This window comes from Pseudonaja textilis, chromosome 7 (genome assembly GCF_049901715.1).
Source record: "Pseudonaja textilis isolate UNSWEBS1 chromosome 7, rPseTex1.2, whole genome shotgun sequence".
Lineage (NCBI taxonomy): Eukaryota > Metazoa > Chordata > Lepidosauria > Squamata > Elapidae > Pseudonaja > Pseudonaja textilis.
In genome coordinates this window covers 55,329,516-55,617,873 of record NC_141996.1, presented here as the reverse complement: position 1 = coordinate 55,617,873, position 288,358 = coordinate 55,329,516, and the positions used below count along the sequence as shown (strand labels likewise).

The window sequence follows — 288,358 nt, the reverse complement described above, 5'->3', positions numbered from 1 at the left end:
ATATAAGCAAATAGTGTCTCGGAGAAGAGAGGGAAATCAAGGTTTTTTTCTTTACCCAGCCTTCAAATGAGGAAATTCAATTTGTTCTTTGTGTTAGGAAAAAAAGACATTAACTCTACCTAGAAAGAAAGACTCTGCTACCTATATAAAGGTGATTGTCCAGGGCTTGGAGAATTGTCAAGGATTTATTCCCTTGTTATCATATCATCAATTCAGTTAAGTATTTTGATAAAGAATTTATATTATAGTTAGAACTATAGATTATGAAAGATTTAACATATTTAGCCTAACGGAAATATAAGCATCTCTCCTTATTCAATCCAAAAGAGATTCAAAGCAGTTTAATAATCACTCAAACACTGAAAATTTTTAAGAAGAGATTGGACAATGATTTGTCTGAAATGGTGTAAGATTTCCTGCTTGAGCAGAATAGAAGACCTCCAACTCTGTTATTCTCTTTTTTCTTTTCTTTCAATGTTTCTCTTATTTTTTTTCTTTCAATGTGCAATTCAGAATTGGAACCAACCAGTTTTTGTAAAGCCGTTATGCCTTTCTTTCTTTAATGAATTTTTATGCACATGCCAAGAAGCAGTGAAATGAAAACGTGGTGAGAAAGAAACATTAAAAATGAAGATATTGTTAGTTGGTCTTTTTAATAAAATTAAGTTGAGTGGTTGAAATATCTCTCCTTTTCTGGATAAACACAGACCTTCTTTGTGCCTCACCTCAGAAATTATCAATCCAAAAACAAAGCAAGTTGACATTAGTCTGCCAGCTCTGCAAAGAAAGTTTGTTGATATTGGTGCCAAGGGGAACTTCCCTTGGAAGGAAAATAGCAACTTTAGAAAGACATCTTGAGTATTCATAACTCATTTCAAAATGATAACAAAAAGGTATTTGATACCTTTCCTAAAGGGGACATCTGAAGTATTTAAGTTTGGGTTTTTTTTAACTGTAGGAAAAACAAGACAAAAGAGAAGGAGCCGGAAATGCAAGAGAAGTTTATGAAAGGAAGCAGAGTATTTATTCACAAAATTCAGAATTACCCAATGATAATAGACTGGTGTCAAGCTATATCACTTCAGGCTGGGAGTTTTAACCTGGAGAGGTCTTCATGGGATCTGTGAACTTGGGTGAGAAAAAAATATTTTCCCTAACCACTGATTGAAATTTAACTTGTTACTGATTTAATGGGTGTCTACATTACAGGAACATTTCTACATTACATATTGGTTACAACTCCCCCCTTTCATGCTTCACTTTGACTCAGAATTGCATTTTGAGAAAAATATTTATATTCTTTTTTAATCTATTATTTCACCACTCAGATGTGTTGGATTACAGCTGCACAATCGCTCTCAAGCAGCTGTTTGGCTGGAAAAATGGAAGTCATAATTCAACAAATTTGAAGGATCCCAGATTGGGAGAGGGAGAGATTGATTGGCAGCCTAATCTCAAAATCCCAGTTAAACAAATCCATCATATCTTAATTCTATACTTGTACAGTGGGATAAATAATGCTAATTTTATCTTCCATCTCCTGTGGTGGTATATGCATATTAGAGAGTCTATTATTACTGAGATTGTTGTTTAAGTTTAATTTTTAATGCAGACACATTAAGAGCAAAGGGCTTAAATTCTGTCATCCTTACAGACATTAATACTGTACATGTGGTGAAATTATTAAAACAAAAACAAGTTTTTATGTTTTATAAGACATAATTTCTTTAGAAGAGACTCAGAACAAAGGATACGTTTGACTTGCAAAAATTTGGGAGCAGATATAAAATAAATGGAGTTGTTTAAATGTGCTAATCCCCAGTTAAAAACAGAACAATATTGAATGACAGATATAGCAAATTTGCTGGGGCAGAATTGGAATTACTTGGCATTACAACCATGGTCTTGGGAATTTATGCCCTGTTGAGGATAAAGGAATATTTTATATATTATAAATCACATATGGAACAACTGACAAACTTTTCTTATGAAAACTGTGTTTGATGGGAGATTGGAGTGGAGTGGTTTCTTCAAAATTAAATAGAACATCAGAGAATATTAAAAATATTCAAGGTAAATGACCAAAGACCTTTTTTCATTTGAATTTGAAGGGCAATTTAGCACTATTGGACTTACGGAGAGAAAAATATTAACTGTAGAAAAAATATTTCTTTTTCAGAAAGTTATAGATCTTTTTTAAGAATAGATATGATCTGAACCTCAAAAATTTTGGCTACTAAGATAGTTGAGATTTTACAAAGGTTTTTTCATAATCCTGTGAATTTGATTTTTAAAAGAAAATCTACCTCTTTCAGGTGGAGATTAAATGAAATGCTGCCACAAAAAGAATTAATAATAGAAGATTGAAAAATAAGTTTTTTTAAAATAATAAATAAAAAGATAAGGGGGGTAATTAAAGAAATCACCAGAAAAGATAAGCTGTTATAGTAAACTAAAATTAAAAGTCAAAGAAATGGAAATAAAAGGGAATGATGTGGTGGGGGAAAAAATTGAATTTGCAAATAGACCAGAAAAATGTTCCATACATTTTAAGAAAAGATAAAGAAAATGAGTTTGAAACTTCTAGAGGGAGATACTGTATTAATTGTACAATAAATACTATATTTACAGCTGTACAATTTTTTATCAATATTACTCTAAGATGCATAAAGAATATGATAAAAAATAAAATAAGAAATAGACGATTCCTTAAAAAAACAAAATTTAGAGCAAACCAGTGGTGGGATTCAAAAGTTTTTATTACCGGTTCTATGGGTGTGGCTTGGTGGGCGTGGCAGGGGAAGGATACTGTAAAATCTCCAGTCAGAGGTGGCATTTGCTGGTTCTTCGAATTATTCAAAATTTCCGCTACTGGTTCTCCAGAACTGGTCAGAACCTGCTGAATACCACCTCTGCAGAAAACTATATACAGAATGGACCTATAAAAAGAAATGTTTCTGGAGGGCGGAGCTGGCATCATGACAATACGGCGTGCGATCTTGAAGATCTGAGATTGCTGCCAATATCTTTGCTCCTGAATGGTCCAAACGGATCTAAACCGTCCCAAAGAGACGTTGAATGTAAAGAACGCATCCTGTCAATCCCAGGGATACTGCAAAGTCCCTGGTAGATCCAGGAGAAGCTCTTTTTTCCAGTGACAAAGAGGCAACCATTAAAGCTGCTGAAGTTGGGTCAGCTCCAAAACAGAGAATGGAAAGAGAAAGTGTGCTGGTTTGGTGAGAGTTTTTTCTTTATTTTAAGTTTTGAAAGGACCCTAAGGAAAAGAAAGAATTTGTAAAATCTAATGACCGAAGTGATTAAGTGGCGATCTTAAACAGGAAGTCTAATTAATATTTTCTTTTTTTTTTAACTGGACTCTTAATGGATGATTTTTTTTACTTTGAAACTGGACTGGTTTTCTTTTTTACCTTACTTTTTCTTTTTTGTCTTTTCTCCTCTTTGTCTTTATAATATTTTAGGGTAGAAATTCCCCTTCAGCTTTTTTTCCCTCAGTCTTTTCTCCTTTTTAAAATTAATTTCTATTACATTTTGTTTGGAAAAGGAGGGGGAAAGTGAAAGCAGAGGAAAATTTGTAACACTGCCAACTAGAGGCTTAGAAATATTGTTTCTCTTTTTTTTTCTTTCGACCAGACAAAGCTGAGAAAGAATTGAGACTTTTTTTCAAGGAGTTTGAGCCTGTTTGATAAGATAGAGGGAAGAGCATGGGAGAGTATTATTGCAGGTGCTCCTCTGGGTTTCTATTAGTAGCTGGAGTCTGGTGTTGAAGTTTACAGAAAGAAGACAATAAGACTCTAGAGAAGAGAGTTATAAAACTTAACAAAAAGCCTTGGATAATTAAATAGGTGCAGTGTGTTATTTTTCTCTTTTTTAAGCTGGGCTATTCTGTACTTTAACAAACTCGCTCCTTATTAGCTTATTATTTTTGATAGTCATTTGGACCTTTGGCCTTTTGGAACTTGTTTTTGTTTTTCTTTTTTCTTTTGGAGTCTATTTTTTATTTTTGCATCTTATTTTAGAGGGAAAGTATTAATCTTTTCTTTTTCTTTTTAAGGGAGTAGTCTTTTTTTCTTTTTCCTCTCTCTCCCTTCCCTTTTTTTAATTCACCTTCCATATTATTTTTTTCCCCTGTGGCTCTTTTTTTTAAATACCTTTTTATATCTGAGACTTTTTAATTGGATTAAGGTGTTGAAGAACCGGAAGAACTTTATTTTTTCTTCTTTATTTTTTCTTCTTTTTCTCTGCCACCTACAATACTTAACAATTTTTCTTTTTTCTGTTTATGGTTTTTTTCTTTTTTTTTGGGGGGGTCCTGCTATTTAACCAATCGATTGGATTAAGGTGTACAAGAACCTGAAGAAACTTTTATTTTATCCTGCTTCCCTTTTTTCACTGTTTTTACTTGGCATTACAATTGGTCATTTACAAGTGGATTAAGGTCTAGAAGAACCTGAAGATTTTGAATCATTTGAAATGATCAGGAAACTAATAGCGTCTGGTTCCTCAATTCCTACCTCTTCCTCTTCACTATCCGGAGGACAGTGCTCAATACAGACAATGTCACAACAAGAAAAAGAACAGGAAAAGGTGACACTGCAGATGATAATGCAAGGAATTCAAAACATACAAGCAAAAACAGAGAATATTGAAAAGAGAACAGAAAAAAACTGATGAAAAGGTGGAGAATATTCAACAAATGATGATGAAGTATGATGAGAGATTCCAAAAAATTGAAGAAGATAAACAAAGAGATAAGAAGATTGGAGATATTGATGGCAGATTAATTGTGGTTGAACAAGATAAAAGTGGGATGCTGGGATGTGAGATGGACAGATCAGAATTTTATCTTAGATTCCAAAACATAGAGGAAGAAAAGAGACAAAACCTGGCTGAGATAATGATAGAAATCTTGGCTGAAGCCCTGGAAATAACTAAAGAGAAGATGATGGATGGAATAGAGGAGATCTTTCGAGTCTTCACAAGCTACACAATGAGAAATAGTCTACCAAGAGAAGTTCACATCAGATTTACAAAGAAAGCTATTAAAACGCAAACATTGCAGGTAGCAAGAGAGAAAACATTGAAATATAAAGATAAGAAGATTGTGGTTATGAAACAAGTACCCAAAAGAGTGAGAGAGATGAGAAGAGAGTACCGATTCCTGACTAAAATCCAACTCAAAAAAGAGGTGAATTATAGATGGTTGATTCCAGAAGGTCTAATGTTTACATGGCAGGAACATAGACACAGAATTAATTCAATTGAGAAAGCAGAATTATTTTACACAGAATACTTCGGAAGGAAAGAGGAGGAGACAGAAAAAGAAATGTCATTAATTGAATTCCAAGAGGACTGTCAAGCAGCAATTGAAAAAGAAGAAGGTGCAGTAGGCGGAAAGGTGGAAGCTAGAGCACAACGAGAACCAAGATCTATGAGAGCTGCAAAACCTACTTATAAAGTATAATCATGGAAGAGAAAAAAATTGATTACAATTAATATAAACGGACTTAATTCAGCTGTTAAAAGAAAGAAAACTTTCTATAAGTAGAGAAATTAAAATTTGATATAATCTGCCTACAAGGAGTACATATTAAAAAGCAATATGAACAACTGTTGATGCAGCCAAAGCTAGGGAAAATATTTACTTCTTTGACACAATGCAAGAAAAGAGTGGTTTTATACATCAAAGATACTATCCCAGCGAAATTGTTCCATATGGATGATGATGGAAGACTCTTAATGGTGGAAATAATGGACAATAATATGAAAACACTCCTTATAGCAATCTATGCCCCAAATGAAAATCAAGAAGAATTTTATAGAAAATTAAATATGAAAATAATTGAACTGGAGTATGTTAATATCGCTATGATGGGAGACTTTAATGGAATAGTAGATAATAAACTGGACTATACAACACAGAAAACAACAAAGCAAAGCAGACAGACTGTCCCTAGATCTTTTTTTTAAATGATAGATGAAATAAATTTAAAAGATGCATGGAGAGAAAGAAATGCTAAGACCAAACAATACACCTTCTATTCAAACAGACATTCATCATGGTCCAGAATAGATATGATATGGATGTCAACAGAATTGATCGCTAATCTCCAAGAAATAGACATTGAAGCAAGTACTTGGGCAGATCATAACCCAATGACAATTAAATGGAAAGGACAAAGAAGAAGATCTAGATGAATGTTAAATAACACTATACTAAAAGAAAAAGACTTTACACAGAGAATGGAGAAAGAACTGGCTTTTTCTTTAAAGAAAATAAAAAAGAAGACACATCAATGCAAAATGTATGGGATACAATGAAGGCATATGCCAGAGACTTGATAATAGGCTATACAAGGAAAAGAAATAGGAAAAGACTAGCCTCCAAGACATTAGAGGATATAAAGGCATAAAGGACTTGAAAAAGAGTTACAGAAAATGCCACAAAAAAAGGACATTAAGTTAAAAATGGATATAATTAAACATAAAATGGGATTAATGGAAAAAGAATTAGCACAGAAAATCAGAGGTGTGAAGCAGAACTATTTTGAAGATGCAAATAAACCAGATAGATGGTTAGCATATAAACTGAGAAAGGAGAGAGAATCAGGGAAAATACTGCAATTAATAGATGATCATGGCCAAGCTTGCTATGGAAGTAAAGAGAAGAAGAAAATTATATGAGATTATTATGGGAAACTATACACACAAGACAATATTGACAATGAAAGAGTTAAACAGTACTTACAGAATGCTAACCTACCTAACCTATATTTAAAGAGATTGAAATAATGTGAGAAAGCAATATAAAGATGATGGAGTTAACTGAAGCACTTAAGAAGCAAAATAATGGAAAGGCACCAGGCACAGATGGACTTCCAGCGGAATTTTATAAGACATTACAAGAATCATTGAATCTCCCATTGTTAGAAGTTATGAATGAAATCATGTCAAAGAAGAGGATACCCAAATCATGGGCAGAAGCTTACATTACACTTTTCCCAAAAGAAGACGCCGACCCACTATCAATCAAGAACTATAGACCTATTTCCCTACTAAACTCAGATTATAAAATCTTTGCTTCAATATTGGCAGAAAGACTCAAAAAATACTTAAATAACTTTATTCACCCCAATCAAAATGGATTTCTGCCAAAGAGACAAATCAAAGACAATATGAGAGTAATTTTGGACACTTTGGAATATTACGAGGCACACCCTGAAAAACAAATGGCTTTGATTTTTTTTTAAACAATTTTATTGGTTTTTTAACAAACAAACAAAACAAACAAAACATAAAAACATCAGCTCTCTTCCATACTTATATACAAACAGTGTGTCGGTTGGTTCATCAGTTTTGTGCATTCATTTCGTAGTCACAATTACAATTACATTACATAATAACTCTTATTATCAATCCAAACTTATATATCCTCATATCATTATTTTAAAAAAAATCATTTGACTATACTTTTATTCATTCATGCCTTATGAGATAACTATAATTTAAATAATTTATTCTATAACAAATCATATAATCATACCAATTCTATCCTAAAGAAAAAAAAGAAAACACTTTATAAATGTAATGTCAAATAGCAAAAAAAAAAGAAAAGAAAAAAAAGTCAATAATATTCCTTATTACCTAGCATTCTAAATATTCTATTTTTGTATTTCATCGTCCAACCATTGATAGAAAAGGTCCCAAATTGTATAAAATTGTTTATCTTCTTGCTCTCTAATTTCAAATGTCAATCTACTCATCTCAGCACATTCCAATATTTTCTTAATAATTTCTTCCTGCAAAGGAATTTTCTCATTTTTCCAATTTTTAGCAAATACAATCCTAGCCGCAGTTAATACATTTACAATCAAATATTTCAAATCTTTACTATATACATCTGGTAGGATTCCCAATAAGAAAAGCTCCGGTTTCAAATCTATATGTTTCTTTGTCATTTTTTCCAACCACATGCGGATTTTAGTCCAGTATTTTCTAGTGTCCTCACAAGTCCACCACATATGGTATGAACCAGGTATCTGATGATATTTCCAACATTTTTCCGATTTGTTCTTAAACATTCTTGCTATCCTTGTCAGGGGAAAATGCCACCTGTAAAACATCTTATACAAATTTTCTTTATAAGCTGTAGACATTGTCATTTTATAATTTTGCGACCATAATTTCTGCCATTTCTCTAAGTCAATCCCATATCCAAAATTCCTCCCCCAAGCAATCATAGTTTCTTTAACTTGTTCTTCCTCTAGCTTAATTCCCAATAAGTAACCATATAGTTTTTTAATCACCTTTTCATCAGTACCTGTCAAAATCTTATCTAAATCAGTCTGTTTATCATAAAATCCCTCTGTTTTGGAATCTTCATCATACCTTGAGTGTATTTGCACATATGAAAACCAATTCATCTTTATACCTTGTTCCTCTAAATTTTGTATCGATTTAAGTTCACCCTTTTCATCTAGTAATTCCCCATATCTAACTGTTTGTTCCTTCTTATAAATTATAGGATAAGAAAATGCTTCTATCGTCGATAACCAAACTGGAATTTTCAAATAACATTGTTTTTGTATCTTCTCCCAATTTAGCCACAAAGACTCCTGTATATAATGTCTTCTAAAATAGCCCTGTGTTTTGGTTCCCTTGTACCATAGAAAAGCATGCCAACCCAACAACAAATCATGACCTTCTAGTGTCAACAATCTAGTCTTCCTTAATGTTATCCATTCCTTAACCCACATCAAATTTGCAGCTTGGTAGTACAACTCCCAATTAGGCAGGCCAAACCCTCCTCTAGTTCTAGCATCTTGCAAAAGCTTTAGCTTTATCCTCACTTTCTTACCTTGCCATATATACTTCAACACAATTTTATTTAAGTCCTCAAAATAGTCTTTTCCAAGCCTAATTGGTATTGTTTGAAACAAAAATAAGACTCTGGGTAAAATATTCATCTTGATTGTTGAGATCCTCCCTATTAATGACAGTTGTAAGTTTTCCCATTTCTTCAGATCTAGGGCTATCTGTTGTTTAAGTTTAATATAATTGTTCTCTTTTAATGTACTACATCTTCGTGTCAAATATATCCCCAAATACTTGACCTTGTTCGTAACTTGGATTTTCAACAGATCTGCCAATTCTTCTCTTTGTCTTAGTAGCATGTTCTTTGACAAAATCTTTGTTTTATCTTTATTTATTTTCAGACCAGCCACCTCACCGTATGTCTCTATCTTTTCCAGTAGCTTCGAAGCTGTTTCTATAGGATCTTCCAAAATAAAAACTAAGTCATCTGCAAAGGCTTGTAATTTAAATTCTTCCTTTTTGATTTTCATTCCTTTTATAGTTTTATCTTCTCTAATATTTCTATTCAACACTTCCAGAGTCAATACAAATAGCAAGGGAGAAAGGGGACATCCTTGTCTTGTGCCTTTTCTTATGTTAATAGAGTCTGTAAATTCTCTCTCTATCATTACCTTTGCAGTTTGCTCATGATAAATTGCTTCTATTGCTTGGATAAATCTTCTAGCAAAACCCATCTGTTCCAGTAGGAGTAAGATAAATCTCCAATTCACATTGTCAAATGCCTTTTGGCATCTAAAAATATCAAAGCCATTTGCTTTTCAGGATGTGCCTCATAATATTCCAAAGTGTCCAAAATTACTCTCATATTGTCTCTAATTTGTCTCCTTGGCAGGAATCCATTTTGATCTGGATGAATAAAATTATTCAAATATTTTTTAAGTCTTTCTGCTAATATCGAAGCAAAAATTTTATAGTCTGCATTTAATAAAGAAATCAGTCTATAATTCTTAATTTGCAGTGGGTCAGCCTCCTCTTTTGGAATAAGTGTAATATAAGCCTCTGACCATGTTTTAGGTATCGTCTTCTTTGACATAGCTTCATTCATAACATCTAAAAGTGGAATGCTCAATGATTCTTGTAATATTTTGTAGAATTCTGCAGGCCGCCCATCTGGACCTGGTGCTTTCCCATTATTTTGTTTCTTAAGTGCTTGACTTAGTTCCATCATTGTTATATTACTTTCTAACATTTCTTCAGTCTCTTTAGATATTTTAGGTAAGTTTGCATTCTGCAAGTACTGTTTAATTTTTTCCTCATCAATATTCTCTTTCTTGTATAGTTGTCCATAAAAGTCTCGAATAATTTCCTTTTTCTCTTTATTGCCATAACGAACTTGACCTTGATCATCTATTAACTGCGATATTTTCCTCGACTCTTTCTCCTTTCTCAGCTTATATGCTAGCCATCTACCTGGCTTATTTGCCTCTTCAAAGTAGTTCTGTTTAGCATTCCTAATCTTCTGTGCCAGTTCTTCTTTCTCTATTAAATCCATTTTATGTTTAGTTATATCCAGTTTCAATTTGATGTCTTTTTTCTGAGGCATTTTCTGTAGTTCTTTTTCAAGTCTTTTGTGCTCGTCTTCCAGGGCTTTAGTGGCTTGCCTTTTCCTAATATTCTTTTTTCTTATGTAATCTACTATCAAACCTCTTGCATATGCCTTCTTTGTGTCCCAAACATTCTGCGCTGAAGTATCTTCTTTTCTATTTTCTTTAAAGAAAAAGGCAAGTTCTTTCTCGAACCGTTGTATAAAGTCCTTCTCCTTTAAAATAGTATTATTTAACGTCCATCTCGATCTTTTTTTTTGGCTCTTCCATTTAATTGTCAATGGGTTGTGATCTGCCCAAGTACTTGCTTCAATGTTTATTTCTTGAATACTAGATATTAATTCTGTTGAAATCCAGATCATATCTAATCTGGACCATGATAAGTGTCTATTTGAATAAAAAGTATATTGTTTGGTTTTAGCATTTCTTTCTCTCCATATATCTTTTAAAATTAGTTCATCTGTCATTTTAAAAAAGGATTTAGGAAGTGTCTTTCTGTTGTGCTTTGCTGTTGTTGCTGTATAGTCCAATTTATTGTCCACAATTCCATTAAAGTCTCCCATCATAATTATATTAGCGTAGTCCAGTCCAGTTATTTTCATATGTAATTTTTTATAGAATTCTTCTTGTTTATCATTCTGGGCGTAAATTGCAGTCAAAAGTATTTTTATATTATTATCCATCATTTCCACCATTAATATTCTTCCATCTTCATCAGCGTGGATCAATTTTGCAGGGATGGCCTCTTTAATATATAAAACCACTCCTCTTTTCTTACATTGAGTCAAAGAAGTAAATAATTTCCCTAGTTTTGGCTGTACTAACAATTGTTCATGTTGTTTTTTAATATGTACTTCTTGTAAGCAAATTATATCAAACTTTAATTTCCCTAATTTATGAAAAATCTTCCTTCTCTTAGCAGCTGAGTTCAGTCCGTTTATGTTCATTGTAATCAATTTTTTCTCTTCCATGATGATATTTTATATTTAGATTTGGCAGGTCTCATACATCTTGGTTCACGTTGGTCTTTGATATCCACCTGTCCACCTATTACGCCTTCTTCTTTTTCAATCTCCATTTGTTCCTCTTGGGATTCAGTTAATAAGACCTCTTTTTCTGCCTCTTCCTCTCTCCTTCCAAAAAATTCTGCGTAGAAGAGTTCTGCTTTCTCAATTGAGTCAATTCTATGTCTCTGTTCTTGCCATATAAACATCAGTCCTTCTGGGATCAGCCATCTGTAATTCACCTCCTTTTTCAATAACACTTTGGTTATCGATATTCTCCTCTCATCTCTCTCACTCTTCTAGGTATTTGTTTTAGGACCAAGATTTCTTTACCTTTATATTTCAACATCTTCTCTCTTGCCGCTTGTAAAATTTGTGTTTTGATGGATTTTTTAGTAAATCTGATGTGAACTTCTCTGGGTAGATTATTTCTCATCGCATATCTTGTAAAAACTCATCTACTCCATCCATCATCTTTTCCTCTGTTATTTCCAAAGCGTCAGCCAGGATTTCTATCATTATCGCAGCCAAGTCTTGCCCTTTTTCTTCCTCTATATTTTGGAATCTGAGATAGAATTCTGACCTCTCCATTTCCCACTTCAGCATCCCACTTTTATCTTGTTCAACCACTGTTAGTCTGCTATCAATATTTCCAATCTTCTCCTCTCTTCATTTACCCTCTTCTTCGACTTTTTGGAGTCTCTCATCGTACTTTACCATCATCTGTTGAATATTTTCCACTTTTTCATCAGTCTTCCCTATTCTTTGTTCAATGGTGTCTGTTTTTATCTTAAGGTCTTGAATTCCTTGCATAATCGTCTGTAAAGTTACTTTTTCTTGCTCTTTATCTTGCTTTGACATTACCTGCGTTGAACGTTGTCCTCCAGATGGTGAGGAGGCAGAAGTAGATACAGAAGCACCCGGAGGTATGAGTTTCCTGCTCATTTTAAATGGTTCAAAATCTTCAGATTCTTTCAAATTTTAATCCAATTAAAAACGTAGCCAGTTATAATCCAGAGTGGAAAAGTCCAGCAGTAAAAAGCCCAGTAGTGAAGGAGAGAGAAAAAAAGAAAAAAGAAGAAATTCTTCAGGTTCTTCCTGACCCTAATCCAATTATAAAGTAATCCACAATAAAAAATAAAAATAAGAAGAAGAGAACCCAGTAATAATAATAATAAAAAAGGACAAAGAAAAAGAAAAAGATTTCTTCAGGTTCTTCACACCTTAATCCAGCTGGAAAATCTCAATTTAAAAAAAAGAAAAAAGGAGGACAAAATAATCCAGGAGCATAAATAGAAAAAGCAAAAATCCCAATGAAAACGGAAAAAAAGATAAAAATAAAAATAAAAAATTCTAAGGCTTCCCCTTGAAAATAAAAAGTAAAAATAAAGAGATTGCTAAAATAAAAATTTACAATAATGCTAGTGGGGGGGGGGGGTAGTGAAACTAAAAAAAAGAATTAAAGAGGGAGAAACAACACACTGCACTCTGTTTAATTGTCCAAGGCTCTTGTTATGACTCACTTCCCTTTCCCACAGGCTTCAAAGCCAAGCCATAGATATTTAATTGTTGATAGAAATCCAGAAGAACACCTGTAATAATATTCTACTGCGCTCTTCCCTCTATCTTATCAAATTAGAATGTCCTTGAGAAGGAGTCTTTCACAGTTCTCTCCACTTCAAATAAAATTTCAAGCCTCTAGTTGGCAGTGTTACAAAGTTTCTTAGTTCTCACTTTCCCCCCTCCTCTCACAGAAAGGTAATTGAAGTTAAAAAAAAAAAAGAACAAGAAATATATACATATATATATACAAAAGAGAAATAACCAAAGGGAGCCTCTAGCCTAAAAAAAAAAGTTAAAAAAAAATCCAAAGGGAGAATAATATATATATATATATAGAGAGAGAGAGAAACCAGTCCAGTTATGTACTAAGTAACAATAAAGTCCGGTAGCAAAAAAAAAAAAAAAAAAAAAGTCTCCCTTAAAAAAAACGCCGCTTATTCAGTTTTGTCAAAAATCACACAGATTTCTTCTAGCAATCAAAGTGTCCTTTCAAGCCTCAAAATATTAAAAAAAAAAAACAGTTTGTCACCCAGCCGACACACTTTCTTTTTCAACCTCTTCCTTTCCGGAGCTGCTCCGACTTCAGCAGCTTGGGGGCTGCCTCTTCGCCGCCAGCAAAAGGGACTTCTCCTGGGTCATCCAGGGACTTTGCGGTGTCCCTGGGATCCACAGGGTATGCCCCTCACGATAACCGTCCCTATGGGACGGTTTAGGTCTGTTTGGACCGGCCAGGGGCGAAGATATCGGCTGCAATCGTAGAGCTCGATTGCAAGCTGTATCGTCTCGGCGCCAGCTCCTCCCCTCTCGGCTTTGATATTTTTAGATGCACAGAAGGCCTTTGACAATGTGAATTGGCAATTTATGTTATTACAGCTGGAGCAGATGGGCTTTGGTAAAAAAATTATCCATGCAATAGAAGCTATATATCATAAGCAAATGGCAAAGGTAATGATAGAGGGAGAATTGACGGATTCTATTGACATAAGAAAAGGAACAAGACAAGGGTGCCCACTGTCATCTCTGTTGTTTGTGTTAACCTTGGAAGTGCTAAATAGAAATATTAGAGAAGAAAAGGATATAAAAGGGATGAAAATTAATAAGAATTTAAATTGCAAGCATTTGCAGATGATCTGGTTTTCACTTTAGACGATCCATTAGAAACAGCATTAAAACTGATAGAAAAGATAGAGGTATATGGAAAGGTGGCTGGTTTGAAAATAAATAAAGATAAAACAAAGATTTTGACAAAGAGTCTGTTATTAAGACAAAGGGAAGAACTGGTGGATGTTTTGAAAATTCAGGTCACAAATAAGATCAAGTACTTCGGGATACATCTGACAACAAGATGTAGCACACTTAAAGAGAAAAATTATATTAAACTCAAGCAGCAGATAGCACTAGATTTGGCGAAATGGGAAAACTTACAATTGTTATTAATAGGGAGAATATCAACAATCAAGATAAATATATTACCCAGAATTTTACATTTGTTCCAAACAATTCCAATTAGGCTTGGAAAAGATTACTTTGAAGATTTAAACAAAATTGTGTTGAAATATATATGACAAGGTAAGAAAGTGAGAATAAAATTAAAACTTTTGCAAGATGCTAGAATAAGAGGAGGATTTGGTTTGCCGAATTGGGAGTTGTATTACGAAGCTACAAATCTGATGTGCGTTAAGGAATGGATAACATTAAGAAATACTAGATTGTTGACATTGGAGGGACATGATCTGTTGTTGGGGTGGCATGCCTTCCTATGGTACAAAGGAACTAAAACACAGGGGTACTTTAGAAGACATTATATATGGGAGTCTCTGTGGTTAAATTGGGAGAAGACTAAAAGGCAATGTTATTTGAAAATTCCAGTCTGGCTATTGACTATTGAAGCATTTTCTTATCCTATAATATATAAAAAGGAACAAACAGTTAAATATGGTGAAATATTGAATGAAAAGGGTGAACTTAAGTCTATGCAAAAACTAGAGGAACAAGGTATAAAGATGAATTGGTTTTCATATGTGCAAATACATTCTAGGTATGATAAAGATTCTAAAACAGAAGGTTTCTATGATAAATTGACTGATTTAGATAAGATTTTGACAGGTACTAATGAAAAGGTGATTTAAAAATTGTATGGATATGTATTAGAAATTAAGCTAGAAGAACCAGTCAAAGAAACAATGATTGTTTGGGATAAAAATTTGGGTATGGGATTGATTTAGAGAAATGGCAAAAATTGTGGTCTCAAAATTATAAAATGACAATGTCAACAGCATATAAAGAAAATTTGTATAAGATGTTTTACAGGTGGCATTTTCCCCTGACAAGAATAGCAAGAATGTTCAAGAACAAATCTGAAAAATGTTGGAAATGTCATCAGATACCTGGCTCATATGTGGTGGACATGCGCGGATGCTAAAAGATATTGGACTAAAATACACACATGGTTGGAAAAAATGACAAAAAAAACATATAGACTTGAAACCAGAGATTTTTTGTTGGGAATTTTACCTGAAATATACAGTAAGGAATTGAAATATTTGATTGTAAATGTATTAACAGCGGCTAGGATTGTATTTGCTAAAAACTGGAAAAATGAGAAAATATCAACGCAGGAGGAAGTTATTAAGAAAATAATGGAATGTGCTGAAATGAGCAGATTGACTTGAAATCAGAGAACAAGAAGATAAACAATTTTATAAGATTTGGCATTTATTTTATCAATGGTTAGACAATAAAACATGATAATGAAATATGTAGATTTTTAGAATATAATGAATATATAAAGATGTGTTATTTTTATCATAATCATAATATAATTATAGGATAGATTTGGGATGATAATATGAATTGTCATAAAATAAATCAAATAAAATATGGATTATCTTGCAAAACATGAATGAATAATAGTATAGTCAAATGATTAACAATGATATTAATGTACTTAGAAATATTTGATTGACAATATGAGAACATATACAATGTAATTGTAAGTGATGACTATGAAGTGGATGCACAAAACAATTTGTAAACCAACCGACACACTGTATGTACATATGTGGAAGATGGCTTGATGTTTTTATATTGTGTTTGTTTATGTTTTTCTAAAACTAAAAAATAAAACTTTTTCAAAAAAGAAAAAAGAAATGTTTCTGAAGCATAACAAAATCAAGCCATGAATAGCATCAGGACAACATAGATTCTCAGGTTCTTACTACAAATGCTTTGAGGATGAATTTTTATTACTGAATGTATGATGATTAGACAAAAGGCACTGATTAATTTTAATGCTGATTGGAAACACCTTTTGGACTTTCTGAGTGAAACAGAAAAAAATAAAATTATGATATATGAGTTTGATGCTTAGAAAAATAGATAGCAGAAAAATGAAAGATAAATTGTAAATTTAGAGTAAGAACTCAATTTAAATTTATACTTATAATTGTTGTAAAAGACAACTATAAGTAAAAAAAAATTAAAATAAAACAAAAACAGGAACAACAAATCTTGAAAGTCAAGCTTCAGTTAGATGATTAGTTGATATTGAGTCTACACAAACCTGGGGTAAAACAGAACTGCAAAGTGACCTTAAGTAAGTTTTCTCCATCCTTGAAATGGTTTCAGCAGGACATAGAATATAAACAGTGGTGGTATTCAATTTTTTTACTACTGGTTCTGTGGTTGTGGCTTGGTGGGTGTGGTGTGGCTTGGTGGGCGTCGCAGGGAAAGGATACTGTAAAATCCCCATTTCCACCCCACTCCAGGGGAAGGATACTGCAAAATCCCTATTCCATCCCCACCCCACTAACCTGCTTTCCAGCTCTGTTCTCCTGTGCAGGGCAACAAAAGAAGAGCCAGCCAATCAACTGGAACTCAGGAGGCAGCAAATAGATGGGGCGGGGCCAACCAGAGATGGTATTTACCAGTTCTCTGAACTACTCAAAATTTCCGCTACTGGTTCTCCAGAACCTGCCAGAACTGGCTGAATACCATCTCTGAATATACAGTACAATGTTTCACAAAGTATTTCCCCCCCAATTTATTTATATATTTCCTCTTTACATACAAGAACAGGGTACTGCCTGTGTCAATTTGCTTACATAATAATACCTTTTCAGTTCCTAGTTTCTATGTCTATTATCAAACCATTGATAAAACAAGTCCCAAGTTCAAAAATATTCTGTGTCTTCTTTTTCTTTTATCTTCAATATTAGTCTATCCATTTCTGCACAGTCTAATATTTCTTTAATTGTATCTTCTTCTGTAGGTGTTTCCTCATTTTCCAGTATTGTGCAAATACAATTTTTTGCTGCTGTCAAAATGTGAAATATTAAATATACATTTCCTTTATCATATTTTTCTGGTATTATGCTTAATAATACATATTACATACATAATAAGCATAATAAGCATTATGCTTAATAAAAATAGTTCTGGCTAATAATCTAAATGCTGCCTTAATGTTTTTTCTAACCATTTACGCACTTTCATTCAAAAAACTTTTGCTTTTGGACACATCCACCATGTGTGGTATTTGATTACATTTTCAACATTTGACACACATGTTTTTAAACATTTTTGCTAACCTCGCCGGTGGTAAGTGCCACCTATAGAACGTTTTATACAGATTTTCCTTATATATAGTTGCCATCGTCAATTTATAGTTTTTTCCCCAAAGTTTTTGCCAATTGTCTAATTCTATAGTATATCCAAAAAAATTTTGCCCAAGCTATCACTGTGTCATGATTTAATTGGAGTAACTGCCAGAATCCTGACACACTGTCACTTTTACCTGTTCATCTTCCATTATTAAGCTTAATAAAAAATTACACAGTTTCTTTATTAACTTTTCATCCACCGCTAACAATATTTGATCAAATGTTGTTTGCTTTTTATAAAAGCCATAGGTCTTAACATCTTTCTCATATCTCGACTGCATTTGTATATGCGTGGCCACCACAATAAGTCAACACTCTGTTTCCGTAGTTCTTGTTTAGTTTTTAGTTCCCCTTCCACATTCAAAATCTTTTTATATGTTTTTTTTCCCCCAGATTTACTATGTTTGGGTGAACAAATGCTTCCACTGTTGAAAGCCAACCTGGTATTTTCATGAAAATTTTAGCTTTCATTTTCCATACTAAAAATAGAGCATTCCAAAGAAATTCCATGTCTTTGAAAATATGGATTTTGTTCTTACCATACCATAGAAAAACATGCCATCCTAATTGGAAATAATAATCTTCTAAATACAGTAATCTTCTATGTCTGAGAGGTATCCATTCTTTCATCCATGTTAATACACAAGCTTGCTAATGTAGCTCCCAATCTGGTAGCCCTAATCCCCCATTATTTTTGGATTCTTGCAACATTTTCAGTCTTATTCTAGCTTTTTCCCCTTGCCAAATCAATTTCAAAATTGTTGTATTTAGCTCATCCAAATATTTTTTTCTCTATTTTTATAGGAATCGTTTGGAACAAAAAAAGTAGTTTCAGTAAAATATTCATTTTTATAGTTGCTATTCTTCCTATGATGGATAATTGCAAATTTTCCATTTCTCCAAATCCAATTTTATTTGATATAGTAGCCTTATACAGTTATCTTCTTTTATTGATGTGTGTCTTGCTGTAAAATATATTCCCAAATATTTAACTGTCTTAACTATCTCAAGATGTGCCTTTTTTCAGTTCATTTTTTTATCTGTAAGATTTTTTACTATTATTTTGTTTTTTTCTTTATTTATTTTCAATCCTGCTACTTCCCCATGCTCTTCTATTCTTTTCATTAACTTGGGTTTGGTTTCCAATGGTTCTTCCAGCATGAATATCAAATTATCCACAAATGCTTGTAGTTTATATTTTTCCTTTTTTAGTTCCTGTTAGATCTGGGAGGATGATTCAGAAACGGAGGCAAGACTCAGATAACAACAACAGCTCTTTATTAGTGACTTCAGATCTGAGCGAGCTATCCCAGCCGCAGCAGCCCCTTATATAGGGCTGGCTGCGGCTAGGCAGCCAATGAAAGCGATTTGAGTTTGCCGCTCTTGGCAGGGCCAATCGCGGCAGCCTGTTTACTAGCCAATCGCATCAGTCCGTGGTGACCAATCACGATCTGCTATTCGCGGGCCAATCAGATTTGCAGGCTTTTGAGCCTGCTAGTCCGGAACACCCCTCCCCTCTTGGTTCCGTTTAAGGGGTGGAGTAATATAGTCTCGCAGGTAGGCAGGTCTTCGCACCTGTCTACCTGACTTACGCAATTCCAATTGTCCATGTTCAAATTCGGGTTCAGATGGACTGTTTGCTGGATCTAGCAGGAAAGGTGAATCGGTGCCCTGGTTAGGGCTCTCTTCTGATGCCCCTGGGGTGATAGAGTCCTCAGCTTCATTGCTGTTGCTATGGCTCCCCGGGCTCGCTGAACCTGCTTGGCTGCTGCTTCTTGGTGAAGTGTTCGTCTGCCCAGGTTCAACTACAGCTGGTGAGTATTGCAAGCTATGGTGTGGTGATCTCGGTGTTAGTTCAGAATAAATAGGTGTTGGTTCTATTTCCGGGGTCACAGCTTCCCCTCCCCCCCTGGTGTCAAGGTTGGGGTCAGGGATGGAAGTTGTGGTCAGTCTGGAGCGTAGCTGGTCAATATGGTGTTTCCACGTTCTGCCATCAGTGGTGAGTAGACGGTAGGAGCGGGGACCCGTAACTTGAGTTACTTGAGCAGGAATCCAGAAGGGATCCCCAGAAACTTTTTTTGCAAATACAAGGTCTCCTACCTTAAAGGCGCGGTGCTTGCTGCTGGAACCCAGGGGCTTTTCCGGGGTGTAGGCAGGGTGCAAGCGGTCTAGAGGCGATCTGAGTTTCCTGGCCATCAGGAGTTCAGCTGGGCTCTTGTTAGTCGTGCTGTTAGGTGTGATGTGTTGAAGAAGCAGCATTCTAGTGACTTTATCATGGATGTTACCTTGTTCCATTTTCTGTAGGGTTTTCTTTGTGAACTGAACCATTCGTTCAGCCCTACTATTCGCCACTGGATGAGCCGGCGATGTAAGTGCGTGTTGGATGCCTCGTTCAGCTAGATATTGTTCAAAGGCTAAGGCAGTAAATTGGGGCCCATTGTGAGAAACCAGGACATCAGGTAGGCCGTGTGTGGCATAGAGTCTGTTCAATTTCTTGATGACTGCCTCAGTAGTGGTTGTTTTCATTTTATTGACCTCAAGCCAGTTAGAATATGCATCTACAGTTATTAGGAAAGTGTGGCCTCTAGTAGGTCCTGCAAAGTCAATATGAATGCGAGACCAGAAACCCCTGGGTGTTTCCCATTCTGCTGGTGGAGCTTTTGGTGGGGCTGAGTGGTTTTCCTGGCATCTGTTACAAGAGGTGACCCAGATTTCAATTTGTTTGTCCATACCTGGCCACCAGGCGTAACTTTTTGCCAGCGCTTTCATACGCACGATGCCCGGGTGTCCATCGTGTAGCATTTGCAGGACTTTTTTTTGTAGTTTAGTTGGTATAACAACTCGGTCTCCCCATAAAACACACCCTCTTTGTGAGAAAAGCTCTGTCTGTCTCTTTTTGAATGGCTTAAAGGTTTCCTTGGGCTCATATTCTGGCCATCCCCTCTCCACCCAGCCAAGAACTCGTGCCAAACAAGAGTCTCTTTTGGTTTCAAAGGCGATGTCCTGGGCCTAATGGCTTATGATCCATGATAATAGAAAATGGTCTCCCATAAACATATTCATGAAATCTTTTAATCGCAGAGACAATAGCAAGGGCTTTCTTATCTAAGTGGCTATAGTTTCTTTCTGTTTTTGACAGAGTTCTTGAAAAAAATGCAATTGGTGCCTCTGAGCCGTTTGGTAGGACGTGGCTCAGGATGGCCCCCACCCCAAATGGTGAGGCATCACAAGTAACAGTCAAGGGGAGTGTCTTATTATATTGAATTAACACTGCATCAGAGGTAAGGAGGTCTTTTACTTGCTGGAAGGCATGTTCCTCCCGACGTCCCCAAATCCAGGAGGCCCTTTTATCGAGTAGTCTATGAAGGGGCTCTGCAACAGTCGCCTTCTGGGGTAGGAAAATGTTTTATAACATTTTAAGTTAATAAGTCCCAGGAAGGCTTGGAGGTCAGTTTTGTTTTAAGGTCTTGGGGCATTTTTGATAGCTGCCAATTTCTTTTCTGTAGGGTGGATTCCTTGTTTGTCAAGAAGGTAGCCAAGAAACTCCACCCTTTCTGTGCATAGCTGGCACTTTTCCTTCTTAACCTTGAGGCCAGCATCTTTGAACCTTTGTAGGACTGTTCTGAGGCGTTTCTCTAATTGATTTTTTGTTGGGGCTGCTATTAATATGTCATCAGAATAGGGCACGACCCCTTTTATACCTTGTAATAGTCTCTCCATCAGGCTTTGAAAGATGCCTGGGGCTACGCTTACTCCAAACTGGAGCCTGTTGCATTTGAATGCACCACGATGTGTGACTATAGTTTGGGCTTCTGCAGTCTCGGAATCAACTGGCAGCTGTTGATACGCTTGGGCCAGATCTAATTTTGTGAATATTCTGCCACCCCCAAGTGAATGCAGGAGATGCTGAACGACTGGGACTGGATAGGCGCTCTGCTATAGCGCGTGATTGAGGGTGGCTTTGTAGTCACCACAGATTCTCAAGGACCTGTCAGGCTTTATGGGGGTGACAATTGGTGTCTCCCATCGGGCGTGGTCAATGGGTTCTAACACGCCTTGTGCAATTAATTTGTCCAGTTGCTCATCAATTTTGGGTTTGAGAGCAAAGGGAACTCGGCGTGGCTTTAGGCGAATGGGCGTAATGTCAGGGCGAAGATTAAATGAAATAGGGGACCCCTTGTACTTGCCTATGCTTTCGCTGAACACTTCTCGGAAGTCGTGGATGAGGGCTGCCTCCCAGTCATCGTCTTCAGTATGATGGATGCCAGCCATTCCGATTCCTAATGGCGCGAACCACTGAAGGCCCAATATACTTGGCCGGTCTCTGTCTACGATGGTGAGTGGTAGAATTACATTATGTCCCTTGAAAGAGACCTGGAAATGGCGGGTACCTGCGACTGGAATCCGGTTGCCTTGATAATCTTTCAGTATGAGTCTCTAACTGCTGAGGTCTTGGCGTCGGATGTTGGGAATCAGTTGCTTGAGTGTTTTCCAGGATACCATGGATAGTGATGACCCAGAGTCGACTTCAATGATGCAGAGTTTATTTTCAATGGTGACCTTTACACAGATTTTTTTAGTGTCAAGCGATGAAGCTTGGCCGATGGTGATGGTTTGATGAGCCTCTTCTCGTCTGGGTGTGCCGTTAAACCTTCGGGGTCTGCTGTACTGGTTCCACTGGTTGCTAGGGCGGTCCCTCTGTGTGGCGGAGTTGCCCTCATTCCTTTTTGGGCTGCTCCCTCTCCGTCTGGGGCTGGAATTTCTTTTGTTTCTGCATACTTTCACAATATGCCCTCGTTTTTCGCAAAAACGACACAGGGCATCTAAGAATCTGCATTTGGATCGAGGATGGTTTCCCCTGCATCTGGTGCATTGGTAGTTGGATTTATGACCCCGCTGGTCCCGTTGCTCACGTTCTGACCGGAGTCTGTGGACTTCTTCCTCCTCGCTGTCTGAGGATGACTCGACATCTTCATGATGGGTGGTCGATGTGTACTTGTCTGAAGGTTTCCCAGCATTGTTGGTGGGTTGGCGGTTGGTTCCACTGGTTCGGTGCATTCGTGCTGCTGATTTACGAGTGGCTTCAGCCGCGGTGGCATCTGCTATGGCATCTGCAAGCGAGATGTCTCCCTTGGCCATGATCTTGCTCTGGACAGTTGGATCTCTAAGGCCAAGGACGATTCGGTCTCTCATGGCTTCTTCGAGATTGGCGAAGCCACATAAACTGCCCAGGTTCCTCAGGTCTGCCACGAAATCCCCAACGCTCTCACCTTCATGCTGGTCCCTCTGATAGAACTCGTGTCTGCGAATGAGAGTTGGTACTGCTGGGGCATAATGGTTGCACAGGATGGAAGCAAGGGTGTCCCAATCCATCGTTTTAACTTCAGCTGTTTTCGCTAATGCTTTAGCCATCTTAAAAACGGCTGGTCCACAATGGGTTAGAAAAACGGCTCGTTTCTTGCTGGGTGTGGCATCTTTGAGGTTGTTGGACTCTAGGAACATTTGAAACCTGTCCATATATGAGTCCCAGTCCTTGCTAGCTGGATCGAATGGGGCGGGTGGTATAGCGCTGCTGGCCATGTCGCCGTCATTGCGCTCTGTCAGCCACGTGCTCCTTCAGCTAGTTCAAAATCAGTAGACTTCATTGCCTCCACATCCCATCCTCGTCGCCAGTGTTAGATCTGGGAGGATGGTTCAGAAACAGAGGCAAGACTCAGATAACAACAACAGCTCTTTATTAGTGACTTCAGATCTGAGCGAGCTATCCCAGCCGCAGCAGCCCCTTATATAGGGCTGGCTGCGGCTAGGCAGCCAATGAAAGCGATTTGAGTTTGCCGCTCTTGGCAGGGCCAATCGCGGCAGCCCATTTACTAGCCAATCGCATCAGTCCGTGGCGACCAATCACGATCTGCTATTCGCGGGCCAATCAGATTTGCAGGCTTTCGAGCCTGCTAGTCCGGAACAATTCCATATCTTTTATTTCTAGGTCTTGTCTAATATTCCTGTTTAACACTTCCAGTGTTAATATAAATAGTAATGGGGACAATGGTCATCCTTGTCGTGACTTTTTTTATATTAAAATTCTCTGTAAAGTCCTTATTAACTATTACTTTTGCTGTTTGTATATTGTCTTAATCATGTTTGTAATTTTCTCTCCAAAGTCTATACAATCTAACTATTGTATCATAAATTGCCAATTTACATTGTCAAATTCTTTCTGCGCGTCTAAAAAAATCAATGTTATTTGTTTTTCTGAATGTGTTTCGTAATATTCCAACGTATCTAAAATAAATCCTACTATCTGTTTTTTATACTGTCTATTTGTCTTTTTGGTAGGAATTCATTGTGATCTGGATGAATAAATCCATTTAAAAATCTTTTTAGTCTCTAACATTATTGATGCAAATATTCATAATCTTTATTTAGTATTATATATTGGCCTATAATTCTTTACCTGTGTCAGATCTGAGTCTTCTTTTGGAATTAGGGTAATATTTGCTTCTGTCCAAGTTTTTGGTATCTTGGCCTCTAACAGTACCTCATTATAAACCTCTAATATTAACAGGTTCAACATATCTTGTAGATGTTTATAAACTTCTCCTGGTAGTCCATCTGATCCTGGGGTCATTGTTTTATTGCCTCTTTATCATTTCTGTCAGCTCCATCAATATTATTTTTTCATTTAACATATTTTTAATATTTTCAGGCCCTTTTGGTAGTTTACCTCTTTCCAAGTATTGCATTATCGTTTCCTCCAAAAAAATTTCTTTATCATATACTTTTTCGTAAAATTCTTGAATTATTTGAATTTGAATTTGGTGCCAATCTATACTAGACCATGTCGCATAGTACAATCCTTTGTGTGAGATAAAAATCACTCATCACTCTTTAGCACCCTCTTCAACTCCTCACACATTTCACTGGGAAGCTAAGGCTCCATTTTTTTTCCTGAGCCCTGATAACCCCAGGAGAAGCCAGCTGCTTAGAAGTGATGACTGGTAGAATCATTTCAGGCCTACAGAGCACCCAGAGAAAAAAAGCTCCTTTTGGTGTGAAGGGAGAAGGTGAAGGCTAGGCAGGCCAAGGACCTTCAGGGCATTGAAGTACCTGACTCTGCGCTCCCTAAGAAAGGATTTCAAAGAACCCAAGTGGAGAAAAGAGGCAGGGAGAGGAACTGCTCACATGGGAGCTGCATCTTCTAAAATGTTGTGAGTGAAGCTTTCCAGAACATTCACACCTTTGGAGAGTGATGCTATTATTCTGGGCATTTTTATTAAAAAAATAAATAAATATAACTCTTCAAAAAAAGTAGGCCAAGTCTTCAAAGGCTGACAATGTAGTCACATGCTAAATGGAATGGGCACATTTGAGGGTCCCCTGGGTCCCAGAAGCTGCAAGGAGAGACTGGTCCCTTCTCATCCCTGGCAAAGGCTGGGTCCTTAGAGGTACAAGTGGAGGAGATGCAGAATCCCCCAACAAGGCCCATCCTGGGGCTGCAGAGCTTCAAGGTTTCTGTCTGTGCTGAGCACCCCACCCTGGCCAAGTCCAGCTTTTTTCACCCCCTTTATTGGCAAACAGGTCAGTTAAATGGGGAGCTTTGGGTGATGAATTAAACAAGTGTGCTAAAAATTAAAAGAGTTACAGGGCAACCTGAAGACCACCAAGTGGCGGGCCTCTCTGTTCACAGAACCTGTGAAGAGGGAAATGGGCAGGGGAGTATAACAGGTGTGGCTGTAAACAAAAGTGGCTCTTTTGCCTTGTAGGGATCAGGAGGCTGAAATCCAGCAGGAGCATCAAGTGGATCCTGTGTTGGGGACTGATTCTTGGGCACTTGAAGAAGGCAGCTTCCAGGGACTTCTGACTGATGTTGCTATGATAACCAGAGGCAGTGAAATGGACCTCTCCATTTCTGTTCTGGTTTCTCCCTGTTTGTGGGCTCCAATAGGAGGCTAAACTTCCCTGCCCCTCCTTAGATTTGCCTCCCCTCCACTTTGTGAGGCCACAGGAGAGATTGCAATCTCCTGTTGTGTCTCAGAGATTTTCCCTCTATGGCACAACAAAGAGAAGAGATGGCCAAGATGGCTGCCATGGAACATCTAAGAATAGTGCTGGAGCAAAGTTGGTGAACAGGGACTCTGTCACTGGGTGAGATAATTCTTATTTTAAAAGTTACCCCGAGGGGGAAAAAAATCCTAGAAGAGACTCTAAAAATAACTCTGTAAGCAGCAGAAAAGAATTTTAAAGAGACAAGATGAAAAATAAGTTGAGAGTGCTATCTACTGACCAAAAGAAAAGTGGCTCCTAGACTCCTGAAAATTTAACATGGGAGGATTACAGAGCAAATTTAAAGAACTTGGAAAATATTTTGGATCATTACCTACTAAATAAATTCTGGAATTGGCCCATTTGGATAACTGACTTTGTTTTGAAAGAAATGGAGACTGAGTGAAATAAATATCTGCTAGAAAGAAGGCAGTGTGGGAAGCTGAAAGAGAGCTTCATTTACTAAACTTCACCTTTAGAACTTTGGACTTTTTGGCCTTTGGATTTGATTGTGGCGTGATTGTTTATTCCACTCTTATCGTCACTGACTCGCGTCCTTTGTTCGTATGGGATATACGACAACTATTATGGCTGGAGTTGAAGGAACAGCTGTAGTAACAAGAGGATTTCTTAAGGAGATGGCCTTGATGTTTCAAGATATTTTGAATTCAATGGACCAGAAAGTGGAGGGCATTTTGCAAAGAATGGAGAACAAAGACTAAACAACACATGAACTGGTGGAAACAACAGAATGATTGGAGACAAAAGAACATGAGGGTCAACAAATAGAACATAAACAGGGAAAAATATAGATCAGCAAAATCACCAAATAAAACAACAATACAAAGAAGAGGAACACCAAACAAACGGCAAGCAAAAGGAGTGGGAAGAACAGATGGCTTGGCCATATCAACAAAGAAATCAAGGATTGGAGCAAAAAATAGGATGGACAAATCAGCTGATAAAGCAAGAAAATCTGAAGAAAACAAATCAGATAAACCAACGATTGCAGAGACAGGAAGATACTTTTGATAAGGAAGTTGGGACATGGACAGATAATTAGGAAAACTGGCAGCATAACTGGGAGAAATGTTCAGAGTGAACAAAAAGGAGATAGATGAAGATAAAGATGAGGAGTGTAGGTGAATTTAAAATGGATAAGAATTGAAGCATTAAAGAAAAGAAGAGATGATGGATAGGAAATTGCCCTTTAAATGTTAGAATAGCCTGATTACAAATTAGAGAAGCAGAAATAAAATTAGATAGTGGAAATATTAGAACATAAATTATTTATAGAATGAAAAAAAATAATAGAAAGATTAGAAGTTTATAGAAGTTAGACAGCTTCTTTTTATGTATGTTTCAGATTTGGGTAGTAAATGGAATGGAGTTTGTGCTCATACCAGAATGGCCTCAATGTCTCCAGGTCCAGGGCACCCTAAAAAAGAGTGGGCTGACAAGATACAGGACACGTGGGAAGCAGTAAAACTGGCATTGCAGAAAGCAGCCAAAAGCTATAAAGTACAGGCAGATAAGAAGAGAACAGATTGTAAACCTTTCCAAGTGGGAGATCGGGTATACCTCTCCACTAAATACTTGAATTCGAGGTTACCTTGCAAAAAACTGGGTCCAAAGTATGTAGGGCCTTTCCTTATTGTACGTATAATTAATCCTGTAACAGTTGAGCTTAAACTTCTTTCTCTCCTGGGAAAGATTCATCCCATGTTTCACAGCAGCCTGTTGAAACCAGTAGAAGCTAAAGACCTGCGTCCATCCCCTGAACCGCTTGGGCCTGTAATGGGAGATCAATATGAAATAGACAATATGTTAGATTCCCGAGTTCATAGGGGAAACCATCAATATCTAGTGCAATGGAAGGGGTACCCCTCTAATGAAGCATCATGGGTGGCAGGGCCGGGTGTATGAGCACTTCGACTTCTCAAAAATTCCTTCAGCAGTATTCCTGCAATGCAGGGCGGGGGACATGGATGCATGTCATGGGATTGTGTCACACTGTTTGCTTTCCTATCTTCCAGGTGTGCCCCTGGTAGAGGGACCTGCATGTCGAGCTCTGGCTTGGACCTTGCCAATAAGCCCAGACCTGAGTCCACAGCCAGCCAGAACAAATCACCAAGAACCTGACACTTTCGGAGTGACTACCAGCTGATGGGTCTGGGACATCCAGGCCGACGATCCACATGGCTCAGGTAGTTGAAAGACACACACACCCCCATGATGGGAGCAGCAGCAGGGGGGAAATGGCTGCTCTGCATGGACTGCTATAGGGGCAGCTGCTGACCTCCAACTGAGTGGTGAATGGGCAGCAGAGACGGGGACACTGGAATGAGGCATCCTGGCGCAATGACAGTTTATAACTATCAGATGGTGGCTACCAGTGGCCAGGGCAGATGCCAGTGACACATGAGTGTGGGTGGGCTCAGGGTATTTAGGAATTCTGGGAGGCAGACATTCTCCATGCTGACTTTGCACGGGTTGTCCTTACTCATTACTACCTGGGTTTGATGGTATGATTAGAAGAATGTGGATTAAAAACACTTGTGGAGCAGCTATCTGGTCTGTATCTTTTCTTTCTTATTACACTTGCCAGACTTACCCAGGAGTAGTTAAGACCCTCTCTATGACTTTGGGCTTACCTGGTGCCACAGTCTACCATGCAGGCTGGGAAAGGTGCACTTCTGGCAGGCTGTGGCAGGGCATGCTCAGCAAACTGCTCAATTAACACATGCAGGCAGACATAGAACATACTCAGATGGCAGACACAGGCCAGGAGGGTGCAGGAACGGCAGCAGCTAGGAGGAGGAGGAGGAGAAAGGGCATTGGACCAGGCCCATGGAGGGAGAGCTGCCCCATCTGCCCCCACCTGAAGGCCACTGCCCATGAAGGAGCACCAAGATGCCAAAGTGGCCTCAGGAGAGGTGAGGAGTGCCTGGGAGGGCAAGGGGCATGGCCAGCAAGGGGCAGGGCCAGCCAGTGGTGAGAGGCAGTTCTTTGAACTGCACACACACTTAACAACCGGTTTGCTCAAACTGGGCTGAAATGGCTGAATCCCACCTCTGGGCTTGGGTCAGCTCCTCATCAAGTTCCAGCTCTTCCAGCCACTCTACCTCATCTTGACTCCAGCGTAGCTGGGGAAGGGTTGATATCAGGTCTCCAAATTCTTCTTGGTCACTCCTATTGGTTGACGTTGGGTGTTCGGTCCCCATGATAGATTAGGGCAGGATTGTCAAACTAAAGACCTGGGGGCCAGATCTGGCCCATGGGGTGCTTAGACCTGGCCTATGGGGCCACCTTGGAAACAGCAAAGGACCAGCCCTCAGTGCCTCTGCCAGCAAAAAAGGAACTTGGGAGGGCCACAGGAGACTTGCAGGAGGCCATTGCAGCCAGAAACAGAGCTTGCAAGGGCTGCACATGGTTCTCTTGAGCTCTGTTTTCACTGGCAGAGGGTTGCAGGAGACTGTCACAGCCAGAAACGGAGCTCGGGAGCCTGTTTTCATAGGCAAAGCACTTGGAGCACCACAGGCACCCCTGACGTGAGTGACATCGAACTGGCCATGACCACCACACACACACCTGAGGTCAAACACAACCCTGATGCAGCCCTCAATGAAATCGAGTTTGATACCCCTGGACTAGGGTCTCTGAGTTGGCTAATAAAGCAGATCTTCTTAATGTCAGGCCTGCCTCCTTTCAAAACTCAAGAAAGAAAACCCCCAACTCCATTGGATCAGAGAAGAGGTACATTTACTAAGTTTGAAATGATAGCAGCAAAAACAAAGCAAGATCTGATTCAAAATGCATGAAAGTTACACATTGAAAGTCACCCCAAATACCTTCCCCCAGGATCCAGCACTGAGAGTCCAATCAATGTAGAAACCAGTGTGATGTTATGGGAAAGCTCCTCTGCAGGTATTTCTCACATCTGGAGTCTCAAGGTGGTTGGCCTTGATGAAGTATAAACAACTCCACTCAGCAGCGCCATAATTCATGAGTGAAAAGCTCCCTTCCAGTTCTCATGGGACTACTACACATCAGCTCGCTTCCCCATCCCAAATGCTCCATTCCCTATTTCTATGGCAGCCAAGAACAAGCATGCTGCAGAGACTGTGCTTAGGAAATTTATTATTCAAAATTACAGAAGAGCACTGAAAATACAAAGACACGTTAAAAATCTTGTTGATGGTGATGACGGATTGCCAATATAGGATTGAGATTGGTAGATTCAATTTCCCATGGGTTATTCTTAAATCTATCGTCAACAAATATTTTGAAAGAGAATATCAGTGATGCAAGAATCAACTTGCTGGGTCAGCAACAATACTTACATATTTTTATTCTGTGAAGAGCAAGGGTCCAGGAATGTCAACCCCCAGAGGGGGTTGTTAGCCTGACTGTGGAAAGAAGAGAAAAAAAGTTGCTAGAGTCCTAGAAATGATGCTGTTCTTAGTACATGCACTTAAAGCATGTACCCCTCTCATTATCCTTATATGCACACTCAAATGCATGGGTCCGATACTTAAGGAGAAAATGGGAAAAAGACAAACAACACATTGATCACAGTTGTATATTTTCTGAATAGGCTTTAAAAGTACTACAATAGTTAATGTAATCTTCATGTTTGGTTTTAATTTGTTTTGGCCATGTCATGCAGGGGAATTCATTGAAGACAGCAATTATACTTGGAAGAGTTGGCAGTAAAAGGAAACCAGGCCATCAAAGAACATGGTAGCTGGACACCATCAAAGCTGACACCAACCAGAGAGTAGAACAACTCAAAGAAGTAGTGCAAGATTAGAAGACATAGAGAGACTTGACTCATAGAATTGCCAAGAGTTGGACACAACTGAATGGACAACATTATCATCGGATATTTAGTTTTTATACTTGTTCACTGTAAGGAAAATTTTAAACCAAGCTCATATTTTAAAGCTGCTGAATAGAATCAACCATTTCATTACTTTGTGCCAGACCTAATCACTATCAAGTGGGACTTAAGAGCATTGTATTTGTCCACTTTAAGATGAATAAGTAGGGATACTTGTGACATAATGGTACTTGCTTTAACATCTAACTTACTTCTGCCCTTCACTTTCTTCATGGATTCATTCACAATTTTTTATTCTTTTATACCATTGTAATCACAATAATCTTTCCATTTTCTTCCCTTATTTAATCTATTTTTTTTTATTATCAAGCTTTTTCCTCCTACTTTTGTAACATAATCCATAAATGGACTTCAATATTTAATGAAAGACTGTGTAGATTTCTCTGTCCCTAGACATGTCAGTTTTGCCATCTTTACCAAGTCTATAATTTGAAATATCCTGTCTTCAACATCTGTAGCTTCTTTACCATATTTTAGCATTTCTGTGCACAGAATACTCTTGCCACAGTGATCATATACTACAGAGAGACACCATGCTTTTCATTCCATTCTTCTTCTATAAACCCAAATAAATATAGTTTTGCTTTCATCTGAAAAGGAATTTCTATTATTTTTACCTATATCCTGTGGATCACCATTCAAATTTTTAGCCATCTCGCAAGCCTACTACATAATCTTTTCTGCTTTTTCAACACTGAAGCATTCCAATACACTTCTAATAATTTCATGTGTCAGGTGCCATCTATAGATTACTTTATACAAAAAATTCTCTTAACTATTGTACTTAGTAATAGAGTCTAGAATCACTTAGAAGTGAGATGAGCAGCTGTAAAATTGGCAAATAAATAAAATCGTCCCATACATTTAAAAAAGGCAAAATGAGACATTCAGACCTAGTCTTGGAATTTGGAAAAGCAGATGCCCAGCACTCTATTAAGAACTAGGTTTGGTGAAATGTGATTAGTTAAAAAAAATCAGTGTATTAAAAAAAGGACTACTATCTGTGAAATCCTTATATAAAATAGTATTTTAGAATCAAGATTTGTTGACTGCTGCCAGGAGTGTCTGTTTCACAAGCCTCTCTTCCCCTTCCACACCCAATATGAGCTCTCTGGAATGCAGGGAGGGGATAAAGTACTCCAGTGACTCATTAGAGGCTGCCATATAATTATTAGTAATTAAAATAAACCCTGTACTGTTGCTTATATCCCTTTGCATGTTGGCTTATATGAGGTAGATCCTTGAAGCAAGACTAACATAAATTTCCAAAGTGTCATTGTAATCAGATTAAACAAAACAAAGCAGTATAATCCTGATGATGGAAAGCAAACTATCTTGAATGAACACATCTAAATCTGAGATATTAGTAAAAGTATTACATTTGTAAAATGAATGGAATTTCAAAAATTGTTGGAAAGACGGGCAATTAAATGCAGGACTGTCTGATTCCATCATTAGGAAGGTAGCATTCTGCCATCCTAAAATGTTCGTTTTTCACCCAACATTAATGATAGGTAAAGAAAATACAAATAAACAGCAAATTACATGCTAGGACTAGTAGCAGGAATGTTTCTAAACTGTTTCTGCTGCCAACAAGAAATCCTTGGTTAACTTTTTAAACTATTCAGCTTAACATCAGCTTTCCAGCTAATAAACTAAGTTGTACGGTGAAAACAATCAAGTGATAAGATTTTATTTATGAAGCTGATTTGCTTTGAATCACCCCCATTACTCCATTTGGGTTAATAGTGCCTAAAAGATTCAAAGCAACACTTTTGGAGATCTATTTGGAAATTATGGGAATTCAGTTTGGGACTTCTTACAGAAGATAGGTAGTTCTTAACTTACAAAGTTCATTTAGTACTATTCAAAGTTACAGCACCACTAAAGAGTGACATATGATCATTTTTCACACTTATAACCCCTGCAGCATTCCCATAGTCATGTGATCCAAATTCAGATGCTTGGCATCTGACTCATATTTATGATGGGTACAGTATCCTGAGGTCATGTGATCACCTTTTGTGATCTTCTTATAAGCAAGTCAGTGGGGAAGCCAGATTTACTTAACAACCATGTTATTAACTTAACAACTCAGCAATTCACTTGTGTCAAGAAAGATTGTAAACTGTGGCAAAACTCACTTAAGAAATGTCTCATTTAGCAACACAAATCCTGGGCTCAATTGTGTTCATGGGTCAAGGATTATCAATATACTCAACCATCCAAACTATGACCTCTCCATCACTCAAATCAGGTTGCTACAGGATGCCTGGAGAGGACTGTCTGTTTAATTTAATATTTTTTAACTGTGAAAACAGACCTGATTCTTTAGTGCCGACCCTCCATTTTCCTATCTAGTTATTTTGAAGGGATCACATGTGCCTATTTAGATCTTGAAGTGATAAAGGCTGTGGACTCTATAGATAGAATAAACTGATTGTGAGCTTCCAAATGCGATAGCATATATGTTTCAAAATCGTATCCAAGTCTAGTTTGGCTCCCATCTTCATCTGAACACAAATGATTCAGAAATTCAAATCAATAATTTGACATCAGATAATTTTGACTACATGTGTATGTATATATACTATATGTGTGTATGTATATTTTTTCAGTGCAATCACTAAATGAACTGTAGTAAGTCAAGGACTACCTGTATATAGTCAAAATTATTTGATATCAAATTACATGGCAATAAATGATATTAGATTCCATAAGCTAAAGAAACATGCATAGGAATTACCTAGACCTATATTTGAAAAAGGCGTCTAGATCTTCCTCTTTTTGAGCTTTGTTCTTTTTTAATTAAATGTTACAACACAGACAGTTAGACAATCCTATAAATAATCTGGTCCTGTGGCTTACAGGGACTAATACTGATAATCAGCATCCAGAAGACTCCAAACCAGTACAACTGTGGATTAATAGTGTTTCAGGAATGCACCATTCTGGACCAACTGAAAATTTGGGATAGTTTTAAATGTCAACATTATTACAGTGCATTGCAGTAAATAGTTAGGAGGTTATAAGGCATGAGCAACTGTGTCCTGTTGATCCACAAATGGATACCATTGGTGCACAAAAGTTTTGTGCAAAAACTCTTTTCCAGCAGGAACTGTGAGCCCAAAGATATTTCCAAATAGAGCACCAGTTTGGTCCAGGGAAGTCCATTGATCCAGAATGAAGGATGGAAAATTCCTAGAACAAAGGGACAACCAAATCCCACAACCATTCAATCTAGCTTGTGTTAAATCATAGCCTGTTCTTTCCCACCTAGATATTGAGAAATAACTTTAATAGCATAATTTGTTTGGCCCTGGTTGACATGTATAGCTGGATAACATTAGCATATTAATATCACCTACTTCCTGCAATTGCTATCCATCAATGCCATCCCCTAATAGCTTTATACAGATGCTGAGTAGGAGCTAGAAGAAGATAGACCTGAAAGCAGGTTTGATCTTATCACTATGGACAACAACTGGAATTTGTCCAGAAAGAAAAAGAACTATTGCAACATTGTGTTTTCCACATCTAACCCCTGAAACCAATCCAGAAAGATACTGTGATTGACGACATTAAAAATTGCTGGGAGATCAAGAAGGGCTAACATGGGTGTACCATCCACATCCCAATCCCACCAAAGATCAGATACAAGTATGATCAATGCCATCTTAGTATTGTCTCTCAATTTAAAACCAAAATGAAAAGGATCCAAATGAATCATTTCCTCCAGGATTCTCTGCAGTTGCAACCTGATTACATTCTCAACAATCTCCCCTAAAAAGACAGAAGATGAAGAGAGCCTCCAGTGAAACCATTCATTCTCTCAAGGATGCGCTCATACATTCTCTCTCAGGAAGTCTTCACCAATCAGAAGGAAAGACTCTATCTACTGCCTCAGGAGCAGCAGACTTCAACTCTTCCCAGATAATCATGCTAAATTGCGCTTCACTCAACTCCTCAGGACATATGTAGAATCAGACTCAAAGTAGATCCAAACAATTTAATCTAATAGATGCTTAGAATTGTTTTCACAGTAGTTCCTTAGATGTTCTTTCAAGTCATTCTTTCTCTGTGTTATCTTAAACTGATAAGTGGATATTTAAAATTCCATTGGATTTAAACAGGAAAGCAATTTCCAATTGAGTGTTAAAAATAAAACTTCCTAACAATAAGAACAGTGAAGACTGTTTCAATCATTCATAAAAGTACTGGGCTCCTTTTCACTGTATGCATCTGAGTAGATGGTAGACAGCTAATATTCAGAGATATTTTTCCAATCCCATGAGTCTATCTCAAAGATTTTCTGGCTTAATCTGTGAGCAATTGTTAACTCAGTACTGTTAGTTTATTAAATGCAAACAGTGATTTACTATCTTCCATAAAACAAATGAATCACAGGAATAAGGTGGGGTGGGATGAAATTTTCCAAGAATACTTTGAGAGAAATTAAATAAGTACAAAAATGAAAACAAATCCATATATTTATTTTTGTTCTGTTCTTATACATTTTGTTATGTTCTTATTCACTCTTTCACATGCATGGATCCTAAAAATCCCAGTCATTCTCTTTTCTACATTATTGAAATATATTTTGGTTTAAGTAGACAGTGCCTTATAGAATTTCTATAAACATTTTGAAGGAAAGGTTGTTAAAATTTTAGATCATGTGGATGTTACACGCTATTTCATTTGAAATTCACGAAGTAAAATTAAAATTCTTGGGAAATAATGCACAAAACGTTTCTTCTCACATTGATCCTATGAAGAATTGATACTGCTCACACACTTAGATTATAATCCTGCACATTGATCTAAAAGAACATGTATTATATAGTGGTCAAAGAACTGGACTAGAATGAAGCAATTCTAAGACAAGACTTGGCTCAGCTATGGAGTCAACCCTCAGTTGAGCTAATGTGGGCTCCTCTTAACATACCTACTGTCCCTGTCCTATTGTTTCTTTTATTTTTTCTTATATGTATCCATTTAATGTATTCATAACTATGTTTATTCTTATACCTATTATCTTGTAAGCGATTGACAAATCAAATTAAATAAATAAAATAAAATAAATAAAAATTCTACTGCTGCATTGAATCAGTGTTATGAGGACACTATGAGACTCCCAGTGTTTGCTGTCTTGAGCTTTCAAAAGTAAGGCAAAAATAATATAAGGCAACTGCAATAAATCAATAAACAACAATTTCTACCTAATGCAGTACATGTGTATAAATATGCATACAACTGATTTTGCTGTGAAATAAGGTCTAGGACCATGCTACAATTTATGAACCTCAGTTTGGAGTAGCATTGTGCAATCCTCTTTTCAGAGCAATTTAGCTTCGTGATAACTCCAGAGGAGCCTCTGGAAATGATCAAAAATATTTTCAAAGGTGGAATCACAATTAATTGAAAGTTTTTAAAAGTGCAGATTTAATCACCATGAATTTTTTTCTCTTGTTCTCTTTTCATACAAATATCAGAACCTCAAGAGAGCAATATTAAACCAAATAACCTATAAGCTTATACCAGAAAATTCAGATGAGATCAGAACATGTAAAGTTACTTTGTAGCCACTTTTCAAAAATAATAAATATTATTTATAATAGGAAAGTTTTTCCTCTATGTATATAAAAATTCTGAAATTTGGTTTTGGGAATTTTTTTTTTACTTTTTTCTGTCACTATAGTAGATGTTGTGTTGGAAGGGCAGATAGAGAGGGCAAAGAAAAAGATCTGAAGAAGAAAATATTTTGTTTTGTTTGACAAAATACGGTGGCTGTTGACATGGAGCAGAATAGCCAGAGTGATTGTCCTCTATTGAAGACAATCCATTGAGGACAATCACTCTGGCTGTTCTGCTCCAAAGTACATGTCAACAGCTCCTTCCCTTGAAGATCCCTTTCTTCATTTCTTCTTCATACCCTTTTCTCTGCCCTCTTTGTCTGCTCTTACAACTTCACTAGAGAAGGCTACGATGCCAGAAGCTGAAATTTCAACTGTGTGGTGAACATCAAGTTGTCTTAAAATTACAACATATTAAATCCACAGTAATTGTATAGCTGTTTTTTCTCCTGTGGGAAAAATGCATCTACAAAATGTCACCTAACAGATTAGTAACTATGTACAAAATGATATAAAATGTTATTTTGACAACTTATTCCAATATTTTACCCAACTGATTAATAAAAACACATTTAGATTGGCAAGGAAAACTGCAATGTCGTTGCCTGAACACAATAACACCTTACAGAAGAAAAACTACATCAGTCAATGCAATTTCTTTGATAAAAAATAATTTCTGTATGGATCTTATGAATTTCTACAGCTTAGCAGGTATTTGTCTCCCTGATGTTTGATAAAATCTCTTGAACAACTGTAGCAGAACATGATACCAGAACTATAGGACCACAACATAGTCATACAACAAAATGGTACCCACCAGTCCCAAGATGCAATTCATACCCTGATTTGCCAATACAGTTCAATTTGACATTTTTCTTCATCTGCTACAAAGAAGTGGATCTTGCATGAAACTTCAGAGTACATCCAGATTTTGATTCACTTTGATTAGAGAGCCACTGGATTCTGCCAATTTGGCACTTTGCCATAATGTAACGTAGTCTCTGTTCATACTTGTATCTCCTGAACATTCTGGTATAATAAAAAGAGCCATAGCTCTTTAATTTTTAAGTTATAGCATGAATACAATAACAATTGTGTATGTTCATTGCACCTCAGTTCTCAATTCCCCTAATGCTATTTCAGTCATGTAGATGACTCACTCAGGAACTTACACTGCCCATTGTTTATTCATTTATGATGCTGGCCCATCCTAGCAAAGGGCCCAGTGTTATTATTTCAGTTTGTGATGGAGCATTAGCTCTTTGCCTCTAACAGATCTGGAAGGAAATTGGGTGAATCCCCTGAATGCTGTAAGCTTGAGTCATTGAGGGAGGAGCATTCTTCAATAACTCAATACAGCTGGGTGCAGGTACTTATATGGAGGAAAACTGATTTTAATTTAACCTAATACATTCTTCTGGCTATAGTCAGATTGACTATATTTCAAAAATGCCATTAGCTCAATTTTCCTGGAGAGATAGATATGGAGAAGAGAATGAGCCAGAGAAAGGAGCAGCTACGCATTTATTTGTAGGAGTGAGTGAGAAGATACAATCACATACTGTCCCCCATGGCTAAGGTCCTGTTTGTGGTAAAATGTTTGCCCTTTATTATTGATTTTTGCCCTCAGGAGAAGATTTTTAACATATACCAAGGATCTTCAAACTTGGCAAGTTTAAGATTTGTGGACTTCAACTTCTAGAATTCCTGTGTTAACATGACTGGAGGAGGAATTCTGGGAGTTGAAGTCCACAAGTCTTAAAGCTGTCAAGTTTGAAGACCCCTGACATACACTATTAATATTGATAGCCATGGTTAGCGCCTTTTTAATTTGGAATTTTTAATAATTCTTGTTTTAAACTGTTTTTATTATAATATTTATATATAGTTTTTATGAGTGTTTGTACCCTGCCCAGGGTTGCTCTGTGAGGGAGATGGTAAAGGTCCCTGTAGAGTTTACTCTGCTCATTATGGCCAACTTTAGGGGGCAGTGCTCATCTCCGTTTCAAGGGCTATTCAGCCAGCGCTGAAATGAAAGGCATTTTCATGGTCATGTGGCCAACATTTGGTCACAGAGATGTTACCTTCCCACCAAAGTGGTACCTACTTATCTACTTATATTTGCATGCTTTCGAATTGCTAGGTTGGCAGGAGCTCACCCTATTGCTAGAGCTTGGGCCTTGAAGTTGGGCTGCCAGCTTTCCAGTCAACAAGCCATGTTTTAATCGCTGAGCCACTGCACCCAACATGAGGGAGTGGGCAGTTTCTAAATATGATAAATAATAGTGTTCTTCAGGTTTTCAGCCCCCCTGCTTCCTTTAGATCAGGGGTGGGCAATTAATTTCTGTCGGGGGCCACATGGAAAATCAGATCTGCGTTCGACGGCCGAACCAATTTTATAAAAGGCCATTATAAAGGGCCCATTATAAAATGCAGCAAATTATATACAAGAATATTATATATATATATATATATATATATATATATATATATATATATATATATATATATATATATAATATTCTTATATATAATTTGCTGCATTTATAATGGGCCCATCATATATATATATATATATATATATATGTTATATATATATAATATATATATATATATATATATATATATATATATATTATATATAAGAAAAAAGTAACACTACGGCTGCTCCTGCTACTACTTTCTACGCTTTCCAAACGCGAGTCCGAGGAGAGAACAAACAGCAAACCGTGCTCAGGGGCATCCAAGCCCACCTAAAGCTAGGCCGCTGCTGATGGAGCCTTGCCCTGCCTTGGTGCCCCGTTTCCCAGCTCGGCAGTCTTGCTCGGGTGGCACTTTAAAAGCCCTCCTCCTCGCGTATGCGCCCGACGAGCCGCTCACCACGACGGTGGCTCCCAGTACCCGAGCAACTTCCCAGCAACTTGCAGCTTGCTTTTTCCTCTTGGGAGCTCGTGCATGGCCCTGAGCCGAGCGGTGGAGGGGAAGCCCGGAGTGCTACCGGGTTGCCTCCTCCAAGCAGCCCGCCCACCCGCTGGGTGGAACCCTTCCCGCTCCTCGGCAGGAAGATGCTCCCGCCTGCAAACTTTGCCTTTGCAAAGTTTAAGCCTGGAAGTCCCAAAACCCGAGCAACTTCCCAGCAACTTGCAGCTTGCTTTTTCCTCTCGGGCGCTCGCGCCTGGCCCCGAGCCACATGGCGGTCCCAGCAACTTGCGGCTTGCTTTTTCCTCTCAGGCACTCATGCCTGGCCCCGAGCCGCGCGGTGGAGGGGAAGCCCGGAGTGCTACCGTCCACCCGCCGGGCGGAACCCTTCCCGCTCCTCGGCGGGAAGACGCTCCAGCCTGCAAACTTTGCCTTTGCAAAGTTTAAGCCTGGAATCCCTGGAAAAAAGGGGGGGATCAGCGGGGACTCACCTTCGGAGAGGTCGCACTCGAAGGTGATTTCAAATTCCCAGGCGAGGCCTTTGCAAAGTTCTTCTTTTATTTCCTACCCCGAGAGCGCTCCGCACTGTTTTGCAGCTTTGGGGGCCACACGACGCAGGGCAATATGCCAGTCCCAGTGATTTTTTTTCAGGGGCGGGCCAGATTGGACAGACCAACGGGCCGGATGTGGCCCGCGGGCCGTAGTTTGCCCACCCCTGCTTTAGATCTTCATTTTAATTAAGTTAATAGGGAGTAGGGGAATCTTGAATTAAATGCACCCATAGATGCAAAGGACTAAGATATGCTTTATCTTATTTCACCAACAGCCTGTTTTGAAGAAATTAAATCTTGGTGAACTCTGAATTGATTTTAGAAGTACAACCATATCCATTCTAACATGTATTACTCTCACTAATTTAAATACAACAGAAGTGGGATTAAACATTAATACAGGGAACAATGTATAACTTTAGCCTAATTACTGTTTCTCACTTGCAAAGCAATCTTGGGAGGGAACATTTGCAAAGAAGTTGGAAAGGATCATAAGCTTTCTCTATCACTTTCTTTTCCACTCCCCCTACTATGAAAGGAATTCTTTCTGCAATTCCTACAAACATGTTCATCTTGAAAACCTGGGTCTGAAATACTAGGTAAAGGCAGGTCTGTCATGAAAATGAGCTGAGGGGAATTGGCTTCAGTTGGTTTACATTGTTCAAAAAAGAACTCTTAGTCACAATAGATAGTTCACTAAAAATCATTGTGATGCTGTGACAATTGCAGATTTTATGTTAGGAACTATTGAAAAAGGTATTAAAAGTGGAATTTTCAGCATTTGCATTTATGCAATGCTATGATAAAATCAGTGTTAGAGTAACATCTATAGCACTAATTGTTACACTTCTAAAAGCACACAGTATAGTGACATTAAAGGTGAAAAAAAAAGATAACTGTGTATGAATGGAACAACCTTCTTTTTATAGAAAGGAGCAATTAAGCATAGAAGAAAAAACAAACATAAGAAGAAACATCAAAATGAATAGATTTAGACATAATATAGAGAATGAACTCCAGAATGTTTCAGAACTTCAAGTCTAGGAAGATCAATGGGAGACACCCATGACTGGGAAACTAGATTATGCTAGATTATGGTTGGTCACAAAGTCAGCCAGATGTTTAGACTGGACCTGGCATTTTTATCCACCTAATGAGGCCTTCCCATAGATCTGGGATATGCAATTGTTGTTTGATGCTGTTAAAGATCTTGTCAAAGGATGGAAGCGATTCCAAGTAAAGCTACCTTTTGCTTTAGGGTGATTTTTGTCAATGCCAATGATATTCAAGTTATATACCAGATGTTTTGGGACTGCACTCAATGTGCCTATTGATATTGGTACTAACTTTGCTTTCTTTTGCTACAGTTGCTCTACTTCTGTTTGCAGGATTTTACATTTTGCGATTTTCTCCAGTTCTTTTTTGTAACTGGATTATTATTATACTTTGATCCAAAAGAGGTTGTATTTTACTTTTTTTATAAGCCTATTAAAATAGCAGCAAAATATGTAAATTTCTTCCTTAATTTATCTGAGAAGATAATAACAAAAGATATAGAAAACTTTGAAAATTGGCTTGTGAAATAGCTGCATTAACAACTTGAAATAAACTGAAGATTTGTTCAGAGAGAAGAGAACTATTCTCACATTTAAATTATGTTACTTTTTAAAATAGCTTGCTAAAATGTGGAGAAGACATTCAAATGAAATCACTTTCGCAGTTTCCATTTTGAGAGAGGAGTTGTGATATATTAGTTTAGAACAGATTGTAAGGAGTAGTAGGCATGAGATAATAGACCTTACTAAGAATTTGGATGAAATTGATTGATTGATTGATCCATCAGAACAAGGCAGAATAAAACTCATACAGTTGTAGTGGTGGTTATAATTGCATTGGCCCAAATTATGTAGATTGTTAATTGATTTGGGGCATTTATGCTCTACATTGATACAGTCATGAAACATTTGCTCAAAAGCTGTGTTTTGAAAGGTGTCAATGTATCCTACTAAATAGATAGATTCAAATCTTGAGAAGTATATATGATTAAAAGGTTAAAATTTTTATTTAGTAAATGTTAATATACTTGTATCACTATTTCCATATGGCTGAAAAGTTAATGCTGGTTCCCAGATAAACAAACTTTCTATTGCCTTGGAATTTTTCCATCTTTATCTTTAATGGATGAAATGATAACATGCATCGATCTATATAGATCTAGTTCTAGTTGAAAAAATTACTCTGAAATATGCATGCACAGTTTTAAGCAGCCCTTGTTTCATATTTTAAAATTAAATGAGAGTTGGTAGCTTTGTAGGATGTAATTGTTTGGAACAGAGAAAATTCACATTTCCTGAAAGAAATTGATCTTCTGTTGTGAAACCTGGAGAAAAACCCTTGATTTATAGTGAATAAACAATACTAAAATAATGAATTAATAATATGACTTGGTGTAAACCAGCTTCATATTAATTTAATTTATCAGAAATAAACTTACACTACCTTTATATTTGCTGCTATTGCCATTTGACAACAGAAGTATACAAAGGAGAATAATTCTCAATTTCAATTATATCACTTTTTCATTGTCTTTTTTTCTCACCAAGATCAGGTTTTGTTTGGAAACAATGCCCAAACTTGCTGTTAGAATTAAGGACAATTGTCAGATCATCCTAAATAGCCCTTCTGAGGATTAGGATTATGTTCATTAATGAGGGAAATCTTTCATCATGTATGGTTCTTACATAAACAAAAGAAACAAGCTGAGCAGAACCGTCTTCAAAAGAATTCATATGCAAAAGCATACAGGTTTAACTAGTACATAGGTTGCAACATGTGTTCCTGTGAGAAAAACGTTGGCATAGGTGTGAGTTGGAACATTTGATGACGTTCTATTAATAGTCTGAAAAAGCACAGCTAAAATGTATTTTTATAGTTTGTAAAAGCAAAGCAATTTAAATTGTAATTTATGCTGCAATCGTATTTTGAAAAATGATTGGTAACATGTGTGATTCTTTTAAAGCAAGCAGGCATCATAATTAGGGCAACCAAATCTGAACTGCAAAGATATTGGTGACATCCAGTTGGAAGATCTTAATTATTTGCTACCATTCATTGGTTATTGACACTTTTGCAGCTAAAATGTGGTGAAGTGGATGATAAACCAGTAATCTATTCCTGTGTATTTCTTATTTCAGAAACTAGCACATTTCAGTGGCAATGGGACTTCTGGTCAAGACATGGAAAAATAGACATCCCTGAATGAGTGGGGATGGCATTATGGCTGAGATTGCTGATCAGAGGACACACCCTGGCAAGCAAAATCTTTCTGGAGAAAGGAGATATAGTAGGAATAGCTACATGTTACACAGGATACCTGTTCTTTGTAAACAGGCTGAAAGAAATATTTTTTTGCAATCAACTGGTGAGTAATATGGCTGGAAATCAAAGGATTCAATCTAACCCACAACTGTAATGTAGCCTATGTGGACATAAACCTCGGCCAAGATTCATTTCTTAGTCACTTTTTGTAGTACTTTTTTCTGCTTTTTAAATATTAAAAATCCTCAGAACAGCAAGGTTGTTAGCATTTACTGGGAGAATTTCCTTCAATCCTTAACAAATGAAAATGTAAGTGCAAAGTTAAGGACTTAGCAATTTTAAAGGATAAATGGCAAAAATGTTATTTTCGGAAAGTTATAAATGGGCTAATATCCATCTGCCCAACCATTAGCAAGATTTGGTATCAATGGGAAACTACTTTCATTATAAGTAGCATTTATATTCATGTTTGCATTTTGTGTTTACATATTGTTTAAAAATAACTTGCATATTGTTTAAAAATAACTTGCTTTTTCATCAGAAGCATATTTCTGATCCATCTAGATTCTGAAGATCAACCATGAGTTTGATTATATCCATCTAAATCAGGCTTGTCCAACCCGCGGCCCATGGGCCGCATGCGGCCCAGGTCACCTCGTAATGCGGCCCAGTGCCCGCCCCAACCTTTGTGCCAGAGCCAGCGAGGAGGAGGAGGAGAGGCAGGCGTGAGGCGGGGCGAGGCGAGCGCCAGGCCAAGCAGCAACAGAAAAGGCGAGTGCTGTCAGAGCGCCACCTCCTGCTGTTGCCACTGCCGCCACCGCCGCCGCTTCTGACCCCGCTGCCACTTCTGCCCCCACCGTCGCTGCCACTTCTGCCCCTGCCGTCGCTGCTGCTTCTGACCCCGCCGCCACTGTCCCCACCACCACTTCTGCCCCCACCGCCGCCGCTTCTGCCACCGCTGCTGCTTCTGCCCCCACCGCCACCCCTGCCACCACTGCTGCTTCTGCCTTCCAGTCCTGCCTCATCTAGCCGGGCCATTTGCAGGAGGAGAGGTAGGAGCTTGGCGGGCGAGCTTTCCCCCCCCCCCCCGCAAAATTTGGCCGGAAAATAAACCGTGATAAAAAAACCGTGATAAAAATAAATAATTTTTAATAAATAATTAATAATAAATAATAAAAACATCTCACTAACTTCATTTCCAAATAAATTTAATATGTTAACTATGTTTTCTATGGGTTTTTTGGATGATCAGGTATCGTTAACTGTTATTTTATTTTATGTGTGGCCCAAACCAAATTTTCATCTTCTAATGTGGCCCAGGGAAGGTGAAAGGTTGGACACCCCTGATCTAAAGTAATAAGCACATGTATATAGGTACTTCCATGTTCTACTCAGACTGATCTAGATAATTGTGAAGTCTGGTTTCCAGAAGGCAGATACTTTAAGACCACATGCTACAATAAATTGCCAGACTCAGTTAAAGCCTAGAGATTGTGCAAATACATTTTTGTATCTTTTCATATTGTAGGAAGTTAGCACCCACTCCTCTCCTAGAAAAAATGTAATATCCTAGGAAATATTAAAAAGGCAGAATATTTCCCCTATAAAGAGAAGTAGAAACTCAAAAGCAGAAACTCACCTCAGAAGCTGAAGTTCAACCCCACACACCTTTGTCAATGGGTGGGCCATTAAGACCTGGGCCAGAATATTCTACATAACAAAGGCCTCTACCCATCTCACCACCTGGCCTGGGAAGATTGCATCAGCCAGCACTCAAATGAAGCCATGTGGTCCAGCTAAGACCCCCAGTCCTTGGAGTCTGGCAGCCAATGGGGTACATTTCTTACACAGGAACAGGAAATGCTAAGGTGGGGCCCAACGGAGGGTATAAAACAATTGCATTCTCAGCATCTTGCCCTTTTTCCCTTCTTTTCCTTCACTTCTATCTTGAAGCATGTGATTGTCCTTTTCACTTTGGAGCCTTTTCACTTTGGAGCTCCAAGCCATGTGATCCTGTCCACCATTAAACCATCTTTCCAAACAGCCTGCATATTTCCAGTGTCTTTTTCCCCACTTGGAACTGAACCCAGAAGGATATTTCTTCCAACAATATATTTTAGTGTTTATATTTATTCAATAATGCACTGGGAAAGGGTATTAGAAAACAGGGACTGGCAAGTTCAGACATTATGTGACATATTTTACTATTAATCATTATTTTGAAGCTAAAAATTTAGGAACTAGTCATTTGGATTAAAAAAATAGAGGGAGTTTTGAGAACATTGTCTTCTAAGGTTATAAAATTAGGATGGTGCAAAGTTTTGAAAGGATGATCTACTCTGATGAAATTTTGAAGAAAACACTCTCTTAAAGCTGTTCTGGGTTATGATGAAGAGGAGCAACCTTGTTTCTTTGCTTTGATGTGCTCTGTAGCTCCTCTCGTTTTTTTCTCAAGGAGCTCACAAAAAGAAGGTTGAGAATAAGGCTGCACACAATTGTGAAGCCACCCAACCTGAAAGTATTTTAACTAGCCCTGGGGAAGAAGACTGAGAGAAGCCTTCTGGTACATTGGGATGATCACATAGCTTTTGGGGGAATCCAATGGTCTAATAATTTCAGTGAATTCCATGTCCCTGAATTGCTTCACCAAAGTTATATTCCTTCACATCGAACCTTTAAATGTTCTTTAATAAAACATTTCCCAAGCTGCACTTCTCCAAACCTACTGGACAGTGTCTACCAGAATCTTAGCCAACATAGCATAGGTCTAGGGCAGTGGTCCCCAACATTTCCAGCTTGGTGGACCAGCAGGGGAGGGGGGAGAAGGGATGAGTCTGTGTGAAGGGCAGATGTGCGTGCTTGCACAGCTCCACTTGCAAAAGTGGAGGGTGCACACACTTGTTGCTTGCACAAATGGAGCTGTGAGCATGAATGCCTGCCAGTAACACATATCAAATTTCATGCATGAGTGCAAGTGCCTGTCACTCACACAAATGGAGCTGCACATTTGCGCACATATTCGCCTGCTGCTGGTACGACCTGATCCTGAATGGTCTGTGGCCCAATACTGGCCCAAGCCCAGGGGTTGGGGACTCCTGGTCTAGGGCACTGCAGTTTTACAACCCACTATGCATTTTTGTCCATTCTTTCATGATTTAATACCTCTTAGGACCTAGGCAATCATGGAATTAATTTTATTTGTCTGTGAGCATTACTCTGTTTCGTGAATCATTATCTGGGTTATTACTTTTTTTTCTATCAAGAAAACACAAATCAAGGCAGGCAATCCCTTTGTTTCCTAACTTCAGTACAGTTCTTGACTATAGGTAATCTGGATTTCTTCTAAGTATTACAAAAAATACAGTTCTATGGTATATAGAAATAATGTAATCTCGTGGCTATTTTAAGAACCACACAGTCAAACATGCAAAAATAGTTCAGACATAGAATTCACTGTCTTAAAATTATCTCAACATACCCTCTCAAACTGAGATATGAAAAAATAGCTGTTGATAGATATTATGGACTGGTTTGGAACCACAATGCCACAATGAGTTTTCCAATTCTTAAGCATATATCAATTTTAATCAGATCTATACATAGATATGTAAATATATTTGAGAAGAAGGTCATTAAGATGCACAGTCAATGGCATGATATTCAGCACTGAGTAATATGCAGTAGAAGAGAAATCTACATTACAACCATAATAGAAACTGAAAGGCCACCTCAGAATATCCAGAAATCTCCTACCTTGAGGTCCTTCCCTAAGAAAGAAATTCCACAGTTGCCCATGAGACAAAAAGATTCTAATCAGCTTGATAGCAACAACTATAATCAGTGAACAGGATAGCCCAGAAACAGGAAACCAGGGTTGAAGAGATCAGACAAAAAACATGCAGGACCATGGACAGATCTCAGGGTATCTTGCTCTGAATCCTCTCTCGAAATGATTTGTGTTTTCAGGTCCACCTTAACTTTTGCAGATTCCTAGGTGGAAATAGTTCTTCTTTGCCATTTTCTCCTCATATATTTATTTATATATTTATTTTGCCATGTGGATGCTATGGAAAAGAAAATAATAGGATATATATATCCCCTTAGATGAGCAATGTCAAGAAGAGTTGTTGTACAGAAAGGAAGTTATTTATGGACTGAATTGTAGACTACCAGCTCCAGATTTCAGATCACATTAGAAATTAGGTTTTACTAGGAATGAAGGTAATTGAATTAGCCTTTTTCATGTACAAATCCAACTTTCTATTCAGAATCAAAGAGCTTCATTTGCTCCCATAGGTGTTTGCATTGGCTGCAAAAGTAAAATAAAAAGACCATTTAAAAAAAGAAGCATGGAGCCACTTAATCAAGGCAGAATTTCCAGAGCAAACACATCAGGAGCCTGATATTCATCCTTGTTCCACATATCTCTGGTTTTAACAATGTTCACAGCTGCGTTGTTCTGTACCATTGTATATACTACAGAAAGTGAAAAATAATTTAAACTGAAGGTTCCTCATCTTTCCCAACTTTTTTACTGGCTATCAGTAAGCAGTAAAATGTAGTAGAAAGATTCCTCCAGCAGCATCATGTAACTCAGCAGCACCACTTAAGTGCTAACATAGCCTTGAGAGAAGCAACTGAAGTTTCATATTCAATTACTATAGTGTATCCCATATTAGGTTGCTGGCTGAGATTTCTTCCTTTTCCAAGTAAACTGCAAATAATTTGTTATTTCCAACACTTGGGAACTGCCATTTTCAAGTTCTATTTTTATTTTATTTTCCATATTTTCTGAGCAGTTTCCCCCCCACATGATACATAAGCAGCTTTAAGAATCAGTTATATAATATGCTTTCTACTTGATATCAGTAATGCAGTGATGGGATTCAATTTTTTTTACTACCAGTTCTGTGGGTGTGGCTTGGTGGGCATGGCAGGGGAAGGATACTGTAAAATCTCCAGTAAGACGTGGTATTTGCCAGTTCTCCGAACTACTCAAAATTTCCGCTACTGGTTCTTTAGAACTGGTCAGTGTTGTGGTTCACTGGCAGCCTGTACAGACAGCAGCAGAATCGGACAGTGGGGAAGAACGGGACCAGTCTGGGGAGGACTTGGACAAGGGTTCTGCATCCAATGCAGAAATGGGCAGGGGTGGGATTCAAATTTTTTAACAACTGGTTCTGTGGGCATGGCTTGGTGGTTATGTGACTGGGTAAACGTGGCTTGGTGGTCATGTTATTGGCTGGCCATGGCCAACTCCATATCACTCACATAGAGGCACCATCTCCTCGCCTGGCCTCTAATGACTGTGGGGATGTTGCAACAGTCGTAAGTGTGAAAAATAGTCATAAGTCACTTTTTTCAGTGCCATTGTAACTTTGAATGGTTACTCCACACAAGCAAAGTACCAGCAAAGGAGGGGGGAGAACTCCAGAGAAGTTCCTGAGACAGGAAGTCTAGTCCTGCCAAGAATGTAATAAGGGTTAATGGAGAGGCAGTTTCTTTAAGCAACACCAGAATGTTTCCTTCCTGCCTTCCTTACAGGATTAGCTCAGTAATTTCTTCTAACAACCAGTTCTCTGAACTGCTTAGAATGTTAACAACCAGTTCTACCGAATAGGTGCAAACTGGTAGAATCCCACCCCTGGAGATGGAGCCAGGACCATCTGGGAGTTGTGTGCCGAGTCTGGAGCCTCCAGAGTCTGGCAGCAGCAAGGCAGAGGAACAAGGGGAGCCTGTTCCCAGTGCCTATGTGTGCAGAGCTGCTAGAAGGCAAGAGCAGCTCAGAAAAAAGGGGCAACTCTGGAGTAAGGCTTGGAGGTGATTGCCCCTCCCCTAAGGTATAAAGGAGGTGCAAAGGTAGAGAAACCTTTGCAGGAAGCAAAGTCGTTCACTCTGTTCGGATTAAACCTAGAAGCTCTGTGTGGACTTTGTACTTGAGTTTTTTTTTTTACTGTTAATTTGGCACTTTAGTTGTTGGCAGCAATTCAAAGGAGATAAAGGTGGGTGCTTATCTCGAGGGACTGTTTGGGACTCATTATGGGCTGGGAATGAACATAATTCCCAGTGTTGAAATAAAACAAGAGTTTGGGGCTAATCATGGGCTTAATTATGGTCTCAGGAAGCCTTGGTCAGAACAGTCAGAACCTGCTGAATACCACCTCTGCTGTAATGCAATCTGAATCTAAATATCCTGTTAAGCAGGCACTGTTGGACAGAAATCAAGAAAGACTTCCTATACAAAAAGTCACAAGTTCCTTAATTGCACTTGCATATTCAGATTTCTAGGAACTTCCTGGAAAGATTGAGAAAGAAACATTTGTCTTATTACAGTGAGTGTCTCATAATAGAAACAAAGTAAAACTTAATTCTCTGCATCAGAGATCATGGAAATATATTTCTACATTTTCAAAAAGATTTCTAGATAACCTCTTTGGAAGCCTAATGAATATAGTATAATCAGCAGTGTTGAAAGAGTTGCTTTAAAAACAATCAATTTCAAAGAAATTTCCATTTAATTTAATACAGAAAATGATAAAATCTTGTTCTGGTAAAGTTATAATAAAACAATTATAGTGTTCTCTCACTTTTTCTGAAAAGATAAATCTTTATAAAGATATATTTTGGCTGTATTAAAGAGTGGAAATCATGATAATATTAAAAGCACAGACTTTATCTGAAAGGAAAACTAGATATTTTAAAAAATGAAAACTGCAAAAAATACAATGCTCACCTTCCCTACTTTGTTAATCAAATAATGACTGTAATAGAAGTATATTAATAAATTAATAACAAATTGTTTAAAAGGTTTGCCTGTAAAACAAAGTATCATGATTACACAATTAATTGCTCCCATCTATACATTCAAAACACTATCTCTCACATACATAAATCAATTATACCTGAATTTAAATATGCTACCCACACATATATACACATTTAGAATAGAATAGAATAGAATAGAATAGAATAGCAGAGTTGGAAGGGACCTTGAAGGTCTTCTAGCCCAACCCCCTGCTTAGGCAGGAAACCCTACATCACTTCAGACAAATGGTTATCCAACATCTTTTAAAAACCTTCCAGTGTTGGAGCATTCACAACTTCTGGAGGCAAGTTGTTCCACTGATTAATTGTTCTAAATGTCAGGAAATTTCTCCTTAGTTCTAAGTTGCTTCTCTCCTTTTTAATTTTTTTTATTTAAAACAAACAAAACAAACAATCCATCTTTCATATAAACAGTGTGTCGTCTGGGTACAAATAATCAAAGTTTCCAACCATACCACAGTCATTTACATTAGTATTAATTCTCTACTCTTAGCTTATTACTGATATACATAATAGATCTAATTGTTATAACAATCCTCATTTTGATTTATTGACTTCTATTAGTATATTATCTTATTTCACTAGTCTTCTTTTGTTTCTAACTTTCATATTTCTTCTCTAATCACCAATAAAAGGATTTCCATATCATATAATATTCAGTTTGTTCCTTCTCTTTAATTGCAAGTGTTAACCTATTCATTTCCACACATTCTAATATTTTCCTAATCATGCTCTTCTCGGTAGGAATCTCTTTACTTTTCCAATTTTGTGCAAATACACTTCTAGCTGCAGTTAATACATGAATAATCAAATATACATTCTCTTTGCTATAAGTTTTAGGTACAATCCTCAGTAAAATATTTCAGGTTTAAAGTCAATGTGCTGTTATGTCATCTTTTCCAACCATTTTGTTCAATATTTTTGGCTTCTAGACATGTCCACCACATATGGTAATATGATACAGGTGTTTGGTGACATTTCCAAAATTTAGTGGATTTATCTTTAAACACCCTTGCCGGTGCAAAATGCCATCTGTAAAATATCTTATACAAATTTTCTTTATATGCAGTTGACAATTAATTTATAATTTCTATCCCACAATTTCTGCCATTTATCTAGTTCTATTGTATAACCAAAATTCTTTGCCCATACTATCATTGTTTCCTTCACTTGTTCTTCCAGTTTAATTCCCAACAAGTAGCTATAGAGTTTTTAAATCAATCTTTCATCTGTTCCTATTAATATTTATCCAGTTCTGTCAATTCTTTGTAAAAACCATACAGTTTTACATCTTTTTCATATCTAGATTGCATTTGCAGTTGTGAATACTAAGCTATATCAATCCCTTGCTCATTCAATTCTTGTTTGGTTTTGAGCTTACCCTTTTCATTCAAAATATCTTTATATCTCACAATATTTCCCATATTAATAATATTTGGATGAATAAGTACTTCTATTGTTGAAAGCCAAATTGGTACCTTCAGGTAGTGCTGCTCTCTAATTTTCTTCCATACTAACAATAGAGCATTTCTTATGTAATGTCTTTGAAATTAACCATGTATCTTACTTTTCCCATACCATAAGAACCATGCCAACCCAATTGCAAATCATGTCCCTCCAAGGTCAATAATCTTATATTTCTCAGTTCAGTCCATTCTTCCATCCATGTTAGCACCATAGCCTGGTAATATAATTCCCAATTTGGTAATCCAAAACCTCCTCTAGTTCTTGTGTCCTGTAGCATTTTTATGTTAATTCTTGCTTTTTTCCCTTGCCAAATAAATTATACTATTATTTTATTCAGATCCTCAAAATATTTTTTTCCAATTTTATTGGAATTGTTTGGAACAAATACAAATCTTGGTAAATGTTCATCTTAATTGTAGCTATTCTTCTTAATAACGATAATTGCAATTTTTTTCCATTTTTCCAAATCCTGCTTAATTTGTTGCATCACTTTATAATAATTATCTTCCTTGATTGTTATGCATCTTGCTGTTAATTGAATCCCTAAATATTTTACTTTCTTGGTAATCTGAATATGTAATCTTTCCATTACTTTTTTTCTGCTTTTCTGTAATGTTTTTCACTAAAATCTTTGTTTTTTCTCTATTTATTTATTAACTTAGGTCCTGTCTCTTATGGTTCTTCTAAAATTAAAAACTAAATCATCTGCAAATGCTTGTATTCTTCCATTTTTATTTCCATGCCTTTTATCTATTAACAGGCAACGGACAGAAAGCAGAGCTGCTTAACTCATTCTTTGCATCTGTCTTCACGCAAAAACAAACTATAGCTCTACCCATCAAAAACATAACTGTAATAGACAGACAAGAAATAAAAGTTAAAATAAGCAAAAAAAAAAATAGTAAGAGAACACCTGTCTGATCTTGATGAACACAAATCACCAGGACCTGATGGATTACATCCCAGAGTTTTAAAGGAGCTGGCAGAAGTCATCTCAGAACCACTGCACCACATCTTTCAAAAATCCTGGAGCACCGGGGAACTACCAGAGGACTGGAAAAGAGCTGATGTGGTTCCTATCTTTTAAAAAAAGTGGGGGGGAACAGACCCAGGGAACTACAGACCAATCAGCCTAACATCAATACCCAGGAAGATACTGGAAAAGATAATAAAAAAACAGATCTGCCAACATCTAGAAACAAGTAAAGTAATAACTTAGCAGTCAGCACGGATTTGTTAAAAACAGATCATGACAAACCAATCTTATTTCATTCTTCAACATAGTGATTAAATTAATAGACCAGCGAAATACTGTGGACATAATACACTTAGATTTCAGCAAGGCATTCGACAAAGTACACCACAATCTACTTCTTGGTAAGCTAGAAAAAAGTGGGATAGATAGCACCACCACCAGATGGATTCTCAATTGGCTGACAAATTGTACTCAATGAGTAGTCCTTAATGGGTCTAATTCTACATGGAGGGAAGTAAGCAGTGGGATGCCAGAAGGTTCCGTCTTAGGCCCAGTACTCTTCAATATCTTCATTAATGACATAGATGAGGAGAACTTACCAAATTTGCAGACGATACTAAGCTGGCAGGAATAGCTAACACCCAAGATGATAGGCTCAAGATCCAGATGGATCTTGACAGACTAGAACACTGGGCCATATTTAACAAAATGAAATTCAATGTAGAGAAAAGTAAAGCCCTACACTTAGGCAAGAAAAACCAAAAGACTGGGTGAAACCAGGCTTAACAGCAGTAACTGTGAGAGGGATCTTGGAGTCTTAGTGGACAACCAGCTAAATATGAGCCTGCAGTGTGCAGCAGCAGCCAAAAAAGCTAATGCAACCCTATGTCTGTGCTCCTTTTCCTCTGTCATTCTCTCTGCTTCTTATGGTCCCAAGTACTGATCATAAAATTGTTCTGCCTTCTCTATTGAATCTAGCTTGTGTCTTTGCTCCTGCCATGTCACCAAAATTCCTCTGGTATCAGCCATCTAAAGTTCACTCTCATTTTAATCAGATGCTTTGTCACACACTGATAATCTTTCCTTAGCTTCTCTCCTTGATTAGTTTCCACCCATTGCTTCTTGTCCTGCCCTCAGGTGCTTTGGAGAATAGCTTGACTCCCTGTTCTTTGTGGCAGCCCCTGAGATACATGTTTCTCTTTTAGATGAAAAAGGGGAAATGATAGGATAGAGATGGACTGGAAGAGAAATAAACAAAAGGGACAAAACAAAACTGTGTGTAGATAAGGTAAAACAACAGGGGCAATTACAGAGGAAGCAAAAATGTCAAGATGACAGTTATGACTACATGATTAAAGTGCTATTCTTTCTGCATGTAACATGCAGCGGAGCTTAGTTTCAGCCACCACCTTGACTTTGACATATCTCTGAAAGGGGAAGTGGTAACTAAGCAGGGAATGGGAAAAAGGAAGGGAGGGAGGGAGGGAGGGAGGGAGAGAGAGAGAGAGAGAAAGAAAGAAAGAAAGACAGACAGAAAGAAAGAAAGAAAGAAAGAAAGAAAGAAAGAAAGAAAGAAAGAAAGAAAGAAAGAAAGAAAGAAAGAAAGAAAGAAAGAAAGAAAGAAAGAAAGAAAGAAAGAAAGAAAGAAAGAAAGAAAAAGAAAGAAAGAAAGAAAGAAGACTCAATTCAGGCACTCTAAAATTATTAAGTTCTGCAGGCAGAGTCCCACCCAAGCAATATTCTAAGACATCCAGTTGTATGGAAGATGCTCTCCTTGCTCGTTTTACAGAAGTTGGTTCATAATATCTTGCAAACAAATCCCCAGAATGTTTCTATTACTAAGTAAATAATTCATTACCTACTAAATTACTTTCAATTCCTTCCTACATAAAAACCTGATTCTTATTAATTTCACCTCTACAGGAGCCAATCTGAGATCAAAATTTGTTGCGCAACATTTGCCTTGTGGAGAATTGCTACACAGCATGAAATATCTTCCCATCCTTTTGATTTTGCCTTGGTCACTTTACACTCTCAATGATAAGAAGGAGCTAATAGTGGTCCATATGGAATCACAGCAGTAACAATTCAGTATGGTTCTTTGTCCTGGCCAATCTCCCCTGGCCTTAGAGAATAAGCAGGATTTGCTTGCTTAACACTGAGATGGGAAATTGCAGCACTATTGCCAGACTGGGGAGTTTAAAAAAAACCCTGCCAGCAGAAAACAACATCCTTTTGTTGCCACATCATAAGCAAACATATTCTTATGATTATCATAGTACAAACAAAAAAGAGTGCTCAGAATTCAGAGTTCATCTGGTTAGAATAGATAGTTATTTTAGATCCAATCAACAGAAATTATGAAAAACATTTTTTCTGGAGCTAAAGTAAGATCTCAGGGTTACAGTTAAATGATTGTGCCAGGACAGGCAGATCCAGGTTCAAGTGTACCCTCAGCTATTGAACATCCCTGGGGTGATTTTGAGCTGGTTATTCTCTCTCAGCTCAACCCACGCCCCAGTGTTGCTGAAATGGAGGAAGAAATGCTGTACCTAGAGTGTCAGGCTCCTGAAGGAAGGATGGGGAATAACTTTGACTAAATAATTCACAATCCTGCACTTGCTGTGAAAGGAAGTCTCAACATATTTGGAAGGTTACACAAAGTCGCTTTAGAGACTGAAAACAGAAGATGCAAGTAGGCTCTTTTGACTTGCTGCCCTTTGCTTTTTAACATAAGGTTCTTCCATTATACATTGACATAAAAAGCTTTGGGGATTAATGAAGATAACATTTAGCTCTGTGGTCAAAACGCCTAGTGTGGTGGTATAGCTATTACCTGTAATAAGATTTATCTGTAAACAGCTTTATAAGCTCAAGCTAGGGTTTTGAAAGTATGGCTGCATGAAGTTGAGAAAGTAGTTATAAAAGTATTGTGCTTTTTCTTTAAGCAAAACCTATTATATCACTGCTCTGTCCTGTATATAACATGGGCATAGTAGGTCACATGATAGGGTGTAACAATCTAATGAGATCACAGAGGAATTCAGTGGTGGCTTTGAATATGACATTTTCACAGAATGCAACTCACCCCCAGTCTTTTACCATGGCCAGACTGTCAGAACAGGGATGTAGCAGATAGGTTAATGCACAGTTAAGTATGGATTAACTGTATCTGGCAACACATGCAAAAAATTCTGCATAGTAAAAGTTTCAGGTTTCAAAGTTTGCCTACCTGCCTACAATGCTTTAGGATATTGTTTGATTAATCACGCATTTATCAGTCAATTAATTTGAATTATCATTTCATATTCCAGCAGAATATGGGTATCTCTCAGATATTGAAGGAGTCATTCTAAAGTATAATATCAAAACAATTATATCATTAGAAGGAAAAGATCATCCTCACATAGAACAATTCAACATAATCCAAATAATCACAGAAAATAAACCAGTTAGTCTTCATTTTTGTTACACTAATTAAAATGCCCTATTATCAAAATTGCCCTGTTTATTCAACTATTAATTAACCTGAAAATTGTAACAAATTTAATAAAAAATGTTGGCAGCTCTAGATGAAATGTCTTTATTAAGACCACTGAATGCATTCTTATTTGATTTTTCTCTTGCACAGTGACATTAGTACATGAATAGATTTATGAAGCCTGTGGTGTGCACATGTGTCACCTCTCCTGTGGGTGCTGTATTGATTGCCAGGTGCACAGGGGTGGGATTCAAATTTTTTAACAACCAGTTCTATGGGCATGGCTAGGTCGGTGTGGCTAGGTGGGCGTAGCCATGTGACTGGGTGGGCGTGACTTCTTCTTTTTTTTTGCAGCACCCCCCTCTCCATTTTTGGGTCTCCTGGGCCTCAGGGAAGCCTCCTGGGGGGTGTTTTTGCTCCCAGGAAGCTTCCCTGAGGCCCAGAAAGGCAAAAAATGGAGCACAGGGCAGGGGAGAATGCAGTGATGTCAGGCATGCGTGCGATGTCTGGTATGCATGATAAGGACTGACTGGTAGGGGAGGGGAGGTGAGGGATGGGTGGAGAGGGGTAGGGCCAGCTAGGGCATGATTTGCCAGTTCTCCAAAGTGTGCAGAATCATAACAACCGGTTCTATAGAACCAGCCCGAACCGGTAGAATACCGCTCCTGCAAGTGCAATTCAAGGTACTGATTGTCACCTGTAATGGCTTGGGACCAAGTTATATGAGGGAACCATATCTTGCCAGTCACATTTACCTGATCCACTAGAACGGAGAGGCCAGGAATGTTGCAGATCCTGTCCCCTAAGGCAGTACATCTAGTAGGATCCAGAAGAAAGTCCTTCTCTGTGGTGGCTCCCTCCCTCTGGAATATAATTTCCCCAAAATTAGATTGGTTCCCCCTCTAACACTCTTTCAGAAGGCCCTGAAGATGTGATTTTGTCAGCAGGCCCAGGAAACCGAGACTGGGATGGGGCCCATTAAATGGCTGATATGAATGTTTGTTGTTGCCGGGCGTGTGTGTGATGAGGGGTTATTATTTTATTATAATTTTGTTATGTTTTATTATTTTTATATTTCTTTTACATTGTGATTTTATCTCCTGTAAGCTATTTAGAGTTGCCGTGAGTAACTGGTTATATACACTTTCCTTAATAAATAAAATCCCAAGCTTGTCATCCTTTTCCCATTAAGTTTTATGGAAGTTGCTTTATTGCAAAAATCTATCAGCGTTTAGAATTTAAGAGCAAATATAATCTCATTACCTTTCAAAAAGTAGGACAACTTTTTAAATTAGTAGTTTTGCTCACTTCTGCATCTATACTTCTCATAAAGGGATTAGGAAGAATTCTGCATTGATTCCTATGCCATTTATGATCCTTTTCTTTTAAAAAATTCCTCTGATTAATCTTTCATAGTCAAAACCAGTTTTTTAAAAAATGTTCATCAGAGCTGAATTTTATAACTAAAGAGTTATAAAGTCCAGCTTTTTGAGTACTGTATAATTAAGTTTCAAGTATGATTATCAACTTGCTCTTCCAGATTGATCAACCAAAACTCCAGACATTAAATGACAAGCATGAAATGTTTTATTCATGTATAACCAGTTTGATCTTGCTTAGCTTTCCAGGTTCAATCAGCCAAAGATGATTAGGCATTGTCACCTGCTCCAGACCCCATTGAGTTGAAAGAACCAAAATCCTTTTGAGTCCAACAGTTTTTCCATATCCCATTTGACTACAAAGTATATGAGGACCAGGTTAGTTCTTTTCTGCAAAGTGACTTATATGCAGCATTTATTTTTGTTGATATCCGACTTCTGGTTTCTGGATATTAATATTTTGAGAGATTTACTACTGAATGTCAGTATCATTATAACATGAAAACTCATACTCATCAAATGCCAGATTTGTTGCTCTGTGCTTAAATACAATCAACATTTTTTTTCAAGCTGAAAAGCACTTTTTATACTAAGAATATTGCTCCTACTGGAGTTTCTCAGATTTGCCTGGTATTTCAGCACAGTTTTGACAGGCAATGGATGAAGCGCTATAGGCATGTTTCAAGCCTTCAAATGGGAGGGGGAATCCAGGAAACCTCAAACTGATTAGCTTTGTTAGGGAAGTCATTACAAATTCTTTAATGGTGTCAGCTTGCAAAAAAAATCTTGGTAACAATGCAGTGATTAAAAGGAGCCAGAATGGATTTGCTGAAATTAAACTCTGCTGAAGTAACATCTCTTATTTAAAAAAATGGTTCACCACCTTACTGCATTGTTGGAATTCTGTGAAGATCATTTATTTTGATTTGAGCAAAATATCACGTGGTTTTTCATGTTAGGTTAATTAAATCCATTGTCTAAATACTAAAACCGATATGAAAACTAAAAAACTAACTGAAAGGACTCATTTTCGAGCATCCTCAGTTACATGTGCAATAGAAGTTAAATTTACTAACAAGAGATTGGTCAATTGTAGAACATTTTGATGTGGAGGTCTGTGGAGATGCCTCTCCCATGTGTTAAATGGATAAAGGTCATGAAGAAAAACTAAATCAAAATACAGTTACTAAACTGTACTTATTATGGACTTATCAAGGGATCTATTTCAAAGTAGAATGTAGCCTCTGTTATAGCATTCTCCCATGTTGGTACACTTCAACAGTTTTATTAATGGCTTAAAGAATAGACTGACTTCAAACTTGTGAAATATGCACTGTTTGTACTAGATTCAAAAGATTTACCAACTGGAACAAGATGTTTTCATGGGTAGACATATACTCAAATTAAAGACTAGAAAAGGGTAAAATATAACCTCAGATCAAAAATTTGCTTTCATATACAAGCTTAGCACTTAGCCATTTCACACACACAAATATTCCTCTGCTAAATTTACTTTATTTCATTAGGCAGGGGGCTGTCAGTACTGTCACCCATAAAGAATCTAAAAACTCTGGTTATCATTTTTACTCCCCAGTTTTAGATGAAGAGATGGAAAGAAATTGCTGATGACACAAAACTGGCAACTCACAAAACTAATCAATTTCATGACAGGATAGCATTACCAGTGATATTAATAGAAAGGAAACTGGAATGCAAACAGCAAAATGAAATTCAAAACAGACAAATGCAAAATTCAGACAAAGAAATAAATAAGTGAGCTTTAGACTAGGATATTTGGATTGGCAATAATAGAGATGAAAAGTGTTACTAATCAGCAGGCAATCACAAACATATTCACAATATGATAAGACTACAGAAATTGTTTATGTGATTTTAGGTTGTATTAGTAAAATCATTGCTTCCAAGTCACCAGAAAAGTGATTTTTCACTTTTCACTTTTCTTCTTCAGATTTGAACAGGCAAACTACAGTTATTTCTAGACTGTTCTTACTTTTTTTAGGAAGGAAGGAAAGAAGGAAAGAAGGAAGGAAGGAAAGAATATGATTTGGAAAAATGGGAGTAAGAAGCAAAGATTGTCAGCTGAATGGAATATTCTTTCATGAAAAATGGAAGAAAGGTAATATTGAAGGCAAAATTGAATGGAGGCATGACAGCTTATGCTGAAAAATACTGTTAATTGTTTACAGTTACTTCCTAGACTAAGAATAGGCTTAATAGGCTTAACCTGAAAGAGGATATACCTCAGCTGTTCTTTTGATTTGTTTTATTGCTGATTCATATTTTAGTTTTTATGCTAAATTTTGTAAGATATCTGGAGGATTATTTTGAATTGAGATATCAAATATTTTTAAAAATATTCACCATAAAGCTTAATTTTGTTGAGGAAAATTGATTTAAAAGTGTATGTGTGAGGGAAAGCATGCATTAAAATGGATGCATTTGGTGATGAGGGCATGACAATGTATATTGTGAATCCCACTTGCCTTCACAGCATACCAGAATGTCAGGCATATGTCAAGTCAAAAGTAAACATTTTGAATTCACATTCACTCATCTAGGTTTGAATTCACATCTTTCAGGTAAATAGATGTCCTATATGTCCCATAGATGCCACTGAATGTATTGCAATTTTATTTATCACCTGTGAGATAAATCTATCTCCAGAGAAGGAGGGCTGATTTCCCTATTGCCTCGTATCTCAGGCTTCAGGCTTAGGAGGTTACACTATGGAATTTCATTTTGCTCATCTTTTTTTCTTTTATACTTGTCAAGTAACACACACATATAGTGCCCCACCTGGCATCTTTCTGGAAGATAGGTGACACCAGCAGTGAAACAACTCCACCAAGGCTAGAAAGTGTATGCCAACTCCGAAGGACCATCTTTTATTTTTTGAGCTCAGCCTATTGCTACAACATGTATTGAGATATGCATGAACATTTTTGGTTTGAAGAGAAAATGGACCAACCGAGACAGAGTCAGAAGAACTTGATAAATCCTCAAAAACAAAAACAGCAAAACCGGCCATCCTTAGCTTTCAATCAGAGATAGTACAGATAGCAAGCTATGGAGGTTTAAGATCTGGATTTCATAAATAAGTGCAGGGATCCATACTACTTAGTTCTCCTCTCTGCATTCTATGCAGGTAACAGACTACCTAGTGTAACTAGAAGCTTTTTTCCAAGCTTAACTGCAGTTCAGAGTTCCTGAGCTATTATTTTCCAATTTTTCTTTCATATGTTAATAAAGGAGGAAGATATTTAACTCATGTATAGGACACATGTGCCATACATACTTATAGTTACAAATGAGTGAGAAATATGAGCTTCTGAAAGTAAAGGAATTCTAACCCTTAAAATGACATTTTGTAAAAAAAAAACTTCAGATGAAAGTTTTGTACATAAGATGTGGGGGACTTGAAAAAAAATATTTGAAACAATCAATTGATTGCATACATTTACAGCTGATATTATAACTAACCATTGGTCTATGTAGTTTAACATTATCTAAAAGTTAGCAGCTGCTCTCCAATTTTAGATAGAAGTCTAATTTAATTTAGATATGTTTCTTTTTAAATATAATTTCATTGGGACTTTTTATATGAATAAAAGACAAATGCAGAAATATATAAAAAAAGAAAAAAAGTGCAGATAACAATAGTTAAAGAAAGGGGGGAATAACTGAAGCAACTTCAGACCTTCTTTAAAGCAGCTACAGATAGATACACCATCCTTCCTCTCTGTTTAACATTACAATATTAATCTAATTCAGATATGTCAAAGATTGACTCTGGAACTTCTAAACACTAGCAATGGATTCTGGCATTGAAACAATGTATCTTTCTCATAGGTTAGTCATAATCAAGTCATAATTTTATTACAGTGGTTCAGCTACTTAAAAATATTTTTAAACTAGAATAAAAATAAAAGCACAGTGAAAGGTTGTGCTATGCATAAATAATACATTACATATTTGATTACCTAGTTTTCTATTTGTGCGTGGAGCTGTAATATAGCAGTTTACATAAACTATTTCTGTAGTTTTGCAATGTGAAGTTTAGCTTTTTATATTCTCTGGTTTTCATAAAAAAAAAGAAATATGAAATGGCTTTTCATGTTTCAAAATGAGTCTCCATCTCCAATCCCCAACCCCAATCTGAGTTTTTGCTGCTTTCTTTGTGTACAAGAGAAAGTCACACATATCTGTTGGGAAAGTCACTGTTAACCCACAAGCCATGTGATCTTTTTCAGGCTAAGCTGTCTAAGAATTCACTTCCTCGACATCTCTGATTCAAGCTCCCAAAAATGCCCTACACAGTGAATCACATTTCCTTTTGGAAATGACAGGACTTCCTCAGCAAGTTGTTCCAACTTGCCTGCTTCTCATCTTTGGTGCTATCAGGAAAGAAATGAATTGCCTGTTAAATTTTTTTCCATGGTCAGCTAGGAATTGCATCCTTTTCCTGGAGGAAAGAGCTTCTGTGAGTCAAAGATGACAAATTGAAAGTGAGTATTAGGCATGGAACTAAATGACAAATACAGCTATTGCCCAAAGCCAACTTAAGGAGGAGGGAAAGTGTATGTTGGAGGAAAGCCACATTTGAACCTCAGTTCTGGAGACCAAACTGTTCAACAGAGAATCTTTCAGGATTAAAATATGTGGCAATATTAACCACCTTTTAATCACTGTATTGGACATGTGAGTTAATTAAGATTCTAATATTTTTGTAAGCAGTATGTCTCTAAAACAAAGCAATAAAACTCCCATCTAGACAATAGATTAGATCTAGATGATGCATATTTACCAAGAACACATGTAGGTGTTTGTTCTCCATGCTCTGTAGCAGTTAGTGTTTTCTTATGAAACAAATGCACTCTTGTTCACTGCCAAATTATGTTCTCTCTACTGGGAAGCTAAATATGGCCAAAGCAATTTTAATTTTAGGGAAGATGATAGAATATTTCTGTGAGCTATTCCACAGGTTTAGACTAAAGTATATTTTTCATCAGCATTAATCTTTAAGTATTGCTTTCTTCAGAACAATTATGAACAACTGAAGGACTCCAGAATTTAGAAGTATTAAGTATAACTTAAATATAAGATTCATGGAACCAAATTCAGATTCAAATCTTTAAAGGACAAGGTGCAAATTTTTGCACATTTCCTCAAACCTTTATACAATTAGAAAATCATTACAGTTGTTGTGGAAATTAGATTTACCAACATAAATATTCCTTCTTTAATTTCTTCTTCCTTTTAGAAAGTAGATTTTTAAAAACATTTCTTAATTCACAGGAAATCTGAATTTTTAATCCAGATTTTAAACAATGTCCAGCATCTTCTTCTTTGCCTTCAAATCAGTCCTGACTCCTGGTGACTATATGGACAATTTATGCAATTTCCTTGGCAACATTGCAGAAGCTTTTAACCATTTCCTAGTTTATGGGTGTCTTCCAACTTCCCTATATCTGGTTTAGCACTTTCATCACTATAATACACTACTTGCTTCCTTAGTTTTACTTAGGTCTAAAGTAGAACAACTTGCCATGAAAATAATCTTCAGGTCAAGTTAGCTCTCTTATTCATAAATAATATCAATAATAGTAATTAAAGAGCATCTAGATATAACCTGAACTTTGATTGATGTCTTCTGCTGCAACAATTACTGAACTAGATTATTTTTTAATTTATTAGGTTGAAAAGAGAGAGTGATTAATTGATTTTGATCAGACTTGAAATCCAAAGTGAATTTACTTAGAAAATAATATTGACAGTTTCTTAACTCTGTGCTTTTTCATAGCTGTTAGCCCTTCAGCAATTATCTATATAGGTAGTCCTCAACTTACAACCCATTCATTTAGTGACCATTCAAAATTACAATGGCATTGAAAAAAGTGACATGATCATTTTTAATATTTAAGACTGTTGCCACATCCTTGTAGTCAAGTAATCAAAATTCAGAGACTTGGCAACTGGCATGCATTTATGATGGTTGCAGTCCCCTGGAGTCATGTGATCACCTTTTGGGACCCTCTAACAAGCAAAGTCAATGGGGAAGTCACTTAACAACCGCTTTACTAACTTAAGAACTGTAGTGATTCACTTAACAACTGTAGCACAAAAGCTTGTAAAATGGGGCAAAATTTACTTAACAACTGTCTTGCTTAACAATGGAAATTTGGGGCTGAGTTATGGTCATAAGTTAAGGACTGCCTGTATAGTAACATAAGCTTCATTGTTGCTTTCTATTCATTAGGTGTCTATTAAAGGCCAACCCTGCTACTTTCTGGACAGGAGACAATCCTGATAGAAAATTACTATTTACAAAAATTATATGCTTAATTGCTGCCATCAGCTGAATCCATTCTAACTGAAAATGTAGAAAATAGTGAGAAAACATTTGCCTACAAAATGGCATTCACATTGATTTAGATACTCCGTTTAAGTTAAAACAAAGGGAACAGCAATATAGAAAACCCATAATTGTTGAAAGAAAAGCTAATGATTTCCTAACTGAAAATACTTATGATAGATATAATAATATGTAAACATAAAGATATGTTGATATCTTAGTTAATATAAAACTAAAGAGTGATTAAAATATCATTTTCTTATCCATTATGTGGTTTCAGATTATGAGTTTCTCATGCAGTTACTGTGCTATGACAACAGTTACCAAACGTTAATTTAAATTCAACCACTGTTTGATCCTCATGACAGCATGCTATAAATGAAGAATATTTTATTTTCAATGCTATATAGAAGTCCAAACAGATTGCCCATAATTCATAACAATGATAATAATCAGTATTACTTTAGGGAATTATATTCTTCTAAAACAAAGCTCCTGTCTCACTTACTTGCTCACTTATTTAGCTCTTGTCAGATGTAATTCATTTTAATCACCAATGTGTTCTTTTATAACTTGAAAATGGTCCCCAAGAGTACCATCAGATGATATTTGGAATCAAATTGGGAATACTGCTATTGACAAAATCAGTAAAAAATAAGGCAGAAAGTAATAAATAAATGATGATGAATGAGATGAGATGGTCCTCAGCATTCTTTTCTGCCAAGTATTACACAATATTTCCTATATTTTCCTTATAAACAACTATTTACTTTGACTGATAGAATCATCAAAAGCTAGAATAACTCATGGAAAACTTCCAACCAAATCTAGGATCTCAGTTCTCTAGCAATGAGCATTAAAGTTCTCTAAACGTTGCTAGATTCAGATATTGTTCTTCAACAGCATTTTTCAAACGGCATTCCATAGCCAACTATAACTTATTCAACAAACCAGTTTATCAAATTATGGCTTAACAATATAGATGAACCTACTGATTGAGATATGGTCTTTATTAATACAACATCCTAAATAGATGTACAATAAACCAGATATGGGATTTTTAGTCTGATTAATGGCAACTCAAGAGAAATAAAGAATTGTCACACTGCATTGCTGTCATGTCATATAAAGACAGCTTTATAAGATTCTGTTGTGATTTTTATGATTCCAGTACTGCTGCAATTATGGAAATTGTAGCAGAGGTGGTTGCTGAAGTGATCTCTAACTTCCTTTTTTCTATGGCTTTTCAAACTATTTTTGTGTTTAAGAAGCTGCACCAAGCAATATAGAATGAGCAAAGGCTGAAGCTGGTGAGATGGAATCTCATTCTCAATTCAGAGAAAATTATTTTATAAAGAAGAGATGAATGGCAGAAAACTTCAAAGCCATAAAAAACCACAGGATGAAGAAATGCAAGATTTGAATCTTGGGAGTAACCTATATAAATAACAAGATTGGTTTATATGTTAGATGGAGAACTTCTTGTATGCACCCTTTTTAATTGTATGCAATTGTATCTCCTTATGTGACCTACCTGAGTCTGCTTGTGAATATAGACCAAGGAAAAGTTTTATCTCTACAGGTAGTAGAGTATGATAGTAATGCAGCCTGCCTATTACTGTAGAAAGTTGGGATAAATGTTAAATGAAAATCATTAACAACTCTCTCATCCCTGTTTTTACTGCTTTTAAATGAATGCACCGGTTATTAAGTGCACAGAGGATACCTAATGGATGACCTGGAGCACCTAGTGTAGGCACAAGCCCACCTGCCTTAGGCCTCCAAGGCCTTCCCCCACCCCCTGAAATATACCATATGTTTTCCACTCCTTGGGGTCCCCACAGCCACTGGAGCCTCCTCCGCCTATCACAATTGCTTGCTTACCTTTTAAAGATCTGAAAAGCTCAGGAGTGGGAAGGGAAGGAGATCAGGCCTCTCTTGCTGGCCACATGAGAGAAGTCTACAAGTGGGTCTTTTTTGATCCAGCCACCTGTGCAGCCTAGCAACAAGACAGACGAGCAGCATGATCAGGGAAAGTCCTATGCTTTGCAAAGAAACATTTAATTCATCAGCAAAGCAACCTTTTCCCTCCATGCAGGGAAACTTCTGCATTTGAAATCTGAGCTAGCTCTGCCCATAACCAGGGGTGGGTTTCTACCGGTTCGGACCGGTTCTATAGAACCAGATGTTATGAGTCTGAGCAGTTCGGAGAACCGGTAAATCGTGCCCCTGGTTGGCCCCACCCCTTCCTGCCCGCCCACTCCCCACCCCGTCCAGTTATTCCTTATCTCGCCCGCCATTGCTAACCTGCCTTTGCCTACCATTGCTGCCTGCTTTCCACCACGGCCCTGATCTCCCTGGGTGAGTGAGCCTACAAGCAAGCCCTGGTCAAGTCGACACCTGACCCGGGCCACCCTAGGCTGCTGCGCTGTCTCCCAACACCCTGCCCCATCCCCAGGCTTGCCTGGGCTGGGGCCATGCTTGCCAGGGAGAGGAGAGAGCATTCTCTTGCTCCCGCTGGCCACGGAAAAGCCGCTGCAGGGCTGGGGCCATGCTTGCCAGCGAGAGGACAGAAGAGAACATTCTCTCCTCTCCCCAGCCAGAGGCTCATGTCAGCAAGGCGCCCCTTAATCAACTCCAGGACACCTGACAGCAGCTGTGGGGAGCAGAGCCTGGAAGCCCTGATGCACCACGTGTGCAGCCGCATGGATGGCAGGGGGGGAAAACGATCCCAGAAGCCCCTACACCGCCGGAATTGCCTTAACCGCCTCACTACTGCTGCATCCCCCACCCCCTGCAGGGCTTTCAGTTTACCTGGGGCGCGAACAGGTGAACTTCCCTTGGAGCTCGATGCCTTTGTGCAAGGATAAGGGGTGTGTGTGTGTGTGTCTAGAGTGAATGGATAATTCTCAGGGACTGGGTGGCTTTGCATGGCTGCCAATGGACTGCACAATCCTAAAGTGCTGGTTCTAACCATGAGTGGTTTATGTTACTTTTTTGCTATCATCCCCTACCCAATAATTACATATGATTTTTTTTGTCTATGCTGCAATTAGTGTCTACCATTTTTCATCATTTTGTCTTTGTAACCCATTTGTATGGTGTGGAAGTGCTTTGTATGTACTTCATGTACATGTGGTTGATCCATGTCAGGGATCTCCAAACTTGACAACTTTAAGACTTGTGGACATAGCTGGCTGTAGAATTCTGGGAGTTGAAGTCCACAAGTGTTAAAGTTGCCAAGTTTGGGGATCCCTCGACTAGATTATCAAGGAAGAGAGAATAACATGCAGCAGATGCCTAGCAAAATTTAGTAATACTACAGATTGGCTGTTTACATTGAAATCAAGTGCAAGATGGTGATGGGTAAATTAGGTAAATTATTGGGCAGTTTAGTTTGGTATTTATTTCAGTAGGGTGATTTTAGAAAGCTAAACAGGATCAGACCTGGTAAATACTTGGCTGGGAAGCCAACACAAAATGGGGTGTGGGGAGGAATGGGGTTGAGAAGGAAAGAAGGAAGATAGGATAAGATAACTTTTATTGTCATTTTTTTACTGTAAGTACACTGGCACACATTAAAAATGAAATATATATACATATCCGTACACATACGTAACACACATATACACATGCTACACACACACACACACAAATCATTGCCCATTTTGAATACATAGCAGAAAGGAAGAAAGTATTGGATACATATACACAAATGTCTGTGAAAAAACTGCAAAGAAATAGGATTATAAAAATACAGCTTCCAATCTTAGCAGTTATAGATGAGAGAGAGAAAGAGAAATGAGAAACAGAGAGGCAGAAAGAGATAGAGAGAGAGAGAGATGAGAAAGAGAGAGGGAGAAAGAAAGAAAGACAGAGACAGAGATACCTTTTTAAAAGAAAATAGAAAAATGGCTCTTTGAATGTTTAAGGTTGCAGACCTCCTGAGTTAGGCAAACACCATGATTGTTAAGTGAACCTTGTGGTCATTAAACAAACACTGGTTGTTAAACAAGTCCATTTTCCCCAATGGGCATTTTTAACCAGAAACCAGAAGGAATTGTTGGAAACTGGCAAAAAAACAGAAAACCTCAGTCACAAGACTGTGGGATGTTGCAACTGGTCATAAGTGTGTGTGTATGTGTGTATGTATGGCTGTCAAAACACCAAAAACAGGTCAAGTAGCTCTGGGGAGGTCAGTCATAAATTAGAACACTTGCTAAGCAATTGGCCGTTAAGCGAGGACCACTTATATTTGGCTTGTCAGTCACATGGCCCACCCCTGTCATATGACCACCTGGCCACGCCCACCCCATCACATGACCACCTAGCCATGCCAGTCAGCAAGCCACGCCCAGCCAGTCACATGACCACCACGACACACCCTCAAATTAAATTTTCATGGTAATGAAAAGACAAGATGTAGGTTGATCAATTCCATGCACTGCTGTAGGATTATTAGGATTCATTCCTATTGCATTTTATGTCTGTTGCCTAAATATGCTGTATAATACATGTACATAGAAAAAAGGCAATAAGAAATGAAAAGATTCAAATGTTCTCAATCAGCTGATTTTCTTTCGGTTTCTTCTCATTTATTAAGGGCTCTAATTTAATCTTTAAATATATTGGTCTTCATCATCTGACTTCAGTATTTAGTAGCCACGACCTAGGCATTTATTTGCCTTGCCAAAACTTGTAATTTTTCATTTTAAAATTTAACTGAAGCGAAGAATCAAAATTGTTATGTGAGTAGAATACTTTTCTTGGCTTAACATTTCTAATAATGGTTAGGATGGGGAGCCAGATAGAAGGAAAGAACAATTCAACCTGATAAATCTTACAAAGGTAACAGAGCAGTCTGCAGCATTTTGGTTCTGACTGCTGAGAGGGCTTTTTATGTGTGCCTATGCCAAAAGCAGTCTATTTCCTCCTCAAAATATTTAGTTTTGATTTAGTAGTGTCAAGGAATCCAGAACTTTCCTTCCCTGCTTCTTGGCTATGTTATTTTAGCACTTTGGTTAAGCTTGGCAAAGATACCAGTTGGATCAGATATCACATAGGCTTCATGTCTAGACATGTTTTTTTCTGCTCCATCATGGGGTAGAAGGAGAGTATTTTGGGGTGATGAGTTCAGCTCATGAGATCAAAACACACAACTTACTTGGTTTTTTCCCTTTGAGGTTCTTAAAAGAATTTACTCACTGCAATGAAAATAACACCTCTTCATCTATTTACACAGTCTACTTCATATATACTACAAAAGAAAAGAATGAATAAACACACACACACACACACACACACACACACTCAGACACCCAAAATTATACTAATAAAATAAGTTATTTTACTTAAAATAAAAATAATGTACTTTCTTATTATTTCTTTATTGCTACCAAAGTAATATATATTTTATTTAAAATGAAAATATGATTGTAATTTCTTATTTTCATTTCTTTCTTTGTGATGCTTGTGATTTAGTAACTAGCTCAACTCATGCTGGGACTGAAATCTATCTATCTTCTTTTAAGAATGACACTTGTTTATTTCTCTTTCCTCTTACATATAAGCTATTACTAAATTTAAACTTTTGATCTGGCCCTGGAAATCTAAGTGATGGAAAGGTAGCTTTCTTCTTTATTTTTAGATTAAAAATGTTCAGCAGGCATTATAATTTCTCCTTTTCTGATATATTATTTTTCCTTATTCAGCAATTAGACCTGGAAAAGGAGAACCAGACTGTACTTGACTGATAAAGTAGATACCAAACATTAATATTTCCACTTTATAGAGCTCCACATTTCACTACATAATTACTTTTATTGCAATTTTGTCTCATTATTTCATACAAATTGAGAATATGTTACTCTCGGATGTCTCAGCATTTTATAAAATTTTACAGTAAATAAAAAACTGCTTTTCTTCAAGTCTTTATTCTAACTCCCTAAAAACACTGTTTCAGCAAAGCATGCTTTTGTTGTCAGAATTTCTGTGCTTTTATTTCTGAATTCATAAAATGAATAGACTTCACTTTGTATAACAGTGCTGAAATGTTCTGGAGTCTGGTCTTAAAAGGAAGCAATCTCATGCTGGCCCGAAAGATAACAATTAGTAATACAGCATGAATACTTACTGTTTATATGACTAAGCACTTAGTCACGTACCTGGGCTGTGGCTTCGAACTGAACTGAACATCTCTGTGTTTGGCAGGAACTGAAGTTCAGTGCATTTTTCAAACATGAAATTCTCAAGAACAGAAGGGATAGTTTAACTTTGTGGTTATGGCTACAAATGACCAAGGAAATCTTAATTACATTTGAGGAAAAATCCCTTAGTCATAAAGGCTCATACATATTCTAGCTCTTTTAAAAATAAATAAAAGCATTTTGGGGTTTTGTGGTAATAAGTAAGTTGTTAAATATAAACATTCAATGTTTCTGTTTTCTTTTTCAAAACTTTTTTGAAGTTATAGGACCCATTGATTATTAATGACATGTACAGCTAAGTGTCTTGAAACAAAGAACTTGGCTTTTGTCAAAGTATTGAATGCAATAGCCTTTTTGCTTTTGTTTTCTTTTTAAAGTAAATGGATACATCAGTGCCATTCCAGCATGGGTTTTCCATTTGATGCATGATAGTTATCAGCTGCCATAGTAACGGGAGAGAGCAGTATGGCTTTGGAGTTTGGGAAGTGAGCTGGTGTGATGAAGGCCCATGTGAACTGAAAGGGAGGTTTGCTCTCAAGAATTATTGCGCTGCTCACTAAATTTGAAAACATTGTGACTACAATTTATGATTCACAAAAGGCAAATATTATAATTAATGGAGAGTACACGTGCTCAATAAAAATAGAGAAAAGAGTTAGGCAGGGATGTCCACTATCTCCCCTGCTCTTTATATTATCTTTGGAAACATTGCTTACACAAATTAGACAGAATCCAGGAATAAAAGGGCTACAAATTAAGAAAGAAGAATATAAACTTCAGTCATTTGCGGATGATATGGTATTTTTCATAGAGGAACCAATTGAAACAGGTCAAGAACTATTGAAAGAGTTAGATCAATTTGGGAAAGTTGCAGGACTTACAATCAATAGGGAAAAAATGAAATTAATAACTAAAAATTTAACAGAAAAACAAAAGCTAAAATTGGAAAGGATAATGGGATTACAAATAGTGAAAAAAGTTAAATATTTAGGAATTTGGTTGATGGCTCAATGCAAAACACTAATGGAAAATAATTATAATAAATTATTACAGCAAGTTAAAAAAGATTAGAGATATGGGTTAAATTGCAAATCTTCTTATTAGGGAGGATTGCCACTATAAAAATGAATATTTTGCCCAAATTTATTTACTTATTCCAAACAATACCAATAAAAATTCACAACAATTACTTTGTGGAACTTAACAAGATAATCACCAAATTTATTTTGCAAGGGAAAAAACCGAAGATAAACCTAGAGGCAATGCAAGATATGAAGAGCAGGGGAGGTATGGCACTCCCAAATTGGGAAATATACTATAGTGCAGCCTCCTTACTTTGGTTGAAAGAGTGGGTAAATTTGTCGAATAAAAGAATCTTATTTCTAGAAGGCCATGACTTACAGAGGGGATGGCATGCATTTTTATGGGACACTGGAAAAATTAAGCAGAAGTATTTCCACAGACATATAATTAGAGATTCTTTATTGGCTAATTGGAATAAAATAAAAAAAACATTATTTAAAAATACCAATCTGGATCTCAACGATGGAGGCGATGATACATCCAAATAATCTAGATCTTAATAAAATGATAAAATACAAAGACCTTCTTGATGCACAAGGAACTTTAAAATCATGGCAAGATCTCCAAGAACAAGGACTACAAGTAGACTAGTGGGCTTACCTGCAAATTCAAAATAGATATAGCCAGGACAAGAAAATGTTTGGAATTTATGCTAAGCTACAACAATTAGATAAAATCCTATTAGGCCCAGATAAAAAAATATAGCAAAATTTTATAATTATTTATTAGAGATAAAATTAGAAGAGGAAGTAGTCAAAGGCAACATGATAGCTTGGAGTAGAAACATAGGATGTAGCATTGCATTATTAGAATGGGAAAAGGTCTGGACAAGGAATAATAAAATTACAAAATCAGCAACATATAAAGAAAATGCTTATAAAATGTTTTATAGATGGCATCTCTTGCCCTCGAGAATAGCGAAAATGTCTCCTAACATGAATCCGAATTGCTGGAAATGTAAAAAGAAACACGGAACATTCTTTCACATGTGGTGGTCCTGCACTGAAGCCCGAAGATACTGGCATAGAATAAAAAAAATGGTTAGAGGAAATAACGGTGGAGCAAATTGAATTAAAACCAAAATTCTTCTTATTGGAGATACTTAATAGACCAAATTTCTAAAAAAGTCAAGTATATAATCCTGCACATTCTTACTGCAGCCAGAATAACCTTTGCACAGTGTTGGAAACAAGCAGATATTCCAACAGAGGAAATGGTCATTCAGAAAATAACAGCCTGTGCAGAGATGGATAAGTTAACCTTAGCACTTAAGGAAAAAGAAACATCAGAATACTATAGAAGCTGGGAATGCTGGTATGAACGGATAGAACAAAAATAGAAAATATATTAGAATATAACATAAAATGTAAAAGGGGTAGTAATTATATATTCGCAATAAGATGTATTTGTAAATATATCACCAATATTGATAACAAACAAGGAACCATAAACGGTCGATAATAAAATTGCTAGATCTTTTTTAATCTTTTTTTTTCCTTTTTCTTTTTTTTCTGTGTGTTGTGTATGTGTTTGTTTGACATTTTGGTTGTATATTTAATAAAGTTTGTTGTTTTAAAAAAAGAATTATTGCGCTGCTGAGTGGAGTTGTTTACACCTGGTCAAGGCCAACCATCCAAGAATTCCAGATGGACAAAAATACCTGAGGTTGTGCTTCACATGACACTATGGGCATTCATCCTGGGTCCCTGGGGGGAGGGATTTGGGGAAACTTTCAACATATATCTTTTGTGCCTTTTGAATAAGAACTTGCTTTGCTTTCGCCACTCTCATTTCAAACTCAGTAAAAGTACCTCTTCTCAACTTGGTTTTCTTTCTTGGGTTTTGAATGGAGGCAGGCCTGACATTAAGCAAGATCTGTTTTATCGGCCAACCCAGAGACCTAGTCTACTGAGGGGGCTGAGCACACAATGTCAACCCATGGGAGTGACTAGGAAGACTGGGGAGCCCTGGGGTCGACCTCCCCACCAGCCATGCCACTGACATGAGGAGTGGCTGGAGGAGCTGCAGCTCAAGGAGAAACCAGTCTGAGCCAGATGTTCGCTGGGCATAGGATGCATGGAAGACCCAGAGGAGCACACACTGGGGGTGACTGTCACCAGATGCCATCAGGGGGGTGATGCCTTGCAGGAAGCCGACAAAGAGGACCTCCTGCTGACCCATGCCCTGCAACTTCTGCATGAAGTTCTCGAGAACCAGAGAGCTCAGGGGGGCCTCAAACAGAAGCATGCCCTGCCAGCACGCAAAAAAGCTGGAGAGGCAACAGGGGGACCTGGCATCTCTGCAACCCCAGCTGTGATTCCTGTAGCTCAGCAGGGACCACCTCTGGCAGTAGCTGCCCTGGCAGCAGCTGCTGCTGCAGCCCAGGCCCACCAAATGAGGGGGCATATCCCAGAAGCACCAAATTCCAAAGGTTCCTCCATTGGGAGTAAAATGTGTAGGGGACCCCAAAGCCCTGGGATTCTTCCTAGCTCAAGACTGGAATCACATGCAGGAATATGGGGATGACTTTGCTTCAGAGGTAGTCAAAATGAGATGTATCACCAGGGCCCTGGAAGGGACTGCAGCAGATTGGATGGTCACTCTTCACAACATAATACCCTCCAGCTGAGGGATTACAACCAGTTTATGATGGTGCTCCACATGCAGTTCAAGGACTCCCTAGCCGAACACAAGGCTAGGACCAGGATGAAGACCATAAACCAGGGGCAGAGGTCAGGAGCAGAATACACCCAGAGGTCCTGATAGAGTGCTACAAATATGGGCTTAACGAAGATGTCTATCAGAGCTGCATCTCCCGGGGAGCCTCTCGAAACCTTCAGCACTGGGACGTGTTGGCAGCCAAAGTGGAAATCATTCTGGCTAGAGATTGGCACTGTGGAAGCCACAGCTGGAGCAAGCCTTCCCCCTCTGCCCCTAAAGAGGCCCTAAGAGCTGCCAAAGGTGGGCCAGCAGCCAAACCCTAACCTTGGCTAGGAGGAACTGGGAACTCTGACCATCCTGGAGGAGAGCAAGACGGTCTACGACCCCCTGGTAAGTCAACATGTGGCCCCCATGACCATCCCAGTGGAGCTGCAGGTACCTTCATCTGGCACCAGGGGAAGATGCTAGCCCTTTTGGACTCAGGGTGCACATGATGCATGATTAGCCCCAAGGTGGTAGAGAAACTGGGACTGAGGGTCTGAGAACACTGAGGATCTGAGAACACTGAGACTGAGAACACTGAACATTTTGCCAGCTGGATGGGGCAGTAGCTGGGGGAGGCCTATCTCACTTTGTGACTAAACCAGTGGAGATGTGGATAGGGAATCACCAAGAGACAGTGAGTTTCATTGTAGACCCAGGAATGGAGCGACCCCTCTTGCTTGGATTACCCTGGCTCTGAAAATGGAACCCTCATGTGAATTGGAGGAAGGGGCTTTTAAAAATGTAATCATTCCACACATCTGGGAAGAGGGTGAGGCAAAACCCCACCCAGAGCCAAGGTTGCAAGGAAGCTAGGAGCTATGGGTGAGTGAGCACCTAGACAGAGAGGAGAAAATCCCAAATGAATACTGGGACCTCTGGGAGGCATTCAGCAAGAGGGGCTCAGATGTTCTCCCACCCCATTATTTTGTATCTATCAACCCCTGTGTCTTCACCATTCAGACTGAATATTTCTCCCATCTCTATCCTGCTAAGCTGCTAGGTCTCCAGAGTATCCACTCAAACCCCTATCTCCATTTCAAAAATATCTTCCAGGTTATCTGATTCCATTTTTAAATCTCTTAAAGTAGTTTTCCCTTGGTTTATTACACCAATCATTATTGTCTTTATTGTCTTCTCCTTCTCATCCTCTTGCTTAGTTTGTTGGTTTGTCCGTTCTATCTTTTCTTCCATTCTTTCTGCTATCTCCTCTCTTTCCTGGACTCTTTGATCTTCATTCATTGTCAGTTGAAGCATATTTTCTATAGGTTCTTTATCTCTCTGTGATTCTTTGTCATAGTACCCCTAATGCTTTGAAACACCAATGTCATTTCTCTTGAAATCTCACTCATTTCCCTCTCATTTACTTTAACCATTTTAATGTTTCCTTGTGCTACCTTCCTGGCAGGAAGAACTTTATGGCAAATGCTTTGTCTAGATTGCCCCAGTACAATAGTGCTCGGCCAGAAGTAATCTGCCCAGTTATCCCTTCCAAGCAACTGGCAACCTTGGTGATCACCAGAGCCCAGGGAAAAGCAGACCTCAATCTTCCCAGTGACTTAAGCAAGGAGTTGAAAGAAGCACTGAAAAGTGATGACTGGTTCCTGTCCCACTCAAACAAGTGCACCATGAGAGGTAGCCTGACTTGGATTGGCGCTTAACTATATATTCCCATCAGTCTTAGAAGGACTGCTGCAATGGGCCCATGATTCAAAAGCTGCTGGACATTTTGGCTTCATGAAAACTTTGCACCTAGTCAAATGGCAGTTTTGGTGGCCCTTGTTGAAAAAGGTCATAGAGACCTATGTGGTCAGCTGTCCTGTGTGTGCTTCTGCTAAGAGACCTCCAGGGAAGCCTTCTGGACTCCTCCAGAATGTTGCCAGTCCCAGCACCCCATGGAAGGAAACCATGGACTATGGACTTCATTGTTGAACTACCCAAGAGTGGGGGGACACAGTTATTTGGGTGATCACAGACTTATTTTCCAAGCAAGTGCACTTTGTACCCTGCTCCAAGATTCCCTCTGCAAAAACACTCACCAAACTATTTATCCAACATATGTATAGTTTACACAGGGTTCCTGACTGCATCATTTCAGATAGGAAGGTACAATTCTGGAGAGAGTTCCTGAAGTTGTTAGGCTCCTCCCAGGGTCTAAGCTCCACCCACCATCCTCAAACTAATGGGGCCCGTGAATGTACGAACTCCATTCTGAAACAGTACCTTAGGTGCTATGTAAACTACTAGCAGGACAATTGGGATGACTTGCTGCCCTTTGCAAAGGTTGCTCAACCCACAGTAGCACTGGCTTCATCCCGTTTAAAGTTGCTTCTGGTCAGGATTTCATACCCATACCAGAACTGCCCCAGGGAAAGCCCCAAATCCCTTCTGTAGTGGAATGGATTGAACAGCGTCAATGTATTTGGCCTGTCACCTGTAAGGCACTAGACGAGGCACATCAAGCCCATAAAAGGCAGGCTGACAAGAAAAGAGCTAAACTGACTGAATTCCAAGTAAGGGACAGGGTCTTCCTATCTACAAAGTACTTACAGACCACCCAAAAATCAAAGAAACTGGAGCCCAAGTATGTAGGCTCTTTCCCTCTTGCTAGAATTGTCAATTCGGTCACAGTACAGTTAGAGCTACCCCAAAACCTTAGGTGGATCTACCCTGTGTTTTGTGTTAGCTTTTTAAAGCCTGAGCATGTATCTCCTCTTTGACCAGCCCTACTCATCGAAGGTGAATAACACTTTGAAGTCAAAGAAATCCTGGATTCCAGGAAACATAAGGGAAAAGTACAGTATATGGTGCCCTGGAAACATTTCCCTCCCTCATAGTCTGAATGGGTGAACATCGGAACATCCAGGCCCACAAACTCCTTCAACTGTTTCACACTAAATACCCTGACAAGCCTTAATGTTATTTTACTCCTGTATTGTAGATTGCTTCTATCCTGTCTATCTTGTCTTATTTTTTTTCTTACGGCTAATACCTTTACTGCAGGAGGGCTGAATGTCAGCCGGATCTCCAGCATGGGTTTTTGTTAGACCTGTGAGGATGGTTCAGGAACGGAGGCAAGACTCAGATAACAACAACAGCTCTTTATTAGTGACTTCAGATCTGAGCAAAGAATCCCAGCCGCAGCAGCCCCTTATATAGGGCTGGCTGAGGCTAGGCAGCCAATGAAGGTGATTTGAGTTTGCCGCTCTTGGCTGGGCCAATCGCGGCAGTCCGTTTACTAGCCAATCAGATCAGTCTGCGGTGACCAATCACGATCTGCTATTCGCGGGCCAATCAGAGTTGCAGGCTTTCGAGCCTGCTAGTCCGGAACAGTTTTCCCTTTGATGCATGCTTGCTATCAGCTGTCATAGTAATGGGGAGGGAGGGCAATTGCATTGGGGTTTGGGAAGTGAGCTGGTGTGATGAAGGCCCATGTGAACTAAAAGGGAGATTTGTTCTCAAGGATTGTTGCGCTGCTGAATGCAATTGTTTACACTCAGTGAAGGCCAACTGTCCTAGAACTCCAGGTGGACAAAAATACCTGAGAATGTGCTTCACATGACACGATGTGGGACGTGGATTGGACATTCAGCCAGAGTCCCTGGGGGGGAGGGATTTGTGGAAATTTTCAAACTGCAACTTTCGTGAATTTTTAATCAGATTTTGAACCTTGCTTTCGCCACTCTCATTTCAAACTCAGTAAAAGTACCTCTTCTCAACTTCAATGGAGTCAGGGGTTTTCTTTCTTGCATTTTGAATGGAAGCAAGCCTGACAATTAGGATAAAAATCACATTTATGATTAAAACTAATCACATAGCTTTGCCAGTTCATTCCAAAGTGGCATACTACCCCAACAGCAACAAATACATTTGAATCATGAAAGCACTTGTATCTGGTACAGAATTTTTAAATATATGATCAATAAGTTATTTTTTCTTAAGTGTTATTTACTGGTAATCATTCAGTCCTCATATAATTAGTCCTATAATCTGCTTTTTGACATCCTAACAATATTCAATATTTTATTATATAGATGAAAAAAACACCAGTAGGAAACCTTTATGATTATTTGAAAAGGATTTTTTTAAGTCCCACTCATGTATTTCCAAGTATATATGCATATTAAAATTTTATATTGCCAGAGAGGTGGTATAAATATAAATATATAAATCTAACAATAAAAAATAAATCAAAATTGTACTTAAAAAACTCAGCAAAATGAGGCATTTAGGTTTTGCCTTTAAAGAAGCATAAAATTATGCTTATTTTGAAGGCAAAGTCTCAAGGCACCACTTTGTTAGTTTTTAAAAGTACAACATTGGTTTATTTGTTTTACTGTTAGATTTCTATCCTGCCTATCCTCCAGGATTTCAAGGTAGCCTACTTTACATTCTCTCTTTCACCCACCCACCCCAATTATCTATGGCATAGATTGCAATCCAGAATCGCCTGGAGTTGTACCTGATTTAAAATAGTAACAAAAGAAAACAGATATACACAAGATTTGAAAGAAAATTTAAAAACAAGAGGAAGAAAAGATTGTAGTACCATTGGCCATCCCTAATAGATCAAACTAACAGGCACATGAAAAGGAATTCTACAGTTGATCTTAGTAGCTGAATTTTGTGGGTGTAGTTCCTATAAATCTTGAATGTAGTACAACTAGTGCAGAAATTTGTTCCATTTGCCTAGAACCCCATAAATGGAACAAAGATTAAATACAAATCCATAGACTATATGTTTGAGTTAGATCAGTGGTTCCGAAACTTTTTCAGTCCACCCCTCCCTTGGTGCTACAAACTCATCCTCGGTGCCCCCCCACCCAGGGGTGGAAGTAAAATTCCTGTGGGCATGGCCTAATTTGAGGGTGTGGCTTGCTGGTCACATGACCGGGTGGGCATGGCTTGCTAGTCACATGACTGGCTGGGCATGGCTTGGGTGGTCACATGACCAGGTAGGTGTGGTTTGGTGGGCATGTGACTGGGTGGGTGTAGTTTGGTGACTGGCAAACCAAATACAAGTGGTCCTCACTTAATGGCCGGTTGTTTAGCAAGTGTTCTAATTTATGACTGGCCTCCCCAGAGCTACTTGACCTGTTTTTGGAGTTTTGACAGCCATGCACACACATAAACACACACTCCCTTCCAGCTCTGCTGGAGCAGGTCATTGGATTAGAATCAGCAAAGCATCTCTGATTAGATTCTAGTAGTGAATAGAATCTAATCAGAGATGCTTTGCTTATTCTTGTTGATTTGTTTTATTTGTATTTCTTTATTTTTTGTTGCTGAATTGCATTGACATGTGTGTCCCTTCTTGTGCGCAACCCAGAAGCTTTTGTGATTCTTTGCAGCAAAAATTACCGACCTTTGGCTTTGCTCTACTTTTCAAACATGCCGGCACGGCCGCGTTCTCAGTGCTGGCCCCGCAGGTCCACCCCATTGAGCCCACTGCACTGGAGGGAGCTGCCCAAGCAAGTCCGAGCGGAGCAGTGCACCAAGTCAATGGAGTGAGCCTGAGAGAGGGAAAGAGAGAGAGAGAAAATAAAGAGAGAGAGAAAGAGCGAAGGAAGAAAAGAGAAAAGGGAAAGAAAGAAAAAGGGACAAAGAAAGAGGGGGGATGGAAGGAAGGGACAGAAAGAAAAAGAAATAAAGGAGGGAGGGAGGGAGGAGAAAGATAATGAGATATCTATTCTAGTCCAATCACCTGCTCCAGCAGGGTTAGAAGGGAGTGTGTGTGTGTGTGTGTGTGTGTGTGTGTGTTCTCTTTGTAATTTACCAGTACATTTTGGTTTTGCCTTCTTCAGAATTGGCACTGTAATACCTTGGGGAAAGTAATTTTTTAGGGTGGAGATCTGGTCCAATGGATCCTGTTAAAAGCCTCAACAAAATGTGAGAGCTTCCTGATAGTCTTGACCATGTTTTGTCCACAAAACCTTTAATAGAAGCCAAAGATGTTTCAATGTGCTGGCAAAGATGTTTCAATGTGGAAAAGGGTCTCAGTCTAAACTAGGCTTCATTTCAATCTGATGCATCAGCTCAATCTCTCTCTCTCTCTCTCTCTCTCTCTCTCTCTCTCTCTCTCTCTCTCTCTCTCTCCCTCCCTCCCTCCCTCCCTCCCTCCCAGACTGGCTTTGCTCTACTTTCCTGATGTGCTTGTGGAGCTGGCGCTTCAAACATGGATGGATGAATGGATAGATAGAGACAGAGACAGAGAGACAGGTAGGTAGGTAGGTAGATATATTAGGTAGGTAGGTATATTGATAGGTATGTAGGTAGGCAGGCAGGCAGGCAGAACTTTTGGATGGATGTATGGATAGATAGATAGATAGATAGATAGATAGATAGATAGATAGATAGATAGATAGATAGATAGATAGATAGATAGATAGATAGACAGACAGATAGGTAGATAGATAGATTGGTAGATATATTGGTAGGTAGGTAGGAAGATAAATGTATGTATGTATGTATGTATGTATGTGTTGTGCCTCTGAGGTTTGAGCCTGCATTGTTAGAGGATGAACACTCGGACAATGGGGAAGAGGAGGATTTGGAAATGCCTTCCTGCCCAGGAACTTCCTCTTCGGCAATGCCTTCCTCCCTGATTGTGCCTCAGGTGTCGGCAGATAACCGAGAGGGAAAACCTGAGGCTAATAAGGAAAAGGAGGAGAGCATATCAGAGTCTCTGACTGAGAATCAAGCAGAGGAATGCTGGCTTGATGAGAGGCAGCGTCGCAGGCAAAAGTGTGAGCTGCAACGCAGGAGGAAGGGATGAATCAGAGACTGAGCTGAGGGACTGACACACCCTACAGGGAATAAAAGTGGGTGTGTTCGCTCTGAGAGTTTTGTACGGGACAACGTGTGACTTATTCAGAGGAGCTTCAGATTATTCTGTGTTGTGATAGCTTGTGTGATTTATATTCCTTTCTTGTCGGACTTGGCAGACAGCGTGTGTGAGACTGCCAAGAACTTTATCGGCTCAAGGAAACTCTATAATTACTGGATTTGCTTGCTTGTTTCTATTCAGTTGGAATTTGGACTTCTCACCTCCTTGTAAAGGTGAGACATAACATGTATGTATGCATGTATGTATGGATAGATAGATTGGTAGGTAGGTAGGTAAATAGATAGGTAGATTGATAGATGGATTAATGGATGGATGGATGGATAGGTAGGTAGACAGACAGACAGACAGAAAGACAGACAGATAGACAGACCTTTTGGATGGATGGATGGATCGATAGATTGGTAGATAGGTAGGAAGGCTTTGACCACATGCCCAATATCCAGGATCCTGCTCAACCAAGCCCGCCCCTCTTTGTAGTTGCCGTGCCTAACATCAAGTTCACAGGCTGCCCCTCCAGCCAGGGATCAGCCTCCCAAGCCCCCCCCCGGGGCACTCACGTCATAGAGGGCGGTGCTGTTCCCTGCTTCCTGGAGCCAGTACAAGGTAGGGTTGAGGAAGTCCAGGGCAGGCAGCAGTGCAGCGTTGGAAAAGTTGAGCAAAGCCATGCCACTGCCGCTGCATTCGAGGCGCTGCCCCCGCAGGCACATCGGGAAACATCGACTCCTGAGCCGGCGCCTCAATGGGTGAACCTACAGGGCTGGCCAGTGCCTCAAATGCTCCCCTGCCACCTCATAGCGCCCCTCTGCCAGCCCCCTTGGGGACACTAAGAGGTGGCAGGGGAGCGATGCATCGAACGCGGCTGTAGCGGCACATAATATGCCACCACTTTCACATTGGAGGCACCGGCTCCGGAGTGGTGCTAGTCAATGGGTGAACCTGCAAGGCCGGCGCCTCGAACGCTCCCCTGCCGCCTCTTAGCGCCCCCCTGCCGGCCCCCTTGCCTCTTAGTGCCCCCCCGAGGCATCCCACTGCCCCCCACGGGGCAGTACCACTCACTTTGGGAACCACTAGGTTAGACCAATCATATGATTACAGATAGTCCTCAGTATATGATCATAATTGGGACTGGAGTTTCCATTATAAATCACTGAAGTTGTAAGTCAAGTTGGACCCAATTGTATGACAATTTTTATGGCAGTTAAGTGAATCATGCTGTTCTTAAGTGAATTATGCAGTTATTAGGTTAATCACATTGTGGTTAAGCAATCTAGCTTAACCAATGGGTGTTTTTTTTGCTGGAAACTGGGAAAAAAAGGTTGCAAATTGCAATCATGTGACCTCAGGATGCTGCAATTGTTTGTAAATGCAAACTAGTTGCCAACTACAGGAATTGCAATCACATGACAACAGGGGATGGAATGATGGTCTTAAGTGCAAGTATAAATCATATCACTTTTTCTGAGGCTGTTGTAACTTTGAAATCTTATTAAATGAACAAGGGACGTTTCTCTTTAAAGGGATGTAGCTGATAGATTAGCCAAAGTTCTCCAAAGAGTGTCTTGATAAGACAACAGTGCATTTGTCATGATAGCCACAAATCAAGGAAAACCTCAGATGATGCACTTTATCTTTCAGGAGACTATAACCCCATGTAATAATTCCATCTAGACTGACATGTTTTTCAACTCATGGTATTTCATCTTATCTTGATTAAACCCCAGTCAGTTGCCCTTATCTACTCTAAACTTTTGTTTAATCAGCCTTCTTGGAAATATATGGGAGAAGAAGAGAAAGATCTACTGAAATCACAAATAGATCTAATCATTTAGTCTGCATTTGTTGATGCCTCCTCCAAGTGGCAGAACATGTATCAGTGCCATTACGTTAGCTGCCTGAGTTATACCAATGTACAATGGTGCAAAACGGAGATCACCAATTGTTTGTTTTTACCCCCTAAAATATGTCTGCATTTCTGCAGCCTTCCAGAAAACTGCCTAGTCCTTTTATGTATGAATGGTGCCTTTTGGCTGCATAAAGATTAGCATTTAGAAACATGAGTTCGTTTTTAGGTATTTTTTTTCTGCTGATAGTGAATGATGATTTACAGGCACGCGCACGTGCAGCATGCAGGAAAGCACATCATAAATCACCGAACCTCATAAATCACCGAACCAGTAGTTAATCCTGTTGTATCCCACCCCTGGCTGGAAGGCGTGCGCATGGGCAGTGAAGGTAAGTTTGGCTGGGGCTCACACGCCCACACAAATGGTTCCATGTGCGATCTGTGGCATGCGTGCCATAGGTTCGCCATCACGGCTATATAACATTCTCAGATGAAAGATTGGGTTTCTTTGTGTTATGTCCCTGGAACTTGCCAAAGTCCCCACCCAGGTCCGTTCATGCTGCGGGGGCGTTTGCTGCCCCTCATTGGCTGGCTTCCCTCGACAGCTATAAAAGCCAGCTGCAGGGTTCGGTCAGCCGCTGTTCGCTGTGAGCCTGCTCCAGGCAGGGCTAACACGTTCAGTCCTTTATTACTTTAATAAAGTCTTGTTGCATCCATGCCCTGGTCTAGCCTCTCATTGCTCAATCTACAACACTGGCGACGAGGATGGGATGGCTACCAGAGGCAATCCGCAACAGCTGAAATCACTCAATTGCTGAGCCGCAGCCGCGCCGCCGGAGAGCTCGGTCAGCAAAAGCGAAAGGAAGAGCGTCTGTAGCCGCTCGGTTAGCAAGCTACAGGGAAAGTGAAGCGCTGCGAGCCGCAGCCGCTCAGCTCAAAAAGGGCGTGAAATTCAAACGGCTGTCATTTGAATTCGAGTCGGAGTACAGCGCGGTGCTGTCATTCCGGGAGTCTCTGACGCCAGCTCAGGGCGCGAGATTCAAATCACTGTCAGCTGCGGTCAGCCATTATCGCCTGCGCTCTCCAGGAGCGCGAAATTCAAATAACGCTGCCAACGACCGTTGCAGCCTGATCCATAGCTTAACCCAGAGAGAACAGAGAGATTCTGTGTAACCTCTCAAGAGCTGAAGTCACTAGCCTGACAAGAGCACGAAGGGCCATTTGTCGTCCCAGAGAGATCTCACAGCAGCGTAACCTGCAGAAGTTCACAACATGAACTCCAACCCAGCCTTCCCACCGTTCAAGCCTGATGAAGAAAAGTGGGAATCATACAAAAATCGTTTTAACCACTACATCGATGCCATTGGTCTGGCTGATGCTGGGGAGCACAGAAAGAAGTCATTCTTCCTCAGTTATTGCGGAGCCATCGTTTTTGATACCGCCACAGCACTCGTTGCCCCACGTGAGTTGAAGAATGTTCCCTGGGCAGAATTGCTGGAGATCCTCACCAATCATTACTCCCCCAGGCCCTCACAGATCGCGAGGCGTTTCACCTTCCGGATGAGGAAGCAAGCTGAAAAGGAAACCGTCAACCAGTATATGGCCGCCTTGAGGACTGCAGCTCTCTACTGCGGGTTCGGGAACTATTTAGATGACATGCTCCTCGACCAGCTCGTCTGCGGGGTCAAGGACCTTCACCTTCAAAGGCGACTACTTGCCAGGAAGGATCTCAACCTCTCCCAGGCCATCGAGGAAGCCTTGGCTGCAGAACTGGCAACCCAGTCAGCCACCGAAATTCAAGGTCCCGTTCCCAAACAAAGCTGCGCCACCATTCACTCAGAAGAGGTGGTCAACGAAGATGATCCCAACGATCAAACAGACATCCACCGCCTCGCTCATGCCAAACAACCACAGGTAGGAACCAGGCAAGAAAGCAACAGTGCGCCCAAACACATCATCCTATGCCTATCCTGTGGCGGACCTCACTCGAGAGCTTCGTGCAAATTCAAAGGTGCCATCTGCAACAATTGACACAAAAAAGGCCACATCGCCAGGGTCTGCCAGGCCGCGCACAACTCAGCACAAAAGGTTCCTTCCTTTTCCCATTCTGGACCCCAAAGGCAAGTACTAAATTGTCACACTTGCTACCATGCTAACCACACCTGTCATTCTATTAGTAAAATCACACTCTCCATTTTATTAGAAGGTAAACCTTGTCGTATGGAGGTTGACATGAGGTCAGCACTCTCAATCATCTCTTGGAGCACTCTCAAGAAAATCCAGCCCAGACTATCCAGAAACCAGCTCCAGAAGTGCCAGATCACCTTGAGGGACTATCAGGGGAAGGACATTCCAGTACTCGGCAAAGGCAAGTTCCTTGTTAATTTTAAAGCTTTCAAAGGCCACCTGCCTCTAGTGGTAGTTAACGGCAACCTCCCTAGTCTCTTGGGGCTTGATTGGTTCCCCTACCTCGGCCTAGGGTTAACAGGAGTCCATGCTGTCTCAGCTTCTGACACTGACTCCTTATTCACTGACTACTCAGACGTATTCAGTGATGAGCTGGGGTGTTATAACGGTACCCCCATCTCTTTTGCAGTTGACCCCCAAGCGGTCCCAGTCCGGCTGAAACCTCGTAGAGTCCCATTCGCCATTCGGCCTAAACTGGACGCAGAGCTGGATAAATTATTAAAGCAAGGGGTCATTGAGCCGACAGACTTCGCCAAATGGGAGACGCCAATTGTCACACCCCTTAAAAAGGACGGCAGCCTGAGAATTTGTTCGGATTACAAAACAACAATTAACCGCTTTCTACAAGTTAGCGCTTACCCAGTCCCGGTCATTCAACATTTATTGCATACCTTTGAGCCTGGCAACATTTTTGCCAAATTGGACATGTCACAAGCGTATCAACAGTTCCCTGTTGACAACCAAACAGCCGAATTACAAACTATTGTGACCCACAGGGGTGCCTTCCGGTGCAGGCGTCTCCAGTTTGGCGTAAGTGTTGCCCCTGGCATCTTCCAATCCCTCATGGAGCGTATACTTCAGGGCCTCCCTGGCGTAGTGCCCTACTTCGACGACATATTGGTCTCGGCCAGGGACAGGCCCCAACTCTTCCAGAGAGTCAGAGCAGTGTTAGACAGGTTCAGACAGCATGGCCTCAAATTAAAAAGGGAGAAATGTGCCATTGCCATTAGACAGGTGGACTTTCTGGGCTATAGAATTGACGCCTCAGGCATTCACCCCCTAGAATCCAAGGTCAAGGCAATCCATAAGGCACCCACGCCAACCACTAAAGCCGAGCTACAAGCCTTTTTGGGATTATTGAACTTCTATGCCTCATTCCTACCTCACAAAGCATCAGTAGCAGAGCCTTTACACAGGCTCTTAGATAAAAAATCACCTTGGCACTGGGGACACAAGGAAGACACCGCTTTTCGCGCAGTCAAATCACTGCTCACATCAGACGCGGTCCTTATTCAATTTGATCCACATCTCCCATTGGTACTAGCAGCGGATGCATCCCCTTTTGGGATTGGAGCCGTATTAAGCCATAGACTACCCAACGGCTCCGAGGCACCAATCGCTTTCTTTTCCAGAACGCTCTCAGCAACAGAGCGTAACTATAGTCAAATCGATAAGGAGGCTTTAGCCGCAGTGGCAGCGGTAAAGAAATTTCATGAATTCCTTTTTGGCCACAACTTCGAACTAATCACAGACCACAAGCCTCTCCTGGGTCTTCTATCTGGAGACAAGCAGACTCCCCAAGTGTTGTCTCCCAGAATGACGAGGTGGACCTTGTTCCTGGCGGCATACTTGTACAAGCTCATCCACCGCCCAGGAAAAACGTTAAGCCACGAAGACGCCCTCAGCCGCTGCCCCCTGCCAGCTCCAGCTGAGGACCCGGCCCCGGTCCATGCCATCTTCGATGTCACCGAGCTCGACCTTCCTGTCACCGCTCTCGACATCGCCACCAAATCCAAGACGGACAAAACAATCGCCCAGGTACTGGACTGGGTGAGGAGGGAGTGGCCGGGCTCTAACCTCGCAGCCGAATTCACACCTTTTAAGACCCGTCAACAGGAACTATCTAGCTTACAGGGCTGCCTGTTGTGGGGCACCCGAGTTGTCATTCCGGCCTCACTTCGCACACCAGTCTTGGAGGCACTACACGAGGGCCACCCGGGCATCGTCCGGATGAAAGCGTTGGCTCGGAGTTACGTCTGGTGGCCTGGCTTGGACGACGACATCGTCAAGTGGGTAAGCTCTTGCCAACCCTGTCAGGAATCCAGACCATCCCCTCCAGTCACCACCCCCACAAAGTGGGAGAGCGCCAACGCGCCTTGGTCAAGGCTTCACATTGACTTAGCGGGGCCAATACACGGCAAAACCTTCCTGGTGGTCGTAGATTCATACTCTAAATGGATCGATGTGGCCCAACTATCCACGACCACCACGCAAGCGGTTACCAAGGCCTTAACCCGCCTATTCGTAACACACGGGCTACCAGATACCATAGTTTCGGATAATGGCCCCCAGTTTGCCTCAACAGAATTTAGCTGCTTTGCCACCAATCTTGGCATCCGACACATCTTCACGGCCCCCTTTCATCCTGCCAGCAACGGACTGGCGGAGAGAGCCGTTAGGTCCACAAAAGAAGCGTTAGCCAGATTCAGCAAAGAAGACTGGCATCACAGACTCTCCCGCTTCTTACTGAGCCAACACTCAACCCCTTGCATGGTCACCAACAAATCCCCAGCTGAACTTCTGATGGGTAGATGCCTAAGAACTGTGTTGGACAGGCTCCACCCTCACTATTGCCCTGACACCCCTCTCGCTTCAATGACGGGGGTCAGAGATTTTGTCTTGCAGGAACATGTCTTTGCAAGGAACTATGCCGGAGACCCACTTTGGATTCCAGGAGAGATAGTAGCCATCACCGGTCCCAGGTCGTACCGGGTCCAGCTGGAAGACGGCCGCATCTGGAGAAGGCACCTGGACCAGCTAAGGAAGCGACAGGGTACCCTCGCCAGTGCCGGATCATGGGCTCAGGTCAGCCCCCAGGTGCCTCACCAAACTCTCATCGAAGACCATTCCAGAGGCTCTTCGCCACCATCACCCGAGCCAAGGGAACAGGCAGTAGACCGGGACTGCCCGACGGGTCCTCCGCCTGAACCATCAGATGGGGCCACGACATCGCCGGCCAGAAGCACTGCACCGGTACCAGCACAGACCCCCAAGCGAGGTTGCACCCCATCACCAACCCAACCAGTTTCCTCGAACTCTGAGACACTTGGTAACTCACCGGAGTTACGACGCTCGGGGCGCCAGCACAGACCACCCGCTTATTTAAATGACTATGCGTGTTCGCATCTGGGGGGAAGGGGTGTTATGTCCCTGGAACTTGCCAAAGTCCCCACCCAGGTCCGTCCATGCTGCGGGGGCGTTTGCTGCCCCTCATTGGCTGGCTTCCCTCGACAGCCGGCTATAAAAGCCAGCTGCAGGGTTCGGTCAGCCGCTGTTCGCTGTGAGCCTGCTCCAGGCAGGGCTAACACGTTCAGTCCTTTATTACTTTAATAAAGTCTTGTTGCATCCATGCCCTGGTCTAGCCTCTCATTGCTCAATCTACAACACTTTGCTTCCCTTATATTATGGTATATAATATAAGGAAAACTAATATCTGCTGATATTAGAATGTCTCCCTTCAGTTTGAATCAATCCATATTGTCAAAAAAGGTTTCAAGCACATATTTTTAGGAGATATGAATAAACCAATGGATTTCCTTCTACTCCTTCATACTTTTGTTATGCTTGAACAAAGCCATGGCATAATTTGTGAGATTAGCTTCATGGAAAATACATTTCAGTTGTGCAGTTTGCAAAATGGTGAATTCCATGCACAAATGGAACAGCTTTATTTATAGTGATTTATAAGCAGTATATCATATGAGATATCTTATGTTCTGGTATTAAATCAAGTCCCATGCTTAAAATTGATCAACATTCTTCTCATGACTATATTTGCAGAGAATAGAGAATGCTTAACAACAATAAGTATCTGGAGATCTACCACAGAGTCTTGAGAAATATTCTAGACTGATCTTAGAATGATAGTACAGATGATTCCTCAAAAGCACTACTTTCTTCCATATACTTTCAGATTTTAATAAACCAAAATAGCCTATTTTGTCAAAAGCCATTGACCATAGTTGGTAGTTCAGAATACCACCTCTGACTGGCCCCGCCCCCATCTATTCTCTGCCTCCTGAGTCCCAGCTGATCGGCTTGGTGTTCTTTTGTTGCCCTGCACAGGAGAATGGAGCTGGAAAGCAGGTTAGTGGGTTGGGGAGAGAATGGGAATTTTACAGTATCCTTCCCCTGCCATGCCCACCAAGCCATGCCCACAGAACCTGTAGTAAAAAAATTTGAATCCCACCACTGGACTGTTCGGTGTAAAGGAGAGGGTCCGTAAGAATAGGAAGGCAATTTCAAGTTTCCTTGATGGAAAATAATTCATGGCTGCTTCTTAAAGCTATCTTCAAAACTGAATTGTTACAGTTCAATTCTAGAATACACGGTGCCTAGTCAGGCTGCCTTTGACTGTACTGTTTAACACTTTTTTCCCCTTAATTTTAACACAGAAATTATCCTGATCACTCACTGTACTTAGAAATATAAAGCTGGTGAAGCAGGTTGGATTGCTTGATCCCTGCTTAGGAAAATCCATTGTGTCAATATAGTTCAGACACCACTCAAGGCCATCAAAAATATAACCAAATATCGCTTGTCTCAGGAAGGGAGAGAAAGGCAGACGTAGACAGACAAATACGTTCCAGTGTACACTTTTAAGCATCCTTAATTTCTGCATGTATATGGCTTTTTTTTTCTGGACTCCAATAAAAAAGTGATCCAGCAAAGCTATATCTGTGAATCTTCTGCTGAATAAGTAAGTTCCTGAATTAGGGGTCAGCCTCTGGAGAGCCACGATTTTTGCCATGCTCAAGGGGTGTCTGACAGACACATTCTTTCTCATCGCCATAAGAGAAGATCCTTTATCTAGAGATGAAGAAAAAGATATGGTTACATAGTCTTACTAACCCACTAATCATACTTTGTAGTACGGTGCTTTAGTATCAGCATGAAATGGCATCCCAGACAGATATGAGCTAGACAGACTAGTATTATCAATGAAGTTCCTGCAGTAGCTGCAATTCTTCAGCATAAAGTACCTAACTTATTGTATATGTGGGAATTCAAGGACATTTTTTGGCTTTCTTAACATAACTTCGCTATATTGTTGTTAGTTCATTCTTTTGTTATGTTTTTTTCCTCTTCTGGAAAACTGTATTGTTTCTCTTAGTTATTGTATTACTCTTAATTACTGCTTTTAAAGATTTGACCGATCATTTGAGCCAAGCAGTTCTCTACATTATATACATAAATAAAAATAAATGCATAATATATGAAACATCTCGCTGACATCTTTCTCACCAACCAAACTCAAATAGTATTTATAATTTTCTTAATGATTAAATATGCTGAAAAATGGGCAACCCTCCTGACCCCGAACACACTTGAACAGCCAAACTAATTTTGCAATGTGTAAATAATTTTGAGGAGCTGATCAAACTGGTAACTTTCAACCAGGAAATTCATTGCCCCAGACAGAGGAAGCATACAATGTATGAGCATGCTGCCGAGTTTCAGCTGTTAACTCTTGATGTAGTCTATCAAGTTGTAAAAGGACTTATTAACCAATTCAAATATGGACTATAATGACTCCTCTCTGTCTGAGTTGAATGCTCAGTACATAAATGCTACTTAAATTTTAGTCTGAAATTCTACAGATACCGGGAATAAATGCCATGGAATCTAGTGGAGATACTTTTGAGCACTTATTGAGTAGAATAAAGATGCTGCCAATTTCCTTCTCATTTTATTCTCAGATTTCAAAGAGGATTATATTATCTTCTTACTGTTATTATAATTTCAACAAATTTCAAAGGATAGAATATGAAAATGTATTTTAGATTAGGCAGTGTGATTAAACCAAATCTCACATATGAAAATCAAGTCTTGAATTGCTGGGCCTAAAATATTATAGTCTTATAGTCCCTGAAATTATTCGTATAAATACAGTATATGACATGTCATAACAAGGTGGAGAGATAATGTGACTCAAACCTTTCTTACAAAACTTTGCATACTGAAAACATAGCTGATATTTAAGAGCAAATAACTCCTTATTTATTAAATAATTGATTTTGAAATAGCAATGTCCTTGAAAATGTAGATTCTAGTAGATTTAGCAAAAATTAGACTAGTGCTTTAGCAAATCAATCTCTTTTCATTTAAATCTGTTAGAATTAAAGAACATAAACATAGAAAAAAAGATAGAAAAATGGGAATATCCTCAAATGAATGCAATTGGTGTTAGGGATGTAACTGCCATGTATATGGCCTAGTTAATAAAACAGTTTGATTTTGGCTGCCTGTACTTATTTGCAAATAAGGTGGTTTGGTCATTCCTATGGCTTTCTCTCCAGTGTAGATAGTTTTACCCAGAAAAGCAGCTTGGACAGCAAAAGAGAAATATTTCAGGCAGAATAAAGGATGAGCTGAAAACGAAGAAGCTAGAAAGAGAGTTACTGAGCAAGAATTTATCATAAGGAACAAGCCACAGAACATCAACAGATGGAAGAGAACAGATAGGCAGAATGAAACAGACAGTAAATCAAACAGTGCCAGAACTTTAGCAAAAAGCTGCTCTATGAAGTTGCCAGATCATCTTATCTAATTAGAATTAGTCATATATTAAAATAGTTGCTTATAGTTTTATCTTCCTCTCTTAGTAATATTCCAAATATAAAATTAAACATACTTAGTATTTGCACTTATTTATCCTTTTGAGATTTAGATCTTGATTTTCTTGGCTTGTTAAAAGATGAACACATAGAAATTTGCTTGAAAGGTACAAAAATGCATGTCTCTTCTTCATTGCCTTTTCTTTTTGTGCCATGTTTTAGGTCATGTTGTAAAGAATTCTGAGAGAATAATACCATTTGTTGCATGAATAAAATAAAATATACACTCGTTACCCTTGAAATATTATGTATATATAAATTCTGGGCAGAAGCAGGGGTGGGCTTCAAAAATTTTAGTAAAGGGTTCACTGGCCGGTTGCTCGGTGGGCATGGCCATGGTGGGTGTGGCTTAGTCGGTCTCCTGCACCATGATGGGGGCCATTTTTGCCCTCCCCAGGTCCCAGAGGCTTTCCTCGAGCCTCCAGGAGGGAGAAAACGGCCTCCCTGGGCTCCGGAGGCTCTCTGGAAGCTGGAAATGGGCCCATTTCTGGCCTTCCCAAACTTCTGGGAGGCCCATTTTTCACCCTCCCCAAGCCTTCATGCACGCCCTGCACTTACTGCATCCAATACAGGTCATGTGAGGACTCCTGGGGGGGGGGCAGAATGGGCAGGGTCAGCCAGGAGTGGGATTTGGGGGTTCTCTGAACTGCACAGAATCTTAGCTAGGGGCTCTCTGGAAACCCTGCGAACCCCCAGCAGCCCACCTCTGGGCAGAAGTAACTCCATGAAAAGATGGTGACAGAAATACATTAATTTTTTTAAACAACAGGAGTTAGATTGGATCAAATTTTAGTGGAGAATCCTGTCAACAGCAGCATCCCCAAAATAATATAATACAGAGCTTATGTCAGCCACCAAGAAGTTTTCTTGACATTTTTTTCTGCTTGATTCTTGTTGGCTGCCATAGAAATGGGGGGGAGGTTGGTATTGGGGGGAGTTTTCTGAAGTGCGAAGATGTTTCTGTGTGAACTAAAAAGGAGGGGATGCTTTCCTGCTTGCTGCGCAACTGAATAGACTTATCTCTACTAGGCCAAGGTCAACTGTCTTGGCATACCAAATGAGTGAGAAACCACCTGAAGATGTACCTCACATGACATTATACACACCTCAGATTGGATGACTAGTCTGGACTCCTGGGGGAGGGAATTTGGGATAATTTTCAATATGTAATTTCCGCGCCTATTTGCCTCAGATCTTGGCTTTCCTTTTTTTTTTTTGTAAATTTTATTTGAGTTTTCACAAAGAGAAGAAAAATACAAATAAAACATCTTTTTTGAAAGCAGCATAATCCCGGGTTACGTTTCTTTGTACAGACACAAATTCAGGTTCATGCTCATTTTTATATTCTATTCCATATCTTATTACTATTTTACATTTTCTGCATAGCTTCTCCTCTCTTTTAATTTTCTCAATTTTATTTTAATTATCTCATCTCAATTCAAATCATTGTATTTATATTTTTTGTCTGTCCTGTTTCAATTATCTATTATCTTTTCTCACTAAACAAAATTTCTCCTGTAGTTACTGATTGAAGTATGACGCCTTTATATCTTTTCCCTAAAGTTGTAACATTCAATATAATACATAACTTCCATTCAGATTCTGCTTGGTACATTCTTAAAATACACACTGTATTCTTAAAAAAAGAAAAAAATTATAACTGTATATAATTAAAACAACATTCCATTCCAATTCAATTCTATCATTAATATTAATATTCATTAAAGTCTTAACATCTTTAACATTACTTTTCAATTAAATATCATACTTCTATGGGAACAATTATAAGCTTTCCATAGTTAATTTCCCCCCTCTTCACTTATATTTTATAAATCATTGACTAATTAAAATGTTCCCGTTCCTTCCTAATTCAATTTTCTCATTTATTTTATTTCACTTATTTTATTCGCAAACATTTCACTAAATTACACTAACTATTTTATTTTATTTCTATTACTATTATAACAATACAATCTTATGTACCTTTACAGAATCCCTTTTTCAGTTAGATTTTCACCCATTATCTCTAAATAGGTCCTGTTTCTCTATATCTTGCTCCGGTCCTTTGTAACTTCTTTTCCTTTCCTTCTTCCCTCTCTTCTTCTCTCTCCCCTTTTTACCCCCTTGTCTCTCTACCTCTAGTTCTCTCTTCTGTATTCCCCTTTTCTGTTGCTTTCCAGTATTATACTTATTTTTCAAATTATTTTTCTTTTCTTTGGTTGTTTTTTTAGTCTTAAATTCTCCATTCTCTTTTTCCCCCTTTCCTTTTTCTTCCCCACATAGAATTACTTGTTTATTAAAGATGGCTTCTTCTTTGTCCCAGTCTTCTTGTTTTGCAGTCTTTTCTTGTTGTTTCTCATAGTTCCAAATCTCCATTTCTAAGAATTGAAAAACAAAGCCAAAAGAACCCTTCCCTTCTTCTTTGTACTTTTTAAGTTCCATTTTCAATTCATCCAGAAGTGATGCCATTGCATAAATTTTTAAACAACCACCCGATTGATTTTAGTCATTCAAATATAATAACCAAAAATCCAAAAATCACCAAATAATCCAAATACATGCAAGCTGTTTCTTTTTTGCTCTTTTTTTTCACTTTCTCTTCCTGGGTACCTCTTCCTTACTATTTAGTTGCAAAGTTTCAGTTAAAATGTATCTTTTAGAAGTCTTGTTGAAGTTTTACTTTAGATTCTTTTTAATTCCAGGCAGTTTCCTCCCTCTTCCAGATCCTGCCCTTATTCTTTTTCTCTCCCTTCCTGCTTATGAAAAAGAAATTTTTTAATGTCCAGAAATCTTTATTATTCCTTTGGCATTTTGTTTTATTTTCAGCTTAATTGCCTATTGATGTCAAAGCGGATTTTTCTGATTTCTTATTTAAGTCTCTTAGTTGTCAGTATAGGGAAGGAGAGAGAAGAAAAAAAAAACCCAAACCTTTCCCTTTTCACTTTCCTTCACTGCTTCCGACTCTTCTTTGGGAACAATGTTATTTTTTGTAAGTTTAAATTCCAGGGTACCTTGGTTGTTGCTTTTACAATTTAACCCAGTCAGCCAAAACTTTCACTTCTTATGTTCCTCCTGCATGTTCTTTTCCGGTCGAGTTCATCTTTGTGGTGGCCATTTCTGACCACTGTTGCTACGCCTTCGGGAAAGGGAGTAATGGCCAGCTGAGGAGGAGAGATGAGGCTCTCCTCGACCCTGCTGGCAGTCTCTCCCCTCTTCACCACCTCTATGGGGTGGCTTAGCCCCAAAACCAGCCAGCTCGGGGTGCTCCAGCGGCGAGCCCAGACAGAAAACGCGCACGATTGCGGATTTCTGTCTGTCGCTGAAGCCCTTCAAACCGGAAGTGATCTTGTCTTTCCTTTTGTTACTATCACTTCTAATCCAGTAAAAGTACCTTTCTCTATTTTAATGTAGTCTAAGGATTTATTTCCTGGATTGTGAATGGAAGCACAGCTGACATAAAGCAAGATCTCTCTTTACCAGCCCACCTGGAGATTAACCTCTGCCATGGGGGTTGAAGAAATGTCTAACCAAGGCAGTGATCAAGAAGATTTGGGAGCTGCCAGAGCTGTCATGCCCTTCACAGCTCCTTTTCAGTCAAGGGGAAGCCAAGCTGCTGTATGCATTGCAGATCAAGGAGAAGCTAGTGATTCATCCCAAATGGTCTTTGAGAGTAGGATGGATGGAAATACTGGAGGAGCTCCCCCCTGGAGTGACAGCTGCCAGATGCCAGTGGGGAGAAGCTGCCTGGAGGGAGGAAGACAAAGACTTTGCATTTATTGCATGAAGCTCTGGAGAATCAGAGAGCTAGACAAAGGTATGTATTGCCTGTGCGTGAAGAGGCTGGTAAGCAATTGGGGGTGGGGGCAGAAGCCTCTGTAGTCCCAGAAGTGTTTTCCATAGCCCAGCCAGGGCCAGTACTGGCTGCAGGAATGCCAGCGGCTGCTGTAGCTCAACCTCCCCCCCCCCCCGTGCGGGGGCAGCCCCATGGAGGTACCAAACTCCAAAAGTTCCTGTGTTGGAAGTAAAATACAGAGGGGATTCCAAGGAGTTCTTTATTTATTTAATTTTATTTATTTTGATTTGTCAGCCGTGTGCAAGATAATAGGTATAAGTATATACATAGTTATGAATACATGAAATGGGTACATATAAGAAAAATAAAAGAAACAATAGGACAGGGACGGTAGGCACGTTGGTGCGCTTATGCACGCCCCCTACAGACCTCTTAGGAAAGGGGTGAGGTCAATAGTAGACAGTCTAAGGCTAAAGTTTTTGGAGTTAGCCCAAATTTGGAATCATATGGAGGAATATGGGGAAGATTTTGCCTCAGAAGCAGCCAAATTGAGGTGTCAGCCTTCAAGATTTCTTACCTTTGTTTTGCATCCTTCGGTTGTCATAAGTAACAAGGGGGAGGAGGGGTGAAATAGTTATGGGAAGTGAGGTGGAGGTTTTGAGAGAATAAACTGTATAAGTTGGGGTGGGGGAGTTTCTTGTTTATGCTTCTTTTCTATACTATGCGCAAGCGCACCTCTTTATCAAAATAGGCCAAGGTCAATGGACAGATGCCTCATCACCACCTGAAGATGCCCACATGACATTACATACAACTTGTAATTGGATGGACAATTTGAACTATTGTGGGTGGGAACATCGCCATCACTTTGTATATGTGATTTTTGCGCTCAATTCCTCAGATTCAGAATTCCTTTGATGTTGCCACTTGATTTTCAGTAAAAGATATCTTTTATCTAATTAATGGAGTCTAAGTGTTTCTTTCTTGGATTCTGAATGGAGCATCAGCTGACATTATTCTGAATCTCAGTTTACCAGCCCACCTGGAGAATTAATACTTTTTCTTCTGAGGGGGTCTGAAAACAATGTCCAATCCAGCCAGTGACTAAGAGGATCTGGGAGCTACTGGAAGACCAGTTTCCCTGCTTCTAGATGCTTCAGGGGAGGCCGAGCTGCTAGCCGGGCTACATCTCAATGAGAAGCCAGCTGTAAAACCTAAATGGTCCCTGGAGGTCGGCTGGAAGGAACCGGAGGAAGAACCCCCTCCAGGGGTGACCACTACTTGACGGCATTGAGGAGAAGCATGGCAAGAGGAACAAAGAAATAATCTTTTATTAGCTCAAGCCATAAAACTTTTGAATGAAGCTGTCAGATGAACCCAACCTGATCAAAGGTATGAAAGGGAAAAGGGGGAGGCAGCCCCAGGTATGAGAGCCCAGGCAGCCATCCCCATAAATCAACCTGGGCCAGTGCAACAGGCAGCAGCAGCCCAGGGCCCCCCGGAGGGGGAAGCAATTGCCAGAATTGGAGCTCCAAAGGTGCCTCCATTGGAAGTAAAATATGGAAGGGATCCCAAGGAGTTAGGGTTTTTTTCTGGCTCAAATGTGGAATCACATGGAAGACTATGGTAAGGACTTTTCCTCAGAGGCAGCTAAAGTCAGATGTGTTACCAGGGCTTTGGAGGGGATGGCTGCAAAATGGATGGTGAGTTTGCATAATGATAATGCCCTCCAGTTGATGAATTACGACCTGTTCATGGCAGCGTTGCATGCCAGATTTGAAGACCCACTAACCGAACGTAAGGCTAGGATTAGGATGAAAACCATAAATCAGTGGTTGAATACACCCAGGAATTTAGAGAGCTGGCATGCCATATTCGAGGCTGGTCCCAGGGGGCCCTGATAGATGCTTTTAAAGATGGGTTGAACAAAGATGTTTATCAAAGCTGCATTGCCAGAAAAGACCCCAGTGATCTGCAGCTGTGGTACGTGTTGGCAGCAGAAGTGGAGATTGATCTGACCCAAAAGAGATGCAGGGGTGGCTTTGGTTTGAGCAAATCATCCCCCACCAGCCCTTCAGAAGCCCCAAAATCCCAAAAGGGAAGATCGGCAGCAAACACTGCATGCTTCCAATGTGGGAAGGAGGGTCACCGGGCTGCAGACTGCTGTGCCAAGCTGGAGCCAAAGGGGGTGCCAGGGGGAGGAAGAAAACCTGAAAAACTCCAGTCAAGCCACGTGAAATGGCTCTTAAAGCAGATGAGGTTGTAGAGATTGCCCCTCCGAAAGGAGAGGAGCTGGGAACTCTGACCTCTTCTGGTGAGAGTGAATCCGAATCTGAAGATGACCATCTGGCAAGTCCAAACAAGGGCCCAATGACCATCCCAGTGAGATTAAGGACCCCAAGGACCCCAAGGGGAAATGTTGGCCTTGTTAGACTCAGTGCATAATCAGAAGTCATGGAGAAATTGGGTTTAAGGCTAAGAACTTTAAAAACTCCCATAGCATTTTGCTATGGATCAGTAGCTGGGGGCAGCCCTGCATATTTCATAACAGAACCAGTGGAAATGACGATGGGAAGACATAGAGAGACTTTGTGTTTTATTGTCACCCCTGGGATGGAGTGCCCCCTACTACTAGGCTTGCCCTGGCTTCAGAAGTGGAACCCCCAAGTAGATTGGAGGAGGGGATCATTACACAACCCTGACCAACCCCCAGAAGGGAAGGGGCAATCTCAGCCAAACTCCCAGAATTCCACAGAGTTGGCATCCATGGGCAGTGAGAACCTGAGTGGGGGCGGAGAAAATCCCTGAAGAATATTGGGATCTAAAGGAGGTGTTCAGTGAAAAGGCATTGGACGAGCTCCTCCCACATCGCCCAACAGATTGCAGTATTGAAATTTTACCAGGAGTGAAACTCCCAAAACCTAAATTGTACCTGATGACACTGTGGGAGCTAGAAGAGCTGTGGCCATTTATCAATAAAAATCTTGAACGAGGTTTCATCCAACCTTCTAGGCCTTGGGTAGTGGCCCCAGTATTGTTCCACGAGAAGAAAGATGGCTTATTTCATTTGTGTGTTGACTATAGAAATTTAAATGCTATTTTGGTGGAGAATGTGTACCCCACTTCCCTTGATGAAGGACATGTTGGCCCATCTAGCCAAAGGGAAAATTTTTACGAAACTCGATTTGAGAGAAGCTTACTACCAAGTTCAAATCAAGGAGGGAGATGAATGGAAAACTGCTTTTAATTGCCCAATGGGATGTTTCCAATTCAACATTCTCCCATTTGGTCCATAGGGGGCCCTGCTGTATTCATGCAAATGATAAATGAGGTTTTGCATGAACATTTATACAAAAGGGTACTGGATTATCTTGATGATACTCTTATCTACACCAAGATTCTCAATGAACTTGTGAAATTAGTGTGATCAGTTTTGAAAAAACTTTGAGCTGCTGAACTGTACGTGAAGTTATCCAAGTGTGAGTTCAACCAAGAGAAAATTGACTATTTGGGCTATCGCATATCACATGATGGCATAGAAATGGATCTGGGGAAAGTTCGCACCGTCTTGGAATGGACCCCTCCCCGCACCAGGAAGCAATTGCAAAGTTTCCTGGGATTTGCTAATTTTTACTGTCAGTTTATCCTGGCTTTTGTGAAGATTGCACTGCCTATTAAAAATCTCCTAAAAACCAAGGGGAGGTGAAACTGAAGCCCGGTCGACTGCTAGAGTGGTCCATGGAGTGTCAAGCCACCTTTGAGAAACTGAAATGACATTTTGCAGCTGAGCCGGTGCTAAAGCACCCGGACATGGATGCCCCTTTTGTAATCCAAGCCAATGCAAGTGATGTAGTGGTAGGGGTGGTGCTACTACAAGCAAACGAGATGGGGATTCTGCAACCGTATGCATACACCTCCTGTAAACTAACCGAGACAGAAAGAAGATGGTCCATTTGGGAAAAAGAAGCTTTTGCAGTTTGTTGGGCTCTATTAACCTGGAGGCATTTTCTAGAGGGGGCAAAACACCCCTTTGAGGTGTGGACGGATCATAAGAATTTAGAGGCTCTAAAAATGCCTCGAAAACTGTCGCCTAAGCAAGTTTGCTAGGCACAATACTTCAAACAGTTTAATTTTTCATTGAAGTACATTCTGCGGGGAAGAACTTCATGGCTGGTGCACTGTCTAGGCTGCCTCAATATAATAGTGCCCATCCAGAAATGATCCACCCTATTGTCCCAACTAGACAGTTGGTGGCTCTAATGGCTACTAGAGCCCCCCAAAAAGGGGAAGTTGATTTATCAAATGATTTATCTGCACAGCTAAAGGAAGCTCTGAAACTTGATGTTTGGTTCCTGGCTCACTCAAATAACTGTACAGTTAGAGATGGATTGGCATGGGTGGGGGCTAAATTATACGTGGCAGCAAGGTTGAGAAACCTAGTATAACAACAAGCTCACAATTCCAAAGCTGCTGGACATTTTGGGTTCATAAAAACCCTACACTTAGTTAAAAGGCAATTTTGATGGACTATTTGAAAAAAGGACATTGAAACTTATATGGCCAAATGGCCGCCTGGTAAGCCAGCTGACCTACTACAAAATGTAACCAGACCGACTGCTCCATGGAAAGAAATTTATATGGATTTTATAGTGGAATTACCTGAAAGCGGGGGAAATACAGTTATTTGGGTGGTAATGGATTTGTTTTCCAAACAGGTATATTTCATACCTTGTGCAAAAATCCCATCTGCGAAAACTTTAGCTAAACTGTTTATTTTACATGTCTATAGGTTGCATGGTGTTCCTGAATGGATAATTTTGGATAAGGGTGTCCAATTCACCTCAAGCTTTTGGAAGGAGTTCCAGAAGTTGTTAGGCTCCACCCAGGGCTTAAGCTCCACCCACAAACCAATGGGCCTTGTGAGAGAACTAACTAGGTATTGGAACAATATCTTAGATGCTATATTATCAACAAGATGATTGGTTGGACTTATTGCCATTTGCTGAGGTGGCATATAACAATTCGGTTCATAGAAGCACTGATTTTACCCCATTTAAAGTTGCTTCGGGAGAAGACTTTGTACCCATACCCGAGCTTCAACGGGAGAAACCCAATGTTCAGTCATTGAGTGAATGGATAACCCAACTCCAGCTTACCTGGCCGATTATCCGTAAAGCATTGGATGATGCTCATCAAGCTCATAAGTAATTTGTAGATAGAGAGCTCCACAAAAACAATATCAAGGAAGGGACAAGGTTTTCTTGTCCACTAGATATTTGCAAACGACACAAAAGTCTAAAATGTTGGGGTCTAAATATGTTGGACCTTTTCTGGTTGAACTGATTGTGAATCCCGTGGCAGTCCAACTGCAATTACCTAAAACCCTTAGAAGGATTCATCTTGTCTTTCATGTTAGTTTGTTGAAACCTGAACATACCTCTGACCTGAGACCAGCTAAGGTTGATCCCTCTGTTCCTCTTCTGACTGAGGGTGAACAACATTTTGAAATTAAAGGAATTTTGGATTCTAGGAGACAAAGAGGTTGACTCCAGTATTTAATCATCTGGAAACACTTTCCTCTTTCCCAGTCAATATGGGTGAATGAGAGGGATGTTTAAGCCACTAGGCTCATACAGACATTTAGTGCTAAATATCCTGACAAACCTTACAATATTGTAGGATGTGTAACATGTATATTATCCTTTTATCTCGTATTCTCTTTCTTTGATAGGGCTAACGCCTCTTTTGCAGGAGGGCCAAATGTCAGCCTTCAAGATTTCTTTCCTTTCCTTTGTATCTTTCGGCTGTCTCAAGTAATGGGGGGAAGAGGGGTGAAATAGTTATGGGAAGTGAGCTGGAGGTTTTGAGAGAATACACTGTATAAGTTTGGGGGGGGAGTTTCTTATTTATGCTTCTTTCCTATGCTATGCTTAAGCGCACTTCTTTATCAAAATAGGCCAAGGTCAACGGACAGATGCCTCTTCACCACCTGAAGATGCCCCACATGACAGTACATACAACTTGTAATTGGATGGACAATTTGAACTATTGTGGGTGGGAATGTTGCCATCACTTTGTATATGTGATTTTCACGCTCAATTCCTCAGATTCAGAATTCCTTTGATGGTACCACTTGATTTCCAGTAAAAGATATCTTTTCTCTAATTAATGGAGTCTAAGTGTTTCTTTCTTGGATTTTGAATGGAGCATCAGTTGACTGTGTCACCACAGCCCTAGAAGGGACTGCAGCCCAATGGATAAATATAAATAATGATGATGCACCTCAGCTGAGGGATTATAACATGTTTATGGCAGCCCTATGCACCCGGTTTGAAGATCCCCTTGCTGAAAGTGAGGCAAAAGTGAGGATGAAAACCGTAAGCCAGGGGAGAAGGTCAGTTGCTGAATACACCCAGGAATTCCAAGAGTTGATGTGCTACATGTGAGGATGGTCCCAGGAGGCCCTGATGGAAGCTTACAAAGATGGGCTGAATGAGGATGTCTATCAAAGCTGTATCTCCAGAAGGGATCCTAGAGATATTCAGCATTTTTATGTCTTGGCACCTGATGTAGAAATTGATCTGGCCAGAAACAGATGTAGGGGTGGCCGCAACTGGAGTAAGCCTCCACCTATCACTCTGAGAGAGGCTCCTAAAGCTCAAAAGAGTGGGTCAGCAGTGAAACCCAAATCCACAGTGTGCTTCTGATGTGGGAAGGAGGGTCATTGAGCTGCTGATTGTTGCACTAAACTGGATGTCAAAGGAATGTTGGCTGGAGGAAAGAAAGTCAAAAAATCTCCTGCCAAGCAGCATGAAACAGCTCTGAAGGCCATGGAAGTCATTGAGTTAGCTTCTCCAGGAAAAGTGGAGCTGGGAACTCTGACCAGTTTGGGTGAGTCTGTGTCCGATTCCAATGACAACCCCCTGGTACATCAACAAGTGGTCCGCATAACCACCCCAGTGGAATTAAGGGTACCTTGTCTGGCGCCTAGGGAAAGATGTTAGCCCTGTTGGACTCTGGGTGTATCACATGTGTAATTAGCCCAGAGGTCATGGACGAATTTGTGTTGAGACTCAAAACATTGAAAACACCCATAGCATTTTGCCAGTTAGATGTGTCGGGCTCCAGATGTTTTCTGACCTGCTCTGGAACCTGACACATCGGCAGGGCATGCAAGGGGGTGACATCAGCAGCCATGGCATGTTACAGCCATCCAGAAGCTCCGGATTCCTTCCATTTTGTTCCAGAGCCATAAGCAAGATATGGCTGCCCAGGAGCTCAGAAAGAGGGAAGACCTGGTGGTCCTGACAATCCTGACACTTCACTGTGACAGAGCTGCTGTGTAGTGGCTGGGAGGCTGTGAAACCTGTACTGTATGGGGCTGCATTTGTGTGACTGTGACTGTTGCAACATTTGGGAATGGTGCGGGAAGCACAGGGTTGGGATAGACTGTGGAATAGGTTAGGGGGGTTGGATAGCATAGAAGCACAGTGGTGGATGATTAAGGGGTAGGATAGGAGATGCAGGATGGCAGGCGGATATTAGAGGTGGGCAGTATTAGGAGGGAGCAGATGTTGGTTAACCTGGGATTGTTTGCAAAGGAAGTATTTAAAGCACTGAGAGGTGATAGCTCTCAGCGCTGGCTTTTCATGGGTTTCCCATTTTTGCTGCTGTTAATCCTGACTGCTTAAATTAAAACTGAAATGTGATTACATCAAAGAATGAGTACTGTCTGCTTTGTGAGTAACTGCTCAGGAGTTCAGAGGCAGCTGAGAGAAAGCCAGCACTTCTTTATATTTGTATGCATTGTGGGAGATGGTGAAGGATGGCAGAAGGAATGAATCCAAGCTGTTTGGAAGGAGAGGTTGAGGCAGACAAAGCTGTGGAAGTGTTGGAAGATGGATTTGAGTGATTGGAGGTGGAAAAATGAAAACCCACCCCAGATGAAATGCAGAGGGTGGTCAGACCAAAGGTTTCCAGTGCTCGTAAAGAAGTACGTCTTAGAAGTACACCTTAGTTTAACCAGGCTGACCCAAGCAGGTCAGACTGGGGAATGCACCCAGTTAAAGGGGCGTGCAGTTAAAGGATTGGCGGGTGCACAGGTAGCCTGAATGGGAGAAAAATGGCTGGGCTGTGCCTGTTAGTAAAACTCTTGATATGCTGCGACTGCAATTTGGGGAGGTGACGGTACAGGAACTCCCTCCATCTTCAACAAAGGGGACTGAACATAGACAAAGTGTAGCACCCTCAGTCATAACCAGAGGTCCCTTGACCAGCTCCAACCCAAATGTGGAAGTCAGTAGAGGGTTGCACCGATATGATTTGCAGTCTAGACATGCTCATGATACAATGACCCCACCATTTAGATCTGTGGGGGAACCTGCTAGGCGAGACTCTGACAGATAGGCTTTGGAACAGGGTCTTGTGTGACCTCAACCAGGGAAATGGGGACCTCCCCCCTTGCATGCGTTTGATGGTGACCCCAACAGGGTAGCAGTATTTTTAGCTCAGATCATCAATCATATAGACCTGTATGGACAGTATTACCTCTTCCAATGGGCTGTGGTGGTAGCTGTTACGGGGTGTTAGATGGAGTGGCCAGAGAGTGGGCTGCAGATTTACACTGGGAACTGTCCCCTGAATTGGTGGACAATGGTCTTTTCTTGTCAGCCTTATGATCCTGGTTTGAAGACAACTCCAAGGGACAACAGGCTGAAGAGGATTTGTTAGCTTTAAGGCAATGGGGATGGCCATCAAGGGACTATAGTAACATATTTCGTTCGGTGGCTGGTTGGTTTCATGCCTGGCCAGAAAAACTGTTGATCCATTTGTTTAAAGGCGGCCTGGATCGTGAATTGAACCAGGCCTGTTTGTACAGGGGCCTACCACAATGGCTGCAAGACTGGTACCAAACGACTATTGAGTTGGATTCCGTTCTGAGGTAGTTACGAGCCCAAAGAGACGGTGGGTCTGGGATTAGGCCGGGACCTATTAGCCATGCAATCCCTATGAGTAGCGCTCCATCTAGGGGTCCACAAGTTCGCAGTTCATTTAGGTACTTTCGATGCAATAGACAGGGACACAGGGCAGCAGAGTCTCCTATACCACCATTGGGACAGGGACCAGGTACAGCAGAAACCACCACCCCAAGACCTACCCAAGGAGGATCTCCTCGTGGTTGAGGAAGTGGTGCCTGGCAGGCAGCAGAAAGATCAAGTGGTGCAAGCCAGATACACACTACCGCCAATATAGACAGATCAAAAGACAATGAGCCAATCTTACCCAGGTGTTCTGTTCTACCTGAGGGTGACATTCGGGAAGAAGGATCAGAGGATGACCCAATTGTAAGGTTGCCCATCTGCCCATTCATCATACCAGTCGTACTTCACAATAGGCAAATCAATCAGGTGGCGGATTTGGGGGCATTGATTGATTCGGGATGTATGAGGTGTTTGGTGACACAGGTGGTGGTGAATACATTAGGGTTGTGGGTTATACCACTGAACACTCCCATCAGATTTGAACAAGTGGATGGGTCCATATTAGGTAATAGTCCAGCAACACATAGAACTGAACCTGTGAAATGGTGATGGGAGAACACTGGGAGTGGTTCATTTGTAGTGGTTCAACATATGACCAAGGCAGTAATACTCGGTCTAGCCTGGTTAGATAAATGGAAACCTACAATCTCGTGGGAAGGAGGGTTCAGGAAGCTACGATTTACAGTGGGACCTCATCCCATAGAAACAAATAACGTTAAAACCAGGTTGGAGAAATCAATAGAAGAACTAACTAATAAAGACACATATCCAGTGGAATATAAGGACTTAGCTGAAGTGTTTAATGAAAAGGGCAGTGACATTTTACTACCACATAGGTCATTAGACTGTGCCATTGAACTGCTTCCAGTAGTGAGGTTACCTAAACCTAGCATGTATTCAATGACTCAGAAAGTATTAGAGGAGATGCGAAAATACATTGACAAGAACTTATCTCAAGGATTTATTCAACCAGGCCATTCCCACATAGTGGCTCCTGTATTGTTTTGGGGAGAAGAAAGATGGGGGCTTTGAGACTGTGTGCTGATTTCTGAGGACTGAATGCTGTCTGCTTGGAATCCTTGTACCCTCCACCATTTATGAAGGATCTTCTGTCCACATTGGCTAAAGGGCAAGTCTTTACAAAGTTAGATCTAAGCGAGGCATATAATTGGGTACGCATCAAGTCGGGAGACGAATGGAAGACAACCTTAAATTGCCCACTTGGTAGTTACCAATTTAAGGTCATGTCTTTCAGTCTACAAGGGGCTCCAGCTGTCTTCATGCAGCTGATTAATAACGTGTTGCATGAGCATTTGTATCAAGGCGTTCTTGTCTATCAGGATGATATTTGAATATATTCTAATAATATGAAGGAACAAGTTGAATTAGTAAGAACTGTACTCTAAAAATTGCTGGATGCTAAATTATACGTCAAATTGTCGAAGTGCGAATTTCATCATACAAGACTGGATTATTCGGATTATAAAATTTCAGGTGATGGTGTTGAGATGGACCCACATAAGGTGCAAACTATATTGGACTGGCAGTTGCTACACATGAAAACAATTGCAGAGTTTTTTTAGGATTTGCCAATTTTTATTGACAGTTCATTCCGTCCTTTGCTTCCATTGCCTTACCTTTGACCAATTTGTTAAGGACTAAACATCTTGGTATAACAAAACCAAAACTGAACCAAAAACTGGAGTGGACAGTATTGTGTCAGAAAGCGTTCGATAGGTTAAAACAGTTGTTTGCTAAGGAACCTATATTGAAACAGCCACACCTTGGGTGGCTATTTGTAATACTATGAGACATGATCTAGAAACCCATGTAAAACAATGTCCAGTCTGTGCTGTTACCAAAATATGTCCCGGAAAACCGCTAGGGTTACTACAATCTGTTGCTGATTACAGTCAATAGGATATTGCCATGGACGTCATAGTAGACTTACCTTCTAGCCATGGGTATACCGTCATTTGGACAGTGATAGACTTATTTTCAAAACAGGCACACTTCATTCTGTGTAAGGGGCTACCATCAACTCGGAAACTATCAGATATGTTTATCAAACACATATACAGACTATTTGCCTCAGATCTTGCTTTCCTCTTGTTGCTATCATTTCTAATCCAAGAAAAGTACTTTTATCTATTTTAATGGAGTCTAAGGATTTCTTTCTTGGATTTCGAATGAAGGCACAGCTGACAGCTTGAAGTAATAATTGTTTATATACTGTAAAAGCAATAGCACTTAGACTTATATACCACTTCACAATGTTTTACAGCCCTCTCTAATTGTTTTACAGAGTTAGCATGTTGCACCCAACAATCTGGGTCCTCGTTTTACCAACCTTTTTTATATCACTATCCCTGTGGAATAGTGCACTAGCACTCTTCTATTCCTTTCCTCCACAGCTGCTACTAATGCATATTGTCATCATAATTAACTGCTACTTTCCCTTATTAATTCTCCTAGCCCACTTCTAAAACCATGGTAGCCATCACTACATTTAAAGTATTATAATATATAAGTATAAAAATCTATAATTTAATAATTTATGAGAAGAAATATACTACTTTATCTATGAAATGTCTTTATGGTTCAACAGCAAATGAACCCCATGTCCTTTTGTTATGAGAATGTAAAGAAGAAAAAAGGTAAGCATCCACTTTTAACACAGTGTGTAATTTTACATACGGTGTCTCCCCCCTTCATTTACAAGCTGAAAAACATCAACTGATATAATCATTCCTCAAAAGTGAGCTGGTCCAGCAGAGTTGCCTGATCAGTTGGGCTGATCTTTGTATTTTCTTCAGTGCTACAGTAGCTTTTATATGAAGCAATAAAAAATTATGTGTTATTTCAAGTTTGGTAATGCACTAAATTTGTATAAATATCATTACCATTTGAATAAACTCATTAAAATCACTACTTTTATTCTCTAACATAAGATTTGGCTTGTCGCAACCATTGTATACTAAACTGCTGTCCTAAATTGCCATAATCCTAAGATTCTTCATGCATATTTAGGCCCCATCAGCCTGTTTAACCATATGTGTGGTTAAGAATAGGGCCTTTTAAAGATTTTGAGGGCCAAGCAGAACAAATATTCACTTGACTGTATGCACACATGTTTTTCTTACTGTATCCTAGTAATATTTCACTCATTTTTGTCTTAATTCTCATAACTCATTAATTGGGGCTATATGAGGAAACCTAAAATAAACTTGGCACTGCTTTTTAGCTTAATAGTTTTGCCAACTTAAAATAAAAAAAACATTTAGCTATAGATAATTTCATATATTAAATTATCTTTTGAATGGATATAAAATACCCCTTTGTCCCACATTACTTTTATAGTAGTCTTGAATTAGGGTGCTTCATCAACAGATGTTGATCAAATTTCCATTTCTATGCCTTTCTGCCAATTCAGAAAGGTTATTTCTTGAATGCTTCAACACCCCATTTTAAAAATATCCTATAAAATTTGAAGATAATCAGCAAAGCTCAAGCCTCAGAGCTGACTTCTAACTGTATTTAAAGGTAGAGCTTTCTTCAAATAGAGAAAAGGGGATTCTCTTTCACAGAAAGTGAAGCTAGTGGCTGTTATGCCAATAGAGAACAAGAACAGATTCATAGAAGACTGGCATCCTTGCTGTTAGACCAAAAGTACTGTGGAAGAAAAACAGAATCTTAATGGCAATAAACAGAATCTCAAACTGCCAATAAACAGTTTCACGTTTTAAAGCAAAGTTACTTTGCTATAATTATTGTACATCACTACAATGTTATTCTTAGTAAATCTTAAACCAGATAGGAAAGAATTTTTTTCTGCTGTCCTCCACTTCCAATGGTTGCTAGGGATCTGACATCAATTTGGATTTCCAATGACTTCATGTTATGTATATATGTCATTTTCTTGGCAGTAATAAATAACCAATAGAAAAGAATATTTGTAACTCAGGTTGAACCTCAGGGCCTTGGGCGCTCTTTGAGCTTGGTTATTTTCTTGCAGAGGTTTCATGACCAAATTAGTGATCACAATGAGAACAGACCCTAACTTTCTACTAGCACTGATGATGTTACTTAGTTTGCTAGTGAAATGTCTGCAAGAAAACAGATCTCACAGTAATAAATAAGCTGTTTGCCATTTCCTTTCGAGGATTTCCCCCCCACCCCATTCAAACTTTAAGATCCCTAGCAACAATTAGGACTAGCATACACTCTAGTACTGTCTTAGAACAGCAGCCTGAAATCTTAAACACTCAAAAGGCCATTTGGACTTGTTTCCCACAAAAATACTGGGAGCCAGAAAACCTGGGTGGGCGTGGCCAATTCAACATCACTCCTACCCAGTCACATGACATACACACCCAGCCATGCCTACCCAGGTTTTGTGGCTCCTGGTGTTTTCTTTTCTGTGAGAAACGGGTCTCTCTCTCTTCTCTGTTTCTTCTCTCTCTCTTTCTGTCTCCTCTGTCTCTGTCTCTCTTTCTCTCTCTCTGTCTCCTGTCTCTCTGTATCTCTTCTCTTTCTTTCTTCTCTCTCTCCCTCCTTCCTCTCTCTGTGTGTGTCTCCTCCCTCCTTCCCTCCCTCTCACAAACACTCCCCCCGGGGAAGGATGGTGGGAATCTGACATCTGGAGAGAGAGAACAGATGTGAAAAATCTGCTCTAAGAACCCTAAAAAAACCTCCAATGAGTGAGTGCATGTTTGTAAAGCAGCCCTCTTCCCAGCCATTCTGCATCCATGTGCAAGAGCAAGTTGCTGCAAGAATCTGTGTTTGGGTATAAGACAGCTCTTCACCATTGTATCTCTCTCTCTCTCTCTCTCTCTGTGTGTGTGTGTGTGTGTGTGTGTGTGTGTTTGCACAAGAACAGACAGAATAATGTAACTTGCCCATGCAGGTGCAGAGCCACTTATTTGGGACAAATCAGACACATGAACAATTCTTGTGTGCCTGACAAGGTCTGGTGGGCCAGGCACAGATAGAGACGGATCGTTACACTCATCCAGTACTCAGTCTCTGGGATGAACCAATGTGTGAATGGAGTGACAGGAGCTACAGCAACTCCGAAGCAGATCAGGTGCAGGGCAAACAAGGAGCATACTGGCAACTGCGGAGTCTCTCCCTTCCATCCAAGGTGCGACCCCTGCCGCAGGAGGAGGATGGGAGAAACACGCACATCTTGAATCTGTGCAAGCCTGTCACTCAGCCACTGCTGCTGCTGGTTCAGAGCCCACCTAGGATGGCAGACTAGTGGTGTGGCGATAATCAGCTGAGAGGTGGGGCACCTCAGCAACTGATATCCAGAAGGTGAGAGTGAGCCACCGGAAGAAGTGCCTTGCCTGCAAGACCCAGCAAATACAAGGGTGCTTTGCTCCTGCTCTGGAATATGGAGTGAGTGTCCATCCTCCGCCATCGCCCTTACCTTCTCAGGCCAGGCAAGGACTGACTGGGAGGGGAGGGTAAGGGGTAGGGCCAGCCAGTGGTGGTGTTCTGACCTAGGCTTCCTTAGAAAGCATAAAACCCAATCTAATCCTGACAAAACTGCTTTTATTTCCACAGCTGTGAATTACGTTCATTCACAGCTGGCCAGGCTTCACAAAGTCTGTCAGGGGAATGTTATTGACTTTCCCCCCTGCATTTTGTTCATCTTTTTCTATTTTGATGTCCAACTATGTTTGCATTTGGTAATGCATTTTTGGTATTACCAAAGGCTTAATATTTAACAGTACCTTGGGTTTTGCTTTCACATTTTACTTTCTTAAGATACTCTTCTAAGTATTCGTTATTTTCAGCTAATGGAAGTGGTGTCATCATCTTAAAATCCCAATGGAATGCTGTGTTGTTAAATCCTCTATTGTAAGAAATATCCATATTAGGCCTGTGCAAACTCAGATGATTCAGACAATGTACTTTGGACTCTGCCTGTGAATGGATGCTTTAGAGCTGCAGCATATTCTTTTTACAGTCTCATTCTAATACTGAATTATCTGTGGAATGTTCACAATCCTAATCCACATTGTGTCCATAATTTCTTTCTAATTAGCTACCTAGCCACAGTAGGACTTTTCCTCTCATAACTGACAAGTTTGTGACAGAATTTGTAAAAAATGTCAGGGAGTATTTGTAAGACCTCAGATATTGCAGGGCTATACCTTTCAGCATCTTTAGCACAAAAATACTATATTTAAGGAGTGTTGTATTCCAGTATCTCAGTAGCGACTGGAAAATCACAGATCTCTATAGCAAGAGTGTTACAGACTTTGCGATACAAAGAACAAATATTCCAGAACCAGATTATTCTTCAGAAAATCTTCAGATCTAAAATTAGGAGTTTGGTGTCCCTGAGGTCCAAAAGGTTGGCGACCCCTGAACTATTGGATACCATCTCGATCTGGTAATTTATTTGCTTTCACTTGGTCGGTAAAGTGACCACCACTATTTTGTTCCAATAACCTTCTCTAAAATATCTGTTTTCTTTGAAAGCAGAAAGACAGAAGTGATTTATCTTCCCTGCAATCTTATTACTAATATTATTCATTTAATGCTCTTTTCATTTAACTTGCTCTCTAAATATTTTCCTATTAATAGGAAGTTGTCTATAATTTTTCATTATTGGCCTTAATCTTACAGGATACTTTTCTGAATCTAGCATTTCTTTGTAAATCTGGAGTTAGCCTCACAATACGCGCTATTTTGTTTCTCATCGAACTGCAGAAACTAGTGAAAATTTTCTGTTTGTTGTGCTCTCAAATGAAAAAAATGTATTAATAAGACAACAGGAATTCTTATTAAATCATACAGAACTTTCATTCTATCTTTCTGGAGCTTTTTTTAATTGTTTATTTTTTAACTTTGCATTTAAAAAACTCAATAAAGTTATATAAAAACAATAAATGTTCAGGAAAATGTTCTAATATGAAACTGAACACAAGGATTCTTCTGACAAATTGTATCAAAACTGTGCCAAAGGATAACATGACTACCAAATAAAATGACATTAATATAAATTGTAATTAAAAATAGGTTTAAAGAAAACATGGAATTTATTTCTTAAATTTAGAAATATAATTAAAATTTCTTTCCCATTTTACAATTTGTCAACTAGTATGCTCCCTCAATCACATTGATTTCTCCCCCTAGTTCTTTTCTTAGTTATAGTTTTACTTAATACTTGAATCCTAAGTGCATCAGTACATGACATATACCTTTTAGTTGGTGGGATGAAAAGTATCCAGATGTGGGTTTGCAAGTTGATATTCTTGATATTAAAGATTTTGACTGGCACAGAATATGGTAAATATACTTGGAGTAAGACTTGGCTTGACTGTGCATGTGTGATGACCCGGAGTGTAACAGAAACATAACAAAATCCAAAATGTAAATAAATGTCCTTTAATGGCTCCAACTTGGCCTCACTGTTCAATAATTCTCAGTTGGAGATAAAACGTACTCAAAAATAGTCTTCAAAAGAAAGCAATACAATCCGATCTTAATGAGCAGATAGAGGTGAAATAAAAAACCAAGTAAACTACAATGACGAAATTTCCACAGTGGACGTAATTACCAAATTTAAGGAGATAACAAGGCACAGTCTGTTGGAAGGACACCAACCAAGATAACTTCAGCCCAAAATAACAAATGCTTTGCTTCTGGCAATGCTGTGTTGTAATCGCCTCTCTTATATACTAGTCTCCCCAGCTGCAACCAATGAGGAAGATCATGGCCACTTCCTCTCTCGTAAGCCAAGTTGTTGCCTTCTCCGTTCCTCCCTGCATGTCCTAGGATGCAGAGGGGATGGGCCTGGTTCTTCCTCTGACTGCCCAGCCAGCCTCTGCCCTTCTCCCACCTCCTCCACAATCTCTGGAGCCACACTTCCACTCCCTGTCAGCTGTTCCTCCTCTCCCTCAGAGTCCAACTCTACCAAGGGCATGACAGCATGTACCCAGTGTTGGCCACTATTTACCCAAACTAACTAGTATTATTTCTTCTACTATACTTACTATTATAAAGTGCTGCATGCCATTTACTAAGACTAAATCTGGTAATCTAGAGCAGAGGTCCCCAACCCCCGATCCATGGACTGGCACATGTCCTCAACATGCCAGAAACCGGGCTGCGCAAACAAGTGAGGCCCCATCTGCAGGATACAGGCAGCAGGCGAAACCATGCCACCTCCGGTCTGCAGAAAAATCTCTCTCCATTGAATCTGTCCCTGATGCCCAAAACATTGGGGACCACTAACCTAAAGTACTCTTCTTAATAAAAAGCGTTATATAAAAGTTTTCGGTGACATAAGCAATGAGGAGAAACAGAGATAAATATTAATAGGAATTGTGCCATAAGTAAGTCTATAATGAAATAGAAATAGATACATTGTACAAATAAGAAAAACCAAAAGGATCTGTCAGAACAGCATGACAGTGGTCTAAACATATGAATGGAATTGATGAAAATGTGCATGGGAGTGAAGATATTTAATAAGGAATGAAAGGCTAACATGTTGGAAAGTATGAATTGGATGATCAAAATAGTTGTGAGATGCATGTGAAGGGAACACATAGGTTGGTGATAATTGCATGTCATATTCCGGTGAATAATGAATATGAGAGAACCAGAGATGAATGTTGAGAAAAAAAATCAATATTCTGAATGAATATAATATGTGTTAAAATATATATTCTGTTGGAGGAGGAATGCATGGTAGAATGACTGCAGGAAGAGAAAGTATGAGTCTTGTATTTAAAAAATATTAGAAGGTAAATTGTTCTTCCAACAGAATGAGTGAAAAGTGGACATAATGAGGAGGAATGTAGGAGTTACATGGAACAGAGACAAAATAACTACAGTACAAAATGATGCAGAGATGGATGGGGTTATGCTAGAAAGCATAAAAAAGAATGTTTGGATAATGATATCAAATATGAATGAAGGCAAAATGACTAAAAGAAAGTTTGCTGTTAAAATAATGACACACTTTGGATTAGAAGAAATAAGACAATTCAGAGCAAAATTAAATCCTCAAGTATCACTTCCAGTAACTCTAAATCAGCTACATCTTTTATTGGGTCCTCCCAGATGACTTCCACCACTTCAGAGTGATCTTGGAAAAGGTACAATTGGGTTAACATGTGCCCATCAAGTGGCTACATGTGCACCTCTGCATACTCCGTTAACTTTTCTCTTTGAATCTAAAATATCGAATAGAATTCTTTATTGGCCAAGTGTGATTGGACACACAAGGAATTTGTCTTGGTGCAAATGCTCTCAGTGTACATAAAAGAAAAGATACATTTGTCAACTGTCAAGAATCATAAGGTACATCATTTAATAAGTCATAGGGTACAATAAACAATCAAATCATACTAGGAAACAGTCAATTTAAATTGTTAGGATACAAGCAACAAGGTTACAATCATACAGTCATAAGTGGGAGGAGATGTGTGAAAGGAAGGATGGGAGGATTAATAGTAATAGTTCCAGAGAGAGGAAAAAAAACAATTCAGTTTAAAACAGGCAGTGAAAATGCAGGGTGATTTTAATAAAAAAGCAAAAATTGTGTGGAAAACAGCTAAAAACAGCTAAACAAATGGCCTCCAGCAGAGTGCATGAGATGAGAATAAAAGTAAGGATAAGAAACTAAAGTAAGGAAATGCTAGAAAGAATACTTTAGAAGTTTATGTAGGAATTATAGTTATATATAGAAGAATGGAATTAAAATGATTTTTTTCAAAATAATTTTTTTATTAATATATACATAAAAAGAAAGAGCAACGTGTTCAAAATCCATATATAGTGTGTTGCCTGGTTACATTTCTTGGAGTAATATTTGTCATAATCATAGTAATAGTCTTCGCTAATGACAATTTCATGATAACAGTGCTTTTCCCTCATAACATTGATACATAATACTAAGCAAAACTAATCAAAATTAATCACAATAAGTTACAATAAACAACCCTGATCATGAGATTAATCTTTCTGTTGTAATCCTTGAATTTCTAACTGTTTATCTTATTTAACCAATAATAGAACAGATTTCATACCTCAAAATATTCAGTGTCTTCCTTTTCTTTAATTTCAAATGTTGTTCATTTCCGCACATTCTAATTTTTTGTTATTATCTTTTCTTCTGTGGGGATCTCCAATGTTGTGTAGACATGATTCTGGTCACTGTTAACACATATACTATTAAATATGCATTTCTCTTACTATATTTATCCGGTATGATGCCCAACAGGAATATTTCTGGTTTTAAATCTATATGTTCGCTTATCATTTTTTCTAGCCAGGTGTGTATATTAGTCCAGTATTTTTTTGCTTTTGAACATGTCCACTACATGTGATAATATGTGCCCGGAATTTGGTTGCACTTCCAGTACTTGGCAGACATATCTTTAAACATTCTGGCTAATCTTGCTGGTGGGAAATGCCATCATCTATAAAACATTTTGTATAAATTTTCTTTTTATGCAGTAAACAATGTCAATTTATAGTTTCTGTTCCTCAGCTTTTGCCATTTGTCCAATGCCATGGAATACCCAAAATTTTTAGCCCATGCTATCATAGTTTCTTTTACTTGCTCCTCTTCCATTCTAATAGTTAATAAGTAGTTATAGAATTTTTTAATGTTTATCCTCTGGTCCTGTTACGAATTTGATCCAATCTGTTGGGATTCTGTTTTATAAAACCATATTGTTAGGAATGTAAGTCACCTAACAGCTATTTGGATTGGAAATATATAAACCAGGATAGACATTTTAATACTGTATCTTTAAGAAAATGCAAAAACTGCAATTGGGTGTGGTTTCTCAAATGGTCATAAGATGGAGCCAGAAGCCTAGGTTGTTAGGAGTGTGTATTTGAGTCTCAGTGGGTTTCTGTTCCTTTCTGTTGGAGAGTGTTGCCGTTCCTCCTAATGACTGTTACTGAACTGTTTTTTTGATACTGGACTTTGATATTTGGATTATCCCTGAACTGAACACTGACTGTTTTACCTGTGAATGACTTGGACTGCTTATCGTGAACTGTGCTTAAATGTTTATTGGAAGTAAAAACTTACATTTACTGTATAGTGTATCTGTGTGCTGTGTTATTCACTTCTCTCACTATGTCTCCCTGTATGTGCTCATTCTCCTAATGGGGAATTACCTCAACACGGGTTATGGGCCCAGGCCATACCAGGCTCAGATAACTGAGAGTTGGTGTGAATGCACAGTACTGTATACAGACAGCTGTTTACTGTTTAATTGTGGGTTAGTATCCTGGTAAAGATGGCACAAGACACTTCAACAAGTCTATCACTGATAACCCAGTTGGATGGAACAAACTATGTTTCCTGATCTATGAAGTGCAGTCTACTTCTGCGTAGAGAAGATTTATGGAATGTAGTTCAAGACCCACCAGATGTAAATGCTTGGGATCCAGAAAATGAGGATGATGCCAAGAAGCTTGCTGACTTTGTATAATTGGACTAACACTAAGTGACCAGCAGCTAGTTCATATTTGTGGAGAAGAGTCTGCTGCTAGGTGTTGGGAGAATTTGAAAAGGATTTATGTTTGTGACAGTGTAGGTGCACACATGCATCTTACACGTAAACTGTTTAGAGCATGTCTTCTGAAAGGTGGAGATATGTTAGCTCATTTAAACTTCATGAAAAGAACTTTTCAAGAGCTACATGAAAAGGAACTGATATTTTCAGAACTGCATCAAGTTTATATCATTCTTTCCTCATTGGATGAAAGTTATGATGATTATATCTTCACTGGAAGTCCTGACCAGAGATGAACTGACATTGACTGACATAACTGGAAGCTTGTTAGAAGAAGCAAGGAGACGACTGGATAGGGACCAACTGAGGAAGGAACAACCACAAGAAGAGGATTTGTCTTCAACTGCCTGTACTGTTAGGAAATGTTTTTCTTGTGGGGCTAGGTGACATATAGCTAGATTCTGTAAGAAGGGAAAACAACAGAATACTGACAATCACCAGAAGGCTAAAAAGAATGTTAGTTTAGCTATGTCTAGCAATTCAACTGTAAACCATGAATTGTGGGTTGTTGATAGTGGAGCATCGCAATGCATTACTAAAGATAGAAAGAAGTTTGTAAAGATGTCCACGAGTAAACATGTATCATTGGCAAATGGATGGAAGATGAAAGCTTCTGGTAAAAGTACTGCTTATTGTTCTTGTGTAAATGAACATTTAACTATGTTATATGTACCTAAACTAAAATTTAATTTATTATCAGTAAGGGCTTTAGTTAATATTGGTTATGTAGTAACCTTTAGGGGAGATAACTGTATAATAGAGAAAGAGGGTAAAAGTGTTACTGCTACTTTAGAGAATGATTTGTGATACATGATGACCAGTTGAAGATTGGTAACTCAGTTTATAACAATGTTAAGCCACATGATGAATGTATACATTTACTGCATAGATGTCTAGGGCACATTAATTTCAAAATGCTTAAACTGTTGAATTGTCAGAGGGAGTAAAATTGAAACCCTGTAGCAAGTATTTAAACTGTAATGCCTGTAGCCAAGAGAAGAGCAAGGTTACTCCTGCAAACAGACTTAATGGTTTTAAGGCCAAAGAACCTTTAGAGGTTGTTTTTGCTGACATAATTGGTCCTAAGAAACCTAGTTTGGGAGGTGCCTGCTATATTTTGAGTATTATGGACCATTACTCACGGTACGCTTTCTGCTATCTCATGAAAAACAAAACAGAAACATTCCAACATTTCTTTAACTGGCTAAGGTTTGCAGAGAGAAAAATGAAAAGTAAAGTAATTACTTTAGTTACTGATAATGGGACTGAGTTTGTTAACAAGAGATTCCAAACAATGCTGAAATTGGCTGGTGTTGAGCATAAACGTTCTGCATCTTACAGACCACAACATAACTCGTTTGTAGAACAAAGAGGGCAAACATTACAAGCCATAGCTCGCACTATGTTATCTGATTCAGGTTTGCCTGAAACACTGGGGTGAGGCCATAATGTGTAGTAACCATGTTTTAAACAATGTTGTTAACACAACAACTGGTGAATTGCCATTCACTCGTTGGCATGGCAGGAAGCCAAATTTAAGTTATCTACACACATTTGGAGCTCCAGTATGGGTGCATATTCCCTCACAAGTAAGACTGAAAGGGCAACATAGAGCTAAGAAGTTATTTTTTGTGGGTTACGAGGCCAACCATAGATCATTTAGATTCTGGGATCCAGGCACAGCTCATGTGTATTGTAGTGCTAGTGCAAAATTTCTTGAGCACGTTGGTTGGGATAAACTGGAACAGGAATCCAGCAATGATATTATTATTGACACCCAAATAGTCCCTACAGATAGAAGAAGTAAACCACGAATAGCCATTAAAGAGGAAGAACAGGCACAGGAGGAAGTAGTAGAACAGGCACAGGAAGAGGTAGAAGAACAGGAGCAGGTGGCACAGGAAAGTCCACCAGTTAGCCCTGTATTACCAAGACGTTCAACCCGAGTAACATGCAGGCTAGTGTTGTATGCCAAGTGAATACAGTTCCAAGTAACTATAGTGAACTAAAACTGTATCCTGCTAAAGATCAGGCTGCTTGGCAGGTAGCAATGGATAAGGAACTGGAATCATTAAAAAAGTTGGAGGTATACGAAAATGTTAAGTTGCCGCCAGGTAAACATGCCATAGGATGTAAATGGATTTATAAACTGAAGACAGGTGTAGATGGGACTGTTTCCCATAAAGGTTAGTAGCAGAAGGGTTCAATCAGACAGCAAACGACTACAATGAGGTGTTTCACCTAGACTGAAGACTACTACATTAAGGACAGCATTAGTATGGGCAGCTAAGGAGAAATATATTATAACTCATTTGGATGTAAAGACAGCATGTTTGCATGCACTGTTGCAACACACTATTTATTTAAATAAACCTTTAGGTATAAAAAAATGATAATACAACTGATTGTTGGAGATTGAAAAAGAGTCTTTATGGTTTGAAGCAATCAGGATATGGGTGGAACCAATGTATAGTTAAAGAATTAACTAAGATAGGTTTTGTAGCTGGCATGGCTGATCCATGTTTGTTTAAGAGAGAAAGTAATGGTATAATTTCATTGTTGCTATTATTTACTGATGACATAGCATTAATCACTAAAACTGAACAAGAAGCTGCTAAAATAATCTCACTGTTAGAAAAGAAATTTAAGATAAAACAGTTAGGAGAAATCAAACAATATCTTGGTTTAAAGATAGATAGAACTATGGGAGGATACAAAATCTCACAAGCAGATAAAATTAACCAATTGCTAAAAAGTTTTAAAATGGAACTTTGTAAACCGGCTAAAACACCGATGAGCCAGGAGTTTTGCCATAGTGATGTTCAAAGTCCTATTTTTGATAAGAACATTTATCAGTCCTCGATTGGTAATTTATCTTATCTCAGTAATTGGTCAAGGCCAGATATTGCATAGTGTTAATCAATTAGGGAGATTTAACACTGAGCCAACTGAATGGCATTGGCAAGCTGCTAAGCGTGTGTTAAGATATCTGAAACAAACAATGCATTAGGCATTGTATTTGGAGCCTAAAGATGAACTGAATTTAACTGCATATGTTGATGCAAGTTTTGCTACAGACATAAATACATGAAAATTTTGGTATCTTTATGGTATCTAGATTGTATCTGTGCATGGGGCCACCACGTTAAACTTATCCCTTGGTTATTCAATTCCTGTTTGTTTTTCAATTCCCCCTTCTCATTTAGAATATCTTTATATCTTATAATTTTTCCTGTGTCCATCACATTTGGGTGTGTTAGTGCCTACATTGTGGAGACCCAGTCTGGTATTTTCAGGTAGTGTTTTTCCTTGTTTTTTGCCCATATTGAGAGTAGGACATTCCTAATGTTGTGTCCCTGGAAGTATTTATGTGCTTCATATTTCTCATACCATAGAAAGGCATGCCACCCCAGTTGTAAGTCATGTCCCTCCAGTACAAGTAATCATCTATGTCACAGAGTTATCCATTTTTTTAGCCAGGTAAGGGCAGCTGCTTGATAATATAGTTCCCAGTTTGGCAACCCAAAATCTCCTCTATTGATAGAGTCTTGCATTAATTTCAACCTGAGTCTTTCCTTTCTGCCTTGCCATATAAATTTAGTTACCATTATATTTAATTCCTCAAAATATTTCCTTTCTAGTTTTATTGAGATTGTTTGGAACAAGAGCAACAGTCTCAGTAAGATATTCATTTTAATGGTGGCTATTCTTCCTAACAGTGATAATTGCATGTTTCTCAACTTTTCCAGTTCCAATTTAATTTGCCATGTTACTTTTAAATAGTTGTCTTCTATTATGGTTACACATCTCACTGATAGATGTACTCCCAAGTATTTTACCTTTTTAACTATTTGAATGTCTATCTTTTCCATTAAGTCTTTTTTTCTGTTCCTTTGTAAGGTTTTTAATTAAGACTTTAGTTTTCTCTTTATTTTCAATCCTACAATGTCACCATAGTCTTCTATTTTCTGTATTAGTTTGGGTCCCATTTCTTGCAGTTCTTCTATAATAAACACCAAATTGTAATTTGTATTGTTCTTTTTTAAATCTCCATGCCTTTTATATTTATGTCTTGGTGGATGTTTCTAAAGTTAGCTTGAAGTTAGCACTTCCAGAGTTAAAATAAATAATAAGGGGGACAATGGGCATCCTTGATTTGTGCCTCTTTTAATATTAATATTCTGTTGTGTCCCCATTCACAAATACTTTTGCAGTCTGTTTTGTATATGTTGCCTTGATCATATTGATGAATTTCCACCCAAATTCCATATATTTTAGCTGCAGTATCATGAATCGCCAGTTTTCATTGCTTTCTGTGTGTCCAAAAACATCAATGCCATTTGTTTTTCTGGGTGTGCTTCGTAATATTCCAGTGTTCAGAATTATTCTCATGTTGTTTTTGATTCATCTATTTGGCAGGAAGCCGTTCTGGTCTGGATGTATACATTCATTCAGAAATCTCTTCAGTCTTTCAGCTATTATTGATGTATAGATTTTATAATCCACATTTAAGAGTGAGATGGATCTATAGTTTTTAATCTGAGATAAGTCTACATCTTCTTTTGGTATGAGGGTGATATTTGCTTCCATCCAGGATTGTGGTATCTTAGATTTTAGTAAGACTTCATTGTAAACTTCCAGTAGTCCCAGTCCCAGTAATTGTTTATAGAGTTCTGCCAGTAAACCACCTGGTCCTGGAGTTTTATTCTTCTTCTGTCTCTTGATTGCCTCTGTTAATTCAAACATTGTTATCCTTTCATTTAGTGTAGTGGAAACCCAGCCTCTTCTAAATATTGTTTTATTTTGTCCTCAGATAGTTTCTCTTGATCATATAGATTTTCATAGTAGTTCTGGATTATTATTTTTTGCTGTCATTTTGGTGCTGTAGTACATCTTTCTTGTCTATCAAGCTTTGTATCTGTTTTTTTCTTTTTCTAATTTATATAACAACCATCTTCCTGGTTTATTGGCATTTTCAAAAAAGTTGTTTTATATTCTTGATTTTACGTTCTAGTTCTTTTTCGAGTAGGGCCAGTTTGTGTTTTATTATTTCCATTTGGTTTTTGAGCTTCTTTTTTTGTGGTTTTTCCTGTAATTCCACTTCTAATCTGTTCTATTCTCCTACTAATGTTTTTTTTGCTGTTGTTTATTTTCTTTATTTTTCCTTCCTGTATGAAATAGCTAGCCCTCAGAGGTATGCCTTCGCGGTTTCCCATAAGTTTTGTAGTGAGGTCTCTTCCTTTTTATTTTCTTTGAAGAAGAATGTCCTTTCTTTTTCTATTGTTTGTATGAATTCCTTGTCTTTTAATATGGATTGTTGAACATCCATCTCCCTTTTTTCTTGTATCCTTTCCATTTAATCCTGACTGAGTTGTGGTCTGCTCATGTATTTGGTTCTATTTCTATTTCCTGTATGTTGGTGCTTAATTCTGGTGTCATCCATGCCATGTCTATCCTTGACCAGGATTGGTGACTATTCAAGTAGTATGTATATTGACTTTTCTCCAGGTTTCTTTCTCTCCATGTGTCTTGGATGTTCATTTCCTTCGCCAGTTTAAAGAAATTTTTGGTAAAAAATTTCCTTGCTTTTTATTTTACTGCTTCTGTAATCTAGTTTTACACCTGTAATTGCATTAAAATCTATTAAGCCAAGGGTCCTCAAACTTGGCAACTTTGAGACTTGTGGACTTCAACTCCCAGAATTCCTCAGCCAGCAAACCTTGGGATTGGAATTGGCAGTGACTTTAAAGTGAGAGAAGAATTTGGAAAAGGTGAAGAATTTAATTTTTAAAAAGAATCAAATGGAAGGGAAATAATTCAAAGGAATTTTTTTTACAAAAAAGAATCTATAAAATTAGAATTTGTGATTGTACAGGATTTGGCAACAGATAGGCATTAAATAAATGCTGTAATTGATTCTGGAAAAAAGAATATAATAACTAATTTTTGGAAACATTGATAAATTTGATAAAAGGCTAAAAAATAGTAAAAAAAAAAGGGAAAGTGGAACTGATTTAAGAGTGCCACCTGTTATTAAAAGAAAAAATCCTGTAGATCCCTAACACTTGAACTATTCAAAGCAGAAATTAAAGGAAAATAAAAGGAGCAATATTGTTATAAGACCCCAGAAAACTGGAATATTGAATGCAAACTGGTGGAGGAATATACGAAGATCCCCCCCTTGGATTTGGATCAGTGAAATAGCTTGATGGACTCTGCGATATAAAGACTGTTGGATATTGGGTTTACCGACAAAAAAAAGGAGGGGGGGGAACGTTGGTTCAAAGACTGTAGGGCAATCGGAGAATTGGATAATTGGACATAAAAATAAAACAGACAATATAAAAATGAGTGGAATATGTAGAGAAATGGTGTCAGAATTACAAACTATAAGTGTTGAATGGAAGCGTTATGGAATTATTGAGTAAAATACAGAATATGGAAGATTTGGAGATGACCATGCAAATTATAGAAGGAAGATGGGACACACAGGCAGCGGAGGAGCCGAACAGATGAGAAAACAACAAAATAGAGCAGATGGAGCAACAAAAAATGTGAAAGGATAAAAAAGAAATAAAATATAAAATGTTAATGATCGATGTAATAAACTACATTGAGAGTTAAGTAACAGAGAAGGGAAATTTAAAGAAAGGTTTTTGGAAGGAATAGAGCAAAATCAGACAACTGGGAAAAGAAATAGTGGAGCATAATAGAAAAAAGAGGAATGAGCAAGAGAAAGGGTCAAAAAATGATAGAAAATAAGAAGAAAATAACTATCACTGCAGGGAGAGTAAGAGATAATGGGTAAAGAGTGGAAGGATAGAGATTCCACATGAGGAAGTGTATTAATAGTTAAAAATGTATAATGATTAACTTTGATAAATTTGAAATTATTTATCACTAAAGATATAGAATAAATACAAGGTTTAATTATTTTAAATGGAATAAACATAAAATTAAGACCTTATGTCATGTGAAATTTTAGGGGGGAAATATATATGTCATGCCCAGCTTTGGTCAGGCATGACACCTCTGCGACGTACCAAGTAGTTCACAGCTGGAGGAGCCAGCTGACTTGGGGACGTTCAGACTGTACGAGATGGCATAGACGGATGACATCGGCAGGATGACACCTTGGGTAGCCACGATGCGATGCCCAGCTGATGGAGAAGATACCAGGGCTCCTGGCTGCTAATAAGAAAATGGAACTGTTTGAGGATCGAGAGATGTCATTGGTGGATAGTTGTGAAAATGGTAGTGTTAGAGCAGTGGTGGGCTCAATATAATGGTCATACAGAGGGATACTGGATGTTAGCTTCCCGGGGTGGGGCCAGATATTGGAATTGGGGTAATTATTGCAATGGATAAATGGAGCTCTGAGTTGGTAGATGCTCAGAGCTGACTTTAAACAGATATCTCATTACTGCTTGTTGTCTCTATCTGCGAAGGAATAAAAAACCTCTTGCCAGCTTGTATGGACTTGATCATTGTTATTACTTTGTTGGAAAGGCTGACCAAAGAGTGGCTGGTATATATACATACAATGAATGGTAACAGATAAAAATAAGTGTACTATTATTAGAATGTATAATCCATTAAATTAATTTCAAGATGGAAATTATGAGTTGTGTATTGGAATGAGATAGAGTGGGATTTTGTATTAAAAACATAATAGTGGCATAACTAACACTAAAAAGGGGACAAATACTGGAAAATATAATTTATGAATGATTATCTGAATGATGATTTGTCAAAACTTGCAAATATGACTATTAAGAGAATACACATTAAAATATTGAGAATAGATTGATATAAAGCAATATGAGAATTTTGAATGATAAAAAATTGATAACATGCTAAAATATTAATTTCAGTAAGAAAAGTAATAGTATGAATATGGATATCGATATGCTTGTTTTTGAAATGTTAAATGATTTGTTAAATTTTCCAAATATGACTATTAAGAGAATTTACATTAAAAATATTGAAAATATAGAGATTGATATAAAGCAATGTATGAGAATACTGAATGAAAACATTGAAAACATGTAATAATATGGCAATTAAGAGAATTTGTATTAAAAATGATATTAAGAAATTAAGAGATTGATAGTATCTCTATCCACCATAGTTTCCTTCTTCGTAAAATGAAACAATGTGAGATGAATGATGCCACTACCAGATGGGACTCACAGGTGGTTAAGCAAACATACCCAGCATCTGGTCTTTAATGAGTATGTGCCTACATGGAGGGAAAGACATAGTGAGGTTCCTCAGAGTTCTATCCTTGGCCTAGTGCTCTGCAAAATTTTCATAATTTAGATGATGAGATGCTCAACAAATTTGCAGATGACAGAAAGCTGCAAAGAAGCAAAAACAAACTAAAGAATCAAAAAGCTCTTGATAGACTTGAACATTGGATCCTATCTAAAAATTCAACTGTAAAAAACCTAACTTTTTCTTTTGGTGGGGCATGTAATTTAAGCCAGAAAAACAAAAAGTTGTAAGTACAAGATAGGTGGCACATGGCTTGACAGTAATATGAGAAGAATCTCAATATCCTGGTAGATCACAGGTTCAACATGGGCCAGCATTGTGCTACAACTGCCAAAAAAGCCAATACAATGAAGAAAGGTATAGTACTGAGATTGTTGTAGAGCGGCGGAGATATGAGGCTGAGCCAGAGTGAACGTTTTAAAGGCTTTATTCTTCCGAATAAAGGGTTGCCGCGTCTGCCAGGCTAACTCGGCAGATCAGCTGGCGGCAACAGCTGATACCGTTTGACAGCTCCCTTTTATAGCCGGCTGTCAAACGGTATCAGCCAATGGGAGCGGTCGGCGCTCCCGCTCGAACAGCGGACCTGGTTGGGAACTCCAACCAGTCCTATAGACACAACAGAGATCATGGGAAGTGATAATTCTATTCTGTGCTGCACTATCAAGGCCACAAGCAGAAAAGAGCAACAAAGATAGTGAAGTGCTTACAGTAGATCTAAATCCTATTAAGAATGATTAAAGAAACTGAGTATGTTTTGCCTAAAGCTAAGGAGACACTTAATAGGAGTTTGCAAATACCTGAGTTGCTGTTACTGAAAAGACAGATTCCTCTTCATGCCCTAGCCTAGAAAAAAGATCTGATGGATGGAAGCTTTGCGGAAGATTCAAACTGAAAACAAAGAAGAATTTTCTATCTGTAAGAGTTTATAATCAATGAAACAACCTACCTCCTGGAGTAATGGATTCTCCAGCTGAAGCAAAAATTGGACAACTATTTGCTAGTAACAAGAAGTTACTCTGCTACAGCCCATGGGGACAATTAACTGCCAAGTTTATGTATGTTCAAAAGGCAATAATTTTAATTTATTTCATTTACCTCATGAACTGTTTAAATTATTTCAGGGTAGGGTATTTAATGTAATTTGTATTTATTGTATGCTATTTGTAACATTTTGATGAAAAGTTATATGTCACATTACTATCTATGAACAATTTGTTTAGTGCTTGGAGATTTCACGAAGATATCAATAAGGAACATCATAAATTGGGGGTGGAGGTAAATAATAATTTTAAATCAATACATACAATTATGTGGAATGTAACATAAAAATCAACACAATGCAGTCACTGTACCCAGATACCTCGATGTATCATTTTGAAAGTTACCATTCACTGCAGACTACAACTTTCACATTGCAATTGGATCTATTTGTCAATATTTTTTTTCCCGTTCAAGCATGTCCAATTTTCAGACATTGCCTGGAGTCCCTGTGGTTTTCTTGGCAAGTTTTTCACAAATAGTTTGCCATTGCCTCCTTCTGAAGATTGAGAATGAGCAACTGGGCCAAGGTCACCCAGCTGGCTTTGTGCCTGACTAGAATTCACTGTCTCCCGGTTTTTAGCTTGATGCCTTAACTACGCCACTCTTCTCTTTATTCATTCTGTTGCATTAAGGAAACACCCTTGCAAATAAAAGTGTCTTCCCACAACAATGAATACCAAGTAGAGCCATTATATCTTATATAAAGAAGACATAACTTAAAAATGACTTAGCAAAATCTCAGCAAAAGCTGAAACCCACCAGTTAATGTGCTTGGGTAAAAATCAGCTGCAAATATATTTTTTAAATAACATGGACTGATCTTTGTATATGCTCCAAACTTGAAAAGGGTCATTTTATGGATCTCGTTATAGACTGCTGAAAGAGAATGTCAGGCAATACAGAAGGCACACTTTAGAGAACAGCTCATATTTCTTGGACAGATATATCATTGAATGAATCAACCAGAGTTCTCACTCAAGATACAAACAATCAGATCTAAACTATGCGAAGTCCTACCTCTCTCCAATTCTGGGAAAGACGGAAGGAAAGAGATGAAGTTAAACAGCAGCAAGGTGGCAGACTGAGTTATATATAGTAGTGATGAATGCACCACAGAAGTGAAGAAACATGTTAGGGAATATCTATATAGCCGCTAAGAGTCGACAATGGCTTGATGGCATGTAATCATCAGCACAGAAATGCACTTCTGAGCCATACGTAAATTTCTGGGTGCCAATGATTTGATAACTCATCTGTAACAGCCCATTCACCTTGCTGCTGTTTGTCCTTTTTTCTTCTGTCCTTCTTGGCATTACAGACTTCTCCAGAAAGTTAAATGAATGTCTCCACTACTGACTAAAAACATTTTCCACCCATCCCTGAGATGGCAGAAAATCTAGGTACAAAATTTGTTACCCTGTTACTGATCCGTTTTCTGCCTTTATATACTCGGTCAACTGCCAGTTACATGACTGCCCTGCAAAGGGATGGGTGACAGATTTTACTTCTTCTGTGTTAGCCCCACCTTATGGAATGCTGTCCCCAGAAGCAGTCCAGCCCCCACTTTGCTGCAATTGTGTAAAGAAGTAAGAGCTGTTTTAGTGAAATTGGCTTTGGGCCCGAACAAATAGGCTGCAGTCTTTCTAGATTTTTCTTTTTTAAATAGTCCTTTGGGTTTATAATTTCATTGATTTGGTTTGTTTGATGATGTACACTTCCCAAAATCCTGGGACTAGATCATAAGATTTATGAAATAAATAAAAATGAATCTTGAGGCCGATGAAACCCCTGGGTGCTCTAACAGTAAGTGGGGAATGCTATTTTAATATTGATATAGCTAACAACTTAAAGCTGTTCTACTAAGGAGCTGAACAAAGTAAGTTAATGTCATGGAAACAAGGGGAAAATTGATTTCTTAAGGAATACTATGTGCAGTACCAGTCTGTAGCACTTAGAAAGGATGTAGCAGATATTGGTATGATTCCTAATTACAATTAAGCTAAAAGAACGAAAGGCTCTGCTCTTTCACACGTGCATTGTGACATTGTAGATAAGGATACAAAGTGAAGAACTTAAATCAGACATTTCATCACTTACTGTATTCCTGTGGACATCTATGGCAACAGCTGTAAATACGAAGAGACTAGCAAGAAAAGGCTAAAATATTTGGGATTCTAACTGGAAATCACAGACTAACTGGGAGCAGACATTATCACTTTGTACAAAATCATACATGGTATGAAAACGAATGGGAAAGAGGAAGCATTTTTTCTTTTAAAATACTAGGGACAGAAATAATCCAATGAAACTATCTGGAAGGAGATTGGAATCCCCCCCCCCCCACCAGTGTACTTCTTGAGTGGAAGTTAACCTAAGTTTTATGTAACAGTTGCAATACACATCTGAGTCTTTAACCTTTCCTTTTTTTGTATTTGGTTTTGTGTTTCTCATTTTGATTTTTAGGATGCATTATTGTGTCCATTCACTTTCTACTTTTTAAAAAAAGAACTAGCCAATTTTTTTTTAAAAAAAAATGTTTAAATTGAAGATGGGGAGAAAAACCCAATTCACACAACAGAGCAGGCCATCATACAATATCTATAAAAAATAAAGTATGTACATAGTGACTATAATTACCTAATTATATTACCTAATTTACTGATGGTAAATTCCAGTGATCATGTAATAATTGCTTGCACTCAGTTACAAGTACTCTTTGATTTATGTTCACAATCGAAATGGAAAATTTATAGTTAAATGGTGCTTTAAAATTGGAAGATGAAATTTGTCCACAGAATCAATAAGGATGACAATATAGGTACTCCTTGATTTACTAGAATTTTATTTAGCGAACTTACACCACCACTGAAGAAAGTGTCTTTTACAACTAGCCCTCACACTCATCACAGCATTCCCATAATATCAAAATTCAATCATTTGGCAAACCAGCGTGTATTTATGATGGTTGCATTGTCCTGGGATCATGATTTGTGACCTTCAGAGCTGGCTTCTGACAAGCAAAGTCTATCGGAGAAAGACTGATTTACTTAATGACTGCATGATTCATTTAATGACCCATGATGATTCACTTTACAGCAAAAAATGTCATAAAATTCAATTACTACCTTGCTTACCAATGGAGTTTTGGTCCCAATTGTGGACATTAGTTGAGATCTATCTGTAGCTATAAATGCAAATTGGATTTATGTATCTGCTATTCCTAACCTGAACAAAATGCTACTGGTGAAAAAAAAGCAGAGGCATATGTAAAGAAGGAATTGTAACAATAATTCTTCAGTGACCCTTACAAAGTGGCTACATTCATGCTGAGGCATATTTTTTAAAAATCCAATTTCCAGGTAACATGTGCTCTAAAAGAATTGATCTTGATTTAATCCTAAGTGATTATCATGGTTTGGTGAGAGATGTGTTGTAGGTCTGATAGGAAACAGTGAGTGTAATGCTATCACATTTAGTACACATGCAACTGGGAATTCACCAGAAGGAGCCAAAGTTCTACATTTGTTTGTGCAAGGGAAAACTTCTCAGTATTAGTGGATAATAAAAGGGCCTGAAATGAAAAGTCAAGAAAGTAAAATATATTCATGATTCCTAGCTATTATATAAAAAGATGCTAACTGAAGCTCATCTGGAATGCCTCCATATGTATGAAAAGGTCAGCAAACTCAAGGAAGAGACTAACATAGCTCTCCAAAAGCATCCAGGAAGCTGTAAAAATTAACAAGGCTTCTGTCAAGTAACAAAAATAAAATGTATGATGAATTAACACAAGAAAAAAGTTAGAAGTGTAAGGCATTATGTGCTTTAAATGTGTTGCATTGTCACTTGCTTGAGATGGCCAGTTATAAAAATTGAATAAATAAATAACTGAAACAAAAAACCAACCCGGGGAATAATTGGCCTATAATAAAGAAGTGAAAAGGGATGGACATACCGTACACTTCAGAGAACATTTTAAGAGAATACATAAGAAGAAATTACTGAGCCCTAATGGCACTCTCCCAAAAGTTTTTTTTAAAGAATGCAACTATGAAACTACTGACATCCTAGGAAAGTGCTTCTCAATCTCAGAAACTTTAAGAAGTGTGGATTCAATTCCCAGAATTTCCCAGCTTGCATGTTTAAGATGATCCTAAAACTAGGTACAATTACTAGATGGTGGCCAACATGATACAAATTTTCTCAGTGGGGAAAAATGGAATCCTTCAAAGATTTTGAATTTATTCCCAAATTATATTGACCTAGGGGTATACAGCAACCTGGTCAAGTTTGTGAATACTAATTATTCAGGATAATAAAATCCCAGGATTGTGAAAATGTTCAGGAAGATCTCTTTATCCTGTGTTAATCGTTGTCCAAATGGTGAATTCAACTTCATACTATTTAAGCTAGTGTGGTTCATTGGAGTAAAACCCCTTGCTTCACGTATGTAACTCATGGGATATGAGCTGTTTTTAACTCAGGGAAGGGAGGGAGGAAGGGCCTTGAAGTTACAGTGAAGGTATTATTTCAAGGAGATAGTGTGTGAAAGGCAAAATATGATTTACAATACACATGTTGGCACATCAATTGCTTACTTTTTGCTTCTTTGCTCATTATAATTCACAGTTAAAGTTTCTATTTCTAGAAAATAGGAGGGCATGCCATAACTGGCACCATGGTGGGCAAAATGCTATGTAGAAAATTTAACTAAATTTCCCAAATGTCAGCACTCTTATTTACTTAAGTCAACGGTGGTGTGCAATATAACTGATCTACTAATGATTCGTTAACAATTCTGCAGCATTAATACACAGGTGCCACTGCAGAACAACCCACATTTACAAAGACAGACAAATGTCATAGATTAAAATGACCAGTTTTTTGGACATTAATTTTACAAAGCAATGTGGCTCATACGTCTTTAATAATAGTTCATTCCTATCACTGTACCTAATATACTGTATTTTCCCTCTCATGTGCAAAAAGTAAAATGTCTAAATAATAAGTACTAAAATATGAAATTCTATTATCTAAATTGCAAACTGTTAGTGCATAGCCTTGTCATTAAAGGTCAATTCAATACTGTATAGTTCTTATAGTGTTGCCAGAAAATAGAGCGATAATTTAGAGAAACTACGTTGGTTTTAAAAATACAGTGGAATATTATAGATGAATAGGATTCCAAAGACAAATTTGATTTCATATTCCAAAATATGATAATCTGGTTCAATCACTGGGATTATACCAAAATGGTGGTGCTGGTACAGCATCCCTGCACTGAAAGCAGCCTTCTTCAAGGAAAGAAATCTTGTTATAGGCTTGACAGTCTCTGGTCTGAAGCATCTAAAAATATAGTCTATTTCCCTGCACTCTAAAAAGACAAGAGTTCCCAAGCAATTCTACCATATAATCTCTATACATATATGCCACAAGATTATCTAGATCAGGGCTGTCAAACTCCCAGCCCACAGGCTGATGCGTCACGCGCTGCCCACGCCCCATTTAGCGAAAGGGAAAAAAGTCCCAATATGTGCCATGATGCTACAAATTTGACACTCCTGATCTAGATGGTCTTGTACCAAATACGTTTGAATTATTTGGCATGCTTCTATTTTTTTCAATAAAATGCAACATAGCTAATGTAAAACGTATCCTTTTGAATGCATAACAACTTGAAATAAAAATGATAAAAGTTCATAAAGGAAGTATTTAAATTATTTAATATTAAGAAAGATTCCAGCATATTTTTCTTATAAAGTTCAGTTTGTGCTGATAAGTAGGCAACATAATATAAAACAGTGTCATGGCAATTTCCTTTTGTACTTCCAGACAGCCTGAAACCCAGCAGACAATGTAGCTGTTGCTTAACAAACACAGTATTCTACATTGTATGCCAGGTGAAGGCCCCAAAGCTGGATCATCTTCATCATGATACTGGATGTTGTTTAAACAGGCAAACTAGAACTGATGAAGCCACTCCAACATTATCTTCAGAGTCCAGTCAACTACTACTATTTGAAATAGATGAATCAATTATATCCACCATAGAAACAATGCCCACTTCCTATGTTCTAATGTCCCTGTGCATAGCTGCTCTTCATAGGGTGTGTGTGTGTGTGTGTGTGTGTGTGAGAGAGAGAGAGAGAGAGAGAGAAGTATATATATGTTACTACAATGATCAACCAGTGCAAAAATTTGGATTATGGTGTTTGTTCAACATCTTTTTTTTGTTTCTGACCTGAAGGAATAAAGATAGTGTTCAATAAATTGTACCCGTGGATAAAACATTTCATCTTTATTATAAAGGGCAATGAAACAAGGTTGATGGAAGATTGCAATAATTGGTGAAAGTATTTTTAAGATGCTGCTTATTGTTTATTGCAACCTGTTTTTATAATGGGCATTACTAAAAGAAAATTCTGTTGAATTCAATAAGAAGTGTGAGTGTGTGTACTTCTCTCTCTCTCTGTGTGCATGTGTATAACTGGAATCACTTTTAATACTTGCAGATAAATTTGGATAATTATTAAATAATTTTATCTTATATGTGATTGTTTAAAAAGTAATTTAGGTTGTCCAACAGTCAGGAGTGAAGTACAGTGACAAGCTGCTACAAGATGTCTTCAGAGACCCAGTAGCCAGATGTAGCTGCTGACTGCCGAAGAAACAGAATCTACACTGACTACTGAGCGACTGATGAGCAACTGAGGTTCTTGGACTACCACGTGCCGTTATTGTGTCAAATGCAATCTGTGGAAACAGAACAAGAATAATTACCCAGACTATTTTCTTTATGATAGATTCAGATAGTTTTAAACATTAACTACTTCCTTATACATAAGGGTTACCATGACAAATACCAATTGCTTAGCAGTATTATCTTTGTTATCATGATAAAGAAGTTTGGCAGTTTGAGTCTCACCAGCTCAAGTTGACTCAGCCTTCCAAGGTCGATAAAATGAGGACCCAGATTGCTGGGGGCAATATGCTGACTTTATAAACCACTTCGAGAGGGCTGTAAAGTGGTATATTAATCTAAGTGCTATTGCTATATACATTAAATCAAAAATTATCACATAGATCACGTAGCAATAAATACTATTAGATTATTATCCAAATTGTTAGTATTCAACAATATTGGCAAGTAATGAATTATTAATTCTTTATATGAAAAATGCAAATTTTATGCCTTTCCCTAAGAAATATTTAATCTAAATTAGCCCAGTATTCAGTAAAAACATTGAAAATTTTTCAAGCAAGAGAGTGAAATAAGTGCTATTGCTATATACATTAATACATTATCTCTATATACATTACTACTACTTATTTTGGAGTCATTTTTTAAAACAATGCTTTGTGATCCAGATTAAGTTACACACAATTTTTTTTTTTTGAAAGAGAAATTGAAAATTAAGTAGCATAGCGGATAGCAGTTATACTGTGTATATTTTGAGAATTATTTGTGTATTTTTGAAAGTGCAATTTGAATCAGTCAAATCAATCAATATTTATTCGGTCAATGACTAGCATAACAAAAACATAGTTATACACAGTGATATAAATATAAAACATTAATAGATGTATCAGATCAAAAGTAATATTTAAACCAATTGTAATTATTTTTTTAACCAATTATATCTTACTTTTATTGCAAATGTAGCTTTTGTACACATAATGAATGGTTCTAAATCAGTGGTTCCCAAAGTGGGTGGTACCGCCCCCTGGGGGCGGTGGGATACCTTAGGGAGGCACTGAGAGGCAAGAGGGGCAGCAGGGGGCTCTAAGAGGCAGCAGGGGAGCACTGGAGGTGAGCAGCAGGGCAAAATTCAGGGGTGAGAAAAAATGCTGCTGCGTTTGAGGCAAGGCCCTGCAGGATCCCCCCATTGACTTGCACGCACTGGTGCAAAGAGCTCCGCCCCGAATGCAGCATTGGGAAAGGAGAGCAAAGCCAGAGTGGCTTTGCTCTCCTTTTCAAATATCCCACCGCCGTGTTTGGGGAGGCGGGGCGGTGCCCTGAATGCAGTGTTGGGAATAGGAAAGCAAAGCCTTTTCAAACATCCCACGGCCGTGTTCAGGGCGACGGGACAACACCCCAAACGCAGCATTGGGAAAGGAGAGCAAAGCCAGAGTGGCTTTGCTTTCCTTTTCAAACATCCTCCCGCTGCCGTGTTCCACCCCATTGAGCCCCTTGCACAAGCAAGTCCGAATGGAGTGGTGCATGAAGTCAATGAGGTGAGCCTGAGAGAGGAAAAGAGAGAAGAAAGAGAGAGAAAGAAAGAAAGAAGAGAAAGAAAAAAGGGAAAGAAAGAAAAAGGGACAAAGAAAGGGGGGATGGAAGGAAGGGACAGAAAGAAAAAGAAAAGAAGGAGGGAGAGAGGGAGGAGAAAGATAACGAGATCTCTATTCTAGTCCAATCACCTGCTCCAGCAGGGTTAGAAGGGAGTGTGTGCATGTGTGTTCTCCTTGTAATTTACCAGTACATTTTGATTTTGCCTTCTTCAGAATTGGCACTGTAATACATTGGGGAAAGTAATTTTTTAGGGTGGAGATCTGGTCCAATGGATCCTGTTTAAAGGCTCAACAAAATGTGAGAGCTTCCTGATAGTCTTGGCCATGTTTCGTCCACAAAACCTTTAATTAATAGAAGCCAAAGATGTTTCAATGTGCTGGCAAAGATGCTGGCAAAGATGTTTCAATGTGGAAAAGGGCCTCTAAACTAGGCCTCAATTGAATCTGATGCATCAGGTCTCTCTCTCCCCCCCCATCCCCACTCCATGCCCCCTTTCTTTGTTCCTTTTTCTTTCTTTCCCTTTTCTCCTTCTTTTCTTCCTTCTCCCTTTTCTCTCTCTCCTTCCCTCTCTCAGGCCCACCCCATTGATTTGGTGCACCGCTCCGCTCGGACTTGCTTGGGCAGGTCCCTCCAGTGCAGCGGGCTCAATGGGGTGGACCTGCGGGGCCAGCACCTAGAACGGAGCAGTGCCGGCACATTTGAAAAGTAGAGCAAAGCCAGAGGTCGGTAATTTTTGCTGCAAAGAATCACAAAAGCTTCTGGGTTGCGCAGAAGAAGGGACACATATGTCAAAGCAATTCAGCAACATAAAATAAATACCAATCAACAAGAATCAGCAAAACATCTCTGATTAGATTTTATTCACTACTAGAATCTAATCAGAGATGCTTTGCTGATTCTAGTCCAATGACCAGCTCCAGCAGGGTTGGAAGGGAGTATGTGTAGATGTGCGTGCATGTCTGTCAAAACTCCAAAAACAGGTCAAGTAGTTCTGGGGAGGCAAGTCATAAATTAGAACACTTGCTAAGCAACTGGCCATTAAGTGAGGACCACTTGTATTTGATTTGCCAGTCACCAAACCACGCCCACCCAGTCACGTGACCAGCAAGCCACACCACCAGTCATGTGACCAGCAAACCACGCCCACCATCATTTGACCAGCAAGCCACACCCACACAATCACGTGACCAGCAAACCACACCCTCAAATTAGGCCATGCCCACAGAAATTTGAATCCCGCCCCTGAGTGGGGGGCATTGAGGATGAGTTTGTGGCACCAAGGGGGTGGTGGACTGAAAAAGTTTGGGAACCACTGTTTTAAATCCTGAAGAAGATTCATGTAAAATTCATCTGGTCTCCTAGAGCAGAGGTTGCCAACCAGTGGTCCATGGACCACTGGTGGTCTGTGAGAAAATTTTGGTGGTCCACAGCATACCCATGTCTACAACAGGGGTGATACCAGTGGTGGATGGACTGATGCGTGCGGGAAGGGAGGGTAACGTGCAAGAGATCGCGGCATCGGAGCCCTTCCTGGGTGTTCCCTGGCCTGCGAGGGGATGGGGGGGAAGGAACTTCTGAACTGGTGTTGCCTCCTGCTTCCTATCGAGAAGGCTGAGCAGCTGCCAGTGATGCCCTCAGGTGAAGATGTTGCAAGGGAGAGGCTTGACTCCTCCCCTCAGAAGCCGCAAAGCACTTGCTGCCCCTCTGGCAGGCACCAAGCCTCCTCCCACCATGCTTCTCTTCCTCCTTGCCAAAAGCACTCATGCCCAGTAGGAAGGAGGCTTGGCGCCTCCCTCCCTGTGCCCATCAGTCCATCCACCACTGGTATCACCTTGTTGCCTCACCTCCCTGCCAGCCATCTGATTTTCAGCACGTGGCTTGTCGGCCTCCGAACATCAGATTCCCACCACCTAGCACCAGTTCAGAGGTTCCTTTTTCTCCACCCCCATACCCAGGGACTGGGGGGGGGAAGAGAGAGAGAGAGAGAAAGGGAGAAAGAGAGAGGGGAGAAGAAAGACACAGAGAGAAAGAGGGAGAAAGAGAAAAAGGGAGGGAGGGAGGGAGGGAGAGAGATGAGAGATCCCGGTGTTTTGTTTTCTGTGGGAAACGGGTCCAAATGACTCTTTGAATATTTAAGGTTGCAGAAACAGGCAGCCAAGCTAAGTGCCAGAAGGATCCCATCCTGTCAGTGGGAGTCCAGGCGCTTCAGCAAGCAGCATACTTGATTCATATTAGTGGTCCGCGGGATTTAAAATTATGAATTTGGTGGTCCCTGAGGTCCAAAAGGTTGAAGACCCCTGTCCTAGAGGATTTATCTATTAGGACCACAATGTACACTGACCTAATTATCCATAAAATTTATAATATAAATAATGTATGTGAAATAGTTCCAACTTCCTCTTCACCACATGGGCAGATACACTCAGGTACAGGGATTTTACTATACTTGCCTTGAAGAAATGCAGAGAATGTTAAATCTAGCTTTAAGGAATGGGATTCTCAGCTTATGGAAAGGTAGATTTAGCAAATAAGTTGCTGGTTCCCATGTACTCTATTTATTTAAATTCTATTGTGTTGGGGGGAAGTCTCTTAACTTCAATCTTGAACTCCACTTCCCTTATTCTTCCCTTATTCTCTGAATAATTAATTGTTTAGCATGATCATAATTAAATGATATTAAGAATAGCAGACAGAGCCCATATAAAGCCAGTTTGTGTTCTATTATTTCTGGTGAGGAAAGTTATCTGTTAGAACTAAAGGATAAACCAACTGGGAAGAATTGCATATTGAGTCAAATCACACTTAATTATTTTGACTTATGTAAAGTTTTTCATGACTATAAATTCCTTATATCTTACAGCAGGGCTGTCAAACTTGATTTCATTGAGGGCTGCTTCAGGGTTGTGTTTGACCTGCAGGGGACGGGGCGATATGGCCAAAGTGGGCCTGGCCAGCTTGACATCACTTGTGTTGGGGACTCCTATGGTGACACGAGCGCTCTGCTGGTGAAAACGGGCTCCTGAGCTCAGTTTTCAGCTGCAATGGCTGAAAGCATCCCTCTGCCAGCAAAAACGGAGCTCAGGGGGCGCGTGCAGCTCCTGAGCCCCATTATCGGCCATGATGGCCTCCTTCAGCCCTCTGCCAGTGGCCCCCTTAGCTCAGTTTTCTCTGGCAGAGGCTCCCCTGAGCTCAGTTTTTATTGTTTCTTAAGCACCCCGCAGGCCACATCCAGCCCCCAGGCCTGGAGCTTGACACCCGTCTTATAGCAAGAAACTTTGAAAATTAAAATGTATGTTTTACAAATTATAGGCTACCTACAAGACATCAGCAAAAAAGATGGCAGACTAAATATTACAAGACTATCACGTGAAAGATTAAAGAAAACAAATACATTTTTAAACTACATTTAAGATAATGAAAGAAATTAGAATGATTAAAAGTATTAATCTTTGTAGATGCCACTGTTCATCCAAGGCACAGTTGGTTTATTTTTGGCTGCTGATTACAACTCCAGATATAACAGCCATTACTATAAATAGGGGGAGCAAACCAGGATATATATTAACACCTAAACTCAGAAATCTATTTGGATTAGTACAACTTAGTCAAGACAAGTGTTACAAGCTTGAGTTTGAAGATATATGACAGAAATCTGGAAACTGCGTTCTGGTTTCATTGCAATCTTCCAAGACTCTTTCAAAGACATCCCCACAGAAAGCACACTACAATAGGCTAAAAGTGAGGTATAGATACCACAATCACACCAGCTGCAGAGATATCAAGGAGCATAAATAGGAACAAAATCAACCAAAAATCTTTACAAATTGCACTCATGTGATTGTGGCACTCTGCAAATGGTCCCAAAAATGAGCTGACTGCCAGGGATTCAAAATGTGATCATGTGACTGTGGTGGGGAAGAGGGTGCACCTATTGTAACTTCGAAATTGGGCTGTAAGTACTTTTTGGGAGTAACTTTGAATAGTTGCTAAGTGACCGGTTGTACATCAAGGACTACCTATATCCAGTTATTCTAAAGTGCTTGAGGTGTTGCTCCATAACTTTAATTAATTAATTAATTTTATTCTTTTAGATTTACATGACAATCCAGAGCACACCACTGGGTGGCTCACAAAACTAAAAACCACAAAACTGGACTACCAGGGAGAAATGGAAAACTGAAGATGGCTTCTCTAAAAGTGGAGCCAATGATCATGGTGGAATGAAGATCATCTTCTTGACAATTTCTCTCTCTCCTGGACAAGGAAACACTTGAGGTTGCCACAAGGGCTCCAGCCAATTGCTTCTCATGAGGAGATCAAGATACTGGTTCATGAAGAGACTGTCTAAGAGACAAGGGAATAAACATCTTTTTGCTCAAATGGCAGTCACATGCCATCTCCTGAGAGGCCTTAATAAACTAGAAGAGAATGGGTCCAGAACACAGGAACAAAGCTCACAGTCATGAAGACCCTGCTTGCTTCCTCTGGATCAGCTGGTTCAAACTCTTACCATAGTGAGGCATGATTGGGATTTGTCTTCAATATCCAAGAGTGCTGTGAGTTGTTGTTGCACCAGTCTTTCTCAACAACAAATGGTAGATCAGGTACTGCCTTTAAAAGAGATGGCACATCTGTTCAATTGAGAGAGGTGACAAGATAACACATCCCTCTATAAAACTTCTTTGCCAATATATTTCAAGAGAAAGATGAACTAAAATACAAGTTGCTGCATGAACCTGTCCAAAGACCCTATCTACATACTAAGGCACAGATGGTGAACCTTTTCAGCAGAGTAATCAAACCAGAACGTACATGCATGTCAGTGTATGTTTCAAGGGGGGGACGCCTGTCAGCTTTGAAATTCAGCTGCCACATTTTTTTGAGAGTGTTAGAGTTGAAAAGTTCAAGGTTATTCTGTATGTGGTATTAAGAATTTCCAGTTGCAGTTAATTGGTTCTTGTGATTTATGAAGTGTAGAAGTGGGAGGAGAGAAGGTGGATTCTGTGTAACACGCAAAAAAACTTTCACTTGGGAAATTGCTTTTGACATGCCAGATCTGTTTCTAATAAATCAATTGGAGAGATAATGTCTTGGAGTGATTGATATCATGGATACTTTCTGGATGCCTTACAGTAAGTGCATGTTCCAGAGCACTGGAAAACTGAAGACTAGCTGGCCGGTGCACACATGCCTGTTTTGTTGCCATTTTGGGGGCTAGTTTTTGGGCCAATTTCCAGGCTGTTTTCAGGCCATTTTTGGCCTGAAAGAGGCCCAAAAAACAGCCTGAAAATGACCCAAAAATGGCCTGAAAAATGGCCTGAAAATGGCCTGTTTTGGGGCCGATTTTTGGGCTGTTATCAGATACTCCGGCACCCATGAAGATCAGCTGGTGACGGCGCACATGCCTACTGAGAGGGCTTTGTGTGCCACCTCTGGCATGCGTGCCATAGGTTCGCCATCATGGTATTAAGATAACATGGCATAGAATGAATGTTGTCTCTTCAACTGTCAGAAAAGATAACCTCTATCCCAACAGGGATATGAGCAATTTGATTTGTAAATGTTCATTGGTGTTTAAATGTCACTACCAAAGATGTTTTAAAACTTCCCCAATCTTATTGGATTAGATTAATGTTTATAGCATTTGGAACAGCTCCATCAAGCAATTTTCAACAGGATATAAGTAGAGAAAAGCCTATTTTTCTCTTCTTTTAAACATGCAGCACCCTGCTGACCAAAATGCACCTTGTTTTCAGCCTCCATGGCTCCTGCAGCACTCTGTTGGCCAAAAATGAGCTGTGCAGAGCCTCCTGCCTGACCCATTTTGGCTTGCAGAGGCACCGCGGGTTGACCCTTTGATATTTCCAGGCCAGCCCTGCAGAGGCCAGATTTAAGCACCCCGTGGGCCTTGAGTTTGACACCCCTGCTTTACAGCAACAGCATGGCTTCTGTATTATACTCTAAGCTGAATTACTGGGTCATGCTTACTTATTGATTTCAGTAAGTGACACTCCAGATATCTGCCTACTTGCTTCATTGCCTGCAATGCCTGTGTAAACCCAGGCAACCTGTGGACTACTAAGCCTAGGATAGCTGGGTATTCAGTTCATCACTTACCCCAATATATTTCTTCTGTACTGAATTATGGAATTCCACCAGCTCCAGATCCATTTGCAAGTACCTTAAAATCAGCCACACAGAAAATATGGAAGTTACCACTGCAACTTAGCAAATACTGATCTAACCATGAGGAATTAATTTTGGTTAATAATTAGCAGTATGTTTGTTTTATTGCCATTTATGACATTTACTAAAATATGTGGTTACCACAGGATTTTTTTTGAAGATGCAAAAATAAGTAGTTTGCATTTATAATCAACTTATGTCTAGTTGATTAGGTCATCCCTTGAGAGAAAGGTAGTGCAGTGTGATGTGACCAGAATGAACTCCCATCAGAGATACTTGTCCTTCCCTTCTCTTTGTTGCTTTCCAAAGTTTGATGCCATCTCTTGACCATGATGTCTCCTCTTCTTTCCCGCTATATGTTTATGTCAGGGATGCTGTAATAGCCAGAAATTTAAAAATAAATCTGGTCTGTGCATATTGGAAATTTCAATTTCCTAGAAATAATGTATCCTAGATTTTTTATACATTTTTAAGTTACTGGAATAGAGGTACCTTGATTCAAAAATATTTGAATAATGTATAATATACCAGGAGTGGAAGCAATTTCTGATTTTTTACTGACTTCCTTATTGACTTTGCTTGTGGGAAGCTGGAAGAGAACATTGGAAATCATGATCAAGTGATTTTAGTTTAATTTACTTTATTGTCATTGCACCTCGTACAACGAAATCAAACATGGTCAGTGCACATCATGACCATGACCATGAAAATAAACACAACCACACATCCTTCACCCTTCACACATTGAACCGGAAACCCCCGACACCACACCAACACTGCACTATACAGCAGAATTTAAAAGAGCTACTGCCCTGGGATAGAAGCTGTTTTTCAGCCTATGTGTCCTTGTTTTTATTATTCTGTACCGTCTGCCAGATGGTAATAGTTCAAAAAAAGGGTGCCCAGGATGAGATGGATATATGAGAATGTTTTGAACTTTCTTAAGGCAGTGGGAGCTATAAAGCTGTTCCAAAGAGGGGAGAGGGCAACCAATCAAGGGGGTATTGAACAGTCACAGCTTTCTAAATCAAACTGGTATGAACATTGCAAAATTTTCAATTCCACAGGAGTACTGGGTCCCAGATTTTAACACATTCTTTATGTTAGGAGATTTGAAATATCTTGATCAAAAATTGTTCCAATATAATGCACCACTTCGGCAAACTGGAGGGTACAAAAAGACAGGAGAATTTTGCTAGTATATAGATTTGGGCTAGTTTAGTAATAGGTCAATTTAACACACTTAAATAGGTAATAAATATTTTATTTGAAAAATGTGATAAAATCTCCTTATGATTTTGGATTTAGACAGAAGAGATTCAGTAATGGTTCTCACTAAGAAACATGAGATTGAATACTTTCTCTTAGCCCAATCTATAGGTCTGTTGCTGGAATAAAATCTGATGAAGATTCTGACTTATGTTGTCCTGACCATGAGTTCAAATACAGTAAACAAATATGTAATAATATTGCTTTTAAAGACACTTATGTTTGGGTGTTAATTTGTTCTAGATGCCATCCTAGCATCTAGCATTCAACTTTTACAATACATTTTATATTCAATGTAAATTGGTTAAGAGCATTATTTTAAAACACAGTTAATACTTATTCACAATGAATGCATTTAAACCTCAGACTAGTATAGTTTAAGGCAAATTGTTTGGAGATTTGATATTAAAGGATATAGAAATCCTAAGATCAGGTTTGATATTAAAGGATATAGAAATCCTAAGATCAGGTTAACAATATCTCAGTTATAAGCAAACACTGTTTGTATCCCTAAGAATTAAAATGAACAAACAATTCAGAATCAAAAAGGCAAATGAAGTCTTTCTGATTGGAAAAACCTAATTTAGGATATTTAGAATATATTTCATATATTCTTTTTATATTAATGAGATGGCTGATACAATAAATAAACTGCAAAAATCAAGGGCATTCAGTGTAAGGTCAAATAAAAATTAAGGAAAATGCAACATCATTATTGTGCAACAATACCATAGTAGCTGACTCAAGGGCTTATGAGTCACTTTCCAACATATTCAGGCCTGTTTTAGCCTGAATCAAGGGTTTGGTGAGTAAGATTTAATGCTTTTAAAGCCAATCTATCAAAAGTACTTAAAACTGTTGCATCCATCACTTCTTTTTCAGAATCTGGGATTGATGGAAATAATTCAAATGTCTCTACTGGATACACATTCACACACAATTTCCTGCCTCTATTATTTTTGTGAATACATTACAACAGACTAAGGAATTAAATATAATCATCTGAAAGGATACTTTCCTTCCATTAACGGTATCTGTTAAGGCTCCAGAACTATATTATAGTTATTGGCTTTCAGCACAAACACATATTTCTATTAAGTCTATGACTCGGTTATTGGAGAAAGAACAGAGGAAGAAATGTCCCTTCTATCAGTAGCAGTTTCTTGGCTGCTACAGAATGCCTGACATTACATCCATTTGGGTTCCTATATAGCTTTATGTGATGTAAGTAATTAGAAACAAGGAGGAACTTGCAACAAAATAACTTTTAAACTTCAAAATAACTTAAACTTCAACTTCAAATTTCATTATAGTAATTCAGCCTTGAGGGGGGGAGAGGGAGGTAAAGGCTAAGTATTAATTTTGCACATTACTAAAATATATATACTGTATGTGTTCATAAGCATGTAATATAAATAAGCAATGCTATTTTCCCTTCCTGGAAAAGGGATTAATCAACACCTTATTTTCAGACCGCTTAGTTTTTCAACATAATTATTGTTAACAATTGCATAGATTCAAAATATGTATGAAGATTACTTTTTTCCCCTGTTTACTGTATAATGGAAGATGGTATAATAAATACTGTAAATAAAACTGGCAGAGAAGGAAAGAAAGACGGAGGCTAAGATAATACTAGAAAGATCACAGTGTGTGTGAACAGAAAAGCCAGGCCATAGTAACTCCAACTTCTGCTCACAAGGTGCTGGTGAGAATTTAAGGGACTTGTGCTTCCTTTTCATTCATAATAGGATATTGCTTTATGCTTTCCCATTCTTCTTCTCCAACTAAACTTCAATTTGGGATGGGTAGCAGAGATTCAGGAAAGGGACAAAAATTTCCAGGAAGGTTACTTACTTGAAGAAGCAATGTAAAAATATAGAGCCATATGTCTATATAATTCTTTTAAAACTAAGCACTCCACTAGGATGATGCAAGACTTCAGATCTAATTCCCAAAAAATCATATCTGAGTATACAAGAGCACAAAAACATGACCTTTTAAAGCTGTCATTTCTAAAAAATATGCCACTGCTTTAAAGAGGTGTAACGTTCATGCTCTTTACATACCAAAGTTCCTTTTCTGTAAATCAAACCTAAAGCCTTACAATACAGGCAGAGATAATTAAATATAAACCATACCTCTTGAGCAGAAAATGTAACTGGTCATTTAAATTGAAGCAGATCTTTTTTTTCCTCCCCAATATAGAATAGTATAGAATACTTTATTGGCCAAGTGTGATTGGACACACAAGGAATTTGTCTTGGTATAAATACTCTCAGTATACATAAAGAAAAGGTACATTCATTAAGAATCAAGAATCATAACGTACAACACTTAATGATAGTCATAGGGTACAATCAACAAATCATACTAGGAACAGTCAATATAAATCGTAAGGATACAAGCAACAAAGTTACAGTCCTACAATCACAAGTGGGAGGGGATGGGTGATAAGGAGTGATGAGAAGATTATCAGTAATAGTAGTGTACACTTGGTAAATAGTTGAACAGTGTTGAGGGAATTATTTGTTTAGCAGAGTGATGGCTTTCGGGGGAAAAACTGTTCTTGTGTCTAGTTGTTCTGGTATGCAGTGCTCTATAGTGTCGTTTTGAGGGAAGGAATTGAAATAGTTTATATCCGGGATGTGAGGGGTCTGTAAATATTTTCACAGCCCTCTTTTTGACTCGTGCAGTATACAGGTCCTCAATATTGACATTATATTTCATCATTCAGTAATAATTTTATGATACAGTTAATTCTATCATAGATAAGAATTCAGGAGAAAGATTAATGTGCCAAAATGCTTCCCACAACATTTATCCAGACTAAAATACTATGGGTGCAGGAATGCATAGAAGATACACATGCTATTTTTTCTTTTCCAACATGAAACTATAACATTGCATAATGTTATCACAGAAAAAACTACCTGTTGAAACACAGGTGCCTAATTAAAGCACATTCTTGAGAACAAGAATGGCTACTCAGTGAGCTATGGATACAAATATTGATGTATCTTACAATAATCATTTTGTCATGATTCCAACTTTTAAATAGTTGAGAACCTGTGACTGCTTAAATATAACAGCTGATAGTCACCTGACTTACACTAAGTAGTGAACTGCACTATAAATTAAACTTTGAAATAAACATGGTCAGGGAAATTCCTGTTCAAGGCATTTTTAATCATTGTGCCAGACAATACTAGTATGAGCAGGCCTGAAGAGGTGGGTGGCTGGCACAATACTCTAGAACAAGTTCCCAAAGGCAAACCACTGGCATGCCCATAAAGGTAGACTGAAACTAATTTTAATTGCTGATAAATATAATTAAATAGTAGCCTTTATTCTTGGTTATCAATAGAAGGTCCCCTAAAGGTTTTGTTAGAGATAAATACAAGCAAGCTTGGAAAAATGTTTCAAATTCCATAAGAATTAACAGCAAACTTTTAGGAATTAATTCTATGAGGAACTCAATGTGATTTCTTATTCCTGGCATATGCAAAGTTGTCAGAAGTTTTTCTTCATCTTGTTAAAACTCACAAGAATTCCAAACAGTATAGCATATTGAGTTAATATTTTATACAGTAGTAGATATTATGAACAATAAGGCACAATAGACTTAATGCAGGGGTGTCAAACTCAATTTCAGGGGGCTGGGGTGGGCGTGGCCAAGGTGGGCATGGCCAGCTCGACGTCACTCGTGTTGGGGAGCCTGTAGTGGCCCAAGTGCTCTGCCAGCGAAAATAAGTTCTTGAGCTCCATTTTTGCCTGCAAAGGCCTCTTCCAACCCTCTGCCAGTGAAAACAGAGCTCGGGAGGGCTGCCTACAGCCCTTGAGAACTCCATTTTCACCATCAGAGGATTGCAGGAGACCATCACAGCCAAAAATGGAGCTCAGGAGCCTGTTTTTACTGGCTGAGACACCACAGGCCAGTCCTTTGCTGTTTCCAGGGCAGTCCTGCAGGCCAGATCTAAGCACCCCATGGGCCAAATCCAGTCTCCAGTCCTTGAGTTTGACACCCTACCTTAATGATAAGTGTAAGGGCTCAAAATGTTTGTCTAATATATTATGGTGAAATAAAACATAGAGATATTCTGATTTATCTTATTTACCCTTCATACTTAAACAAAAAATTTTATGTTCACTGATTATGGAAATGATAGGCAATTTGGTGTGCTCTAAATGTTTAAAACTTCATCCACCCCCAGTCCAACTACAATTACTATAAAAGCCCCAAACATTGTTTTCTCTGCTTTCATTATGAATACCTACAGCAGAATCTTGCATATATTTCCTTTACTATCCACTTCACCTTCACAGCAAATTGACAAAAATGTCAGCCTTGTCATGACAGAAAGAGATACCGTTTGTATAACTTATATTTTTTACTAAAGATTTTTAAAGAGATGTTTGAACATGTAAAAAGATGCACACACCCGCTATGGGTATTATTATAGAAGAATGAAAGATACATCAAATTACTCATACCTTTGTCATTGTTCCTCCTGCTACTGTATTTCTGCAAAGGTGCCTCAGGGAAAATATTATACTTGGGACCCTACACAATTCTGAAATACAAATTACTCATCTGAATTTTCAGGAATTTCACTATGAAATTCTATTATTCTGCACTCACCCAAAATTTAAGATTGCTGAATCTAGACTGTAATAAATGATTGTCAAGCCTGAGTTTAGTTTGGTGGTGGCATCATATGAATTCAGTTTGACACACTTGTGAAATGGAGGGGGAAGAACTCAGGTGGATGAAGCTCCAGCCAAAACAACATAGCTGAGCGATGAGTCAGCTGCATTCCAATGGCTGCTCAGCCAGAGAAAGTTGTCAGGAAACTATTTTATATCCTGATTGGACAATGTGACTTAATGTTTTGGAAAAATGAGAACCTTCTGATTATAGTGATGTGGAAGCCCGGGAAATCTTCAGTAAATGGCTTCCACCACATTGTGCCAAGATGTATAGTTAGAATAAAATAGTTCTTTGAGGAATTAAAAAGCCTCTGGATTCATTTTGTGATGACTACGTTACTTGGAACCTGATACTAAGCCAGTACTCCAAAACCATTGCTTCAATAGGTGGTACATTCCGGGGTTCTGGCTGCTCCCTGGATACCTCAGTGGGACGGAAGACTCAGGGAAGATTAACAAATGGATGAGGAAGGTAGCTGGCCAGCTGAATCGTCTTGGGAATTGGCTGGAAGTTTGCTGGAGTCATGGCAGGAGGAACCGAGAGACGTCACCTGCAAGGGGAGAAGCGCTCTGGATTACTTGAATCTGCCCTTCCCACGGTCCATGATGGCCACATGAGGCACTGCCTGAACAGCCTTGGCAGGATGGAGCATGACAGCCAAAGCCCACAGCCGAACCCAACACAATACGGGGTAGGAAGCTGCTTTCCTGACAATCAACAACCCTGGTCAGCAGGACTAGCACAGATCAGTGGGAGCTATGACCAAGGGCTGGCTGGGGATACGCCCCCGGATCCTCGTCCTGTTTGCCGCAGCTGCCAGAGCCATTTTACCCTTACCTGGTGCCGGCCACTTTGCAGCTGATCAGAGCCCCACCCCCATGGGCCCAAGCAGATTGGTGGATTCCCCATTAGCCATAAGAAGCACCCAACCAACTGGTGGGCGGTCCTGGAGCCAATTACCAACATCCAGGGCAGCCAATGATGACCAAGACAAGGCCCCGGGGGGCGAAAGGATGGTGCCTGATGATGAGGGTAGTTCTAGCCCGATTGGAAGTCATTCCCGCAGAACAGCTGACTGCCCCAACGGGGAGCCAAGCCCAGCTTCTGAAGCAACGCAGAGTCCTGGTTAGACCTGAGGGAGTTACTGGAGCCCTCAGCAACCAGTCATTGGGTGAGTCGGGTTCCAGGGAGAAGAGGACTGTTCCAGTGCATATGTGCTCAGTAGGGAGGCAACTAGGGCCCCTGCCTAAGAGGCAGCCACCAGGGCCGAAGTATTTCACCATATCCAATGGGGAAGTCCTTGCCAGTCAGCTGAGTCCTTACCAGTGAGGATCCTACCCACAGTCAAGAGATGAGCTTGAAGAATCACAGGAATCCCCCTCCCCTCCAACTGAGGGAGTCATGAGGTGGCTGGGGTCTACTGCCAATGGCCCAACACCAGAACCGGGTACTTGTGGTCCAATGAGGGGAAAGGAGACCCTGCCTGAAAGATGAGAGAGGGGAGGATTTGCCCTGGAAGCTGTAGAAGTACCTACCTCCTCCCCTCCTGGGGAAGATAAAACCCCAGTGACCCATGACAGTGATGATGGAAGTGAAGATGACCCGATGGTGAGTGAGCCCATTCCTCCCTTTTGCTGTGCCAATATGGATCATAGTGCCAAAGACTGGAGGCCAGGGGGAAGTAGAAGCAATTATTGACATGGGTTGTACCCGCTGATCAGCCTGGCCACCGTCCTAAAACTGGGCATCCGAATAAAGATGACCCAACCCATACGGTTTTAACAGGTCAATGGGTCACTAATCACTTCTCACAGAAGCCGTGAAGATGGTGATAGGTCGGCACAGAGAGAGACTCCGCTTCACCATGGCATCAAAGGTGAAAGTACTGGTCATCCCGGAGTTGGCATGGTTGGACAAGTGGACCCTGTCTATCATGTGGCAGGGAGGTTACCGCATACTCAAGATAGTGGTGGGGCCCAACCCACAACCATTGGGAGGGCCCTTACCCAATCCCAGTCCGATGAAGCCTGGAATGAAAGTGCCATGATGGCATTGCAACTGGTCCCAGGTGACCCACAAATCCCTAGGGAGTATCGGGACTTGCCAGAGGCATTCAGTGAGGACAAAGACAGCATGTTGCTACCCCATTGCCCCACTGACTGTGCCATAGAATTTGTGCCAAGAGCTAACCTACCCAAACCAAAGATGTACTTCATGACCCCTAAGGAGATGAGAAAGTACATCAATGAGAACCTGGCTTGCAGATTCATCCAACCTGCAAAATCCAAAGCAGCCACCCCGGTCCTCTTCAAAGAGATGGAAGACGGATCAATGAGGCTGTCTGTGGACTTTAGGGGGATCAACGAAGTATGCATGCAGAGCACCTACCCCCCTCCTCCTCATGAAGGACAAGTTGGCTCACCTGGCCAAGGGGAAGGTGTTCACCATACTGGACTTATGAGAGGCGTACTACAGAGTGTGAATTAAAGAAGGCGACGAGTGGAAAACAGCCTTCAACTGCCATTTCGGTAGCTTCTAGTTCAGAGTAATGCCTTTCGGGTTGTAAGGGGCTCCTGCTGTCTTCATTCAACTCATAAATGAGGTGTTGCACAAGCACCTATACAAGTGGGTCCTTGTTTACCTGGTGACATTCTCATCTTCTCCAAAACCCTAGAAGAACACGTGAAGTTAGTGTGCAAGTATTAAAGAAAATCTAACAAACAAGCTATATGTGAAACTGTCGAAATGTGAGTTTCACAAAACCAGACTAGACTACTTGGACTACTGAGTATCTAGTGTGGGGATAGAGATGGATCCAGAGAAAGTAAAGACAGTCCTGGACTAGCATGCACCCATTGGCAGTTGCAGAGTTTCCTGGGGTTTGCAAACTTCTATCGGCAGTTCATCCCAAATTTCACTGAGATTGCCAAGCCCATCACCAAGCTATTGAAAATGGGGAAAGGCCTGCAACAGCCATGACTACCTCAACCCCTAAGTTGGAATTTAAAGTGTCAGAAAGCTTTTGAACAGTTGAAAGGACTACTCGCGAGGGAGCCAATCCTCAAGCACCTGGACCCAGACCAGCCATTGCAATTCAAGCTGATGCCAGTGATATGGCCATCGCAGCAGTCCTTTTCCAGAAGAATGCAGGGGGCAACTTACAGCTCTACGCGTACACCTCCAAAAAACTGAATGGAGGTGGGCCATATGAGAAAAGGAAGCACATGCAGTCCGATGGGCACTACTGACCTGGAGACACTTTCTGGAGGGCAGTGCAGTGCCTTTTGAAATATGGACTGATCACAAAAACTTGAAGACACTGAAGACTCCACATAAACTCCCCAAAGCAGGTCCGTTGGGTGCAGTATTTTAAACAATTCAACTTTGAACTAAAATATATCCCAGGGGGAAAAAACATTTTAGCAGATGCCCTGTCACGCAAACTGCAATACCACAGCATGAGGGAAGAAATGATCTATCCAATAATTTCCCCTTCCCAACCAGCGTTCACCCGAGGCCAGGCAGCCTGTAGAAGGACTTTGGATGGGGGGGATAATCCAGAGGCTGAAAGACAAGCTGCCAACTGACCAGTGGTACAAGGGCAATCTGGGCAAAGCCACGATTCTAAGCAAGCGGGCACTTTGGCTATGTAAAAACCATGCACCTGACTCGAAGACAATTTTGGTAGCCAAAAATGAAAAAAGACATGGAGGACCATGTAAAAAGCTGTGTTACTTGTGCAACAATGAAAATGAGCCCAGGAAAGCTCCTGGGTTGCTCCAGTAAGTGGCGGAACCATCCCGACCCTGGAAAGAAATAGCTATGGGCTTCATTGTCAAGCTCCCTCAGGGCAGCAGAAACACAGTCATTTGGACTGTAGTGCAGTGATGGTATTCAGCAGGTTCTGACCAGTTCTGGAGAACTGGTAGCAGAAATTTTGAATAGTTTGGAGAACCAGAAAATACCACCTCTGACTAGAGATTTTACAGTATACTTCCCCAGCCACACCCACCAAGCCACGCCCACAGAACCGGTAGTAAAAAAAATTTGAATCCCACCACTGCCGTAGTGGACTTATTCTCCAAACAGGCCCACTTTGTGGCCTGCACAGGACTCCCGTCTGCATGGAAACTGGCTAACCTATTTATCAAGCATATCTATAGGTTGCATGGAGTCTCCCATAGAGTCATCTCTGATCAGGGGGGTTCCACCCTCCTCCATGTTGCTAACAGAGTGGATGAAGTCATTGAAAAAAGCATGGGAAAACACCAAGCAGGCCCTGAGTGAAACAGCAGAGGCCTATAAAAAGCAGGCTGACAAACACCCTCAACCAGAATTTAGGGTGGTAGACAAGGTGTACTTGTCCACAAAGTACCTGAAATTAAAATTGGCCTCAAAAAAGCTTGGTCCTAAATATATCGGGCCATTCCCAATAATTAAAGTGATTAACCCAGTTACGGTACAACTTCACCTTCCCAGGTTACTAGGGAAAATACATCCAGTATTCCACAGTAATGTGTTGAAACCGGTGGTAAGTTCACAAGTTAGATCAGTGGATCAAGCTCCTCCCAAAACTGTTGGTAATTGAGGGTCAAATGCACTATGAAATTAAAAAGGATCCTGGACTCGAAGATACAAAGGGGCCAGTTAGAATATTTGATACATTGGAAGAGATACCCCCTATCTGAAGCAACCTAGATTAAAAGTTGGAAGGTAAATGCTGATAAGGGTTGATAAAACAATTCCATGACAAGTACCCCCAGAAGCCAAAGGGACCTCCTGGTGGGGAAGAGGTGGTTACTGGCATGGGTGATTGTCTTTATGCTTTATGTCTTGCAGGAATGTTCCTTAAGTTGTGGGGAGACAGCCTGTCAAGCCTGAACTTAGTTTGTTGGAATCGTATGAATTCGGTTTGACACACTTGTGAAATGGAGGGGGAAGAACTCAGGTGGATGAAGCTCCAGCCAAAACAACATAGCTGAGCGATGAGTCAGCTGCATTCCAATGGTTGCTCAGCCAGAGAAAGTTGCCAGGAAACTATTTTATATCCTGATTGGACAATGTGACTTAATGTTTTGGAAAAATGAGAACCTTCTGATTATAGTGATATGGAAGCCCGGAAAATCTTCAGTACTGGCTTCCACCACACCAGATTGTGCCAAGATGTATTGTTAGAATAAATAGTTCTTTGAGGAATTAAAAAACCCAAGTTCATTTTGTGACTACTGCATTACTTGGAACCTGACATGATAGTATATAATAATAAATTAAATAGTAAGTACAACATGAGGATATGCAAGTATGATGATCACTGTAGGAATATAAACATTATCAACTCTAATCTACAATCACCAATGATTTTATTGTACTTTCTCTTAAATTTATCTATTATTGTCCAAGTTCACAAAATGCACAGAGCATGAATATCAATATTCTGATGAGTAACCTAAAATAGAAAAAACTGGGAATGTGCCAGATTAAAATCTAACATTACTACTTAGTACATGAGCCATGTACTGAAGACCAGATGGCTGGCAGGGAGGTGGGGCAATCCTGCAGTCTTTCCCAAAATAATGCTTCTGGTGAGGAGAAAGAGAAGTATGGTGAAAGGAGGCTTGGCGGGTGTCAGAGGGGCGGCGAGCATTCACAGCTCTGGAGGGGGAGTCGAGCTTCCCCACTCACAACATCTTTGCCTGAGTGCATCGCTGGCAACTGCTTCCTGCAGCTCAGGAGGTCCGCGCTCTTCCTGCTGCTGCTCAGCCTCAATGCATAGAGGCAGGAGGCGGTGGTCATGACATGGGTTTCATTTGCTGCCTGCAAGCTCTGGGCAGTGAGCAGCCAAGCAAGCCAGTGATCTACCAGTTGTCTCTAATCTGCCTGCCCATGCCTGGCTCCTGTGCCCTTGACCGTGCTGCCCCCTCACTTTTCTCTATGCCTCTCCTAGCCAATGGTGTTCACGAGCAAATTGCAGCCAGGCTGGCTTTGCAAAACACCCAGGAAGGGCTCCAGTGCCACGATCTCCCAGACGCATCCCTCGCAGACCAGGCCAGCTTCAGAAAACATCCAGAAAGTGCTCCAGTGCCACGATCTCCCACGCGCTTCCCTCAGAAGCCAGGTCGGTTTGGGAAACATCTGGGAAGGGCTCTAGTGCCATGATCTCTCCCGCGCTCCCTTGTCTCCCCATGCACATCACCTGCCACAGGTATTGCCCCTCTGCCAGCTCGCCCTCCCCCACCCACCCACTGGCCTGTGCCCTTTGGCCTTACCTTTGCAAGCAGCGGGGAGCAGAAGTGCAGCTAGATTCTGCAAGTAATGGCGGGGCGGGGCCAGCCAAAATTTGTACTGAACCAGCCTGAACCAGCTGAATCCTACCACTGAGAATATCTACGTACAATTTCTGATAATATAGGATTTACAATCATTTTGGCAACTACTGTCATGTAATTAGCTAGTAAGCCTCCGGAAGTGATTTACCTAAAGTACTTAGCTGGAATTTTGGGAGCTGAAGGAGAGAGGCAAAAATGCTGGATAATTACTAATAGAAAACTGCAGCATTAATAGCAAATAAAGAACATATTAAATCATTCACTTTTCAAAACTCAGATTTGTTCTTAATAACACATAACAAAATTAGTGCAAACATAGGGGGAGGATCACTTAATTAAACTATCAACTCAATGAGTAGGAGGGGGAGGAAGCTTATCTTTGAAACTTAATTAACCCACTGGTGGGTGGAGGGGAGCAGTGAGATAAATTTTTATTCAAACTATAGGGAAGATTTGCATGTGGAAACTTTATACATTAGGAAGAGCAAGATTAGAATCTTCCCACTTATTGCATTTTTTAATAATTCATGTTGTTGTTAGTTGAGAAATCATGTCCGACCCATCGTGACCTCATGGAGAACATTCCTCCAGGCCTTCCTGTTCTCTACCATCTTCCAGAGTCCATTTAAGCTCACACCTACTGCTTTAGTGACTCCATCCAGCCACCTCATTTTCTGTTGTCCCTTTCTTCTTTTGCCCTCAATCTTTCCCAGCATTAGGCTCTTCTCCAGTGAGTCCTTCCTTCTCATTAAGTGGCCAAAGTATTTGAGTTTCACCTTCAGGATCTGGCAGTCAGGGTTGATCTCTTCCAGGACTGACCGGTCAGTCTTCCCTTGCAGTCCAAGGGACTCACAGGAGTCTTCTCCAGCACCATAGTTCAAAGGCCTCAATTCTTTGGCGCTCAGCCTTTCTTTTGGTCCAACTTTCACAGCCATAAATTGCAACTGGGAAAACAATAGTCTTGACTACACGCACTTTTGTTGGCAGGGTGATGTCTCTGCTTTTTAGTATGCTATCTAGATTTGCCATAACTTTCCTTCCCAGGAGCAAGCGTCTTTTAATTTCTTGGCTGCAGTCCCCATCTGCAATGATCTTGGAGCCCAGGAAAATAAAATCTGTCACTACCTCCATTTCTTCCCCATCTATTTGCCAGGAATTGAGAGGGCTGGATGCCATGGTCTTAAGTTTTCTTAATGTTGAGTTTCAAGCCAACTTTTGTACTCTCCTTCGTCACCCGCATCAAGAAGCTCTTTAGTTCCTCTTCACTTTCTGCATTAGAGTGGTATCATCTGCATATCTGAGATTGTTGATATTTTTCCCAGTATATAGTAGTATAATTCCTACTATTTAAGTTTTAGGGAAGAGAGAGCAAGTAATACATTTTAAATAACCATTATAAATTTATTTATGACCCTCTATCATTACTATCCAACATAATGAATCCAAGGCAAGGAATCATGGAGATGGGAATACTTGGAAAAACAAAAAGGTAAAATCAGGTCTGCATCACATGCATATGGGAAAAATAGTGCAGGAAGAACAACAGATGCCAAGACATGCTGAACAAATGACCAAGTTAAGGGCATCTAAGGAGGACTATCAATGGAATTTCCCAATGAATACTATTAGAAATAAACTGAAAAAAAGTGGAAGAAATAATGTTTTCAAGAGGGAATGATAAATTTGGAAATCTCATTCCAAAAATCAAAACTAAAATTTCTCATTTCAGAAATCTCACATATTCTGCTAGAGACAAATTCTGTGTGGATGGGCTCCAGCACAAATTAAAAAGCTCAAAAGACAAATCATCTGGTCCTGGTGATGATCCAGACTGGATCTTGCAACATCATTCCGGGACGCATATATTTTCCCTTATTTATGGGAAATCTCATAGTTTGGAAGGTAGAAATAATGTTAACCAGTAGCATTTCTTATAGTGTTTCCCAACAGTGGCAACTTGAAGATGGTGTGGACTAAAACTCCCAGATTTCTCAGCCAGCATGAGTAGTCCACATGGCTCTAAGTTGCTAAGGTTGAGAGACAGTGGTTTAGACAGCGCTCTGAGGAATGAACAAGGGTACTGGAAGTACAGCAATTTTATATAATTATATGTTAGACTCATCTGCATCAATGTCCTTTAAACATATTAAATATAGATGTTTAAAATGTATTTTCCTCAAGACATGTTTTCATAATTATGTTCACTCCTAATTATATATGTATTACTCTCAAAAATTATTGGTTTTATTTATCTGCAAAAAAAAGAGTACATTTTAATTAACAAAAATATCTGGAAGCTAACTATAAAGCAGCCTATCAAACTATGGCCTCTGGATATATTGGACTTTAATTCCCAATTTACATGGTGGGCACTGGGAAAAGGCTTGCAATTCTCTCTCTTCACAGTCACTGTAGCTGCAATCAACAGTTTACAGAAAAACAGAGGTTGCAAAGCCATCCTGCTATGCAAGAGAACCATCACCTGGAAATTAAGATAACTTTTGTCATTTTTTTACTGCGAGCACACCAGCCCACATTAAAAATGAAATTCTATTGCCTGCTCTCAAGAGAAAGGGTATATCTACCCAATCACATACATAACACGCATATACACATGCTATATACATATATACCTGCGCATGCATGCATGCATGCATGCATACACATACACGCATACACATCACTGCCCAGTTATAGCAGAAAGAGGTAACATAAGTTCACAAGGTTGATGCTATATGGAACAAAACTGTGATCTAGATCAGGGGTGTCAAAGGGTGCTTAGATCTGGTCTGCAGGGTTGATCTGGAAATAGCAAAGGACCGGCCCGCAGTGCCTCTGCTAGCAAAAATGGGGTGCAGGCGGGGTGCACCCAACTCTTGCAAACGCTTTTGTTCTCCAGAATTCTCTGGGAGGCCTTCTAGGCCCAAAATGGGCCTCCAGAGTGTTCCAGGATGCATTCCCAGCCCAAAACTGGGCCACCAGAGTGCTCGAGGAGGCCATTCTTGACTCAGAAGGTTTTCAAAGTAAAATATTTTATCTTTCAGGATTGCAGGATTTTGCTACTGTAGCCTATGTCAACAATTTTGTAGTTCTAGTCTTCCTGTGGAATCAGTTTCTTGATCTGCTCTCTCATAAGGTAATCAAGTAGATCAAATAAGTATTAAAAACAAAATCACAGAAATACATGCCTATTTTTGTAAATTTATAAAACCATGTCTGCCGAGGTACGGTGTCAAGCCCGCCATGGCCATATCTCCACCAGTCCTCCAAGGTCAAACCTAATCCTGATGTGGCCCTCAATAAAATTGAGTTTGATACCCCTAATCTAGATATTCTGCTTCAGATACCATGAAGTCTCCTCCCAGAAGGTAAAATGGAAAACAAGTCCTGAAGAGAATGTGTAGTGTCCCAGGCAATCCTCCGGACTCTGCTCAAAGCATCGCTTTATGTGCTACGTCCTGGATAGAAGGAAGTGAACTACCAAAGATCTTTTCTCCATCCTCATCACTCTCTGCACCGCCTTCCTGTCTGAAGCAGTAATGCTTCCAAACCAGACAGTCATGAACTTTTCTCATGTGATGCAGAAAATGCAGGCGCTGCTGAGCACGCTTCACCAGTGTCTCACTGTTGAGCGATCAAGCTATCCTTCTCATTAGCTGCACACCCAGAAACTTGATGCTGCTAACCACCTCCAGAAACTGATTTTCTGAATTGTACATATGTGCTGGACTGATGTGAAATGACATTCCAGAAAATAAGTAATACAAAGGCATGAAGGGAGGAGAGAGACAGGCATTCATAGTTTCAAGACAAATTTTCTTGCAGGAAGACCAAGTAAAGTTGCCAATTTATTTTTCTTCTGATAATTAGTTTAATAAGCTGTTTATTATCTTTACAATATGGAGAACAGATTAGACACTTATTTTACTGGTGTTTTGATATCTTCAGACAGACACAGCTGAAAATATTGGCATTCCAGATGTTGACTCCTTTATTTAGGTATTTGAAAAGGTGGTTCAAACTATTCTCTAAAGCATTTAAAGGCGGAATAAGAAGCAATGGATAGAAACTATCACCCATTCCCTCCCACTTGTGGATGTAGGACTGTAACTTTGTTGCTTGTATCCTTACGATTTATATTGACTGTTTCCTAGTATGATTTGATTGCTGATTGTACCCTATGACTATCATTAAGTGTTGTACATTATGATTCTTGATTCTTAACGAATGTACCTTTTCTTTATGTATACTGAGAGTATTTATACCAAGACAAATTCCTTGTGTGTCCAATCACACTTGGCCAGTAAAGTATTCTATTCTATTCTATTCTATTCTATTCTATTCTATTCTATTCTATTCTATTCTATTCTATTCTATTCTATTCAAGGAGAGAGCCAGCCTAGAAATCAGGAGAAATTTCCTGGTAATTAGAACAATCAATCAGTGGAATGGTTTGCCTTCAAAAGTTGTGGGTGCTCAATCAATGTTTTTAAAAAAGAGATTGGACAACTATTTGTCTGAAATGGTATAGGATCTCCTGCTTGAACAGGGGCTGGACTAGAAGACCTCCAAAGTCCCTTCCAATTCTGTTAATCTGTTAAGAAGTCTCTAACATTACATGTCAGAAGGCTGACAGCTAGATTGATTCCTTTTTGAAGACATAAATGAAGCCTTTTACATACAGAGTAACTGCTTACTGCAACATATAACTTAATGATCTAGGGTTTAAATTCTAGGCCTTTTCCTCCTGACTTTCAAGTGAAAGGATATTTGAGAGTTCTCTTGCTGTAACTGAAAGGAACCTGATCTATGTTGACACAATGGCTCTCCCTAGCCTGGCAACCATTGGTTCCTGCCTTGAGTTTCATTTCTTATAATATGTGCCTGGGAGATTCATTATTTAGCCTGAAGGAAGGGTGTCTCTCTCAATCTGCTCATGGGTGGAGAGATGTGTAGTCTTAGCAAATAAAACAGCAGTTGAGATAAACATGTTGTTTTAGGCCTCACTCTATATTCCCAGCTTATATGAAGAGCAACTTGTTCTCTCTTTACTTCTCTGGACGTAAGGTCATAATCTTAGGTCCTTCTGACAAATGAGGTATTTTTTTCAGCAGCGGTATTCGAAATAAAGAATGTTCTTCACAGAAATACTTGCCTAGTTCCAGTATTATGGCTTTTTCATTGCCAGATCAATTTTTTAATTCCCCCTGGCATTTTAAGTATTTAGGTTCTTTTCCTGTGTCCTGATATACCTTTCCTGTCAGTTAAGTGCCACGTTACTTATTATATGTACTTCTTCTTCTTCTTCTTTTTCTTCAGCGTTTGTCTCGCGCTCGGGCGAGGTCCGCTAATGTCCTTGAGTACTGCTTCCACACCTCTCTGTCTGCCACGTGTGTCGGGTCTGCCTTGCGATCTCTAGATCGGCCTTGATCGTGTCCATCCAGCGTTGTTTAGGTCTACCACGCGGTCTCACTCCTCCGACAGTCACCTTCATTACAGATTTGATGATGGATTCTTCCTTGGCGCGGCTCACGTGGCCGAACCATCGTAGCCGGGACTGCCTCATGACCGTGGGGATGGGCACGACGTTGAACCGCTCTCGCACTTCTTCGTTCCTGACGCGATCGAGTAGGGTGAGGCCTACCGACCATCGAACATTCGCATCTCCATTATCTGGAGTCTGCTTTCGCTTCTTTGGTCGTCGGCCAGCACTCTGCGCCGTATATGGCCACGGGCGCACCACAGAGTTATAGATTTTCGCCTTCAGGCGCATCGGCATCTTCTTGTCACAGAGGGCGCCCGTGACGGACTTCCATTTGCCCCACGCTGCATTGATCCTGGCTGCCACCTCAGTTTGTAGTAGGCCTTCTTCCCCAAGAGTAGTTCCCAGGTACTTGAAGGTGGAGGCGCGTGGTAGCTCCTGCCCGTTCACGTGGATGGAGCCTGTCATTTCATTATCAGTGGTCAGGTATTCGGACTTCTTTAGGTTCAGCCGGAGCCCGAACTGCTCGAGGCGGTCGTGCCACTGTTGGACTCGGTGCTCGAGTTCAGCCTTGCACAGGTTGGCCAGGAACACATCATCGGCGTAGAGCAGCGTCCCATGGGCGGGCGTGTACAGGTCGTGTGTAATTGTGTCCATCACCAGAATGAACAGCAGTGGTGAGAGAGCAGAGCCCTGGTGTACGCCGATTATATGTATGTACTTAATATATCTTATTACTGATATCTTAATATATCTTATTACTGATATCTGCTCTGAGTTGCTGCTGTGTTTTTGCTTATGTTATGTTGAAAGAATCTACAAATGGTATTGTAAATTTTAGTCATTTATGATGTTTATAAAGAAGTTTAATGAATCCTGCTGAGTCAGTCATCTGTGTGTTTTCTGGACTTGAATTTCTGCTGCAAACTCTTACAAAGAATAGGCATATCTATTGTGCCTCAGGCCTCAACTCAGAATAAGGTGCTGAAGAAAGATTTCCCTATAGCATCTCCTTATCGGCCACTCCAAATTTAGAACCACTGACCAAATTATTCCACTCATTCCTTCCCAGGTACCAAAGCTCGGTTTACATTTATTTTTACACTGTGTTATCCCAACCTGGCTTGAATTCCCCACATTGAATTGTTCCAGAGATATGTCAATCATTGCCTAGACCATGCTATACAACATTTTGGCTTGTCTGGTCTGCATTGAGTAAAGAGGAATTGTCTTGGGCTACACATAAAATTTGAACTATAGTTAATGTATATAAATTACAGACTTATATTACCTTATGGTGCTGCATTACTAGCTGTTCAGGGATGCATGTAGCCCATGGGCAATGGGCTGGACATGGATGGCTTCTTGATTTACCAACCTTTTTATTTTAGCTAGCTTTTTCTTTCAATTTGTCTCTGAAGAATAAAACACAAAAGTAAAAGTGACTGCTTTCATAATTAAAAGTTTCAGAACTACCCCTCTCTTGTCTTTTATGCTGGCACACTGCCGAAAAAAGAGTATCTTCTTTTGTGGAACCTAGATAGATATCTGCTACCTATTTCCAGGAGGATTATTTCAGACTGTTGAAAACCGTTTGTGTACAATGAAAATGAAAATTCTAAAATCAAACAAGGACACCACATTTACGGTTTTGGAATCCAATGTTAAATCCTTGTATCTCAATGTTATGAACTACATTGAATCCAGCATATTTTTGTTGTCTATACTTTGTTCAAATGCAGATGGAGTGCAATAGCCTGTAAGAGAGTAGCAACTATCTGGTCCTCTTTTAAGCTCTCGTAGTATAATAGCAAGATTTCAGATTTGCTATGGCTTTAGAAGGAAAAGTATAGCTCAACATCTCATTAAGGTATGGCTGCACTCCCAGGCCTGCATCAAGGTACATGAATTTGTTATCCTATTACAGAACCTACTTTTAAAGCTATAGAAAGGAGCAACTGTGTCTATGGCAATAAGAAACAGGTTCCAATCCTGCCTATGACAGCATTTCAATGTGCCAGAAGATTACATGTCTCTCAACCTGTCCCACTCAATCATGGAGTTATGCTTCTCTTCATAAAGTCCTAAGGGGGGGGGGGGGCAGGAGGGAAGGGGAAAGAGGGAGAGAGAGAATGAATGACACTGCATCTGGTTGCATTGCTCAGGATGCCTCAGCACAAGGGCGACTTCTAATCGAGTAATAATGGCAATAGGGGTGGTGTATCTGTGAGCCCAGTAGGATAGCCTGGATACAACTCTGGTAGTAGATGGAGACTCCGCTGCTTTCACTGCTTCCATATTATAAAGAGGTTCTTGGTGTCTCTTGTAATTGCTGTCCTCATAAGAGACATCTGTCACATTTCCAACTCCAATAAATACTTGAACCATCATTACTCAATCACCACTGTGGTTTAAAGTAGACAAAGGGTAAAAGTAGACAAAGTGTAATGAAAATTCAGTGAAAGTTTTTATTTAATAAATTTATATTTAATGACACCCAGGATCCTCTGCATTTTATTTTTGATTCACTAGAAACTTTTAAATCAATGTCACTGAAATATGCATGTAAAAAAAGAGGGGCTTTAACTGTGCAGTCATGGCCATTATCTTGACTTTTTTTTACTGCCCCCAGGGATGTCTTTAGTTACACCCCTTGAGCAAATAAATTTCTTTTCAGATGGACTTCATTAACTAGGGGCAACTGGGAACTATATTTTGATAAATATGGCTTTGAGGGTTGGGAATGGAGTGGGACTCTACTTTCCTGGTTCACTTCTATGGCCACCCTCAGTCATGTGGCCAGCATGACTATACAACATGGCACACAGAATGCTGTTGTCTTCCTACCAAAGTGGTACCTATTTATCTGCTTGCATTTGCATGCTTTTGAACTGTTAGATAGGCAGGAGCTGGGTCAAATAATGCCCACTATATAATTTTCTTAATATTAATAATCTTAATAAAATATAAATTGTATTAAAAAAAATACAAACTAGAAAGAACCATCATTAGAAATATTGCTTCCCATGAACTGTTGTTTCATAAGGTATTATTAGATATATTACACAAATACAGTTAACTGTTATCACTAAAATGGCTTTTTAAATTTTCATAGTTTCAATTTAATTTACTACTTTGAATACAAATCACAGACTTTGACTACAAATCACATAATCACAAACAAGTCAAAACTGTTTAACTATTAGAAGAACTGCATTAGTTTAGAGCCAACGGCATTTCTTAATCTATTTGCATCATCAAATTTAATACAATTTAAAACAGAGAATCTATTATGTATCCAAAAATCCTAAGACACATTTGCAGGGTATCTTGTGACTTAGGATAAATTTTAGACTATATCTGTGCTACAGTTGATGTTAGTTTCCTTCAAGATGCTTTGAAAGTGACTAGGCTGACCACATCCACATTCTGAAATATCATTTTTGAGAACTCCCAACAAAGCTTTAACCAAAAGAACAGGAACTGACTCATTTTAAATGTGCAATCACTTTATAAAAATTTGCCAAAGATAGGAATAGTGAGTGCTTAAAAGTAGGAAAACCACATATTAAAACTGGCACATATACTTCAGTACCACTTACATTTCAATTTAAGAAAAATGGCTTTTAGCAATACCTGTCCAACATACAGTATGTAGCATGGGATAATAGTTATAATAAAGTAGTATGTGAAACTGCTTACTCTCCATTTCTATATTAAGCATATGACAATATATAAGTTTGTGGTTATTTTAGTGATTGTGGATACATTTTATACTGAAAATGAATCATTGTAATTAAATATATACAAATAAGACTAATAAGAAAGCACACATAAATAAAAAAAAGTCCTTGCTCTCTGCGGATAGTGGTTAGAACCCAATAAGCTATTCGGGAGCAAACAATAGACTACTGATATAGGTAAGATGAACTTAGTTAAGGGCAGGACAACATCAAGATCTACTCAGGAGCATTCCAGAGACTTAAACTAAATATATTCCAAGCAGCAATTTTTTTAAGGGAATCTAAGAAATCACAGTAGAATCATAAAATATTTTTGAAAGATTCAGTAAAAGCTCACTAATCCCCCACATCAACAGACTAGCCATTTCTATTAAAGAAAACTACTCTGATTTCAATAAAAATCTAAAACAGATCCAGAAAATTATAAAGATTTGCAAGATGATTTGGGTATTATATATGGATCATATATTTTGAAAATACTAGTAACTGAAAACAATATAAAGGCAGCTTTAACAATAAAAAATGGAGCAAGTAATATCACAATAAACCAGGTAGCAAGTAGTACAATGTTATAAAAACACTAAAACAATAAACAGAATGTTGGATGTATACTCAAAGGGATCAAAATATTTCTGTTATAGTTTAGTATACTAAAATATTTTCACATAGCATGTCCTGGAATAGAACCAAGCAATGAAAACCACAACTTTCAATTGGCTCTATAAACAAACTGCCAGTGCAGATGACAAAACACTATGATAAAATGATCATGTTGGCTAGTCTTGATTAACAGTCATAGCTTCCTTTGGATTAAGGGAAGTTTCCTCACCATTTTCAAAGACTGTCCTATTTATAGTGGACTGAAGAAAGTAAACGTTACCACAGCAAGAGCAACTGTTGAAAATGCTATTTTATGTAGACAGGATCATCATTGAGGCAATAATGAAACAAAAATATTCTCAACCTATAAACCTGCTTTTTTAAGTGCAATTCCTCTAGAACAGTGCACATTTGAGAGAACTGGAGAGATGTAGCACTTACAAGAAATCTCCCTCTATTTTTAACTCGGTATTAATTCATTGATCCTTATATAAGATCAGAATATTTACTGCCTCACTTATATGAGACTAAAATAGGAAGATCTGAGAGCATTGTAGCTTCCCCAGACAAACCTTCACTGTCATCTCCTTTCCATTAGTTTTATCAAAATGTAAATTTGTATAGAAATCTACAATTGTTCATAGCAGCTACAATAATTTTTACAATAATAAATTATTGTATAATTTATTGTATAATAATTTATTGTATAATTTATTGTATAATAAATTATTGTATAATTTACAATAATTTTCTTGAAAATTCACTATTGTTTTGCAAGCAATCTATTAGTTAAGCTGCCTATTAATTGATGTCAGGACTACTTTTGGGATATTTTCACTAAAATGACCTAAAATATGTTACATAGTATTAAAACTCTTGTATCCGTGATATTTCATTGGGCAAAATGGTGCATCACAAGGCAAAACTTTTTCAACGAAGATACCTCAAAAGGGCTAATTTATGGACTGCGCCTACAACCCTAAACCTATAATTCCCATGGAATTGAAATTTAGCAAATTTTATATGCTTATGACAAAAAATTATCATAAAGCATTTTGTGACATAATACAAAATGTACCTTCAACAAGCATATTTAAAATGTGTATTATATGTTTGGATATCCATTTCACTTACATAAAAAAATTAGTTGTTTTAACTTCCCCATTCTAAACATATGCACTTAGAACTTACTAATAATTATTATCAGTGGGGCTCATTAAGGCACACTTTTAAAATTAAAACCAAGGATGTAATCCTTTAATTTCTTTACCTCTTGGAGATGGCCAACTATACTCAACAGGAATTATTTCTAAGTAGTCAGCAAGGATTGTCAATTGATATAATTTTCATGCATTTATGTTATAGATATTTTATGTGCTCAACATTAGAAATAGACAATATTTTATGTTATAAAAAGACATTTCAAAGATTAATAATACTGCAAGAGTTATTAAGAAAAAGCTAGAACATAAAGTCTATTCCAGGAACAGTGTTATATATTATCTCCCTTCCATGGACCAGGACCATGCCAGAAACCGACCTGTGAAAATAAGAAAAGCCCATCCATGGGATTCAGGCAGCAGACAAAACCAGGTCCCTTCGTATCCCCAGAAAAACCTCTCTCCTGCTCACCCTACTTTTTTGTACACTTGTAGTCATTCTCTTTCTGTGTTTAGGTTAAGAAATATCTTTTAAATGATGACCCAATGAGTCACATGTTGTCTAGTAGTCAATAATGTTCAGCTTGTGCTGCAAATGTGAGGATCCTACTATATTTAAGATACTTATCAGTTGAGACTCAAGGACAGTTGGAAACACCTAATCCCACCAAAATCATTGGTCTTCAAGTTCCTGACTTCCAAAGAAAACCCACAGATAGCTGCTCCCATTTTCATGTCCAGAAAATGACAGATACCAGTTTTCCTCTCATTGTAAGTAGAATTTTAGCATTGTCACTTCTTCCACATATATTCACTATTTCAACTCTAGGGAGGCCTAGAATATCAAGGAACACATATTCTTTGCATCACAACCTCTTTTCCTACCAAACTATCTTCTAAATGGAAGACAGAAACTGCTATTGTGGCCTTGTCCCTTTAAATTTCAGTGCAATTACTGAAGCTATACTCTTTTTCAATCCACTAAAGGTAGTAGATTCATCATAAATTTATGTAGTCTACATACAGACAACACTGTTTAGGTAACATGGACAATCTTATTCTAGATTAGGAAAACAATTTGAAATTTATGAACAGAAAACATGTTAAGCATAAGGAAGCAAGTGAACAGCAAGTGAAATTTAAAGGTTGACAACAGCCATTATTAAAACATAATATCTTCATCATGCTTATTAAAACACTAATAAGCAGGTTTCTAGAAGCCTTTTAAGCTGTTTTGTCACTTATTCTTGAACACTGTATCTAGAACATACTTTTTGATAAGAATGTCCCTCCCAATATCAGTTGAAGTTTCCATCTGACCTTAATATTGTCCTTATCTCTTTACTTTGTTGAAAAAGAACTGATTCTTAGGTCCTTCATATGTAATGCTTAAAAAATAAAGTTAGAAAATGGTTCTAGTCAGTAGGTAGTTCAAAATTATTTCAAAACTGAAATTATACTTGAATCTCTTGTAAAATAATTTTTAAAAATGTACTTGTATTTTTACAATATTGTTCCCCAACTCTTGGTAATAAAAGTCAGTATAAAGTTATCTTCATAAACATATACTCAACTTGCTACAGAATGTCTTAAGTTGCTTTAAGAAGGTAGTCATGGCAATTAAAAAGCACATTCACACAAGCTTATTTGTGTTAAGTTCAAAAAAGTTGTGGAGTTGTAAATTTTCAACAGAAGTTTAAGTACCTTTAATGTAAGTATTCATACTAGAGAGTTCTGACTGTCCTAGTAGGATGCGCAAATAAAATGAACTATCACCAAATGTGTGAAAAAGCTAGGTCAGATTTTGTGTCACCATTCTGAGGACACTTCCCAACAAGTACTGGCTATATCTGTAAATGCCTAGTTATATGTTCTACAGCTATATAAAGGTGAAATGTTAAAGCACTATAAGGAAATAAAAACCTGATGGTATATTTTAAGGAGATTCCATAATTACTGTACTTTAAACTATATCTTCTCCAATGTATAAATATAAATGGATATTCTCTAATTTGATGGATAATTTGACTGGGAACTAGCTCAGAAAAAAAAACAAATTATGAAAAGACCTTTAAAAAGTTCATATTCTATTACCACAGAAAAATACCTACATTTTAAATAGACTTGAGATGTTGAAGACAAGTAAACATATTCCAACTTTTTTTCAATACCAGCAATTCTTTGGCATCACCTGATCTTGTCTAGGTGGTGAAAGCTAAGCAGTATCAGGCTTGCTTAGTACTTGGGTGGGAAATTCCTAGGGAAAACAGGGCTGTAATATTGGAACATTGGAAAACATCCTGGAAGAAGGCCAGGCTAAACAGCTTCCTTACTGTTGCCAAGATAGCTGTATGAACATGTCACCACTCAGGAAAGTTTATGATTAGCATAGAACAAAAACTAAACCTCCACATGCTTATAAAACAAAAGCTCCTTTTCCTTCTGATCTTACCAAGTACCCAAATACAGGGGGTTGATGAAGTAAAATTAGTATATATTGTTTTCAATGTTTTGCATGGTCAGATAAAAACATGACATCAGAGGGATATTTCAGTGTACAAGTGTAAACATTAAAAAGCACAGCAAATATATTTTAGTTTAATTCTTATTTTAGATATCTTAGATTCCTCGCTTTTCAAAAAATAGTTGGATATTTCTAAGCAACAACTATTTTTTTCACCTTTTCACACGCAAGATTATCCAGATATAATTTTACATTCTAAAAATTTAGAGTGTATAAGGCATAAACTGAAGGTTGTTTAAATAAGAACCCCTATCTTTTATGACAAATGAAATGTAAGACCTCCTCCCAAATTTTCTTATATCCAACAGGTATTTGTTCCCAGGTGTTCATTGGACACACCTTAGCTAAAGCAAGAATTATTGCCAAAGTAGAGTTCACATTCTTTCCAGTTTAATAAGGAACAGAGTTGTTTAAAAAGCATGCTTATCAGAAAGCCTATTCTTTTTTTATTGCTCTTCTCATTAAGAACTTCCTGTGTGATTTTATATAATATCTGTATTTTTTTTTGAAAGAATTGTTTTAACATTTTTAGGTACAAGAAAACAATTCTGAATGGTAGATTTAAACAAACCTGCTAGCTAGAGAAATTGCAGAATAAAAGTTGACTTCCTATTCTACAGTGTTTCAAACACCACAAAAGCTTCAAACAGCACAAAAGCGACAAGCTTGATATCAAAAAAATCTATTTAAACAAAATAATGAATGAAAATAAATGGAAATAAAAATAAGACACACTATTCAGAAGTTCACTGTATTTTTCCTGATTATGTTCCTATTTAATTTTATTGACTGCCCACTAATTGTTTCCTCTATTTGTTTCAAGACAACCATTCTTATAAGAAAAATCTGTAAATGAGCAAATTGAAGGAAGCATGACTAATACCAAAAAAAAAAAAACACATTTTTTCTCTTGATGTGACAACTTTGTTTCTTAGAAGGTTCATTCAAAAATCAGAAACTTCGCAAAAAAATTTCTTTGCTACTATATGCATTATGTACCTTTTCCTAAATTACACTTTACCAATATTTTTGAATTGAAAATTATTATGGAGCTGAGTTAGTGAAAAGCAGCATTTTTAAAACTTTAATTCTCAGAAAATTATAGAGTAATATTTAAGTTTCTAACAATGTACCTCTGTAGTATTAGCAGAAAGGGAAACGATCAATTAAAAAACCATACTTGTTTTTCAAAAGTACGATTTAAAGTTTCACTACACAAAAATGCTTCCTACATCTCCTACCTATGAAAATAAAAACTCACAAATTTATAACAGAGAAAGCAAAATAAAATCATGCCCTCTCCTTAAAACATTGCCCTGAAACATTCTCTGTTTGACACTTTTATGCCTCTTAGTAATTGAACTATCTGTCCCAAAAGTTCAAAGCAAACTATTTTATTTATTCTAAACCAAAGAAGCTCAGGAAATTAAAAGAACTAGTATACTTGATTTTAATTACATTATTATCCACACTGTGGAAAATGTAAAATTCAGGACATTTTTAATGCATTCTGTATTAAGAGATGATGTATATAGCAAGAGCCAATATTGCATTACACTTACCCATTCCCCGTAAGCCATGCTTCCTGGTGATGCCTTTTTCAGCTTCCATTAACAGTTCTTAACTGTCATAGTTATAGAAGCCAAATTTACAAAACATGTTTTATAGAAATGTAAGGTTTCCCCTTATGGACATTTTCTATTGCTGACAAAGTATCATCAGTGCTTCATTCCTGTGATTAAAAACAAGAAAGGAAAACTGTCTCAGTCAAGTTCTCTCAAAGATTCTCAATTGCAGTCAATAGAAAGGGAGTAAGCAGCAGTCTTAAAGTGGCAGTTACCAACTCCTAGGAGATACTCATTAATCCAAATTGGCAGCAGCTGGTTTTATTGTCTACCACTTGGCTCAACCGAGCCCACACAAGTGTTAAAACTTTATCACATGCTGCTGAATCAATCGTGGCTAGCTTCAGCTTTTTAACCTACACATAACCAAGCAGTGTGAGGAAAGGTTCTAACTTCAGGGCAGGGAGTTCTTATACAGAGCCACCAATTCGCTCTGTAAGAGTTAGCCAATCACTGGCTGCAACTAGTGGCCTCTGTCACATGATAGGGCAGTCCTCACTACACAGAAAGATTTCTGAATTAGCTGGGGTTACACAAAGGACATTCATTGGGAGGGGGAAGCAGCATTACAAACCGAAAACGCCCAGTCTCTCTGCTAGTGCTTTAAAGCAGGAAATCTACTTGCTCTAGATACATTCAGAACTATATTTTGGATATGAAAAAATTAGCTGAAGCACTTAAAATCTTACTGTATAAATCTATGTATTCCTATTTAAGATACTCCATTTTCCCCCAATTTTGTGTATTTAATTAGGCAACATTTCTTATTCATGTAAGAAAACAAAGTAGTTAAAAGACAAACGCCTCAAGGAAAAAGAAAATTAAACTACTTTTTATCAAGGTAATTAGCCAATTCTCTCATATATGGATCCAGAATCAAATAAAACATTTCCCCCCTGCTTTTGTAAAATACTTAGTTATTTGTGGAGCACATATTCATTTAATCTATATGCTACTTTTCTTCATAATGTATTAACCCAATACAGCAAGTTTAACATGGTGTTTTAAAAATATTTTTATCCCATCCCCATTCTCAATTGCAAATAAAATTCAATGCTTTTTCAAAGACCAGAATTACAATATATAACATTTATGTTTGAAGCCTAAAAATTTGCATACATTATGTAATATTACCAGCATAATCTGGTTGTATTATTTGTTATTAAAAAGCTTTCACTCTATGATTTCCTGTTGCTAAAGTCCACCCATCTCAGTTTATGGACATAAAACATATACCAGAACAAACCATTCAGATGACTCAAATTGTTTCACCCCTAAAGAACAGCAAATATGCAACAGAAGAATCCCCTTATAAGTATGACTCAGAGCTTCTACTATGGGGGGAAGACTCTGGATATCTTGCAATTTTTTTAATGGCAAAACAAGAATGCAGCAGTGGTGCGATTCATACCAGTTTTGTGGGCATGGTTTGGTGAGTGTGGCAGGGGAAGGTTACTGCAAAATCCCCATTCCCTCCCTATCCCACTAATTTGCTTTCCAGCTCCATTCTCCTATGCAGGGCAACAAAAGAAGGCCCAGCTAATCAGCTGGGACTCGGGAGGCAGAGAATAGATGGGGGCGTGGCCAGTCAGAGGTGGTATTTGCCGGTTCTCCGAACCACTCAAAATTTCCGCTATCGGTTCTCCAGAAGTGGTCAGAACCTTCTGAATACCACCTCTGGAATACAGTATCCTAGATTAAGCCAGGGAGGCATGTCCTGGAATTTATTCTAGAGTGCAATATCCCATTAACCACTATTTTTTATTTCACTGATTTCAAGAATATAACATTGTACAGTTCAATACTATATTACTCTATATGCAAGCCAATCAAACAAAATGCTATAGTTGAAGGCATTTGGTATTCTAAAGTGAATTTTTAAAAGTCTTACATAGTAGATTTATAAAGAAATTAAACTTATTTAAATGCAAATACTGTAACATATTTCTCTGCACAGAAAAAGAACAAGTATGAAATTGAAGAATTAATTTATGCTAAGAATTAGGCTTTTGTTTAAAAAGTACAATCTTAAAGCAACTCATGCTTGGCATACCATCCTCACTATATTTTTAAAAGTGTATAAAGAATAGAGATATGCTACATGCTGTTTGTATGAACCATTCCACGAACAAAACCATCAGTTTGGGATAGCCAATACCTGAACAAAAAGAACTGTACACAAAATGGAACATGGCTATTTTGAACCAACTATGGACTGAGGTTGTTGCAGCAAGAAGCATTTCAGGAGGTAGGTGTAACAAAGGGCCAAGGCTGAGGAATTTCCTTGGCTATGTATGGAGTGAATGGACATCAATGGCTAGGTCACTTGGGGGGAGGGTTGAACAGAGGAAAGATATTGAGACATGGGAGGGTGCTAAGAAGATAAAAGTGAATTTCCAAGCTTTCAGCAAATGGGAAGAGCGAGCAACATGCACCAGCCTCGCCTAGCTCCCCTCTAATATTATTCCAGGATCCTTCTGAGTTTTGTTTTGTCTAAAACCAGAATCAAAACATTATAGGATTTGTTTGTGCTGAAGTCAGTTAAAAATGAAAATTCTATCTGTTTTCTGAATATACCATAAGAAATTAAATACATATTAAGTGCAAATTTTTAAATGCAGATTCAACAAACAAAAACAAACCCAAATCTACAGACAATGAGCACACCAGGGATTCTTCTTATGTCAATTTTAAAGGATAAATAGTTAACATAAAAAGAAACAAGGAACCATCCCATTCCCATTTTGTGATGTTCAATGAACCTCACTAGATTTTAGAGCAAGGTATTCATTAAAATAATTGAATAAATAATCAACCTCTTTGACCACATAATCTCTACCATAAGAGAGATCAGTTCAACCACAAATGTAAGGAACACAGCTGTTAAACCAATGATACAAAATAAATGATGATTACAATTCAATGTTGATTTTTTTCAGGGATAGAATTAACATAGAGTGAAGTAAAATATACACTAATGCATTTTACATAACATGTGAAAAAGTGTTAAAATTTGAATGAGGGCTATGCCTTTCTGAATGTAGTACTACTTTTGGAAAATTCTGGGTCACAACCACCAAAATTATTAGCTCTAAAACTGGGAGATGGAAAGTCTATTGCATAACAGTGTGTTATTTTGAATGAAAATTTGGTCCCCGGGATAGAAAAGGGAGTTCAATGAAATATTACTGAATCATGCTCAATTTCAAATTAAAATCTGGAGAGGTTATTAAATAAATATATGTGCATGCATATTACTCCAAGTTTGTTTGTTTTCTCATTAGTAGAGATGAAAGGGAAAAGACCAAATTCTTGTGACACATCTGATTTCTCCTTCACTAACAATTTATATAAAATAATGAATATGTCACATGAATGCACATTCGGACCTAAGGACAAATGAACAAACTGACTTTGAGAAGTCCTTGATGCTCGCTGAGCTTGGTTATTTTCTTGCAGACTTTTCATAATCCAAATTAGGTAATATCATCAGAGGGTAGCAAACTCCATTCCCTCCTAACACTGATGGTGTTACATAGTTTGGGTAGTAAAATATCTGTAAGAAAACAACTAAGCTCTAATAGCACAAAGGAACCAGTGGTGGGATTCAATTTTTTTTTTTTACTACCAGTTCTGTGGGCATGGCTTGGAGGGCATGGCAGAAGAAGGATACTGTAAAATTTCCAGTCAGGTGGTATTTGCTGGTTCTCCGAACTACTCAAAATTTCCACTACCAGTTCTCCAGAACTGGTCAGAACCTGCTGAATACAACCTCTGAAAGGAACCCTTCATTTCAACCTTGAGCTACAAATATTTCCCTCTAAATTATGATTTTCTTTCAAATAAACATGCATGAGGTTTAGGAATTTGGTAGGTTCATTAATATTTTGAGAGGATGAAGTGACATACTGAAAATGGACACTTAAATGTCATCAACCAATAATTTTAAACCTATATCAGTTCAGTAGTATTACATGTAGTCATTTATTACTTTTAAAGTCCACTTTTCTTTAAAACAAGAAAACATATAAGCTTCCCACCTATCTTTATTTTCCTTTGCAAACCTTTGAGATATATTCATTGCAAAGGCTGATAGTTATTCAGAGTTATTCAATAAGCTTTACAGATCAATGTTTGAGCGTCTCCCTAATCTTAGCCCAACATTTTGACCTTTTCAAAATTAGGAAAACCACTGACAATATAAAGAATGAAAAATATGAAAATGTGCTTAGATTATATTACAATTATATATTTGTAGGTAAACTCAATGCAACAATCTGTAAAAAATAACTGCACAAGATTTGGCTGTTCATGTAGAAAAATAGCTTTTCTTAAATAAGATTTTTATTTCCAAATTTTCAGCAAATAAAAACCCACCCTTCAATGTAATATAACCATAAGTGTTTCCTAACAATGATGTCAAAATGATCATGGCAATAAGACATGTTCCCCACTGTCACAGATTAACTGCAAGATCATGATGCAAGCTCTACCCTTTTGTTCTTGTGTTCTGACATCACATACAAATAGATAACGGGCAAGGTTTCCATAGGAATGTCACAAAACACATTGCATCACTTGTCACCTTCTGCCCCCTCCTGAAGATGGCTTTGAGTACAGCTACTTGTTGCCAATATAATAACTTGCCAAATTGTGAAATCTGGACTTATTACGTCCAAAGCTTGGAACTTTTTTCCAACATGCACATTTTAATTAACACTTCAGATATATAAATTACATGTTGCTCAAATCTTTTATATACTTTGATAATACAGTGTAAATTCCAAGGAATGCAATAAAAACAATGTAATTTTACTCTTCCTGCTTGTGTAAACAAGTTGAAGCTAAGCTTGCATTCTTTTTATCTGCATAATTCACCTATTATATTCAAGTGAGCATGGGTTTGTTAAAAACAGATCATGCCAAACCAATCTTATTTCATTTTTCAACACAGTGACTAACTTAGTAGATCAGCAAAATACTGTGCACATAATATACTTAGACTTCAGCAAGGCATTCAACAAAGCAGACCACAACCTACTTCTTGGTAAGCTAGAAAAAAGTGGGATAGATAACATCACCATCAGATGGATTTGTTACTGGCTGACAAACTGTATTCAATGAATAGTCCTTAATGGGTGTATGCCTACATGGAGGAAAGTAAGCAGTGGGGTACCACAAGGTTCCGTCTTAGGCCCCGTGTTCTTCAATATCTTCATTAATGATTTAGATGAGGGAATAGAAGGGGAATTTACCAAATTTGCAGATGATACTAAGCTGTTAAGATTAGCCAACACCCAAGATGATAGGCTCAAAATCCAGATGCATCTTTACAGACTTGAAGATGGGGCCCTAACTAACAAAATGAAATTCAATGCAGATAAAAGCAAAGACTTACACTTAGGCAAGAAAAACCAAAAGTACACATATAGACTGAGTGAAACCAGGCTTAATAACAGTAACTGTAAGAAGAAACTTGAAGTCTTAGTGGACAACCAATTAAATATGATCCAACAGTGTGGAGCGGCAGACAAAAAGCCAATGCAATCCTAAATTGAATTAACAGAGGGATACAATCAAGATCAAGTGAGGTACTAAAACCACTCTATAAAGTAAGATCACACCTAGAATTCTGCATCCAGTTTTGGTGACACTATAAAAAGATGTTGAGACTCTAAAAAAAAAATGCAGAGAAGAGCAACCAGGATGATTAGGGGACTGCAGGCTAAAATACATGAAGAATGGTTACAGGAATTGGGCATGTCTAGTCTAGTGAAGAGAAGGACCAGGGGAGACATGATAGCACTGTTCCAATATTTGAGGGGCTGCCACAGAGAGGAGGGGGTTAGGGTTAACTATTTTCCAAAGCACCTGAAGGCCAGACAAGGGATAATGGATGGAAACTGAACAAGGAGATTCAACCTGGAAATGAGGAGAAATTTTCTGACAATGAGAGCAATTAATCAATGAAACAGCTTGCCTTCAGAAGTTGTGAGAGCTTCATCACTGGAAGCTTTCAAGAAGAGACTGGACTGTCATCTGTCAGAAATGGTGTAGGATCTCCTGCTTGGACTGGGGGTTGGATTAGATGACCTACAGGGTCCCTTCCAACTCTGTTAATTTGTTAAGTTTGTTTCATATTTTCACTGCAATTTTCAATCTTTTTTAAAAAATGTGGTTTTTCTACATGTGTATCTTAGGATCTTATCATGTGTCATAAAGCATTTCTTCTTTCAGAAACGTTGTTAATAATAAATGCCAAGAGAGTTAGAAAAGATCCATTGCCAAAATATCCACTGAAGAATTCCAGAATTTCTGATATTCCTGAAGACAAGCAGAATATCTTTCTTAATTATCTGGGTACACTGGGTAAGAAGTTGCCCTGAGAGAATAAAGTGGATTCCAGCTTTATTACACATGACCCCATTTAGGATAGCCTAAGATAAGATGCAAACTGAATTATAATCAACTATTTTATACATTTGTTTGCCACTGTATCCCTTTAAAAAATAAGATTATTTTTTATTATTTACCTCATAACACATAACACTTAAATAATTGACATTACTATTCTTGTAAAAGGGAAAGCTTCTTAAAATAGATTAAAAATTGTACTATCATTTTCATAAAGCATGCTGAATTCTTAGCAGTGTTAAATAAAAAAAAACAGTAACATGTGGCGTCAGGAAGGGCATCTAGCCAGCAAATGCTCAGCTCCATCCAGTCCCCCCAACTCTACCCGAATTAAGACATTACAGGAAGGGAGTTTTGTCTCTAGAATACACTGCATAATGACTTTTTGTGCTACTTTTACACAGATACACATTTATTCAAAGTCATTATTTTAAATTTGGGGCTTCCACAATTTCTAGCAAGCATATCTGAACAGACTTAGAGGGCACCATTCTAATTAACCATTCTTTATTAATCCAACAAGATAGAAAGTAGGGGGCCTTCCTATTAGCATATTATATATAATAAAAGAAGTTTTTCTGAAATGAAATCTAATAAATTAAAATCTATCCTTTATTTCTAATTCTAGTTTTTGTGGCAATGGAAAATTGTTTCTGACCATTCTGTATGGCACCTTTGTAAGCACCTGAACACTGATGCTATGTCTCCCCTTATCTTCTTTCAGACTGAATATTCCATGTTTGTTCCACTTGTCCTCATAGCTTAAGTTCTCAAATCCATGTATTGTGCTTGTCATCCTCCTCTGAACTTGTTGAAGCTTCCTAATATCCTTCTGGAAGTGGATTGCTCAGAATTGTATGCAATGTTCCAGGTATGATTTTACCAGTGCAGAGCAGAACGGAATGATTCTAAACATCTTTGGTTAGACATATTGCCAGTTTGTAATGATGTAAGAATTATTATTTAGATTAAACAACTGGTATCTAATTTTGTTTCGTCTCTCTCCTCTATTCTAACCATTAGTTTTTCCATTGATATCATAGTTTATATATTGTAATCCCATTGTCACAGATTATATGCCAGCCACTCTGTGGATATTCTGCAAGCAGGATAATTTTATTTATTTATTTGATTTATATTGCCGCCTATTCACCCATGGCAACTGGAGGTGGCTTACACAATGTAAAATCATGTTTAAAACAAAAAATAAAAACAATAAGAACTAAAAAAAAGAATCAAATAAATTAGTAAAGTACAATAGAACAAAATTTGAGAAAACAAAAAACAAAACAAAACAAAACCCAACTCACACCCCCCACCCCAACGACAGCGGATCACACTAGCCATTTGAGGGGTTCCATCCCTCTCTGGGTTCCCCAGGCCTGCTGGCAAAACCAGGTCTTCAGTGCCTTTCAGAATAGTATTAATGAGGGGGCCATTCCAATCTCTGGGGGAATTATATTCCAGAGAGATGGAGCCACCACAGAGAAGGCCCTTCTTCTAGGTGCCACCAAGTGTACCTCCTTCAGGGGTGGCACCCACAGCATTCACTGCCTCCTCGCTTTAATGGGTCAGGTAGATGTCACTAGCAAGAGATTCTTCCTCAGATAACCCGGACCCAAGCCATGAAGGGCTTTAAAGGTAACAACCTTGAATTGTACCCAGAAGTAAATTGGCAGCCAATGCAACTCCTGCAAGAGAGGTGATACATGTGCACACTGGGGTCTGCATAAAACCATGTGGGCTGCTGCATTTTGCATCAACTGGAGCTTCCAGATGCTCTTCAAGGGCAGCCCCATGTAGAGCGCATTGCAATAATCAAGACGGGAAGTGACCAGGGCATGAGTGACTGTGAGTAGGGACCGCTGATCCAGGAAAGGGTGTAACTGGTGCACAACTTGCAGTTGTGCAAAGGCCCTCCTGGCCACGACCGCCACCTGCTCTTTGAACAGGAGTCGTGAGTCCAGGAAAACCCCTAGATTATGCATAGGGTCTGTTTGCAGTAGTGTTTGGGTTAATACTTTAAATCAACAGTTATCAACCTTTTCTTCACCACAGACCCCCTTTAAATAGCTTTTGTGGCCACGGACCATGGCCACAGATCCCCTAAACTTAATTCAAGATTTAAATCGCAACATTTCTTCAAGCCTTCGCAGACTCACCATGACAACATTGCAGTCCCACAGGGGTCTGAGGACAACAGATTGAGTACCACTGCTTTAAATAATAGGTAATAGGTAAATTTAATAGTCATTATGAGTGTTTTTGCACTCTTGTATTTTTAAACAGCTACAATGTACTTTTGCTTAACGTCAGACACATACCTCACAAAATAAGAATAACGCTCTTAGTTTAACAAGTCAACAACAAAAAATCAAAATCATTATTATTGTTTATACCACCCAGACTGAATCTGTGGCTGTTCATGGAAGTATCTGGCAAATGTTTGGCCACAAGTATGTAGTAGCATTGTTTGCTTAAATACAAACACACACACATACAAACACACACACACACACACACACACACACACAGAGAGTTTATGTAGTTTGCTAACCATTACAAAGTTCTAAATAAGATTACTGAAAATAACCTCTTAAGAAAAGTTCAAAAATTCATTAAAAAACCCTAAGAACAAAATCAAATTTAAAACTATTAATCATTTATATATGAAACAGATTCAGCCAAGAAGTGTTTTGGAGGATAATTTCAATACACAGTTAATCCAAACAACAGCACCAATAAAGTAATATCTATCCTCTGAAAGCAGCATTAACTGCTGGTTGACCTCTAAACCCAATTCAAAATGCTGATTAACACTTTTCAAATCCTTTAATGGGACTTTGCTATCTTAGAGACTATTCTCTGCTTGCTCTATACAGCCCAGCTTGGAAGGAAGCTCCCTAGGAATTTGGAGGGGAAGAGCTCAGAGCATTTCAGAAAATTAATTAGCAATATAATCCATCAAGTTTCAAAGCCTTTATTAGTCATTTGTAACACAACCATCCTTAAATTGGTGGGAGTGATCAATATATTTTTAAAACATTGTGGTTTATTTACAAACCAGCTTGTAAAATTCTATCTATCTGATTGTTTATAATCTTCAATTCGGTGAAACTGGAAGGTATAGAGCAACAATTATTGAACTATGGCAGTTCAATTCTCCAAATTTGGCCAATTTAAAACTTGTGGACTTCAACTCCTGGTATTTCTCAGCCAGATGAGTTTTCAAATTTGGAGACCACTCAAGTAAAGAAACTCAATGGGCTAATTTACAGAATACTGGGACCAACAACCCCCAGTGGAATGAAATTTGGGCAAGTTGTTGCTGCTTTGCTCTGCTGTGCTTCTGCTGTTCAATGCCTCTGTGGAGGCCAGCTGCAATCATGTGACCCTCATTTTTTATGCTCCCTGACAGCTTCCCCCAAATTGATGGGGAAGCCAGAAGGAATTGATATAATTGCTGATGTTCCTTCCACCTCCCCGCTAGAAAGTATTTGCTTGTAGGAAGCTTGCAAGGGGAAATCAATTGGGAACCTCGCAGGAAAGGTTGTAAGGTTCTCGGATAAGTTTCCCCCACCCATACACTCCCTGCCAGTTCCTCTGTACTTATGCCATGCTGGCTGCTCATGAACTTCCCCACTATCTCTCCGATCCTGCAGCAGTCACTTACCTGCTTGCTGGGAACAGAAACGAGGAAAGAGGAGGGAGGGAAGGAAGAAAAGAACAAGGGGGGGAGGAAGGAAGAGAGGAGAAACAGAAGGGAAAGAAGAAGGGAAAGAGGAGGAGGGAAATGTCAGGTCCACACGTGAAGGTTTACAGACTTATTGCTAAAGCCTATGCACATGAATTTTCTCAGAATGACGGTTCCCACCTGGACAGAACTAAATAAGGGTCAATAGCATTCAAGGGGGGTGGACTTTGTTATTTTGTGGCTAGGTAACAACTCTAAAAGATGCCTTGTTCAATTCCTCCTCTTGGCTCTGCCAATCTCTCTCCTTCGTTCCTTGGCTTCACTCCTTCATTTGGATATTCAACACCCCTCCCCACCTAGACAGGACACTGACCAATCAGCAAGTGGCTTAGGTGACGTAGTCGCACAGGTAGGTGGGGCAGTGGTGAGCTCACTCCCACCTGCGCAATTCAGTTGGAGCAGCGGCGGTGGCCTGGTCAGTTGGGTCTCCTGTCACTCCTGAGAACTGCCTGGAACTCGGCACTGGGCATGGCTGACTCGCTTGGAACCAGTGCTCTGATGGCTCTTCACTGGTCTCATGTTTCTCCAGGGACTTTTGATATTTTCTAAAGGGGCATTTTTAGTTTGTGTTATTTCTGGTTGCCAGTGGACTGAAGTTCCCAATCGGCCTTGGAGTTAGTCAATGTGCCTTCTCCACAATCGACTCTCTTCTATTCTATATTACCACCGATCCAGAGAGCACCCTCGGTGTAGTTGTGGGCATACACCAAGTCCCCTACACTAAATGACCAGAGTTGGCTGGTCAAATTAGTGGGTGCTTCTGCTGTGTAGTTGGGGTGTAGCCGGTTTCTCCATTCTTAGCCAGGGACCCATTAATAGCTCAGATGGGCTTTGGTTTGTGGTGGTGCTAGGGGATTATATGCTGGACTAGTAGGAATTTGTCAATTCACATTTGCCAGTCCCCTGGGCCCATTTGTGATAGTGCTTCTTTTTCCGATTGCACCATTCTTTCCCCCTGACCATTACTGGCTGGATAAAATGGTGTGACCAGAGCATGGCGGATTCTGTCCCACTAGGAAGAGCTCGAATTGAGTTACTGCAAACTGTAGTCCATTCTTAGAAACTAAGACGCCTGGTAGGCCATGTGTGGAAAAAAGCCTTCATAATACCCTAATGATTGCCTTAGCTGTTCTGGAGGACATGAGTATTATTTCTATGCATTTTGAATAAGCATCTACTATCACCATAAATGTCTGGCCTTGAAATGGCCCTGCAAAATCTATGTGCACCCTTGACCAGGGTGCTTTTGGTGTCTCCCATTTATGTGCCGGGGCAGAGGGGGGTGCTGGTCTGGATTCCTGACATAGTTTACATGTGGGAATCCAATTGGCTATTTCCCTGTTCATGTGTGACCACCACATGTCTGGCCAGCACCTTCATCCTAACTATGCCAGGATGTCCCACCTATAGGACCTCTAATATTGGTCTCCTTAATTTTGGTGGTACTATCACCTGATCCCCTCACAGCAGACCACTCTTTTGGGCAGATAGCTCATTTGCCGAGTGTGAAACGGTTGTAAGTCCACACCAACTGGTCCCTTTGGCCACCTCCTCCACACCCAGCTTAGTATTTGGGCCAAGGTTTTATGCTTGGCCAAGTGTCTTGCTATTTCAGCCGCTGTAATGGGGCCGGAAGCTAACTCCTCAATGAGGAGTACGGGTGCGATGGGGGTGGGAGTCTTTCACAATTGCTGGAAGCGGGAATTGGCTGAGGGTATCAGCATGGCCCAGGATCTTGCCAGGTCAGTGAATTAGTTGATAATTGTAGGCTGCCAGAAAGATTGTCCATCGTGTCATGTGTGGTCACAAAATGTTCGGTGTTGGGCAGTCCCCGGCAAGCAGGCCCAATAGCGGTTTACGGTCAGTCACCAATTCAAATTTTCTGCCATATAAGTACTCATGAAAAGGCTTGAACCCCATCACTGCAGCCAGCACCTCCTTGCTGTAATTCTGTTTGGCAGCCAATAGTGTCCTCGAATAGAATGTAATTGGGGCTTCAAACCCATTAGGCATTCAGTGGCTGAGGACGGACCCAATGCCAAACGGAGAGGCATCACATATTAAGATGACAGGAATAGTCTCATTATACTGCATCAAAATGTTCTCTGATGATAAAAGTTTTTTAATTACAGTGAATGTGGTAGCTTCCCTTTGGCCCCAGGTCCATCTTGCCTTTTTATCCAGAAGTCAGTGCAGTGGTTTGGCCATTGTAGCTTTCTGTGGCAAAAACATACTGTAAAAAGTTAACAGTCCCAGGAATGCCTAGTTCTGTTTGGTTTCTGGGGGTAGGAGCTTCTTTAATGGCCCTGACCTTGTCTTTAGTGGGGTGTATTCCTGAGCCATGAATCAAGTAACCCAGAAACTCGACCCGGGGTACTGCTATCTGGCACCACTCCTTTTTAACCGTTAGTCCAATATCTTGGAACCTCCTAAGGACTGTTCTTAGTTGGTCAAGGAGTTCCTTGTTGTAGGAAGTAGATACTAGGACATCACTGAATTATGGCATGATCCCTGGAATGCCTTGTAAAAGGCGTTCCATGAGGCTTTGAAATAGTCTCGGTGCCACACTCACACCAAATTTCAATCAGCAGCATTTAAAGGCCCCCCGGTAGGTTACAATACTTTGTGCTTCCGTGGTGACATCGTCCACCATTAGCTGCTGGTATGCCTGTGCCAGATCTAGTTTTGCAAAAGTCTTTCCCTTGTCCAGGGAATGTAACAAGTGCTGCATGACAGGCACTGGGTAGGCACTCTGCTGTAATGCTTTGTTGATCGTATATTTGCAGTCCGTGAAGATGCGGACTGAGCCGTCTGGTTTGATTAGCGTTACTATGGGTGTCTCCCACTTGGTGTGGTCTACTGGCTCCAAAAGCCCCTGGGCAATTAATTTATCTAGTTGACTGTCTATTTTGGGCCACAAAGCAAAAGGGACCCTGCCTGGCTTCATCCTTATGGGGGTTGTATCACATTCCACTACCACGATCATAATATAAACCACAAAGAAACCTTGCTTTTCCAAATGTGTTTATCTCCATTGTAATATATGCGTCACTAACTGACCAGCATATGATTCAGAAATGGTTAGGGCTACTTGCCTGGTGCTCCCTTCCACCGTTTATACACGTGCAAAGGAACCTTGCCTCCACCACACCCAGTGACAAGCGTTGACAGCCCATCATGGTAAACACTGCCCCTCAGATGTTCATGATGCAGTGCCTCTCAGTTGCTTGGGTGGGCTTTGTAGTTCTGGGCTCAGCGTCCTCAATGTGGCTGCAGTTTGTCTCACTCAGCCACTTGTCATATTGGCTCGTCATGGCAAGGCAGGGTGATGTGGCATTGCTTTCCACCTCTCCCATCAGGCATGGCACCCGTGTGGCTAATGGCTCCACTGCTGGAATGGCAGCCCTGCGCAACCCAGGGCTGACATGTCGAGGTTGAAGGAGATGGGTGTCCCCATATACTTGCCCAAGCTCCCATCAAAAATGTTCATGAACTCCAGGATCAGCTCCTCAGTGGTGTCATCTTGGATGGTGTGGACACCAGTCTCCCCCAGGCCCAGGGATGTGAACCAGTCCAGGCCAAGGAGACTTGGCAGGGCACCGTCTACTACGGTCAGCTGCAGAGGTCCCACAAACTCTTTGAATTTTACTTGAAATGTCCCGCTCCCTATGACAGGGATACGGTTGCCTTAATAGTCCTCCAACTGAATGCGTTGGTACTTCAGCTGTTTCTTCACAATCCCCGGCACTACTTTCTTTATTGTCGGCCAGGAAACAATTGACATCGATGTCCTAGTGTCCACTTCCATGCTGCACCATGAACCCTAATGAGGACCATGGCATGGATTTCCTTTGCACGCAGTGAACTCACTTGTCCAATGGCATTTGGTATGTGTTCTTGGACTCTGTGAAATGTTCTCCTCTCCGCTGGGGTTTCCAGGGTTATGCTTTCTTGGGACCTGTCTGGTTGGCAGGTTGCTTTGTGCAGTATGTGGCAGGTTGACTGGCACGACATCCCTCGTCAAGTGCCCCTTCCTATCACATATCTGGCAAATAGCATCTTTAAATCTACACACCGATCTTGGGTGGTTGCCTGCATATCCAGCACACATAGATTGCTTTGCTTCTGCTTTGGGGATCATCCTCTTTCTTGAGGAATGGAGACGGCAAACCTCTTCCTCATCAGATGATCCTTCATGCTTGGTGCTTTCTTGGTGCACAGTGACAGCTCTGCACGAAGCTAGTTTTTTTAATCGCTGGGCTGCTAGTTCTTTTAATCGCTGCTATAGACTTGTTCAAGGTTTATGCAGCTCGAGCTTCATCTAGAGCTGTCTGCAGCGTTGCGAGCAAGTGCCTAACTCCACAGATGATTCTATCCAGAACTTCATTGAGTTCCCTGAATTCACAATACAATGCGGCTTTTCTCAATGCAACAATGGATTGGCTAATCGACTCGCCCTCCTCCTGGTTTTGGTGGTTAAATTCATGCCATCTATTTTAGATGGCTTGGGCGCATAATGTGTCCTGAGCGTAGTTTGGAGCATAGTCCAAGGCAGTCTGTATGGTTGCTGCAGCCAGGCGCACCTTGGCAGTCTCAAAGATTTCTGAGCCATAGTAGGTCAGGAAGAGCACCCTCTTTCTATTGTCAAAAAGTCCTAAGAGGTCATTAGCTTCCAAGAAGCATTTAAACTGGACGATATAGGAGTCCCAGTTCTCCGAGGCTGGGTTGAATGAAGCAGATGGGGTGTGTCATCTTGGTAAGACTGATGCAGATCTGCAATTAGGCTGCGTTGATGATTGCTGAGAGTGAGATGCTGCAGCAGCCCATCTTCTTCGCTCCAGCTGGGATCAAGATCATCTCTTTTTTATTATTTCTCTTCTGATCCCACCTTTCCCGCTAGTGTTACATTGTGGGCTGATTGAAAAGGCAGACACTGATCTTCAACTTCAAGCTCTTTATTGTAACTGCAACAACCCAGCAACAGCCTGTCTGACAGCTCGCCCTTTTATAAGGAGCTGTTAGATGACTTAGCCAATCAGGACAAACTATTTTTCCTGCTGTAATGGCAGACCTGAGTGAAGCCTTTGTTCCTTGGCTTCACTCCTTCATTTGGATATTCAACAATATTAGGGTGGACAATTTACGTTTAATGTTAGTGTTAATGATATATTTCTCATAAGAAAAAATATTTCAAACAGTGAAGGCTTTAAAAAGTGCACGTGCTGCACTTTGTTCAAACTTTCAGTTTCAAAGCTGAGGCAGTTTGCAAATATTGTAAATTAATCAGTCAATAAGAGAGAAAGAAACCCAATCTTGTTTTGTGTAACATTCACATCCCGAGATGTACACTATTGTGCATATTATATCCCAAATGCATCTCAATTTTGTTGCTAATAAACAATTACGAAGATATGTAAAATACATCAACCTAATATATCAGGGAGGCATGAAGGTGAGAAAGCTTGCCCTGCGTCATGGTAGGATTCACTTCATCTCATGCTTTGCAGTTCATCTTCTGCTGTCCTGGCAAAACACATCCAGAAGTTCTCCAATGTTTAGGAACAATATGAATCCTGATTTAATTGGATGGAGATTATAAAGAAAACAGCATGAGAAAGACATAGATATTACTACAAGTCACATATAAAAAAAGAAAAGGGTGGAGACACATATAGACCTGAAAAGGCCTGTCCAAGAGAACTATAGAGAGTTGTTGAAGACCAATCACATGCATGAAACATACATTCCTTAAATTCCTACTATTCCTTTAAACTGAGAAATGTTATGTACTTAGAAAAGGGAAGCACTAGTTCTAACAAGCTGTTCACTATTTCTGAGCCAAACATTTATAAAAACTCTTCTTGAAATGCATGATTACAAGAGGGCTGTTAAAATATGTGTTTGTTGTACTATTAATTAAACATTTAATTACTGTCCATAAATTACTTAATTTATAGTTTATCAAAATATACTTCACAATTATTATGTAAAATAGGATCAACTAGACTATAACATAATTGGCATAATCTTTTTGGAATATATTTCTTTTAGAGGTGTTGGAGAAAAAGTACATGAAATATTACAAATCCCACCCATTTTCAGTTTAAGAACATCCGCTACACACTCTACACACCTAATATCCTGAAATTCATCCTCTTTTTTATAAATCATGTATATTAAATTATGGAAATTCATGATATGCAACCACAGTAGTCCCCAAGTCATCACTAGGAAGTGTAACACACAGCATTTTTGTAACCTTTACCCACTTGATCATACTTTCTCCCTTATATCCTGTGAGTGGCTACCTAATCAAGGTAGCTTCCCACAGCTCTTACAGATTGCAACAGCAGCCGCCCTTATCCTAGAAATTGCAAATTCTGGTCTTCTAAACATTCCATTCTTCTCTAATTCCAACGTTTCCTGCTCTCTTTCCCTTCCAAACATGACATCTTTCAATATCACCTCCCAGCTCTGACAGCTTTTGTTTAGCTATTCAGTTCATTGCTTAAGAACTGCATGCCCAAATATCTCAAGTAGCACTACACCTTCTAAATTTTGAAATACAACTACATAAAATACTTTTAACACAGATGACTAAAATTCTCAGTTTATGATTTCTATACTTGAGAATTATTCAAATGAAGCCTTCTCTCATGACTACTGATTAGGTATATATGTAGATATACTCATTACCAAAAGTCCCACTGTAATTATGAGGTATCTGTTTCCCCTTGGTCAGACATATTCTCCCCTCTGGGATACTTAAACACTACATTACTAGGATTATTTTAAAAAGTAACCTCTCTCTCTCTCTCTCCCTCCCTCTGTATCAAAGTAATACAGAACTGTTTTAAATATTAGGTTATTAGGATATTTTTTAAGGATCATTAGTACAAAAGACAACTCCTTTGCTTGAGTATCATCATGCAACTAACGTTTACCTATACCACCGGTGGCTAATCTTTTTCGGCTCTTGTGCCAATAATTGTGCACGCACTCGCTTGCATGTGCTCGCATGCCAGCACCCAGAAGGCAATGCGTGTTGCCCCTCACGCCCCGTGCATGCGTGCGCAATCCCCCTGGCATGCAGCGCATCTGCACATGTGCACGATTCCCCCCTTGTGCGCTGCATGTTTTTGCACATGTGCACGTGATACCCTCACATGCGTGTCCCTGTGCATGTGCACGCATCTCCTGCACACTGCCTCTGCCTCCTGCACGTGCACCAAATACCCAACAATCAGCTGTTGGGCGGCAGCGCACGCATGCGCAATGGGGCTCTTCCGAGAAACCTCTTGTGTGCCGGGGACATGGCTCTGCGTGCCACTTCTGGCATGCGTGGCATAGGTTCACCAACATGGACCTATACAGTACTCACAAATTTTAAATCCCCATTCTACAAATGTCTTGAATTAGAGATTTATGCTTCATGTCTTTTCATTTGAAATATAAAGCATGGGGCTGTTCTAAATGCTCAGTGAGCATAAGCACCTAACAGATCACTGAATAACCTTATATTCCCTTGGTTATAATTAGCTTGTTTTATCTGTATAAATAACTTTATTAAATTAATAATATTTCTTGAATTGCAACTAAGTATTTCTTGAGTTTGATTCCTGATGATTACATAAAGATTGTTATGCAGATTCTTAGGAATGCAATTAAATATTCTTTCAGGTTTTGTTCTTTTTTATATACAGTATGTTTTCCCAATACAGCATATAACCTTGTATTCTTGCAATCTTCTCTTGCAATCTCACTTCCAGTACTGAACAGGCTTGATCCTGCTTAAATCAACAGTGAAAAAAAAATTAGTTTTATAACACTTTTCTATAGCATCTTGAAATAGTGTAACATTTTTTCATCCCAAAGTTGAAAACATGCAAGGATCAATATTACAACTGGTTATTAAATGTGCAAAAGGTTTACACAAAATAAAAATAATTTCCAGAATTAAGATTCTGCATACTAAATATTTTTATTCCACCTGAAAACCTACCACTAAAAAAATAAGTGACTGTTGTATAAGATCATCCTTGCCTCAAGGATACAAATGGAAAAGAATCAGAACAGAAAGAATGAACTGTAGAACCCAAGCTGTAAAGTTTAATGGTTCTTATAAGGGCACGCCATAATGGAAATGAGAACTAAGGGTGATCTAAATAATACAATTGTTTCCAATTACTTCTGTGAGGTGGCTGAAAATTCTGGAAGCTGAAGCCCATGCATTTTAAACTTTCCAAGTCTTTTATTTTTTTCAATGAAAGTTTTATTTAAGTTTTCACAAAACATACAAATACAAATAAAATATCTTTTTTTGAGAACAGCGTGGCCCCAGGTTATCACTTCTCCATACAGACATAAACTCAATACATATTTATCTTATACATTCTAATCCATATCTTATAACTATTTTCACAATTTTTTCAATAGCTTTTCTCTTTCTTTACTTCCTATAGCCTTATTTTAAATTATCTCATTCCTTTCTTAATTCAATTACTTATCTTATTCTAATTTTTAAAATCTTTCTAATCAATGTTTTAATACTTTCGTCTGTCCTGTTTACAATTTCGTATTATCTTTTCACATAAAACAAATTTTCCCCTGTAATTACTAGACTGGAGTGTAACACCTTTATTTTTTTTCAAATCTTATTTAAAAATTTAAGTTACATCTTTACAGTTATAACATTCATTTTCTAACCTCTATTTTATAACACATACCTATTTTCAATTGAATTCTGCTTGGTACATTCCCTTAAAATACACACTAAATTCTTAAAAGAAAAAAGTGTGTGTGTGTGTGTGTGTGTGTATCAATAGTAAATGGAATAATTATTCTATTCAAGTACAGCTCTGCCATTAATATTAATAACAATCTTTTACATTTCTATTTCTTTTAACAAACATTACCTAGTAATATCAGTTGCCTTTCACTTTAATCATCTATATTTCATATTTTACTTATTACTGTCTTTAAATAAAAAACCAAACAATAGTTATTGTCAGTAGTCAATAAAGTTATTATTCTTATTCAAGTTCATCTTGCCAACTGATAAAAATCTTCCATGTTTCTTTTCAATTTTTGTTAAATGTTCTTTTTAAATCGAGAGCCTTATTCTCTTTACAAATATTCCACTACACATCAATATAATTTTTTTCTATCACTTTAATCATTAACATATTTTCTAACCCTTTTCTATTTCTAATATAATAATGCTATCCCATGCACCCTTGCAGAATCCTCTCAATTTAAATTTTAACCATTGTCTCTGTGTCTTTTAAATAGGTTTATACCTTTAATTCTTGTCCATTTTTCCTGTACCTCTATATCTTGTTTCTGTCTTTTGTAGTTTCTTTTCCTTTCCCTCTTTTCTTCTCCTTCCCCTTTTTATTCCCTTTTCTATCTGATTCTCCTTTCTGTGATCCTCCCTTCTGCTTCTTCCTGATATTATGATTACTTTTCAAATTATTCTTATTTTGGTTGTTGCTTCAGTGCTTAAGCTTTTAACTCCCTTCCCACCCCTTTCCCTTTTTTACCCCGCTTAAAATTGCTTGGTCATTAAAGATGGCTTCTTCGTTGTCCCGCCCTTCTTGTTCTGCCAGTGTTTCTTGTTGTTTTCCATAGTTCAAGATCTCCATTTCTAAAAATTGAAATACGAAGCCAAAAGATCCTCTTCCGTCTTGTGCTTCTTCTTTTTGTTCTTTAAGTCTCATTTTTAACTCTTCAAGGAGTGATGCCATTTAAAAAAAATTAAACAACCTCCAATTGATTTTATTTTATTTCATTAGGATCCTCCATCCAAAGTTCCAGGAATCATCCAATAATCCAAAACTGTTTCTTGCTTCTTTTCTCACTTTCTCTTTCCAGGGGCTTTGTTATCTTTGTTGAGATAATTCCCCATTAGGAGAATGAGTGCATACAGGGAGACATATTTGAGAGGAGTGTTTGAATAATACACACACAGTACACAGATACACTGTACAGTAAATGTAGGTTTTTACTTCCAGAAAGGTTTAAGCAAAGTCCAAAATAAGCAATCCAAAATCATTCACAGGTAAATCAGTCAGTTTTTCAATCCAGGGATAATCCAAATATCAAAGTCCAGTGTCAAAAACTGTTCAGTAATAGACTTACATTAAATCCAGTAATATCAGTCAATTAGAAGAAATGGAGCAACGGCAATACTTTCCAACAGAAGGAAACAGAGACAGAGACACACTCTCTTCTGAGATTAAGACTAAGACTAAACAACCAAGGTTTCTGGCTCCATCTTATGGCTGTTTGAGAAACCACACCCAATGGCATGCTCTTGCATTCCCTTAAAGATATAGTACTAAAACGTTTATCCTGGTTTATATATTTCTAACCCAAATACCTGTTAGGTGACTTATATTCCTAACAATCTTATAACAAGGTTTCAGCTACAATCTATCTTTTGCAAGCCTTGTTAAAATTCTACTATCAATTGTTTTTTAAGTTCCAGGTGGTCTCCTCCATTTTCCAGATTCCACCCTCTTTTTTCCTTTTTCCCTCCGCTGCTTTCTTTCTTTTTTTAAAGAACGTTTTTAAATTATCCAAGAATCTTTATCCCTTTGACACTTTATTTTCAGCTGGAAATAGCCTATTAACATCAAAGTGGATTAGTATCAATTTCTTATTCGAATCTCTTCTTCTTAATGTTCCAAGTCAGTTAAAACTGTCGATGTTAGAGGGAAAAAAGCCAATTCCATTTCCTTTCCCTTTCTCTTTCTCAGCTTAAAATCTTTTTTAGGAATAGTATTAGTTTTTAAAATTCAGGTTCCAGGTACCTTAAATAGATGTTCTCCATTCAACCTGGTCAGTCAAACTTTCTCCTTTAAACTTCCTCCTGCACAATCTTGTCCGGTTGGGTTCTTCTTTGAGGTGGCCATTTCTGACCACTGCTGCAACTGCCTTTGGGAAAGGGAGTAATGGCCAGCCGAGGAGGAGAGATCCGGCTCTCCTCAACCCTGCTGATGGCTCCCCCTTCTTCACCACCTCTACGGGGTGGCTTCAGCCCCGAATCCGGGTGGCTCGGGGCACTCCAGCAGCGAGCACGGATCAAAACCGCGGACAATTGCGATTTTGGTCTGTTCCCGAAGAAGCCCAAACCGGAAATCCAAAACTTTCCAAGTCTTAAAATACTGGTAGAGAGAACAGAATAGAATAGAGTAACTGAGTTGGAAGGAACCTTGGACATTTTCAAGTACCAGCCCCTGCTCAAGCAGGAAACCCTATAGCATTTCAGACAAATGGTTATCCATAATCCAATCTCTTCATAAAAATGTGTTGGAGTACCCACAACTTCTAGAAGCAACTTGTTAGTCTAACTGTCAGGAAATTTCTCCTGATTTCTAGGTTGGTTTTCTTTTTGATTAGTTTCCATTCATTGCTTCTTGCTTTCTGGTGCTTTGGAAAATAGGTTGACCCCACCTTTCTTTGTGGCAGCCCCTCGAATATTGGAACACTGCTATCATATGACCCCTAGTCCTTCTTTTCAATAAACTATACATAGCCAATTCCTGCAACCTGTCTTCGTATGTTTTAGCCCAGTTGTTACCAAGGGCTAGGAGTAAAAATTACAGTTTCCTTGTAATTACTTTTTCATAAAGAGTTGTTGGTTCCAAAATATTCCCATTCCAAATAAACAACCACAGAAGCATAAGCTAGAAATTCTGATGTTCAAATGTGAGAAGCACAATATTACAGGAAATACCTATCCTTGGGAACATTGTTTTAAAAGAATCTACCATTTCATTTGTTCCCTGATTTCACTGAAACTTTCTTGCTATAATTCAACTACAATTTTATTTTAACATATTGTATATTCAAGTTGCATTGAAGAAAGAAATAAGAATTTTCTTAAAAACTCATCAATACACAAATATGTATTTATTTATACAACATGTTTTACATACCACCTATTCACCAATAACCCTTGTTTTCCGGAATAATGCTTAAAATAATCATCTCTCTTAACAATAAAAAGCTGTTAAGTAGTAAATTCTAAAGCATTTTTAATTTAGTAGAATAACCTCTGCTAATTAGCAGATTAGTTATTGTCATATTTAAAGATACTGCATCAAAATCTTTTCAATTTGTAATGTTCTGCTGGTAATGCCAAACTGGAGAGGAGTAAATGAGGGTTCACATTTTTAAGGACATTCAGCCTGTATAACTTACCAATGTCTTGTATTACCATATAATTCTTCTCTACATGGAGAAGATCTAATCTTCACTTGTTGTGATCAATAATTCAATAACATATCAGCAATCTTATATATAAACAGATCTGACTGTTATTAGCAAGGAAAAGCATCAACTTTTCCCTTGGTTCATGATTTACTACAAAAATATGTGTATTTATCCTACTTAACCTGGAAGGTATCAAGCCTTAAAATACAAGTCTTTAAAGCAACATGCAAAGTTTTATGGACTTTACTACACTAAAAGTTTTTGTAATATTCTGAAGATAAGTATATTAACCATCCTATTTTATTAAGAATTCATGAACATATTTTATTTAATGTATGTTATTTATCTGTTTCAAAAGCAGCTGCATAATACACATCATATTTCAACCAATATTTCAACTATTGGTTTTAATATAATTTGGAGTCACTTCTTTATATATTACTAAAACTGGTGTGCCTGTCTGCTTGTAATCTTCAATTTGATGAAACAGTGCAGCATATGGCAAAATGTTTTGTACTTCAAATGGACGAACTTAAAGAATGCATCCAAATCTGGGATCCATTACTCCTGTGGAGGAGTCACGTGGAGGAGGAGGAGTGTTCCTCAATTCAAGCTCAGCCTTTGAATGCAGAGACTGAAGCACCTCCCACTACTGGATGCTCTGAGCAGCTCTGAGGAGAACTGAAGAGGATGGATGAGGGTGCACAAATGGCCAACATAATCACAGAGGAACTGGGGGAAGTGTCCAAGTGGGGGAGACTTACCCCAAAATCTGTAACTTTCCCTTCCCTGTAACTTTCCTATTGACTTTCTCCCTGCAAGCTTCCCACAAGCAAAGTCAGTAAGGAAGCTGGAAGGAAATTGCAAATCTAAGCCAGATATGGCTGCTGCCAGGTGGAGGATGGAATGAGGGTATGTGTGAGAGGTACAACAATGGCCAGGGAACATTCTTGAATTTTACGAAGCACATAGTGATCGATAAGTAGCCTTGCTATTCTTAGATGCTCAGAAAGCTTTCGATAACGTAAACTGGCTATTTTTAGTACAACAGTTAAATATATATGGATATCAGCAAAAACTTTCTAAATATAATCATGGCAATATACCCACAACAAGAAGCAAAAATAATAATAAATGGAGAACTGACAAATAACTTTCACATACAGAAAGACATCAGACAAGGCTGCCCTCTCTCTCTGTTACTATTTATATTCACATTACAAGTGTTAGTGAGAATAATTCGGCAAGAGTCCCAGATAAAAGGATTGGAAATTAAAAAAGAAACTTTTAAACTACAAGCATTTGCTGACGATTTGGATTTTTGGGGGGTGGGGGAGGGAAGATCCTGGACAAATGGGTCCAAAATTAATAGAAAAACTCGAAGAATATGGAGAAGTAGCCAGCTTGAAAATAAAGTTAAATGAAAATTATAGCCAAGAACATGACCTATAAACAAAAAAAATTCTAGCCAATAAATTAGACATCCAAATAGTCCAAAAAATAAAATATTTAGGAATTACCATCTTGGCACGCTGTTCAATGATCAAAGAACATAATTATGAGAACCTATTGAAACAAATAAAAAAAGACCTATAAAATTGGAACAACTTACAACTATCATTAATAAGAAGAATATCAGCAACTGAAATGAATATATTACCTAAGGTCCTCTTTCTGTTCCAAAACATACTGATTAAATTAGAAAAAAAATTCTTCAAAGATTTGAATAAAATGACATTAAACTTCATGTAGCAGGGAAAAAGACCATGGGTTAAATTGAAACATCTCTAAAATACAAAAGAAAGAGGGAGATTAGGCTTCCCAGAATGGAAATTGTCTTACCCAGTGGCTGCCCTAACATGGGTTAAGGACTGGATAAATCTAGATAACAAAAGACTCCTACTTTTAAAAGGGCATGACTTACAACAGGGCTGGCATGCATATCTGTGGAAACATGGCCCACCAATATTTTCTGAGGCACAAAATTCAGCAAGCTCTAATTTTGATCTGGAATAAAATAAGACTGCAAAATTACATGGAAACTCCAGGCTTGCTCTCATCTTTAAAAGCAATAATATACCCAAACCTTTGTAATCAGAAAAAAGCTATCACATACAAAGACATTATAACAAAAGAAGGTCAATTAAAGCAGAGGCAGGAACTTAAACAACAAGGAATAGCATTGGAATGGTGGGCTTATCTTCAAATTTGATCTAGGTAAGAAAAAGATAAAAAAGAATGGGGAATCAATTGTCAAGACATAGCATTAGATAAAATACGATTAGGACCAGAGACAAAACAAATAAAGAAACTTAACAAATATCAACTTTACCACAAAATGTATGAAGAACAAGTTAAAGAACCGATGCTAACCTGGGCTAGAGATCTCGGACATAGCATAAACCTAGACCAATGGCAGCAAATTTGGGACTGGAACAAAAAGATCACACTAGTTATAAATTTGCTTAAGAAGTTTTATAGGTGGCATCTTCCACCGGCCAGGTTAGCAAAAATATATGGTTCTCAATTGCCCACATGCTGGAAATGTTCGAAAGAATGGAGTGCTTTTACCATAGGAGGTGGGACTGCAAAAAAATAGGAGTTCTGGCACAAAATCTGGCATGGCTGGAAGAAATGTTAGGTCTACAAATTAGCTTTATACCAGAGATGTTCCTATTAGGAATAATAAAAAAGAACTTTAGTAAAGCAGATATTTATTTAATTATTCACGTAATTACAGCAGCAAGAATATTACTTGCCCAAACTTAGAAGTTAAAAGAAATTCCAAATGATGAAGCTATAATAGATAAGATTTTTCAATGCACTGAAATAGATAGATTGACACTAGAATTGAAAGAACGAGACGAATCAGAATATTATAAAGTATTTCTATGTATGGAGGGACATGGAAGTCTATAAAATGAAAATTAGAATTTAAGATGTAATTGAAATGCAGTACAAGAATAAGATCTAAAATGATATAAAGACTAAATGAAAATGGGCGTTGGTTCTTACCTGACATGCCATTTCTCTTCGAGCTGCGAGGATCATCCAGAGAGTGGGAGGTGCTTCAGTCCGTGTTGATTGTAGGCTGAGCTTAATTACTGAGGAACGCCCCTCCTTCCATCAGGTGGCTCCATTACGGCGTTCCCCAGTTTATGCGAAGTCGAGAGGAAAGAGAAATCCGTACTCTCATCTTACTAGATGTAAGGATTCATTGGCTGAAACAAGACCCCACCAGACGGGAAGGATAAGGGTGGGGCTGGATGATCCTCGCAGCTCGAAGAGAAATGGCGTGTCAGGTAAGAACCAACGCCCATTCTCCTTTGAGCTGCTTGGATCATCCAGAGAGTGGGACATACCAAAGCTTGGCTGTCCTACGGGAGGGACCCCATCTGGCTCGGGAGCCTCTCTGGGTCCTTGAGGACCCGCTGTAGGACACGTCTGCCAAACGAGGCCTTCGCTGAGGCAAATATGTCGATCTTGGAATGCCTAATGAAGGGAGAGGGAGGAGTCTGGGTGGGAACCCGGCAATTATCAGTGATTGGGGCCTGAGTGGCCCAAGTTACCGGTGTATCCGCATCTCTGGTGGGATGCGCAGTAATTTTGCTGGTACTGGCAAAGCCTGTGACAAGTGAGATCTGGAGATAGTAGCTCTGATCCAGGGGCCGATGGTTGGAGGGGACACTTTGTGGCCCAATGTCTTGGGTTGAAAGGAAAAGAATAGGGATTCAGACCTCATGAAGGGCTGGGTAAAGTAGATGCGAAGAGCATGTTAAAGGTGTCTCCCTCTTGCGCGAGGGTTTGGGGTAGAGGTTTGGGAGAATGAGCTCCCCTGCCTTGTGGAAGGCTGAGTTGACCTTGGGCAATAAGGTAGAGTCGGGCCGGAGGACAAGGAAGATGCAGAGGTCCTTTCTTACCGACGATGCTGCAATCTCCGAGATTTGACAAGCCGATGCAATGGCCACCAGAAACACAACCCTGAATGTTAAGAACTGGAGGGAGGATTCCCTGAGAGGCTCAAAGAGGTGCTCAGTGAGGGACACAAGGGCCCTATTAAGACCCCAGGCAGGGTATCAGTGAAAGGTTGGAGAACACAAGATAGTGGATTCTCTGAGGGATGCCTTAATACAAGGGCTGACCTGGGATATGTGACACCGCTTGCCGAATTATTTCAGGTGACATCATGGGTTCGGTTAGTTGAGGGCTGTCTGGAAGCTAAGATGGTATCAATAACCTGATCAGGGAACTTCTCGTTTTTTAGGCGGTTCTGCTCAATCTCTAGACCGCTAGCTAGAGCCAGTGGGATCCGGATGCAGAAGGGGCCCCTGAAAAAGGGAGATCTTCCCTCAGGGGGATTTTCCAGGGAGGGGCTACTGATAGGTTGTGGAGGACCGCCAACCATGGGTGCCTGGGCCAGGAGGGGGCCACTGGAGACAGTTCTGTGTTCTCGTGGATCAGCTTCTGTATGACTCTGGGAAACTAGGGCTAGTGGGGAATGCGCATAGGGGCCCTGGGAGCCAGGGGCAACGTAGGGCATCATAATTCTCGGCCCCATGGGAGGGGAACCTCGAGGAAAATCAGGGGTGTGTGTTGAAGGGGATGTGAAGAGATCCACAATAGGTAGGCCGAAGATTGTGGTCGCCCCTTGAACAGAGAAGGGAGGAGGCGCCGTTTGGATTGGTCCACCATGGCCCTGCTCAACCAATCCACTTGGGTGTTTAACACTCCTGAGATGGCTCTGCTTTAAAGGGGAGGAGATTGCGCTCCGCCCCGTGGCAGAGGCGCTTGGCTTCTCTCATTAAACGAGCGGTCTGGGTACCCCCTTGTCTGTAGACGTGAGCTTTGGTGGTGACGCTGTCAGTGAGGAGGACACGACGCCCGCGTACCTGAGGGAGGAAGCTGCGCGGGGCCAGGTGTATGGCGCGGAGTTCCACCCAATTTGTATTGCATACCCGTTCTGTCTCCGACTATCTGCCCTGTGCCGAAGAATGGGAATCTTGCATGATACCACTACACCAGCGGCGCCCTTTGAACGAGTGGATAGAGCGCCTCATTCGGACAGGCTGGCGTCTGTGGCGAAGGAGAACCGTTGGGGCTCCCTAAAGTAGTGGCCCTTGTTGATGGTGGGGTGGACCGCCAGAGGAGAGATGTAAGGCCCCTTGGAGGGACCTTGAGCGTGGATTTTTGAATTACTTCTGCCGGACGTTTGAAAGGGAGCAGGAACCACTGTGGGGTTCTGGTGAGAAAACGGGCCCAGGGAACAATAGAAATGCTTGAGACCAGCCTACCCAATAATTTAGACAATTCTAATAGTGTTGCCCTTTTGATCGCCGGATATGTTTGACGGATCCCTGTATGCTAACGAATCTCTCCGAGGAGAGAACTTTTTTTCCCTTTAACCAAATGAATTACGGACCCGAAGTGGTTTATCTGGTTAGATGGCGACAGCTGGCTCTTGCCAGATTACGAGGAGCCCATGGTCTTGGAGGGCAGAGAGAGAGCTCTGGGATCCCTCTCTGCTCAACGTCTGAGTAGGGGCAGGATGAGGATGTCCTCAAGGTAACGGTGGAGACATACAGAGAGGTTCCTAAGGGGAGCCGCTAGAGCCGCAAGGACCTTAGATAGGTTCAGGGGACCGATATCAACCCAAAGGGAGGTCCACATATTGAGAGTGGTGAAGGTTGAAACAGAACCTGCGGAATTTGGATGGGAGTGCCGGAAGGGGATGGGTAGAAACGCTTCTGGAAGAACAATAGAAGAGAGCCGGTCCCCTTGCCTGGTACCCAATAGGATGGACTGCAAGGTGTACATCTTAAACCTGCGGAAGCAGGAAAAGATTAAGTCGTTTTAGGTCTAGGATTGCTCTCCATCCACCTGAGAGAGTGGGGACCAAAAGAGGTGGGAGCAAAAAGCGCCACCCTCGTTGAGGGTGGGACGGGTTGGATAGCCTGTATGTTGGGGTGTGTGTTTCTGAGCCAAGGCATCGGAAGCAGGCTTCCACTTGATCCCCTGAGGGGTCTCTTATGGGTGTCGCCCCTTCTGTTCCTGTCGCCCGAATCAGCTCGATCCTTTGGGATGGCCGAAAGGAGGGGGTCGGTACCTGGGAGGGGAGAGAGGCTGGTAGAAGGGTCGGGGGACCCTCTCTGACATGGCTGGGGGGGGCTCTGGGCTCTGGCCTCCACAAGAGAGGGAAGGAATTATTATTATTATTGTTTGCTTCGGGACTCAACTAGCAGGGGTTCCACAGCTGAGCTGGTAATTTGTCTCCCTTGATGGGAGCAGTAGCCAAGACGTAGTTTTGACATTCGCCCATCAGTGTTTGAGCCAGGGCAGGCGGGGGGCTGTGACATGAGAGGTTAGGGCACTACTGGAGAACTTAACCGAATGGTAGGCCGAGAATTCTGCCACGGCCATAAGTTAAGCGATGTCCTGATGTGCCCTTGATGGGATGAGGGGACATGCTGTTATAGTTGACGGATCCATCGGGTCGAGGACCCACTGAAAGGGGAAGCGGCAGTGGCCGAACTGATGGCCCAAGCGTTGGTTTTTGAGAGCCCGGTATCGAAGGCTAGTTCAGCCCTCTTGTCCTCGGGAGTCAGAACCTCCAGAGGATCACAGGGGAGGAAGAGGATGCTAAGCCGACAATGGGCTCATCCACCTCGAGGGTATTAGGTGGGCTGGAGAAGTCTGGATTGAGGTTAAAAAACCCCTTGTCCTGGCCGGATGGGGCAGGGGAGGCCCCGATGGAGGTCAGCTGTTTTAAACCAGGTCAGAGAAAATGGGCGTAGCCAGAATCACTTCGGCTCCCACAACGGGCTGCTTGAAATTGGAATCCTCTGGACCCTCCTCCGAGAAAGGGAGGGCAGAGGGAGACTGTGTGTACAGACCAGAGATGCTATTTTGGGGCCTTAAGGATAAGCGATTTGAACAGGAGTGGCTTGAACAAGCTCACCGAGGAGGGATGGTCGGGGGTAAGACCCTCATCCTGGGACATCTCCCCCTCCGTAGACTCTGTTTCCGACAGGGGTTCACTGCAATGAGTTGGCCCCAATCTGAATTCTTCCTCCTCCTTGAATTGATCTAGTTACCTTCCTCGTCCCCCTGGTTCTCTTTCTGAAGAGGGCAGTCCCTCTGTAAGGTACCTGACTGTGGTAGGATCCGATCCAAGGACCTGACCGATGGCGACTCGTGTTCGGGAGTCATCGGGAGGAAGCCGGGTCTGGAAATCTGTTGGAGACCTTCCGCAACCCCCTGGCGGATAGCCAGCTCCATCCATGACCTCATTTGTTCTTGAATCTTGATTATGTCCGGCTCCTCTTGGCACAGACCAAAGGCCGTAGAAGTAAATGTAGCTTCGGGTGTCCGTCTGGTCAGTGGTCCAGGGCCTGATGCCCCTGGGGAGAGCTGTGCCTGAGGAGGGAAGAGTAATCTGGAAAAAAGGGGGGGTGAGTAGAGGTAGAAGGAGAGGAGGGTGGGAGGGCTGGAGGCACCGAGAGAGACCCCCTGGATCACCTGAAGAATTCCTTCTCCAATGCCTATGATGCCTTAAGGCGTCTCATACAGCAATAGTACTTATGTATCACATTATAGTGCTTTAGAGCTCTCTCTAAGCAGTCCACAGAGTCAGCATATTGCCCCCAACAATCTGAGTCCTCATTTTACCCATCTTGGAAGGATGGGTCAGCCTTGAGCCCAGTGGACTTTGAACTGCCAAGCTGTAGGCAGCTGGCTGCAGAAATAGCTTTGCAGTACTGCACTCTCACCACTGTGCCACAGGGGCTCCTTAGAGGCCTTTGAAATTTCCTTAGCCTGGCTGCGCAAAAGGTGAGACTTATATTTGGCCTTCAAGGAAGGGCCTTAGTTGTCATCTGCCATTTTAAGAAGTAAAGATCATACCGAAGGATAATAGAGGCGGTTGGCTCGCCTAGAGTTCGGCCTGCGACAAAGGCCGGGTGTCCTTTTGGCTGGTCCGCATCCCCCTTTTGGAATTTGATGTCAATAATATGTGTTATTATTATTATGATTATTACAGGGTTTTCCCATGTATTTTGATTCCATTTTTGTTTCATTGCTGCACATGCTTAGCATGTTAGAAGTACAGGGTCACTTGCCATTGTACTATTAGTAATGCTCTGAGCATTGTTTATCTGTATAAATATATATATATATGTATATACAATGTATATATTTATATATTATTATTTATTTTTAATAATTTATTTTTTATTTTATTTTTTATTTTTATTTTTTTTATAGATATGAAATATATAATTTGGTCACATAAATTCTGATCTCAATCTGTGGGTGGGCAACCCAGGCAAAACTTATCCAATTGGTCAAATGAACACCTGAGGCCTCTTTATGGCACTGGGTTGGAGAGATGAGGCCTCCAGCAGCTTTGCTCCCAGACGACAACTGGGAGTGGAAGGGGTGCTGCTATACTTCGCCCTGAGCGCTGCTGCAGAATAGCCAATGATACCAATGAGGAAGAGAGGCTCTGAACAAGCTGGGGAAGCCTGTTTGGCGAGCTAAAAGCACTCGCAGTGGTCAGAATGGAGATCGGAAAAATAGATTAGCTTCTGACCACGAGGCGGCGCCCAAGATGGCGGCCACCTACCGGTCTAACATCGGGGCTGCTCAGGGCGGAATTAAGCCCCTCCGGCAAGGCTAGGAGGCCGATAGGGGCGGCTCAGCGTTCATGGGGGGGGGGAGAACTAGCGGCGCTTTAGAGCGCAAGCAGTTCGAGCCGCTAACGTAGGGCGGTTGGAAGCGGCAGGAATTGAGATCGAGGCGGGGGGGTGTTAGCGCAAGAGCGCTCAATACCACCCGCTTTTCTCCCCCCTGGGGGGCTCCCCTTTCTCTAGAGACACAGCCAGATGCGCAGAGGCTAAGGAAAAAACAACATTAAAGCAAACCTTAAGCGAATAGGAAAAGTCCTGAAACGGCCAAGGAGGAATAAACAACGGAACCTAACTCTCACGAGGCTGAGCATAAACTGGGGTACGCTGTAATGGAGCCACGTGATGGAAGGAGGGGCATTCCTCAGTAATTAAGCTCAGCCTACAATCAGTAATTAAGCTCAGCCTACAATCAACACGGACTGAAGCACCTCCCACTCTCTGGATGATCCGAGCAGCTCTAAGGAGAATGTGTATGTGTGTGTGTGTGTGTGTGTGTGTGTGTGTATGTGTGTGTGTGTGTGTGTATATATATATATATATTTTTCTTAAGTTTTCGCGGGTACTTACATGTATGGCATTCGGCTTTGCTCGGGTATTTTCCCACGTCATAGTAGTTGTGCTTTTAAAGTTGTAGCGACGTTTCAGCAGAATCTCATCTTCCATCAGAAGCCTGCTACAGAAGCCTGATGATGGCAGATGAGATTCTGCTGAAACGTCGCTACAACTTTGACATGGGAAAATACATATACGTATATATATATATATATATATATATATATATATATATATATATATATATATATATATATATAAATGGCTATATTTCTTATTGTTTCTCATTGTAAAATGTAAAGACTAAAATGTATGTCAAAGAAAATCCACCACATTCAAGACTTTTTAATGTTTATTTTAAATTAAAAAAACAATGGTCAGGGAAGGTGTACAGGAGCCTATGCAAGGAATGATGTAAGGATGTCCAGATGACCCTCAGGAGTATAGTTCTATTTTTAAAATATTTTTATAATCTATTCAATTTTCCAATGTTCTACAGATATATACACACATCTACATAGTACTATCTAGATCGGGGGGGCCAAACTTGGCAACTTTAAGGCTTGTGGACTTCAACTCCTAGAACTCTCCAGCCAGATAGCTATGCTCCAAGTTTGGAGACCTCTGATCTAGATCTACAGGTAATATTATTAGTTTTAGAGATTACAGGAAGAGAGTTGTGTTAATGAAGGTTGCAAAAAAAATCACAAACTGATAGCACTTTTTCTAATAAATTTTACTGAAAGGCACAAGCAAATGACTTTTAATAAAATTTGTTAATCATTAAAGGTGCTTCAAGACTCCAATTTTAAGCAATACTTTTGTAATTCTAAAAATTCTTTCTATCTATCTATCGATTGATCGATCAATCGAACTGTTCTGTTTTATGGGACGGTCTTATATTTTAATGCAAAGGAAACAATGCATTTCCATTTCAAATATTAGAAAGGTGACATTAAGGTAAAGGCGAATATAAATGGTAGATTATTATAAAATATGTATGTATCTATATGTGAGTGTATACTCAGATATGCATACACATTTTTTAATGTTTGAAATTAAAAGGCACAGTTCTCTTGCATTAAAATATAAGGCAATATAAAACAGAGCAGCTCTACTTGTAATTTGTTTAAAAAATATTTTATTCTATTAAGTCTGTATTCTTCCCATCTCCTACCCACTCTACGCAGTTCAAAAAGAAATGTAAAACAACAGTAAAAAAATAATAATAATGGCAAAATGGAGCAATAGCAACATCAAGGCAGCTGGGCAGATACTAGGAAAGATAGTCTCTCAAATAGCTACGCCCTATACTGTGTAGGGCTTTATATATAACAATCAGCACCTTCAATCACACCCAGAAACAAACTGGCAACCACAGTGCAGTTCATGGAGAACAGCTGTTACATAGGCACTCAGCCATGCCCATCACTGCCTCCACTACCACATTCTGGACCACTTGAAATTTCTGGGTATTCAAGAGCAGCTCTAAAGAACAGGCAGATGCACGAATAGACAGGCAGACAGGTACAATGCACTGCAAGATACTTGCAAATTGTATATTAGCAATTCAAACATTGCTTTAAAAAGCAAAGTAAGAACTAATCAAAACTCAAATTTATTTTTACTGTCATGATTTTTAGGGTACAGCATACATTCCACTAGATGGCACTCCATGTAATCAAGCTAATTTATTTTATTTTGTACAAGCACTTCGTAAAACATCGGATTTCATGAAATAATAAAATCTGTACAAATATTTCTGGATGTAATTTATACAGAAAGTTAACAATTTTAATACATGGATTTATGCATTTACTTGACTAACCAGATACACTGCACAGAATTAAAAAAAATCACAAATAGGAACAATATAAATGAGATGATCATCTCATACTCTACCAGCTGTATCCAAAAGCATTTCCAATTAAAAATAATACATTACATATAAAATATTAAATAATTCAATCAAAATCATACAATGTACACAAATAGCTCTTTTCAAACATCTGATTCAAGTATTCTTCAATATATGTAACAAACCTACATTTCTTAAGAAACTGAAAAGAGACTACTTATATTTATGTGGGTTTTAAAGATAAAAGATAAATTCTGTTTGAACTCAATTTCTGGTGATTTCATGGACACCAACCACCAAAATGAAATGACGTAAATGTTATAATAGCCCCTTATTTGCATCATTATATTTTCCCTTCCCCTCTATTTCTAGCTCAACTCAGATGCATAAACATGCTTTGTTTATATTTAAATTATAGCTAAATGAATATCCATAAGATGAGTTCATCTGTCAGGAAGGGAAAAAAAGGAGACTTCCCTTGTTTGATAAAAGACCAACCTTCCTTTCCTGCATAAAATCTACCAATTGAACTTTACTTGACCTCAAACATGTGTTCTGATCTCAAATTTATAACAATTTATCCCAAGCCTACACTAACATTTTCAAACCTGGGCTCTGTGATAGCAACACCAGGTAAATTTGATGAAAGCTAAATGGCTTTACAGACTTTTGTGTTTATGACACCGGTTTCCTTTTCCTTCTTTGCTTTTCTCTATATTCCTTGAAAATGAAAATGGAAGATGCAGCTACAGGAAATAGAAATGGAAAATGTGCAGTATTGTGTAGCAAGTCTTCACCCAAGTCCGCTACTTGAGCGGAAAGCAGCGTAACAACTGATTGGCTGCTCCGTCTGACAGGTAAAAGGAGTGCTGTCAGACGGAATTAGCCGTTCCCGGTTAGCCATTCTGTTAGCTTACGGCTGTTATTTGGAGCAGATGTTATAATTAAATAAATTTGTTAGCTTTAATTCCTGGTCATCTCCATTTGTCCACCTCAGTACATAATACTGGTGATGAAGATGGGATACAGTTAATTGAGACAACCAGAGAGCTGAAGTCACCTCAAAAGCTGAAGTCACAGGTGCGATAAGACTGTCTTGTCTTGTCAAAACCAATTCTGCCTGAGCAGCCAATCACCGGCCAGTGGAGAAATGGCAACTTCACCTTCTTTCGCCCCATATCAAACCAACATCAGATACATGGGATTCCTACCTCAACCGTTTTGAGTGCTTTACCATGGTTAAAGACCTCAGAAAAATCTCCAGCAACTGAAAAAAGGCATTTTTTTCTCAGTTTCTGTGGAGCTGAAGTTTTTGAAACATCTAGTGCCATGCTCGCCCCTCAGGCAGTACAAGAAATATCTTGGGATACTCTCCTGATCACATTGGATAACCATTACGTACCCAAACCTTCACGGATAGCCTGCAGGCATGCCTTTCATCGCCGTTACCAAACTGAGGGCAAGTCTATTAGCAGGTATATGGCAGCTTTAAAAAGGATAGCCCTACATTGAGGGTTTCGAGACTCAATGATGTCCTCCTTGACCAATTGGTTTGTGGGGTGAGGGATCTACACCGACAGAGAAGACTGCTAGCTAAAACAGATCTCACACTACAATTGGCAATCAACAAAACCCAGGTTGCCAAACTGTCAACCCAATCTGCAGCAGAGATCCAGGGAGCTAATGACCCTTCAGCCATCAGAAGGACTCAAGCTATACACCAAGATGAGGTTGACTATGAAGAAGCTATTGATGAGGAGACAACATCTACCTGAGGACGCCAAGATCTAAAAGCTGGGCGAGCGAGGTAAGATCACGGCAAACAAAAATGTTTTGACTGACCGGGATAAAAAGCAACAAGGTACCCTGGAATTTAAATTTTATAAGAGATAACATCGCTCCCAAAGAAGAGTTGGAAACAGCAGAAGAAAGAGAAAAGGGAAAGTTTTTGTCTTCTTCTTTCTCCTTCCTCACATTCACAACGAAGAGAGCTGAAGAAGAAATCAGAAAAATCCGTTTTGGCACCAATAGGCAATTAAGCTGAAAATATAATTAAATGCCAAAGGGACAATAAAGATTTCTGGACATTAAAAAATTCTTTTTGTCTATAAGTAGGAAGGGAGAGGAAAAGAATAAGGGCAGGATCTGGAAGAAGGAGACTGCCTGGATTTAAAAAGAATTTAATGTAAAATCTCAATAAGACTTCTAAAAGATACATTTTAACTGGAACTTTGTAACTAAATAGTAACCCCAGGAAGAGAAAGTGAAAAAAGAAGAAAGTGTAAAAAGAAACAGCTTGTGTGTATTTGGATTGCTTGGTGACTTTGGGATTTTTGGATATTATATTTGAATGGTTGTTTAAAATTTTTTACAATGGCACTATCTCTGGATGAACTGAAAATGGAATTTAAAAAATATAAAGAAGAGAAACAAGAAGGGAAGGGCTCCTTTGGCTTCATTTTTCAATTCTTAGAAATGGCGATTCATAATTACAAGAAACAACAAGAAAAGACTGCGCAACAAGAAGATTGGGACAAAGAAGAAGCCATCTTTAATGAACAAGTAACTCCATCTGGGGAAGAAAAGGGAAAGGGGGGAAAGAGAATGGAGAATTTAAGACTTAAAAAAACAACCAAAAAAGGGAAAAATAATTTGAAAAGTGGATATAATGTGGGAAAGCAACAGAAAGGGGGAATACAGAAGAGGGAAATGGAGGTGGAGAGACAAGGGGGTAAGAAGGGGAGAGAGAAGAAGAAAGGGAAGAAGGGAAGGAAGAGAAGTTACAAAGGTTTGGAGCAAGATGTAAAGAAACAGGATTTATTCAGAGATAATGGGTGAAAATCTAACTGAAAAAAGGATTCTGTGAAGGCACATAAGATGGTATTGTGATATTTGTAATAGAAATAATGTTAGAAAATTGGAAACAATATATGATTAAAAAGAGGGGTAAAATAGTCAGTGTAATTTAGTGAAACTTTTGTGAACAAAATAAATGAAATGAAATAAATGAGAGAATTGAATTAGGAAGGAACGGGAACATTTTAATTGTTCAATGTTTTATAAAATATAAGTGAAGTGGGGGGGAATTAACTATGGAAAGTTTATAAGTGTTCCCATAGAAGTATGATATTTATCTTTATGTTTTATGTTTTGTTTGTTTATGTTTGTTTTTAAAAATCAATAAAATTTTCTAAAAACAAAAAAAACCTACATGCTCATGCACCCGCCGAAAAACACTTAAGCCATGCAGACACTTTAAGTTGCTGCCCACTACCCACCAAAATCTAAGACCCAGAACCAGCAACAGTGGTACTGCTTATCAACGAACTTCCACCACCCATAAATGCAGCCAACATTGCCAAACAATCAACTCAAGACAAGGTAATATCCCAGATGCTGGGCTGGGTATGGAGAGGATGGCCCTCGGGACCTGTCACTAGGGGATTCCAGACTTTCCATGCCTGCCAACATGAGCTGTCAACTCAGCGGGGCTGCTTCTTATGGGGGAAAGGGAGTTGGTACTTACCTGACATGCCCATTCTCTTTGAGCTGTGAAGAGTATCCAGTAGTGGGACATACCAAGGCTTGGCCTGTTCTACAGGAGGGACTCCGTCTAGCCTGGAATCCCCTCCTGGTCCCTGTGGACCCGTTGCAGAACTCTTCTGTCAAAGGAGGCCTCAGCGGATGCAAACACATCTATTTTATAATGCCTAATGAATGGCGATGGAGAGGCCCAGGTTGTGGCTCAACAAATTTCAGTTATTGGTGCCTGTGTGGCCCAGGCTGCCGATGTTACAGCGCTCCTTGTTGAATGAGCTGTTATGCCCCTGGGCACCTGTAGTGATTGAGTCTGATACGTTTTCACTATTGCGGCCCGTTGCCAACGGCCTATTGTAGAAGATGAGATCTTGCGTCCCTGAGCATTGGCCTGAAACAACACAAATAAGGCTTCCGTTTTTTCTGAAAGTCGCTTTGTGGTTAATATATATTTGCAATGCACGCCTCACATCAAGCCTATGCCATTGTAGTTCCAACCCTCGGGATGGTCTGGGACAAAAATTAAGAAGTATCAGCTCTTGTGCCCTGTGAAAAGCAGAGTTAATTTTGGGTATAAACATAGGATCAGGACAAAGGACCACCCAGTCAGAATGGAAGACACAAAGATCTTGTCTGACAGACAAAGCTGCAAGTTCCGAAATACGACGAGAGGAAGTGATCACTACAAGGAAAACTACTTTATACATCAGAAAGTGGAGACTTGACTATTTCAAGGGTTCGAAAGGGTCCTTAGTGAGCGCAATGAGGACCTTGTTAAGGTCCCAGGTGGGATAACGGTGTACCGCTGGTGGGTGTAAATTTGTGGCTCCTCAAAGGAAACTCCATATGTGTGGGTAATGGGAAAGAGATAGACCTTCACAAGTGAGAACTGACGCCAAGGCCGCCACCTGTCTTTTTAACGTATTAGGTGATAATCTCTTGTCAAGTCCCTAGGATTTGAGCCACAGATGTAATAGAAACAAAATACCATGGCAATTGCATGCTATTGTAAGCATTATCAACTAAAATTAATATCTAGATAATCACAGCATCTAAGATTTTATCTTTGCCTTAAGAAACTAATTGCTTAATAAAAAATGTAAAGAAGAAAATGTGTTAAGGATCTTGTAGAACACCTGTGTGATTCAAACATGTTTGTTTGATTAACTTTTTAAGACCCACAGTTTCCATAAGTCCTTTGGCTCTTTTATCTGACTGAACACAAAATAATTCACAAACTCAGTCACATCAATCTTTCCATTTATCTTCTTTTCTTTAAGATAAGAAATTATACTTAATATATAAAAGCTTCTAATTAACACTTAAAGCTATATTGCCTCCACTATATGGGAGTCACTGATAAGACAAATTTCCAAAGAATAATGCTAACTCTTTAAAAACTGTCTAGCCTACTTTCAAAGCTGTCTAAGCCATCATGACACTTTGTGATTTGATTACTACATCATTTGACAACAAACTCAACATTAGACGATAAGTTACAGAAGGTAATATATCTTTTTACTTTCCCTCAGTATCTCAGTGTTCAATTCAATTATAACTATTATAATTATTTTAACATAAGAGGAATGGTACTTTTTCTACTATGCATAATTATACACAGTTCAATTAATGATAATCTATCCTTATGGGAAAGAAAATGTTGTCATTTAATATAAACTGTTCGATTCAACTTTATCAGAATAGAAATATGGCTTTCATTTGATTATTTAACAAGGCACCATGCACATTGTTGACACGGAAGTCTGTGTTTCAAAATTGCACTCCTGCAATACTGTAGTAATAATACTAATAATAATTCAAACAGACAAGCACCTGCTGCATACCCTAGACCTAACAACTGCAGGTATTAGTAACATGGAAAATGTTTTGGCATTGCTGAAAAATTGGTCAAAAATGTGGAAGCTGTAGTTCAATGTTTCTAAATGTCAAATCATGAACTGAGGGAAAAGGAATCCACTGGCAGGGTACAGGAATGGGGTACAGTGTTAGATACAAAAACAAAAGAAAAAGATTTAGGTATGCTTATAGCAGGTGACTGCACAATGAGCCCACAGTGTGGCCAGGCAGCTATGAAGGCAACCAAAATTCTGGGATGCATCACTAGAGGGATCACAAGCAGAAAAAGAGATCTTAATCTTGCTATGTAGGATTTTAGTCAGATCCCATTTGGAATACTATGTTCAGTTCTGAAAACCTGACTTTAAAAAAAGATATTAATAAGACTGAGTGAGTTCAGATTTTTCACAAAAACGATGCAAATCTGAGGGACAAAATGTATGAGGAGAGATTGGAGAAAATGAATACGTACACCCTGGAGGACAGAAGAGAAAGGAGTGACATGACTGGAACCTTTAAATATTTTAAGGATGTAAATAAGATTTTAGAAGGCAGTATTTTCAATATTAAGAAAAAATCAAGTACACAGGGGCATAACCTCAATCTGACAAGAGGGAAGTTCAAAAGAGATGTTAGAAATTTTACTTCACAGAAAGAGTAGTAAAGCTTAGAGCGACAGAGGTAGTGGATCAAATATTGGTAACTGAGTTTAAACATGGTTGGGATAAACACGTATCAATCATCCAACAAAAATATATATAAATAAATAAATAAATAATACGTACGTACGTACATACATAAATCTCAAGGCTTGATGGACTACTAGGTCTTTTTTGTCTTCAGTTTTCTATGTTTCTATAACTGCTGATAAGAAAGTCAAAACAGTCTGGATAGTAGAGGTGGCAGTATCTAGAGATAGATAGCAGAAAAGAAGAGAAACAACTGGAGAAGATAACAAAATTCAAAGACCTGCAAATAGAAAAAAACAAGTGGCAAAACAAAGCAAAGATGGTACCAAAGATGCAATGCCAAAACAAACATCCCAATTACAACCAATTACATTACTATGGATGAAGGAACTAAAATTCACATTAAATTATAGTTTGAAAGAAAACTTTTATAAAATGATGTATCATTGGTACTTGACCCCAGATTGTAATTTTAATATAGTTAGACCATGTTTAATTGACAGACTGGATTTCATCATATATTTTATCAGTTATTTATTATTTAATTCTAGAATTTTTAATTGTATATTTACTGTTTTATTTGTTCTGGTTTCCGGTCTATGACTGTAATAAACTGACTTGAATTGAATTGATCCCAGATAGACTAGCTAGTTTGGAGAACCAGTTGTTAGAAGAAATTACTGGCCTAATCCTGTAAGGAAGGCAGGAAGGAAACATTCTGGTGTTGCTTACAGAAACTGCCTCTCCTTTATTACATTCTTGGCAAGACTAGACTTCCTGTCTCAGGAACGGCTCTGAAGTTTTTTTCCCCTCCTTTGCTGGTACTTTGTTTGTGTGGAGTGACCATTCAAAGTTACAATAGCACTGAAAAAAAGTGACTTATGACTATTTTTCACACTTATGACTATTGCAGCATCCCCACAGTCATGAGACGACAGGCGAGGAGATGCGTGCATCGATGTGAGTGATATTGAGTTGGCCACACCCAGCCAATAACATGACTACCAAGTCATGTCCATCCAGTCACATGACCACCAAGCCATGACCACCACCTAAGCCATGCCCACAGAACCAGTTGTTAAAAATTTGAATCCCACCCTTGGGTGCTATTCCTTCACATGGTGATGGCTGCGAGGACTGTATTTGCCAAACATTGGGAAGAAAAAGAGATGCCAACTGTTGAAGAATGGATTTTGAAATTGATCGAATTAGCAGAGAATTAACTGTTTTGATTTGAGATAATGGACTGGACAACTTTATGAGAGACCAAAATCATTTGTGGACTTTCTATGTGCTAAATATAATAATAGAGGGATTTGAAGATTAGTGTAATGTTTTAACTCAACCTGTTGATTGCTTTTTCTTCTTTTATATTTACACACACACACACACACACCCTTTGTAAAAGGGGAAATGTATTGTTTTTTCTTTTCTTTCAGCAACTAGCTGGGTAGATCCTACATCTTAAATGTTAAATTTAATTGACCACAAAAATTGACCCTGACAGCAGCTTTACTTGGAACAATTTACATCCTGCGATGATACCTTTAAGATCATCAAACATCCCGTCTGCCCATCCCAGGTCCTTAGAAAGGACTCAATAGGTGGATAAAAATGCCATATCCAGTCTAAACATCTGGCTGACTGAAACAAGCAATAATAGTATAATAATATACAAGTAACAATGTAATTCAGCAAGAAATATCACTTCATATGTATATTTTTACACCTGGTATAGTAAAAAATAAATAAACTAAGATGCAGTCACATACATACAAACACACACACTTTTCCTTCCCATCACCTGCCTTCACACTTGATGTGATAAAACAAAAATAGACTAGGGAACATATAAACATATACACACTTTCTTCCCACCATCTGTCTGTTTCCCTAGTTTTTCCCATATACTTTTTAAATGAGAAAGGAAGGAACAAATAGCTCTCTTATAAGTTTTGCATTAATATGAAGACTCAGACCAAGGGATTCACATTAAAATAACTGGAGTAAGTCAAAAGGCAGGAAGATTTTCCTGTTGGTCTGTTTCTCAAAAAAGAAGGTTTTTCCAGAAGACTGCAGACTTTAGAGGTAGTTTATTCTGAAACTGTATGGTTAGTTGTATGCTGACGTGAGGTTAGAAAAGATGGGGTTGTACTAGATTATCTTTGAAGTACATTCCAAACAATTCTACTAATAGCTAACATTGAATAATTTATCCTCAACAAATGCAAATGAGTACCAAAACAAACCACATTTTTCTGAAATAAGTGACAGTTTGGGCTTGGCTTTTTAAATTTTACTTTTGCATGTAGTGCCCTCGTTTTTCAACTCATGTTTCAGTTGTTGGAAATTTCCTTAAAATATGAGGTTTTGACATTCTTACAAAATTACAGTTTTATGACAAATAGAATAAGCATTCAACACCACCCATGAAAACCTCTATTTAGAATATGGTATTTCCCAATAAATAATCTACAAAGAAGACAAACAGAATGTAAGAAAGAGGAAAAACCACAATTAGTTTTCTAGTTACACACTGCAAGTAGAACACGCAGTACCTTTTACACAGTTATCACTTGGCAGATTTTTTAGAAAAGAATCAACAGATGCCAACTCTTTCACCCAAAATATGCTAACGCACTGTAATTTCACTCTTACCTGGGTCTTAAGCATTTTAAAAATTATCCTTATCTGAATTATATCAGTTGATCACCTGACTGGAGTTTGAGGGAGGGAAGTCAGCTGACCATCTTTTCACACTGCTTTGAGCTTTCTCCATCGTACTTTTATCATGTGAGTCAGTACAAAACCAGCTGTCATTGCTTCAAGAAGAAGGGGGGAAAGAAAAGGAAAATGGGCCCCTCTGTTCCCACCCTCTTCCTCCTTCGTCTTCCCTCTTTCTCATACTCCGCCCCACCTTCTTTTTACTAACCATTCTTCAACTTTTCATTAGTTTTCTACTGGGGGGGTGTCTTCCAAAGGGAAACAAATTCCACAACACGCAAGCATTTACCCTACATCTTCAGGTTTCTCAACCTCCACCACTCCCCCTGCCTGCCCTGCCGCCCAGGAAATCAGAGAAAAGGCATCACATTCCACAACTCTCAGTCAGCCCTGGCAAGCTATGAGGCATTTTTAGTCACACAGTACAAAATGTATTAGTCAGAGCCTGAAAGACCACACACTTTGTACCACTACCATGCAGTCAGAGTGGTCTGAGCTAAGCTATAGGGGGAGGAAGAATTGGCTTTACCTAGCCAGGTTATTTTCCTACATTTTCTTGTTTAAGAAAAAAACCACACAGCAGGAGAAAAAGGATAGCTGGGATTTGCTGTAAACATCTACTTAATGTCGGGAAGGTTCAGCCTCAGCCTACTCTTAAGGCACGTTCTTGAACAATACATCTCCCCCTTAAAGAGAATGTATTGTTCCAAAAACTGCAAGGCATTATCTAACTCAGAACTTCTATCTCACTCATTTTTTTTCCTTAGGAAGCCCCTAAAATAAATGTGGAAGCAATGATTCAGTTTCTCTCAAATTACTTATTTTCAACATAATTCTTTCTCTTCTTGGTTTCTGTATAAAAATAAAACATTTAAAAAAAACTTTTTAAAACGTTCTATTAAGTTTTCTGAGATTTCTTTGGCTGCTCCTCTTAGATATTCTCCTCCCTTCCCACCATGCAGAAACTCTAATAAGAAGAGAGGCTTCAGCATAGAAAAGAAAAAGGAAAGGCAACATTCCTAATCCAAATGATCTAATCGTTCATCCATCTGCTCTCTGCTTTGCCCCCTCCTCTCTGTTTCCCTTATCTATTGCCTGAAGGCAGTTTTGCACTCACTATGCATACCAGTTTAGGAGCAAATAAAATGCCACTTTGAAAATATTTCTTTTAAAACCTCCACATATAGGGGTACAGCTGCAGAAATTCACACTGCACAGAGTCTGTTCCTTAGTGACATGGGATTATAAATACAACAAAGAACAAAAAAGGAATGAGAGGAAAGTATCTCAAGCTCCATATACTAGATTTCTTTCTTTCTTTTCCTAAGAAAGTATTCGATTTAAGGCTCATAATCTGGTATTACAAGCACAAGGTAATTGTTGCATTCTTAAAACAGATGGTTTTCAGAACTTTTCAAAGTGATTTTAATAATACAAAGTTGAAGATAAATCTGGGAGCTGGGAAGATTTTATTCTCTAGCAATTGCTACAACCCAGGATTTTAAAAGCAAGTGATTATATTTATTCAGTATAATAGCAAAGTAAAATTTCGAGGGGAAAAAAACAGAACCTGAACTTATTTTATGCAATACTTAAAAATTGAAGGACCTATTTCATGTATGAGGATCTAGTAGTGGAATTTCACAGCCTTTCTCCTGGGTTGGAACTGAACCAGATGGGTTTTCCGTCCAACAAAACAGAAAAACTAGCGACAGGTGGATTGATTCAATTAAAACAACAATGGGTGTGCCAGGGAAAGAGCTGGAGGTGGAACTGCCTAGAAAAATCAATCAGTGTGGCTACTAATAGTCAATATAATGTTGATAGAATATAATCAATCAAATATCCATATATATCCATTAGACAATTCCTTTTTAGGGTGGGCAACATTATGCAAAGAGCAAAAAGGAATTAGGAAGTAACAAAATAAATGTGGGAGATGAGGAAGAAAATAATTTTAAATAAATCTAATTTTTATTAACAACATTCTGTACACTTCATCATGATTTTTGTATTGTTGCAAACCATTCTTGTTTTTATCATTTCTGTATACCTCTTCATAACTGCCTTCTGCCTTTAAGCTTTTGGCTCTCTCTTTAAATGATCTCACCAACTTTATCCAACCACACCTTCTTCTCAAACTATAGAATCTTCTCAGATATATTCATTTTGTGATTTGATACTTAGAATACTGTATGGCTAAAACAGTAGATAAAAGCCATTTGCATGTTGTGGAATTTCATTTCCTCATCTTTAGGGAATATTCTATTAAGGTGTGTAGAAAGTTAGCACCCACCTCTCTCCTAGAAGAATGAAATATTGTAGGAAATATTTAAAAAGCAGAATATTATATTTCCCTGGATGAGAAAAGGAGAAATATGTTTTAAAGACAAAGTAGCTTCCTGCAGCTCCCTGCCCCCCCTTCAGCTCCAGGGTGATGGGATTAAGGATGGCCCTCAGGAAATGATAGGATTACCCATCTCACCACATGGTCTGGGAATATTGCATTAGCCAGCACTCAGGTGAAGTCATGTGGTCCAGACAAAGTCTACAAGGTTAGCTAAGACCCCCACCCTGGGAGTCTGACAGCCAATGGGGTACATTTCTTGCACAGGAACAGGAAACAATGAGGTGGGGCCCAACAGAGGGTCTAAAACCAAGGGATTCTCAGCATCTCTCCCCTTTTCACCCAGAAGCTCCAAGGCATGTGGTCCTCTCCACCATTAAACCATTAAATAATGCCATTAACCTTCTTCTGGCACGACTAGTGTTTCCTAGTTTAAGCATATTTGAATTCCACAACTGCACAAAACATTCATAATTCAAGCTTTCGGGTTTATTGTTTGCTTTTCTAAATATACAAACATAAAACTTACTTTCTCAATTCATACATTTCTTAATGGTCTGCTTGTATGCTCTTATTATCTCCCTAAAATCAAAAGTGTTTCTTCTACAAGCACAATTTTCAGAGTTTCTTTAACAAGGCTTACTGGGAAGGCAGACATGAAATTACAAGAATTCTGGCACCAGAACTATTTTCCACATCAAACATATGGAAGTAAGATAGATGAGACCCTTGTTCACTTGGTTTTGAACTGGCAAATTGGCAAGTCTTTTCTATGATAATGAAGGAAAGAATCATATTCACACAAAAGTCATACTTTTATTTCTTGTAGTTATTCTTCTCCATTTTCCCAAGATTCACTTTTAGCAATATTAATAAATAGTCCATTCAACATCCAGAATTTTTCATCACTCTTCTTTCACCAGTTCTCTCATTAAAATCAATCATAAAGTCACTTTTAGATTCTCTCCTCTGCCATATGTATGTATGAACAAAACTAAACTTAAATCATTTATGTAAACAAAAAAAAAGGTTTTCCTTAGTAGATAATCTCAAAAAATATTATTCTCATTCAATCTTTAATGGATTGGACAAATCATTTATTCCACACTGTCCTGTTTTGTTCTCACACATCCTGATGATACCTAAAACAAAAATCTTTTCCTCCAAATGCATTCATTCATTCATAAGATTGCACAATTTTTCCATACTTTTATCCCATTTCTATTCTTCACTCATTCAATCTTTTCCATTTGTTGGAACAGTAATTGTCCTGCTTTCACACAATCCCCACCAATCTAACTCAACAACCTTCAGTTCTATCTAGTGGTTAAGGCACCAAGCTAGAAACCAGGAGCCTGAGAGTTCTAGTCCCACTTTAGGCATGAAAGCTATCTGGATGACTGGTCCATTCTCTCCCAGCTCAATTCACCTCATAAGGTTATTGTTATAGGGAAAATAGGCGGAAGAAGGATATTGTGTGTGTATATATACTGTCTTGAATTATTTATAAAAATAAGAAAGGAGAAAAACAAAAAAACAAACTGAATTAACTAATCAGCTTTATTCCATAAGATCAGATCACACTGGTCTATAAATTTTGGGAAATTATTGACCTCCGAGATAAAATGTGTTAATTTTACACATTTTGATTAGATGAATTAGAAAACAGGTGATAAAGGTGCTGTCTGGCTAAAGTTTTCAACATATTTCACAATAAAAATTTATACACAGGAGAGTATATTTGCCTACAAGGGAGGGAGGTGTCCAATGATCATGATGCCTCATAACTTCTCAACAAAGTACGGTAGAACAATGAAAATGGTACCACTGCAAGAGTATACATTTATCTTCACTTTGAGAACAGCAAGACAGATGACTATGAAAAACACATGGAAAATTTGCTTAGGTCCTATAAAGCACTTGGTGCAAACATGTCACTGAAAATTCACTTCCTACATTCGCATTTAGACTATTTCCCTTTGAACTGTGGGGCAGTGAATGATGAGCATTGGGAGAGATTCCACTAGGATATTGCAGGCCTGGAGAATAAATACCAAGGGAAATGGAGTCCATCCATGATTGCCGATTACTGCCAGAATCTCCCCAGGGAAGATCCTATTGCAGTTCACAAGAGAAAAGCCAAAAAGCACAGTTTCGACACCGAATAAAGATGGAGCCTTGTTGTTTAATCTGATGTTAGAGCTTGTCAGTTTTTCATGCAAAAAGCATGAAAATGTTACATGAATAATTGGCAAAGAATATAACTTATGGGACTGTCTGGTTATGATAGTCTCATATAGAAATTGCAGCTTGAAATGTAAGATGTACAAATATGTTATTGTAAGATGTGTAAATGGTTGCACTTTAAGAAGATCAGCCAAATACTTCCTTTGTAACTGTTCATGACAGAATTGAATAATGAGTAATAATATATAGTATTATAGTACTATAGTATGGTATAGTACTATAGTATATATAGAATTACTCCACTTACAAAGTTTCAAGTTTTTCTGATACAGGTAATCCTCAACTACAAGTAGGCCCTAAATCTGGGTCATTGAGTGAAGCAGTTGTTAAGAGAGATGCCACATAACTGCTTTGCTCAATGACTGCAATCCTGGATCTCTCAGTTACAGTTGTTAAGCAACTATGCAGATCATTCAGTGGACTGCCAGGGAGATAGTCCATGTCTCCTGGGCACACTGGAGCAGGAAGAGGGCTCAAGTATTTCACCATAAGTACGAGAGACCTTGTCCCTGTCCCCATCCCACTAATGGGAACAACTGCAAGTATCTTGGCATTCACTAGCATTATCACCAAATCTGAGGCCTGTCCCTTCAGCGCACTGCAAAATTTCCACCCCTCTGGGGTTTTTCAACTTCCTGGACCTTTCAAAATGCTGGCATTCATTCTCCTCCCCTCCTGGAAGATCATAAAGTTCATCTTTCCCTTCCCTTTGGAACCTTTTCAAGCCTTCCGGAGGGAATGAGAAAACACTGGTGAACATCAATGTTCTGTGCTAGTATTTTGCCCACTTCTCTGGAGCCTTTCTGAGCCTTCTGGGGGAGAAAGAAAAGTGCTAGCGAATGCCAGCATTCTCAAAGGCTGGATTTGCTAAAAAAAATTCCCTCCCCTCCAGAGCTTTTTGGAATCTCCTGGAGAGGAGAGGAGAATTCTAGCAAGTGCCATCAAATGACATTTACAAGCATTTTTACCAAATTTGAGGTGCATTCCTCCAATGTATAAGATGTTTACCCCTCCCTGCACAGAGGTGAGGGGAAATTCCTCAGCGCCCTGGGAGTTCAAACCTCAAATCCAATGTTCCCTTCACATGCAACCTTCCTTGCCAGCTTCCCCACTGACTTTCTGTGGAAGCCAGCAGAGAATTTTTCAAATGGTGATCGCAATTGGACAAACAGATTGACAAGCACCCAAAATGTCATCATGTGATAGGGGAGCCCTAGCACAACCTGAGGCCATCCTGACTGCAAGAAGTTGTTGAATGACCAACCATAAGTTGAGGATTACCTGTAGAAATAAACCTGTCTTCAATTTCAACTTAGAAGGCCTCAAAAGCCAGAAGTTTAATTTACAGCACACTGCATATATATGCTTGCTTGGATCCCTCATCTGAACATTATTTTTTGCTACAGTACTTTATTTATTAGATTTCTATCCTACCTTTATCTAGGAGCTCAAGATAGCACACAAAGTGTTTTCTCTCCTCCTATTTTCCCCCATAGCAAACAACTCTGTGAAACAGATGGGGCTGAAAGAAAGTGACCAGCATGAAATCACTCTCTAAATTGCTATGGCTAAATTGGACGAGAACCTAGTCCCCCCACCCCCCTTCGCACTAGTCCAACATGCCAACCACTACACTATACTAGTTGAGTTTTGCTCCTCCCTTTTACTTATCCAAAAACGTATTCCTCAAATTCCTTGGCAGAAGAAACACCATTTTAAGACAACTATTAGGCAATATATATGAAAATATGCAGAATCTTCTTGAAAAAACTTTGTGATTTTTAAATATATCTCTTCCTCAAAATTACTCCTTGTTTTTAAAAGCAGATTCAGATTCAAAGTAGAGAAACACGTGCCCAAATATTATTTGCCGTCATTCATAAATAATCTTCATTATGTGCTGGCATCAGGGATAAATTGCATAGATTATCATAGACAATGACAAAGAACAAATAATGCAGAGGACACTAAGCACAAAGGAAAGAAAGTTTGTATTAACAGTAACAGCATAACCACAGTGTAAATATATTTCAGCTAACTGAGCAAATATGTTTTGAATGCAATGCATTTTAACAAACACAACAAACAAAAAAATGCTAATCCATTTTAACTATTGTAATATGCTGAAAGTAGGAAACACCAGACATACTAAAGATTAATTACTTTATTTGAACTATTATTTACACATTCTCAAGCTAGACAGACAGACAGACAGGTAGGTAGATAAGCTTTCCTTCAAAATCATGTTTTCCCAGGGTGGGAAGCATTACAACATTTATTATAGAGAGATCTGATAAACTAAGTAGAATGTTCTGTTTCCATCATATGAGCACATTAGAATTTTATCAGAAAATAAAATATCAGAAAAAGCACTCACATGTCTGATTATAGCATATTTGTTTTCGTTAGACATCCCAACTCTATTCCATGTACTCTGAACATTAAAAGCACATGTAAAGTCACTTTAAATGTAATTTGAATTTAAGTTCAAAATGGTATTTGTTAAATCAGCCCATATTTTTTCATTCTTCTGCATGAACCTAAAAAAGGTCCCAGTGTTCTTAAACCAAATATACTTTTAAGATTGTCCAGGAACAGATAGCAGAAATATATTTGCATTCCCACCAATACTAATTACATGAAATGACTGTATAACTATATACTACTAAAACTGTATTGTTTATCTGTTTAACCTTAAATTGGACAAAACAGTACATCATGGGGCAACAAATTTTGAATCAAGGTATTTCAAATGAGTTTACTTACAGAATACATCCAAAATCTGGGACACATGAGTCCCATGGCATTGGAATTTGGCAAATTTTATAGAACATTTTATTACATGAAATTATTATAAAGCACTTTATGACATAATACAAAGTGTCATAAAATATTTCCTGTAGTCAATTGCTGCTGCCTGATTACTATGTACTGTAGTTCAACATGGGCTATTTTCAAAGCAGATGTATCTCTGAATTTTTAACAGCTTTTCAACTGAAGGTAACACATTAGAAACCATCATTGCTGAAGACACTAAGGAATCTGGTAAGGAGATGTCTCAGTAACTATTAGCATATTCACTAAACTATACTAGCTGACCAAATTTTTCATGATTTACAAAAGCAGAGACTGATATGCATACTACTTTCAATGAGTAGCCTTGGAAACATTCTATACCAGGGGTCTTCAACCTTGACAACTTTCAGACTTGTGGACTTCAACTCCCAGAATTCTTTCTCCAGTCATGTTAGCTCAGGAATTCTGGGAGTTGAAGTCCACAAGCCTTAAACTTGCCAGGTTTGAAGATCCTTGTTCTATGCAATCCTATTCTGGGTGTGTATTTTACATACTTTACTTTGGTCAGACTTCTTTTCCAGGTATTCTTTTAAATGCTCCTGCTCTTTTCCTGTTCTAAAATTACTTTTTCAAAAATCATTTATGAAAGAGCATATTTCAAATTGAGCAGTATTTAGCTTATTGTAACAATCTGAATGACAATTCAGGATTGCCAGGTATTGTTTATTATATTAACATATTTCAGTTTAGTATTTTTATTCCTTAATTAAACACTATGTATTCACAAATGTTTGACTTTATGTTTGCCATTAAAAAGCTGAGAGCTGTAAAAGCCAAACTATGAACCATATAATGGTACCCCATTGCTTTGCTGATTAATAGACAGAAGTTCCATTTATTCAAATATAATTTACTTCCAAATATATTGAAACCTTCTGAAACCATTTAGGCTTTCTCGTGCCTCCCTTGCAGAGAAGGGATTTAGTTTAATTTTATGTAAACCTTCCCAAATGCTGTATTTTACAGTACTTTTACTGCAATTATTGCATCACAATATCACATCATGATCTTCAACTGTACTAAGGTTAAGGTCAGTTTACTTGTCACTGAGAAGGATTAGCACAAAATGTCCTGCTGCATCAGACCAATCATCCCTGTAGTCCAGCACTCTGTGCCACATAGTGGCCAATCAGATTATTGTAGTGACCTTAGGCAAACATAGGCAAAGGGGCAATAGCCACCTTCTACTATTGCTTCCTAAAAGTGGACAAGCAGCCTAAACAAGAAGGGCAACTAGATGATCTTTCAGGCTGGAAAAAGCATCCCATATAAGCAAAAGCACAGTAAGCACATTTTTTCCAGAAAATTAAGAAGTCTGTAGCTTTGTGACATTTTCAAATGGAGCTGATCTTAATAGATCAGCCAAGGTACCTATTAATGAAGAATTTCACCTGGAATGAAAACATTCACAAATTCACATATCTATAAAGACTTTCTGCTATAAAGAAAGAGAAGAGTTGCTTGCTGCTCCTTATATCTTTGATTGAAACTATCTTTTAATACTCTTTAAAGATAAATAAATATTATAATATAAAAGCTTCCATAAGCTGCAGTTTACCTAGACTCATAGAGAAGCTCAATTGCAGCTAAATTTAAAAAAGAATGAGCTGGGAGATGAAATAGGTAACAGATAAGCTATGCAGATAAACTTTCCATGGACATTATAGGTATTTTGTGTTAAAAACTCATTGTGTTTGTTCAGATAACCTACTGATGTAAGTTCAGCTGTCTCACATTCATGCTGGTGTGTATTCTCTTTGTTCCAAAACCATTATTTTGAGGTCTGAAATGGAACATCCTTTTGTCCGTTAATTCTTTTGCAGAACATCTGGCTTGTTTGTTCTATGTAGAATCCAGATGGGCATAGCTGATAGATGACAACATATATCATGTTAAAGGATGAACATATGAAGTGGCCTCTAGCCATATGTTCAGAGTTATTGCAGCCTGTGATGGTGCTGTTAGTATAAATTGGGGGGTAAAGTATACATCTGAGTTGTTGCAGGGTATGATTCTCATGTTAGCATGTTTCTGTTATTTCCTGCTACTTCTGAAAATATGATTCAGGGTTGTATGCTAATATGGACCTGCTACCAAATGTTTGAGAAAGAGCAGTGTCAAAATGGTTGCAGCTTATTATAATGTGTTTGAGTAGTTTGATATATGAGCTTTAGATATGGTCTGGCTTTTAAACAGGCCTTACTGGGAATTGTATTGATTTGATCTTACTGGTTGGGTAGTTATAAGAGTGGGCTTCCCCTTAATGAGAATAAAGGAATAGCTGGTTTTCTTCCATCAGTTGAACACCTCTGTCTAGTACACGAGTGTCAAACTCGATTTCATTGAGGGCCACATGAGGGTTGTGTTTGACCTCGGGCTTGTGGGAGGCATGGTGAGGGAGCATGGCCAGCTTGATTTCACTCGTGTTGCAGGTGACTGTGGTTTACTGTGCCAGCGAAAATGGGCTCCTAAGCTCTTTTCGGCTGTGACAGCCTCCTGAAACCCTCTGCCAACAAAAATGGATTTTGAGAGGGCTGCACGCGGGCCCTGAGCTCTGTTTTCTCTGGCAGATGCACCACAGGCCTGTCTTTTGCCATTTCCAGGGCAGCCCTGCAGGGCAGGTCTAAGCAACCTGCTGGCCGAATCTGGTCCATGGGCCTTGAGTTTGACATCCCTGGTCTAGTGGGTTAGAACAAATGAGATTATTGCATAAAGCCTGACTATAGAAAATTGATTTACAAGTATGTTCTGGATAAAAGTTGGTATGTTTATTTGTATGGCAATCAGTAGGGTTTTTAAGTAATACAGTGCTTATTCCACATTTTGTAGTTTTACCATGACATCAAGGAAGTAAGCTTGTTCTGTAGATAACTTAAGACTTAGGTTGATGGAGGGATGGAAGTTTTTGAAGTCTTCATGGAATTTAATGAGTTCTTTTTCAGAGGCCCAAATAATGAGTATGTCATTATTGAATCTCAAGTTTCATGGAGCAAGAGTTAAGAAAATATGGTTCTAATTCAGTGGTGAATGAAGATGTTAGCATATTTTGAAACCATGTGTATGCCCATAGCTGTGCCACTGATTCACAGACATATGTTATTGTCTAAGATGGAGGTTACAGGTGAATACAAAGTTACCACACCAAATGAGGTAGCATGCCAAATATACTGGCAAGGCACAATGTATTGACCTCCATTATTATTTCCCGATGGCTTGAAATCCAGGTTTGAGAGGGGGGAATATTGGTGTATAGTGTCACAATGTGCCAAGTGCTGATTTAGGTCACAAAAGCTATAAACAAATTCTTTTCATTTCAAAATGTACTCAGAATTTTGTACATTTGTAGTACATTGTACTATTATCAGAAGCTGTGCTACTTTTATAATTTTATTTGCAGCTATGTAGCTAGCAGATTTTTAAAACACTGTTTAGCATAATTTTTAGAGGTGTTGGGGTTTTCTTGTCCAATTCATTTTCATTAATCTGTTGTTATGAAATAAATCCAAAATCAGTGTTAGAAGCCAACACAGATACCAACAGAGACAATATTCCAGGTTAACATGATGATATAAAATCAGCTACTCTGAAATTGGAATCTTCCTTGATAGCCAAAGAAACAGATCAACCAATGTTGTCTTTCATAATCACAAGTCATTTTTAAAATACAATTTAATAGTGTATCTATATGACTTTTTAAAAAAGAATCTATATTTTAAACTGATTGTATTTCTTGAGGAGAGCAATTTACCACATAACTAAACTAAAATTAGAATATCTGCAGCAAGGGTTAATACAAAGCTAAATAGAAAACTATCTGGGCAAATACATAGTTAAATTTCCTAACTGCTTACATGTATATATATATATTGCACTTACAAACTTTATACTAATGATATAGACAGCAACGTATAAGATTTCCTGTGCCTTTAATCTATACAAAACTCACCACCATGCAAATTTCAATGAGCCTCCCCTTCACAGGAAAGTGTTTTGTAACCATAGCAATATTTCCTTACCTAACATAATTTCCCACTGTTTGTACCTAACAACCACAACTTTCCTGGTTTAAAACCGCCAGAATCTTCAAACTTTTCTCAGAAACTTTGTAACCAAATGTTTGTTGCCTAGGAGTAGTCCTCAACTTACGATCACAATTGAGCCCAAAATTTATGTTGCTGAATGAAACATTTGTTAAGGGAGCTTTGCTTCTTTATATGACCTTTCTTGCCACAGTTGTTAAGTAAATCATTACAATTGTTAAGTTATTAACATTGCTGTTAAGTGAATCTGGCTTCCCCATTGTTTTTGCTTGTCAGGTCACAAAAGATGATCACATGAGCCTGGAACACTACAACCGTCATAACTCTTTTTCCTCTCCCTCCCTCCCTCCCTCCCTTTTTTCTTTCTTTCTTTTTTCTTTCTTTCTTTCCTTTCCTTCCTTCCTTCCTTTCCCTTTTTCATTTTCTTTCTTTCTCATTGGATACTATAGCAAATCCAAAGTAAAGATATTGTAGGAAATTGCTCCATAACCTTCTCATAGTGAACTCTAAATTGATAAAAGCTGGCAAGATTGTACTAACAGCAATAGCATCTCTATTTTGATTTCTTTTGAGTTTGACAACATAATACATTATCCAAAATTATAAATAATTTTATTTTCAGATGCATTTTTTGCCATCTCTGTTATTTCCTTAAAAAAAAAATCAGACTTGCTTCCAATTTGTGCCTTCTGGCAGATTGCAGTTTTCTTGGCAAGAGATCTAGTTTGCCACTGCTTTTGTCGTAAGTCTGAGAGTTCTTTCTTTCTTTCTCTCTCTTCCTTTCTCTCTCATTTGTTTCCCTCTTTTCCCTCGCTGTCTCCCTCCAGCTCTCATCTCTCCCTATCTTTCTCCTTCTCTCCCATCATTTTCTTGTTTCTCTTTTTCTCCCCTTCTCTCTCATTTCCCTCTTTCTCTCCCTGTCATTTCCCTCTTTCTCTCCCTCCCCGTCTTTTTCTTTCTTTACCCTTTCTCTCTCATTTGTTTCCCTTTCTTTTCCCTCTCATTCTCTCCCTCCAGCTCTCATTTCTCTCCCCTCCCTCTTCTCTCTCAATTGTTTCTTCTCTCTTCTTCTCTCCCTCCATCATTTTCTCATCTTTCTCTTTTTCTCCGCTTTTCTCTCATTTCTCTCCCTAATTTTTTCCTTCTCTCCCTCTCTTCTCTCCCCTTCTTTCTCATGTTTCCCTCTCTTTTCCCTCTCTCATTCTCTCCCTCCAGCTCTCATTTCTCCTCCCTCTCCCCCTTCTCTCTCTCATTTGTTTCTCTTTCCTCCCTCTCATTCTCTCCCTCCATTATTTTCTCCTTTCTCTATCTTTCTCCCCTTTTCTCTCATCTTTCTCATGTGTGCACACTCGCGCACACAAGCGGGATACCCTCTTGGGTTGGGATTGCGGTGGCGGCAACTCCTCTTTCCACTGCCACCACTGCGCACTCAAGTGGGTAGCTGGCCCTGCTGTGCAGGAGAGTCGGAGCTCTTCCCTCTGCATCTGGCGGCTGGTGCTGCTCCTCCCCATTCCCCTCCTTCCTGAGCTGACACAAAGGGGACCGTGGCTGGTGCTGAGCTGCCCACAAAGGACACAGAATTGTAAAAAAACAGCCGGTCATGGGAAGTGTGGAGAAAACACTAGGGGCGCTTCAGCCACACAGCTCTGCAGAGAGGCGGCAGAGAGCAGGTCATGCGACCAGGTGGACCCAGTGTCTAGGGACGGAGAGCAGGTCGTGTGACTGGCTCGGAAGGACATTGCAGAAGAGGGGTCAAAGAGCCTCATGTGGCTCTGGAGCTGCAGGTTGCCAATACCCAATTTAAGAAAAGAAAAAGAAGGGAAGTTTTGCTATTTTTACTATGTACTAGTTGGAGGAGAAGGAGAAGAAGAATGAGGATGTGCAGGCAAGACTGGAAAATGGCCACTTTCCAGATCTTAGGAATTCAAGTTCATGCTAAGTCAGGAACACAAATAGCACTCAGACATATATATTGCTTATAAAGCATTCTCTAAGCAGTTTACAGAGTCAGCAAATTGCCCCCACAGTCTGGGTTCATATTTTGCTAACCTTGGAAGGATGGAAGTCAACCTTGAGCTGGTCAGGATTGAACTGCCAGCAGTCAGCAGAGTTAGTCTCTAGTACTGCATTCTAACCACTGTGCCAACTTGTAACCCATGTCTTTCATTCTCTTATGCACTAAAAACAAGTTACAATAACTTCCACATGAACCTGTTCCACAAAATTATTAGTTATTATTAGTTTTCATTCTTCCCAAGCTGTTTTTCACAATAGCAGAAACATATTTTTCCCATACTAGAGTGGATGATGTCATTCTGCTTGAAAAATGACTTATGGGGGAAAATCACTTTCATATTCCTGTTCTAACTGAATACATATTTTGCTGCTACTAAAATAAGTTATTCATAATTTTTGCTATCATTTTCATACAAAAAGCAAGTCTCTTGTATACGTTAATATAGATTTCAGTGACCATTTTTCTTTCCTCATTCCATTAACATTATTTAATTAATTATTTCCCAGTTTCCACTTCCATTTAAATTTTTGTAAGTAAGAAGTACAGGTTTTGCATTATCAGAATGCAGAGAAGAGGTATATTTGTAACTGCTGCTCCAAAGTCTAATTCCAATATGTTTTGTCTTACTTAACGGGTAATTTATAATAACTTCCAAAACTGAAATGTAGGAAATGTCAGTTGAAGAGGTGCTTTACAATATTCCCATTGTTTTACAGTATTTAATGTAATTACTTTTTTTCACATATTCATTATTTACTGAAAAAGGATGTATTTTTTAATAGGAAAAAATCATTGATGCAAACTTCATTCAAGTTTCAATAGGTTGTAATAATGTATATCTGTAAGTCACATGTACACAATAACTTGCATCTACAGATCTACAGAAACTCAGAGCAGATTTCTGCAAACAGTAGTCAATTTCCTGGAAAGTTCTTTATAATCAAGCTGCAGCCATTTCCACTGCAGCTGCCATGGTACAGTACTGCACACATACAATTTCCTGCTGATTTTAAAGATGTTGTTGTTAATACCAAACTTTCTTGAGGGATGAGGGATACTGTATTATAATAGCAATTAGATAAACATAGCTAAATTGTAAAACTGAAACAGAGGAAATGCTTATATTTCTGTTTGATACAGAATTAGTGTCCATTCACTTTTTTGTAGATGTTTCTTCTTCACAATGCATTGTTTTGCAGGTTTCAGATAGCAATAAAAAGATATGTATGAGTCATTTCTCCTCTACCCTTGCCTATTTTTTCTGTGCTAATGTGCTAAAATCCATTGAGAATCCTAAATTCAAAGTTGGAAGAAATCTTGTGGACTGATGGTTTAATCCCGTTCTCTGTTCAGTATAAAATTACCAACAATAGACTGTTATTTGATTTCTGCTCAAAATTCTCCACTGAGGAATAATCTACTCTTATAATTGATTTCCTATTACAATCAAGAATTTAATATGCTGCAATGGTTGTGTGAAAAATGGTCATAAGTCACTTTTTTCAGTGCCGTAACTTTGAATGGTCACTAAATGAACTGTTGTAAGTCGAGGACTATCTGTAGTAGCCTATTTCCAGTTAGTTTCTCTACATATAGTGATTCTTAATTCTTTCACTGGGCTGCTTGAAAAACTCATGGGTTTCTTTTTTTAAAAAACCCTTTCCATTGGTGCCCGATTGAGTATATTGGTTCTGTACCAGTCAGTCTGCTAGTTTTCCCTTACAGTAGAAAACATAAAATATGAAAGTGGTGAACCATAATGTTTATTTTATACATCACTTGGTTTGGCTCTATTTTCAACAGTGCTTTGCTATGGTGATAAAAGGTCAATGACTGACAGATTTCACTATATTAGGTTGAATGTGCAACTGGAACATATACAATAGTGTTAGAATACTTTAAAATGTAAGGAAAAACATAGCTGTTGTAAATCATACATACAGGTGTACTGAATACATGTTGTAGTTTTTCATTATTATGTAGAATTACGTATAATTATAAATTACAAATTATTGTTTTTATTAACCAATATTTCATACAAAATGGGAAGGTATACTAGTTTTTTACAAGTTTCATTACTTTTCAGAAAGGAAAAAAATAATGAGAAATCATTACAGAATATCAAAATCTGGTAGATTTTCCTTCATAGTAATGAAACCAAAAAGTTTCATTTTATTCAGTAAATGACAAAAAATCACAAATAACTTTAGTTATTCCTTTAGAGTCCCTAAGCTACCATATTTTTCGCACTATAAGACACAGTCCCCGCCCCCCCAAAAAAGTGGGTGAAAATGTCTGTGCATCTTATAGAGCAAATTTTGCCGAAGCCCCACCCACCTGCCGGCCCCCACCCTTCAGCCCCTGCCTCCCAGCAATTTGCCTCCTAGTAGCAATGAGCCTGGTCAGCTTCAGCACAGCCTGATTTAGCATGAGTAGCTGATTCCAGCCTCCCGGAATACCGCTGATCAGCTGTTCCAGGCTGCGGGGATTGCTGCCCCATTTTCAGCCTCTGCATGCCCCATTTTTGGCCTCCACATCTGATCAGACTGATTTTGTTTCTTAAAATCATGTAAAGAAAATCAAAAAATCCTCACATACCACAGAAAAATGTATAATACATTATTAAACGGCATCACCTCACATTAAAGTAGAGTGGCCTTTCCCAACCCAACTCCTTGCGGAACTTCTGGCCTACAACTCTCACGACTGATGATGGAGTGATTATCTACTTCTAACACTGAGCATCTTTCCATGGATGGCCCTGCCACTGTTGGGTTTGTATGGCAAGCAGATGAAATATTTTGTAGGATGAGCACTTTGGATGAGCAATTTCATCCAATCAATATTTATCTAAATACAAAGCATGTCAATGTGCAATACTTATTAGGTAGATAATTATCAGAAACTTTTAAAGCTCCACTCAGTCATGAGATATGATTTCTTTTAATTTCAGCAGCGGTAGTCAACCTTGACTCCTAGAGACTGTATTGTTTTTCTGGCAATTAGTAAAGCTGCAACTTGCATGATTTATGAGAATTAAGAATCTGTGGGTTATGTTTAAGTCTTAGTGGTTTTGATTTTATACCACTTGCTTTCCTAATCTAACTGATAAATCCCTCAGAGTTTCTGCCATGGTTTACAATTATGCTGATGCGATCTCATCAATAACTTAGTCATCTCAGTTAATAATTTCAGTCAACTGCCTACACATTACTCTCTGTTATTATTTTTTGCATAAATGAACGATTAAAGAGAAATGAAACTTAAATTCCTTTCTTTGGGGAAACAAAGGGCAGAATATGCAGCAAAAAAAACAATGGCTCCTCAGAAGTTCCTAAAGTAACCTTCTCAGCAGATTCAGTAAATATCACCAAAAATAAGAGTTGCTGGGCTTTGTATTTCAGCAACATTCGAAGAATCAGATTCCTAGGTATGGCTTTCCAAATTCTACATTCGGTCATTACGTCATGCAGACAAAAGAGAGATGCTAATGGAACAGCATTCCTTTTCTGCTCTCACAGTCTAAATCAGGACCATATTCAGATGAGTTTATTGGCCCAAAGACTACAGCACTGATGTCTTTCATATATTGAATCAAAAGTCTAGATTAAGTAAAAATAAATTAAGAGTATCATGGTAAATCATTAAACATACTATAAATGGTTTATGGTTGTGCCACTTGCCACTTTATCCTGTGGTTGTACGAAAACCAGAGCTTATTTTGCCATTTCACTTTCACACCAAATTGTAAGAGTTGCACAGTGCTGAATAGGACTGTTGTTGATATTGGAATTGGGTTCTCTGCAAAAGGGAATTTGGAAGCTATGTTTTAATTCTGGAGTACTGAAACTCCAGGCAGAAATACCTAATCCCTGTCCTACCAGCAAAGCTTTTGACTTGCAGTGCCTTCAAACTCTCGCCCCGCTTCTAATGCAAGTCCTTCCTTGCATTGAAGGGACCTGGGCCTGCTCCTACTGCCGCTACCATTGCTGCAGCTCCTTCTTGCTACAATGCTACAATGTTAGAGCAAGAAATACAATATACTGTACATCCCCTATATCAGGGGCAGGACAAAGGATAATTGCATGGTGGTGATGGTGGTGAATTAGATTAAGTACAGCAAATTGGAATACTTGGGAGCACTGGTCCAATTCTGGTCACCATAATACAGAAATGATACTGAAATTTTAGAAATACAATTAAAAACGAATGATATCTTTTTGTGACAGTCTGTAAGGATCATTTCTCTTCATCATATCCAATCTACTCCTCTTTTCCATTTTGTTTAAGTTACTTTTTATCATTTACATAATTTGTCTCTGTGTAAGCCAATTATACCATGAGTCCCAGTTGTCGTAAAATGTTGAGGACTCTTTGTTTTTTAATGCTATCGTTAATTTATCCATTTCAGCACACTCACAAATTTTCTGAATAACCATTTGCTCTGAAGGTGTATGAGGTAATTTCCAACATTGAGCAAACGCTAATCTAGCTGCGGTTAGAATATGGATTATTACATAATTTGTCTTTTTGGATAAATATCTATCAGAGATCCCTTTTTAATTGTATTTCTACCCTATTCTCCCTCCCCTTCCCTTCCCTTCTCTCCCTCTATATCCTTTCTCTTTCCCCCAACCAGCCTTTATCCGGTGTGCTAGGCCGGGTGTTTTCCTTCTTTCCCCCTAGCCGTCTTTCTTTCTACTTTGTAAATGTATTGTCGATGTGTTTTTAAATTGTAAATTTAATAAAATCTATTTAAAAAAAAAAGATACTGAAATTTTAGAAAGAATATAGAAAAGAGCAACAAAGATAATAAAGAGTCTGAAAACTAAATCATATGATGAACTGTTAAGGGAACTAGGTATGTCTAGCCTAAAGATAAGGTATAGGGGTGACCTAGTAGCTGCCTTCTGGTATTTGAGGAGCATTCACTGAGAAAAGAGTGTCAATTTACTTTCCATAGTAGCTGAAGGTAGGAGAAGAAACAATGGGTAGAAGCCCGTTAAAGAGAAACACGATCTGGAACTAAGGAGAAACTTCTTCACAATGAGAATTCAATTAATCAATTGAACAGTTTGTCTCCCAGAGTTTTAGATACTCAATTACTAGAGGTTTTCAAGATAGACAATCATTTGTCCAGCATGCTAGTAGAACTCCTGCCTTGGGCAAGGGGTTAGACTAGAAGACTTCCAAGGTTCCTTCCAGCCCTGTGATTTCATTCCATTCCACTCCGCTCCCCACTCCAAAACCCAATAGTGTGTGATGTAGATGACAATGTCCTTGCATATAGCCACAATCAGAATCAGCTTCCCCTGTCCCTGTCATTGATGTTACTTCACACTAATTCTGCCTTCATCTGTAGCTGGATCTCATTATGTCTTAAGCAAAATACAGTAGATCTTTCAAGATCCTATGGACTTGAGATGTATGTGGCAAGGTATTCAGGTCATTACTGACAATAAGGCAGCTTCCCTGACATGTAAGGGTGATACAGATTTTCTAAACAAGCTAAATATGTTGTTTGGATGGTTTGAGGCCACAAACGATGTTCCAGCAAGGAAGGCTGTTCCCCGCCCTGATGAGCAGGTACTCAGGTTTGATACAACTGCTGTTAGTAAGGTTCTTCGGAAAGTCAATACTCAGAAAGCTGCTGGTCCTGATAATATCCCTGGTTGAGTATTTAAAGAGTGTGTTGACCAGCTGGCCACTGTTCTCACAGACATCTTTAACCTTTCGTTGCATCAGGCCATGGTTCCATCATGTTTTAAGACTTCCATTATTGTACCAGTGCCAAAAAACCTATCATCATATGCCTTAATCACCATCCAGTTGCACTCACTTCCATTATGATGAAGTGCTTTGAGAGATTGGTAAAGGAGTATATGGTTTCATGCCTTCCGCCTACATTTGACTCATTACAGTTTGCCTATCGGAGGAAGCACAGTAGATGATGCACTTTCCTATGTGCTTCATCTTAGGTTGGGGCACCTGGAAGTGAAGAATACTCATGTGTGAATGCTGTTTGTTGATTTTAGTTCAGTGTTCAACACAATCATTCCTCAGCATTTGGTGAACAAACTGGGCCTATTAGGTTTTAATATTCCTTTATGTAAATGGATACTGGATTTCCTTATTGATGGGACCCGTTCGTGTGAGTTGGAAGAAAATTTTCCAACTCCATCTCCTTTAGTACAGGTTCAACACAAGGCAGTGTCTTGAATCCGCTACTGTTCATGTTGATGGCCCATGACTGCTGTGCCAAATCTGCTACAAAGTATATTGTGAAGTATGTGGATGACACAGCAGTGGTGAGTCTTATCCAGGACAACAATGAAGATGCTTATAGGGAAGAGATGAAGGCTCTGGTGGACTGGTGCAATAAAAGTAACTTGGTTTTAAATGTTATTAAAACAAAGGAGATCATCATAGATTTTAGAAAGAGCGGGCACCCACTCAGTATCAAAGATGCAGCTGTAGAGGTGGTCAACATTATTAAGTATCTGGGGGTGCAGATAACTAACAATCTGAACTGCTCTCTCCACACAACATCCTTTGCGAAGTGTGCAAACCATATCTGCACTTCCTGCGTTGGATGAGGAGAGCACACCTTTCTCCTTCTGTCTTGGCCACTTTTTACAAAGACACGATTGAGAATGTTTTAACAAACTGCATCACAGTTTGATTTGGTGGTAGCAGTGCCCCATATAGAAAGTCCATATTATAGAGATTATAGGAAGCTTGTTTCCGAGATTGTAGGAAGCTTGTTTCCTGTTACTCAGGATACTGCTTATAAGAGCTATGTGCTTAGACCTCAAAGTATTGTCAGAGATCCCACATATCCACTTTTGGTCTATTTCTGTTGCTCCCCACTGGGAGGAGGTTTCAAAGTATTTCTAGCAGGACGTTTTGGCCAATCCTGCTGGGGGTAAATGCCAATGATAAAACATTTTATATAAGTTCTCTTTGTAGGCTGCTGATAGAGTTAGTTTATAATTTATTTCCCATAATTTTTCCCAATCTTCCAAATTGATGTTATAACCAAAATTCTTCACTCAAATTATCATGGTCTCTTTTACCACTTCTTCCATTTGGTATCTTAGGAGATAATTATACATTTTGGTAATCATTTTTTCATCTGACCACTGTAATATTTTGTCTAATTCCTGCTGATCTTTATATATTCAAAATTCTTCTATATCTTTCTTATATCTTGTTTGAATTTGTAAATACAATCACCAATCTATTTTTATCTCTTGTTCCTTCAGTTCTTGATTAGTTTTTTATTTTCCCTGTTCATCCAATTTTAGCAAATTGTTGGAAATGTAATTATGAACAGGGAACTTATTTCCATATGTGGTGGACATGTCCCCAAGCTAAAAATTATTGGTATAAGATTAGGAACTGGCTGGAGGAAATTACAAAACAGAAAATTGAATTAAGACCAGAGACATTCCTATTGGGTATAAGAGATAAAATGTGTAAGAAATTCCAATATATTATATTACATATAATAACTGCAGCAAGAATAACTGTCAGGGTTCCAGCAGTTACTTCAATTAAATCATGAGCCTTGAGCCACACTCCCAAAACCAAAATGAATTTATTTGAAGGTAACATTCTACGTCCAGCATTAATCTGGGCGTAGCCAACTCTGAGATACATAATTCACTGTCACCCTTGATCCTGCTTTCCCCCCGCCCACCCCTCTGGATGTATCATCCAATGAAAACACATCCATAGCCAAGAGTCATCAATCATGCTCTCCAATTAGATTTTTTCATGACAGAAGCTTCAGCCATCTAATCAGAAGAAAATATGAATGAAATGTACTTTCAATTTCACACTGTGTTTCACTCCCCCCCTTCTTTCTGTTTTCAACTATAAAACATGTATACAAAATGTCTCAGTTGACAATAGCCTTTGCCCAGAATTGAAAAAGTGACAGCATTCCCTCCGATATATTAAAAAAGGTTTTAGAATGTGCAGAAACGGATAGGCTTTCAATGGAAATGAAGGAAAGAGGTCAGAGGCAGAGTACCATGAAATTTGGAATTTATGGTATAAATCACAAAATAGAGAGATGAATGAAAGGTTATAATGAGATGAAATAATATGGTATGAATAAGCCTAACTATGTATAATTATGTAAATAATTATGTAAATGTATGAAAATATGACAAATCAAATGTAAAATAATTGTAATATTTAGAAATATTCTACATATTTAAGAAAATGTCAAAGTGAGTGAACACTACTACAAATGTGCTGCAACGAATGGAAATATTTTTAATTGTTTATAATTGTAGAATTTGTTTAATAAAAGATTATTTAAAATTTTTTAAAACAAAACAAAGGACTACCAGCAGGACTACCAAATTCTGTAACAGCTTTGTTCCCTATACCATCCATCTGCTAAACATGTAAAATTCATTTTTCTCACCATGTGCATGTATACATCTGGACTAGACTATGTTGGTTCTTTGTGTCATATATGTGGGTATATGCATAATTTAGTAGGTATTTGTTTATTTTTGCCATGTTTATGAAGTGTATATTGGAGGTAGTGACCTTTTGAAAGCTTTATGCAATGAAATTTCATTTTAATGTATACCTATTAGTGTACATTCAAAGTGACAATAAGTTATTCTATTCTATTCTGCTCTATTCTATACATATTACAGGCACACCACTTGGGAAGGAAGCAGCAATGGCAGCTGTTACCTGTCCAGTATCTGTCATGTCCCATAGATCTCTATCGGGACCTTGCTATTCTGATGGGAGGGGAGAGGATTCAGATTACACTTGCATGGGATTTTCTTTGTTTCTTTTCTCTGCTTTGATGTACTTTTGGGATGTTGGGAGGTATAACAATGTGCCCTGGGCCACCTGTTTTCTTTCACCAGAGCGAGATCATGGCGCCTGGGAAATGCCTGTTATCACCTTCTCATGTCTTCACACCTTGGGATTGGCTTAAAAATGGACATTGGAAGGGGTCTCAAAAGGTGCAGTTTAAACTAACGTTCCAGCGTGTGAAATTCAGATTCTGCCTACACTCTCTCTGCTATTACTATCTTCCAATAAAAGTTCCTTTTGAAATGCCATTTGTTTCAAGAGTTCTACTTTCTGGAGAAGGTTGGCAAGGAAGGACCTTATGTTAGGCAGAATCTGCAAAGTGATCAACTCTGATAGGCTCCAGTCCTGCTGTGGGGACCATGCAAAAAATGTCCAACCAGGGCAGCGATCATGAGGAAACCAAATGCGGGGATAAAGCCCCCATCAAGGTTCAACCTGCCAGTGTGTAGACGAAGGACGGAATCATCCTGCGTGATTCTGCAAAACCGAGGTGGTCCGCTGAAGTAGAGAAGGAGGACTGGGATGGGAGAACCCAAGGAGTCACTTTTACCTGGGACAACTGACAGCAGGGGTGGAAACGCAAGCTGGAAACCTTTTATGATGACTACGACATGGAGGAAGCATTGGGCTGATCTGACCAACTCATGAAGCAAGTGATGAACCTCATGAAGGAGGCATTACAAGGCATGAGAGTCTAAGATGCTGGGGCTTGCGCCAATGGAGACAAGTGGGGTCTAGAGGAGGCCATTGATGAGTGAGAAAATTCCCCAGCCCCAGGACTTCTACAGATGCCATAGAGAACATCGATGAACCCATCGCCACCCTAATGAACCCACCTCGGAGAGACCCGGCCAAAATGCAAGTTCCTCGTGCTGGTGGGAGGGGACACCTGCAACTGGAACAGAAGACACCTTCCCTGGGCATAAAATTCAATGGAGACTCCCAGCAACTGAAATTCTTCTGGTACATGTGCTTACCTACATGCAAGAACAAGAGAGGGATCTTCCACCCGAGATGGTGAGGGTCAAGGTCATCACCCTGGCCCTGGAGGAGGATGCTGCACACTGAATGGTGACCCTCCACAATGCGGATGCCCCTAAGCTCTGAAATTTTAACTGCCCTGAGGAGCAGATTCAAGGAGCCCCTAGCTGACTGAAAAGCCAGGCACCACATCAAAACCGTAAATCAAGGCCAGTAACCAAATTGTCAACCTCCAAAATGGCAACAGCCAAGACTTTCTGCATGCCATCTCCAGGTTACCACATGGGGGAACCCCTGGGGGGGATTAAGCCCTGTCATTTGGAAGGGCCTGTCACAAAGGGGATGATGGTGGGACTCATGGGGAGACGGTGTATGGTGCAGCAACAGAACCAGAGCTCTGAGCAGAATGCCAGAGAAGCAAGCGGGTGAGCAGGAAGCACCGGGGTAATGCCAAAGATGCCGCAGGTGATTGCCATTGTTCAGAACATCTGGAGAGGGATGGGCTCTGGTCCTTCATAATCAGCTGGAGAACGGAGGCTCATAGTGCTGGCTTAGAATCACTTCATGTCAAGATTCTGAGCTGGAGTAAAGGCATTGTAACTCAGCTGAATATGAGGCATCCTACTTCCCTAGCTCGGAGCTCAGAACCATGACAGTAAGCCAGTGCTCCTTTAATTTATCTACAGCTGCTTTCCTATGGTGCTCCCTGGAGGCCACCTGAAGGCAGGGGAGCGAAGTGGTGATGCCCAAAGAGATGGCGACAGAGGCCGATGCTGAAGCCACAGTGGAACCTACTCTGGCGGCAGCCATTATTCCAGAGCAGGCTTGGGGAGATGCCCTGCCAGCCATGTGCCCCAAGGAGCATGAGGGGCAAGTCAACATGCAGCTGGCCCACAAGCAGTTTACAGTGAGGGCAGGGCAGGAGTTGATGGCCGCAGGAGACTTGTAATGCAGCTTATCGACGGCCGCTGGAACTGGAGCCCTGCTACTGACCCCAAGCTTTACAGGTGCTCATTTGACCCAGTGGCAGGAAAGGAGGTCAACAGATTGTGACGTGGATGGGGAATAGAGCTATTTGACTGCTCTTGGCAGCCAGACGATGGAGCACTTGCAGAAGCATTTTGGAGAGGCTAGCTTTCAAGACACTGGCTCCTGGCAGCTTTGGGAGCCTGCAGGGGAAGTGGCAACTTGGTAGGTGAAGCAGCCATCCAACCAGATGACTGTGGCTCCCCCACCCAGTTATGTTTGGCTAGGCCGAGGCTCCACCTGGTGCTATAGCTAGTCCCAAGAGTGCCAGCCAGTAAGGGGAACTGTGCAGGGGTTCTCCCTGGCAGAGCAAAGTGGGCATAAGGACTGGTTCCAGAAGAGGACACAAGGGTGGCAGAAAGTAAGTCCCAGTGACTGGGACCGCAGCCAGTCAGTCCGCCTCTCGGCCAGCAACAGGCAATACCTAGGGGTCCTGGCTGCTGTCAGGCCGACCAGACCTCACCAGGTTTTGGATGGCCTATGGCTGTGATGGCGAACCTATGGCACACGTGCCATAGGTGGCACGCAGGGCCATTTGTGCCAGCATGCAAGCTGCAGGCAAACTACCTCACTGCACATGCATGCACCTCACAGCTGATTTTCGGCCAGTTTGATGCCTTTTTCAGCCTCCCAAAGGCTTGAGGAAGGCTTCTTCAGGCTTTGTAGGCCGAAAAATAGCCCTGTTTCAATACTTCCTGTTTTTCCAAAAATACCGGAAGTGATAAAATGGGGCTAATTTTCGGCCTGCACAAGCCTGCATAAGTTTTCCTCAAGCCTCAAACCGGCCGAAAACCAACTGTGAGGCACAGTGCACGTAAGGGGGTGGTGGGGGTGGGGATTGCCCACGCATGTGTAGGAGGCGTGAGGGGGGCACGCATTGCCTTCTGGATGCTGGCATGCGAGTGCGAGTGTGCAAGTGCACGCACAATTTTTGGCACAGGAGCCCAAAAAGTTGGCAACCCCATCCCTTGTCCTTGGAACCACCACTTTTGTGAACCACTTTCAATGGGAACCCTAACAGACTGCCCCTGTTCCTGAGCCAGGAGATCACCTACCTGGATTGCTATGTCCATCTTTATCATGTGCAATGGGCCAAGGTCATAGGGAGAGGCCTCAGATGAGTGGTGGACCTCCATAGTGAGCATGCCCCATAGTGAGCATGGAGTTGGGGGATGCTGGCCTGGATCCTGAAGGTGCTGCAGAACCATTTTGGAGATATGACCAGGGCTCAGCAGGCCAAAGGGGAGATCCTGGTGCTGAAGCTGAGGGTCAGACTGGTGGCTGAATATGTGCAAGAGTTCCACCAGATCGCTGGTAAGTTGCAGGCATGGCCAGAATCGCTACTTGTTTACCATTTCAAGGCAGGCCTGGACTGCCAGGCTAGTGCCTACAGAGGTCTTCTCTCCCAGCTCAATGAGTGGCATCAGGCAGCTACCAAGTTGGACACTGAATTGCGAAAGTGCCACCCCAAGGGGGAGATGGGCCCTAGACCACAGAGGCTCCCCGAACAGCAGCCAATCATCAGCCTGATGGCCCTTCTCCACCATTGGCCCCACTGGACACACTAGGTGAAAATATCTAGCCCGTGTTTTCAATCGTGCCAAACGGGTACCCAGCCCCTATCACAAAAGTAAAAGCTGGGTCTCCTGAAACAGAGAAATCCAGGAAGTCGCCCAGGAAAACCCAAGAAATCCAGAGTGGTGCACCAAGCGGTAGAGATTCTGGCAGCACTGGCCAATGAGGGGGGAGCGGTGGTGGAGGGGAGCACCACCTGACCCATATGACAGTGAGGATGAGGGGGAAGGAGATCTGATGGTAAGTCCACCAGCCCCTTCATTATTCCTGTGATGGAAGTGGAGTTTACGCAGAATGCCAAATCAGCAAGCGGGCGAGCAGCAAAAACCATGGGAATGAAGAAGATGCAGGGCGTGATTGCCAGTGTTCAGAGCAGCTGGAGAGGAACAAGGAGCTGTGGCCCTTCATAATCAGCTGGAGGGAGGAGGCTCATAGTTCTGGCTTAGACTCACTTCATGCTGAGATTCTGTGCTGGGATAAAGGCATTATAACTCAGCTGAAAGTGAGGCTTCCTACTGTCAGCATTCCAGCAAACCTCCATTCCAGCCAATAACTCTGAGACACACATCTCTCAAAAGTTCCTTTTATTTGGATAGCAACTGGCATAACTGTGGAATCCCGAATCTGAAAGTTCTGGGCTTCCTTGCAATAAGTAGAAACTACAAATTCATCCCCTACACCCATCACCACATCACATGGCCCAATCACCATCCATCCCAAAGTAAGATTTCCTTTCACTATGTGCAACACGATCTGACCTTGAATCAGAAAAAGAATTGTATTATGTCTAACTAGATATATTTCAATGAATTCCCCCCTCCCACTTTCCCAGGCTCAATTGTGGCAGCGTGGGAACATCAGATCTCAATATGGCTTCCAAAGCTGACACCTACTTCCCTAGCTCAGAGTTTGGAACCATGACATGAATACACAGGAGTTTCGAGACCTGGTCTGCTACATGGACTGGCCCGAGGAAATATTGGTGAGCTGTTTCAAGAATGGGCTGAATGATGACCTGTACCACGCTTGCATTGCCAGAGGAGCCCTGGCTCACTTGCACAACTGGTACATCTTGGCAGAAGAAGCTGAAATCGATCAAGCCTGAAACCAGTATTGTTCAAGCAGAACCTGGAAGAGGTCACCACCCGAGAGGAAGACAGAGGTTGCCAAACCCCAATCTCCTCTACCACACTCAACAGCCTACTTCTAGTGTGGGAAAGATCACTGCACGGTGGAATGCCACACAAAGACCCCGACCAGAAAGGGAGACCAGCAATCCAGAGGGAAATCAGCAAAACCTTCCCAGTGCTCCAGAGAAATCACCCTGAAGAGCAGCGAGGTTGTAGAGTTCCAGTTCTCCCCCATGTATAGACCTGGAACTCCTACTCCACAAGAAGAAGAGCCGAGTCCATCGGACAGCAACTACGACTCCTTGGTAAGTGGGATGATCGAGTCCATCACTGTGCCCATAGAACTGCTAATCCCAAGTACAGGGCAGGAGGTGGTGCTGACGGCCCTATTAGACTCTGGGTGCACCGGGTGCCTAATAGGTACAACTCTAGTGGGAAAACTGGGGACCTCCCTAAGACAGTTAAAAAAACCCATAGTATTTTGCCAGTTCAATGGGTCCACCATGGGAGGAGTTTCAGCCACATTTGCCACAGTGCCCCTGGAACTTGTCATGGAGAGCCACTCCAAGACTATTGCTTTTATTGTGGCTCCAGGCATGGAATGGCCCCGGTCCTAGGACTATCATTGCTAAAAACAAGGAACCCGCAGGTGGATTGGACGAAGGGGATCCTGACGTTCTCAAGAGAGGGGGAAACCCGAGAAAAGTGTCATGAGGACAACCCCAGCTGCAGAAGTAAAGTGGCAGCCACCGTCCAAAGCGAGCTGCTGCAGCACAATCCCGGGAATACCATGACTTACAGGTCTTTAGTGAGATGGGGTTGGATAAACTTCCCCCTCCCCGATCTACTGACTGTGCCATTGAGATCCTCTCAGGAATTAAGCTACCAAAGCTGAAACTCTACTTCATGATGCCCTGGGAGCTAGATGAGCTTCACAATTTCATACACAAAAACTTGGGAGTATGGCTTCATCCAGCACACCAGACCCAAAATAGTTGCCCTGGTATTGTTCCAGGAAAAGAAAGATGTGTCAATTGTAGAGGTCTAAATGCAGTGTGCGTGAAAAATGTGTATCCCCTGCCCCTCTTGAAGGACATGCTGGCCCACCTTTCAAAGGGCAAGATCTTTTCTAAGCTGGATTAGTAGGAAGCCTATTACCAGTTCAGGAGTCAGGAAGGGGATGAGTGGAAGGCTTTAACTGTCCACTGGCATGCTTCCAGTTTAATGTACTCCTGTTGGGGTCCAAGGGGCCCATACAGTGTTCATGCAGCTTATAAATGAGGTGCTGCATGAATACCTACATAAACATGTTTGGATGTACCTTGCTGACATTCTGATATATACAGAAACAAAAGCTGAGCACATAAAGCTGATCTGGGCAGTTCTGAAAAAACTCTGAGCCACCTAACCATTTGCTGAGCTCTCAAAATGCGAGTTCCACAAAGACAAAATAGACTACCTGAGATACAGGATCTCACACCAGGTGATGGAAATGGACCCAGAAAAAGTGTGAGCAGTGTTAGAATGGGAAGCCCTGTGAACCCGAAGACAACTACAAAGCTTCCTACAATTCGCAAATTTCTATAGACAATTCATCCTGTCATTCTCCCAGATCACCCTCCCTATTACTAACTTGCTGAGAATCAAGGGGGTAGATAAGCCTAAACCCAGCCAGCCACTAAAGTGGAACATGGAATGCCAAGCTAAAAACTAAAAAAAGAAACTAAAAACTCTCTCTTCAGCTGAGCCAGTGTTGAAGCACCTGGACTCAGAAAAACCCTGTGATTCAGACTGATGCCAACGAAGTGGCAGTGGGGGCTGTGCTGCCTCAGGAAAATGAGAGGCGGTCAACTACAGCCCTATGCATACACATTTAAAAAACTAACCAAAACTGTGCAGCACTGGGTGATATGAGAGAAGGAAGCATTTGCGGTCAGATGGGCTCTCCTCACTTGGTGGCATTTCCTAGAAGGAAATAAAATCCCTTTCCAGGTATGGATGGGCCAGAAGAATCTGGAAGCTCTAAAGACGACAAGGAAAATGTCCCCCAAGCAAGCCCATTGGGCCCAATACTTTCAGCAATTTAACTTCACCCTCCACTGTTTACTGGGAGGGGGGACTTCCTGACAGATGCTTTGTCCAGATTGCCTCAGTGCAAAGACAAAAGTATTAAACCCGTGCTCCATGCATTACAATTGGTAGCACAGGTCATCACAAGATAGCAAGCCAAGGGGGACCTCCCCCCATGGACAATGTCATCACTGTAGCCTTTAAATAGGCCCTAGGGAAAGACAAGTGGTTCCGTAACCACAAAAACACTTGCTTCATGCAAGACGGACTACCATGGATGGGAGGCAAATTCTATGTATGTCCCAGCTAGCGAAAGACTAAAAACCATGCAAGCCTGCCATGACTCCAAATTGTCAGGGTGCTTTGGGTTTGTAAAAACTCAGCACTTTCTGAAATGACAATTGTTGTGGCCATCCTTTTAAAAGGACATTGAAAGTTATGTTACCAGGTGCTCCAACTACGCAGCAGCAAAACAGCAGGGAAAAATTCCTGGCCATTTGCAGCCAGTAGCTGATTCTTCAGCCCCCTGGAGAGATATTTCTATAGATTTTATCATAGAACTTCCAGAGAGCTCTGGAAACATAGTAATTTGGGTAGTGACGGATCTTTTTTCAAAATAGGTCCGCTTTGTCCCTGCCAGAAAATCTCAATGGCCAAACCTCTAGCAAAAACTGTTCTTACTTCACAAATACTGCTTACATGGTGCCTCCACACTGCATTATATCAGATCAGGGGGCCCAGTTCACTTCCAAATTCTGGAAAGCTTTTTTGGACCTTTTAGGAACCGACCAGGGCCTCAGTTCTAGTCATCATCCTCAAAGGAATGGGGCAACAGAACACGTTAACTCAGTTCTGGAACAATACCTCAGATGCTTTATTAACCACCAACAAGACAAATGTCAGCCTGTAAGATTCTTTCCTTTGCTTTGCATCTTTCGGCTGTCATAAGTAATGTGGGGTAGGAGGGGTGAAATAGTTATGGGAAGTGAGCTGGAGGTTTGAGAGAAAAAAACTGTATAAGTTGAGGGGGGAAGTTTCTTGTTTATGCTTCTTTCCTATGCTATGCGCAAGTGCACCTCTTTATCAAAATAGGCCAAGGTCAATGGACAGATGCCTCATCACCACCTGAAGATGCCCACACAACATTTTATACAACTCCTAATTGGATGGAAAGTTTGAACTATTGTGGGTGGGAACATCGCCATCACTTTGTATATGTGATTTTCGCACTCAATTCCTCAGATTCAGAATTCCTTTGATGCTACCACTTGATTTCCAGTAAAAGATATCATTTGTCTAATTAATGGAGTCTAAGTGTTTCTTTCTTGGATTTTGAATGGAGCACCAGCTGACAATGACTGGACTGATCTGGTGCCATTTACGAAGATAGCATACAATAATTCAGTGTACACCAGCATGGGTTTTACCCCATTGCAAGTAGCCATAGGCCAATGCCCAAACTATCCACCACTGAACCAACAATCCCCTTCCTAAAGAAGTGGATCAATCAGCTAGACTATCTGGCCTGTGGTTCACAAAGCCCTAGATGAAGCAAAAGCAGACTACAAGGCTCAGACGGACAAAAACAGAGTGGAGCCTAAACCATTTAAAGTTGGGGGTCGAGTCTACCTTTCCACTTGGTTCTTACATTCCTTACAACCATCTAAAAAAATTGGACCAAAATTCATAGGGCCATTCCCCATTACTTGAATTATTAACCTGGTCACAGTGGAAATACGGATTCTGCCTACACTCTCTCTGCTATCATTGTCTTCCAATGAAAGTTCCTTTTGAAATACCATTCGTTTCAAGAGTTCTACTTTCTTGAAAAGGCTGGCGAGGCCTTTTCAATATCACTAACAGCAAACTCAGTAAAGCTCTTTCTTTGGGACATGGCATCTGCTACAGCTAGCAAACAAGCAGGGAGCAACAAATAGTTGCATACCAGAGAGCGTCTACTTAAATAACGGGCTGAGTAGAAATGTGTTTCTGCCAAAGAAGGAGCCTATGCTAAGTAAAGGGAGCAGAAGGCAAGAAAATGAACTGAACTTGCATCCAAGTATGCTACTTAAAAGGCGCCTTTTTGCAAGAAACATTACCTATCCATGGCCTTAAATGTACTGGTGCTGGCCAAACAAGTGACCTGTAGAGATGCAAGCAGTCATAAATTATAAACTCCTAATCTAACTAGAAATGCTAAAGCATTTCCATTGCTCCTTTCTACCTTTACAATACTATACACTCAAGAATGAAAATAAGACACAGCTATTTAACCATATAGGCACTTAATATGTTTCCATCTTGGAAATACAATGTACAACTCCTTTTCTTCCATAGCTTTCAAACAATACAACATTCAAACTACTATTGCCTCTAACGATCTTTATTGTTCATCTGCATCTACTTTCCTTTAAACAACTGCAAATTATACACAAATAGCAAAGTTCTGCATGTGACATATTCACAGACTTATTTTACATGTAACCATAAATAAATATTATGCATTCAAATTTGAAGAAAGATGTTTGTTTAACTTGTGCCACACAGAGGCTGCATCATCTTCTGTTCACTTGGCAAGTCATACTTTTGATCAGAAGTGCCTACACTTCTGCATGTACATTGATACAAATAAGGTGAAGACTGGGAAAATCGTGTTATTCTTAAAAAGAAAGATGTTAGATATACAGTGAATGAATTTATGCAGGGCCATTGGGAAGCAAGGATAGTTTGCAAGTCTCTCTCCCTCCGTGTGTGTGTGTTGTGTGTGTGTGTGTGTGTGTTCAGAATGGTATCACCATAAATTAGATTTAGTGAGACCTTTTTTTTAAACCTCTGCATCCAAATTATTTTGCTTACTACTTCTTAATCTTTTTTTCTGAGCTTTTTAGAACACCAGTTACCCAAACAGAAAATAAACAATACATACACTATACTATACAATATTGTACTGTTACACATAGTTATTCACAAGATTTCAGAACATTCTTAACACAGGATTACGAAAAACTCAAATATAAAATTGGAAGTGCCAGCTAGAAAATAAGTATAAGTTCAGCGAGGCTTTTTTCAACAGTTTTGCATTATTCATTTAACACAAGTGACATATGAACTATAGTTACTGATTAAATGAAAAATTATATTAAGATTTTCTATAGCATTTTTAAAAGAAAAGTATCTTATAAATTGCATTAATGGGACTCTATTGATCAATATCAGCCTGATTTGTATGCATATATGGAATATTTATCTTCAGAACAATGTAATTTAAGATGTCACAAAAGATGATCACATGATCCTGGGATACAGCAACCATCATAAATATGAGTCAGTTGCCAAATGTCTGAATTTTGATTACGTGACCATGGGGATGCTATGGTTGTTAGTGTGAAAAATGGTCATAAGACACTTTTTTTAATGCTGTTGTAACTTTTTAAACAGTCACTAACTAACTGTTGTAAGTCAAGGACTAAATGTACAGAATAGCGTGTGCTATAAGCCTGAAATAAACTTCTACAGGGTTAAACCTGGTCAGATTGAGTAGTGTGTAGAAAAATATATGGAGATTAGCAAATTAAGCCTTTTTTAAACAGTGTTGATGTTCTATTTAGATTCCTCCTAATACCTCAATGATGTCTTTATATTATGAAGAGAAAATGATATTCCAAATAAGACAACTTCTAACTTGAAAAAAAAATTATTAAGCAAAAATTGAGCTCAGCAGGTATTGCTAAATATGTATTTATAATTCACTATATACAGCTTAGCCTGAAGTCTTATTTCTGTGGGAATAGTTTGCCAGCTGGCAATAATAGTTTTTATTTACTGCAGTTAGGTATCTTAAAAAGATAGAATTTTATGGCCTTAGCATCACTGCCCCATTTACCCTTTCCAAGTTCAACTGGTGTTTTTTTTTCATATTTATCAATATGTCATGTAATATAACTAGAAATGATATAAACAAGGAGAAACAAACTCATTAAATAAATTATCACTCCAAAATCTTAATTGGGAATTTAAACTGTGTTCCTTATCAAGAAATCAGAATGCCAACTTCATCTAAAAACAGTCTACTAGCCCAGGGGTCCCCAACCGCTGGTCCATGGACCAGCACCAGTCCACGGCATGCCAGAAACTGGGCCATCCATACAAGCAAAGTCCCATCTACGGGATGCAGTTTATTTAGCTTACCTCCAATAGAAATTATAAATAAACATTATAAAAGTCAAAATAAATACTCATCCTAATTCAAATACACGAAACAACAAAGCTACAAACCCAAATTCAGTAGAATTTCTGATATCAACTGAAATCTCCAAGTACCTTAAGACATGTTGCCATAGTGCCCACCTCCTGCTATCCTCTAACATGGAGCTTCTTGAACTTCCTTAGGATACCCCAAAATTGGAGAACCACTACAAAAGAAAGACACTTTTCCCACATGAGGAATGAGAGACGAAATAATCACTCTTCAGGGACAAGCAGTATGCTTTTACAGACACAACTGCTTGCAACGCAATCAGATAGGAAGCACCAATCTGTAGCAGGACTGCTGAAAATAGTAAAATCCCCTGTTAGAGCAGTGAACAGGATACAATTTCTTATTGTCAGGAGCATGAGGAGGAAGAGGGGTGTACTTAAGCCATGATCAAAACATTTGTCCAAAAACAATATAACTTGCAAAATACATAAAATATTATTTCACCTAAATAAACCAGAAAGCTTTCTTGCTACTGGATTCTGCAATAATTATACATTTAACCTATCCTCAAACACAACTATCCATATAACAGACCACAATCTTCCACATCAAAATAAAGTTCTTCCTTTTATAATGGTGATTATTTCTTCAATAATGCTGTATCCAGATTAAGAATTCTGTAAAAAGTTTGGATAATTTAATTAATGTACAGATATTTCTACAATTATTTTATGTTATATAATTATCACTTGTTCCAGTCATTGCAATGAGCTGAACAATTTGACCAAGTGAATCAGATTGATATCTCAGAATTAATTATGTGGGTTTTAAAAGATACAAACTTTCTGGCTATTTTTTAATAAATTGTCACACTGCTATTCTAGTTGATAAGCATGCAACTGCTTCAACCTATTTTTACTTCTTGTTTTTCTCCTTTGTTTAATAAATATTTTATTTGTAAAAGACTCCCCAACTTTGCTCAAATTATTAATGGTTACAAGAATAAGCCACTCTTCACTTTTGGAGCTTCCCCACCTTTTCTTTGTTCTCTGGTGGCAGGATACAATTAAAGGAGGAAAGGGATCAGCTTTGGACAGAGAAATTCCAGGATAGTTGAATAGACTAGGAAATAAAAAAAACATGGAAAAAAGAAGGGCAAGTATTGCCATGCCACTGCAAGAAAACTTAATGGTTCTAAGCATCTTAACTTTTAATCTCCCTTAGCTATCAACAATATATTGCCATATTAGATAAAGTCCGCATTCTGTAATTGTCTAATGTAACTTTTAAAAAACAGAATTACTATCTCATTCCCATTTCACACAGACTTCAATACATCAACCCCAGAGATCTCTTCAAACTTGGCATCCATGCATACACACACACAGAGAGAGAGAGAGAGAGAGAGAGAGAGAGATTTCTCTGAATCTTTTTGCAGTTTGTTTTAGGTCAAGGAATTCTTTCCACTCAAAAGAGAGAAGTCAAAAACTCAACAGCTACTTTTTTTCTTTTTATTTATTTATTTTTAAATTACTTTTTTTAAATATCTCAATTTTGTTAAACTTTTGTTCATCTATTTTTGTACACACCAACAGGATAGAGATTTCAATAACTGAAATCTTAATTTATCTTAAGACCAAACTTTTATTACATAACAAATATTTTAATGAATATTCTTCCTTCATTTCCTCATTTCCAATGTGAATGAAAAAGCCAAATAATCCTAATACTTGTAATATTAATATCCTAATCTATATTAATATTGATAGAATATCCACTTTCCCTTCCATCTATAATAGAATGTTAATAATTTATTACATAATTATTATTTTGAAATAGCATACAGTATCAAGATTTACACTAACACAGTAAAAAGGGAAAAAGTTCTGGCGTAGCTTAAGAAGCAAGACCTATGAATCAAACCAAGACAGGCTTAAGGGCAAATCTGTTGCTATAAGCCATTAGAAACTCTTAAGGAAATCACCTTATGCTCGTAAAGCATGGTGAACAATACTAACGCTGACTTTTCTTTCAGGGTGTTCTAAGGAGATTGAGATGTGTTTGAAACAGTAGGATCACTTTGAAGTACCACACAAACCTTAAATGTTTAATTTCTTATTTCTATGCTCACATCAGTGTATCTATGGATTAGTTCACATGAAACATTAATCTATAAGGTGGTTTGATTATTTTGACTTAGCATGATTCATTAATCTGCTGTAGTTTATAAATTAAGTCTTCTTTCTTGGAATGGATTATGACATCAAGTTAAGTCTAAAACCATATTATGAGAGTATCACTTTGCTCAAACATTATTGGTGTTGTTTCTGGTATTTCAATTTTGAGTATGCTTTTTGTTCTCCTAATTCGAAGATTTCATCAAAACGATGAAATGTGCAATGGGAGTTTATGACATAAGATCCACCCCTTAAGAACTTGCATGTAGCACCACAAGTGCAAAAGCAGTAAAGTTTGTACTGTGATTCACATTCATCATTCGCAATCATGTCCCATCATATATGCCCTTTTTTTTTTCTTTATATATGGTTTAGGTTGCCATCAATTTAGAAAATATGACAAATATGTGTTTGAAAATATATATCACTTTTTCATTGAATTTATTGTATTACCTTAAAATATTAACCATTTTAATATGATATTCTGAAGTCAACAGTTTCAACCTTGCTTTATTTATTGTGCTAATATATTTCTTTTTTTCTGTTTGAATTCCTACAATTACTTTCCTATAAATTTCTTAAGTCTTTTTGGACTGTGAAGCAGTTCTAATTCAATTCCAAAACGCTCTGGAACACACAGGGGAGCAAGCGTAGCCCGTCTGCAACTGTTTACAGCAGTTATGTTTTCCCTAGAACTGCAACACTGTGAACTTTAAAGTACCAGAGAAGTTCTAAACTTCTAAATATTGCTGTTTACTCTTCTACTGTGATGTCAAGTGGAAAGTTTTCATCTTTCTCAGATTCTCATTCACATCCAGTGAGACTCTAGTGACTCTATCATCTAATGAAATTTCATTGTTTTAAAGCATTTTAGTGGTTTAATTGTAGTATATATTTAATTGTAAGCCATTCAGCATCATTAACTGAGATGGGAGCTCTAGTAATTGAATAAATAAAAAATAAATTTGAAAAATTTAAAATATAAAAAGATGAAAATCTCCAGAAAATGTCTGTGTGCGCATGCACGTGCGTGTTTTTGTGTATACACGCACACACAGAGTTTTGATACTTTTCTATCATCAAGTATCTACTTTTGCTTTTTCCTGATTCATTCTGGCACCTTGCCTGTGATTTAGTGTTTTTAACAAAAAATTAAAAAACTATAACAAAATGGAAAATTATGTTAATTATGAAAGCAATGTTCTTCCACAAGATGCTGTTACTCAGTTTCTTGTAAAACCTTAACATTTTTCCGGTGGCGTTGCAGTTGCATTGACAAATTACTGATTCACTTGACTTCTAGGCATTTCTGTTCTGTGTCACCTATTGTTCTTTGAAATTTCTTCGAAAAAAGGGTGCGAATTGTTCCTCATTATGTAGACAGCTAGCTGAAACATTATAAAGGCACAGTCTTCCCAAGCATAGCCTAAGTATCTTTTCTAATGGAGAAAATATGGAAGTTGTACATAAACTAATGAAGTTTTGCTAATTGTATGTAGAATTCCACAGATTAAAAAGATTTTAAAAAGAGGTAGAATAGTATGGCAGGCCGGAATTTGACTGGAGTTTAGTTTTTCTAAACTAAATTTAGAACTAACAGAACTAATTTTAGTTTTACTGTTAGTTTACCTGCATAGAGGACAAAGCATACATCTCATCTGTTTATTAAATGTTCTAAATACAATGGTTCTATATACTGTACTTTTACCTTTCTAATCATTAACTGGCAAAGAATAGGAAATAAATAGAAACATACATGTGCTATATTTCAAGCTTCCACAACATATGTGTATCTATCACACTAAACTCAGCCACTATGCTGGCAATACCTAAAAGTATAAGTATGCCCATTAACAATTAACTTCTCCCTGTTTTCTTTCCTATCTTTCTCCACTGGCAAAAGACAAGTGAATATAATCCTGATTAGTTTGGTAAAATTCTATTGAACTAGCTTTACCACAATTATAGTTTCAGTTTAACTTACCTCACTAGCTATTATTATTGAGATAAAATTGGGGAAGACTTCCCAAAAACCATGTTCAGAAGGTAGATGCCAATGGTGACAAGAGTACTTACGACAATAATAATATATTTATAGCTCTCTATACTTCTTTGCATGCAGTTATCATTCCACAATTCCTTTCTGAATCTACTTTCTTCCTTCTTGAGTTCTGAAATACCTGTATTGGCAACACATGGCCTATATAAATTGGATTTTATGGTTTAACTGGAAATTAAGACAGTATCAGCTCTTTCACAAGATAATCCCTGTGTATCTAAAAAGCAGAAGCATCTTCCAACTGTCTTTCTCAAACATATTAACATGCACTAAAAAGACAGACTGCCATTTATGCAGAGCAGATGTGGCTTAATAATTTGAAACTCGCAAGTGATTCCATCCTTAAAAGGACAAAACGGGTTGATTGTAATGACAATGTTGGTCAGGCCTATCTCTTCAATTCATTTTTTAGTTCAGTTTTTGTGAATAGCAATGGTTGCAGTTGCTCATTCGCAAGTTGAACCACAAATAGTTGAAATTTCTGACTATTAAATTTACAGTAGATAATGTTGAATTAGCATTATGTAATCTAAAACTATCTCTGTCCACAGGACCAGATGGTTTATGTGCTTTTTTCTTGAAAAAGCTTGCTACTGTCCTAGCTGAATCTTTGTGTGCAATTTTCAAAGTATCATTTCAAACTAGTTCTCTGCCTGATCTATGGTCATCAGCTATAGTTATACTAATTTTTTAAACGGGTGACCTTGAAAATTATAGACCAATCTCTTTGCATTGTGTTACATGCAAAGTTATGGAATCAATTATAAATCAATCCATTGTTCACCACTTAGAGAAAAACAACTTGCTATCCAACAGTTTGGCTTTAGGAAAAACTCATCCTGTAATCTGTAACTTTTGCACTGTAAGAACATCTGGACTACATGTCTTGACCAAGGCAAAGCTGCAGATGCAATTTACATATATTTTTGTAAGGCTTTTGATACAGTAGTACCAGTGGTGGGATTCAAAAATTTTTTACTACCAGTTCGGTGGGCATGGCTTGGTGGGTGTCGCAGGGGAAGGATACTGTAAAATCTTCATTCCCTCCCCACTCCTGGGAAGTTACTGCAAAATCCCATTCCTTCACACCCCACTAACCTGCTTTCCAGCTCCGTTCTCTTGTGCAGGGCAAGAAAAGAAGACCCAGCCACTCAGCTGGGACTCGGGAGGAAGAGAATAGATGGAGGCGGGGCTAGTCAGAGGTTGTATTTGCTGGTTCTCCAAACTACTCAAAATTTCCACTACCAGTTCTCCAGAACTGGTCAGAACCTGCTGAGTAGTACATGATAAACCGCTGTTGAAATTAAACTCTTATGGCATTTCTGGTTCTTTGGACAAGTGAATTGCTGCTTTCCTAATAGACTGCAGGCTAAGTCAAAATAGGGAACTCGCTGTCTAACCCTACATCAGTTAACAGTAGTGTTCCGCAAGGCAGCATCTTAGGTCCATGGTTTTCTTGTTCTATATCAACAATTTATGCGATCAACTTAAAAGCAATTGCATCCTTTTTGCCCATGATGTAAAATTACTCAATACTGTTTTGCAAAGTGATCTCGACTATGTGTTTGACTATGTGTTACCTATTTGGCAATTTCAAATTTCGATTAATAAATGCTCTGCTTACGTATTGGTAAACATAATCAGAATGTCAAGTATAAGCTAGGTGGCATTGAATAGCTGATGACCCTCACTTTGTCAAGGACCTAGGTATACTTATACCTGATGATCTATGCTCCAAATTCATTGTAACAGCGTTGCTAAAAAAAAGCATTAAGAGTTGTAAATTTAATTTTGCAGGGTTTTTTTCTGGAAACATTGTATTGCTAATTAGAGCTTATAAAACTTATGCTAGACCAATCTTAGAGTATTGTTCAACAGTTTGGAATCCTCAACATATATCTGACATCAGTGCAATTGAGCAGGTTCAGAAGTATTTCATGAGAAAAGTCTTGCGCTCTTCTGTACACAATATAATTCCCTATGCTACTAGGCTCGACATTTTCATTTTGGATAATTTAGAACTGTGTCGCTTGCGATCAGATCTAGGTATTGCATACAAAATTATATGTAGTAATGTTTTACCTCTAAATGTTTTAATCGCAATAATACGCATACTAACAACTGCTTTAAACTCAATGTAAATCGTTCTAAACTTGACCGTAAAAAATATGATTTCTGTAATAGAGTTTTCAAAGTCTGGAATACTCTACTTGAGGTCAGTTGTTTCAGCTACAAATTTTTATTTTCAGTCACCAATTGACTTCTGTGGACCTTACATCATACTTAGATGGTTAGTAGAGGGGGTGTGGATAAGTGTGGAACTAACATGCCTATCGTTCCTGTCATTGTATTTTTATTCTTTTATTCTTGTTTTTGTTTGACAAATTCTAATAAATAAAATAAATAAATAGTCAAACAACTGATAGTAAATGAGCAAAATGTGACTGGTCTATTTCTAAGCATCCAAACCCAAGCAATACTGTTATTTTACAAAAAGAACACATTTTTCTAGGAGCACAATTTATTAGACATGCTCCTTCAAATTGAGAAGGATTTTGATTCTATGAAATACCTTGCATAGGATTAAGATTGCATTTTTCATTCATCGGCTTATGTGACTACTGTTGTTCAGTCATTAAGTTGTGTCCAGCTGTTTGTGACCCCATGGTCCACATCACGCCAAGCCCCCCATCGTCCACTGTCTCCCTGAGTCTGCCCAAACTCATGCCCACTGAGTAGAGGATAGTATCGAACCATTTGATCCTCTGCAGGCCTCTTTTCCTTTTGCCTTCAATCCTGTACATGACTAATGATACTACACTAATATATCTGGTAGATAATAAGTGAACAAGTTGTGCAGAAAATATTTCCAAATATCCTTGGAGATATAAACTAAAACTAGGTTAGCCAAATTTTTGATGTAATCTAAACAGAATATATTGCCTTAATCATTTCTTTAAAAGTAGTGTCACTTCCTTATTATGAGAATTATATCACATCTCGAATCTTTGTACAAAGAAAATCCAGGAACCCACATACATCCTAGCACCCTGATGGCGAACCTATGCACGCGTGCTACAGGTGGCACATAGAGCCATTTGTGTGAGCACACGAGCCCCAGCCACACTTAATGGAATACCAGAAGTGATGAGATGGGCCTGTTTTTCAGCCTCCAAAGGCTGCAGAGGCTTCCCTTGAGCCCCCGGGAGGGTGAAAACAGCATCCCCTGGGCTCCAGAGGCTGAAAATGGGCACTTCTGGGTATTTCTGGAAGGCCTGTTTTTCAGCCTCCTGAGGCTGCAGAGGCTTCCCTCAAGCCTCTGGGAGGCCACAAAAGGCCTCAAACGGGGCCAAAAATCAGTTGGGAGGTGCACACAAGTGCAGTGCAGGTAGGGGGCTGGGGATACTGCACGTGCATGTGGGGGGGGGGCAGGGTGCATTGCATTGTGGGTGCCGGCACCCACACACTTTTGGCACACCACAACAAAAAGGTTCACCATCACTGCCCTAGCACATCCAAATATTCAATTAAATACTGAATTTAGAGCTCAACACTATTTCTTTTGGAAATAGGAAATATAGTTCAATCAGGTTTGTACTTACTGGCTGCAACTCTTTGTTTTTCGTACAACTTCAATTCTTACATGGGAATACCAGGGACTGAATTTGGGATGTTTTGCATACCAAGCCCATGGTCTACTATTAAGATTATTTTATATTTTATACACCCAAAGGATTAAGGCTGTTGACTTACATCCAAAGGCCAGATAAACTTAACTGTATTACTGTTACAATGTTTTCTTCCAATGCAGATAGGAGTTACAGGATGCCATCTGTGCTCACTGTCTCTCCATCCTTGAAGTTTGTCTGCAAGAGAAACTGTCAGTATCTGCCTTTTAGCTTGAATGCAGTGTCTGATTATTATCTGTGCATTTTGACTCACAAAAAAGAATGTAGGGATCTGTGTTGTGTAGGACTTAAAATGCAAGCTGCAGGAATGCATGTTGAGATGGCTGCATTGTAGAAATGGAGCCCAAATATAATAGAGAGAGAGAAAAAAAGATAAAGATCTAGTTTGTGATCGGGTTTTTTCTGAGATTAATTTACTTCATTACCAACAGTCATATATTGTAACTGAATTATGTAACAGTTTAGTATATTAGTAAACACAAAACCTGGGAAACCTTGCTGTTTTGGTAGTGTACAGTTGTCTTGTTCAACTCAGTAACTTGGTGAGCAGATCAAAACATACAGATCAAGCATTTGGAAAGTGATGACAGTTTATTTCAATTATTTATGACAATTTATCAAAATGTACAGTAATGGTACTTGTTGCATAGTGAAGTCCCGGTAATAAGAACCCTCAGTAGAGCATTCTTCCTGATTCTCTTACATTAGATATAACTTAATATTTTATGACTTCTTACTGTAAAAGGAGTACATACTGCTTGCTACATTTTTACATATAAGGTTATGAATTTATACATTCACTCACACGTGTAACTGCCAGGAATACAAGCAATTCAATAAAGTTTAAATTTCAGTTCAAAGTAGACAAGCTCTACATATCAATTGTTCCTCTTCAAGCACCCCAATACCAAGTACTGATTTCTATGCTCTCAAGTAATTATATTTACTCAAGTAATATTTAGAATAAAGGTTCAAGTATACATGTTTAGATATAATGCCTATTCTCACCATTTGTTTCTGTCTCCAAGGAAACTGAATTTTTGATGGATAGTAAATGAACTATGTACATGGGCATTAGGGAAAGATAAGATACACAGCTAAAATTCTGCTGTTACATTTTTAAAGGGATTCAGGTAAATCAAAACACATTTGAGAAGGATAACAAGGATAATCCGGGGACTAGCGAAAAAGAACTGAAGAAACTGAAATGATTACCCTTCAGATGTATTGGGGAGGTGCGGGGTGGAGATGGGGTGGAAAGAAGGGACGAGTATTCCTCAAATACTTGTATCACACAGAGGTAAGTCAAGGCTTGTTCTCTATAGTTCCAAAGTGCAGGACATAACAATTTAAGTTATAGGAAGGCAGATTTGACAGTGAAATTAATTACCTGGAGTGGCAAAGGGCTTTGTTTTGCTAGATGTGTTTAAAAGAAGGTTAAGTACTTATTTTGGGGGATGCTTTAATTTTCATTCCTGTGTTCAACAGAAGTTATACTCAGTGAACTCTTCCAACACTATGATTTTAAGACTGAATTCTTTTCTTTCAATTTAGTGATTACATGTGATTAGTAAACATTATTTTAAGTAAATTTCATATTTTAGTTCAAATTGGATTTGCCAATAAGATTATATTGCTAATTAATTGTATATCTTTCGCTCCTATTGCAATAACACTCTTAATGATTTTCAAATTTTCCCTTAAAATGATCAATAATTCCCATTGTAATGTATATTGCTGGCATGCAGTTATATTCTTGCGCAACATGGCATATCAAATGTGAGATTTAACAAAACTATTAACTAGCCTAAAGTATTTAGAGGCAATGATCAGCAATTCATCCATTTTGTTAACCTTGACAGACGGCCAAAATTTGTGGGCGCCACCAGATCTGTTCTCTCCTGGGTCAGGAGACAAGCAAGCTCTCATCTCTGATGTCACATGGAGTTTTGAAAGCATTCAGAATCAAGAAGCATTTTGCTTTCCAAGCAACTGTAAAACCCAAGGTCAATGTGCTGACTCTTTTCCTGAGCCTAGATAAGTATAAGAGCTTGTTCCTGATGTCATGCTATGTTTTAGAAAAATTTCAAAACTTCAGCATGATTTCAGGAGAAAATCTCCCCACCTTCTCTCTAATTTATCCAGAATCTGGAGAGGCAGGGAAGCTCATTCTTGATACTAGATTTTAGATGCGTACAGAAGCAGTGAGATGTCTTAGGACTCTATGGATGCCTATGAGCCCCAAGATGAGGTCAGAGACCTCACCTGTCTCCTGCAAGACAAAAAGATGTGTTCACTATTGGAAACTGCGTAATTTATGCAAAGATGTTTCTTGTACTTATCACCTTCTAAAACATCTTTATCTCACCAGACAGGAAAATAATTTGAATATTCATCCCACAGTAATGCTACATCCATTTTAACTACACTGGTGCTGTATGCATGCTTACAGACATAATTCCAGTTCATTTTAACTTAACTGACTTTTTAAGTGGGCTGAGGTTCAGTATATAAATATGTTTCTGATTGTGATGCCAGACCACTCAAGAAGAAAACTGCCAACTTTAATTAGCATACTTGTATTTGAAATAAATGTTTTTACAGAGCATATATATACACACATAATTCTGTTAGCAACAGCAACATCAGAAGACAGCATTACATTTACTTAACATTATCTTAAAGGTTTAAAATCCTTAGAGGATTTCTTGCTTCCAGGAAACCTTTCAGTTAAGCTGTCCCTTCTCACATCTTCTAAATTGTTATAAACATGCTTTTCTGTATCCCTTGGCTTTTTAAACTTGTTCAGGTCAAATACATCTGATATTTTAAGTTAAATTCTGCCTAAAACTGGTCAACTTTCAGAACACAGAAAATATTGCATAGGCAGTTAATCAATGTACATACCTGTGAGCCTAGTCATGTGTACATTGTCTTCATTTTCTCACAGAGCAAAAAATAACTTCTACCAATTTGGTTTTCACACTGCCATCTATAGTTAAATGGGAGAAATTAAATATATTACATCTGCTGTAGCTAAATGTCACATCCAAAACTCTAGTCCAGAATGCATGAAAAAGTCACAGACATTCCCACTAATAGATGCATTATGTCCTTTAATTTTTTTACAAGGCAATCTAATACATGTGTAATCAAAAGTAAATCCCACTCACTCTCAGAAAGTTCAGTATAAGAACTTTCAGCCTTTAAGTATTCATTTTATTTAACTGAAATTGTATGAAAGGTTAAAAAAGTAAAATATCACCTCTGCCTTAATGAATGTTTTATCTGCTATATAATAGTATATAAAAGTGTAGCAAATTGCTGTAATTTAGTAATAAATGCAAACACTTCATAGGTGTACAGTTTACAAGCAATATTATTATACAAAATATGTGCACATTTTGGAAGCTAGTAAATGCAATTTAAAGGAAATATGTTTAAGAGGACCTTCATACATAACACAACTAATCTCAACCAACATATTGATCAGTCTCATCAGAAATCCTGGTCATTTTATTGCATCTTTAATATTCTTACATTTTTATATGCTTCTTGCAAACAAGTCCAATGAGTCCCCTGTCATATAAGTTTTTCCTTAGCAGTGCTATTCCATTGCCATCACAACTACTGTACTAATAAAAGTTAAGTTGGAGGATAATCCCTGAAAAACTGGATACAGGTTGGTAACGATTATTTTATCTTAAATCAGATGCCAGTGCTCCGTTGCATCTCGACTCTTCCATGCAGGGCTGTGGGCTAATCTCCTCCCTCGAAATTACTCCTGAATAAAGACCGTGTTTTTGCACATGGCAAGCAAGCCTCCCTGTGCTCACTCGACGCCAAGCCACTTGTCAAGGTGCTACACGCTGCTTTCGCTCTCTTCCCCACTACAGCTCCTCTAAGTCGAAATGGCAAAGTACCAACAAAACACAAGGTAGTTCCTGGCTTCCGAATTACGAGGAGAAACAAACCTGATTTTCCCTCCCTCGATTCACGCTCTTTCGCAGTCTTCACTTCCATCCGGCCAAAGGAAGAGATCAAGTTGGAAACCGTAATCTCTGAGACTGTGAAAGACAGACTGGCACCCAGGAGCCACACGTATCCAGAGCCATCCCGGACACGCTCTTGGATGCCGGCCTCCCCTCTGTTGTCCTGTTCCCTCCTCTTTCCCCCCCTCCCCGAATGCATGTCTGCAGCCATCACCGGCTGACAATGCGGTGGAAACGGGTGTTGCCCACCTGCGCACATGGGCTTCAGCTCTCCCTCGCGCGCACAGCCTCTCTTCCTGCTGGTGCCGCAGGATGAAGTGCCTGCTGCTCTTTGCAGCTCTCTGGACGTCTCCCCACCGCCTCTCACGCAGCCCGCTCCAAACAGCCAAGGGGAGCCTCACACTGCGGGTGCCGCTCCTTCGCCGACTGGGATTCCTGAGGAGGGAGGGAAAACGAGCAACTCCTCTCCGAGCCCTACACACGCCGCGATTCCCGCCCCGGGCGGCCCGCCAAACGCGCGCGCGTCCTTTGTGAGGCACACAGCTCCCGCCAGCGCTTCGGAGCTTGCAAACTCCTAGCTCATCTAGAGTACAGCCCGTCTCCTCCCTCTATCCTCCTCCTCTTTCTCCCTCCCCCTCCCACCCTCGCTTTTTGATCACATGCCCGCGTCTCAGGCGCCGCTTGCAGAGCGCAAACCTTTCGCCAGCCTGCCTGCTGCCTACACAACCAGCCCGCCCCCTCTACCCGCCAGTACTGAGGGACAGAATCCGCACGCACACACCTGCCCAAAGCATCAGAGACACTTCACTAGGCTGCCTTCTTCAGTGCCCTCCTCTTTTTCGACCAGCTTCCACCACCACCACCACCACCACCACCGCGAAAACTCGTCCAGCCCACCTGTCTGCGTCCCCTCCCAACCACACACCCACCCAGCCTTCCCTGCAAGCTAAACCACCCACTCACACAGCCTTGCAGAGCGAAAGCGAGCGGCAGAAGCGCGAATGACGCGCTAAGACCCATTTCCCCCACCTCAACGTCCGTCACTCTGCATGCACCCACAGACCAGTGGACTCTTCCCAAAAGGTACTAATCCAAAAACGTGGATGCCCCCCCACCCACTGAGAAAGATAACGGGGGCGGAGTGGGGGAGAGGAAATCGAGCACTCTTGGCATTTAAGACACTGCTGTGGTCTCAGATTGGGTCTATAATGAGCAGAAGCATGTTTGGATTTTAAATAGTTTCACCCAACTTCCAATGAAACTTCCTTTCTTGGAAGGAAAATCAGTTCAAATCTTTTCTGATTCTGGCACACAAGGCTGGAAGTGTCTAGTCATCTCAATCTTAACAATTCAGTCTGGAGCCTTATTGAAGCCGATGGAATCACTTAGGAGTTATTTATGTTTATTTATGCCATCTAAAGGTTTTATTTGAAAAAATCAAAATTCTACTCCTTGCTGAAGTTAATGACACCTTTATCTTTGAGTCAACTCAGATGATTGCATCAGGCAGTGCAGCAGCTGTGAAGGCTGTAAACTTCTTGTGCATACCCTCCAGTAAATGGAAATACAGTTTGTTCCAGATAGTTTGTCCTGCAGAAAAATATTGTACCTTCACCACCACTTTTCTGCAGGTCAGCTGCTGCACAGGAAGAACTTGTCTTTTCATCTCAAACAGCCAAATTTATTGAGCTAGGTGTGTTTTATTTATTCAGTTTATATTGTTATTTCACATCTCTGGATGTCTTATAATTAGAACATAAGCAAAAAAATAAAATACAAACATTAAATGCAAACATTAAAAATAAATAATTTTTAAAAACCATACAGTACACTCATCAGGAAAATTGATGCATACTAGCTATACTGACACAGTATTCTACTGTGCTTTAAAGTCTAAACAGTGTTTCTCAATCGTGGCAACTTTTAAGATATGTGGACTTCAATTCCCAGAATTTCCACGGCTCCTAGGAATTTGGAGAGCTGAAGTCCGTTCCTTTAAACTGCCAAGGTTGAGAAACACTGATATAAACCGATTTATTCCAAGATAAATTCTAATTTATTTTGATGGATTTCCCATACGCATATCAGAAACGGCTTTCTTTGGTACTGTGGAAAGGGAACTTCACGAAGACAGTAGTGTCACTCAAACAGGAAAAGCCCAAGGGGAACATCAGGCCAGCCATAAAACAAATTTACATAGGAAAAGGAATCAAATAAAAGGTATTAACGAATCCCTATAGACAAAAGGCTAAGTAATTAAGAAAACTAGACAAATAAGAAAAGGAAACCCTTACAAGCACAGGACAGACCAAATAAGCAAAACAAACAGACAAAAGACACAAAAAATATAAATTACACAAAGAGACAGACAGGAGATTGCCACAAAACAAATATGAAAAAAACCATTATAAAGCTAAAAGAGATTAGAAAAAACCAATATATTATAATATAATAATATAAATAATATTGTATTATTGTATTATATATAATAATATATATAGTATTATTGTATTATATATAATAATATTGTAATATTATTGTATAATAATATTGTATTAAAATAATATAATACAATCTAACCACCCTGCGGAGTTTGCCTTCTGCACTCCACGGAGTTTGCCCTCCGGCAGGAATAAAAACAAACTCAAACAGGATTTGAAACATTAAGCACAAATACAAACATTCACACGAAATCAACTCACAAAGGGAGAAAAGGGTATAAAAACCAGGGACTTACCATAAGAAGCCAGCTAGCCCAGGAACGCAGACTTCTCGCTGTCCACCGCCTTCCTGAAAAATAAAAAGATCCAGCTTTCAAGCAGTTGTCCGTACCCTTGCGCCAGAGCTCTCCCAGCAGGAAAATCGAATCCTCGAAGGAAAGGCATTTTGACACCTTTCAACAGTACTTTGTCATAAATTAGATAGATAACGTCTTCATTTCTTCTAGCGAATATGGTTGCCTTGTAGGCTCGAAGTATAGAGGAGGTAGATGAATTGTCCAAGGCATATCCAAGGGATATTTCCTGTACCCATAAAATATAATCTCATTCAAATCAATCTTGACTCCTAATGATTTCACACATGTGTATGTGTATTTTTCTTGGCAATAATATAGAAAAGCGGTTTGACATTTTTGCTGGTGTTGGAAGTTAAAACCTACCCCTCTCCTAGAAAAATGAAAGAGGGGGCAGAAAACCTAAGCACTCTCAGCGTTTTCTTCCCTTTTTCTGCCCAGGAACCCATCCTGTTCATCAATAAACCTTTCCAAACAGCCACCATGATTCCAGTGTCTTTTCCCCTACTTGGAACTGAACCCAGAAGGATATTTCTTCCAACACTGGGATACAAAAGTATTAGGTTACATATGTTACACTAAATGCAAGTGCAACCTTTCCTTTGCAAACCTTTTATTAACAAAAATAAATAAATCCCACCCAGTTGTACCTAAAAAAGACTTTTGAACTGGAAATCTATATTGGACTTTTAAGAACCCAAAGCTAATGAAATCCTGTTGCAACAAGATTTCTAGTAATAAAAATAATAGGTATCCGCCTCAATTTCACCGAGAGGCTGCAAGTTTATTGGGTTTCAGAGTATTATGGCTGAAATGAGATGGGAATTTATTTTCGTAACAGTTCCTTCTGATCTTGCAAACATGAGAGGGACCAGGTTCAGTTTCCCACTTCACATAAACTTGTCAGGCCTAAACTATTTCTGCTGGTAAACAAAGCCCCTAATCCTGCCCTTGCTGAAAAGAAATATAGAACTATTGCTTACTGTTAACAGATGGTACTCCATCACTGGAGATTTTCAAGAATATTTTTGACAGCTATTTGTCTGAAATGGTATAGGTCTCCTGCTCAAGCAGGGACTTGAACTAGATGACTTCTAAGGGCTTTTCCATCCCTCATGTTCTGTTAGTCCTGTTTAAAAAATGAAATTGACTGGAAGCAATGAAGACCCAGCCCTTTCAGATTGAAGAAAGCAAGCCTCATAAGGAAATTGAAATAAAACAATTGGTGAGAGACACCTAATGCCACCAAGATTCCTCACCTGCTGACTATTTCCAGAATGCCTGCCTGCTCTAAAAAAGTATAATGGTTCTCAACAATAACACAATAAATCCTTACATAACTTATCCAGTTTTCCCTGCATGGTCCAAAGATCCTGATACCCAATCAGAATTCTAGAATTTCCCACTCCATAATTCTGTTGGAAGAAATATCCTTCTGGGTTCAGTTCCAAGTAGGGAAAAAAGACACTGGAAACATGGAGGCTGTTTGGAAAGATGGTTTAATGGTGGACAGGACCACATGGCTTGGAGCTCCAAAGTAAAAAAGACGATCACATGCTTCAAGATGTTGGGTGAAGGAAAAGAAGGACTGAGATGCTGAGAGACCCTTAGTTTTATACCCTCTGTTGGGCCCCACCGTAGTGTTTCCTGTTCCTGTGTAAGTAATGTATCTCATTGGCTGTTAGACTCCCAGGGATGGGGGTCTTAGCTAACTTTGTAGGCCTTGTCTGGACCACATGGCTTCACCTGAGTGCTGGCTGATGCAATGTTCCCAGGCCAGGTGGCGAGATGGGTAGAGGCCTTTGTTATGTAGAATATTCTGCCCCAGGCCTTAATGGCCTGCCCATTAACAAAGGTGTGGGGGGGTGAGCTTCTGCTTCTGAGTTTCTACTTCTCTTTTTAGGGGAAATATTCTGCCTTTTTAATATTTCCTAGGATATTTCATTTTTCCAAAAGAGGGGTGGGTGATAACTTCCTACAATTCAACATCTTTATTTTTTTTAAAAAAAATCTTCCCTCCTATTGTTCTTAGTTCCCTTTCCTTTGTAAACTGGAACCCATTCATCATTTTAATAAAGTGTGATTTTCCTCAGAATTATGATCCCTTTTTTGTATCACAGCAGTAGTTTAGTTGAAATAGCCTTTGCTCAGCAAGGAATAAGAGAGGGCATGGGAGAGAGAAGATTAAGTTGCAAAGCTTGAGACACATATCTAGGTAATGATTCACAGCCTAAGTAAAAAAGGAATTCTCTGCCTTAGGGAAAGATTTTGTACATTTTAAATTTTAAACATGTTAATCAGCAAACACAACAAAAACACCTTTTAAACATGCATCAATTAAACTCTATTGCATAAGGCATGTACAGTACAAAACAAAATATTGGATAAGATATCATACCTCCAGAAATAACTTTTACTGTGTATGTGTATACCAGATCATGGAAATTATATGGTATACTGCAAAACATATAAAATTGAAAGCATTTTTAATTACTTCATGAGTCTATAGAAGTCAGTAAATACTAACATAATATTCATTCCTTCTGCAAGATAAATTTAATCTAATCAAACAATATTGTGCATGCTGTGAATTCATTTTTATTATAGCTTTATTAGTTTGATAGCTGGTTTCAAATTCAGTTGCTTCTGAACCAATCATGTATAGAAGAAAGCTATGCAGTATAAACTTTATATTTGAAATGAAAGATGTACACATATAACCTAGAGCAGCAGTCGTCAACTGATGGGCCGTGGCCCACTGGTGGACCATGAGAAAATTTTGGTGAGAAAATTTCTCACTCCCAGAGCATCCCCCCAAAGCAATTAATCCAGGCTGCGCAGAAACACAATGCTGTGCCGCCCACATGGCCCGCGGGAACCCTCCCCGCCCACTCATTCCTTACCCAGAAAACTTGCCTGCTAAATTGCTATTTTTCCTTTTTCTGACCATCATTTGTTCTGCTGTGCTGGGACATTTAGATTAGCTAGGAAGCAGGAAATGGTTGGATTTCTTGTTTTCTAGCTAGTCTTTAGATCTTCGGCTCTGCTTTTAAGCACAGCCAAACCTCCCTTAGGACTGAAGGTTCTATTATTCAGTGCAGACTCATGGCAAGCAAATTTGAGAGACTGAGCTAGCTGATGGCAGATAGATAGATCACTGAATGATTCTGTGAGCAACTCAATCTGCTGGCCTGCTTTGCCTGATTTTGGGTAAAAGTTGCTCTTTTTTATAAAAAAAATCAATATTTATATACATGGTGTTGCGAGTTACTTTTGTGAGTTTGCTTGCTAGAAAATTTTATGTGACAGACTGAGCTAGCCAATGGCAGATAGATTGATCTCTGAATGAATCTGTGATTCTGTGAGCAATTCAATCTGCCTGTCTGCTTTGCCTGATTTTGGGTAAAAGTTGTTCTTTTTTTATAAAAAAATTCAATATTTATATAAATATTTATAATATTTACATACAAGTCATGTCCAGCCAATGACATGACTTCAAAGACACACCCACAAATTAAGCCACACCCCCAGAACCGGTTAGTAGTCCCTGGGATTTAAAATTATGAGTTTGGTGGTCCCTGAGGTCCAAAAGGTTGGTGACCCCTGATCTGGAGCACAACATAATTAATAATAATACTGAGATACCATCTTTTTACCCAAGTGATAAAACTGTAACTATGATTTTTTTAAAAATTCTCCATTGAAAAAATTCAATTATCTTCTAAAGACATGTATTAGGACTGATATGTATATTTTGACAAGTGCAAATTTGATTATTATGTATTGAAGTTTTCCTTACATATTTTTTTCTTCTTCCTTTCCCTTTTAACTTAACTATAACTTGAGCCTAGATCTTACAAAAAGATTATTCATATTTTTAATGAAAAGGCTAACAATCTCCAAAGATAGTGGTCCATCCTACTCATTCCAGCAGAAGGGGAATGCTATGGACCCCATTGGCCAAGGAATTTTGGCTGGTGGGCTCCAGGGGAAGAACCTTTTCTGCCACATCTCCTGCCCTTTAGAACACCATGCTTCTAAGGTGAAATCCACCCCATCCTCTTGGCTTCTGAAAAGACCAAAAAACCCTGGTTCTGCCAACTGGCTTCAGGCTTCAATGGTGGCATATCACTCTTGAGTTTGTTAGTAGGAATAGATCCTGCTTCCACTTCTACCCCATTTATTGGTCCCTTTAATTTTTAATATTTTAATTTTTAATGCTTTTAAGGTTCTAATTGTTTTACATGGTTGCTTTTTGATGTTGTAAGCTGCCCAATGTCACCTGACAGTGAGATGGATGGCAAATAAATAAATACATAAATAAATAATAAATAAATATTATCATCTGTGTGTGCATGCAAATATGAGCTCTGACCAATTAAAATGAAAAAGATTTATACATTGTATACTGTCATATACATACAATATATGTGTGTGTTTGCATATGTATATGTATGTATGTGTGCATGTGTGTGTATTAACCTAGGAAATATTCTATAATTCAATGATTATCAGAAATTAAATCTTTAAAAGTCTTTTGCCGAAACTTCCCATATAAAAGCCCAGCTTGCAGAGTCAGTGTACCATTATTTTCTGCCGTGAACAGCAATTGTTTTAGTTTCAGGTAGATTGATCGATATAAAATAGGAATCTTGTAGTCGTTTGATTAAAAAGAGAATTATGATTGATACAGAGGCTACTTATATAATAGTGCAATCTTACACAAATCTATTATATTTATCTTCAGGAAAATATCTGATGATATTACAGCTATGTTAAAAATGATTTCAACCATTTCTTTCTAACCAATAGCCAAAAGCAGTATGTCTATTATTAAAGTTTAAATATGTAAATAATTTTTGAAGATATGTATCTAGTGACATATTTGCATTGTTCCTTAAAATTAATAGTTCAGACAAAAATAAGATCTCCTACACCTCTCATAATTGTATAAATGAGGAAAATTTAGAAGATGCAATGTGACATATACTATAAACAACATCTGCTGATATTTCTGCTGCTGCTGCACAATTAAAGATATCCTCTTTGCGAACAGGGTATCCCAGTCTCATACAGTGGTACCTCAATACTCATCATTAATTGGTTCTAGGAGGCACGATGAGTATCAAAAAAATACAAAACAAAATTTTCCCATAAGGAATAATGTAGTGAGTCCCAAGACAGCCGACAAGTTCTAGCTTTTCTAGAACAAATGATAAGTACCAAGACAAAAATTTTGCATCAAAATTGAGTACCAAATTCAATGAATTTCAAAACAGTTGAGTACCAAGATACTACTGTATAAGGGATATTATTTCTTCATCTTGATGAATAATTCTTTCCTATCTTTTAAAATTGAATAAATGTAGTTAGTTTGTCTTTTCTAATATTAGACCAACTTCATGGTTCTTTCTTTTTTTTTTTTTCAGGCTAAAAAATAAATCCAACTGGGAGACTTGCTGTAAGCACCATGGCGAGCAGACGCCTTGCTGGATTTCGCTGCCTAGCAAGACAACTTTTGGGGGAAATTGCTGCTGAAATCTGGATCTAAACCAGTGTAATCTATCCAGAGCAAAGGTGATATCACATTGAGATCATCCATGTGACTCCAGACCGCTGCTCTTCATGAGTCGACTGTGGGAACTGCCATTTTTATGTTCAGCTTATGATGGAGTAGCTGGGAATCAGAACTACATCAAGCTTACACTTTCAAAGCAGCAAGGTTGACTCAGCCTTCCATCCTTCTGAGGTCAGTAAAATGAGGACCCAGATTGTTGGGAGCAATATGATGACTCTGTAAACTGCTTAGTGAAGCGGTGTATAAGCCCCATATATACTATACTAATTGCATCTCAAACGATCCATCTGTTAAAATACTGAAGTTTGCAAATGATACAACAGTGATTGGTCTCATTCGAGACAACGATGAATCTGCATACAGATGGGAGGTTGTACAACTTGCCTCGTGGTGTAACCAGAATGGTCTGAGACTGAACACACTCAAAACTGTAGAAATGGTGGTAGACTTTAGAAGAAACCCTCCCATACTACCACCTCTTACAATACTAGACAACACAGTATCAACAGTTAAGACCTTCAAATTTCTAGGTTCTGTCATATCACAAGACTAAAATGGACACCTAACATCAAAAACACCATCAAAAAAGTACAATGAAGAATGTTCTTTCTACACCAATTTGGCAACTCAAGCTGCCCAAGGAGCTGCTGATACAGTTCTACAGAGGAATTATTGAGTCTGTCATCTGCACCTCTATAGCTGTCTGGTTTGGTTCTGCAACCCAACAAGATAGCACAGACCTCACAGAGTAATTAGGACTGCAGAAAAAGCAATTACTACAACCTGCCTTCAGTCGAGGACCTGTATAGCTTTACATCATCATCGAAGAGAATTAATTAATTAATTAAGAAGATAATTAAGAGAAATGCTCTTAATGTGATCACAGGGGTCATTTATGTAGCGTATGAAGAGGGTTGGTCCTAGAATACTGCCTTGGGGAACACCACTGTTAACAGGTACAAAATTTGATAGGAATTTCCCAATTTTGACCATTCGTTGTCTGTTTGACAGGAATGCTTCTATCCATCAATGCAGGTGTCCAGAGATACCATAAGATTTTAGTTTTAGGAATAGATTGTTATGTATCACTGAATCAAAGGCACATCCTGGACATAAACTGTTTCAACTCCTACCCTCCAAACGATGCTATAGAGCACTGCACACCAGAACAACTAGACACAAGGACACGTTTTTCCTGAACACCATCACTCTGCTAAAGAAATAATTCCCTCAACGCTGTCAAACTATTTACAAAGTCTGCACTACTATTACTATTAATCTTCTCATCACTCCTTATCACCCATCCCCTCCCACTTGTGACTGTATGACTAACTTTGTCGCTTGTATCCTTATGATTTATATTGACTGTTTCCTAGTATGATTTGATTGCTTATTGTACCCTGTGATTGTTATTAAGTGTTGTACCTTATGATTCTTGACTCTTGATGAATGTATCTTTTCTTTTATGTACACTGAGAGCATTTGCACCAAGACAAATTCCTTGTGTGTCCAATCACACTTGGCCAATAAAGAATTCTATTCTGTTCTATAAGTGCTTTTTAAGGACATTGGTCTTGGGCTGAGCCTTGTATCTTAATCGTTTTTAAATTTGCTTATTTATTTATTTCTTTGTTTGCATATTAGAAGGATTAAGACCAAATATCTCCAATATTAAAACCTCTCAGCAAGCTTTACCGTATCCATCAAATGAGTTTCTGCCTTCTTAAAAGACAATGGTGTAAATTTGATTTTAAAAGTTTCTTTCAAAGGGGTTTTTTGGGGGGAGGGACCATGCAACAAAAGGGTATTAGTATAGAGATTTTGAAAATGTGATTACAGATTAAGGTGCCAGAGGTATTTGGAATTATCATTTTGAATTGTTCATAAAATATTTTGTCATAGAAAATAGAGATTGCTTTCATTTCTTTTATGATAAGACCTTGACGGCTGAACACTAGAGTCAGAGATAAGAAAATTGAGAAAAATCCTCAGTGCAAACTTTTGAATAGCTTTCAGTCAGGCTTTTGCACAGAATGAAATATTTGATAAAATTGACAGAAGTTGCAAAGTAAGAATGAGTTGCAATGGAGGTCTATTAAATTAATTTGAAGGGGAATTTAAATGTAATGTAAATGGATTTAATGGATGTCTCATTACCTAAATGAAATGAACAGATACTAAATAAAGAAACTGATCTGAATTATTTTCTAGATAAACATTTCAAATGCATAGTTTTAAATTTTAAATTCACATGCAGGTAGTCCTCAACTTACAATCACAATTGAGCACAAAATTTATGTTGCTAAGTGAGAAATTGTTGTGTGTTTAGCCCCATTTTATAACTTTTGTCACCATATTTATTAAGTGAATCACTGCCGTTCTTAAATTTGTAACACCGTTGTTAAGTGAATCTGGTTTCCCCATTGTCTTTGCTTGTCAGAAGGTCATTAAAGAGGATTGCATGATTCTTGGACACTGCAACTGTCATAAATGTGAGTCAATTGTCAAGCATCTGAATGTAAATCATACGACCATGGGGATGCTGCAAAGGTCATAAGTGTGAAAAATGAACATAAGTAACTTTTTTCAGTGCCATTGTAACTTCAAACAGTCACTAAATGAATTGTTTTCCATATCTAAGAGATGAGCTATGAATAGAAGAGATATTGCTTCATTTATTTTATTTTATTTTATTTACAGATGGTGATAAACTATTAAAATTGTTTTTGCCTGCTGGGATGTCCTGGACCTACAAATGCTTCAACCCTTTGGCTTAGGTAATGATTTCTGCATATCTGCACCAAAGTCATTTGCCTACTTTACGCATGTGTGTACTCATAATAGGGTAATCCTTATAATCCTTATCCCTACCAGAAATGTTTGACTTCATATCACAGAATTCCCCAGCTATTTTCTATATACTTGACATAAAATACTGTATATTTGTTTGCTTGTTTATTTGCACAATACAGAGTCTGCCCAATTCCAAAATTGCTTAAAAATAGATTGCATTAGATGGAATGAATTGTTCAATATAAATTTATAACATGCTTCAACAACAAATGTTCATTAATAAATAGAAAAAGAAAAGTTTCCCTGGAAATCTCAGTAAAACAACCAACAGCATACAGAAATAATTCTAATACTCTACTGCAATGGTTCCCAAAGTGGGTGGTATCTTCCCTGGGGGGACGGTGGGATGCCTTAGGGGGGCGCTAAGAGGCAAGGGAGCCAGCAGTGTGGGGGCTCAGAGGCGCTGGCCCTGCAGGCTCACCCCATTGACTGTTGCACTGGAACGGTGCAAAGGACTCAATGGGGTGAGCCTGTAGATTGGTAATTGATTACCAATCAGGATAAAGAAAAAACCATTCTGGCACAGCAGTAGGCTAGCACCAAATTTAAAACAGAAATGGCTGTGAAAGTCTGACTCACAGACAAACACTATACAGAAGCCTGATGGCAGATGAGATTCTGCCAAAATTGCTACAATTTTAAAAGCATAACTATAATGACATGGGAAAATACCCGAACAAAGCTGAATACCATACATATAGATACCCACGAAAACATAAGAAAACACACACACACACACACACACACACACACACATATATATATACATATATATAAAACATATATATATATATTCACACACACACACACACACACACACACACACACATATATATACACACATACATACATACATACATACATACACATATACCATGTTTCTCATATAATAAGGCCGGGTCTTTTTTTTTTTTTTTTTTGAGCCTCGAAAAAATGGCTAGGCCGTCTTTTCGGGGGTGACTTAATTCCCCCCCTTGCATCTTCGGGGGGGTGGTGACGGCTTGGATGTTGACCTCGGCGTTGGTGGGGCACTTCATATTGGGGTCAACGCAGGCAGCACCATATCCAGGTGTGCAACAAAAATACTTCCTAACGGCAAGCCCCCCCCCCACCATTCCCCCCATTTCGCATGTTTTAATATAGGCCTCAATGCGGGTTTTCTCCCGCATAAGATTGGAAGTATCTAGGCAACGTTTCAATGAAGTCTCATTCATCATCTTCAGGCTTGTGTCTTCGGCTCTGTGCTTCTCAGAGTAATGTGAGCTTGCAGCTGCTTCTTCCTTTTAACTGCTAGTGGGGGTGTGACTTGATTGGGTGGGGGCTTGGCTGTGTTCTGATTGGGTGGGGGTGTGTTCTCATTGGTTGGGGGTTTGGCTGTGTTCTGATTGGCTGGAGGTGTGTTCTGTTCAGGTGGGGGCTTGGTTGTGCTGAGGTTAGTCTTAGTTGCTGGGGGGTTGGAGCTGTTGAGCTGTGATACTGCTGTTTGGCTTCGTGTTTGTGGTCGTGCCGCATCTTCATGGTGGGTGTCAGTTCACTTCATGTATGGCTCGGAGGGGTTTGAAGCAGGTAGTGATGCAGCTGCAGTCTGGCTTCTGGTCCATGATCATGTCTCATCTTCTGTGTGGGTGTGAGTCTGCTTTCTACGTGGAAGTGTGGCGGTAGCATCTTGTGTGGCCCTCGTGGGTGTGGGTCTGGTGTCATTCTTCATGTTAGGTATTCGTCTGTTCATGAGGGCGGGTTTCCAAATGGCTGGTAGGTGGGAGGTGTCATCTCGTTTATTCATGCTGCGTGGGTGTTTTTCTATCTCTATGGCTTCTCTGATTATTCTGTTGTTGAAGTGTTCGGTTTTGGCGATAGTTCTGGTATGTTTAAAGTCAATCTCATGTCCTGGGGCTTTGAGGTGTTGGACCAGGGAAGAGGTCGGTTCTTCTTTTTTGATTGAGTTCTTATGTTCTTCAATGCGTGCACTTATTCTTCTGTTAGTTTATCCAATGTATGTGGTGGGGCAGGTGGTGCAAGGGATTTCGTATACTCCTTGGTTTTCTAACTCGATTTTGTCTTTAGGGTTTCTTAGGATGGTGGATATTTTTCTGTTTGTGCAGAATGCTGTTTTAATGTTGTGTTTTTGGAGGATCTTGCTGATTTTGTCTGTAGTGCCTTTTATATATGGGAGGGGGGCTTTGACGTTCTCTTGTTCTCTGTCTTGGATTTTGGTTGGGGTTTCTTTTTGGATTAGGTGGGTAATCTTTCTTTGGAATCCATTGGCTGTTAGTACGTTAGTGAGAGTGTGTAGTTCGGTTTTTAGGTGTTGTTCATCAGCTAAGCATTTTGTTCTGGAGATGACTGTCTCAGCTACGGAATTGATCTGTGCTGGGTAGTGGTGTGAGAGTGCGTGTAGATAGCGGTTTGTATGTATTTTCTTCTGGTAGATGGTGTGTCCTAGGGAGCCATTGGATTTTTTGTATACCAAGACATCTAGGAAGGGAAGTTGATTGTTAGCTTCTGTTTCCATGGTGAATTGTATTTTGGGGTGTAGGCTGTTGAGGTGTGTGAGGAAGTTGTTCAGTTTTTCTTTCCCGTGTGGCCAGATTATGAAGGTGTCGTCTCTTCTATTCATGCTTTCAGGTCTTTTTTCAATCTCTATGGCTTCTCTGATAATTCTGTAGCTGGTTTTTTCTATAGTGGCTAGGATTTTGGTGCTATTGAAGTCGATGCTATGACCTATGATTATGGAAGCAGTGGCTCTCTTCTCTTCCAAACAACCATTAAAATGCCTCTGGCTATCTTCAGTTTTTAATTACCTGTATAGCTAACTGCAAAATTGGTGTGGGTTTCTAGCATCTTTCTTGACAATGGGAAAACCGGTGGATATATTTTTGCAATCTTCCTGAGTAAAAGCAACATTTCTGATTCTTCCAATAGCGTGGCTTCTCCTTGATGCTTCCATCATGCAATCCCTATGCTTAATTTTTGGCTATCTATAATTATGTTATCTACTTTTGTCTTTAATTCTTAGCACAGAAATTAAGAAACAAAAATAGAGCAGAAAAGACAGAGTAGCTGCATAGTATCTTTTGACTGGAAATAATAGGAAGTATTCATTTGGACCAGGGATTACTTTCAACCATGACCAGAATCTTTAAAATAATCTTTTCTTTACATCATCATTCTGATAAGGTATTTGAACCAGCTGTGATACAGTGATCATCATGGAAATGAAGGTGAGCCAAGGCATGAGTGACCATGGGTGGCAGCTCCTGGTCCAGCAATAGATGCAACTAGCAGACAGGATGCATTTCTGCAAAGGGTCTCCAAGCCATCTGATCTTCAAGTACTGTAGAAGCTGAAAGTTTTGAAGGACCCTCAAGTTGTATTCCAGTTCCACACAGATGGATTTTTATATTGTTTTATATTGTTCTTTGTTTTGTTTTTTATTGCTAATTTTAATGTATTAGTTTTGAGTTAAGAATCCAGACGGTTTACATTTCATTTGCCAGTGGAGATAAACATCTTGCCTACCGGCTGGAAGAAAATGTTAGAGGATCCAACTCCAGAATAATCTGTAATCCTTAGCATATGATATACATGGCAATATCCAATTTGTGCTGGCCCTTGAAGCAACACCCTAAAATCATATAATGGTCCTGCTCCTGTAGTAGAGGGCCCCTTCCCATTTACTGTTACTATCTAACCCAATTCCTGGTGCAACCAACTTAACAAATTTGTGGGGTTCGTTATTGCCTAAATTGTAGACAGCGTTAATCTGGAGTGAACTGCTCACTCCATTTAAATGAAATGTTTAGGTTTGAATTACTTGGCACCCATAACAAACTAATCCAGGTCTGTCTTCTGTAATATGTAACAGTTGTCAGTAATAAATATTTTAGATTTGGTTGATAGATCTTTGACCTTTCCTGCTACAAAAGATTATTAGACAAGTCTTCGGTTTTGACCAGCAGTTACAATTTATTGATGGGCTGCAAGAAAATATTACTTTAGATTCCTTACTCATTTCACACTCTCAAACAGAATAAATATGTTATTTAAAAATAAATTTACATGGTTTTTTTTAAGTGCAAATGCATTGAAATTTTTAACAAAACCTAATCAGTTAGCAAAGGAAAGCTGCCTACCCCCTCCCACCCCAACCCTTAAGCCTTCTATCTGAGTTTTAGAAAGGCCATCTGGAGTTTTCACAATTTTCCTTCTCTTTCATTTTCTCTTAATTTATAAGAGGAATAGTCAGCTGGCTAGACCCTAAATTCAGAACATTTCATTCTAGATTTTATTGACATTTTTCCATTTTATTTATCATTTTAAAACACTATCATTTTTAACTGGCAATACCAAGATCAAACTGTAGCCCTAAAAGTGGCACATGCATTGTGATCCAACTATATACGTCTTAGTTCTTACCAGAGCAACACCAGAGCTTTCTGTGTTCACCTTCATAATGCTTGGCTCCCTTTTACAAGTCTAACTGCTTGTTCCACCAACTGTCTTGGAAACTTTCCCATTCAGTACAAAAAAGTCAGGACAGGATTTGATACTGACAGTGAGGACAGGAGTGGGATGCACAGCCTGTCTTCTCCATCATGAATTATCTGAAAATGTGAAGAAATGACACCTGCACAGTGCTTGTAAATTCAGTTTCATATTATTTTCATAAGGTTGATGTCTGTATATAATACTCATAGAAGGCAAAGCTTGCTGTGAACTGTGGTGGAGTTTTATTTATTTATTTATTTATTTACTTATTTGGCGTGCATATGCCCAATGAAAATCACACAAAAATTGCTATCTGTTGAATGAATCAAGTTCCTAGGGATTCAGATTCAATTTTAAGTATCTAAATTAATGAAGACCCTATAACAGGGCAGAGAGCAAATTACATTATTCTGCAGATGTGTCTCTCTTCACTTCTAAAACTTCATAAAAATAGAAACTCAAAAGGGTATTTATATTAGAGGGAGTTAGATCCTGAGCCTCTATTGCCCATGCAAACTTTTCTCAGCAAAGAATCTTTATGTAGGTTTACATTAAAAAAAAATAGATCCTGTACATGCAGCATGGTATGGCATACTGTAATCCTTTCTGTCATCTAAGAATTCTACCATAGCATTCTGCTGAATTTCATGTTTGTAGAATAATATGCTAACAAGTGATAAGCTGTTAATTGATGTAGATGCATGTGTGAATCAAGCCAAAGACTAATAGTGTAAAAGAATTAAAAGAAAAACCTGAAGTGGAAGCAGAGTAATATGGCTTTAGGGTGCACTGCAATGAAAATAGGATGCCTAATGTATAACCAAAGAAGTAACGCACAGAAGAAAAACCATGCATGCATCATGCACAGAAGAAAAACAGTTAATCAACAGCAGAAGTATTATTTAGCTGATCAAAAATTAAAGCAGATTGCATGAGAAAGAGTTGAGATTCTACAGAGAATTGTTACTCTTTAGATTATGGATGAACAAGCATATTTTAAATTGTTTGAAACTAGATTGAGTAGAGACCAGTTATACTTCTCTGGGGGAGCGGGGGAAATCCATAATCAGAATGCCACCATCAAGAAGGTTTTTGTCATTGTGGCCAAATTGTGACCCAAATGACAAACAGGACCACAAGCAGATCTCTTAATATATGGAGTAGATAGTATCAGTGGAGGCAGTTTTTAAAGTATTTAGGTCCTAGTCTCTAATCTAGACAGCTTTCATAAAGATAAGGAAGTTGGATTCTCCACCTAGAGGCCGCCTCTACCAGCTTAGACTGGAAGGACATTGGCACTAGGATGTTTCATCAACCCAATACTATTATAGTATTAGACTAGATGGATTGGTTTCTTAGTAAGTCAGATAAAATTCCAGTTGGTGATTGCCTTCTGATCTGTGCTGATGCTGCAGCTGGTATCTAGCCAGGGGGAAAGTGGGTCAAGTCTGATTGGGGGGCATTCACAGAAGAAGCGGTGAGGAGAGTTTGCACAATAACTTAATGTGCATTGCAATGTGATGATTCAATCTCCACTTTTATGCAATAGCACAATGCAAGGAAAAAAGGACGCCCAAATCAATAATGATTTATTTTGGTGTCATCATGATTAGGAATGGATACTTATTATCCATTCCTAATCACAATGTATTATATTATATTATAATCACAATAATACACAGGCAAACAACTAATGCAAACTCAAGGTAAACTGCTTCAAACTTGATTGCAGAAAATACGACTTCAGCAACAGAGCGGTCAATGGCTGGAATGCCCTACCAGACTCCATTGTTACATCCTCAACCCCTCACAGTTTCAACCTCAAACTGTTTACCGTGGACCCCACCCTATTCCAAAGAGGTCCTTAAAGGGGGCGTGCGTAAGCGCACCAGAGTGCCTACCATCCCTGTCTTACTGTCCCCATTTATCTGTATTTGCTGCCTTAGTTTTTGTTTATGTTCATACTTATACTTGTTATCTTGTACATGTTTGACAAATAAATGGAATATCTGATGCCCTAAACTTTCTGATCAAGCCTGTGAGACAAATCAGGCGAGTGTTAATTTTTCACAATATAAAACAAAGGAACTTGTTCTGCAATAAGTAGCTTGCTTTTCCTGGCTTGATGCCCCCCCGAAGAAAGATGATTGCTGTGGAGTCCAATTTATTAATTATCCTTTCAGAGCAGAATAGAATAAAATGAGCTACAATAAACTAGGAAAAAAAGAGTAAATGCACTGTCTCCAATCAAAACAGATCTCAATTTACTCCAATACTTATCGGCTGTATTTTAACCATTTCCAAAGTCGGTAATCCCAATTTCTAGTTCCGAAGCATGGCTTTAATCTGCCTTTTTAAATGTTTTTAAGAAATAGGGAAATTCCTTGTGATTTATTTGGCAGTATTCTGACACCACTAGGAACACTTTCTCTTTCAACTTAAAAACCAGGAATTTAAAACATTTCTTGCTCTAGGTTGTTAATTAGGTATAGGCTATGGTCCACTGCACTTTCTCAGCATTCGCATTTGATGTCTGGGAAAGCCAGGAGAAAGGTGTTGCCAGCAAATAGTATCTATATAGGGAAAGTCTGCAACAACAACATTGTGGCACTGGTTAACGATAATATTACAGGTTCCTGTCAATCATCTCAAAATATTTTGTTCCATTCCCACCTTTCCATATTATTTTTAAAACAAAGTTTTTAGTTTTTACAACAAACATACGAACAAAACATAAAAACATAAAACCATCTTTCAATTATATACATACAGTGTGTCAATTGGTTACAATCTTTTGTGCTATCCTTTTTTTACCATTACAAGTTATATAAATTCTCACCTTATCGATCTAGCTTGTGCTTATATAATATCAATTATTAAACATTCATTTGACTATTTTTCCATCATTTTATATGAGATATTCCAATTTTCATTATGATTTAATCTTATACATTCATCCAATGGTTATATATTTTATACTGTATTCTACATCAATCTATTAATTTTTATTGTAAGGCTTACTAGTCTATTTCTTTACCATGTCTTTTTATCTAACCATTGATAAAATAAATCCCATATCATATAAAATTGTTTATCCTCTTGTTCTCTAATTTCAAATGTCAATTTACTCATTTCAGCACAGTCCATGATTTTCTTAATAATTTTTTCCTGCATAGGTATTTTTTTCATTTTTCCAGTTCTTAGCAAATACAATTCTAGCCACTGTTAAAACATTTACAATCAAACATTTCAATTCTTTACAATATATTTTCGGTATAATTCCCAATAAAAATATCTCAGGTTCGACAAAGAATATGCTATTAAGACAAAAGGAAGAACTAGCAGACCTATTGAAAATTCAGGTCACGAATAAGATCAAGTACTTGGGGATATATTTGACAGCAAGATGTAGTACATTAAAAGAGAATAATTATATCAAACTTAAACAGCAGATAGCACTAGATCTGGCGAAATGGGAAAATTTACAACTGTCACTAATAGGGAGAATTTCAACAATCAAGATGAATATATTACCCAGAATTTTATATTTGTTTCAAACAATTCCAATTAGGCTTGGAAAAGATTACTTTGAAGATTTAAATAAAATTGTGTTGAAATATATATGGCAAGGTAAGAAAGCAAGAATAAAGTTAAAACTTTTGCAAGATGCTAGAATTAGAGGAGGATTTGGTTTGCCTAATTGGAAGTTGTACTATCAAGCTGCAAATCTGATGTGGGTTAAGGAAAGGATAACATTAAGAAATACTAGATTGTTGACATTAGAAGAACATGATCTGTTGTTGGGATGGCATGCTTTTCTATGGTATAAAGGAACTAAAATACAGGGGTATTTTAGAAGACATTATATATGGGAGTCTCTGTGGTTAAACTGGGAGAAGATTAAAAGACAATGTTATTTGAAAATTCCAGTCTGGTTATCGACTATTGAAGCATTTTCTTATCCTATAATATACAAAAAGGAGCAAACAGATATGGTGAAATATTGAATGAAAAGGGTGAACTCAAATCTATACAAAAACTAGAGGAATAAGGTATAAAGATGAATTGGTTTTCATATGCGCAAATACATTCAAGGTATGATAAGGATTCTAAAATGGAAGGTTGCTATGATAAATTGACTGATTTAGATAAGATTTTGATGAAAATGTGATTAAAAAACTGTATGTATATTTATTAGAAATTAAGCTAGAGGAAGAACAAGTTAAAGAAACTATGATTGCTTGGGAGAAGAATTTTGGATATGGGATTGATTTAGAGAAATGGCAAAAATTGTGGTCTCAAAATTATAACATGACAATGTCAACAGCATATAAAGAAAATTTGTATAAGAAAGTTTACAGGTGACATTTTCCCCTGACAAGAATAGCAAGAATGTTCAAGAATAAATCCGAAAAATGTTGGAAATGTCATCAGACACCTGGCTCATATTACCATATGTGGTGGACTTGTGCGGATGCTAAAAAATACTGGACTAAAATCCACATGTAGTTGGAAAAAATGACAAAAAAACATATAGACTTGAAACCAGAGATATTTTTATTGGGAATTTTGCCTGAAATATATAGTAAAGACTTGAAATACCTGATTGTAAATGTATTAACAGCGGCTAGGATTGTATTTGCTAAAAACTGGAAAAATGAGAAAATACCATCACAGGAGGAAATCATTAAGAAAATATTGGAATGTGTTGAAATGAGTAGATTGACATTTGAAATTAAAGAACAAAAGGATAAACAATTTTATAAAATTTGGGATCTTTTTTATCAATGGTTAGACAATAAAATTCAGTAATGAAATATGTAGACTTTTAGAAAATAATAAATATATAAAGATGTACTTATTATATCTACAAAATGATTTTAGGATAGATTTGGGATGATAATATGAACTGTTATAAAATAAACTAAGTAAATTATGATTATCTTGTAAAACATGAATGAATAAAAGTATAGTCAAATGATTGATTAATAATGATACTAAGGTATTTAATTTTTCATTGAAAATATGAGATTATATGCAATGTAATTGTAATTGAAGACTACGAAATGGAAGCACAAAACAATTTGTAAACCAACCGGCATGCTGTATGTACACATATGGAAGATAGCTTGGTGTTTTTATGTTTTGTTTGTTTATGTTTGTTTTTAAAAACCAATAAAAACTTTTTTTTTTAAAAAAGAAATAAAATGGAAATAAAAGAGAATAAAGACGAAGCAAGGGCAAAAAAAAAATCTCAGGTTTAAAGTCTATGTCTTGTTTTGTCATTTTCTCCAACCATGTGTGGATTTTCATCCAATATCTTTTTGCATCCGAGCATGTGGTAATATGAACCAGGTATCTGATGACATTTCCAACATTTATCCGATTTATCCTTGAACGTCCTGGCAATTCTCATCGGGGGTAAGTGCCACCTGTAAAACATCTTATACAAATTTTCTTTATACGCAGTTGACATTGTCATTTTATAAATTTGAGACCACAATTTTTGCCATTTATCTAAGTCAATCCCATATCCGAATTTTTTCCCCCATGCAATCATTGTTTCTTTTACTTGTTCTTCCTCTAATTTAAACTAGCAAATGTTCATAAAGTTTTTTGATTACTTTTTCATCAGTATCTGTCAAAATTTTATCTAAATCAGTCAACTTGTCATAGATACCTTCTGTTTTAACATCTTTATCAAATCTAGATTCTATTTGCAAATATGAAAACCAATTCATTTTTACACCTTGTTCTTCCAATGTTTGCATAGATTTAAGTTCACCCTTTTCATTCAATATCTCACTATATCTAACTGTTTGTTCCTTTTTATATATTATTGGATAGGGAAAAGCTTCAATAGTAGATAACCATAGTGGAATTTTTAAATAATATTGCTTTTTTATCTTCTCCCAGTTTAGAAACAATGCTTCTCGAATATAATGTCTTCTAAAATACCCCTGCATTTTAGTTCCCTTATACCAGAGAAGGCATGCCACCCTAACAGAAAGTCATGTCCTTCTAAATTCAAAAGTCTAGTATTCCTTAATATTATCCACTCCTTTACCCACATCAGACTTGTTGCTTGGTACTATAATTCCCAATTGGGTAAAGCAAATCCTCCTCTTATTCTTGCATCTTGTAACAATTTAAGTTTTATTCTCGCTTTCTTCCCCTGCCAAATGTATTTTAGCACTATTTTGTTTAAATCTTCAAAAAAATCTTTCCTTAATCTGATTGGAATTGTCTGGAATAAGTATAAGATTCTGGGCAATACATTCATCTTAATTGTAGATATTCTCCCGATCAGTGATAATTGTAAATTTTCCCATTTTATCAAATCTGTCGCAATCAGTTGTTTAAGTTTGAGATAATTGTCCTCCTTTAGTGTGCTACATCTTGGTGTTAGGTATATCCCTGAATACTTAACCTTATTTGTGACCTGGATCCCCTAAACTTCCTCCAATTCTTTCTTTCGCCTTACTAACATGTTCTTTGCTAAAATCTTTGTTTTATCTTTATCTATTTTCAAAACTGCTACCTTCCCATACTCTTCTATCTTTTCTATCAGTTTAGGTGCAGACTCCAATGGATCCTCTAATATAAATACCAGGTCATCTGCAAAAGCTTGTAATTTATACTCTTCTTTTTTAATTTTCATTTCTTTCATTTCTTTCATTTCATTTCATTTCTTTTTTCTCTCTGATGTTCCTATTTATCACTTCCAGTGTTAACACAAACAACAGAGGCGACAGTCTGGTCTCTTTTTTTATATATAAAGTCTGTTAACTCTCCATTTATGATAACCTTTGAAGTTTGTTTATGATATATCATTCCGATGGCTTGAGTAAATATTTTTACCAAAGCCCATTTGGTCCAATTGTAACAGCATAAAATGTCAATTCACATTATCAAAGGCTTTTTGTGCATCTATAAACATCAGAGCCATTTGTTTTTCAGGATGTGCCTCATAGTATTCCAGTGTATCTAAAATTATTCTCATATTATCTTTAATCTGTCTCTTTGGCAGAAATCCATTTTGATCAGGATGAATAAAATTGTTTAACTATCTTTTCAGTATTTCTGCCAGAATTGAAGCAAAAATTTTATAATCTGAATTTAATAGTGATATAGGTCTGTAATTTTTAACTTGCTATGGGTCTGTGTCCTCCTTCAGTACAAGTGTTATATATGCTTCTGACCATGTTTCGGGTATTGTCTTCTTTGTCATAACTTCATTCATAATTTCTAATAAGTGAAGATTCAATGTTTCCTGGAATGTCTTATAAAATTCCACTGGCAAACCATCCGGACCTGGTGCTTTCCCAATGTTTTGCTTTTTTAAAGCTTCTGTTAATTCCATCATTGTTATATTACTTTCTAACATTGTTTCAATATCTTTAGGTATCTGGGGCAAATTTGCTTCCTGTAAGTATTGTTGAATTCTTTCTTCCTGAATATTCTCTTTATGGTACAGTTTTCCATAGTAATCTTGAATAATTTTTTTCTTCTCCGCATGTCCATAGCATACATGTCCTTGTTCGTTTATCAATTGATCTATTCTTCTCAAGTCTCTTTCCTTTCTCAATTTATATGCTAGCCATCTGCCTGGTTTATTTGCATCTTCAAAATAGTTCTGCTTAGCATTTCTAATTTTTTGTGCTATTTATTCTTTTTCCATTAGCCCCATTTTATGCTTAGTTATGTCCATTTTAATTTTAATGTCCTTTTTTATGGAAATTTCTGTAGTTCTTTTTCCAACTTCTTGTAATCATCTTCCAATATTTTAAAGATTTTTTCCTGTTTTATATTTCTTTTCCTCATATAGTCCATTATCAAACCTCTTGTATAAGCCTTCATCGTGTCCCAGAGGTTCTGTAATGATGTATCTTTTGTATTTTCTTTAAAGAAAAAAGTCAATTCTCTCTGAATTTTCTGTTTAAAGTCTTTTTCCTTTAATATCGTTTTATTTAAAGTCCATCTATATCTCCTTTTTTGTCCTTTCCATACAAGTGTAATTGGATTGTAATCTGCCCAAGTACTTGCTTCTATTTCAATGTCTTGTATGTTAGAAAGCAATTCTGTTGACATTCATATCATATCTATTCTCTACCATGATGCATGTCTATTTGAATAAAAGGTATATTGTTTATTTTCTGCATTTCTCTCTCTCTATGCATCTTTTAAGTTTATCTCATCTACCATTTGAAAGAAGGATTTTGGCAATGTCTTTCTAGTTTTCTTTGCTGTTTTTTGTGTTTTATAATCCAATTTGTTATTTATTATTCCATTAAAATCTCCCATCAGACAAATATTAGCATAGTCCAGTTCAATTTTTTTCTTATGTAATTTCCTGTAAAAATCTTCTTGATTATCATTTGGAGCATAAATTGCTATTAAAAGTGTCTTTAGATAATTGTCCATTATCTCCACCATCAAAATCCTCCCATTATCATCTGTATATATTTGTTCCACAGGGATTGTATCTCTAATGTATAACACCACTCCTCTTTTTACACTGTGTCAACACTGTAAATAATTTCCCTATTTTTTGTTGTTTCAATATATAATCATGTTGTTTTTTAATATGTACTTCTTGTAGACAGATTATATCAAATTTTAATTTCTCTAACTTATGAAATACTTTTCTTCTTTTAATAACTGAATTAAGCCCATTTATATTAACTGTAATCAATTTTTTTCTCATCCATTTTAGACTTTGTAAGAAGGATTTGTTGCTCTAGTAGATCTTGGTTCTCGTTGTTCTCTCCGTACACCACCTACAGCTCCTTCTTCTTTTTCAATTACTGCTATACATTCCTCTTGAAATTCAATTAACGACTCTTCTTTTCTTGTATCTTCCTCCCTTCCTCTAAAATATTCCAGATAGAATAACTCCGCTTTTTCAACTGTATCAATGCTGTGTCTTTGTTCCTGCCAGGTAAACATGAGACCTTCGGGTATCAGCCATCTGTAATTTATTCTTCTCTTAAGTAACTCTTTGGTCAAAAATAAATATTCTCTTCTTATCTCTCTCACTCTTCTTGGTACCTGTTTCAGTACCACTATTTCTTTATCTTTGTACTTTAGTGTTTTTTCTCTTGCCGCCTGCAGTATTTGTGATTTTATTATTTTCTTAGTAAATCTGATATGAACTTCTCTCGGCAGTTTATTTCTCATCGCATATCTTGTATAAACATGAAAAACCTCACCCATTCCATCCATTATCTTCTCTTTAGTTACCTCTAATGCTTCTGCCAGGATTTCTGTCATCATTTCAGCCAGGTTTTCACCCTTTTCTTCTTCTATATTTTGAAATCTAAGACAGAATTATGATCTATCAATTTCCCATCCCAATGATTGCAGAGATCTGCCCTTATCTCTTTCCACTTCACTCAATCGGGTATCCATATCTTGAATCTTCTTATCTCTTTGTACATCTTGTTCTTCAATTTTCTTAATTCTGTCCTTGTATTGCATCATCATCTGTTGAATATTTTCTATTTTTTCATCTGTCTTTTCCGTTCTTTGCTCAATATTCTCTGTTCTTTTTTCGATATTATCTGTTTTTACTTGTATCTTTTGAATTCCTTGCATAATCATCTGCAGTGTCACTTCTTTCTCCTTCTCTTGTTGTAACATCACCTGTATTGATCGTTGTCCTCCAGATGGTGATGAAGAAGAAGTTGTGATTGAAGAAGCTGAGGCTGGTATTTTTCTGCTCATCTTAAAGTACAATAGAAAAATTGAAAAGAAAAAGCAAGAGCAGCCAATTGCCACTCCAGTAAAAAATAATAATAATAATTAAAAATAAAAGAGGGGAGGAAAAAATCTTCAGGCACTTGAATACCTTAATCCAATTGGTTCCAATTATGTAGGAAAAAAGGAAAAAAAGAAAAAATATAAAATGGAAAAAGGATTAAAAAAATAAAGATTTAAAAAGACAGAGATCTGTTATATTCCCCTTGCTGAAGAGGTAAAACAAAGGGAGGGGGGGAAGTAGTCTTATTCTTGCATAAGTCCAAATATAAAAATCCAACTTGGGGGCGAGATAGAAAAAAAAGGAAAGAGAAAATGCAATTCTGTCAACAAGCAAAGCACTGCCACTGTATGTTCAAGGCTCTTTACTAAATCAAAAAACAAAATTTCCAGTTCTCTTTTCAAGGTCACTTCAATCTTCTTTCTTCAATTTCAAATCCAGACTCCAGCTATCAGTAGTTCCACAGAAGAGCACCTGCAAACAATCTACATGCTCTTCCCACTATCTTTTCAATGAAAAGCACAGAGTCCTTGAATGTAACAGCAAATGTATCAACAAGAAAGAAAGAAAGGAAAACAATGCATCCAAGCCTCCAGGTAGCAGCGCTACTTATTGCCCTTTTCTTTCCCTTCCCCTCTAATATTAAAATCAGGAATAATAAAAAATATAAAGAATCTAAAATTATTAAAAAGAAAAAGCAAGAGAATAAAAATTCTGTACCTGTCATCAGTGGTATCCCCCAAGGCAGTGTTCTAGGACCAACTCTCATCATACTCTACATAAATGACCTCTGTGATCATATTAAGAGCAACTGTGTTCTCTTCGCTGATGATGTAAAGCTATTCAACACCACCGACAATACTTCTACCCTTCAAAAAGATCTTGACTATGTATCAGAATAGTCAAACAAATGGCAACTTCAAATCTCAACAAATAAATGCTCTGTCTTACATATCGGCAAAAAAAAACAGAAAATAAAATACAGGCTGAATAGTCAAGACCTTGTTGATGATCCAAACTCTGTCAAGGATCTTGCAGTACTCAACTCAAATGACTTAAGTGCTAGAGCCCACTGTAACTACATAGCCAAAAAGGCATTAAGAGTTGTTAACCTAATCTTACGTAGCTTTTTCTCTGGTAATATTACACTACTAATTAGAGCATATAAAACATTTGCTAGACCAATACTCGAATGCAGCTCATCAGTCTGGAACCCACATTACGTATCTGATATTAACACAGTTGAGAAAGTCCAGAAATATTTCACAAGAAGAGTTCTCCACTCCTCTACTCATTGCAGAATACCTTATGCCACCAGACTTGAAATTCTAGACCGAGAAAACCTAGAACTATGCCACCTTCAGTCCGATCTAAGTATAGTATATAAAAATCATACATTGCAATGTCCTACCTGTCAATGAATACTTCAGCTTCAACCATAACAATACAAGAGCACACAATAGATACAAACTCAAGGTTAATCGCACCAAACTTGATTGCAGGAAATACGACTTCAGCAACAGAGTGGTCAGTGTCTGGAATTCTGTAGTATTTTTAATATTTATTTGATTTGTCAATCGCTTAGAAGATACAGGTATAAGAATAAATATGGTTTTGAATACATGAGCTAGATACTTATAAGAAAAATAAAAAACAATAGGACAGGGACGGCAGGCACAATTGGTGCGCTTATGCACGCCCCTTACAGGCCTCTTAGGAAGGAGGTGAGGTCAATAGTAGACAGTCTAAGGTTAAAGTTTTTGGGGTTTGGGGAAGAAATCACAGAGTCAGGTAGAGTATTCCAATCATTGACCACTCTGATGCTGAAGTCATATTTCCTGCAATCAAGTTTGGTGTGGTTAACCTTGAGTTTGTATATATTGTGTGCTCTTGTATTGTTATGATTGAAGCTGAAGTATTCATTTGCAGGTAGGTACCTGACTCTGTGGTTTCTTTCCCAAACCTCAAAAACTTCAACCTTAGACTATCTACTATTGACCTCACCCCTCTCCTAAGAGGTCTGTACGGGGTGTGCAAAAGTGCACCAACATGCCTACCGTCCCTGTCCTATTGTTTCTTTTATTTTTTTTATTTTTCTTATATGTATCCATGTATTCATAACTATGTTTTTACTTATACCTATTATCTTGTAAGCAATTGACAAATCAAATAAATAAAATAAATAAAATAATAGCAGCAAAATGTCTTTTACTTCTTGTTACTACAGTTATATGCTGCAGTTCTTTTCTGCCATTATTCAGATGGCAACTTATAACATCAGCATATTGCCCCCAACAATCTGGGTCCTCATTTTACCTCAGAAGAATGGAAGGCTGAGTCAATCTTGAGCCCTGCCAGGATCGAATTCCATGCTGTGGGCAGAGTTTGCCTGCAATATTGCATTTTAAGCACTGTGCCACCAGGGCTCCTTCAAGAAGCCCCTTCCCTGTGAATGTTGAGACTATGGCATCTTTTTTTATTTTCAGGCCCATACAGAAACCTGGAAAAAGTTAAGTTGCTTGAATTAATAGCACAGCAGTCTGAATCATTTTTAAACTGTGCATAGACTTAATGTGGGAATGAGGTTAATTTCCAGATGGGGAGCTCCATCACAATAAGTTGAAAGACATTGTGAGTTTCTATCATTTCATACTTCTCAAATGCTTTTGTGGAAAGACGTAGAAAGAGAGGAGCCCCTGAGAAAACCAGGAAGGATTACAAGTGGAAAACAATATTCATTCATTCATTCATTCATTCATTCTACATATCTGCTCCATTTATAGAAGTTTGCCTTCTCCAAACATATGGTGAACAAAGCATAGGTAGATGGTAAAAGCTTTGCTTAGAATGAACCCAAGTTTCAGCAATTAGTTTGTTCTCATACTTTAGTTTAAATTCCAAAGTTGGAGGCATCTTTTCTAGAATGCAGGAAGTATATTCTGTAGCCTTTATACACAGATTTGACTGCTTAGTCAACATTGCAAGTCCTTCACTATCTCCATTCTAATGATGCAAGGCTCAAGGGCATTGTTAGAAACATGGGTTTCTGCAGGGATATGGTCAAAATATTCAAGTTAGTATCTGCAATGGTACAATCGAATCTCTACGTATTTTGTTATTTGTGTTGCATGCTCAATGTATGAGAAATGATCAGAGCTTCAATCACACCTTTGGGGATGCCCTTTTACTTTGTTAACAATGTTCTGTAGATAGTCCTGGTTAGGAAAGCTGAAGACTAATGCCCTGGTTTACAGCACACTAACCTCATTCATTCTTTTTAAAAATAATATTTTAAAAATCAGAAGCATTAGAGAATTTGATGGGAGACCCACAGCCATAGCTGGGTGCTACTTTGGCCCCTAAATGTATGTGTGTGCGTGTGTGTGTGTGTTATCATGGTGGGATTCAAAAATTTTTACTACCGGTTCTGTGGGTGTGGCTAGGGGTCGTGGCCATGTGACTAGGTGGTTGTGGCTTTTTTTTTTTTTTGCTTTTTGCAGCACCCTCCTCCCCATTTTGGGGGGCCTTCTGGGCCTCAGGGAAGCCTCCTGGGGGGCATTTTTGCTCCCAGCAGGCTTTCCTCGGGCTCAGGAAGGCAGAAAACAAAGCACCCCCACACACTTTGTTTTGGGGCCTCCCGGGGCCCAGGAAGGCAAAAAATAGAAGGGGGGAAGAGGGTTTTTTTTTCTGTCTTCCTGGGAAGCTTCCTGGGTGAACAATAGGTAAGCGAGGGGAATCCCAGTACCGCTGATCATGGGAACAGCTGATTGTTGGGAGGGAATAAAAAGGAATACCTTAATGAGTGACTGGACGGGCTAATGTCAGGTGGGTGGGGTGAGCGAACATTGGGCAGGTGGGGCAAGTGAGCGAGCAGCAACTGGGCGACAGGGTCAGGAGCGTGGCCATCCAGAAGTTATTGCCGGTTTGGCGACCCACACCAAATCTTTGCTACAGGTCACCCAAACCGGTGCATACCAGCTGAATACCACCATTGGTGTGTGTGTGTGTGTGTGTGACAGAGAGAGAGAGAGAGAGAGGAGAGAGGACAAGACAAAGCCTCCCCCAGATCAGGCTCAGTTCCTAATGCCTATCCTTGCAACTTTCATCACACAAAAAATGGAAGTGGTCTGTCATTATCTCCTTCCAGAATGTTTTTCCAATATCCCAGTAGCATTAGTGTTTTATAACTGCATGCAGGGAAAATTCCCCATTCATCTTCTGTTCAAAAGACTTTACCTGCAAGTTTGATTTCCCCTCCCGTGCACAATCATTCTGCACCACCCTTATAATTATTCACATAAATGTAGAGGCACTACTGCAAAGTATGTGTGTAACAAAGATACTTTCCCACCCACGCTTGGTTGAAGAATTGTATAATCATCCTTTCCACCTATTAAAATCAAGGTAGTGCTCTGCTTAGGAAACCATTCAAGCTGTTCATATGGCTTTTTTCCATGGAACAATTGCTAACTGCAGATATTATTATTATAGCTGTTTTTCTTCTGCTGCAGAAGGATTCAGTTATATTCTAGAAAGAGTCTGCAGAGTACTGAATTACTTCTTTGTCCTTCTAGAATAAAACCTTATCAGATCAGAAATGTCAAGAAACTTGAATTTAGATCTTTACTACAGCTTTATCCACTGAGGGGTGGCTTTGGGCCAAGCACTGACTTTTAGTTTTTAGAGACAGATGGCATCATTTTTATTCTTTAAGATCATGTAAGAGAGCTCTTACATGCTGCTTGCATCAAATCATGAAAGCCCACTGACTAGAAAGGTTGGAATTGCCAGTTGTCTGCTTAATGCCTCACTTTTGCAGATTCATCAAATTTGATCATTAATTTTTAAAGTTCACACTAATTTCTGCACGTACAGGGTCTATGTTTCTTCAAACATATGCACCATTGTTTGCAATGTTGCCTAACATTTTTGCATATCATTTTCATGTGTATTTGATTTTTATTCAGAATAAGACAATTTCATTTTGTGTGTGGTAAAATATATTCATTATTTAAAATACAAAATTTGATGAATTCACATTCAAATATTAAAAATTTTATCCCTATTTCTATTTCCCATTCAAAGGATGTTCAATCAAATTTTCCCCATGAAGGGGAAATTAATTTGAAAGTGGTTGTTTCAACCAGAAGCAAAAGACAGTGAGCTTTACCTGCGAGTGCCAAGCCTCTAACCCATATCCTAATTTTATAGCTTCAAAGACAGTATAAGGAGACAGAGATATTTAAGCCAGGATCAGCCAGAAGTAGTGACCTCCAAGAAGAACTAACTTTAATGGAAAAGCTGGACAGACTCCAGTCTTCATCAAAACTATTTCTGTTGTTCACCAGCCAGAGTTTCATTTATAGGATTCTGGGTATATTTCCTCTCCCTATGCAAGGCCACTACAAAGCCTCATCTGAAAGCATACGGACAAGTGATTCCTCCCATGAAAGAGGTCTCAGCAGTTCTCTGCTCTAGAATGACTTGGAGAAGCCTGTCTCCAAGCCATGGCTCACCTCTTCACTTAAGCATCAGAGTAACTTCTGATAGTAAAGGTGGAAGCAATCAGTTTCTCTTACCACTTAGTAACAATTGGAGGAATTCATCATTTCCCAGATCAGATCCATTTGTTGAAGCAGATGTCTGGGAACTTACAAGATTTGTTTTCATTTACAAGCCAAAAAGTTGTTTTCAGGATCTTAATTCCCTTATAATGGGAAAATAAGAATCAAGAAAAGTAAAATTCATATTTGGTTTGAATGATTGCATAATTATATTATCTACCTAAACATTCTGCTGTATAAAAAGTTCAAGCTATTTGCTGTAGCCATGGAAACAGGCAGCTCCATAGAGGGAAGAAAGCCTAGTGAATGATACCTCTTTCAATGGCAGAAAATAAACTAAAATTCTTATATAACTACAGTGAATCAACTGAAGTTAGTGGGTTCTAGTCTTCCTACTAGTAATGGGTGAGATCATTAAAGTTTATTTTAAATTCTTCAAGTCCCATAATACATTTTCTTTCAAGTTACTGAGTTCATATATCACATCATGTAATCATTTCTGTAGCCATGACATTGGTATTATAAATTCTTGGAAGGGGGGGTGGGGTTATAGATTTTTAATGTCCCTCTTATCTTCCAAATTTCATTTTAATCTGCAAAAAATATATTGTTATCATTTCTGATAAGTCTTAGAAAAAAATGCATAAAAGTGTGAAAGTGTTCTAAAATGTACTAAGCGTCAAAAATAGCCATTCCCTTTCAAAAAAAAAAGGTAAAAGTCTTAGTTCATTTTTACTTCTCCAAACATCAATCAAACCTAAAATATTAATCAGATGGAAAAAAGTTTGCGGCAGTTTTCTTTGTGTTTCTTTAGTTCTTTATTCAGCTAATCTGTCCAGTTGTGAGGTTACTACCCCATTATAGTCTCCAATTACACAACAATACTGAAAAGAATAGGAGAGTAGCATTTGTTCAGACAAATGTTTAAAAACTTGGCTTTTTCTTGGTGTGGGGTATATAATCCCACTACGATTATTTCCTGTAATTCTTTCTTTACCCATTATTGTTTCTTTTGATTGTTAGTTTATGTTGTTTTATGTGTATGCTTTGTAAAATATAATAAAATTATTCAGGGGGAAATTCAAATATTTTATAATTGAACCACCAACATTGTGAATACAAGATATTTTCAGACAGGGATATCTTTCTGATTTTATATGCAGAATTTCTACTGTACAGTTTAAATGCCTTGTATGTTATTAGGTGTGCATCTTATTCAGTTCCATTCATGGTGAGCAAGCTAGCCAGATGAACACTGGTCTCTCCTATCTTTTCCAACCCCTACATAGTTTTTACCCCTTTTCACAACATTCATGTGCTTCTGAAAAATATATTAGCATTGTATATTTAAAGGTAGATATAAAAAGAGTATTTGCAAAATGAAAATGCTTTTCATGAGATTATATTTTATATTTTAGTGTTTTTTCTGGCATTTTTAAAAAAAATTCATCTCCTTTTGTTTCTCTGATCAGTTCTACTTCCTAATTTTTTTCTATTCATCTTGGCAGGGATTTCATTATGTCTTCAGTCCAGTCCCCTACTTATGATATTTGAAGAGGATCCTTTGTTTACAATTACTGTTTAAGAAAAAAGGAAATGAGGCAATTGACACTGATCAGTTGTTTATGGTTTGTCTTTTTGCTTCTTTTAAAATAAAACAGAAACAAATGCAAATTGCTACACAAATTGAGAATGTTCCAGTTTCAGACCAATGAACTAAACAAAAGTTAACCAAACATCAATAGCATGATTACAGATCCCCAGATCCTATCCATCTTTTTGCAGCCTATATTATTAGTCTGTATATGCATAAGGCTGCACATCCCTGGCTCTGCAATGCTGTGTACATCTACTGAGAAATCTAATGGACAATATCTGAAGGAACTGTGGAAAAATGAATTACATAGTGGAAGAAGATTAATTTATGTGTGCCGTTCAGAAGGCCTCCTGGTGGCAATCTAAAATATAATATTTTATGTGAAGTTTGAAAAATCGCCACAAGGAAGAATCTTGCAATATACAGCACTTGAATTGTTGTTATATAATAATTTTCAGTGCCTCTTCAGAACCTATCTTAATTTAATCATCCATTTAGTCAGAGTTCCAGGGAACCAATTAATATACATGAAGTACCCCAGTATTGACTGGGGTGGTAATAACTTTTATCATGATCACTGAACAGAATTTTCAAAGTAAACAAATATTCAAAAACAACTGCACAGTTGAAAGTTTCTGTTTCAAATAAAATAATACAATATAAAATTGTAACTAAGTCAATGAGGCAATCAAAGTTTTAAATTATAATGAAATTTAGCCACATTCAAGGAAACAAAATAATTCATATGGAATTATTAGAGTGCATAATATATAATATAATATTAAGAAGACATGAACTACAGATACAATAGATCTCCCTCCAAAAGAGCACAGTCTTAAGAGATTGCGGGGGGAGGGGGTTGTATTTGCCCTCAAGATATTGAAGCGCAACAATGTTATTGCTCTTTAGAGTTTAAGAACAGTTATATGATTTAAGAATCTTACTGACCTAAAAAAAAGTAACATGATTCCACAGGAACACATTCCTGGGTAGAGCAAATTGATTTGGTTGAGTTTCTAAATCTCTGGCATGTTAAGTGCATAAAGTGCTTGAGTATAGTAAGTACTTGTTTATCATTAGAATAGCTTATATTGAAAATGCACAGTGCATTTTGAAAATGCAAACTTTTGCAGGGATATCTGTTTCTATTTTGATTGGTAATTGTCCACAACAAGCTTCGAGCCCAGCTCTTCTGGACAAAAATAACTTTAACTAATAAACTATAGCACAAATCCATCCATCTTTTTAGTTAAACTGGACTCCCTCCTTGTAGTACATTAAGCCCCACTTGAAATAGAGCGGCAAAAGAGTTTTATGGTTTCTAGTGAGTGCCAAACTAAAGTTGCTTGTGTGCTTTAGCCAAATAAAGCTCTACTATTGCTGGGGTGGGATATGCCTCTCTGCACCTGATTTTTGTACATTATGGATTATATTGTTTCGGAGCACACTTTACATTAGAGCTATAGAAGACC

At 38.8% G+C, this 288,358-nt stretch overlaps 1 protein-coding gene across 9 annotated transcripts; it reads right to left on the bottom strand.

Moving 5' to 3' along the window:
• Positions 1–88,112: 88,112 nt before the first annotated feature.
• On the bottom strand, positions 88,113–255,138 carry LOC148125348 (uncharacterized). 9 transcript variants are annotated; one of them, XR_015744371.1, is made up of 5 exons: positions 254,502–254,861; positions 253,168–253,252; positions 166,645–166,814; positions 122,514–122,661; positions 111,298–113,109 (listed from the first exon to the last, which is right to left on the bottom strand). XR_015744371.1 is itself a non-coding variant. In XM_087937689.1 (5 exons), the coding sequence occupies exons 3-5, from the start codon at positions 166,660–166,662 to the stop codon at positions 115,810–115,812; spliced, it is 228 nt and encodes a 75-aa protein (XP_087793815.1). In that variant the 5' UTR covers positions 166,663–166,814; positions 253,168–253,252; positions 254,502–254,861; the 3' UTR covers positions 113,125–115,809. The 9 variants fall into 9 exon arrangements, 2 of the variants coding, with proteins under 2 accessions (XP_087793814.1, XP_087793815.1); XM_087937689.1 differs by lacking the exon at positions 111,298–113,109 and adding an exon at positions 113,125–115,871; XR_015744369.1 differs by lacking the exons at positions 111,298–113,109; positions 122,514–122,661 and adding exons at positions 136,478–137,692; positions 139,199–139,262.
• Between the last annotated feature and the right edge of the window lie 33,220 nt (positions 255,139–288,358).

Coding starts and splice junctions, on each gene's coding strand:
- LOC148125348 (XM_087937688.1), bottom strand. Junction 89,271..122,513: donor CTCCAGCTGTGAACTACTTG/GTACGTCGCAGA, acceptor CTTCATCTCTAG/ATAAAGGATCTTCTCTTATG.